The sequence below is a fragment of the Stenella coeruleoalba genome, assembly GCF_951394435.1.
Source record: "Stenella coeruleoalba genome assembly, contig: scaffold_171, whole genome shotgun sequence".
Taxonomy (NCBI): domain Eukaryota; kingdom Metazoa; phylum Chordata; class Mammalia; order Artiodactyla; family Delphinidae; genus Stenella; species Stenella coeruleoalba.
The window spans coordinates 251,785-540,142 of NW_027645872.1; the positions used below are offsets into that span (position 1 = coordinate 251,785).

Below are 288,358 nucleotides of genomic sequence, written 5' to 3' on the forward strand. Positions count from 1 at the left end.
TTCCAGTCTACCTCCTGAAATCGGTTTCCTGCAATTCTGCCCCGCTTTCAAGTCCTCTTGGCAGCCTTACTTCAGTCTATTTTTGGATGATAGCTGTCATTTATAACTCTGCAGGTTTGTGAATTACAGTGCCCCTGAGCTCCTTTCTTCAACTCGGTTTCTTTTGAGGTGGCCGCAACACCGCAGGATGGCTTCAGGCCCTAATCTGGTTCCGGCACGGCACGCTGAGCCTTTGGTTATTTCCTCTTCCTGTTGGGAAATGAGAGTTAAATTTGCCCGTCCAGACACCTCCAGCTAGCCTCTCATTGGTTCTCGCTATTCCTGTTCATCTTCCGCAGAAATTGCAAACTGGGCCAAACAGGAGGTTAAAGGGACTGACTCTCCAAGTGGGGAGAGTGTTAGTAAAGTGTCTGGAATGTTGCACCCGAGTACCAGGGTACGAAAACTGAGACATATTTGAACACGTCTCCCGATCACATGGTTGATCATACTCTGGGTTCCACATGCATATTTTAGCTGAAGGAAGAATACCTTAAACCTGGGTAGTTGAAACCCGTGGAATGGGTACCATGCAATATGACTTCAAAGGGTCTTCATTTGCTCACCGAACCTCTCCAATCCTATCACTGCTGCGTTTATGCCCCTGTACACATGCTTGATTCTCTTTCGGAGACATAGCAATCCATAGGTTTTAAGATACTTACTAGTCAGGTACATTCTTAGACGTTTAATATGGGGTGTTGAGTCCATTACATTGAGCAAGGAGTAGCTCTTGTCTATTCCATATTTGGCTTAAGGAACTTTATCTGTGCTCATTTCAATCTCTGGTTTTATGCAGCACCCCAACTCACCTTTCCCCTTAAGCAAGCATAAGTTGGTTTTCTAAATTTGAGACCCTGTTCTGTTCTGTAATTCAGTTCCTGTGTAGCCAAGTTTACATTCCGTGTATTACTGATATCTTATGATGTTTCTTTTTCTGTGTGACTTATTTCAGTTAGAATCATCATACCTGAATCCACTCATTGTGCTGCTAAGGGCCTGATGACACAGATTTCATTGCTGAGTGATATTGCTTTGTAAGTAAATACCACAACTTCTTTATCCATTTTTCACTTTCTGCGATGTTGAACTTGTACTGTAAACGAGGTTCTTGTAAACAGAGCCGTTCCAAACTTTGGGGTGGCTGTGTCTTTTTGATTTTAATTTCCCTAAGCTATATGACCATAAGTGGAAGTGCCCTAGGTTCTGTTGCTTTGTTTTTTAGATGTTTCAGGAAACACCATACACTTCTCCCGAGTGGTTGTTGGCAATTTACATCCCGCCCATCAGCATAACAAGGCTCCCAGTTCTCCATGGCCTGTCCTGCCTTTCTGGATTTTACACTTTTTTCAGATGGCCCTTTTGACCGGGGGGAAGTGAGACTTCATTGTAGTGCAGATTTCCTTTGCAAGTTTGCTTGGTTGGCCAAAAAGCGCGTATGCGTTTTTTCCTGAATATATTCAGGAAAAAACGCATACGCCCTTTTTGGCCAAGTGCATCATTGTGGACGTTCTGCCTCTTTTCCTATGCTTTCAATGCAATTCCAGTCTACCTCCTGAAATCGGTTTCCTGCAATTCTGCCCTGCTTTCAAGTCCTCTTGGCAGCCTTACTTCAGTCTATTTTTGGACGATAGCTGTCATTTATAACTCTGCAGGTTTGTGAATTACAGTGCCCCTGAGCTCCTTTCTTCAACTCGCTTTCTTGTGACCTGGCCGCAACACCGCAGGATGGCTTCAGGCCCTAATCTGGTTCCGGCACGGCACGCTGAGCCTTTGGTTAATTCCTCTTCCTGGTGGGAAATGAGAATTAAATTTGCCCGTTCAGACACCTCCAGCTAGCCTCTCATTGGTTCTCGCTATTCCTGTTCATCTTCCGCAGAAATTGCAAACTGGGCCAAACAGGAGGTTAAAGGGACTGACTCTCCACGTCGGGAGAGTGTTAGTAAAGTGTCTGGAATGTTGCACCCGAGTACCAGGGTACGAAAACTGAGACATATTTGAACACGTCTCCCGATCACATGGTTGATCATACTCTAGGTTCCACATGCATGTTTTAGCTGAAGGAAGAATAACTTAAACCTGGGTAGTTGAAACCCGTGGAATGGGTACCATGCAATATGACTTCAAAGGGTCTTCATTTGCTCACCGAACCTCTCCAATCCTATCACTGCTGTGTTTATGCCCCTGTACACATGCTTGATTCTCTTTCGGAGACATAGCAATCCATAGGTTTTAAGATACTTACTAGTCAGGTACATTCTTAGGCGTTTAATATGGGGTGTTTTGTCCATTTCGTTGAGCAAGGAGTAGCTCTTGTCTATTCCATATTTGGCTTAAGGAACTTTATCTGTGCTCATTTCAATCTCTGGTTTTATGCAGCACCCCAACTCACCTTTCCCGTTAAGCAAGCATAAGTTGGTTTTCGAAATTTGAGACCCTGTTCTGTTCTGTAATTCAGTTCCTGTGTAGCCAAGTTTACATTCCGTGTATTACTGATATCTTATGATGTTTCTTTTTCTGTGTGACTTATTTCAGTTAGAATCATCATACCTGAATCCACTCATTGTGCTGCTAAGGGCCTGATGACACAGATTTCATTGCTGAGTGATATTGCTTTGTAAGTAAATACCACAACTTCTTTATCCATTTTTCACTTTCTGTGATGTTGAACTTGTACTGTAAACGAGGTTCTTGTAAACAGAGCTTTTCCAAACTTTGGGGTGGCTGTGTCTTTTTGATTTTAAATTCCCTAAGCTATAGGACCATAAGTGGAAGTGCCCTAGGCTCTGTTGCTTTGTTTTTTAGATGTTTCAGGAAACACCATACACTTCTCCCGAGTGGTTGTTGGCAATTTACATCCCGCCCATCAGCATAACAAGGCTCCCAGTTCTCCATGGCCTGTCCTGCCTTTCTGGATTTTACACTTTTTTCAGATGGCCCTTTTGACCGGGGGGAAGTGAGACTTCATTGTAGTGCAGATTTCCTTTGCAAGCTTGCTGGGTTGGCCAAAAAGGGCGTATGCGTTTTTTCCTGAATATATTCAGGAAAAAACGCATACGCCCTTTTTGGCCAAGTGCATCATTGTGGACGTTCTGCCTCTTTTCCTATGCTTTCAATGCAATTCCAGTCTACCTCCTGAAATCGGTTTCCTGCAATGCTGCCCCGCTTTCAAGTCCTCTTGGCAGCCTTACTTCAGTCTATTTTTGGATGATAGCTGTCATTTATAACTCTGCAGGTTTGTGAATTACAGTGCCCCTGAGCTCCTTTCTTCAACTTGCTTTCTTGTGCCCTGGCCGCAACACCGCAGGATGGCTTCAGGCGCTAATCTGGTTCCGGCACGGCACGCTGAGCCTTTGGTTAATTCCTCTTCCTGGTGGGAAATGAGAGTTAAATTTGCCCGTCCAGACACCTCCAGCTAGTCTCTCATTGGTTCTCGCTATTCCTGTTCATCTTCCGCAGAAATTGCAAATTGGGCCAAACAGGATGTTAAAGGCGCTGACTCTCCAAGTGGGGAGAGTGTTAGTAAAGCATCTGGAATGATGCACCCGAGTACCAGGGGAGGAAAACTGAGACATATTTGAACACGTCTCCCGTTCACATGGTTGATCATACTTGGGTTCCACATGCATGTTTTAGCTGAAGGAAGAATACCTTAAACCTGGAGAGTTAAGACCCGTGTAATGGGTACCATGCAATATGACTTCAAAGGGTCTTCATTTGCTCACCGAACCTCTCCAATCCTATCACTGCTGCGTTTATGCCCCTGTACACATGCTTGATTCTCTTTCGGAGACATAGCAATCCATAGGTTTTAAGATACTTACTAGTCAGGTACATTCTTAGGCGTTTAATATGCGGTGTTGAGTCCATTTCGTTGAGCAAGGAGTAGCTCTTGTCTATTCCATATTTGACTTAAGGAACTTTATCTGTGCTCATTTCAATCTCTGGTTTTATGCAGCACCCCAACTCACCTTTACCCTTAAGCAAGCATAAGTTGGTTTTCTAAATTTGAGACCCTGTTCTGTTCTGTAATTCAGTTCCTGTGTAGCCAAGTTTACATTCCGTGTATTACTGATATCTTATGATGTTTCTTTTTCTGTGTGACTTACTTCAGTTAGAATCATCATACCTGAATCCACTCATTGTGCTGCTAAGAGCCTGATGACACAGATTTCATTGCTGAGTGATATTGCTTTGTAAGTAAATACCACAACTTCTTTATCCATTTTTCACTTTCTGCGATGTTGAACTTGTACTGTAAACGAGGTTCTTGTAAACAGAGCCGTCCCAAACTTTGGGGTGGCTGTGTCTTTTTGATTTTAATTTCCCTAAGCTATAGGACCATAAGTGGCAGTGCCCTAGGCTCTGTTGCTTTGTTTTTTAGATGTTTCAGGAAACACCATACACTTCTCCCGAGTGTCTGTTGGCAATTTACATCCCGCCCATCAGCGTAACAAGGCTCCCAGTTCTCCATGGCCTGTCCTGCCTTTCTGGATTTTACACTTTTTTCAGATGGCCCTTTTGACCGGGGGGAAGTGAGACTTCATTGTAGTGCAGATTTCCTTTGCAAGCTTGCTTGGTTGGCCAAAAAGGGCGTATGCGTTTTTTCCTGAATATATTCAGGAAAAAACGCATACGCCCTTTTTGGCCAAGTGCATCATTGTGGACGTTCTGCCTCTTTTCCTATGCTTTCAATGCAATTCCAGTCTACCTCCTGAAATTGGTTTCCTGCAATTCTGCCCCGCTTTCAAGTCCTCTTGGCAGCCTTACTTCAGTATATTTTTGGACGATAGCTGTCATTTATAACTCTGCAGGTTTGTGAATTATAGTGCCCCTGAGCTCCTTTCTTCAACTCGGTTTCTTTTGAGGTGGCCGCAACACCGCAGGATGGCTTCAGGCCCTAATCTGGTTCCGGTACGGCATGCTGAGCCTTTGGTTATTTCCTCTTCCTGTTGGGTAATGAGAGTTAAATTTGCCCGTCCAGACACCTCCAGCTAGCCTCTCATTGGTTCTCGCTATTCCTGTTCATCTTCCGCAGAAATTGCAAACTGGGCCAAACAGGAGGTTAAAGGGACTGACTCTCCAAGTGGGGAGAGTGTTAGTAAAGCGTCTGGAATGTTGCACCCGAGTACCAGGGGAGGAAAACTGAGACATATTTGAACACATCCCCCGATCACATGGTTGATCATACTCTGGGTTCCACATGCATGTTTTAGCTGAAGGAAGAATACCTTAAACCTGGGTAGTTGAAACCCGTGGAATGGGTACCATGCAATATGACTTCAAAGGGTCTACATTTGCTCACCGAACCTCTCCAATCCTATCACTGCTGCGTTTATGCCCCTGTACACATGCTTGATTCTCTTTCGGAGACATAGCAATCCATAGGTTTTAAGATACTTCCTAGTCAGGTACATTCTTAGGCGTTTAATATGGGGTGTTGAGTCCATTTCATTGAGCAAGGAGTAGCTCTTGTCTATTCCATATTTGGCTTAAGGAACTTTATCTGTGCTCATTTCAATCTCTGGTTTTATGCAGCACCCCAACTCACCTTTCCCCTTAAGCAAGCATAAGTTGGTTTTCTAAATTTGAGACCCTGTTCTGTTCTGTAATTCAGTTCCTGTGTAGCCAAGTTTACATTCCGTGTATTACTGATATCTTATGATGTTTCTTTTTCTGTGTGACTTATTTCAGTTAGAATCATCATACCTGAATCCACTCATTGTGCTGCTAAGGGCCTGATGACACAGATTTCATTGCTGAGTGATATTGCTTTGTAAGTAAATACCACAACTTCTTTATCCATTTTTCACTTTCTGTGATGTTGAACTTGTACTGTAAACGAGGTTCTTGTAAACAGAGCTTTTCCAAACTTTGGGGTGGCTGTGTCTTTTTGATTTTAAATTCCCTAAGCTATAGGACCATAAGTGGAAGTGCCCTAGGCTCTGTTGCTTTGTTTTTTAGATGTTTCAGGAAACACCATACACTTCTCCCGAGTGGTTGTTGGCAATTTACATCCCGCCCATCAGCATAACAAGGCTCCCAGTTCTCCATGGCCTGTCCTGCCTTTCTGGATTTTACACTTTTTTCAGATGGCCCTTTTGACCGGGGGGAAGTGAGACTTCATTGTAGTGCAGATTTCCTTTGCAAGTTTGCTTGGTTGGCCAAAAAGCGCGTATGCGTTTTTTCCTGAATATATTCAGGAAAAAACGCATACGCCCTTTTTGGCCAAGTGCATCATTGTGGACGTTCTGCCTCTTTTCCTATGCTTTCAATGCAATTCCAGTCTACCTCCTGAAATCGGTTTCCTGCAATTCTGCCCCGCTTTCAAGTCCTCTTGGCAGCCTTACTTCAGTCTATTTTTGGACGATAGCTGTCATTTATAACTCTGCAGGTTTGTGAATTACAGTGCCCCTGAGCTCCTTTCTTCAACTCGCTTTCTTGTGACCTGGCCGCAACACCGCAGGATGGCTTCAGGCCCTAATCTGGTTCCGGCACGGCACGCTGGGCCTTTGGTTAATTCCTCTTCCTGGTGGGAAATGAGAATTAAATTTGCCCGTTCAGACACCTCCAGCTAGCCTCTCATTGGTTCTCGCTATTCCTGTTCATCTTCCGCAGAAATTGCAAACTGAGCCAAACAGGAGGTTAAAGGGACTGACTCTCCAAGTCGGGAGAGTGTTAGTAAAGTGTCTGGAATGTTGCACCCGAGTACCAGGGTACGAAAACTGAGACATATTTGAACACGTCTCCCGATCACATGGTTGATCATACTCTAGGTTCCACATGCATGTTTTAGCTGAAGGAAGAATAACTTAAACCTGGGTAGTTGAAACCCGTGGAATGGGTACCATGCAATATGACTTCAAAGGGTCTTCATTTGCTCACCGAACCTCTCCAATCCTATCACTGCTGCGTTTATGCCCCTGTACACATGCTTGATTCTCTTTCGGAGACATAGCAATCCCTAGGTTTTAAGATACTTACTAGTCAGGTACATTCTTAGGCGTTTAATATGCGGTGTTGAGTCCATTTCGTTGAGCAAGGAGTAGCTCTTGTCTATTCCATATTTGGCTTAAGGAACTTTATCTGTGCTCATTTCAATCTCTGGTTTTATGCAGCAACCCAACTCACCTTTCCCCTTAAGCAAGCATAAGTTGGTTTTCTAAATTTGAGACCCTGTTCTGTTCTGTAATTCAGTACCTGTGTAGCCAAGTTTACATTCCGTGTATTAGTGATATCTTATGATGTTTCTTTTTCTGTGTGACTTATTTCAGTTAGAAAAATCGTACCTGAATCCACTCATTATGCTGCTATGGGCCTGATGCCATAGATTTCATTGCTGAGTGATACTGCATTGTACGTAAGTACCACAAGTTCTTTATCCATTTTTCACTTTCTGTGATATTTAACTTGTACGGTAAACGCGGTTCTCGTAAACAGAGGCGTCCCAAACTTTGGGGTGGCTGTGTCTTTTTGATTTTAATTTCCCTAAGCTATAGGACCATAAGTGGAAGTGCCCTAGGCTCTGTTGCTTTGTTTTTTAGATGTTTCAGGAAACACCATACACTTCTCCCGAGTGTCTGTTGGCAATTTACATCCCGCCCATCAGCATAACAGGGCTCCCAGTTCTCCATGGCCTGTCCTGCCTTTCTGGATTTTACACTGTTTTCAGATGGCCCGTTTGACCGGGGGGAAGTCAGACTTCATTGTAGTGCAGATTTCCTTTGCAAGCTTGCTTGGTTGGCCAAAAAGGGCGTATGCGTTTTTTCCTGAATATATTCAGGAAAAAACGCATACGCCCTTTTTGGCCAAGTGCATCATTGTGGACATTCTGCCTCTTTTCCTATGCTTTCAATGCAATTCCAGTCTACCTCCTGAAATCGGTTTCCTGCAATTCTGCCCCGCTTTCAAGTCCTCTTGGCAGCCTTACTTCAGTATATTTTTGGACGATAGCTGTCATTTATAACTCTGCAGGTTTGTGAATTACAGTGCCCCCGAGCTCCTTTCTTCAACTGGCTTTCTTGTGAGCTGGCCGCAACACCGCAGGATGGCTTCAGGCCCTAATCTGGTTCCGGCACGGCACACTGAGCCTTTGGTTAATTCCTCTTCCTGGTGGGAAATGAGAGTTAAATTTGCCCGTCCAGACACCTCCAGCTAGTCTCTCATTGCTTCTCGCTATTCCTGTTCATCTTCCGCAGAATTTGCAAACTGGGCCAAACAGGAGGTTAAAGGGACTAACTCTCCAAGTCGGGAGAGTGTTAGTAAAGCGTCTGGAATGTTGCACCCGAGTACCAGGGTACGAAAACTGAGACATATTTGAACACGTCTCCCGATCACATGGTTGATCATACTCTACGTTCCACATGCATGTTTTAGGTGAAGGAAGAATACCTTAAACCTGGGTAGTTGAAACCCGTGGAATGGGTACCATGCAATATGACTTCAAAGGGTCTTCATTTCCTCACCGAACCTCTCCAATCCTATCACTGCTGTGTTTATGCCCCTGTACACATGCTTGATTCTCTTTCGGAGACATAGCAATCCATAGGTTTTAAGATACTTACTAGTCAGGTACATTCTTAGGCGTTTAATATGGGGTGTTGAGTCCATTTCGTTGAGCAAGGAGTAGCTCTTGTCTATTCCATATTTGGCTTAAGGAACTTTATCTGTGCTCATTTCGATCTCTGGTTTTATGCAGCAACCCAACTCACCTTTACCCTTAAGCAAGCATAAGTTGGTTTTCTAAATTTGAGACCCTGTTCTGTTCTGTAATTCACTTCCTGTGTAGCCAAGTTTACATTCCGTGTATTAGTGATATCTTATGATGTTTCTTTTTCTGTGTGACTTATTTCAGTTAGAATCATCGTACCTGAATCCACTCATTGTGCTGCTAAGGGCCTGATGACATAGATTTCTTTGCTGAGTGATATTGCTTTATACGTAAATACCACAACTTCTTTATCCATTTTTCACTTTCTGCGATGTTGAACTTGTACTGTAAACGAGGTTCTTGTAAACAGAGCCATTCCAAACTTTGGGGTGGCTGTGTCTTTTTGATTTTAATTTCCCTAAGCTATAGGACCATAAGTGGAAGTGCCCTAGGCTCTGTTGCTTTGTTTTTTAGATGTTTCAGGAAACACCATACACTTCTCCCGAGTGTCTGTTAGCAATTTACATCCCGCCCATCAGCATAACAAGGCTCCCAGTTCTCCATGGCCTGTCCTGCCTTTCTGGATTTTACACTTTTTTCAGATGGCCCTTTTGACCGGGGGGAAGTGAGACTTCATTGTAGTGCAGATTCCCTTTGCAAGCTTGCTTGGTTGGCCAAAAAGGGCGTATGCGTTTTTTCCTGAATATATTCAGGAAAAAACGCATACGCCCTTTTTGGCCAAGTGCATCATTGTGGACGTTCTGCCTCTTTTCCTATGCTTTCAATGCAATTCCAGTCTACCTCCTGAAATCGGTTTCCTGCAATTCTGCCCCGCTTTCAAGTCCTCTTGGCAGCCTTACTTCAGTCTATTTTTGGACGATAGCTGTCATTTATAACTCTGCAGGTTTGTGAATTACAGTGCCCCTGAGCCCCTTTCTTCAACTCGCTTTCTTGTGAGCTGGCCGCAACACCGCAGGATGGCTTCAGGCCCTAATCTGGTTCCGGCACGGCACGCTGAGCCTTTGGTTAATTCCTCTTCCTGGTGGGAAATGAGAGTTAAATTTGCCCGTCCAGACACCTCCAGCTAGTCTGTCATTGGTTTTCGCTATTCCTGTTCATCTTCCGCAGAATTGCAAACTGGGCGAAACAGGAGGTTAAAGGGACTGACTCTCCAAGTCGGGAGAGTGTTAGTAAAGCGTCTGGAATGTTGCACCCGAGTACCAGGGTACGAAAACTGAGACATATTTGAACATGTCTCCCGTTCACATGGTTGATCATACTCTAGGTTCCACATGCATGTTTTAGCTGAAGGAAGAATACCTTAAACCTGGGTAGTTGAAACCCGTGGAATGGGTACCATGCAATATGACTTCAAAGGGTCTTCATTTGCTCACCGAACCTCTCCAATCCTATCACTGCTGCGCTTATGCCCCTGTACACATGCTTGATTCCCTTTCGGAGACATAGCAATCCATAGGTTTTAAGATACTTACTAGTCAGGTACATTCTTAGGCGTTTATTATGCGGTGTTGAGTCCATTTCATTGAGCAAGGAGTAGCTCTTGTCTATTCCATATTTGGCTTAAGGAACTTTATCTGTGCTCATTTCAATCTCTGGTTTTATGCAGCACCCCAACTCACCTTTACCCTTAAGCAAGCATAAGTTGGTTTTCTAAATTTGAGACCCTGTTCTGTTCTGTAATTCATTTCCTGTGTAGCCAAGTTTATTCCGTATATTACTGATATCTTATGATGTTTCTTTTTCTGTGTGACTTATTTCAGTTAGAATCATCATACCTGAATCCACTCATTGTGCTGCTAAAGGCCTGATGACATAGATTTCATTGCTGAGTGATACTGCATTGTTCGTAAGTACCGCAAGTTCTTTATGCATTTTTCACTTTCTGTGATATTGAACTTGTACGGTAAACGAGGTTCTTGTTAACAGAGGCGTCCCAAACTTTCGGGTGGCTGCGTCTTTTTGAATTTAATTTCCCTAAGCTATAGGACCATAAGTGGAAGTGCCCTAGGCTCGGTTGCTTTGTTTTTTAGATGTTTCAGGAAACACCATACACTTCTCCCAAGTGTCTGTTGGCAATTTACATCCCGCCCATCAGCATAACAAGGCTCCCAGTTCTCCATGGCCTGTCCTGCCTTTCTGGATTTTACACTTTTTTCAGATGACCCTTTTGACCGGGGGGAAGTGAGACTTCATTGTAGTGCAGATTTCCTTTGCAAGCTTGCTTGGTTGGCCAAAAAGGGCGTATGCGTTTTTTCCTGAATATATTCAGGAAAAAACGCATACGCCCTTTTTGGCCAAGTGCATCATTGTGGACGTTCTGCCTCTTTTCCTATGCTTTCAATGCAATTCCAGTCTACCTCCTGAAATCGGTTTCCTGCAATTCTGCCCCGCTTTCAAGTCCTCTTGGCAGCCTTACTTCAGTATATTTTTGGACGATAGCTGTCATTTATAACTCTGCAGGTTTGTGAATTACAGTGACCTTGAGCTCCTTTCTTCAACTCGCTTTCTTGTGAGCTGGCCGCAACACCACAGGATGGCTTCAGGCCCTAATCTGGTTCCGGCGTGGCACGGTGAGCCTTTAGTTACTTCCTCTTCCTGGTGGGAAATGAGAGTTAAATTTGCCCGTCCAGACACCTCCAGCTAGTCTCTCATTGGTTCTCGCTATTCCTGTTCATCTTCCGCAGAAATTGCAAACTGGGCCAAAGAGGAGGTTAAAGGGACTGACTCTCCAAGTGGTGAGAGTGTTAGTAAAGCGTCTGGAATGTTGCACCCGAGTACCAGGGGAGGAAAACTGAGACATATTTGAACACGTCTCCCGATCACATGGTTGATCATACTCTAGGTTCCACATGCATGTTTTAGCTGAAGGAAGAATACCTTAAACCTGGGTAGTTGAAACCCGTGGAATGGGTACCATGCAATATGACTTCAAAGGGTCTTCATTTGCTCACTGAACCTCTCCAATCCTATCACTGCTGCGTTTATGCCCCTGTACACATGCTTGATTCTCTTTCGGAGACATAGCAATCCATAGGTTTTAAGATACTTACTAGTCAGGTACATTCTTAGGCGTTTAATATGCGGTGTTGAGTCCATTTCGTCGAGCAAGGAGTAGCTCTTGTCTATTCCATATTTGGCTTAAGGAACTTTATCTGTGCTCATTTCAATCTCTGGTTTTATGCAGCACCCCAACTCACCTTTCCCCTTAAGCAAGCATAAGTTGGTTTTCTAAATTTGAGACCCTGTTATGTTTTTTAATTCAGTTCCTGTGTAGCCAAGTTTACATTCCGTGTATTAGTGATATCTTATGATGTTTCTTTTTCTGTGTTACTTATTTCAGTTAGAATCATCGTACCTGAATCCACTCATTGTGCTCCTAAGGGCCTGATGACATAGATTTCATTGCTGAGTGATATTGCTTTGTAAGTAAATACCACAACTTCTTTATCCATTTTTCACTTTCTGCGATGTTGAACTTGTACTGTAAACGAGGTTCTTGTAAACAGAGCCGTCCCAAACTTTGGGATGGCTGTGTCTTTTTGAATTTAATTTCCCTAAGCTATAGGACACTAAGTGGAAGTGCCCTAGGCTCTGTTGCTTTGTTTTTGAGATGTTTCAGGAAACACCATACACTTCTCCCGAGTGTCTGTTAGCAATTTACATCCCGCCCATCAGCATAACAAGGCTCCCAGTTCTCCATGGCCTGTCCTGCCTTTCTGGATTTTACACTTTTTTCAGATGGCCCTTTTGACCGGGGGGAAGTGAGACTTCATTGTAGTGCAGATTCCCTTTGCAAGCTTGCTTGGTTGGCCAAAAAGGGCGTATGCGTTTTTTCCTGAATATATTCAGGAAAAAACGCATACGCCCTTTTTGGCCAAGTGCATCATTGTGGACGTTCTGCCTCTTTTCCTATGCTTTCAATGCAATTCCAGTCTACCTCCTGAAATCGGTTTCCTGCAATTCTGCCCCACTTTCAAGTCCTCTTGGCAGCCTTACTTCAGTATATTTTTGGACGATAGCTGTCATTTATAACTCTGCAGGTTTGTGAATTACAGTGCCCCTGAGCTCCTTTCTTCAACTCGCTTTCTTGTGAGCTGGCCGCAACACCGCAGGATGGCTTCAGGCCCTAATCTGGTTCCGGCACGGCACGCTGAGCTTTTGGTTATTTCCTCTTTCTGGTGGGAAGTGAGAGTTAAATTTGCCCGTCCAGACACCTCCAGCTAGTCTCTCATTGGTTCTCCCTATTCCTGTTCATCTTCCGCAGAAATTGCAAACTGGGCCAAACAGGAGGTTAAAGGGACTGACTCTCCAAGTCGGGAGAGTGTTAGTAAAGCGTCTGGGATGTTGCACCCGAGTACCAGGGTACGAAAACTGAGACATATTTGAACATGTCTCCCGATCACATGGTTGATCATACTCTAGGTTCCACATGCATGTTTTAGCTGAAGGAAGAATACCTTAAACCTGGGTAGTTGAAACCCGTGGAATGGGTACCATGCAATATGACTTCAAAGGGTCTTCATTTGCTCACCGAACCTCTCCAATCCTATCTCTGCTGCGTTTATGTCCCTGTACACATGCTTGATTCCCTTTCGGAGACATAGCAATCCATAGGTTTTAAGATACTTACTAGTCAGGTACATTCTTAGGCGTTTAATATGCGGTGTTGAGTCCATTTCGTTGAGCAAGGAGTAGCTCTTGTCTATTCCATATTTGGCTTAAGGAACTTTATCTGTGCTCATTTCAATCTCTGGTTTTATGCAGCACCCCAACTCACCTTTTCCCTTAAGCAAGCATAAGTTGGTTTTCTAAATTTGAAACCCTGTTTTGTTTTGTAATTCAGTTCCTGTGTAGCCAAGTTTACATTCCGTGTATTAGTGATATCTTATGATGTTTCTTTTTCTGTGTGACTTATTTCAGTTAGAATCATCGTACCTGAATCCACTCATTGTGCTCCTAAGGGCCTGATGACATAGATTTCATTGCTGAGTGATATTGCTTTGTAAGTAAATACCACAACTTCTTTATCCATTTTTCACTTTCTGCGATGTTGAACTTGTACTGTAAACGAGGTTCTTGTAAACAGAGCCGTCCCAAACTTTGGGATGGCTGTGTCTTTTTGAATTTAATTTCCCTAAGCTATAGGAGCCTAAGTGGAAGTGCCCTAGGCTCTGTTGCTTTGTTTTTTAGATGTTTCAGGAAACACCATACACTTCTCCCGAGTGTCTGTTGGCAATTTACATCCCGCCCATCAGCATAACAAGGTTCCCAGTTCTCCATGGCCTGTCCAGCCTTTCTGGATTTTACACTTTTTTCAGATGGCCCTTTTGACCGGGGGGAAGTGAGACTTCATTGTAGTGCAGATTTCCTTTGCAAGCTTGCTTGGTTGGCCAAAAAGGGCGTATGCGTTTTTTCCTGAATATATTTAGGAAAAAACGCATACGCCCTTTTTGGCCAAGTGCATCATTGTGGACGTTCTGCCTCTTTTCCTATGCTTTCAATGCAATTCCAGTCTACCTCCTGAAATCGGTTTCCTGCAATTCTGCCCCGCTTTCAAGTCCTCTTGGCAGCCTTACTTCAGTATATTTTTGGACGATAGCTGTCATTTATAACTCTGCAGGTTTGTGAATTACAGTGCCCCTGAGCTCCTTTCTTCAACTCGCTTTCTTTTGAGCTGGCCGCAACACCGCAGGATGGCTTCAGGCCCTAATCTGGTTCCGGCACGGCACGCTGAGCCTTTGGTTAATTCCTCTTCCTGGTGGGAAATGAGAGTTAAATTTGCCCGTCCAGACACCTCCAGCTAGTCTCTCATTGGTTCTCGCTATTCCTGTTCATCTTCCGCAGAAATTGCAAACTGGGCCAAACAGGAGGTTAAAGGGACTGACTCTCCAAGTCGGGAGAGTGTTAGTAAAGCGTCTGGAATGTTGCACCCGAGTACCAGGGTACGAAATCTGAGACATATTTGAACACGTCTCCCGATCACATGGTTGATCATACTCTAGGTTCCACATGCATGTTTTAGCTGAAGGAAGAATACCTTAAACCTGGGTAGGTGAAACCCGTGGAATGGGTACCATGCAATATGACTTCAAAGGGTCTTCATTTGCTCACCGAACCTCTCCAATCCTATCACTGCTTCGTTTATGCCCCTGTACACACGCTTGATTCTCTTTTGGAGACATAGCAATCCATAGGTTTTAAGATACTTACTAGTCAGGTACATTCTTAGGCGTTTAATATGCGGTGTTGAGTCCATTTCGTTGAGCAAGGAGTAGCTCTTGTCTATTCCATATTTGGCTTAAGGAACTTTATCTGTGCTCATTTCAATCTCTGGTTTTATGCAGCTCCCCAACTCACCTTTCCCCTTAAGCAAGCATAAGTTGGTTTTCTAAATTTGAGACCCTGTTCTGTTCTGTAATTTAGTTCCTGTGTAGCCAAGTTTACATTCCGTGTATTACTGATATCTTATGATGTTTCTTTTTCTGTGTGACTTATTTCAGTTAGAATCATCGTACCTGAATCCACTCATTGTGCTGCTAAGGGCCTGATGACATAGATTTCATTGCTGAGTGATACTGCATTGTACCTAAGTACCACAAGTTCTTTATCAATTTTTCACTTTCTGCGATGTTGAACTTGTACTGTAAACGAGGTTCTTGTAAACAGAGGCGTCCCAAATTTTGGGGTGGCTGTGTCTTTTTGATTTAAATTTCCCTAAGCTATGGGACCATAAGTGGAAGTGCCCTAGGCTCTGTTGCTTTGTTTTTTAGATGTTTCAGGAAACACCATACACTTCTCCCGAGTGTCTGTTGGCAATTTCCATCCCGCCCATCAGCATAACAAGGCTCCCAGTTCTCCATGGCCTGTCCTGCCTTTCTGGATTTTACACTTTTTTCAGATGGCCCTTTTGACCGGGTGGAAGTGAGACTTCATTGTAGTGCAGGTTTCCTTTGCAAGCTTGCTTGGTTGGCCAAAAAGGGCGTATGCGTTTTTTCCTGAATATATTCAGGAAAAAACGCATACGCCCTTTTTGGCCAAGTGCATCATTGTGGACGTTCTGCCTCTTTTCCTATGCTTTCAATGCAATTCCAGTCTACCTCCTGAAATCGGTTTCCTGCAATTCTGCCCCGCTTTCAAGTCCTCTTGACAGCCTTACTTCAGTCTATTTTTGGACGATAGCTGTCATTTATAACTCTGCAGGTTTGTGAATTACAGTGCCCCTGAGCTCCTTTCTTCAACTCGCTTTCTTGTGAGCTGGCCGCAACACCGCAGGATGGCTTCAGGCCCTAATCTGGTTCCGGCACGGCATGCTGAGTCTTTGGTTATTTCCTCTTCCTGGTGGGAAATGAGAGTTAAATTTGCCAGTCCAGACACCTCCAGCTAGTCTCTCATTGGTTCTCCCTATTCCTGTTCATCTTCCACAGAAATTGCAAACTGGGCCAAACAGGAGGTTAAAGGCGCTGACTCTCCAAGGGGGAGAGTGTTAGTAAAGCGTCTGGAATGTTGCACCCGAGTACCAGGGGAGGAAAACTGAGACATATTTGAACACGTCTCCCGTTCACATGGTTGATCATACTCTGGGTTCCACATGCATGTTTTAGCTGAAGGAAGAGTACCTTAAACCTGGAGAGTTGAGACCCGTGGAATGGGTACCATGCAATATGACTTCAAAGGTCTTCATTTGCTCACTGAACCTCTCCAATCCTATCACTGCTGCGTTTATGTCCCTGTACACACGCTTGATTCTCTTTTGGAGACATAGCAATCCATAGGTTTTAAGATACTTACTAGTCAGGTACATTCTTAGGCGTTTAATATGCGGTGTTGAGTCCATTTCGTTGAGCAAGGAATAGCTCTTGTCTATTCCATATTTGGCTTAAGGAACTTTATCTGTGCTCATTTCAATCTCTGGTTTTATGCAGCACCCCAACTCACCTTTCCCCTTAAGCAAGCATAAGTTGGTTTTCTAAATTTGAGACCCTGTTCTGTTTTGGAATTCAGTTCCTGGGTAGCCAAGTTTACATTCCGTGTATTAGTGATATCTTATGATGTTTCTTTTTCTGTGTGACTTATTTTAGTTAGAATCATCGTACCTGAATCCACTCATTATGCTGCTACGGGCCTGATGACATAGAATTCATTGCTGAGTGATACTGCATTGTACGTAAGTACCACAAGTTCTTTAACCATTTTTCACTTTCTGCGATATTGAACTTTACGGTAAACGAGATTCTTGTAAACAGAGGCGTCCCAAACTTTGGGGTGGCTGTGTCTTTTTGATTTTAATTTTCCTAAGCTATAGGACCTTAAGTGGAAGTGCCCTAGGCTCTGTTGCTTTGTTTTTTAGATGTTTCAGGAAACACCATACACTTCTCCAGAATGTCTGTTGGCTATTTACATCCCGCCCATCAGCATAACAAGGCTCCCAGTTCTCCATGGCCTGTACTGCCTTTCTGGATTTTACACTTTTTTCAGATGGCCCTTTTGACCGGGGGGAAGTGAGACTTCATTGTACTGCAGATTTCCTTTGCAAGCTTGCTTGGTTGGCCAAAAAGGGCGTATGCGTTTTTTCCTGAATATATTCAGGAAAAAACGCATACGCCCTTTTTGGCCAAGTGCATCATTGTGGACGTTCTGCCTCTTTTCCTATGCTTTCAATGCAATTCCAGTCTACCTCCTGAAATCGGTTTCCTGCAATTCTGCCCCGCTTTCAAGTCCTCTTGGCAGCCTTACTTCAGTATATTTTGGACGATAGCTGTCATTTATAACTCTGCAGGTTTGTGAATTACAGTGCCCCTGAGCTCCTTTCTTCAACTCGCTTTCTTTTGAGCTGGCCGCAACACCGCAGGATGGCTTCAGGCCCTAATCTGGTTCCGGCATGGCATGCTGAGCCTTTGGTTAATTCCTCTACCTGGTGGGAAATGAGAGTTAAATTTACCCGTCCAGACACCTCCAGCTAGTCTCTCATTGGTTCTCGCTATTCCTGTTCATCTTCCGCAGAAATTGAAAACTGGGCCAAACAGGAGGTTAAAGGGACTGAGTCTCCAAGTCGGGAGAGTGTTAGTAAAGTGTCTGGAATGTTGCACCCGAGTACCAGGGTACGAAAACTGAGACATATTTGAACACATCTCCCGATCAAATGGTTTATCATACTCTAGGTTCCACATGCATGTTTTAGCTGAAGGAAGAATACCTTAAACCTGAGTAGTTGAAACCCTTGGAATGGGTACCATGCAATATGACTTCAAAGGGTCTTCATTTGCTCACCGAACCTCTCCAATCGTATCACTGCTGCATTTATGCCCCTGTACACACGCTTGATTCTCTTTCGGAGACATAGCAATCCATAGGTTTTAAGATACTTACTAGTCAGGTACATTCTTAGGCGTTTAATATGCGGTGTTGAGTCCATTTCGTTGAGCAAGGAGTAGCTCTTGTCTATTCCATATTTGGCTTAAGGAACTTTATCTGTGCTCATTTCAATCTCTGGTTTTATGCAGCACCCCAACTCACCTTTACCCTTAAGCAAGCATAAGTTGGTTTTCTAAATTTGAGACCCTGTTCTGTTTTGGAATTCAGTTCCTGTGTAAGCAAGTTTACATTCCGTGTATTAGTGATATCTTATGATGTTTCTTTTTCTGTGTGACTTATTTCAGTTAGAATCATCATACCTGAATCCACTCATTTCCTGCTAAGGGCCTGATGACATAGATTTCATTGCTGAGTGATATTGCTTTGTAAGTAAATACCACAACTTCTTTATCCATTTTTCACTTTCTGGGATGTTGAACTTCTACTGTAAAGGAGGTTCTTGTAAACAGAGCCGTTCCAAACTTTGGGGTGGCTGTGTCTTTTTGATTTTAATTTCCCTAAGCTATAGGACCCTAAGTGGAAGTGCCCTAGGCTCTGTTGCTTTGTTTTTTAGATGTTTCAGGAAACACCCTACACTTCTCCCGAGTGTCTGTTGGCAATTTACATCCCGCCCATCAGCATAACAAGGCTCCCAGTTCTCCATGGCCTGTCCTGCCTTTCTGGATTTTACACTTTTTTCAGATGGCCCTTTTGACCTGGGGGAAGTGAGACTTCATTGTATTGCAGATTTCCTTTGGAAGCTTGCTTGGTTGGCCAAAAAGTGCGTATGCGTTTTTTCCTGAATATATTCAGGAAAAAACGCATATGCCCTTTTTGGCCAAGTGCATCATTGTGGACGTTCTGCCTCTTTTCCTATGCTTTCAATGCAATTCCAGTCTACCTCCTGAAATCGGTTTCCTGCAATTCTGCCCTGCTTTCAAGTCATCTTGGCAGCCTTACTTCAGTATATTTTTGGACGATAGCTGTCATTTATAACTCTGCAGGTTTGTGCATTACAGTGTCCCTGAGCTCCTTTCTTCAACTCGCTTTCTTGTGAGCTGGCCGCAACACCGCAGGATGGTTTCAGGCCCTAATCTGGTTCAGGCACGGCACACTGAGCCTTTGGTTAATTCCTCTTCCTGGTGGGAAATGAGAGTTAAATTTGCCCGTCCAGACACCTCCAGCTAGTCTCTCATTGGTTCTCGCTATTCCTGTTCATCTTCCCCAGAAATTGCAAACTGGGCCAAACAGGAGGTTAAAGGCGTTGACTCTCCAAGTTGGGAGAGTGTTAGTAAAGCGTCTGGAATGTTGCACCCGAGTACCAGGGGAGAAAAACTGAGACATATTTGAACACGTCTCCCGTTCACACGGTTGATCATACTCTGGGTTCCACATGCATGTTTTAACTGAAGGAAGAATACCTTAAACCTGGGTAGTTGAAACCCGTGGAATGGGTACCATGCAATATGACTTCAAAGGGTCTTCATTTGCTCACCGATCTTCTCCAATCCTATCACTGCTGCGTTTATGCCCCTGTACACACGCTTGATTCTCTTTTGGAGACATAGCAATCCATAGGTTTTAAGATACTTACTAGTCAGGTACATTCTTAGGCGTTTAATATGGGGTGTTGAGTCCATTTCGTTGAGCAAGGAGTAGCTCTTGTCTATTCCATATTTGGCTTAAGGAACTTTATCTGTGCTCATTTCAATCTCTGGTTTTATGCAGCACCCCAACTCACCTTTCCCCTTAAGCAAGCATAAGTTGGTTTTCTAAATTTGAGACCCTGTTCTGTTTTGGAATTCAGTTCCTGTGTAGCCAAGTTTACATTCCGTGTATTAGTGATATCTTATGATATTTCTTTTTCTGTGTGACTTATTTCAGTTAGAATCATCGTACCTGAATCCACTCATTATGGTGCTACGAGCCTGATGACATAGATTTCATGCTGAGTGATACTGCATTGTACGTAAGTACCACAAGTTCTTTATCCGTTTTTCACTTTCTGTGATATTGAACTTGTACGGTAAACGATGTTCTTGTAAACAAAGCTGTCCCAAACTTTGGGGTGGCTGTGTCTTTTTGATTTTAATTTCCCTAAGCTATAGGACCCTAAGTGGAAGTGCCCTAGGCTCTGTTGCTTTGTTTTTTAGATGTTTCAGGAAACACCATACACTTCTCCCGAGTGTCTGTTGGCAATTTACATCCCGCCCATCAGCATAACAAGGCTCCCAGTTCTCCATGGCCTGTCCTGCCTTTCTGGATTTTACACCTTTTTCAGATGGCCCTTTTGACCGGGTGGAAGTGAGACTTCATTGTAGTGCAGCTTTCCTTTGCAAGCTTGCTTGGTTGGCCAAAAAGGGCGTATGCGTTTTTTACTGAATATATTCAGGAAAAAACGCATACGCCCTTTTTGGCCAAGTGCATCATTGTGGACGTTCTGCCTCTTTTCCTATGCTTTCAATGCAATTCCAGTCTACCTCCTGAAATCGGTTTCCTGCAATTCTGCCCCGCTTTCAAGTCCTCTTGACAGCCTTACTTCAGTATATTTTTGGATGATAGCTGTCATTTATAACTCTGCAGGTTTGTGAATTACAGTGCCCCTGAGCTCCTTTCTTCAACTCGCTTTCTTTTGAGCTGGCCGCAACACCGCAGGATGGCTTCAGGCCCTAATCTGGTTCCGGCATGGCATGCTGAGTCTTTGGTTATTTCCTCTTCCTGGTGGGAAATGAGAGTTAAATTTGCCCGTCCAGACACCTCCAGCTAGTCTCTCATTGGTTCTCCCTATTCCTGTTCATCTTCCACAGAAATTGCAAACTGGGCCATCAGGAGGTTAAAGGCGCTGACTCTCCAAGGGGGAGAGTGTTAGTAAAGCGTCTGGAATGTTGCACCCGAGTACCAGGGGAGGAAAACTGAAACATATTTGAACACGTCTCCCGTCCCCATGGTTCATCGTACTCTGGGTTCCACATGCATGTTTTAGCTGAAGGAAGAATACCTTAAACCTGGAGAGTTGAGACCCGTGGAATGGGTACCATGCAATATGAATTCAAAGGTCTTCATTTGCTCACCGAACCTCTCCAATCCTATCACTGCTGCGTTTATGTCCCTGTACACACGCTTGATTCTCTTTTGGAGACATAGCAATCCATAGGTTTTAAGATACTTACTAGTCAGGTACATTCTTAGGCGTTTAATATGGGGTGTTGAGTCCATTTCGTTGAGCAAGGAATAGCTCTTGTCTATTCCATATTTGGCTTAAGGAACTTTATCTGTGCTCATTTCAATGTCTGGTTTTATGCAGCACCCCAACTCACCTTTCCCCTTAAGCAAGCATAAGTTGGTTTTCTAAATTTGAGACCCTGTTCTGTTTTGGAATTCAGTTCCTGTGTAGCCAAGTTTACATTCCGTATATTAGTGATATCTTATGATGTTTCTTTTTCTGTGTGACTTATTTCAGTTAGAATCATCATACCTGAATCCACTCATTGTGCTGCTAAGGGCCTGATGACATAGATTTCATTGCTGAGTGATATTGCTTTGTAAGTAAATACCACAACTTCTTTATCCATTTTTCACTTTCTGGGATGTTGAACTTCTACTGTAAACGAGGTTCTTGTAAACAGAGCCGTTCCAAACTTTGGGGTGGCTGTGTCTTTTGGATTTTAATTTCCCTAATCTATAGGACCATAAGTGGAAGTGCCCTAGGCTCTGTTGCTTTGTTTTTTAGATGTTTCAGGAAACACCATACACTTCTCCCGAGTGTCTGTTGGCAATTTACATCCCGCCCATCAGCATAACAAGGCTCCCAGTTCTCCATGGCCTGTCCTGCTTTTCTGGATTTTACACTTTTTTCAGATGGCCCTTTTGACCGGGGGGAAGTGAGACTTCATTGTAGTGCAGATTTCCTTTGCAAGCTTGCTTGGTTGGCCAAAAAGGGCGTATGCGTTTTTTCCTGAATATATTCAGGAAAAAACGCATACGCCCTTTTTGGCCAAGTGCATCATTGTGGACGTTCTGCCTCTTTTCCTATGCTTTCAATGCAATTCCAGTCTACCTCCTGAAATCGGTTTCCTGCAATTCTGCCCCGCTTTCAAGTCCTCTTGGCAGCCTTACTTCAGTATATTTTTGGACGATAGCTGTCATTTATAACTCTGCAGGTTTCTGCATTACAGTGTCCCCGAGCTCCTTTCTTCAACTGGCTTTCTTGTGAGCTGGCCGCAACACCGCAGGATGGCTTCAGGCCCTAATCTGGTTCATGCACGGCACACTGAGCCTTTGGTTGATTCCTCTTCCTGGTGGGAAATGAGAGTTAAATTTGCCCGTCCAGACACCTCCAGCTAGTCTCTCATTGGTTCTCCCTATTCCTGTTCATCCTCCACAGAAATTGCAAACTGGGCCAAACAGGAGTTTAAAGGCGCTGACTCTCCAAGTGGGGAGAGTGTTAGTAAAGTGTCTGGAATGTTGCACCCGAGTACCAGGGGAGGAAAACTGAGACATATTTGAACACATCTCCCGTTCCCATGGTTCATCGTACTCTGGGTTCCACATGCATGTTTTAGCTGAAGGAAGAATACCTTAAACCTGGAGAGTTGAGACCCGTGGAATGGGTACCATGCAATATGACTTCAAAGGTCTTCATTTGCTCACCGATCCTCTCCAATCCTATCACTGCTGCGTTTATGCCCCTGTACACACGCTTGATTCTCTTTTGGAGACATAGCAATCCATAGGTTTTAAGATACTTACTAGTCAGGTACATTCTTAGGCGTTTAATATGGGATGTTGAGTCCATTTCGTTGAGCAAGGAGTAGCTCTTGTCTATTCCATATTTGGCTTAAGGAACTTTATCTGTGCTCATTTCAATCTCTGGTTTTATGCAGCACCCCAACTCACCTTTCCCCTTAAGCAAGCATAAGTTGGTTTTCTAAATTTGAGACCCTGTTCTGTTTTGGAATTCAGTTCCTGTGTAGCCAAGTTTACATTCCGTGTATTAGTGATATCTTATGATGTTTCTTTTTCTGTGTGACTTATTTCAGTTAGAATCATCGTACCTGAATCCACTCATTATGCTGCTACGGGCCTGATGACATAGATTTCATTGCTGAGTGATATTGCTTTGTAAGTAAATACCACATCTTCTTTATCCATTTTTCACTTTCTGGGATGTTGAACTTCTACTGTAAACGAGGTTCTTGTAAACAGAGCCGTTCCAAACTTTGGGGTGGCTGTGTCTTTTTGATTTTAATTTCCCTAAGCTATAGGACCATAAGTGGAAGTGCCCTAGGCTCTGTTGCTTTGTTTTTTAGATGTTTCAGGAAACACCATACACTTCTCCCAAGTGTCTGTTGGCAATTTACATCCCGCCCATCAGCATAACAAGGCTCCCAGTTCTCCATGGACTGTCCTGCCTTTCTGGATTTTACACTTTTTTCAGATGGCCCTTTTGACCGGGGGGAAGTGAGACTTCATTGTAGTGCAGATTTCCTTTGCAAGCTTGCTTGGTTGGCCAAAAAGGGCGTATGCGTTTTTTCCTGAATATATTCAGGAAAAAACGCATACGCCCTTTTTGGCCAAGTGCATCATTGTGGACGTTCTGCCTCTTTTCCTATGCTTTCAATGCAATTCCAGTCTACCTCCTGAAATCGGTTTCCTGCAATTCTGCCCGGCTTTCAAGTCCTCTTGGCAGCCTTACTTCAGTATATTTTTGGACGATAGCTGTCATTTATAACTCTGCAGGTTTGTGAATTACAGTGCCCCTGAGCTCCTTTTTTCAACTCGCTTTTTTGTGACCTGGCCTCAACACAGCAGGATGGCTTCAAGCCCTAATCTGGTTCCCGCACGGCACGCTGAGCCTTTGGTTAATTCCTCTTCCTGGTGGGAAATGAGAGTTAAATTTGCCCGTCCAGACACCTCCAGCTAGTCTCTCATTGGTTCTCGCTATCCCTGTACATCTTCCGCAGCAATTGCAAACTGGGCCAAACAGGAGGTTAAAGGGACTGACTCTCCAAGTAGGGAGAGTGTTAGTAAAGCGTCTGGAATGTTGCACCCGAGTACCAGGGTACGAAAACTGAGACATATTTGAACACGTCTCCCGATCACATGGTTGATCATACTCTAGGTTCCACATGCATGTTTTAGCTGAAGGAAGAATACCTTAAACCTGGAGAGTTGAAACCCGTGGAATGGGTACCATGCAATATGACTTCAAAGGGTGTTCATTTGCTCACCGAACCTCTCCAATCCTATCACTGCTGCGTTTATGCCCCTGTACACATGCTTGATTCTCTTTCGGAGACATAGCAATCCATAGGTTTTAAGATACTTACTAGTCAGGTACATTCTTAGGCGTTTAATATGCGGTGTTGAGTCCATTTCGTTGAGCAAGGAGTAGCTCTTGTCTATTCCATATTTGGCTTAAGGAACTTTATCTGTGCTCATTTCAATCTCTGGTTTTATGCAGCACCCCAACTCACCTTTCCCCTTAAGCAAGCATAAGTTGGTTTTCTAAATTTGAGACCCTGTTCTGTTTTGGAATTCAGTTCCTGTGTAGCCAAGTTTACATTCCGTGTATTAGTGATATCTTATGATGTTTCTTTTTCTGTGTGACTTATTTCAGTTAGAATCATCATACCTGAATCCACTCATTGTGCTGCTAAGGGCCTGATGACATAGATTTCATTGCTGAGTGATATTGCTTTGTAAGTAAATACCACAACTTCTTTATCCATTTTTCACTTTCTGGGATGTTGAACTTCTACTGTAAACGAGGTTCTTGTAAACAGAGCTGTTCCAAACTTTGGGGTGGCTGTGTCTTTTGGATTTTAATTTCCCTAAACTATAGGACCATACGTGGAAGTGCCCTAGGCTCTGTTGCTTTGTTTTTTAGATGTTTCAGGAAACACCATACACTTCTCCGGAGTGTCTGTTGGCAATTTACATCCCGCCCATCAGCATAACAAGGCTCCCAGTTCTCCATGGCCTGTCCTGCCTTTCTGGATTTTACACTTTTTACAGATGGCCCTTTTGACCGGAGGCGGAAGTGAGACTTCATTGTAGTGCAGATTTCCTTTGCAAGCTTGCTTGGTTGGCCAAAAAGGGCGTATGCGTTTTTTCCTGAATATATTCAGGAAAAAACGCATACGCCCTTTTTGGCCAAGTGCATCATTGTGGACGTTCTGCCTCTTTTCCTATGCTTTCAATGCAATTCCAGTCTACCTCCTGAAATCGGTTACCTGCAATTTTGCCCGGCTTTCAAGTCCTCTTGGCAGCCTTACTTCAGTATATTTTTGGACGATAGCTGTCATTTATAACTCTGCAGGTTTGTGAATTACAGTGCCCCTGAGCTCCTTTCTTCAACTCGCTTTTTTGTGACCTGGCCGCAACACAGCAGGATGGCTTCAAGCCCTAATCTGGTTCCCTCACGGCACGCTGAGCCTTTGGTTAATTCCTCTTCCTGGTGGGAAATGAGAGTTAAATTTGCCCGTCCAGACACCTCCAGCTAGTCTCTCATTGGTTCTCGCTATCCCTGTTCATCTTCCGCAGCAATTGCAAACTGGGCCAAACAGGAGGTTAAAGGGACTGACTCTCCAAGTAGGGAGAGTGTTAGTAAAGCGCCTGGAATGTTGCACCCGAGTACCAGGGTACGAAAACTGAGACATATTTGAACACGTCTCCCGATCACATGGTTGATCATACTCTAGGTTCCACATGCATGTTTTAGCTGAAGGAAGAATACCTTAAACCTGGGTAGTTGAAACCCGTGGAATGGGTACCATGCAATATGACTTCAAAGGGTCTTCATTTGCTCACCGAACCTCTCCAGTCCTATCACTGCTGCGTTTATGTCCCTGTACACATGTTTGATTCTCTTTCGGAGACATAGCAATCCATAGGTTTTAAGATACTTACTAGTCAGGTACATTCTTAGGCGTTTAATATGCGGTGTTGAGTCCATTTCGTTGAGCAAGGAGTAGCTCTTGTCTATTCCATATTTGGCTTAAGGAACTTTATCTGTGCTCATTTCAATCTCTGGTTTTATGCAGCACCCCAACTCACCTTTCCCCTTAAGCAAGCATAAGTTGGTTTTCGAAATTTGAGACCCTGTTCTGTTCTGTAATTCAGTTCCTGTGTAGCCAAGTTTACATTCCGTGTATTACTGATATCTTATGATGATTCTTTTTCTGTGTGACTTATTTCAGTTAGAATCATCATACCTGAATCAACTCATTGTGCTGCTAAGGGCCTGATGACATAGAGTTCATGGCTGAGTGATATTGCTTTGTAAGTAAATACCACAACTTCTTTATCCATTTTTCACTTTCTGTGATATTGAACTTGTATGGTAAACGAGGTTCTTGTAAACAGAGGCGTCCCAAACTTTGGGGTGGCTGTGTCTTTTTGATTTTAATTTGCCTAAGCTATAGGACCATAAGTGGAAGTGACCTTGGCTCTGTTGCTTTGTTTTTTAGATGTTTCAGGAAACACCATACACTTCTCCCGAGTGTCTGTTGGCAATTTACATCCCGCCCATCAGCATAACAAGGCTCCCAGTTCTCCATGGCCTGTCCTGCCTTTCTGGATTTTACACTTTTTTCAGATGGCCCTTTTGACCGCGGGGAAGTGAGACTTCACTGTAGTGCAGATTTCCTTTGCAAGTTTGCTTGGTTGGCCAAAAAGGGCGTATGCGTTTTTTCCTGAATATATTCAGGAAAAAACGCATACGCCCTTTTTGGCCAAGTGCATCATTGTGGACGTTCTGCCTCTTTTCCTATGCTTTCAATGCAATTCCAGTCTACCTCCTGAAATCGGTTTCCTGCAATTCTGCGCCGCTTTCAAGTCCTCTTGGCAGCCTTACTTCAGTATATTTTTGGACGATAGCTGTCATTTATAACTCTGCAGGTTTGTGAATTACAGTGCCCCTGAGCTCCTTTCTTCAACTCGCTTTCTTTTGAGCTGGCCGCAACACCGCAGGATGGCTTCCGGCCCTAATCTGGTTCCAGCATGGCACGTTGAGCCTTTGGTTATTTCCTCTTCCTGGTGGGAAATGAGAGTTAAATTTGCCCGTCCAGACACCTCCAGCTAGTCTCTCATTGGTTCTCCCTATTCCTGTTCATCTTCCGCAGAAATTGCAAACTGGTTCAAACAAGAGTTTAAAGGCGCTGACTCTCAAAGTGGGGAGAGTGTTAGTAAAGAGTCTGGAATGTTGCACCCGAGTACCAGGGGAGGAAAACTGAGACATATTTGAACACGTCTCCCGTTCACACGGTTGATCATACTCTGGGTTCCACATGCATGTTTTAGCTGAAGGAAGAATACCTTAAACCTGGAGAGTTGAGACCCGTGTAATGGGTACCATGCAATATGACTTCAAAGGGTCTTCATTTGAGCACCGAACCTCTCCAATCCTATCACTGCTGCGTTTATGCCCCTGTACACATGCTTGATTCTCTTTTGGATACATAGCAATCCATAGGTTTTAAGATAGTTACTAGTCAGGTACATTCTTAGGCGTTTAATATGGGGTGTTGAGTCCATTTCGTTGAGCAAGGATTAGCTCTTGTCTATTCCATATTTGGCTTAAGGAACTTTATCTGTGCTCATTTCAATCTCTGGTTTTATGCAGCACCCCAAATCACCTTTCCCCTTAAGCAAGCATAAGTTGGTTTTCTAAATTTGAGACCCTGTTCTGTTTTGGAATTCAGTTCCTGTGTAGCCAAGTTTACATTCCGTGTATTAGTGATATCTTATGATGTTTCTTTTTCTGTGTGACTTATTTCAGTTAGAATCATCGTACCTGAATCCACTCATTATGCTGCTACGGGCCTGATGACATAGATTTCATTGCTGAGTGATACTGCATTGTACGTAAGTACCACAAGTTCTTCATCCATTTTTCACTTTCTGTGATATTGAACTTGTACGGTAAACGAGGTTCTTGTAAACAGAGGCGTCCCAAACTTTGGGGTGGCTGTGTCTTTTTGATTTTAATTTCCCTGAGCTATAGGACCATAAGTGGAAGTGCCCTAGGCTCTGTTGCTTTGTTTTTTAGATATTTCAGGAAACACCATACACTTCTCCCGAGTGTCTGTTTGCAATTTACATCCCGCCCATCAGCATAACAAGGCTCCCAGTTCTCCATGGCCTGTCCTGCCTTTCTGGATTTTACACTTTTTTCAGATGGCCCTTTTGACCGGGGGGAAGTGAGACTTCATTGTAGTGCAGATTTCCTTTGCAAGCTTGCTTGGTTGGCCAAAAAGGGCGTATGCGTTTTTTCCTGAATATATTCAGGAAAAAACGCATACGCCCTTTTTGGCCAAGTGCATCATTGTGGACATTCTGCCTCTTTTCCTATGCTTTCAATGCAATTCCAGTCTACCTCCTGAAATCAGTTTCCTGCAATTCTGCCCCGCTTTCAAGTCCTCTTGGCAGCCTTACTTCAGTATATTTTTGGACGATAGCTGTCATTTATAACTCTGCAGGTTTGTGAATTACAGTGCCCCTGAGCTCCTTTCTTCAACTCGCTTTCTTGTGAGCTGGCCGCAACACCGCAGGATGGCTTCAGGCCCTAATCTGGTTCCGGAACGGCACGCTGAGCCTTTGGTTAATTCCTCTTTTTGGTGGGAAATGAGAGTTAAATTTGCCCGTCCAGACACCTCCAGCTAGTCTGTCATTGGTTCTCGCTATTCCTGTTCATCTTCCGCAGAAATTGCAAACTGGGCCAAACAGGAGGTTAAAGGGACTGACTCTCCAAGTGGGGAGAGTGTTAGTAAAGCGTCTGGAATGTTGCACCCGAGTACCAGGGGAGGAAAACTGAGACATATTTGAACACGTCTCCCGATCACATGGTTGATCATACTCTGGGTTCCACATGCATGTTTTAGCTGAAGGAAGAATACCTTAAACCTGGGTAGTTGAAACCCGTGGAATCGGTACCATGCAATATGACTTCAAAGGGTCTTCATTTGATCACCGAACCTCTCCAATCCTATCACTGCTGCGTTTATGTCCCTGTACACATGCTTGATTCTCTTTTGGAGACATAGCAATCCATAGGTTTTAAGATACTTACTAGTCAGGTACATTCTTAGGCGTTTAATATGCGGTGTTGAGTCCATTTTGTTGAGCAAGGAGTAGCTCTTTTCTATTCCATATTTGGCTTAAAGAACTTTATCTGTGCTCATTTCAATCTCTGGTTTTATGTAGCACCCCAACTCACCTTTCCCCTTAAGCAAGCATAAGTTGGTTTTCTAAATTTGAGACCCTGTTCTGTTCTGTAATTCAGTTCCTGTGTAGCCAAGTTTACATTCCGTGTATTACTGATATCTTATGATGTTTCTTTTTCTCTGTGACTTATTTCAATTAGAATCATCATACCTGAATCCACTCATTGTGCTGCTAAGGGCCTGATGACATAGATTTCATTGCTGAGTGATATTGCTTTGTAAGTAAATACCACAACTTCTTTATCCATTTTTCACTTTCTGCGATGTTGAACTTGTTCTGTAAACGAGGTTCTTGTAAACAGGGCCGTTCCAAACTTTGGGGTGGCTGTGTCTTTTTGATTTTAATTTCCCTAAGCTATAGGACCATAAGTGGAAGTGCCCTAGGCTCTGTTGCTTTGTTTTTTAGATGTTTCAGGAAACACCATACACTTCTCCTGTGTGTGTGTTGGCAATTTACATCCTGCCCATCAGCATAACAAGGCTCCCAGTTCTCCATGGCCTGTCCTGCCTTTCTGGGTTTTACACTTTTTTCAGATGGCTCTTTTGACCGGGGGGAAGTGAGACTTCATTGTAGTGCAGATTTCCTTTGCAAACTTGCTTGGTTGGCCAAAAAGGGCGTATGCGTTTTTTTCTGGAATATATTCAGGAAAAAACGCATACGCCCTTTTTGGCCAAGTGCATAATTGTGGACTTTCTGCCTCTTTTCCAATGCTTTCAATGCAATTCCAGTCTACCTCCTGAAATCGGTTTCCTGCAATTCTGCCCCGCTTTCAAGTCCTCTTGGCAGCCTTACTTCAGTATATTTTTGGACGATAGCTGTCATTTATAACTCTGCAGGTTTGTGAATTACAGTGCCCCTGAGCTCCTTTCTTCAACTCGCTTTCTTTTGAGCTGACCTCAACACCGCAGGATGGCTTCAGGCCCTAATCTGTTTCCGGCACGGCACGCTGAGCCTTTGGTTATTTGCTCTTCCTGGTGGGAAATGTGAGTTAAATTTGCCCGTCCAGACACCTCCAGCTAGTCTCTCATTGGTTCTCCATATTCCTGTTCATCTTCCGCAGAAATTGCAAACTGGGCCAAACAGGAGGTTAAAGGCGCTGACTCTCCAAGTGGGGAGAGTGTTAGTAAAGCGTCTGGAATGTTGCACCGAAGTACCAGGGGAGGAAAACTGAGACATATTTGAACACGTCTCCCGATCACATGGTTGATCATACTCTAGGTTCCACATGCATGTTTTAGCTGAAGGAAGAATACCTTAAACCTGGGTAGTTGAAACCCGTGGAATGGGTACCATGCAATATGACTTCAAAGGGTCTTCATTTGCTCACCGAACCTCTCCAATCCTAACACTGCTGCGTTTATGCCCCTGTACACACGTTTGATTCTCTTTCGGAGACATAGCAATCCATAGGTTTTAAGATAGTTACTAGTCAGGTACATTCTTAGGCGTTTAATATGGGGTGTTGAGTGCATTTCGTTGAGCAAGAAGTAGCTCTTGTCTATTCCATATTTGGCTTAAGGAACTTTATCTGTGCTCATTTCAATCTCTGGTTTTATGCAGCACCCCAACTCACCTTTCCCCTTAAGCAAGCATAAGTTGGTTTTCTAAATTTGAGACCCTGTTCTGTTCTGTAATTCAGTTCCTGTGTAGCCAAGTTTACATTCCGTGTATTACTGATATCTTATGATGTTTCTTTTTCTGTGTGACTTATTTCAGTTAGAATCATCATACCTGAGTCCATTCATTGTGCTGCTAAGGGCCTGATGACATAGATTTCATTGCTGAGTGATACTGCATTGTACGTAAGTACCACAAGTTCTTTATCCATTTTTCACTTTCTGTGATATTGAACTTGTACGGTAAACGAGGTTCTTGTAAACAGAGGCGTCCCAAACTTTGGGGTGGCTGTGTCTTTTTGATTTTAATTTCCCTAAGCTATAGGACCATAAGTGGAAGTGCCCTAGGCTCTGTTGCTTTGTTTTTTAGATGTTTCAGGAAACACCATACACTTCTCCTGAGTGTCTGTTGGCAATTTACATCCCGCCCATCAGCATAACAAGGCTCCCAGTTCTCCATGGCCTGTCCTGCCTTTCATTATTTTACACTTTTTTCAGATGGCCCTTTTGACCGGGGGGAAGTGAGACTTCATTTTAGTGCCGATTTCCTTTGCAAGCTTGCTTGGTTGGCCAAAAAGGGCGTATGCGTTTTTTCCTGAGGAAAAAAGGCATACGCCCTTTTTGGCCAAGTGCATCATTGTGGACGTTCTGCCTCTTTTCCTATGCTTTCAATGCAATTCCAGTCTACCTCCTGAAATCGGTTTCCTGCAATTCTGCCCCGCTTTCAAGTCCTCTTGGCAGCCTTACTTCAGTATATTTTTGGACGATAGCTGTCATTTATAACTCTGCAGGTTTGTGAATTACAGTGCCCCTGAGCTCCTTTCTTCAACTCGCTTTCTTGTGAGCTGGCCGCAACACCGCAGGATGGCTTCAGGCCCTAATCTGGTTCCGGCACGGCACGCTGAGCCTTTGGTTATTTCCTCTTCCTGGTGGGAAATGAGAGTTAAATTTGCCCGTCCAGACACCTCCAGCTAGTCTCTCATTGGTTCTCCCTATTCCTGTTCATCTTCCGCAGAAATTGCAAACTGGGCCAAACAGGAGGTTAAAGGTGCTGACTTTCCAAGTGGGAAGAGTGTTAGTAAAGCGTCTGGAATGTTGCACCCGAGTACAAGGGGAGGAAAAGTGAGACATATTTGAACACGTCTCCCGTTCACACGGTTGATCATACTCTGGGTTCCACATGCATGTTTTAGCTGAAGGAAGAATACCTTAAACCTGGAGAGTTGAGACCCGTGTAATGGGTACCATGCAATATGACTTCAAAGGGTCTTCATTTGCTCACTGAACCTCTCCAATCCTATCACTGCTGCGTTTATGCCCGTGTACACACGCTTGATTCTCTTTTGGAGACATAGCAATCCATAGGTTTTAAGATACTTACTAGTCAGGTACATTCTTAGGCGTTTAATATGGGGTGTTGAGTCCATTTCGTTGAGCAAGGAGTAGCTCTTGTCTATTCCATATTTGGCATAAGGAACTTTATCTGTGCTCATTTCAATCTCTGGTTTTATGCAGCACCACAACTCACCTTTCCCCTTAAGCAAGCATAAGTTGGTTTTCTAAATTTGAGACCCTGTTCTGTTCTCTAATTCAGTTCCTGTGTAGCCAAGTTTACATTCCGTGTATTATTGATGTCTTATGATGTTTCTTTTTCTGTGTGACTTATTTCAGTTAGAATCATCGTACCTGAATCCACTCATTATGCTGCTACGGGCCTGATGACATAGATTTCATTGCTGAGTGATACTGCATTGTACGTATGTACCACAAGTTCTTTATCCATTTTTCACTTTCTGTGATATTGAACTTGTACAGTAAACGAGGTTCTTGTAAACAGAGGCGTCCCAAACTTTGGGGTGGCTGTGTCTTTTTGATTTTAATTTCCCTAAGCTATAGGACCATAAGTGGAAGTGCCCTAGGCTCTGTTGCTTTGTTTTTTAGATGTTTCAAAAACACCATACACTTCTCCCGAATGTCTGTTGGCAATTTACAGCCCACCCATCAGCATAACAAGGATCCCAGTTCTCCATGGCCTGTCCTGCCTTTCTGGATTTTACACTTTTTTCAGATGGTCCTTTTGACCGGGGGGATGTGAGACTTCATTGTAGTGCAGATTTCCTTTGCAAGCTTGCTTGGTTGGCCAAAAAGGGCGTATGCGTTTTTTCCTGAATATATTCAGGAAAAAACGCATACGCCCTTTTTGGCCAAGTGCATCATTGTGGACGTTCTGCCTCTTTTCCTATGCTTTCAATGCAATTCCAGTCTACCTCCTGAAATCGGTTTCCTGCAATTCTGCCCCGCTTTCAAGTCCTCTTGGCAGCCTTACTTCAGTATATTTTTGGACGATAGCTGTCATTTATAACTCTGCAGTTTTGTGAATTACACTTCCCCTGAGCTCCTTTCTTCAACTCGCTTTCTTTTGAGCTGTCCGCAACACCGCAGGATGGCTTCAGGCCCTAATCTGGTTCCGGCACGGCACGCTGAGCCTTTGGTTAATTGTTCTTCCTGGTGGGAAATGAGAGTTAAATTTGCCCGTCCAGACACCTCCAGCTAGTCTCTCATTGGTTCTCGCTATTCCTGTTCATCTTCCGCAAAAATTGCAAACTGGGCCAAACAGGAGGTTAAAGGCACTGACTCTCCAAGTGGGGAGAGTGTTAGTAAAGCGTCTGGAATGTTGCACCCGAGTACCAGGGTACGAAAACTGAGATATATTTGAACACGTCTCCCGATCACATGGTTGATCATACTCTAGGTTCCACATGCATGTTTTAGCTGAAGGAAGAATACCTTAAACCTGGAGTGTTGAGACCCGTGGAATGGGTACCATGCAATATGACTTCAAAGGGTCTTCATTTGCTCACCGAACCTCTCCAATCCTATCACTGCTGCGTTTATGCCCCTGTACACACGCTTGATTCTCTTTTGGAGACATAGCAATCCATAGGTTTTAAGATACTTACTAGTCAGGTACATTCTTAGGCGTTTAATATGCGGTGTTGAGTCCATTTCGTTGAGCAAGGAGTAGCTCTTTTCTATTCCATATTTGGCTTAAAGAACTTTATCTGTGCTTATTTCAATCTCTGGTTTTATGCAGCACCCCAACTCACCTTTACCCTTAAGCAAGCATAAGTTGCTTTTCTAAATTTGAGACCCTGTTCTGTTCTGTAATTCAGTTCCTGTGTAGCCAAGTTTACATTCCGTGTATTACTGATATCTTATGATGTTTCTTTTTCTCTGTGACTTATTTCAATTAGAATCATCATACCTGAATCCACTCATTGTGCTGCTAAGGGCCTGATGACATAGATTTCATTGCTGAGTGATATTGCTTTGTAAGTAAATACCACAACTTCTTTATCCATTTTTCACTTTCTGCGATGTTGAACTTGTTCTGTAAATGAGGTTCTTGTAAACAGAGCCATTCCAAACTTTGGGGTGGCTGTGTCTTTTTGATTTTAATTTCCCTAAGCTATAGGACCATAAGTGGAAGTGCCCTAGGCTCTGTTGCTTTGTTTCTTAGATGTTTCAGGAAACACCATACACTTCTCCCGAGTGTCTGTTGGCAATTTACATCCCGCCCATCAGCATAACAAGGCTCCCAGTTCTCCATGGCCTGTCCTGCCTTTCATTATTTTACACTTTTTTCAGATGGCCCTTTTGACCGGGGGGAAGTGAGACTTCATTTTAGTGCCGATTTCCTTTGCAAGCTTGCTTGGTTGGCCAAAAAGGGCGTATGCGTTTTTTCCTGAGGAAAAAAGGCATACGCCTTTTTTGGCCAAGTGCATCATTGTGGACGTTCTGCCTCTTTTCCTATGCTTTCAATGCAATTCCAGTCTACCTCCTGAAATCGGTTTCCTGCAATTCTGCCCCGCTTTCAAGTCCTCTTGGCAGCCTTACTTCAGTATATTTTTGGACGATAGCTGTCATTTATAACTCTGCAGGTTTGTGAATTACAGTGCCCCTGAGCTCCTTTCTTCAACTCGCTTTCTTTTGAGCTGGCCGCAACACCGCAGGATGGCTTCAGGCCCTAATCTGGTTCCGGCACGGCACGCTGAGCCTTTGGTTAATTGCTCTTCCTGGTGGGAAATGAGAGTTAAATTTGCCCGTCCAGACACCTCCAGCTAGTCTCTCATTGGTTCTCGCTATTCCTGTTCATCTTCCGCAGAAATTGCAAACTGGGCCAAACAGGAGGTTAAAGGCGCTGACTCTCCAAGTGGGGAGAGTGTTAGTAAAGCGTTTGGAATGTTGCACCCGAGTACCAGGGGAGGAAAACTGAGACATATTTGGACACGTCTCCCGATCACATGGTTGATCATACTCTAGGTTCCACATGCATGTTTTAGCTGAAGGAAGAATACCTTAAACCTGGAGTGTTGAGACCCGTGGAATGGGTACCATGCAATATGACTTCAAAGGGTCTTCATTTGCTCACCGAACCTCTCCAATCCTATCACTGCTGCGTTTATGCCCCTGTACACACGCTTGATTCTCTTTTGGAGACATAGCAATCCATAGGTTTTAAGATACTTACTAGTCAGGTACATTCTTAGGCGTTTAATATGGGGTGTTGAGTCCATTTCGTTGAGCAAGGAGTAGCTCTTGTCTATTCCATATTTGGCTTAAGGAACTTTATCTGTGCTCATTTCAATCTCTGGTTTTATGCAGCACCCCAACTCACCTTTCCCCTTAAGCAAGCATAAGTTGGTTTTCTAAATTTGAGACCCTGTTCTGTTTTGGAATTCAGTTCCTTTGTAGCCAAGTTTACATTCCGTGTATTACTGATATCTTATGATGTTTCTTTTTCTGTGTGACTTATTTCAGTTAGAATCATCGTACCTGAATCCACTCATTATGCTGCTACGGGCCTGATGACATAGATTTCATTGCTGAGTGATATTGTTTTGTAAGCAAATACCACAAGTTCTTTATCCATTTTTCACTTTCTGCGATGTTGAACTTGTACTGTAAACGACGTTCTTGTAAACAGAGGCGTCCCAAGCTTTGGGGACGCTGTGTCTTTTTGATTTTAATTTCCCTAAGCTATAGGACCATAAGTGGAAGTGCCCTAGGCTCTGTTGCTTTGTTTTTTAGATGTTTCAGGAAACACCATACACTTCTCCCGAGTGTCTGTTGGCAATTTCCATCCCGCCCATCAGCATAACAAAGCTCCCAGTTCTCCATGGCCTGTCCTGCCTTTCTGGATTTTACACTTTTTTCACATGGCCCTTTTGACCGGGGGGAAGTGAGACTTCATTGTAGTGCAGATTTCCTTTGCAAGCTTGCTTGGTTGGCCAAAAAGGGCGTATGCGTTTTTTCCTGAATATATTCAGGAAAAAACGCATACGCCCTTTTTGGCCAAGTGCATCATTGTGGACGCTCTGCCTCTTTTCCTATGCTTTCAATGCAATTCCAGTCTACCTCCTGAAATCGGTTTCCTGCAATTCTGCCCCGCTTTCAAGTCCTCTTGGCAGCCTTACTTCAGTATATTTTTGGACGATAGCTGTCATTTATAACTCTGCAGGTTTGTGAATTACAGTGCCCCTGAGCTCCTTTCTTTAACTCGCTTTCTTGTGAGCTGGCCGCAACACCGCAGGATGGCTTCAGGCCCTAATCTGGTTCCGGCACGGCACGCTGAGCCTTTGGTTATTTCCTCTTCCTGGTGGGAAATGAGAGTTAAATTTGCCCGTCCAGACACCTCCAGCTAGTCTCTCATTGGTTCTCCCTATTCCTGTTCATCTTCCGCAGAAATTGCAATCTGGGCCAAACAGGAGGTTAAAGAAGCTGACTTTCCAAGAGGGAAGAGTGTTAGTAAAGCGTCTGGAATGTTGCACCCGAGTACAAGGGGAGGAAACGTGAGACATATTTGAACACGTCTCCCGTTCACACGGTTGATCATACTCTGGGTTCCACATGCATGTTTTAGCTGAAGGAAGAATACCTTAAACCTGGAGAGTTGAGACCCGTGTAATGGGTACCATGCAATATGACTTCAAAGGGTCTTCATTTGCTCACCGAACCTCTCCAATCCTATCACTGCTGCGTTTATGCCCGTGTACACACGCTTGATTCTCTTTTGGAGACATAGCAATCCATAGGTTTTAAGATACTTACTAGTCAGGTACATTCTTAGGCGTTTAATATGGGGTGTTGAGTCCATTTCGTTGAGCAAGGAGTAGCTCTTGTCTATTCCATATTTGGCATAAGGAACTTTATCTGTGCTCATTTCAATCTCTGGTTTTATGCAGCACCACAACTCACCTTTCCCCTTAAGCAAGCATAAGTTGGTTTTCTAAATTTGAGACCCTGTTCTGTTCTCTAAATCAGTTCCTGTGTAGCCAAGTTTACATTCCGTGTATTAGTGATGTCTTATGATGTTTCTTTTTCTGTGTGACTTATTTCAGTTAGAATCATCGTACCTGAATCCACTCATTATGCTGCTACGGGCCTGATGACATAGATTTCATTGCTGAGTGATACTGCATTGTACGTATGTACCACAAGTTCTTTATCCATTTTTCACTTTCTGTGATATTGAACTTGTACAGTAAACGAGGTTCTTGTAAACAGAGGCGTCCCAAACTTTGGGGTGGCTGTGTCTTTTTGATTTTAATTTCCCTAAGCTATAGGACCATAAGTGGAAGTGCCCTAGGCTCTGTTGCTTTGTTTTTTAGATGTTTCAAAAACACCATACACTTCTCCCGAATGTCTGTTGGCAATTTACAGCCCACCCATCAGCATAACAAGGCTCCCAGTTCTCCATGGCCTGTCCTGCCTGTCATGATTTTACACTTTTTTCAGATGGCCCTTTTGACCTGGGGGAAGTGAGACTTCATTGTAGTGCAGATTTCCTTTGCAAGCTTGCTTGGTTGGCCAAAAAGGGCGTATGCGTTTTTTCCTGAATATATTCAGGAAAAAACGCATACGCACTTTTTGGCCAAGTGCATCATTGTGGACGCTCTGCCTCTTTTCCTATGCTTTCAATGCAATTCCAGTCTACCTCCTGAAATCGGTTTCCTGCAATTCTGCCCCGCTTTCAAGTCCTCTTGGCAGCCTTACTTCAGTATATTTTTGGACGATAGCTGTCATTTATAACTCTGCAGGTTTGTGAATTACACTTCCCCTGAGCTCCTTTCTTCAACTCGCTTTCTTTTGAGCTGGCCGCAACACCGCAGGATGGCTTCAGGCACTAATCTGGTTCCGGCACGGCACGCTGAGCCTTTGGTTAATTGTTCTTCCTGGTGGGAAATGAGAGTTAAATTTCCCCGTCCAGACACCTCCAGCTAGTCTCTCATTGGTTCTCGCTATTCCTGTTCATCTTCCACAAAAATTGCAAACTGGGCCAAACAGGAGGTTAAAGGCGCTGACTCTCCAAGTGGGCAGAGTGTTAGTAAAGCGTCTGGAATGTTGCACCCGAGTACCAGGGTACGAAAACTGAGACATATTTGAACACGTCTCCCGATCACATGGTTGATCATACTCTAGGTTCCACATGCATGTTTTAGCTGAAGGAAGAATACCTTAAAACTGGAGTGTTGAGACCCGTGGAATGGGTACCATGCAATATGACTTCAAAGGGTCTTCATTTGCTCACCGAACCTCTCCAATCCTATCACTGCTGCGTTTATGCCCCTGTACACACGCTTGATTCTCTTTTGGAGACATAGCAATCCATAGGTTTTAAGATACTTACTAGTCAGGTACATTCTTAGGCGTTTAATATGGGGTGTTGAGTCCATTTCGTTGAGCAAGGAGTAGCTCTTGTCTATTCCATATTTGGCTTAAGGAACTTTATCTGTGCTCATTTCAATCTCTGGTTTTATGCAGCACCCCAACTCACCTTTCCCCTTAAGCAAGCATAAGTTGGTTTTCTAAATTTAAGACCCTGTTCTGTTTTGGAATTCAGTTCCTGTGTAGCCAAGTTTACATTCCGTGTATTACTGATATCTTATGATGTTTCTTTTTCTGTGTGACTTATTTCAGTTAGAATCATCGTACCTGAATCCAGTCATTGTGCTGCTAAGGGCCTGATGACATAGATTTCATTGCTGAGTGATATTGCTTTGTAAGTAAATACCACAAGTTCTTTATCCATTTTTCACTTTCTGCGATGTTGAACTTGTACTGTAAACGAGGTTCTTGTAAACAGAGGCGTCCCAAACTTTGGGGACGCTGCGTCTTTTTGATTTTAATTTCCCTAAGCTATAGGACGATAAGTGGAAGTGCCCTAGGCTCTGTTGCTTTGTTTTTTAGATGTTTCAGGAAACACCATACACTTCTTCCCAGTGTCTGTTGGCAATTTCCATCCCGCCCATCAGCATAACAAGGCTCCCTGTTCTCCATGGCCTCTCCTGCTTTTCTGGATTTTACACTTTTTTCAGATGGCCCTTTTGACCGGGGGGAAGTGAGACTTCACTGTAGTGCAGATTTCCTTTGCAAGCTTGCTTGGTTGGCCAAAAAGTGCGTATGCGTTTTTTCCTGAATATATTCAGGAAAAAACGCCTCCCCCCTTTTTGGCCAAGTGCATCATTGTGGACGCTCTGCCTCTTTTCCTATGCTTTCAATGCAATTCCAGTCTACCTCCTGAAATTGGTTTCCTGCACTTCTGCCCCGCTTTCAAGTCCTCTTGGCAGCCTTACTTCAGTCTATTTTTGGACGATAGCTGTCATTTATAACTCTGCAGGTTTGTGAATTACAGTGCCCCTGAGCTCCTTTCTTCAACTTGCTTTCTTGTGAGCTGGCCGCAACACCGCAGGATGGCTTCAGGCCCTAATCTGGTTCCGGCACGGCACGCTGAGCCTTTGGTTATTTCCTCTTCCTGGTGGGAAATGAGAGTTAAATTCGCCCGTCCAGACACCTCCAGCTAGTCTCTCATTTGTTCTCCCTATTCCTTTTCATCTTCCACAGAAATTGCAAACTGGGCCAAACAGGAGGTTAAAGGTGCTAACTCTCCAAGTGGGGAGAGTGTTAGTAAAGCGTCTGGAATGTTGCACCCGAGTACCAGGGGAGGAAAACTGAGACATATTTGAACACGTCTCCGATTCACACGGTTGATCATACTCTGGTCTCCACATGCATGTTTTAGCTGAAGGAAGAATACCTTAAACCTGGAGAGTTGAGACCCGTGTAATGGGTACCATGCAATATGTCTTCAAAGGGTCTTCATTTGCTCACCGAACCTCTCCAATCCTATCACTGCTGCGTTTATGCCCCTGTACACACGCTTGATTCTCTTTTGGAGACATAGCAATCCATAGGTTTTAAGATACTTACTAGTCAGTTACATTCTTAGGCGTTTAATATGGGGTGTTGAGTCCATTTCGTTGAGCAAGGAGTAGCTCTTGTCTATTCCATATTTGGCTTAAGGAACTTTATCTGTGCTCATTTCAATCTCTGGTTTTATGCAGCACCACAACTCACCTTTCCCCTTAAGCAAGCATAAGTTGGTTTTCTAAATTTGAGACCCTGTTCTGTTTTGGAATTCAGTTCCTGTGTAGCCAAGTTTACATTCCGTGTATTACTGATATCTTATGATGTTTCTTTTTCTGTGTGACTTATTTCAGTTAGAATCATCGTACCTGAATCCACTCATTATGCTGCTACGGGCCTGATGACATAGATTTCATTGCTGAGTGATACTGCATTGTACGTAAGTACCACAAGTTCTTTATCCATTTTTCACTTTCTGTGATATTGAACTTGTACGGTAAATGAGGTTCTTGTAAACAGAGGCGTCCCAAACTTTGGGGTGGCTGTGTCTTTTTGATTTTAATTTCCCTAAGCTATAAGACCATAAGTGGAAGTGCCCTAGGCTCTGTTGCTTTGTTTCTTAGATGTTTCAGGAAACACCATACACTTCTCCCGAGTGTCTGTTGGCAATTTACATCCCGCCCATCAGCATAACAAGGCTCCCAGTTCTCCATGGCCTGTTGTGCCTTTCTGGATTTTACGCATTTTTCAGATGGCCTGTTTCACCAGGGGGAAGTGAGACTTCATTGTAGTGCAGATTTCCTTTGCAAGCTTGCTTGGTTGGCCAAAAAGGGCGTATGCGTTTTTTCGTGAATATATTCAGGAAAAAAGGCATATGCCCTTTTTGGCCAAGTGCATCATTGTGGACGTTCTGCCTCTTTTCCTGTGCTTTCAATGCAATTCCAGTCTACCTCCTGAAATCGGTTTCCTGCAATTCTGCCCCACTTTCAACTCCTCTTGGCAGCCTTACTTCAGTATATTTTTGGACGATAGCTGTCATTTATAACTCTGCAGGTTTGTGAATTACAGTGACCCTGAGCTCCTTTCTTCAACTCGCTTTCTTGTGAGCTGGCCGCAACACCGCAGGATGGCTTCAGGCACTAATCTGGTTCCGGCGCGGCACGCTGAGCCTTTGGTTATTTCCTCTTCCTGGTGGGAAATGAGAGTTAAATTTGCGTGTCCAGACATCTCCAACTAGTCTCTCATTGGTTCTCCCTATTCCTGTTCATCTTCCGCAGAAATTGCAAACTGGGCCAAACAGGAGGTTAAAGGGGCTGACTCTCCAAGTGGGGACAGTGTTAGTAAAACGTCTGGAATGTTGCACCCGAGTACCAGGGGAGGAAAACTGAGACATATTTGAACACGTCTCCCGATCACATGGTTGATCATACTCTAGGTTCCACATGCATGTTTTAGCTGAAGGAAGAATACCTCAAACCTGGAGAGTTGAGACCCGTGGAATGGGTACCATGCAATATGACTTCAAAGGGTCTTCATTTGCTCACCGAACCTCTCCAATCCTATCACTGCTGCGTTTATGCCCCTGTACACACGCTTGATTCTCTTTTGGAGACATAGCAATCCATAGGTTTTAAGATACTTACTAGTCAGGTACATTCTTAGGCGTTTAATATGGGGTGTTGAGTCCATTTCATTGAGCAAAGAGTAGTTCTTGTCTATTCCATATTTGGCTTAAGGAACTTTATCTGTGCTCATTTCAATCTCTGGTTTTATGCAGCACCCCAACTCACCTTTCCCCTTAAGGAAGCATAAGTTGGTTTTCTAAATTTGAGACCCTGTTCTGTTTTGGAATTCAGTTCCTGTGTAGCCAAGTTTACATTCAGTGTATTAGTGATACCTTATGATGTTTCTTTTTCTGTGTGACTTATTTCAGTTAGAATCATCGTACCTGAATCCAGTCATTATGCTGCTATGGGCCTGATGACATAGATTTCATTGCTGAGTGATACTGCATTGTACGTAAGTACCACAAGTTCTTTATCCATTTTTCACTTTCTGTGATATTGAACTTGTACGGTAAACGAGGTTCTTGTAAACAGAGGCGTCCCAAACTTTGGGGTGGCTGTGTCTTTTTGATTTTAATTTCCCTAAGCTATAGGACCATAAGTGGAAGTGCCCTAGGCTCTGTTGCTTTGTTTTTTAGATGTTTCAGGAAACACCATACACTTCTCCTGAGTGTCTGTTGGCAATTTACATCCCGCCCATCAGCATAACAAGGCTCCCAGTTCTCCATGGCCTCTCCTGCCTTTCTGGATTTTACGCTTTTTTCAGATGGCCTGTTTCACCAGGGGGAAGTGAGACTTCATTGTAGTGCAGATTTCCTTTGCAAGCTTGCTTGGTTGGCCAAAAAGGGCGTATGCGTTTTTTCCTGAATATATTCAGGAAAAAACGCATACGCCCTTTTTGGCCAAGTGCATCATTGTGGACATTCTGCCTCTTTTCCTATGCTTTCAATGCAATTCCAGTCTACCTCCTGAAATCGGTTTCCTGCAATTCTGCCCCGCTTTCAAGTCCTCTTGGCAGCCTTACTTCAGTATATTTTTGGACGATAGCTGTCATTTATAACTCTGCATGTTTGTGAATTACAGTGCCCCTGAGCTCCTTTCTTCAACTCGCTTTCTTGTGAGCTGGCCGCAACACCGCAGGATGGCTTCAGGCACTAATCTGGTTCCGGCACGGCACGCTGAGCCTTTGGTTATTTCCTCTTCCTGGTGGGAAATGAGAGTTAAATTTGCGTGTCCAGACACCTCCAACTAGTCTCTCATTGGTTCTCCCTATTCCTGTTCATCTTCCGCAGAAATTGCAAACTGGGCCAAACAGGAGGTTAAAGGGGCTGACTCTCCAAGTGGGGAGAGTGTTAGTAAAACGTCTGGAATGTTGCACCCGAGTACCAGGGTACGAAAACTGAGACATATTTGAACACGTCTCCCGATCACATGGTTGATCATACTCTAGGTTCCACATGCATGTTTTAGCTGAAGGAAGAATACCTCAAACCTGGAGAGTTGAGACCCGTGGAATGGGTACCATGCAATATGACTTCAAAGGGTCTTCATTTGCTCACCGAACCTCTCCAATCCTATCACTGCTGCGTTTATGCCCCTGTACACACGCTTGATTCTCTTTTGGAGACATAGCAATCCATAGGTTTTAAGATACTTACTAGTCAGGTACATTCTTAGGCGTTTAATATGGGGTGTTGAGTCCATTTCATTGAGCAAAGAGTAGTTCTTGTCTATTCCATATTTGGCTTAAGGAACTTTATCTGTGCTCATTTCAATCTCTGGTTTTATGCAGCACCCCAACTCACCTTTCCCCTTAAGGAAGCATAAGTTGGTTTTCTAAATTTGAGACCCTGTTCTGTTTTGGAATTCAGTTCCTGTGTAGCCAAGTTTACATTCAGTGTATTAGTGATACCTTATGATGTTTCTTTTTCTGTGTGACTTATTTCAGTTAGAATCATCGTACCTGAATCCAGTCATTATGCTGCTATGTGCCTGATGACATAGATTTCATTGCTGAGTGATACTGCATTGTACGTAAGTACCACAAGTTCTTTATCCATTTTTCACTTTCTGTGATATTGAACTTGTACGGTAAACGAGGTTCTTGTAAACAGAGGCGTCCCAAACTTTGGGGTGGCTGTGTCTTTTTGATTTTAATTTCCCTAAGCTATAGGACCATAAGTGGAAGTGCCCTAGGCTCTGTTGCTTTGTTTTTTAGATGTTTCAGGAAACACCATACACTTCTCCCGAGTGTCTGTTGGCAATTTACATCCCGCCCATCAGCATAACAAGGCTCCCAGTTCTCCATGGCCTCTCCTGCCTTTCTGGATTTTACGCTTTTTTCAGATGGCCTGTTTCACCAGGGGGAAGTGAGACTTCATTGTAGTGCAGATTTCCTTTGCAAGCTTGCTTGGTTGGCCAAAAAGGGCGTATGCGTTTTTTCCTGAATATATTCAGGAAAAAACGCATACGCCCTTTTTGGCCAAGTGCATCATTGTGGACATTCTGCCTCTTTTCCTATGCTTTCAATGCAATTCCAGTCTACCTCCTGAAATCGGTTTCCTGCAATTCTGCCCCGCTTTCAAGTCCTCTTGGCAGCCTTACTTCAGTATATTTTTGGACGATAGCTGTCATTTATAACTCTGCATGTTTGTGAATTACAGTGCCCCTGAGCTCCTTTCTTCAACTCGCTTTCTTGTGAGCTGGCCGCAACACCGCAGGATGGCTTCAGGCCCTAAACTAGTAAAGGCATGGCATGCTGAGCCTTTGGTTATTTCCTCTTCCTGGTGGGAAATGAGAGTTAAATTTGCCTGTCCAGACACCTCCAGCTAGTCTCTCATTGGTTCTCCCTATTCCTGTTCATGTTCCGCAGAAATTGCAAACTGGGCCAAACAGGAGGTTAAAGGCGCTGACTCTCCAAGTGGGGAGAATGTTAGTAAAGCGTCTTGAATGTTGCACCCGAGTACCAGGGGAGGAAAACTGAGACATATTTGAACACATCTCCCGTTCACATGGTTGATCATACTCTGGGTTCCACATGCATGTTTTAGCAGAAGGAAGAATACCTTAAACCTGGAGAGTTGAGACCCGTGTAATGGGTACCATGCAATATGACTTCAAAGGGTCTTCATTTGCTCACCGAACCTCTCCAATCCTATCACTGCTGCGATTATGCCCCTGTACACACACTTGATTCTCTTTTGGAGACATAGCAATCCATAGAATTAAGATACTTACTAGTCAGGTACATTCTTAGGCGTTTAATATGGGGTGTTGAGTCCATTTCGTTGAGCAAGGAGTAGCTCTTGTCTATTACATATTTGGCTTAAGGAACTTTATCTGTGCTCATTTCAATCTCTGGTTTTATGCAGCACCCCAACTCACCTTTCCCCTTAAGCAAGCATAAGTTTGTTTTCTAAATTTGAGACCCTGTTCTGTTTTGGAATTCAGTTCCTGTGTAGCCAAGTTTACATTCCGTGTATTAGTGATATCTTATGATGTTTCTTTTTCTGTGTGACTTATTTCAGTTAGAATCATCGTACCTGAATCCACTCATTATGCTGCTACGGGCCTGATGACATAGATTTCATTGCTGAGTGATACAGCATTGTACGTAAGTACCACAAGTTCTTTATCCATTTTTCACTTTCTGTGATATTGAACTTGTACGGTAAACGAGGTTCTTGTAAACAGAGGCGTCCCAAACTTTGGGGTGGCTGTGTCTTTTTGATTTTAATTTCCCTAAGCTATAGGACCATAAGTGGAAGTGCCCTAGGCTCTGTTGCTTTGTTTTTTAGATGTTTCAGGAAACACCATACACTTCTCCCGAGTGTCTGTTGGCAATTTCCATCTCGCCCATCAGCATAACAAGGCTCCCAGTTCTCCATGGCCAGTCCTGCCTTTCTGGATTTTACGCTTTTTTCACGTGGACCGTTTGACCGGGGAGAAGTGAGACTTCATTGTAGTGCAGATTTCCTTTGCAAGCTGGCTTGGTTGGCCAAAAAGGGGCGTATGCGTTTTTTCCTGAATATATTCAGGAAAAAACGCATACGCACTTTTTGGCCAAGTGCATTATTGTGGACGTTCTGCCTCTTTTCCTATGCTTTCAATGCAATTCCAGTCTATCTCCTGAAATCGGTTTCTTGCAATTCTGCCCCGCTTTCAAGTCCTCTTGGCAGCCTTACTTCAGTCTATTTTTGGATGATAGCTGTCATTTATAACTCTGCAGGTTTGTGAATTACAGTGCCCCTGAGCTCCTTTCTTCAACTTGCTTTCTTGTGCCCTGGCCGCAACACCGCAGGATGGCTTCAGGCGCTAATCTGGTTCCGGCACGGCACGCTGAGCCTTTGGTTAATTCCTCTTCCTGGTGGGAAATGAGAGTTAAATTTGCCCGTCCAGACACCTCCAGCTAGTCTCTCATTGGTTCTCGCTATTCCTGTTCATCTTCCGCAGAAATTGCAAACTGGGCCAAACAGGAGGTTAAACGGACTGACTCTCCAAGTCGGGAGAGTGTAAGTAAAGCGTCTGGAATGTTGCACCCGAGTACCAGGGTATGAAAACTGAGACATATTTGAACACGTCTCCCGATCACATGGTTGATCATACTCTAGGTTCCACATGCATGTTTTAGCTGAAGGAAGAATATCTTAAACCTGGGTAGTTGAAACCCGTGTAATGGGTACCATGCAATATGACTTCAAAGGGTCTTCATTTCCTCACCGACCCTCTCCAATCCTATCACTGCTGCGTTTATGCCCCTGTACACATGCTTGATTCTCTTTCGGAGACATAGCAATCCATAGGTTTTAAGATACTTACTAGTCAGGTACATTCTTAGGCGTTTAGTATGCGGTGTTGAGTCCATTTCGTTGAGCAAGGAGTAGCTCTTGTCTATTCCATATTTGGCTTAAGGAACTTTATCTGTGCTCATTTCAATCTCTGGTTTTATGTAGCAACCCAACTCACCTTTACCCTTAAGCAAGCATAAGTTGGTTTTCTAAATTTGAGACCCTGTTCTGTTTTGGAATTCAGTTCCTGTGTAGCCAAGTTTACATTCCGTGTATTACTGATATCTTATGATGTTTATTTTTCTGTGTGACTTATTTCAGTTAGAATCATCGTACCTGAATCCTCTCATTGTGCTGCTAAGGGCCTGATGACATAGATTTCTTTGCTGAGTGATATTGCTTTATACGTAAATACCACAACTTCTTTATCCATTTTGCACTTTCTGCGATGTTGAACTTGTACGGTAAACGTGGTTCTCGTAAACAGAGGCGTCCCAAACTTTGGGGTGGCTGTGTCTTTTTGATTTTAATTTCCCTAAGCTATAGGACCATAAGTGGAAGTGCCCTAGGCTCTGTTGCTTTGTTTTTTAGATGTTTCAGGAAACACCATACACTTCTCCCGAGTGTCTGTTGGCAATTTACATCCCGCCCATCAGCATAACAAGGCTCCCAGTTCTCCATGGCCTGTCCTGCCTTTCTGGATTTTACACTTTTTTCAGATGGCCCTTTTGACCGGGGGGAAGTGAGACTTCATTGTAGTGCAGATTTCCTTTGCAAGCTTGCTTGGTTGGCCAAAAAGGGCGTATGCGTTTTTTCCTGAATATATTCAGGAAAATACGCATACGCCCTTTTTGGCCAAGTGCATCATTGTGGACGTTCTGCCTCTTTTCCTATGCTTTCAATGCAATTCCAGTCTACCTGCTGAAATCGGTTTCCTGCAATTCTGCCCCGCTTTCAAGTCCTCTTCGCAGCCCTACTTCAGTATATTTTTGGACGATAGCTGTCATTTATAACTCTGCAGGTTTGTGAATTACAGTGCCCCTGAGCTCCTTTCTTCAACTCGCTTTCTTGTGACCTGGCCGCAACACGGCAGGATGGTTTCAGGCCCTAATCTGGTTCCGGCATAGCACACTGAGCCTTTGGTTAATTCCTCTTCCTGGTGGGAAATGAGAGTTAAATTTGCCCGTCCAGACACCTCCAGCTAGTCTCTCATTGCTTCTCGCTATTCCTGTTCATCTTCCACAGAAATTGCAAACTGGGCCAAACAGGAGGTTAAAGGGACTAACTCTCCAAGTCGGGAGAGTGTTAGTAAAGCGTCTGGAATGTTGCACCCGAGTACCAGGGTACGAAAACTGAGACATATTTGAACACGTCTCCCGATCACATGGTTGATCATACTCTACGTTCCACATGCATGTTGTAGGTGAAGGAAGAATACCTTAAACCTGGGTAGTTGAAACCCGTGGAATGGGTACCATGCAATATGACTTCAAAGGGTCTTCATTTCCTCACCGAACCTCTCCAATCCTATCACTGCTGCGTTTATGCCCCTGTACACATGCTTGATTCTCTTTCGGAGACATAGCAATCCATAGGTTTTAAGATACTTACTAGTCAGGTACATTCTTAGGCGTTTAATATGCGGTGTGGAGTCCATTTCGTTGAGCAAGGAGTAGCTCTTGTCTATTCCATATTTGGCTTAAGGAACTTTATCTGTGCTCATTTCGATCTCTGGTTTTATGCAGCAAGCCAACTCACCTTTAACCTTAAGCAAGCATAAGTTGGTTTTCTAAATTTGAGACCCTGTTCTGTTCTGTAATTCAGTTCCTGTGTAGCCAAGTTTACATTCCGTGTATTAGTGATATCTTATGATGTTTCTTTTTCTGTGTGACTTATTTCAGTTAGAATCATCGTACCTGAATCCACTCATTGTGCTGCTAAGGGCCTGATGACATAGATTTCTTTGCTGAGTGATATTGCTTTATACGTAAATACCACAACTTCTTTATCCATTTTTCACTTTCTGCGATGTTGAACTTGTACTGTAAACGAGGTTCTTGTAAACAGAGCCATTCCAAACTTTGGGGTGGCTGTGTCTTTTTGATTTTAATTTCCCTAAGCTATAGGACCATAAGTGGAAGTGCCCTAGGCTCTGTTGCTTTGTTTTTTAGATGTTTCAGGAAACACCATACACTTCTCCCCAGTGTTTGTTGGCAATTTACATCCCGCCCATCAGCATAACAAGGCTCTCAGTTCTCCATGGCCTGTCCTGCCTTTCTGGATTTTACACTTTTTTCAGATGGCCCTTTTGACCGGGGGGATGTGAGACTTCATTGTAGTGCAGATTTCCTTCGCAAGCTTACTTGGTTGGCCAAAAAGTTCGTATGCGTTTTTTCCTGAATATATTCAGGAAAAAACGCATACGCCCTTTTTGGCCAAGTGCATCATTGTGGACGTTCTGCCTCTTTTCCTATGCTTTCAATGAAATTCCAGTCTACCTCCTGAAATCGGTTTCCTGCAATTCTGCCCCGCTTTCAAGTCCTCTTGGCAGCCTTACTTCAGTATATTTTTGGACGATAGCAGTCATTTATAACTCTGCAGGTTTGTGAATTACAGTGCCCCTGAGCTCCTTTCTTCAACTCGCTTTCTTTTGAGCTGGCCGCAACACCGAAAGGATGTCTTCAGGCCCTAATCTGGTTCTGGCACGGCACGCTGAGCCTTTGGTTAATTCCTCTTCCTGGTGGGAAAAGAGAGTTAAATTTGCCCGTCCAGACACCTCCAGCTAGTCTCTCATTGGTTCTCGCTATTCCTGTTCATCTTCCGCAGATATTGCAAACTGGGCCAAACAGGAGGTTAAAGGCGCTGACTCTCCAAGTGGGGAGAGTGTTAGTTAAGCATCTGGAATGTTGCACCCGAGTACCAGGGGAGGAAAACTGAGACATATTTGAACACGTCTCCCATTCACACGGTTGATCGTACTCTGGGTTCCACATGCATGTTTTAGCTGAAGGAAGAATACCTTAAACCTGGAGAGTTGAGACCCGTGTAATGGATACCATGCAATATGACTTCAAAGGGTTTTCATTTGCTCACCGAACCTCTCCAATCCTATCACTGCTGCGTTTATGTCCCTGCACACATGATTGATTCTCTTTCGGAGACATAGCAATCCATAGGTTTTAAGATACTTATTGTCAGGTACATTCTTAGGCGTTTAATATGCGGTGTTGAGTCCATTTCGTTGAGCAAGGAGTAGCTCTTGTCTATTCCATATTTGGCTTAAGGAACTTTATCTGTGCTCATTTCAATCTCTGGTTTTATGCAGCACCCCAACTCACCTTTACCCTTAAGCAAGCATAAGTTGGTTTTCTAAATTTGAGACCCTGTTCTGTTTTGGAATTCAGTTCCTGTGTAGCCAAGTTTACATTCCATGTATTACTGATATCTTATGATGTTTCTTTTTCTGTGTGACTTATTTCAGTTAGAATCATCATACCTGAATCCACTCATTGTGCTGCTAAGGGCCTGATGACATAGATTTCATTGCTGAGTGATATTGCTTTGTAAGTAAATACCACAACTTCTTTATCCATTTTTCAATTTCTGCGATGTTGAACTTGTACTGTAAAGGAGGTTCTTGTAAACAGAGGCGTCCCAAGCTTTGGGGACGCTGTGTCTTTTTGATTTTAATTTCCCTAAGCTATAGGACCATAAGTGGAAGTGCCCTAGGTTCTGTTGCTTTGTTTTTTAGATGTTTCAGGAAACACCATACACTTCTCCCGAGTGTCTGTTGGCAATTTACATCCCGCCCATCAGCATAACAAGGCTCCCAGTTCTCCATGGCCTCTCCTGCTTTTCTGGATCTTACACTTTTTTCAGATGGCCCTTTTGACCGGGGGGAAGTGAGACTTCATTGTAGTGCAGATTTCCTTTGCAAGTTTGCTTGGTTGACCAAAAAGGGCGTATGCGTTTTTTCCTGAATATATTCAGGAAAAAACGCATACGCCCTTTTTGGCCAAGTGCATCATTGTGGACGTTCTGCCTCTTTTCCTATGCTTTCAATGCAATTCCAGTCTACCTCCTGAAATCGGTTTCCTGCAATTCTGCCCCGCTTTCAAGTCCTCTTGGCAGCCTTATTTCAGTGTATTTTTGGATGATAGCTGTCATGTATAACTCTGCAGGTTTGTGAATTACAGTGCCCCTGAGCTCCTTTCTTCAACTCGCTTTCTTGTGAGCTGGCCGCAACACCGCAGGATGGCTTCAGGCCCTAATCTGGTCACGGCACGGCACGCTGAGCCTTTGGTTAATTCCTCTTCCTGGTGGGAAATGAGAGTTAAATTTACACGTCCAGACACCTCCAGCTAGTCTCTCATTGGTTCTCGCTATTCCTGTTCATCTTCCGCAGAAATTGCAAACTGGGCCAAACAGGAGGTTAAAGGGACTGACTCTCCAAGTGGGGAGAGTATTAGTAAAGCGTCTGGAATGTTGCACCCGAGTACCAGGGGAGGAAAACTGAGACATATTTGAACACGTCTCCCGATCACATGGTTGATTATACTCTGGGTTCCACATGAATGTTTTAGCTGAAGGAAGAATACCTTAAACCTGGAGAGTTGAGACCCGTGGAATGGGTACCATGCAATATGACTTCAAAGGGTCTTCATTTGCTCACCGAACCTCTCCAATCCTATCACTGCTGCGTTTATGCCCCTGTACACACGCTTGATTCTCTTTTGGAGACATAGCAATCCATAGGTTTTAAGATACTTACTAGTCAGGTACATTCTTAGGCGTTTAATATGCGGTGTTGAGTCCATTTCGTTGAGCAAGGAGTAGCTCTTTTCTATTCCATATTTGGCTTAAAGAACTTTATCTGTGCTCATTTCAATCTCTGGTTTTATGCAGCACCCCAACTCACCTTTCCCCTTAAGCAAGCATAAGTTGGTTTTCTAAATTTGAGACCCTGTTCTGTTCTGTAATTCAGTTCCTGTGTAGCCAAGTTTCCATTCCGTGTATTACTGATATCTTATGATATTTCTTTTTCTCTGTGACTTATTTCAATTAGAATCATCATACCTGAATCCACTCATTGTGCTGCTAAGGGCCTGATGACATAGATTTCATTGCTGAGTGATATTGCTTTGTAAGTAAATACCACAACTTCTTTATCCATTTTGCACTTTCTGCGATGTTGAACTTGTTCTGTAAACGAGGTTCTTGTAAACAGAGCCATTCCAAACTTTGGGGTGGCTGTGTCTTTTTGATTTTAATTTCCCTAAGCTATAGGACCATAAGTGGAAGTGCCCTAGGCTCTGTTGGTTTGTTTTTTAGATGTTTCAGGAAACACCATACACTTCTCCTGTGTGTGTGTTGGCAATTTACATCCCGGCCATCAGCATAACAAGGCTCCCAGTTCTCCATGGCCTGTCCTGCCTTTCTGGATTTTACACTTTTTTCAGATGGCTCTTTTGACCGGGGGGAAGTGAGACTTCATTGTAGTGCAGATTTCCTTTGCAAACTTGCTTGGTTGGCCAAAAAGGGCGTATGCGTTTTTTTCTGGAATATATTCAGGAAAAAACGCATACGCCCTTTTTGGCCAAGTGCATCATTGTGGACTTTCTGCCTCTTTTCCTATGCTTTCAATGCAATTCCAGTCTACCTCCTGAAATCGGTTTCCTGCAATTCTGCCCCGCTTTCAAGTCCTCTTGGCAGACTTACTTCAGTATATTTTTGGACGATAGCTGTCATTTATAACTCTGCAGGTTTGTGAATTACAGTGCCCCTGAGCTCCTTTCTTCAACTCGCTTTCTTTTGAGCTGACCTCAACACCGCAGGATGGCTTCAGGCCCTAATCTGGTTCCGGCACGGCACGCTGAGCCTTTGGTTATTTGCTCTTCCTGGTGGGAAATGAGAGTTAAATTTGCCCGTCCAGACACCTCCAGCTAGTCTCTCATTGGTTCTCCCTATTCCTGTTCATCTTCCGCAGAAATTGCAAACTGGGCCAAACAGGAGGTTAAAGGCGCTGACTCTCCAAGTGGGGAGAGTGTTAATAAAGCGTCTGGAATGTTGCACCGAAGTACCAGGGGAGGAAAACTGAGACATATTTGAACACGTCTCCCGATCACATGGTTGATCATACTCTAGGTTCCACATGCATGTTTTAGCTGAAGGAAGAATACATTAAAACTGGGTAGTTGAAACCCGTGGAATGGGTACCATGCAATATGACTTCAATGGGTCTTCATTTGCTCAGCGAACCTCTCCAATCCTATCACTGCTGCGTTTATGCCCCTGTACACATGCTTGATTCTCTTTCGGAGACATAGCAATCCATAGGTTTTAAGATACTTACTAGTCAGGTACATTCTTAGGCGTTTAATATGCGGTGTTGAGTCCATTTCGTTGAGCAAGGAGTAGCTCTTGTCTATTCCATATTTGGCTTAAGGAACTTTATCTGTGCTCATTTCAATCTCTGGTTTTATGCAGCACCCCAACTCACCTTTCCCCTTAAGCAAGCATAAGTTGGTTTTCTAAATTTGAGACCCTGTTCTGTTTTGGAATTCAGTTCCTGTGTAGCCAAGTTTACATTCCGTGTATTAGTGATATCTTATGATGTTTCTTTTTCTGTGTGACTTATTTCAGTTAGAATCATCGTACCTGAATCCACTCATTATGCTGCTACGGGCCTGATGACATAGATTTCATTGCTGAGTGATACTGCATTGTACGTAAGTACCACAAGTTCTTTATCCATTTTTCACTTTCTGCGATGTTGAACTTGTACGGTAAACGAGGTTCTTGTAAACAGAGGCGTCCCAAACTTTGGGGTGGCTGTGTCTTTTTGATTTTAATTTCCCTAAGCTATAGGACCATAAGTGGAAGTGCCCTATGCTCTGTTGCTTTGTTTTTTAGATGTTTCAGGAAACACCATACACTTCTCCTGAGTGTGTGTTGGCAATTTACATCCCGCCCATCAGCATAACAAGGCGCCCAGTTCTCCATGGCCTGTCCTGCCTTTCATGATTTTACACTTTTTTCAGATGGCCCTTTTGACTGGGGGAAAGTGAGACTTCATTGTAGTGCAGATTTCCTTTGCAAGCTTGCTTGGTTGACCAAAAAGTGCGTATGCGTTTTTTCCTGAATATATTCAGGAAAAAACGCATACGCCCTTTTTGGCCAAGTACAGCATTGTGGACGTTCTGCCTCTTTTCCTATGCTTTCAATGCAATTCCAGTCTACCTCCTGAAATCGTTTTCCTGCAATTCTGCCCCACTTTCAAGTCCTCTTGGCAGCCTTACTTCAGTATATTTTTGGACGATAGCTGTCATTTATAACTCTGCAGGTTTGTGAATTACAGTGCCCCTGAGCTCCTTTCTTCAACTGGCTTTCTTGTGATCTAGCCGTAACACCGCAGGATGACTTCAGGCCCTAATCTGGTTCCGGCACGGCACGTTGAGCCTTTGGTTAATTCCTCTTCCTGTTGGGAAATGAGAGTTAAATTTGCCCGTCCAGACACCTCCAGCCAATCTCTCATTGGTTCTCGCTATTCCTGTTCATCTTCCGCAGAAATTGCAAACTGGGCCAAACAGGAGGTTAAAGGCGCTGACTCTCCAAGTGGGGAGAGTATTAGTAAAGCGTCTGGAATGTTGCACCCGAGTACCAGGGGAGGAAAACTGAGACATATTTGAACACGTCTCCCGATCACATGGTTAATCATACTCTGGGTTCCACATGCATGTTTTAGCTGAAGGAAGAATACCTTAAACCTGGAGAGTTGAGACCCGTGGAATGGGTACCATGCAATATGACTTCAAAGGGTCTTCATTTGCTCACCGAACCTGTCCAATCCTATCACTGCTGCGTTTATGCCCGTGTACACACGCTTGATTCTCTTTTGGAGACATAGCAATCCATAGGTTTTAAGATACTTACTAGTCAGGTACATTCTTAGGCGTTTAATATGGCGTGTTGAGTCCATTTCGTTGAGCAAGGAGTAGCTCTTGTCTATTCCATATTTGGCTTAAGGAACTTTATCTGTGCTCATTTCAATCTCTGGTTTTATGCAGCACCCCAACTCACCTTTCCCCTTAAGCAAGCATAAGTTGGTTTTCTAAATTTGAGACCCTGTTCTGTTTTGGAATTCAGTTCCTGTGTAGCCAAGTTTACATTCCGTGTATTACTGATATCTTATGATGTTTCTTTTTCTGTGTGACTTATTTCAGTTAGAATCATCGTACCTGAATCCACTCATTATGCTGCTACGGGCCTGATGACATAGATTTCATTGCTGAGTGATATTGTTTTGTAAGCAAATACCAGAAGTTCTTTATCCATTTTTCACTTTCTGCGATGTTGAACTTGTACTGTAAACGACGTTCTTGTAAACAGAGGCGTCCCAAGCTTTGGGGACGCTGTGTCATTTTGATTTTAATTTCCCTAAGCTATAGGACCATAAGTGGAAGTGCCCTAGGCTCTGTTGCTTTGTTTTTTAGATGTTTCAGGAAACACCATACACTTCTCCCGAGTGTCTGTTGGCAATTTCCATCCCGCCCATCAGCATAACAAGGCTCCCAGTTCTCCATGGCCTCTCCTGCTTTTCTGGATTTTACACTTTTTTCAGATGGCCCTTTTGAATGGGGGGATGTGAGACTTCATTGTAGTGCAGATTTCCTTTGCAAGCTTGCTTGGTTGGCCAAAAAGGGCGTATGCGTTTTTTCCTGAATATATTCAGGAAAAAACGCATACGCCCTTTTTGGCCAAGTGCATCATTGTGGACGCTCTGCCTCTTTTCCTATGCTTTCAATGCAATTCCAGTCTACCTCCTGAAATCGGTTTCCTGCAATTCTGCCCCGCTTTCAAGTCCTCTTGGAAGCCTTACTTCAGTATATTTTTGGACGATAGCTGTCATTTATAACTCTGCAGGTTTGTGAATTACAGTGCCCCTGAGCTCCTTTCTTCAACTCGCTTTCTTGTGAGCTGGCCGCAACACCGCAGGATGGCTTCAGGCCCTAATCTGGTTCCGGCACGGCACGCTGAGCCTTTGGTTAATTGTTCTTCCTGGTGGGAAATGAGAGTTAAATTTGCCCGTCCAGACACCTCCAGCTAGTCTCTCATTGGTTCTCCCTATTCCTGTTCATCTTCCGCAGAAATTGCAAACTGGGCCAAACAGGAGGTTAAAGACGCTGACTTTCCAAGAGGGAAGAGTGTTAGTAAAGCGTCTGGAATGTTGCACCCGAGTACAAGGGGAGGAAAAGTGAGACATATTTGAACACGTCTCCCGTTCACACGGTTGATCATACTCTGGGTTCCACATGCATGTTTTAGCTGAAGGAAGAATACCTTAAACCTGGAGAGTTGAGACCCGTGTAATGGGTACCATGCAATATGACTTCAAAGGGTCTTCATTTGCTCACCGAACCTCTCCAATCCTATCACTGCTGCGTTTATGCCTGTGTACACACGCTTGATTCTCTTTTGGAGACATAGCAATCCATAGGTTTTAAGATACTTACTAGTCAGGTACATTCTTAGGCGTTTAATATGGGGTGTTGAGTCCATTTCGTTGAGCAAGGAGTAGCTCTTGTCTATTCCATATTAGGCATAAGGAACTTTATCTGTGCTCATTTCAATCTCTGGTTTTATGCAGCACCCCAACTCACCTTTCCCCTTAAGCAAGCATAAGTTGGTTTTCTAAATTTGAGACCCTGTTCTGTTCTCTAATTCAGTTCCTGTGTAGCCAAGTTTACATTCCGTGTAGTAGTGATGTCTTATGATGTTTCTTTTTCTGTGTGACTTATTTCAGTTAAAATCATCGTACCTGAATCCACTCATTATGCTGCTACGGGCATGATGACATAGATTTCATTGTTGAGTGATACTGCATTGTACGTATGTACCACAAGTTCTTTATCCATTTTTCACTTTCTGTGATATTGAACTTGTACAGTAAACGAGGTTCTTGTAAACAGAGGCGTCCCAAACATTGGGGTGGCTGTGTCTTTTTGATTTTAATTTCCCTAAGCTATAGGACCATAATTGGAAGTGCCCTAGGCTCTGTTGCTTTGTTTTTTAGATGTTTCAAAAACACCATACAGTTCTCCCGAGTGTCTGTTGGCAATTTACAGCCCACCCATCAGCATAACAAGGCTCCCAGTTCTCCATGGCCTGTCCTGCCTTTCATGATTTTACACTTTTTTCAGATGGCCCGTTTCACCGGGGGGAAGTGAGACTTCATTGTAGTGCAGATTTCCTTTGCAAGCTTGCTTGCTTGGCCAAAAAGGGCGTATGCGTTTTTTCCTGAATATATTCAGGAAAAAACGCATACGCCCTTTTTGGCCAAGTGCATCATTGTGGACGCTCTGCCTCTTTTCCTATGCTTTCAATGCAATTCCAGTCTACCTCCTGAAATCGGTTTCCTGCAATTCTGCCCCGCTTTCAAGTCCTCTTGGGAGCCTTACTTCAGTATATTTTTGGACGATAGCTGTCATTTATAACTCTGCAGGTTTGTGAATTAGAGTGCCCCTGAGCTCCTTTCTTCAACTCGCTTTCTTTTGAGCTGGCCGCAACACCGCAGGATGGCTTCAGGCCCTAATCTGGTTCCGGCACGGCACGCTGAGCCTTTGGTTAATTGTTCTTCCTGGTGGGAAATGAGAGTTAAATTTGCCCGTCCAGACACCTCCAGCTAGTCTCTCATTGGTTCTCCCTATTCCTGTTCATCTTCCGCAGAAATTGCAAACTGGGCCAAACAGGAGGTTAAAGGCGCTGACTCTCCAAGTGGGGAGAGTGTTAGTAAAGCGTCTGGAATGTTGCACCCGAGTACCAGGGGAGGAAAACTGAGACATATTTGAACACGTCTCCCGATCACATGGTTGATCATACTCTAGGTTCCACATGTATGTTTTAGCTGAAGGAAGAATACCTTAATCCTGGAGTGTTGAGACCCGTGGAATGGGTACCATGCAATATGACTTCAAAGGGTCTTCATTTGCTCACCGAACCTCTCCAATCCTATCACTGCTGCGTTTATGCCCCTGTACACACGCTTGATTCTCTTTTGGAGACATAGCAATCCATAGGTTTTAAGATACTTACTAGTCAGGTACATTCTTAGGCGTTTAATATGGGGTGTTGAGTCCATTTCGTTGAGCAAGGAGTAGCTCTTGTCTATTCCATATTTGGCTTAAGGAACTTTATCTGTGCTCATTTCAATCTCTGGTTTTATGCAGCACCCCAACTCACCTTTACCCTTAAGCAAGCATAAGTTGGTTTTCTAAATTTAAGACCCTGTTCTGTTTTGGAATTCAGTTCCTGTGTAGCCAAGTTTACATTCCGTGTATTACTGATATCTTATGATGTTTCTTTTTCTGTGTGACTTATTTCAGTTAGAATCATCGTACCTGAATCCACTCATTATGCTGCTACGGGCCTGATGACATAGATTTCATTGCTGAGTGATATTGCTTTGTAAGCTAATACCACAAGTTCTTTATCCATTTTTCACTTTCTGCGATGTTGAACTTGTACTGTAAACGAGGTTCTTGTAAACAGCAGCGTCCCAAGCTTTGGGGACGCTGTGTCTTTTTGATTTTAATTTCCCTAAGCTATAGGACCATAAGTGGAAGTGCCCTAGGCTCTGTTGCTTTGTTTTTTAGATGTTTCAGGAAACACCATACACTTCTCCCGAGTGTCTGTTAGCAATTTACATCCCGCCCATCAGCATAACAAGGCTCCCAGTTCTCCATGGCCTGTCCTCCCTTTCTGGATTTTACACTTTTTTCAGATGGCCCTTTTGACCGGGGGGAAGTGAGACTTCATTGTAGTGCAGATTTCCTTTGCAAGTTTGCTTGGTTGGCCAAAACGGGCGTATGCGTTTTTTCCTGAATATATTCAGGAAAAAACGCATACGCCCTTTTTGGCCAAGTGCATCATTGTGGACGCTCTGCCTCTTTTCCTATGCTTTCAATGCAATTCCAGTCTACCTCCTGAAATCGGTTTCCTGCAATTCTGCCCCGCTTTCAAGTCCTCTTGGGAGCCTTACTTCAGTATATTTTTGGACGATAGCTGTCATTTATAACTCTGCAGGTTTGTGAATTACAGTGCCCCTGAGCTCCTTTCTTCAACTCGCTTTCTTGTGAGCTGGCCGCAACACCGCAGGATGGCTTCAGGCCCTAATCTGGTTCCGGCACGGCACGCTGAGCCTTTGGTTATTTCCTCTTCCTGGTGGGAAATGAGAGTTAAATTTGCCCGTCCAGACACCTCCAGCTAGTCTCTCATTGGTTCTCCCTATTCCTGTTCATCTTCCGCAGAAATTGCAAACTGGGCCAAACAGGAGGTTAAAGGCGCTGACTTTCCAAGTGGGGAGAGTGTTAGTAAAGCGTCTGGAATGTTGCACCCGAGTACAAGGGGAGGAAAACTGAGACATATTTGAACACGTCTCCCGTTCACACAGTTGATCATACTCTGGGTTCCACATGCATGTTTTAGCTGAAGGAAGAATACCTTAAACCTGGAGAGTTGAGACCCGTGTAATGGGTACCATGCAATATGACTTCAAAGGGTCTTCATTTGCTCACCGAACCTCTCCAATCCTATCACTGCTGCGTTTATGCCCGTGTACACACGCTTGATTCTCTTTTGGAGACATAGCAATCCGTAGGTTTTAAGATACTTACTAGTCAGGTACATTCTTAGGCGTTTAATATGGGGTGTTGAGTCCATTTCGTTGAGCAAGGAGTAGCTCTTGTCTATTCCATATTTGGCTTAAGGAACCTTATCTGTGCTCATTTCAATCTCTGGTTTTATGCAGCACCCCAACTCACCTTTCCCCTTAAGCAAGCATAAGTTGGTTTTCTAAATTTGAGACCCTGTTCTGTTCTCTAATTCAGTTCCTGTGTAGCCAAGTTTACATTCCGTGTATTAGTTATGTCTTATGATGTTTCTTTTTCTGTGTGACTTATTTCAGTTAGAATCATCATACCTGAATCCACTCATTATGCTGCTACGGGCCTGATGACATAGATTTCATTGCTGAGTGATACTGCATTGTACGTATGTACCACAAGTTCTTTATCCATTTTTCACTTTCTGTGATATTGAACTTGTACAGTAAACGAGGTTCTTGTAAACAGAGGCGTCCCAAACTTTGGGGTGGCTGTGTCTTTTTGATTTTAATTTCCCTAAGCTATAGGACCATAAGTGGAAGTGCCCTAGGCTCTGTTGCTTTGTTTTTTAGATGTTCCAAAAACACCATACACTTCTCCCGAGTGTCTGTTGGCAATTTACATCCCGCCCATCAGCATAACAAGGCTCCCAGTTCTCCATGGCCTGTCCTGCCTTTCTGGATTTTACACTTTTTTTAGATGGCCCTTTTGACCGGGGGGAAGTGAGACTTCATTTTAGTGCCGAATTCCTTTGCAAGCTTGCTTGGTTGGCCAAAAAGGGCGTATGCGTTTTTTCCTGAGGAAAAAAGGCATACGCCCTTTTTGGCCAAGTGCATCATTGTGGACGTTCTGCCTCTTTTCCTATGCTTTCAATGCAATTCCAGTCTACCTCCTGAAATCGTTTTCCTGCAATTCTGCCCCACTTTCAAGTCCTCTTGGCAGCCTTACTGCAGTATATTTTTGGACGATAGCTGTCATTTATAACTCTGCAGGTTTGTGAATTACAGTGCCCCTGAGCTCCTTTCTTCAACTCGCTTTCTTGTGAGCTGGCCGCAACACCGCAGGATGGCTTCAAGCCCTAATCTGGTTCCGGCACGGCACGCTGAGCCTTTGGTTAATTGCTCTTCCTGGTGGGAAATGAGAGTTAAATTTGCCCGTCCAGACACCTCCAGCTAGTCTCTCATTGGTTCTCGCTATTCCTGTTCATCTTCCGCAGAAATTGCAAACTGGGCCAAACAGGAGGTTAAAGGCGCTGACTCTCCAAGTGGGGAGAGTGTTAGTAAAGCGTCTGGAATGTTGCACCCGAGTACCAGGGTACGAAAACTGAGACATATTTGAACACGTCTCCCGATCACATGGTTGATCATACTCTAGGTTCCACATGTATGTTTTAGCTGAAGGAAGAATACCTTAAACCTGGAGTGTTGAGACCCGTGTAATGGGTACCATGCAATATGACTTCAAAGGGTCTTCATTTGCTCACCGAACCTCTCCAATCCTATCACTGCTGCGTTTATGCCCCTGTACACACGCTTGATTCTCTTTTGGAGACATAGCAATCCATATGTTTTAAGATACTTACTAGTCAGGTACATTCTTAGGCGTTTAATATGGGGTGTTGAGTCCATTTCGTTGAGCAAGGAGTAGCTCTTGTCTATTCCATATTTGGCTTAAGGAACTTTATCTGTGCTCATTTCAATCTCTGGTTTTATGCAGCACCCCAACTCACCTTTCCCCTTAAGCAAGCATAAGTTGGTTTTCTAAATTTGAGAACCTGTTCTGTTTTGGAATTCAGTTCCTGTGTAGCCAAGTTTACATTCCGTGTATTACTGATATCTTATGATGTTTCTTTTTCTGTGTGACTTATTTCAGTTAGAATCATCGTACCTGAATCCACTCATTATGCTGCTACGGGCCTGATGACATAGATTTCATTGCTGAGTGATATTGTTTTGTAAGCAAATACCACAAGTTCTTTATCCATTTTTCACTTTCTGCGATGTTGAACTTGTACTGTAAACGACGTTCTTGTAAACAGAGGCGTCCCAAGCTTTGGGGACGCTGTGTCTTTTTGATTTTAATTTCCCTAAGCTATAGGACCATAAGTGGAAGTGCCCTAGGCTCTGTTGCTTTGTTTTTTAGATGTTTCAGGAAACACCATACACTTCTCCCGAGTGTCTGTTGGCAATTTCCATCCCGCCCATCAGCATAACAAGGCTCCCAGTTCTCCATGGCCTCTCCTGCTTTTCTGGATTTTACACTTTTTTCAGATGGCCCTTTTGACCGGGGGGAAGTGAGACTTCATTGTAGTGCAGATTTCCTTTGCAAGCTTGCTTGGTTGGCCAAAAAGTGCGTATGCGTTTTTTCCTGAATATATTCAGGAAAAAACGCATACGCTCTTTTTGGCCAATTGCATCATTGTGGACGCTCTGCCTCTTTTCCTATGCTTTCAATGCAATTCCAGTCTATCTCCTGAAATCGGTTTCCTGCAATTCTGCCCCGCTTTCAAGTCCTCTTGGCAGCCTTACTTCAGTATATTTTTGGACGATAGCTGTCATTTATAACTCTGCAGGTTTGTGAATTACAGTGCCCCTGAGCTCCTTTCTTCAACTCGCTTTCTTGTGAGCTGGCCGCAACACCGCAGGATGGCTTCAGGCCCTAATCTGGTTCCGGCACGGCACGCTGAGCCTTTGGTTATTTCCTCTTCCTGGTGGGAAATGAGAGTTAAATTTGCCCGTCCAGACACCTCCAGCTAGTCTCTCATTGGTTCTCCCTATTCCTGTTCATCTTCCGCAGAAATTGCAAACTGGGCCAAACAGGAGGTTAAAGGCGCTGACTTTCCAAGTGGGGAGAGTGTTAGTAAAGCGTCTGGAATGTTGCACCCGAGTACAAGGGGAGGAAAACTGAGACATATTTGAACACGTCTCCCGTTCACACGGTTGATCATACTCTGGGTTCCACATGCATGTTTTAGCTGAAGGAAGAATACCTTAAACCTGGAGAGTTGAGACCCGTGGAATGGGTACCATACAATATGACTTCAAAGGGTCTTCTTTTGCTCACCGAACCTCTCCAATCCTATCACTGCTGCGTTTATGGCCCTGTACACACGCTTGATTCTCTTTTGGAGACATAGCAATCCATAGGTTTTAAGATACTTACTAGTCAGGTACATTCTTAGGCGTTTAATATGGCGTGTTGAGTCCATTTCGTTGAGCAAGGAGTAGCTCTTGTCTATTCCATATTTGGCTTAAGGAACTTTATCTGTGCTCATTTCAATCTCTGGTTTTATGCAGCACCCCAACTCACCTTTCCCCTTAAGCAAGCATAAGTTGGTTTTCTAAATTTGAGACCCTGTTCTGTTTTGGAATTCAGTTCCTGTGTAGCCAAGTTTCCATTCCGTGTATTACTGATATCTTATGATGTTTCTTTTTCTGTGTGACTTATTTCAGTTAGAATCATCGTACCTGAATCCACTCATTATGCTGCTACGGGCCTGATGACATAGATTTCATTGCTGAGTGATATTGTTTTGTAAGCAAATACCACAAGTTCTTTATCCATTTTTCACTTTCTGCGATGTTGAACTTGTACTGTAAACGACGTTCTTGTAAACAGAGGCGTCCCAAGCTTTGGGGACGCTGTGTCTTTTTGATTTTAATTTCCCTAAGCTATAGGACCATAAGTGGAAGTGCCCTAGGCTCTGTTGCTTTGTTTTTTAGATGTTTCAGGAAACACCATACACTTCTCCCAAGTGTCTGTTGGCAATTTCCATCCCGCCCATCAGCATAACAAGGCTCCCAGTTCTCCATGGCCTCTCCTGCTTTTCTGGATTTTACACTTTTTTCAGATGGCCCTTTTGACCGGGGGGAAGTGAGACTTCATTGTAGTGCAGATTTCCTTTGCAAGCTTGCTTGGTTGGCCAAAAAGTGCGTATGCGTTTTTTCCTGAATATATTCAGGAAAAAACGCATACGCTCTTTTTGGCCAAGTGCATCATTGTGGACGCTCTGCCTCTTTTCCTATGCTTTCAATGCAATTCCAGTCTATCTCCTGAAATCGGTTTCCTGCAATTCTGCCCCGCTTTCAAGTCCTTTGGCAGCCTTACTTCAGTATATTTTTGGACGATAGCTGTCATTTATAACTCTGCAGGTTTGTGAATTACAGTGCCCATGAGCTCCTTTCTTCAACTCGCTTTCTTGTGAGCTGGCCGCAACACCGCAGGATGGCTTCAGGCCCTAATCTGGTTCCGGCACGGCACGCTGAGCCTTTGGTTATTTCCTCTTCCTGGTGGGAAATGAGAGTTAAATTTGCCCGTCCAGACACCTCCAGCTAGTCTCTCATTGGTTCTCCCTATTCCTGTTCATCTTCCGCAGAAATTGCAAACTGGGCCAAACAGGAGGTTAAAGGCGCTGACTTTCCAAGTGGGGAGAGTGTTAGTAAAGCGTCTGGAATGTTGCACCCGAGTACAAGGGGAGGAAAACTGAGACATATTTGAACACGTCTCCCGTTCACACGGTTGATCATACTCTGGGTTCCACATGCATGTTTTAGCTGAAGGAAGAATACCTTAAACCTGGAGAGTTGAGACCCGTGGAATGGGTACCATACAATATGACTTCAAAGGGTCTTCATTTGCTCACCGAACCTCTCCAATCCTATCACTGCTGCGTTTATGCCCCTGTACACACGCTTGATTCTCTTTTGGAGACATAGCAATCCATAGGTTTTAAGATACTTACTAGTCAGGTACATTCTTAGGCGTTTAATATGGCGTGTTGAGTCCATTTCGTTGAGCAAGGAGTAGCTCTTGTCTATTCCATATTTGGCTTAAGGAACTTTATCTGTGCTCATTTCAATCTCTGGTTTTATGCAGCACCCCAACTCACCTTTCCCCTTAAGCAAGCATAAGTTGGTTTTCTAAATTTGAGACCCTGTTCTGTTTTGGAATTCAGTTCCTGTGTAGCCAAGTTTCCATTCCGTGTATTACTGATATCTTATGATGTTTCTTTTTCTGTGTGACTTATTTCAGTTAGAATCATCGTACCTGAATCCACTCATTATGCTGCTACGGGCCTGATGACATAGATTTCATTGCTGAGTGATATTGTTTTGTAAGCAAATACCACAAGTTCTTTATCCATTTTTCACTTTCTGCGATGTTGAACTTGTACTGTAAACGACGTTCTTGTAAACAGAGGCGTCCCAAGCTTTGGGGATGCTGTGTCTTTTTGATTTTAATTTCCCTAAGCTATAGGACCATAAGTGGAAGTGCCCTAGGCTCTGTTGCTTTGTTTTTTAGATGTTTCAGGAAACACCATACACTTCTCCCGAGTGTCTGTTGGCAATTTCCATCCCGCCCATCAGCATAACAAGGCTCCCAGTTCTCCATGGCCTCTCCTGCTTTTCTGGATTTTACACTTTTTTCAGATGGCCCTTTTGACCGGGGGGAAGTGAGACTTCATTGTAGTGCAGATTTCCTTTGCAAGCTTGCTTGGTTGGCCAAAAAGTGCGTATGCGTTTTTTCCTGAATATATTCAGGAAAAAACGCATACGCTCTTTTTGGCCAAGTGCATCATTGTGGACGCTCTGCCTCTTTTCCTATGCTTTCAATGCAATTCCAGTCTACCTCCTGAAATCGGTTTCCTGCAATTCTGCCCCGCTTTCAAGTCCTCTTGGCAGCCTTACTTCAGTATATTTTTGGACGATAGCTGTCATTTATAACTCTGCAGGTTTGTGAATTACAGTGCCCCTGAGCTCCTTTCTTCAACTCGCTTTCTTGTGAGCTGGCCGCAACACCGCAGGATGGCTTCAGGCCCTAATCTGGTTCCGGCACGGCACGCTGAGCCTTTGGTTATTTCCTCTTCCTGGTGGGAAATGAGAGTTAAATTTGCCCGTCCAGACACCTCCAGCTAGTCTCTCATTGGTTCTCCCTATTCCTGTTCATCTTCCGCAGAAATTGCAAACTGGGCCAAACAGGAGGTTAAAGGCGCTGACTTTCCAAGTGGGGAGAGTGTTAGTAAAGCGTCTGGAATGTTGCACCCGAGTACAAGGGGAGGAAAACTGAGACATATTTGAACACGTCTCCCGTTCACACGGTTGATCATACTCTGGGTTCCACATGCATGTTTTAGCTGAAGGAAGAATACCTTAAACCTGGAGAGTTGAGACCCATGGAATGGGTACCATGCAATATGACTTCAAAGGGTCTTCATTTGCTCACCGAACCTCTCCAATCCTATCACTGCTGCGTTTATGCCCCTGTACACACGCTTGATTCTCTTTTGGAGACATAGCAATCCATAGGTTTTAAGATACTTACTAGTCAGGTACATTCTTAGGTGTTTAATATGGCGTGTTGAGTCCATTTCGTTGAGCAAGGAGTAGCTCTTGTCTATTCCATATTTGGCTTAAGGAACTTTATCTGTGCTCATTTCAATCTCTGGTTTTATGCAGCACCCCAACTCACCTTTCCCCTTAAGCAAGCATAAGTTGGTTTTCTAAATTTGAGACCCTGTTCTGTTCTCTAATTCAGTTCCTGTGTAGCCAAGTTTACATTCCGTGTATTAGTGATGTCTTATGATGTTTCTTTTTCTGTGTGACTTATTTCAGTTAGAATCATCGTACCTGAATCCACTCATTATGCTGCTACGGGCCTGATGACATAGATTTCATTGTTGAGTGATACTGCATTGTACGTATGTACCACAAGTTCTTTATCCATTTTTCACTTTCTGTGATATTGAACTTGTACAGTAAACGAGGTTCTTGTAAACAGAGGCGTCCCAAACTTTGGGGTGGCTGTGTCTTTTTGATTTTAATTTCCCTAAGCTCTAGGACCATAATTGGAAGTGCCCTAGGCTCTGTTGCTTTGTTTTTTAGATATTTCAAAAACACCATACACTTCTCCGGAGTGTCTGTTGGCAATTTACAGCCCACCCATCAGCATAACAAGGCTCCCAGTTCTCCATGGCCTGTCCTGTCTTTCATGATTTTACACTTTTTTCAGATGGCCCGTTTCACCGGGGGGAAGTGAGACTTCATTGTAGTGCAGATTTCCTTTGCAAGCTTGCTTGGTTGGCCAAAAAGGGCGTATGCGTTTTTTCCTGAATATATTCAGGAAAAAACGCATACGCCCTTTTTGGCCAAGTGCATCATTGTGGACGCTCTGCCTCTTTTCCTATGCTTTCAATGCAATTCCAGTCTACCTCCTGAAATCGGTTTCCTGCAATTCTGCCCCGCTTTCAAGTCCTCTTGGCAGCCTTACTTCAGTATATTTTTGGACGATAGCTGTCATTTATAACTCTGCAGGTTTGTGAATTACAGTTCCCCTGAGCTCCTTTCTTCAACTCGCTTTCTTTTGAGCTGGCCGCAACACCGCAGGATGGCTTCAGGCCCTAATCTGGTTCCGGCACGGCACGCTGAGCCTTTGGTTAATTGTTCTTCCTGGTGGGAAATGAGAGTTAAATTTGCCCGTCCAGACACCTCCAGCTAGTCTCTCATTGGTTCTCGCTATTCCTGTTCATCTTCCGCAGAAATTGCAAACTGGGCCAAACAGGAGGTTAAAGGCGCTGACTCTCCAAGTGGGGAGAGTGTTAGTAAAGCGTCTGGAATGTTGCACCCGAGTACCAGGGTACGAAAACTGAGACATATTTGAACACGTCTCCCGATCACATGGTTGATCATACTCTAGGTTCCACATGCATGTTTTAGCAGAAGGAAGAATACCTTAAACCTGGAGTGTTGAGACCCGTGGAATGGACCATGCAATATGACTTCAAAGGGTCTTCATTTGCTCACCGAACCTCTCCAATCCTATCACTGCTGCGTTTACGCCCCTGTACACACGCTTGATTCTCTTTTGGAGACATAGCAATCCATAGGTTTTAAGATACTTACTAGTCAGGTACATTCTTAGGCGTTTAATATGGGGTGTTGAGTCCATTTCGTTGAGCAAGGAGTAGCTCTTGTCTATTCCATATTTGGCTTAAGGAACTTTATCTGTGCTCATTTCAATCTCTGGTTTTATGCAGCACCCCAACTCACCTTTACCCTTAAGCAAGCATAAGTTGGTTTTCTAAATTTAAGACCCTGTTCTGTTTTGGAATTCAGTTCCTGTGTAGCCAAGTTTACATTCCGTGTATTACTGATATCTTATGATGTTTCTTTTTCTGTGTGACTTATTTCAGTTAGAATCATCGTACCTGAATCCACTCATTATGCTGCTACGGGCCTGATGACATAGATTTCATTGCTGAGTGATATTGCTTTGTAAGCAAATACCACAAGTTCTTTATCCATTTTTCACTTTCTGCGATGTTGAACTTGTACTGTAAACGAGGTTCTTGTAAACAGCGGCGTCCCAAGCTTTGGGGATGCTGTGTTTTTGATTTTAATTTCCCTAAGCTATAGGACCATAAGTGGAAGTGCCCTAGGCTCTGTTGCTTTGTTTTTTAGATGTTTCAGGAAACACCATACACTTCTCCCGAGTGTCTGTTGGCAATTTCCATACCGCCCATCAGCATAACAAGGCTCCCAGTTCTCCATGGCCTCTCCTGCTTTTCTGGATTTTACACTTTTTTCAGATGGCCCTTTTGACCGGGGGGAAGTGAGACTTCATTGTAGTGCAGATTTCCTTTGCAAGCTTGCTTGGTTGGCCAAAAAGGGCGTATGCGTTTTTCCCTGAATATATTCAGGGAAAAACGCATACGCCCTTTTTGGCCAAGTGCATCATTGTGGACGCTCTGCCTCTTTTCCTATGCTTTCAATGCAATTCCAGTCTACCTCCTGAAATCGGTTTCCTGCAATTCTGCCCCGCTTTCAAGTCCTCTTGGCAGCCTTACTTCAGTATATTTTTGGACGATAGCTGTCATTTATAACTCTGCAGGTTTGTGAATTACAGTGCCCCTGAGCTCCTTTCTTCAACTCGCTTTCTTGTGAGCTGGCCGCAACACCGCAGGATGGCTTCAGGCCCTAATCTGGTTCTGGCACGGCACGCTGAGCCTTTGGTTAATTGTTCTTCCTGGTGGGAAATGAGAGTTAAATTTGCCCGTCCAGACACCTCCAGCTAGTCTCTCATTGGTTCTCGCTATTCCTGTTCATCTTCCGCAGAAATTGCAAACTGGGCCAAACAGGAGGTTAAAGGCGGTGACTCTCCACGTGGGGAGAGTGTTAGAAAAGCGTCTGGAATGTTGCACCCGAGTACCAGGGTACGAAAACTGAGACATATTTGAACACGTCTCCCGATCACATGGTTGATCATACTCTGGGTTCCACATGCATGTTTTAGCTGAAGGAAGAATACCTTAAACCTGGAGAGTTGAGACCCGTGTAATGGGTACCATGCAATATGACTTCAAAGGGTCTTCATTTGCTCACCGAACCTCTCCAATCCTATCACTGCTACGTTTATGCCCGTGTACACACGCTTGATTCTCTTTTGGAGACATAGCAATCCATAGGTTTTAAGATACTTACTAGTCAGGTACATTCTTAGGCGTTAAATATGGGGTGTTGAGTCCATTTCGTTGAGCAAGGAGTAGCTCTTGTCTATTCCATATTTGGCTTAAGGAACTTTATCTGTGCTCATTTCAATCTCTGGTTTTATGCAGCACCCCAACTCACCTTTCCCCTTAAGCAAGCATAAGTTGGTTTTCTAAATTTGAGACCCTGTTCTGTTCTCTAATTCAGTTCCTGTGTAGCCAAGTTTACATTCCGTGTATTAGTGATGTCTTATGATGTTTCTTTTTCTGTGTGACTTATTGCAGTTAGAATCATCGTACCTGAATCCACTCTTTATGCTGCTATGGGCCTGATGACATAGATTTCATTGCTGAGTGATACTGCATTGTACGTAAGTACCACAAGTTCTTTATCCATTTTTCACTTTCTGTGATATTGAACTTGTACGGTAAACGAGGTTCTTGTAAACAGAGGTGTCCCAAACTTTGGGGTGGCTGTGTCTTTTTGATTTTAATTTCCCTAAGCTATAGGACCATAAGTGGAAGTGCCCTAGGCTCTGTTGCTTTGTTTTTTAGATGTTTCAGGAAACACCATACACTTCTCCCGAGTGTCTGTTGGCAATTTCCATCCCGCCCATCAGCATAAAAAGGCTCCCAGTTCTCCATGGCCTGTCCTGCCTTTCTGGATTTTACACCTTTTTCAGATGGCCCTTTTGACCGGGGGGAAGTGAGACTTCATTGTAGTGCAGATTTCCTTTGCAAGCTTGGTTGGTTGGCCAAAAAGGGCGTATGCGTTTTTTCCTGAATATATTCAGGAAAAAACGCATACGCCCTTTTTGGCCAAGTGCATCATTGTGGACGTTCTGCCTCTTTTCCTATGCTTTCAATGCAATTCCAGTCTACCTCCTGAAATCGGTTTCCTGCAATTCTGCCCCGCTTTCAAGTCCTCTTGGCAGCCTTCCTTCAGTATATTTTTGGACGATAGCTGTCATTTATAACTCTGCAGGTTTGTGAATTACAGTGCTCCTGAGCTCCTTTCTTCAACTCGCTTTCTTTTGAGCTGGCCGCAACACCGCAGGATGGCTTCAGGCCCTAATCTTGTTCCGGCACGGCACGCTGAGCCTTTGGTTATTTCCTCTTCCTGGTGGGAAATGAGAGTTAAATTTGCCCGTCCAGACACCTCCAGCTAGTCTCTCATTGGTTCTCCCTATTCCTGTTCATCTTCCGCAGAAATTGCAAACTGGGCCAAACAGGAGGTTAAAGGCGCTGACTCTCCAAGTGGGGAGAATGTTAGTAAAGCGTCTTGAATGTTGCACTCAAGTACCAGGGGAGGAAAACTGAGACATATTTGAACACGTCTCCCGTTCACACGGTTGATCATACTCTGGGTTCCACATGCATGTTTTAGCAGAAGGAAGAATACCTTAAACCTGGAGAGTTGAGACCCGTGGAATGGGTACCATGCAATATGACTTCAAAGGGTCTTCATTTGCTCACGGAACGTCTCCAATCCTATCACTGCTGCGATTATGCCCCTGTACACACACTTGATTCTCTTTCGGAGACATAGCAATCCATAGGTTTTAAGATACTTACTAGTCAGGTACATTCTTAGGCGTTTAATATGGGGTGTTGAGTCCATTTCGTTGAGCAAGGAGTAGCTCTTTTCTATTCCATATTTGGCTTAAGGAAATTTATCTGTGCTCATTTCAATCTCTGGTTTTATGCAGCACCCCAACTCACCTTTCCCCTTAAGCAAGCATAAGTTGGTTTTCTAAATTTGAGACCCTGTTCTGTTTTGGAATTCAGTTCCTGTGTAGCCAAGTTTACATTCCGTGTATTAGTGATATCTTATGATGTTTCTTTTTCTGTGTGACTTATTTCAGTTAGAATCATCGTACCTGAATCCACTCTTTATGCTGCTACTGGGCCTGATGACATAGATTTCATTGCTGAGTGATACTGCATTGTACGTAAGTACCACAAGTTCTTTATCCATTTTTCACTTTCAGTGATATTGAACTTGTACGGCAACCGAAGTTCTTGTAAACAGAGGTGTCCCAAACTTTGGGGTGGCTGTGTCTTTTTGATTTTAATTTCCCTAAGCTATAGGACCATAAGTGGAAGTGCCCTAGGCTCTGTTGCTTTGTTTTTTAGATGTTTCAGGAAACACCATACACTTCTCCCGAGTGTCTGTTGGCAATTTCCATCCCGCCCATCAGCATAACAAGGCTCCCAGTTCTCCATGGCCTGTCCTGCCTTTCTGGATTTTACACCTTTTTCAGATGGCCCTTTTGACCGGGGGGAAGTGAGACTTCATTGTTGTGCAGATTTCCTTTGCAAGCTTGGTTGGTTGGCCAAAAAGTGCGTATGCGTTTTTTCCTGAATATATTCAGGAAAAAACGCATACGCCCTTTTAGGCCAAGTGCATCATTGTGGACGTTCTGCCTCTTTTCCTATGCTTTCAATTCAATTCCAGTCTACCTCCTGAAATCGGTTTCCTGCAATTCTGCCCTGCTTTCAAGTCCTCTTGGCAGCCTTCCTTCAGTATATTTTTGGACGATAGCTGTCATTTATAACTCTGCAGGTTTGTGAATTACACTGCCCCTGAGCTCCTTTCTTCAACTCGCTTTCTTTTGAGCTGGCCGCAACACCGCAGGATGGCTTCAGGCCCTAATCTGGTTCCGGCATGGCACGCTGAGCCTTTGGTTATTTCCTCTTCCTGGTGGGAAATGAGAGTTAAATTTGCCCGTCCAGACACCTCCAGCTAGTCTCTCATTGGTTCTCCCTATTCCTGTTCATCTTCCGCAGAAATTGCAAACTGGGCCAAACAGGAGGTTAAAGGCGCTGACTCTCCAAGTGGGGAGAATGTTAGTAAAGCGTCTTGAATGTTGCACTCAAGTACCAGGGGAGGAAAACTGAGACATATTTGAACACGTCTCCCGTTCACACGGTTGATCATACTCTGGGTTCCACATGCATGTTTTAGCAGAAGGAAGAATACCTTAAACCTGGAGAGTTGAGACCCATGGAATGGGTACCATGCAATATGACTTCAAAGGGTCTTCATTTGCTCACGGAACGTCTCCAATCCTATCACTGCTGCGATTATGCCCCTGTACACACACTTGATTCTCTTTTGGAGACATAGCAATCCATAGGTTTTAAGATACTTACTAGTCAGGTACATTCTTAGGCGTTTAATATGGGGTGTTGAGTCCATTTCGTTGAGCAAGGAGTAGCTCTTTTCTATTCCATATTTGGCTTAAGGAAATTTATCTGTGCTCATTTCAATCTCTGGTTTTATGCAGCACCCCAACTCACCTTTCCCCTTAAGCAAGCATAAGTTGGTTTTCTAAATTTGAGACCCTGTTCTGTTTTGGAATCCAGTTCCTGTGTAGCCAAGTTTACATTGCGTGTATTAGTGATATCTTATGATGTTTCTTTTTCTGTGTGACTTATTTCAGTTAGAATCATCGTACCTGAATCCACTCATTATGCTGCTACGGGCCTGATGACATAGATTTCATTGCTGAGTGATACTGCATTGTACGTAAGTACCACAAGTTCTTTATCCATTTTTCACTTTCTGTGATATTGAACTTGTACGGTAAACGAGGTTCTTGTAAACAGAGGCGTCCCAAACTTTGGGGTGGCTGTGTCTTTTTGATTTTAATTTCCCTAAGCTATAGGACCATAAGTGGAAGTGCCCTAGGCTCTGTTGCTTTGTTTTTTAGATGTTTCAGGAAACACCATACACTTCTCCCGAGTGTCTGTTGGCAATTTCCATCCCGCCCATCAGCATAACAAGGCTCCCAGTTCTCCATGGCCTGTCCTGCCTTTCTGGATTTTACACCTTTTTCAGATGGCCCTTTTGACCGGGGGGAAGTCAGACTTCATTGTAGTGCAGATTTCCTTTGCAAGCTTGCTTGGTTGGCCAAAAAGGGCGTATGCGTTTTTTCCTGAATATATTCAGGAACAAACGCATACGTCCTTTTTGGCCAAGTGCATCATTGTGGACGCTCTGCCTCTTTTCCTATGCTTTCAATGCAATTCCAGTCTACCTCCTGAAATCGGTTTCCTGCAATTCTGCCCCGCTTTCAAGTCCTCTTGGCAGCCTTACTTCAGTATATTTTTGGCCGATAGCTGTCATTTATAACTCTGCAGGTTTGTGAATTACAGTGTCCCTGAGCTCCTTTCTTCAACTCGCTTTCTTGTGACCTGGCCGCAACACCGCAGGATGGCTTCAGGCCCTAATCTTGTTCCGGCACGGCACGCTGAGCCTTTGGTTATTTCCTCTTCCTGGTGGGAAATGAGAGTTAAATTTGCGTGTCCAGACACCTCCAGCTAGTGTCTCATTGGTTCTCCCTATTCCTGTTCATCTTCCGCAGAAATTGCAAACTGGGCCAAACAGGTGGTTAAAGGCGCTGACACTCCAAGTGGGGAGAGTGTTAGTAAAGCATCTGGAATGTTGCACAAGAGTACCAGGAGAGGAAAACTGAGACATATTTGAACACGTCTCCGATTCACACGGTTGATCATACTCTGGGTTCCACATGCATATTTTAGCTGAAGGAAGAATACCTTAAACCTGGAGAGTTGAGACCCGTGTAATGGGTACTATGCAATATGACTTCAAAGGGTCTTCATTTGCTCAACGAACCTCTCCAATCCTATCACTGCTGCGTTTATGCCCCTGTACACAGGCTTGATTCTCTTTCGGAGACATAGCAATCCATAGGTTTTAAGATACTTACTAGTCAGGTACATTCTTAGGCGTTTAATATGCGGTGTTGAGTCCATTTCGTTGAGCAAGGAGTAGCTCTTGTCTATTCCATATTTGGCTTAAGGAACTTTATCTGTGCTCATTTCGATCTCTGGTTTTATGCAGCACCCCAAGTCACCTTTCCCCTTAAGCAAGCATAAGTTGGTTTTCTAAATTTGAGACCCTGTTCTGTTCTGTAATTCAGTTCCTGTGTAGCCAAGTTTACATTCCGTGTATTAGTGATATCTTATGATGTTTCTTTTTCTGTGTGACTTATTTCAGTTAGAATCATCGTACCTGAATCCACTCATTATGCTGCTACGGGCCTGATGACATAGATTTCATTGCTGAGTGATACTGCATTGTACGTAAGTACCACAAGTTCTTTATCCATTTTTCACTTTCAGTTATATTGAACTTGTACGGTAACCGAAGTTCTTGTAAACAGAGGCGTCCCAAACTTTGGGGTGGCTGTGTCTTTTTTATTTTAATTTCCCTAAGCTAAAGGACCATAAGTGGAAGTGCCCTAGGCTCTGTTGCTTTGTTTTTTAGATGTTTCAGGAAACACCATACACTTCTCCCGAGTGTCTGTTGGCAATTTACATCCCGCCCATCAGCATAACAAGGCTCCCAGTTCTCCATGGCCTGTCCTGTCTTTCTGGATTTTACGCTTTTTTCAGATGGCCCGTTTGACCGGGGGGAAGTGAGACTTCATTGTAGTGCAGATTTCCTTTGCAAGCTTGCTTGGTTAGCCAAAAAGGGCGTATGCGTTTTTTCCTGAATATATTCAGGAAAAAACGCATACGCACTTTTTGGCCAAGTGCATCATTGTGGACGCTCTGCCTCTTTTCCTATGCTTTCAATGCAATTCCAGTATACCTCCTGAAATCGGTTTCCTGCAATTCTACCCCGTTTTCAAGTCCTCTTGGCAGCCTTACTTCAGTATATTTTTGGACGATAGCTGTCATTTATAACTCTGCAGGTTTGTGAATTACAGTGCCCTGAGCTCCTTTCTTCAACTCGCTTTCTTGTGAGCTGGCCGCAACACCGCAGGATGGCTTCAGGCCCTAATCTGGTTCCGGCATGGCACGCTGAGCCTTTGGTTATTTCCTCTTCCTGGTGGGAAATGAGAGTTAAATTTGCCTGTCCAGACACCTCCAGCTAGTCTCTCATTGGTTCTCCCTATTCCTGTTCATCTTCCGCAGAAATTGCAAACTGGGCCAAACAGGAGGTTAAAGGCGCTGACTCTCCAAGTGGGGAGAATGTTAGTAAAGCGTCTTGAATGTTGCACCCGAGTACCAGGGTACGAAAACTGAGACATATTTGAACATGTCTCCCGATCACATGGTTGATCATACTCTACGTTCCACATGCATGTTTTAGGTGAAGGAAGAATACCTTAAACCTGGGTAGTTGAAACCCGTGGAATGGGTACCATGCAATATGACTTCAAAGGGTCTTCATTTCCTCACCGAACCTCTCCAATCCTATCACTGCTGTGTTTATGCCCCTGTACACATGCTTGGTTCTCTTTCGGAGACATAGCAATCCATAGGTTTTAAGATACTTACTAGTCAGGTACATTCTTAGGCGTTTAATATGCGGTGTTGAGTCCATTTCGTTGAGCAAGGAGTAGCTCTTGTCTATTCCATATTTGGCTTAAGGAACTTTATCTGTGCTCATTTCGATCTCTGGTTTTATGCAGCAACCCAACTCACCTTTACCCTTAAGCAAGCATAAGTTGGTTTTCTAAATTTGAGACCCTGTTCTGTTCTGTAATTCAGTTCCTGTGTAGCCAAGTTTACATTCCGTGTATTAGTGATATCTTATGATGTTTCTTTTTCTGTGTGACTTATTTCAGTTAGAATCATCGTACCTGAATCCACTCATTGTGCTGCTAAGGGCCTGATGACATAGATTTCTTTGCTGAGTGATATTGCTTTATACGTAAATACCACAAATTCTTTATCCATTTTTCACTTTCTGCGATGTTGAACTTGTACTGTAAACGAGGTTCTTGTAAACAGAGCCATTCCAAACTTTGGTGTGGCTGTGTCTTTTTGATTTTAATTTCCCTAAGCTATAGGACCATAAGTGGAAGTGCCCTAGGCTCTGTTGCTTTGTTTTTTAGATGTTTCAGGAAACACCATACACTTCTCCCGAGTGTCTGTTGGCAATTTACATCCCGCCCATCAGCATAACAAGGCTCCCAGTTCTCCATGGCCTGTCCTGCCTTTCTGGATTTTACACTTTTTTCAGATGGCCCTTTTGACCGGGGGGAAGTGAGACTTCATTGTAGTGCAGATTCCCTTTGCAAGCTTGCTTGGTTGGCCAAAAAGGGCGTATGCGTTTTTTCCTGAATATATTCAGGAAAAAACGCATACGCCCTTTTTGGCCAAGTGCATCATTGTGGACGTTCTGCCTCTTTTCCTATGCTTTCAATGCAATTCCAGTCTACCTCCTGAAATCGGTTTCCTGCAATTCTGCCCCGCTTTCAAGTCCTCTTGGCAGCCTTACTTCAGTCTATTTTTGGACGATAGCTGTCATTTATAACTCTGCAGGTTTGTGAATTACAGTGCCCCTGAGCTCCTTTCTTCAACTCGCTTTCTTGTGACCTGGCCGCAACACCGCAGGATGGCTTCAGGCCCTAATCTGGTTCCGGCACGGCACGCTGAGCCTTTGGTTAATTCCTCTTCCTGGTGGGAAATGAGAGTTAAATTTGCCCGTCCAGACACCTCCAGCTAGTCTGTCATTGGTTTTCGCTATTCCTGTTCATCTTCCGCAGAAATTGCAAACTGGGCGAAACAGGAGGTTAAAGGGACTGACTCTCCAAGTCGGGAGAGTGTTAGTAAAGCGTCTGGAATGTTGCACCCGAGTACCAGGGTACGAAAACTGAGACATATTTGAACATGTCTCCCGTTCACATGGTTGATCATACTCTAGGTTCCACATGCATGTTTTAGCTGAAGGAAGAATACCTTAAACCTGGGTAGTTGAAACCCGTGGAATGGGTACCATGCAATATGACTTCAAAGGGTCTTCATTTGCTCACCGAACCTCTCCAATACTATCACTGCTGCGCTTATGCCCCTGTACACATGCTTGATTCCCTTTCGGAGACATAGCAATCCATAGCTTTTAAGATACTTACTAGTCAGGTACATTCTTAGGCGTTTAATATGCGGTGTTGAGTCCATTTCATTGAGCAAGGAGTAGCTCTTGTCTATTCCATATTTGGCTTAAGGAACTTTATCTGTGCTCATTTCAATCTCTGGTTTTATGCAGCACCCCAACTCACCTTTACCCTTAAGCAAGCATAAGTTGGTTTTCTAAATTTGAGACCCTGTTCTGTTCTGTAATTCAGTTCCTGTGTAGCCAAGTTTATTCCGTATATTACTGATATCTTATGATGTTTCTTTTTCTGTGTGACTTATTTCAGTTAGAATCATCATACCTGAATCCACTCATTGTGCTGCTAAGGGCCTGATGACATAGATTTCATTGCTGAGTGATACTGCATTGTACGTAAGTACCGCAAGTTCTTTATCCATTTTTCACTTTCTGTGATATTGAACTTGTACGGTAAACGAGGTTCTTGTTAATAGAGGCATCCCAAACTTTGGGGTGGCTGTGTCTTTTTGATTTTAATTTCCCTAAGCTATAGGACCATAAGTGGAAGTGCCCTAGGCTCGGTTGCTTTGTTTTTTAGATGTTTCAGGAAACACCATACACTTCTCCCAAGTGTCTGTTGGCAATTTACATCCCGCCCATCAGCATAACAAGGCTCCCAGTTCTCCATGGCCTGTCCTGCCTTTCTGGATTTTACACTTTTTTCAGATGACCCTTTTGACCGGGGGGAAGTGAGACTTCATTGTAGTGCAGATTTCCTTTGCAAGCTTGCTTGGTTGGCCAAAAAGGGCGTATGCGTTTTTTCCTGAATATATTCAGGAAAAAACGCATACGCCCTTTTTGGCCAAGTGCATCATTGTGGACGTTCTGCCTCTTTTCCTATGCTTTCAATGCAATTCCAGTCTACCTCCTGAAATCGGTTTCCTGCAATTCTGCCCCGCTTTCAAGTCCTCTTGGCAGCCTTACTTCAGTATATTTTTGGACGATAGCTGTCATTTATAACTCTGCAGGTTTGTGAATTACAGTGACCTTGAGCTCCTTTCTTCAACTCGCTTTCTTGTGAGCTGGCCGCAACACCACTGGATGGCTTCAGGCCCTAATCTGGTTCCGGCGTGGCATGGTGAGCCTTTAGTTACTTCCTCTTCCTGGTGGGAAATGAGAGTTAAATTTGCCCGTCCAGACACCTCCAGCTAGTCTCTCATTGGTTCTCGCTATTCCTGTTCATCTTCCGCAGAAATTGCAAACTGGGCCAAAGAGGAGGTTAAAGGGACTGACTCTCCAAGTGGTGAGAGTGTTAGTAAAGCGTCTGGAATGTTGCACCCGAGTACCAGGGGAGGAAAACTGAGACATATTTGAACACGTCTCCCGATCACATGGTTGATCATACTCTAGGTTCCACATGCATGTTTTAGCTGAAGGAAGAATACCTTAAACCTGGGTAGTTGAAACCCGTGGAATGGGTACCATGCAATATGACTTCAAAGGGTCTTCATTTGCTCACCGAACCTCTCCAATCCTATCACTGCTGCGTTTATGCCCCTGTACACATGCTTGATTCTCTTTCGGAGACATAGCAATCCATAGGTTTTAAGATACTTACTAGTCAGGTACATTCTTAGGCGTTTAATATGCGGTGTTGAGTCCATTTCGTCGAGCAAGGAGTAGCTCTTGTCTATTCCATATTTGGCTTAAGGAACTTTATCTGTGCTCATTTCAATCTCTGGTTTTATGCAGCACCCCAACTCACCTTTCCCCTTAAGCAAGCATAAGTTGGTTTTCTAAATTTGAGACCCTGTTATGTTTTGTAATTCAGTTCCTGTGTAGCCAAGTTTACATTCCGTGTATTAGTGATATCTTATGATGTTTCTTTTTCTGTGTTACTTATTTCAGTTAGAATCATCGTACCTGAATCCACTCATTGTGCTCCTAAGGGCCTGATGACATAGATTTCATTGCTGAGTGATATTGCTTTGTAAGTAAATACCACAACTTCTTTATCCATTTTTCACTTTCTGCGATGTTGAACTTGTACTGTAAACGAGGTTCTTGTAAACAGAGCCGTCCCAAACTTTGGGATGGCTGTGTCTTTTTGAATTTAATTTCCCTAAGCTATAGGACACTATGTGGAAGTGCCCTAGGCTCTGTTGCTTTGTTTTTTAGATGTTTCAGGAAACACCATACACTTCTCCCGAGTGTCTGTTGGCAATTTACATCCCGCCCATCAGCATAACAAGGCTCCCAGTTCTCCATGGCCTGTCCTGCCTTTCTGGATTTTACACTTTTTTCAGATGGCCCTTTTGATCGGGGGGATGTGAGACTTCATTGTAGTGCAGATTTCCTTTGCAAGCTTGCTTGGTTGGCCAAAAAGGGCGTATGCGTTTTTTCCTGAATATATTCAGGAAAAAACGCATACGCCCTTTTTGGCCAAGTGCATCATTGTGGACGTTCTGCCTCTTTTCCTATGCTTTCAATGCAATTCCAGTCTACCTCCTGAAATCGGTTTCCTGCAATTCTGCGCCGCTTTCAAGTCCTCTTGGCAGCCTTACTTCAGTATATTTTTGGACGATAGCTGTCATTTATAACTCTGCAGGTTTGTGAATTACAGTGCCCCTGAGCTCCTTTCTTCAACTCGCTTTCTTGTGAGCTGGCCGCAACACCGCAGGATGGCTTCAGGCCCTAATATGGTTCCGGCACGGCACGCTGAGCCTTTGGTTAATTGTTCTTCCTGGTGGGAAATGAGAGTTAAATTTGCCCGTCCAGACACCTCCAGCTAGTCTCTCATTGGTTCTCGCTATTCCTGTTCATCTTCCGCAGAAATTGCAAACTGGGCCAAACAGGAGGTTAAAGGGACTGACTCTCCAAGTTGTGAGAGTGTTAGTAAAGTGTCTGGAATGATGCACCCGAGTACCAGGGTACGAAAACTGAGACATATTTGAACACGTCTCCCGATCACATGGTTGATCATACTCTAGGTTCCACATGCATGTTTTAGCTGAAGGAAGAATACCTTAAACCTGGGTAGTTGAAACCCGTGGAATGGATACCATGCAATATGACTTCAAAGGGTCTTCATTTGCTCACCGAACCTCTCCAATCCTATCACTGCTGCGCTTATGCCCCTGTACACATGCTTGATTCCCTTTCGGAGACATAGCAATCCATAGCTTTTAAGATACTTACTAGTCAGGTACATTCTTAGGCGTTTAATATGCGGTGTTGAGTCCATTTCATTGAGCAAGGAGTAGCTCTTGTCTATTCCATATTTGGCTTAAGGAACTTTATCTGTGCTCATTTCAATCTCTGGTTTTATGCAGCACCCCAACTCACCTTTACCCTTAAGCAAGCATAAGTTGGTTTTCTAAATTTGAGACCCTGTTCTGTTCTGTAATTCAGTTCCTGTGTAGCCAAGTTTATTCCGTATATTACTGATATCTTATGATGTTTCTTTTTCTGTGTGACTTATTTCAGTTAGAATCATCATACCTGAATCCACTCATTGTGCTGCTAAGGGCCTGATGACATAGATTTCATTGCTGAGTGATACTGCATTGTACGTAAGTACCGCAAGTTCTTTATCCATTTTTCACTTTCTGTGATATTGAACTTGTACGGTAAACGAGGTTCTTGTTAACAGAGGCATCCCAAACTTTCGGGTGGCTGTGTCTTTTTGATTTTAATTTCCCTAAGCTATAGGACCATAAGTGGAAGTGCCCTAGGCTCGGTTGCTTTGTTTTTTAGATGTTTCAGGAAACACCATACACTTCTCCCAAGTGTCTGTTGGCAATTTACATCCCGCCCATCAGCATAACAAGGCTCCCAGTTCTCCATGGCCTGTCCTGCCTTTCTGGATTTTACACTTTTTTCAGATGACCCTTTTGACCGGGGGGAAGTGAGACTTCATTGTAGTGCAGATTTCCTTTGCAAGCTTGCTTGGTTGGCCAAAAAGGGCGTATGCGTTTTTTCCTGAATATATTCAGGAAAAAACGCATACGCCCTTTTTGGCCAAGTGCATCATTGTGGACGTTCTGCCTCTTTTCCTATGCTTTCAATGCAATTCCAGTCTACCTCCTGAAATCGGTTTCCTGCAATTCTGCCCCGCTTTCAAGTCCTCTTGGCAGCCTTACTTCAGTATATTTTTGGACGATAGCTGTCATTTATAACTCTGCAGGTTTGTGAATTACAGTGACCTTGAGCTCCTTTCTTCAACTCGCTTTCTTGTGAGCTGGCCGCAACACCGCAGGATGGCTTCAGGCCCTAATCTGGTTCCGGCGTGGCACGGTGAGCCTTTAGTTACTTCCTCTTCCTGGTGGGAAATGAGAGTTAAATTTGCCCGTCCAGACACCTCCAGCTAGTCTCTCATTGGTTCTCGCTATTCCTGTTCATCTTCCGCAGAAATTGCAAACTGGGCCAAACAGGAGGTTAAAGGGACTGACTCTCCAAGTGGTGAGAGTGTTAGTAAAGCGTCTGGAATGTTGCACCCGAGTACCAGGGGAGGAAAACTGAGACATATTTGAACACGTCTCCCGATCACATGGTTGATCATACTCTAGGTTCCACATGCATGTTTTAGCTGAAGGAAGAATACCTTAAACCTGGGTAGTTGAAACCCGTGGAATGGGTACCATGCAATATGACTTCAAAGGGTCTTCATTTGCTCACCGAACCTCTCCAATCCTATCACTGCTGCGTTTATGCCCCTGTACACATGCTTGATTCTCTTTCGGAGACATAGCAATCCATAGGTTTTAAGATACTTACTAGTCAGGTACATTCTTAGGCGTTTAATATGCGGTGTTGAGTCCATTTCTTCGAGCAAGGAGTAGCTCTTGTCTATTCCATATTTGGCTTAAGGAACTTTATCTGTGCTCATTTCAATCTCTGGTTTTATGCAGCACCCCAACTCACCTTTCCCCTTAAGCAAGCATAAGTTGGTTTTCTAAATTTGAGACCCTGTTATGTTTTGTAATTCAGTTCCTGTGTAGCCAAGTTTACATTCCGTGTATTAGTGATATCTTATGATGTTTCTTTTTCTGTGTTACTTATTTCAGTTAGAATCATCGTACCTGAATCCACTCATTGTGCTCCTAAGGGCCTGATGACATAGATTTCATTGCTGAGTGATATTGCTTTGTAAGTAAATACCACAACTTCTTTATCCATTTTTCACTTTCTGCGATGTTGAACTTGTACTGTAAACGAGGTTGTTGTAAACAGAGCCGTCCCAAACTTTGGGATGGCTGTGTCTTTTTGAATTTAATTTCCCTAAGCTATAGGACACTAAGTGGAAGTGCCCTAGGCTCTGTTGCTTTGTTTTTTAGATGTTTCAGGAAACACCATACACTTCTCCCGAGTGTCTGTTGGCAATTTACATCCTGCCCATCAGCATAACAAGGCTCCCAGTTCTCCATGGCCTGTCCTGCCTTTCTGGATTTTACACTTTTTTCAGATGGCCCTTTTGATCGGGGGGATGTGAGACTTCTTTGTAGTGCAGATTTCCTTTGCAAGCTTGCTTGGTTGGCCAAAAAGGGCGTATGCGTTTTTTCCTGAATATATTCAGGAAAAAACGCATACGCCCTTTTTGGCCAAGTGCATCATTGTGGACGTTCTGCCTCTTTTCCTATGCTTTCAATGCAATTCCAGTCTACCTCCTGAAATCGGTTTCCTGCAATTCTGCGCCGCTTTCAAGTCCTCTTGGCAGCCTTACTTCAGTATATTTTTGGACGATAGCTGTCATTTATAACTCTGCAGGTTTGTGAATTACAGTGCCCCTGAGCTCCTTTCTTCAACTCGCTTTCTTGTGAGCTGGCCGCAACACCGCAGGATGGCTTCAGGCCCTAATATGGTTCCGGCACGGCACGCTGAGCCTTTGGTTAATTCCTCTTCCTGGTGGGAAATGAGAGTTAAATTTGCCCGTCCAGACACCTCCAGCTAGTCTCTCATTGGTTCTCGCTATTCCTGTTCATCTTCCGCAGAAATTGCAAACTGGGCCAAACAGGAGGTTAAAGGGACTGACTCTCCAAGTTGTGAGAGTGTTAGTAAAGTGTCTGGAATGATGCACCCGAGTACCAGGGTACGAAAACTGAGACATATTTGAACACGTCTCCCGATCACATGGTTGATCATACTCTAGGTTCCACATGCATGTTTTAGCTGAAGGAAGAATACCTTAAACCTGGGTAGTTGAAACCCGTGGAATGGGTACCATGCAATATGACTTCAAAGGGTCTTCATTTGCTCACCGAACCTCTCCAATCCTATCACTGCTGCGTTTATGCCCCTGTACACATGCTTGATTCTCTTTCGGAGACATAGCAATCCATAGGTTTTAAGATACTTACTAGTCAGGTACATTCTTAGGCGTTTAATATGCGGTGTTGAGTCCATTTCGTCGAGCAAGGAGTAGCTCTTGTCTATTCCATATTTGGCTTAAGGAACTTTATCTGTGCTCATTTCAATCTCTGGTTTTATGCAGCACCCCAACTCAACTTTCCCCTTAAGCAAGCATAAGTTGGTTTTCTAAATTTGAGACCCTGTTTTGTTTTGTAATTCAGTTCCTGTGTAGCCAAGTTTACATTCCGTGTATTACTGATATCTTATGATGTTTCTTTTTCTGTGTTACTTATTTCAGTTAGAATCATCGTACCTGAATCCACTCATTGTGCTCCTAAGGGCCTGATGACATAGATTTCATTGCTGAGTGATATTGCTTTGTAAGTAAATACCACAACTTCTTTATCCATTTTTCACTTTCTGCGATGTTGAACTTGTACTGTAAACGAGGTTCTTGTAAACAGAGCCGTGCCAAACTTTCAGGTGGCTGTGTCTTTTTGATTTTAATTTCCCTAAGCTATAGGACCATAAGTGGAAGTGCCCTAGGCTCTGTTGCTTTGTTTTTTAGATGTTTCAGGAAACACCATACACTTCTCCCGAGTGTCTGTTGGCAATTTACATCCCTCCCATCAGCATAACAAGGCTCCCAGTTCTCCATGGCCTGTCCTGCCTTTCTGGATTTTACACTTTTTTCAGATGACCCTTTTGACCGGGGGGATGTGAGACTTCATTGTAGTGCAGATTTCCTTTGCAAGCTTGCTTGGTTGGCCAAAAAGGGCGTATGCGTTTTTTCCTGAATATATTCAGGAAAAAACGCATACGCCCTTTTTGGCCAAGTGCATCATTGTGGACGTTCTGCCTCTTTTCCTATGCTTTCAATGCAATTCCAGTCTACCTCCTGAAATCGGTTTCCTGCAATTCTGCCCCGCTTTCAAGTCCTCTTGGCAGCCTTACTTCAGTCTATTTTTGGACGATAGCTGTCATTTATAACTCTGCAGGTTTGTGAATTACAGTGACCCTGAGCTCCTTTCTTCAACTCGCTTTCTTGTGAGCTGGCCGCAACACCACAGGATGGCTTCAGGCCCTAATCTGGTTCCGGCGTGGCACGGTGAGCCTTTAGTTACTTCCTCTTCCTGGTGGGAAATGAGAGTTAAATTTGCCCGTCCAGACACCTCCAGCTAGTCTCTCATTGGTTCTCGCTATTCCTGTTCATCTTCCGCAGAAATTGCAAACTGGGCCAAACAGGAGGTTAAAGGGACTGACTCTCCAAGTGGGGAGAGTGTTAGTAAAGCGTCTGGGATGTTGCACCCGAGTACCAGGGTATGAAAACTGAGACATATTTGAACATGTCTCCCGATCACATGGTTGATCATACTCTAGGTTCCACATGCATGTTTTAGCTGAAGGAAGAATACCTTAAACCTGGGTAGTTGAAACCCGTGGAATGGGTACCATGCAATATGACTTCAAAGGGTCTTCATTTGCTCACCCAACCTCTCCAATCCTATCACTGCTGCGTTTATGTCCCTGTACACATGCTTGATTCCCTTTCGGAGACATAGCAATCCATAGGTTTTAAGATAATTACTAGTCAGGTACATTCTTAGGCGTTTAATATGCGGTGTTGAGTCCATTTCGTTGAGCAAGGAGTAGCTCTTGTCTATTCCATATTTGGCTTAAGGAACTTTATCTGTGCTCATTTCAATCTCTGGTTTTATGCAGCACCCCAACTCACCTTTTCCCTTAAGCAAGCATAAGTTGGTTTTCTAAATTTGAGACCCTGTTATGTTTTGTAATTCAGTTCCTGTGTAGCCGAGTTTACATTCCGTGTATTAGTGATATCTTATGATGTTTCTTTTTCTGTGTGACTTTTTTCAGTTAGAATCATCATACCTGAATCCACTCATTGTGCTGCTAAGGGCCTGATGACATAGATTTCATTGCTGAGTGATATTGCTTTGTAAGTAAATACCACAACTTCTTTATCCATTTTTCACTTTCTGCGATGTTGAACTTGTACTGTAAACGAGGTTCTTGTAAACAGAGGCGTCCCAAACTTTGGGGTGGCTGTGTCATTTTGATTTTAATTTCCCTAAGCTATAGGACCATAAGTGGAAGTGCCCTAGGCTCTGTTGCTTTGTTTTTTAGATGTTTCAGGAAACACCATACACTTCTCCCGAGTGTCTGTTGGCAATTTACATCCCGCCCATCAGCATAACAAGGCTCCCAGTTCTCCATGGCCTGTCCTGCCTTTCTGGATTTTACACTTTTTTCAGATGGCCCTTTTGACCGGGGGGAAGTGAGACTTCATTGTAGTGCAGATTTCCTTTGCAAGCTTGCTTGGTTGGCCAAAAAGGGCGTATGCGTTTTTTCCTGAATATATTTAGGAAAAAACGCATACGCCCTTTTTGGCCAAGTGCATCATTGTGGACGTTCTGCCTCTTTTCCTATGCTTTCAATGCAATTCCAGTCTACCTCCTGAAATCGGTTTCCTGCAATTCTGCCCCGTTTTCAAGTCCTCTTGGCAGCCTTACTTCAGTATATTTTTGGATGATAGCTGTCATATATAACTCTGCAGGTTTGTGAATAACAGTGCCCCTGAGCCCCTTTCTTCAACTCGCTTTCTTTTGAGCTGGCCGCAACACCGCAGGATGGCTTCAGGCCCTAATCTGGTTCCGGCACGGCACGCTGAGCCTTTGGTTAATTCCTCTTCCTGGTGGGAAATGAGAGTTAAATTTGCCCGTCCAGACACCTCCAGCTACTCTCTCATTGGTTCTCGCTATTCCTGTTCATCTTCCGCAGAAATTGCAAACTGGGCCAAACAGGAGGTTAAAGGGACTGACTCTCCAAGTCGGGAGAGTGTTAGTAAAGCGTCTGGAATGTTGCACCCGAGTACCAGGGGAGGAAAACTGAGACATATTTGAACACGTCTGCCGATCACATGGTTGATCATACTCTAGGTTCCACATGCATGTTTTAGCTGAAGGAAGAATACCTTAAACCTGGGTAGGTGAAACCCGTGGAATGGGTACCATGCAATATGACTTCAAAGGGTCTACATTTGCTCACCGAACCTCTCCAATCCTATCACTGCTGCGTTTATGCCCCTGTACACACGCTTGATTCTCTTTTGGAGACATAGCAATCCATAGGTTTTAAGATACTTACTAGTCAGGTACATTCTTAGGCGTATAATATGCGGTGTTGAGTCCATTTCGTTGAGCAAGGAGTAGCTCTTGTCTATTCCATATTTGGCTTAAGGAACTTTATCTGTGCTCATTTCAATCTCTGGTTTTATGCAGCTCCCCAACTCACCTTTCCCCTTAAGCAAGCATAAGTTGGTTTTCTAAATTTGAGACCCTGTTCTGTTCTGTAATTCAGTTCCTGTGTAGCCAAGTTTACATTCCGTGTATTACTGATATCTTATGATGTTTCTTTTTCTGTGTGACTTATTTCAGTTAGAATCATCGTACCTGAATCCACTCATTGTGCTGCTAAGGGCCTGATGACATAGATTTCATTGCTGAGTGATACTGCATTGTACGTAAGTACCACAAGTTCTTTATCCATTTTTCACTTTCTGCGATGTTGAACTTGTACTGTAAACGAGGTTCTTGTAAACAGAGGCGTCCCAAATTTTGGGGTGGCTGTGTCTTTTTGATTTAAATTTCCCTAAGCTATGGGACCATAAGTGGAAGTGCCCTAGGCTCTGTTGCTTTGTTTTTTAGATGTTTCAGGAAACACCATACACTTCTCCCGAGTGTCTGTTGGCAATTTACATCCCGCCCATCAGCATAACAAGGCTCCCAGTTCTCCATGGCCTGTCCTGCCTTTCTGGATTTTACACTTTTTTCAGATGGCCCTTTTGACCGGGTGGAAGTGAGACTTCATTGTAATGCAGGTTTCCTTTGCAAGCTTGCTTGGTTGGCCAAAAAGTGCGTATGCGTTTTTTCCTGAATATATTCAGGAAAAAACGCATACGCCCTTTTTGGCCAAGTGCATCATTGTGGACGTTCTGCCTCTTTTCCTATGCTTTCAATGCAATTCCAGTCTACCTCCTGAAATCGGTTTCCTGCAATTCTGCCCCGCTTTCAAGTCCTCTTGACAGCCTTACTTCAGTCTATTTTTGGACGATAGCTGTCATTTATAACTCTGCAGGTTTGTGAATTACAGTGCCCCTGAGCTCCTTTCTTCAACTCGCTTTCTTGTGAGCTGGCCGCAACACCGCAGGATGGCTGCAGGCCCTAATCTGGTTCCGGCACGGCATGCTGAGTCTTTCGTTATTTCCTCTTCCTGGTGGGAAATGAGAGTTAAATTTGCCCGTCCAGACACCTCCAGCTAGTCTCTCATTGGTTCTCCCTATTCCTGTTCATCTTCCACAGAAATTGCAAACTGGTCCAAACAGGAGGTTAAAGGCGCTGACTCTCCAAGGGTGAGAGTGTTAGTAAAGCGTCTGGAATGTTGCACCTGAGTACCAGGGGAGGAAAACTGAGACATATTTGAACACGTCTCCCGATCACATGGTTGATCATACTCTGGGTTCCACATGCATGTTTTAGCTGAAGGAAGAATACCTTAAACCTGGAGAGTTGAGACCCGTGGAATGGGTACCATGCAATATGACTTCAAAGGTCTTCATTTGCTCACTGAACCTCTCCAATCCTATCACTGCTGCGTTTATGTCCCTGTACACACGCTTGATTCTCTTTTGGAGACATAGCAATCCATAGGTTTTAACATACTTACTAGTCAGGTACATTCTTAGGCGTTTAATATGGGGTGTTGAGTCCATTTCGTTGAGCAAGGAATAGCTCTTGTCTATTCCATATTTGGCTTAAGGAACTTTATCTGTGCTCATTTCAATCTCTGGTTTTATGCAGCACCCCATCTCACCTTTCCCCTTAAGCAAGCATAAGTTGGTTTTCTAAATTTGAGACCCTGTTCTGTTTTGGAATTCAGTTCCTGGGTAGCCAAGTTTACATTCCGTGTATTAGTGATATCTTATGATGTTTCTTTTTCTGTGTGACTTATTTTAGTTAGAATCATCGTACCTGAATCCACTCATTATGCTGCTACGGGCCTGATGACATAGAATTCATTGCTGAGTGATACTGCATTGTACGTAAGTACCACAAGTTCTTTAACCATTTTTCACTTTCTGCGATATTGAACTTTACGGTAAACGAGGTTCTTGTAAACAGAGGCGTCCCAAACTTTGGGGTGGCTGTGTCTTTTTGATTTTAATTTTCCTAAGCTATAGGACCTTAAGTGGAAGTGCCCTAGGCTCTGTTGCTTTGTTTTTTAGATGTTTCAGGAAACACCATACACTTCTCCAGAATGTCTGTTGGCTATTTACATCCCGCCCATCAGCATAACAAGGCTCCCAGTTCTCCATGGCCTGTACTGCCTTTCTGGATTTTACACTTTTTTCAGATGGCCCTTTTGACCGGGGGGAAGTGAGACTTCATTGTACTGCAGATTTCCTTTGCAAGCTTGCTTGGTTGGCCAAAAAGGGCGTATGCGTTTTTTCCTGAATATATTCAGGAAAAAATGCATACGCCCTTTTTGGCCAAGTGCATCATTGTGGACGTTCTGCCTCTTTTCCTATGCTTTCAATGCAATTCCAGTCTACCTCCTGAAATCGGTTTCCTGCAATTCTGCCCCGCTTTCAAGTCCTCTTGGCAGCCTTACTTCAGTATATTTTGGATGATAGCTGTCATTTATAACTCTGCAGGTTTGTGAATTACAGTGCCCCTGAGCTCCTTTCTTCAACTCGCTTTCTTTTGAGCTGGCCGCAACACCGCAGGATGGCTTCAGGCCCTAATCTGGTTCCGGCACGGCATGCTGAGCCTTTGGTTAATTCCTCTACCTGGTGGGAAATGAGAGTTAAATTTACCCGTCCAGACACCTCCAGCTAGTCTCTCATTGGTTCTCGCTATTCCTGTTCATCTTCCGCAGAAATTGAAAACTGGGCCAAACAGGAGGTTAAAGGGACTGAGTCTACAAGTCGGGAGAGTGTTAGTAAAGTGTCTGGAATGTTGCACCCGAGTACCAGGGTACGAAAACTGAGACATATTTGAACACATCTCCCGATCACATGGTTGATCATACTCTAGGTTCCACATGCATGTTTTAGCTGAAGGAAGAATACCTTAAACCTGAGTAGTTGAAACCCTTGGAATGGGTACCATGCAATATGACTTCAAAGGGTCTTCATTTGCTCACCCAACCTCTCCAATCGTATCACTGCTGCATTTATGCCCCTGTACACACGCTTGATTCTCTTTCGGAGACATAGCAATCCATAGGTTTTAAGATACTTACTAGTCAGGTACATACTTAGGCGTTTAATATGCGGTTTTGAGTCCATTTCGTTGAGCAAGGAGTAGCTCTTGTCTATTCCATATTTGGCTTAAGGAACTTTATCTGTGCTCATTTCAATCTCTGGTTTTATGCAGCACCCCAACTCACCTTTCCCCTTAAGCAAGCATAAGTTGGTTTTCTAAATTTGAGACCCTGTTCTGTTTTGGAATTCAGTTCCTGTGTAACCAAGTTTACATTCCGTGTATTAGTGATATCTTATGATGTTTCTTTTTCTGTGTGACTTATTTCAGTTAGAATCATCATACCTGAATCCACTCATTGTGCTGCTAAGGGCCTGATGACATAGATTTCATTGCTGAGTGATATTGCTTTGTAAGTAAATACCACAACTTCTTTATCCATTTTTCACTTTCTGCGATGTTGAACTTCTACTGTAAAGGACGTTCTTGTAAACAGAGCCGTTCCAAACTTTGGGGTGGCTGTGTCTTTTTGATTTTAATTTCCCTAAGCTATAGGACCCTAAGTGGAAGTGCCCTAGGCTCTGTTGCTTTGTTTTTTAGATGTTTCAGGAAACACCATACACTTCTCCCGAGTGTCTGTTGGCAATTTACATCCCGCCCATCAGCATAACAAGGCTCCCAGTTCTCCATGGCCTGTCCTGCCTTTCTGGATTTTACACTTTTTTCAGATGGCCCTTTTGACCTGGGGGAAGTGAGACTTCATTGTAGTGCAGATTTCCTTTGGAAGCTTGCTTGGTTGGCCAAAAAGTGCGTATGCGTTTTTTCCTGAATATATTCAGGAGAAAACGCATATGCCCTTTTTGGCCAAGTGCATCATTGTGGACGTTCTGCCTCTTTTCCTATGCTTTCAATGCAATTCCAGTCTACCTCCTGAAATCGGTTACCTGCAATTCTGCCCTGCTTTCAAGTCATCTTGGCAGCCTTACTTCAGTATATTTTTGGACGATAGCTGTCATTTATAACTCTGCAGGTTTGTGCATTACAGTGTCCCTGAGCTCCTTTCTTCAACTCGCTTTCTTGTGAGCTGGCCGCAACACCGCAGGATGGTTTCAGGCCCTAATCTGGTTCAGGCACGGCACACTGAGCCTTTGGTTAATTCCTCTTCCTGGTGGGAAATGAGAGTTAAATTTGCCCGTCCAGACACCTCCAGCTAGTCTCTCATTGGTTCTCGCTATTCCTGTTCATCTTCCCCAGAAATTGCAAACTGGGCCAAATAGGAGGTTAAAGGCGTTGACTCTCCAAGTTGGGAGAGTGTTAGTAAAGCGTCTGGAATGTTGCACCCGAGTACCAGGGGAGAAAAACTGAGACATATTTGAACACGTCTCCCGTTCACACGGTTGATCATACTCTGGGTTCCACATGCATGTTTTAGCTGAAGGAAGAATACCTTAAACCTGGGTAGTTGAAACCCGTGGAATGGGTACCATGCAATATGACTTCAAAGGGTCTTCATTTGCTCACCGAACCTCTCCAATCCTATCACTGCTGCGCTTATGTCCCTGTACACATGCTTGATTCTCTTTTGGAGACATAGCAATCCATAGGTTTTAAGATACTTACTAGTCAGGTACATTCTTAGGCGTTTAATATGGGGTGTTGAGTCCATTTCGTTGAGCAAGGAGTAGCTCTTGTCTATTCCATATTTGGCTTAAGGAACTTTATCTGTGCTCATTTCAATCTCTGGTTTTATGCAGCACCCCAACTCACCTTTCCCCTTAAGCAAGCATAAGTTGGTTTTCTAAATTTGAGACCCTGTTCTGTTTTGGAATTCAGTTCCTGTGTAGCCAAGTTTACATTCCGTGTATTAGTGATATCTTATGATGTTTCTTTTTCTGTGTGACTTATTTCAGTTAGAATCATCGTACCTGAATCCACTCATTATGCTGCTACGAGCCTGATGACATAGATTTCATGCTGAGTGATACTGCATTGTACGTAAGTACCACAAGTTCTTTATCCGTTTTTCACTTTCTGTGATAGTGAACTTGTACGGTAAACGATGTTCTTGTAAACAGAGCTGTCCCAAACTTTGGGGTGGCTGTGTCTTTTTGATTTTAATTTCCCTAAGCTATAGGACCCTAAGTGGAAGTGCCCTAGGCTCTGTTGCTTTGTTTTTTAGATGTTTCAGGAAACACCATACACTTCTCCCGAGTGTCTGTTGGCAATTTACATCCCGCCCATCAGCATAACAAGGCTCCCAGTTCTCCATGGCCTGTCCTGCCTTTCTGGATTTTACACTTTTTTCAGATGGCCCTTTTGACCGGGGGGATGTGAGACTTCATTGTAGTGCAGATTTCCTTTGCAAGCTTGCTTGGTTGGCCAAAAAGGGCGTATGCGTTTTTTCCTGAATATATTCAGGAAAAAACGCGTACGCCCTTTTTGGCCAAGTGCATCATTGTGGACGTTCTGCCTCTTTTCCTATGCTTTCAATGCAATTCCAGTCTACCTCCTGAAATCGGTTTCCTGCAATTCTGCCCCGCTTTCAAGTCCTCTTGACAGCCTTACTTCAGTCTATTTTTGGACGATAGCTGTCATTTATAACTCTGCAGGTTTGTGAATTACAGTGCCCCTGAGCTCCTTTCTTCAACTCGCTTTCTTGTGAGCTGGCCGCAACACCGCAGGATGGCTTCAGGCCCTAATCTGGTTCCGGCATGGCACGCTGAGCCTTTGGTTATTTCCTCTTCCTGGTGGGAAATGAGAGTTAAATTTGCCCGTCCAGACACCTCCAGCTAGTCTCTCATTGGTTCTCCCTATTCCTGTTCATCTTCCGCAGAAATTGCAAACTGGCCCAAACAGGAAGTTAAAGGCGCTGACTCTCCAAGTGGGGAGAGTGTTAGTAAAGCGTCTGGAATGTTGCACCCGAGTACCAGGGGAGGAAAACTGAGACATATTTGAACACGTCTCCCATTCACACGGTTGATCATACTCTGGGTTCCACATGCATGTTTTAGCAGAAGGAAGAATACCTTAAACCTGGAGAGTTGAGACCCATGGAATGGGTACCATGCAATATGACTTCAAAGGGTCTTCATTTGCTCACCGAACCTCTCCAATCCTATCACTGCTGCGTTTATGCCCCTGTACACACGCTTGATTCTCTTTTGGAGACATAGCATTCCATAGGTTTTAAGATACTTACTAGTCAGGTACATTCTTAGGCGTTTAATATGGGGTGTTGAGTCCATTTCGTTGAGCAAGGAGTAGCTCTTGTCTATTCCATATTTGGCTTAAGGTACTTTATCTGTGCTCATTTCAATCTCTGGTTTTATGCAGCACCCCAACTCACCTTTCCCCTTAAGCAAGCATAAGTTGGTTTTCTAAATTTGAGACCCTGTTCTGTTTTGGAATTCAGTTCCTGTGTAGCCAAGTTTACATTCCGTGTATTAGTGATATCTTATGATGTTTCTTTTTCTGTGTGACTTATTTCAGTTAGAATCATCGTACCTGAATCCACTCATTATGCTGCTATGGGCCTGATGACATAGATTTCATTGCTGAGTGATACTGCATTGTACGTAAGTACCACAAGTTCTTTATCCATTTTTCACTTTCTGTGATATTGAACTTGTACGGTAAACGAGGTTCTTGTAAACAGAGGTGTCCCAAACTTTGGGGTGGCTGTGTCTTTTTGATTTTAATTTCCCTAAGCTATAGGACCATAAGTGGAAGTGCCCTAGGCTCTGTTGCTTTGTTTTTTAGATGTTTCAGGAAACACCATACACTTCTCCCGAGTGTCTGTTGGCAATTTCCATCCCGCCCATCAGCATAACAAGGCTCCCAGTTCTCCATGGCCTGTCCTGCCTTTCTGGATTTTACACCTTTTTCAGATGGCCCTTTTTACCGGGGGGAAGTGAGACTTCATTGTAGTGCAGATTTCCTTTGCAAGCTTGCTTGGTTGGCCAAAAAGGGCGTATGCGTTTTTTCCTGAATATATTCAGGAAAAAACGCATACGCCCTTTTTGGCCAAGTGCATCATTGTGGACGTTCTGCCTCTTTTCCTATGCTTTCAATGCAATTCCAGTCTACCTCCTGAAATCGGTTTCCTGCAATTCTGCCCTGCTTTCAAGTCCTCTTGGCAGCCTTCCTTCAGTATATTTTTGGACGATAGCTGTCATTTATAACTCTGCAGGTTTGTGAATTACACTGCCCCTGAGCTCCTTTCTTCAACTCGCTTTCTTTTGAGCTGGCCGCAACACCGCAGGATGGCTTCAGGCCCTAATCTGGTTCCGGCATGGCACGGTGAGCCTTTGGTTATTTCCTCTTCCTGGTGGGAAATGAGAGTTAAATTTGCCCGTCCAGACACCTCCAGCTAGTCTCTCATTGGTTCTCCCTATTCCTGTTCATCTTCCGCAGAAATTGCAAACTGGGCCAAACAGGAGGTTAAAGGCGCTGACTCTCCAAGTGGGGAGAATGTTAGTAAAGCGTCTTGAATGTTGCACTCAAGTACCAGGGGAGGAAAACTGAGACATATTTGAACACGTCTCCCGTTCACACGGTTGATCATACTCTGGGTTCCACATGCATGTTTTAGCAGAAGGAAGAATACCTTAAACCTGGAGAGTTGAGACCCGTGGAATGGGTACCATGCAATATGATTTCAAAGGGTCTTCATTTGCTCACCGAACCTCTCCAATCCTATCACTGCTGCGATTATGCCCCTGTACACACACTTGATTCTCTTTTGGAGACATAGCAATCCATAGGTTTTAAGATACTTACTAGTCAGGTACATTCTTAGGCGTTTAATATGGGGTGTTGAGTCCATTTCGTTGAGCAAGGAGTAGCTCTTGTCTATTCCATATTTGGCTTAAGGAACTTTATCTGTGCTCATTTCAATCTCTGGTTTTATGCAGCACCCCAACTCACCTTTCCCCTTAAGGAAGCATAAGTTGGTTTTCTAAATTTGAGACCCTGTTCTGTTTTGGAATTCAGTTCCTGTGTAGCCAAGTTTACATTCCGTGTATTAGTGATATCTTATGATGTTTCTTTTTCTGTGTGACTTATTTCAGTTAGAATCATCGTACCTGAATCCACTCATTATGCTGCTACGGGCCTGATGACATAGATTTCATTGATGAGTGATACCGCATTGTACGTAAGTACCACAAGTTCTTTATCCATTTTTCACTTTCTGTGATATTGAACTTGTACGGTAAATGAGGTTCTTGTAAACAGAGGCGTCCCAAACTTTGGGGTGGCTGTGTCTTTTTGATTTTAATTTCCCTAAGCTATAGGACCATAAGTGGAAGTGCCCTAGGCTCTGTAGCTTTGTTTTTTAGATATTTCAGGAAACACCATACACTTCTCCCAAGTGTCTGTTGGCAATTTCCATCCCGCCCATCAGCATAACAAGGCTCCCAGTTCTCCATGGCCTGTCCTGCCTTTCTGGATTTTACGCTTTTTTCAGGTGGACCGTTTGACCGGGGGGAAGTGAGACTTCATTGTAGTGCAGATTTCTTTGCAAGCTTGCTTGGTTGGCCAAAAAGGGTGTATGCGTTTTTAACTGAATATATTCAGGAAAAAACGCATATGCACTTTTTGGCCAAGTGCATCATTGTGGACGCTCTGCCTCTTTTCCTATGCTTTCAATGCAATTCCAGTCTACCTCCAGAAATCGGTTTCCTGCAATTCTGCCCCACTTTCAAGTCCTCTTGGCAGCCTTACTTCAGTATATTTTTGGACGATAGCTGCCATTTATAACTCTGCAGGTTTGTGAATTACAGTGCCCCTGAGCTCCTTTCTTCAACTCGCTTTCTTTTGAGCTGGCCAAAACACCGCAGAATGGCTTCAGGCCCTAATCTTGTCCGGCACGGCACGCTGAGCCTTTGGTTATTTCCTCTTCCTGGTGGGAAATGAGAGTTAAATTTGCCCGTCCAGACACCTCCAGCTAGTCTCTCATTGGTTCTCGCTATTCCTGTTCATCTTCCGCAGAAATTGCAAACTGGGCCAAACAGGAGGTTAAAGGGACTGACTCTCCAAGTCGGGAGAGTGTTAGTAAAGCGTCTGGAAAGTTGCACCCAAGTACCAGGGGAGGAAAACTGAGACATATTTGAACATGTCTCCCGTTCACACGGTTGATCATACTCTGGGTTCCACATGCATGTTTTAGCTGAAGGAAGAATACCTTAAACCTGGAGAGTTGAGACCCGTGGAATGGGTACCATGCAATATGACTTCAAAGGGTCTTCATTTGCTCACCGAACCTCTCCAATCCTATCACTGCTGCGTTTACGCCCCTGTACACACGCTTGATTCTCTTTTGGAGACATAGCAATCCATAGGTTTTAAGATACATACTAGTCAGGTACATTCTTAGGCATTTAATATGGGGTGTTGAGTCCATTTCGTTGAGCAAGGAGTAGCTCTTGTCTATTCCATATTTGGCTTAAGGAACTTTATCTGTGCTCATTTCGATCTCTGGTTTTATGCAGCAAGCCAACTCACCTTTAACCTTAAGCAAGCATAAGTTGGTTTTCTAAATTTGAGACCCTGTTCTGTTCTGTAATTCACTTCCTGTGTAGCCAAGTTTACATTCCGTGTATTAGTGATATCTTATGATGTTTCTTTTTCTGTGTGACTTATTTCAGTTAGAATCATCGTACCTGAATCCACTCATTGTGCTGCTAAGGGCCTGATGACATAGATTTCTTTGCTGAGTGATATTGCTTTATACGTAAATACAACAACTTCTTTATCCATTTTTCACTTTCTGCGATGTTGAACTTGTACTGTAAACGAGGTTCTTGTAAACAGAGCCATTCCAAACTTTGGGGTGGCTGTGTCTTTTTGATTTTAATTTCCCTAAGCTATAGGACCATAAGTGGAAGTGCCCTAGGCTCTGTTGCTTTGTTTTTTAGATGTTTCAGGAAACACCATACACTTCTCCCGAGTGTCTGTTGGCAATTTACATCCCGCCCATCAGCATAACAAGGCTCCCAGTTCTCCATGGCCTGTCCTGCCTTTCTGGATTTTACACTTTTTTCAGATGGCCCTTTTGACCGGGGGGAAGTGAGACTTCATTGTAGTGCAGATTCCCTTTGCAAGCTTGCTTGGTTGGCCAAAAAGGGCGTATGCGTTTTTTCCTGAATATATTCAGGAAAAAACGCATACGCCCTTTTTGGCCAAGTGCATCATTGTGGACGTTCTGCCTCTTTTCCTATGCTTTCAATGCAATTCCAGTCTACCTCCTGAAATCGGTTTCCTGCAATTCTGCCCCGCTTTCAAGTCCTCTTGGCAGCCTTACTTCAGTCTATTTTTGGACGATAGCTGTCATTTATAACTCTGCAGGTTTGTGAATTACAGTGCCCCTGAGCCCCTTTCTTCAACTCGCTTTCTTGTGAGCTGGCCGCAACACCACAGGATGGCTTCAGGCCCTAATCTGGTTCCGGCACGGCACGCTGAGCCTTTGGTTAATTCCTCTTCCTGGTGGGAAATGAGAGTTAAATTTGCCCGTCCAGACACCTCCAGCTAGTCTGTCATTGGTTTTCGCTATTCCTGTTCATCTTCCGCAGAAATTGCAAACTGGGCGAAACAGGAGGTTAAAGGGACTGACTCTCCAAGTCGGGAGAGTGTTAGTAAAGCGTCTGGAATGTTGCACCCGAGTACCAGGGTACGAAAACTGAGACATATTTGAACACGTCTCCCGATCACATGGTTGATCATACTCTACGTTCCACATGCATGTTTTAGGTGAAGGAAGAATACCTTAAACCTGGGTAGTTGAAACCCGTGGAATGGGTACCATGCAATATGACTTCAAAGGGTCTTCATTTCCTCACCGAACCTCTCCAATCTTATCACTGCTGTGTTTATGCCCCTGTACAGATGCTTGATTCTCTTTCGGAGACATAGCAATCCATAGGTTTTAAGATACTTACTAGTCAGGTACATTCTTAGGCGTTTAATATGGGGTGTTGAGTCCATTTCGTTGAGCAAGGAGTAGCTCTTGTCTATTCCATATTTGGCTTAAGGAACTTTATCTGTGCTCATTTCGATCTCTGGTTTTATGCAGCAACCCAACTCACCTTTACCCTTAAGCAAGCATAAGTTGGTTTTCTAAATTTGAGACCCTGTTCTGTTCTGTAATTCACTTCCTGTGTAGCCAAGTTTACATTCCGTGTATTAGTGATATCTTATGATGTTTCTTTTTCTGTGTGACTTATTTCAGTTAGAATCATCGTACCTGAATCCACTCATTGTGCTGCTAAGGGCCTGATGACATAGATTTCTTTGCTGAGTGATATTGCTTTATACGTAAATACCACAACTTCTTTATCCATTTTTCACTTTCTGCGATGTTGAACTTGTACTGTAAACGAGGTTCTTGTAAACAGAGCCATTCCAAACTTTGGGGTGGCTGTGTCTTTTTGATTTTAATTTCCCTAAGCTATAGGACCATAAGTGGAAGTGCCCTAGGCTCTGTTGCTTTGTTTTTTAGATGTTTCAGGAAACACCATACACTTCTCCCGAGTGTCTGTTGGCAATTTACATCCCGCCCATCAGCATAACAAGGCTCCCAGTTCTCCATGGCCTGTCCTGCCTTTCTGGATTTTACACTTTTTTCAGATGGCCCTTTTGACCGGGGGGAAGTGAGACTTCATTGTAGTGCAGATTCCCTTTGCAAGCTTGCTTGGTTGGCCAAAAAGGGCGTATGCGTTTTTTCCTGAATATATTCAGGAAAAAACGCATACGCCCTTTTTGGCCAAGTGCATCATTGTGGACGTTCTGCCTCTTTTCCTATGCTTTCAATGCAATTCCAGTCTACCTCCTGAAATCGGTTTCCTGCAATTCTGCCCCACTTTCAAGTCCTCTTGGCAGCCTTACTTCAGTCTATTTTTGGACGATAGCTGTCATTTATAACTCTGCAGGTTTGTGAATTACAGTGCCCCTGAGCCCCTTTCTTCAACTCGCTTTCTTGTGAGCTGGCCGCAACACCGCAGGATGTCTTCAGGCCCTAATCTGGTTCCGGCACGGCACGCTGAGCCTTTGGTTAATTCCTCTTCCTGGTGGGAAATGAGAGTTAAATTTGCCCGTCCAGACACCTCCAGCTAGTCTGTCATTGGTTTTCGCTATTCCTGTTCATCTTCCGCAGAAATTGCAAACTGGGCGAAACAGGAGGTTAAAGGGACTGACTCTCCAAGTCGGGAGAGTGTTAGTAAAGCGTCTGGAATGTTGCACCCGAGTACCAGGGTACGAAAACTGAGACATATTTGAACATGTCTCCCGTTCACATGGTTGATCATACTCTAGGTTCCACATGCATGTTTTAGCTGAAGGAAGAATACCTTAAACCTGGGTAGTTGAAACCCGTGGAATGGGTACCATGCAATATGACTTCAAAGGGTCTTCATTTGCTCACCGAACCTCTCCAATCCTATCACTGCTGCGCTTATGCCCCTGTACACATGCTTGATTCCCTTTCAGAGACATAGCAATCCATAGCTTTTAAGATACTTACTAGTCAGGTACATTCTTAGGCGTTTATTATGCGGTGTTGAGTCCATTTCATTGAGCAAGGAGTAGCTCTTGTCTATTCCATATTTGGCTTAAGGAACTTTATCTGTGCTCATTTCGATCTCTGGTTTTATGCAGCAACCCAACTCACCTTTACCCTTAAGCAAGCATAAGTTGGTTTTCTAAATTTGAGACCCTGTTCTGTTCTGTAATTCAGTTCCTGTGTAGCCAAGTTTATTCCGTATATTACTGATATCTTATGATGTTTCTTTTTCTGTGTGACTTATTTCAGTTAGAATCATCATACCTGAATCCACTCATTGTGCTGCTAAGGGCCTGATGACATAGATTTCATTGCTGAGTGATACTGCATTGTTCGTAAGTACCGCAAGTTCTTTATGCATTTTTCACTTTCTGTGATATTGAACTTGTACGGTAAACGAGGTTCTTGTTAACAGAGGCGTCCCAAACTTTCGGGTGGCTGTGTCTTTTTGATTTTAATTTCCCTAAGCTATAGGACCATAAGTGGAAGTGCCCTAGGCTCGGTTGCTTTGTTTTTTAGATGTTTCAGGAAACACCATACACTTCTCCCAAGTGTCTGTTGGCAATTTACATCCCGCCCATCAGCATAACAAGGCTCCCAGTTCTCCATGGCCTGTCCTGCCTTTCTGGATTTTACACTTTTTTCAGATAACACTTTTGACCGGGGGGAAGTGAGACTTCATTGTAGTGCAGATTTCCTTTGCAAGCTTGCTTGGTTGGCCAAAAAGGGCGTATGCGTTTTTTCCTGAATATATTCAGGAAAAAACGCATACGCCCTTTTTGGCCAAGTGCATCATTGTGGACGTTCTGCCTCTTTTCCTATGTTTTCAATGCAATTCCAGTCTACCTCCTGAAATTGGTTTCCTGCAATTCTGCCCCGCTTTCAAGTCCTCTTGGCAGCCTTACTTCAGTATATTTTTGGACGATAGCTGTCATTTATAACTCTCCAGGTTTGTGAATTACAGTGACCTTGAGCTCCTTTCTTCAACTCGCTTTCTTGTGAGCTGGCTGCAACACCACAGGATGGCTTCAGGCCCTACTCTGGTTCCGGCGTGGCACGGTGAGCCTTTAGTTACTTCCTCTTCCTGGTGGGAAATGAGAGTTAAATTTGCCCGTCCAGACACCTCCAGCTAGTCTCTCATTGGTTTTCGCTATTCCTGTTCATCTTCCGCAGAAATTGCAAACTGGGCCAAACAGGAGGTTAAAGGCACTGACTCTCCAAGTCGGGAGAGTGTTAGTAAAGCGTCTGGAATGTTGCACCCGAGTACCAGGGTACGAAAACTGAGACATATTTGAACACGTCTCCCGATCACATGGTTGATCATACTCTAGGTTCCACATGCATGTTTTAGCTGAAGGAAGAATACCTTAAACCTGGGTAGTTGAAACCCGTGGAATGGGTACCATGCAATATGACTTCAAAGGGTCTTCATTTGCTCACCGAACCTCTCCAATCCTATCACTGCTGCGTTTATGCCCCTGTACACACGCTTGATTCTCTTTTGGAGACATAGCAATCCATAGGTTTTAAGATACATACTAGTCAGGTACATTCTTAGGCGTTTAATATGGGGTGTTGAGTCCATTACGTTGAGCAAGGAGTAGCTCTTGTCTATTCCATATTTGCCTTAAGGAACTTTATCTGTGCTCATTTCAATCTCTGGTTTTATGCAGCACCCCAACTCACCTTTCCCCTTAAACAAGCATAAGTTGGTTTTCTAAATTTGAGATCCTGTTCTGTTTTGGAATTCAGTTCCTGTGTAGCCAAGTTTACATTCCGTGTATTAGTGATATCTTATGATGTTTCTTTTTCTGTGTGACTTATTTCAGTTAGAATCATCGTATCTGAATCCACTCATTATGCTGCTACGGGCCTGATGACATAGATTTCATTGCTGAGTGATACTGCATTGTACGTAAGTACCACAAGTTCTTTATCCATTTTTCACTTTCTGTGATATTAAACTTGTACTGTAAACGAGGTTCTTGTAAACAGAGCCGTCCCAAACTTTGGGGTGGCTGTGTCTTTTTGAATTTAATTTCCCTAATCTATAGGACCATAAGTGGAAGTGCCCTAGGCTCTGTTGCTTTGTTTTTTAGATGTTTCAGGAAACACCATACACTTCTCCGGAGTGTCTGTTGGCAATTTACATCCCGCCCATCAGCATAACAAGGCTCCCAGTTCTCCATGGCCTGTCCTGCTTTTCTGGATTTTACACTTTTTTCAGATGGTCCTTTTGACCGGGGGGATGTGAGACTTCATTGTAGTGCAGATTTCCTTTGCAAGCTTGCTTGGTTGGCCAAAAAGGGCGTATGCGTTTTTTCCTGAATATATTCAGGAAAAAACGCATACGCCCTTTTTGGTCAAGTGCATCATTGTGGACGTTCTGCCTCTTTTCCTATGCTTTCAATGCAATTCCAGTCTACCTCCTGAAATCGGTTTCCTGCAATTCTGCCCCGCTTTCAAGTCCTCTTGGCAGCCTTACTTCAGTGTATTTTTGGACGATAGCTGTCATTTATAACTCTGCAGGTTTGTGAATTACAGTGCCCCTGAGCTCCTTTCTTCAACTCGCTTTCTTGTGACCTGGCCGCAACACCGCAGGATGGCTTCAGGCCCTAATCTGGTTCCGGCACGGCACGCTGAGTCTTTGGTTAATTCCTCTTCCTGGTGGGAAATGAGAGTTAAATTTGCCCGTCCAGACACCTCCAGCTAGTCTCTCATTGGTTCTCGCTATTCCTGTTCATCTTCTGCAGAAATTGCAAACTGGGCCAAACAGGAGGTTAAAGGGACTGACTCTCCAAGTCGGGAGAGTGTTAGTAAAGCGTCTGGAATGTTGCACCCGAGTACCAGGGTACGAAAACTGAGACATGTTTGAACATGTCTCCCGATCACATGGTTGATCATACTCTAGGTTCCACATGCATGTTTTAGCTGAAGGAAGAATACCTTAAACCTGGGTAGTAGAAACCCGTGGAATGGGTACCATGCAATATGACTTCAAAGGGTCTTCATTTGCTCACCGAACCTCTCCAATCCTATCACTGCTGCGTTTATGCCCCTGTACACACGCTTGATTCTCTTTTGGAGACATAGCAATCCATAGGTTTTAAGATACATACTAGTCAGGTACATTCTTAGGCGTTTAATATGGGGTGTTGAGTCCATTACGTTGAGCAAGGAGTAGCTCTTGTCTATTCCATATTTGCCTTAAGGAACTTTATCTGTGCTCATTTCAATCTCTGGTTTTATGCAGCACCCCAACTCACCTTTCCCCTTAAACAAGCATAAGTTGGTTTTCTAAATTTGAGATCCTGTTCTGTTTTGGAATTCAGTTCCTGTGTAGCCAAGTTTACATTCCGTGTATTAGTGATATCTTATGATGTTTCTTTTTCTGTGTGACTTATTTCAGTTAGAATCATCGTATCTGAATCCACTCATTATGCTGCTACGGGCCTGATGACATAGATTTCATTGCTGAGTGATACTGCATTGTACGTAAGTACCACAAGTTCTTTATCCATTTTTCACTTTCTGTGATATTAAACTTGTACTGTAAACGAGGTTCTTGTAAACAGAGCCGTCCCAAACTTTGGGGTGGCTGTGTCTTTTTGAATTTAATTTCCCTAATCTATAGGACCATAAGTGGAAGTGCCCTAGGCTCTGTTGCTTTGTTTTTTAGATGTTTCAGGAAACACCATACACTTCTCCGGAGTGTCTGTTGGCAATTTACATCCCGCCCATCAGCATAACAAGGCTCCCAGTTCTCCATGGCCTGTCCTGCCTTTCTGGATTTTACACTTTTTTCAGATGGTCCTTTTGACCGGGGGGATGTGAGACTTCATTGTAGTGCAGATTTCCTTTGCAAGCTTGCTTGGTTGGCCAAAAAGGGCGTATGCGTTTTTTCCTGAATATATTCAGGAAAAAACGCATACGCCCTTTTTGGTCAAGTGCATCATTGTGGACGTTCTGCCTCTTTTCCTATGCTTTCAATGCAATTCCAGTCTACCTCCTGAAATCGGTTTCCTGCAATTCTGCCCCGCTTTCAAGTCCTCTTGGCAGCCTTACTTCAGTGTATTTTTGGACGATAGCTGTCATTTATAACTCTGCAGGTTTGTGAATTACAGTGCCCCTGAGCTCCTTTCTTCAACTCGCTTTCTTGTGACCTGGCCGCAACACCGCAGGATGGCTTCAGGCCCTAATCTGGTTCCGGCACGGCACGCTGAGTCTTTGGTTAATTCCTCTTCCTGGTGGGAAATGAGAGTTAAATTTGCCCGTCCAGACACCTCCAGCTAGTCTCTCATTGGTTCTCGCTATTCCTGTTCATCTTCTGCAGAAATTGCAAACTGGGCCAAACAGGAGGTTAAAGGGACTGACTCTCCAAGTCGGGAGAGTGTTAGTAAAGCGTCTGGAATGTTGCACCCGAGTACCAGGGTACGAAAACTGAGACATGTTTGAACATGTCTCCCGATCACATGGTTGATCATACTCTAGGTTCCACATGCATGTTTTAGCTGAAGGAAGAATACCTTAAACCTGGGTAGTAGAAACCCGTGGAATGGGTACCATGCAATATGACTTCAAAGGGTCTTCATTTGCTCACCGAACCTCTCCAATCCTATCACTGCTGCGTTTATGCCCCTGTACACATGCGTGATTCTCTTTCGGAGACATAGCAATCCATAGGTTTTAAGATACTTACTAGTCAGGTACATTCTTAGGCGTTTAATATGCGGTGTTGAGTCCATTTCATTGAGCAAGGAGTAGCTCTTGTCTATTCCATATTTGGCTTAAGGAACTTTATCTGTGCTCATTTCGATCTCTGGTTTTATGGAGCACCCCAACTCACCTTTACCCTTAATTAAGCATAAGTTGGTTTTCTAAATTTGAGACCCTGTTCTGTTCTGTAATTCATTTCCTGTGTAGCCAAGTTTATTGCGTGTATTACTGATATCTTATGATGTTTCTTTTTCTGTGTGACTTTTTTCAGTTAGAATCATCATACCTGAATCCACTCATTGTGCTGCTAAGGGCCTGATGACATAGATTTCATTGCTGAGTGATATTGCTTTGTAAGTAAATACCACAACTTCTTTATCCATTTTTCACTTTCTGCGATGTTGAACTTGTACTGTAAACGAGGTTCTTGTAAACAGAGGCGTCCCAAAGTTTGGGGTGGCTGTGTCATTTTGATTTTAATTTCCCTAAGCTATAGGACCATAAGTGGAAGTGCCCTAGGCTCTGTTGCTTTGTTTTTTAGATGTTTCAGGAAACACCATACACTTCTCCCGAGTGTCTGTTGGCAATTTACATCCCGCCCATCAGCATAACAAGGCTCCCAGTTCTCCATGGCCTGTCCTGCCTTTCTGGATTTTACACTTTTTTCAGATGGCCCTTTTGACCGGGGGGGAAGTGAGACTTCATTGTAGTGCAGATTTCCTTTGCAAGCTTGCTTGGTTGGCGAAAAAGGGCGTATGCGTTTTTTCCTGAATATATTTAGGAAAAAACGCATACGCCCTTTTTGGCCAAGTGCATCATTGTGGACGTTCTGCCTCTTTTCCTATGCTTTCAATGCAATTCCAGTCTACCTCCTGAAATCGGTTTCCTGCAATTCTGCCCCGCTTTCAAGTCCTCTTGGCAGCCTTACTTCAGTATATTTTTGGATGATAGCTGTCATATATAACTCTGCAGGTTTGTGAATAACAGTGCCCCTGAGCTCCTTTTTCAACTCGCTTTCTTTTGAGCTGGCCGCAACACCGCAGGATGGCTTCAGGCCCTAATCTGGTTCCGGCACGGCATGCTGAGCCTTTGGTTAATTCCTCTTCCTGGTGGGAAATGAGAGTTAAATTTGCCCGTCCAGACACCTCCAGCTAGTCTCTCATTGGTTCTCGCTATTCCTGTTCATCTTCCGCAGAAATTGCAAACTGGGCCAAACAGGAGGTTAAAGGGACTGACTCTCCAAGTCGGGAGAGTGTTAGTAAAGCGTCTGGAATGTTGCACCCGAGTACCAGGGTACGAAATCTGAGACATATTTGAACACGTCTCCCGATCACATGGTTGATCATACTCTAGGTTCCACATGCATGTTTTAGCTGAAGGAAGAATACCTTAAACCTGGGTAGGTGAAACCCGTGGAATGGGTACCATGCAATATGACTTCAAAGGGTCTTTATTTGCTCACCGAACCTCTCCAATCCTATCACTGCTGCGTTTATGCCCCTGTACACACGCTTGATTCTCTTTTGGAGACATAGCAATCCATAGGTTTTAAGATACTTACTAGTCAGGTACATTCTTAGGCGTTTAATATGCGGTGTTGAGTCCATTTCGTTGAGCAAGGAGTAGCTCTTGTCTATTCCATATTTGGCTTAAGGAACTTTATCTGTGCTCATTTCAATCTCTGGTTTTATGCAGCTCCCCAACTCACCTTTCCCCTTAAGCAAGCATAAGTTGGTTTTCTAAATTTGAGACCCTGTTCTGTTCTGTAATTCAGTTCCTGTGTAGCCAAGTTTACATTCCGTGTATTACTGATATCTTATGATGTTTCTTTTTCTGTGTGACTTATTTCAGTTAGAATCATCATACCTGAATCCACTCATTGTGCTGCTAAGGGCCTGATGACATAGATTTCATTGCTGAGTGATACTGCATTGTACGTAAGTACCACAAGTTCTTTATCCATTTTTCACTTTCTGCGATGTTGAACTTGTACTGTAAACGAGGTTCTTGTAAACAGAGGCGTCCCAAATTTTGGGGTGGCTGTGTCTTTTTGATTTAAATTTCCCTAAGCTATGGGACCATAAGTGGAAGTGCCCTAGGCTCTGTTGCTTTGTTTTTTAGATGTTTCAGGAAACACCATACACTTCTCCCGAGTGTCTGTTGGCAATTTCCATCCCGCCCATCAGCATAACAAGGCTCCCAGTTCTCCATGGCCTGTCCTGCCTTTCTGGATTTTACACTTTTTTCAGATGGCCCTTTTGACCGGGTGGAAGTGAGACTTCATTGTAGTGCAGGTTTCCTTTGCAAGCTTGCTTGGTTGGCCAAAAAGGGCGTATGCGTTTTTTCCTGAATATATTCAGGAAAAAACGCATACGCCCTTTTTGGCCAAGTGCATCATTGTGGACTTTCTGCCTCTTTTCCTATGCTTTCAATGCAATTCCAGTCTACCTCCTGAAATCGGTTTCCTGCAATTCTGCCCCGCTTTCAAGTCCTCTTGACAGCCTTACTTCAGTCTATTTTTGGACGATAGCTGTCATTTATAACTCTGCAGGTTTGTGAATTACAGTGCCCCTGAGCTCCTTTCTTCAACTCGCTTTCTTGTGAGCTGGCCGCAACACCGCAGGATGGCTTCAGGCCCTAATCTGGTTCCGGCACGGCATGCTGAGTCTTTGGTTATTTCCTCTTCCTGGTGGGAAATGAGAGTTAAATTTGCCCGTCCAGACACCTCCAGCTAGTCTCTCATTGGTTCTCCCTATTCCTGTTCATCTTCCACAGAAATTGCAAACTGGGCCAAACAGGAGGTTAAAGGCGCTGACTCTCCAAGGGGGAGAGTGTTAGTAAAGCGTCTGGAATGTTGCACCCGAGTACCAGGGGAGGAAAACTGAGACATATTTGAACACGTCTCCCGTTCACATGGTTGATCATACTCTGGGATCCACATGCATGTTTTAGCTGAAGGAAGAATACCTTAAACCTGGAGAGTTGAGACCCGTGGAATGGGTACCATGCAATATGACTTCAAAGGTCTTCATTTGCTCACTGAAACTCTCCAATCCTATCACTGCTGCGTTTATGTCCCTGTACACACGCTTGATTCTCTTTTGGAGACATAGCAATCCATAGGTTTTAAGATACTTACTAGTCAGGTACATTCTTAGGCGTTTAATATGGGGTGTTGAGTCCATTTCGTTGAGCAAGGAATAGCTCTTGTCTATTCCATATTTGGCTTAAGGAACTTTATCTGTGCTCATTTCAATCTCTGGTTTTATGCAGCACCCCAACTCACCTTTACCCTTAAGCAAGCATAAGTTGGTTTTCTAAATTTGAGACCCTGTTCTGTTTTGGAATTCAGTTCCTGGGTAGCCAAGTTTACATTCCGTGTATTAGTGATATCTTATGATGTTTCTTTTTCTGTGTGAAGTATTTTAGTTAGAATCATCGTACCTGAATCCACTCATTATGCTGCTACGGGCCTTATGACATAGAATTCATTGCTGAGTGATACTGCATTGTACGTAAGTACCACAAGTTCTTTAACCATTTTTCACTTTCTGCGATATTGAACTTTACGGTAAACGAGGTTCTTGTAAACAGAGGCGTCCCAAACTTTGGAGTGGCTGTGTCTTTTTGATTTTAATTTTCCTAAGCTATAGGACCTTAAGTGGAAGTGCCCTAGGCTCTGTTGCCTTGTTTTTTAGATGTTTCAGGAAACACCATACACTTCTCCAGAATGTCTGTTGGCTATTTACATCCCGCCCATCAGCATAACAAGGCTCCCAGTTCTCCATGGCCTGTACTGCCTTTCTGGATTTTACACTTTTTTCAGATGGCCCTTTTGACCGGGGGGAAGTGAGACTTCATTGTACTGCAGATTTCCTTTGCAAGCTTGCTTGGTTGGCCAAAAAGGGCGTATGCGTTTTTTCCTGAATATATTCAGGAAAAAATGCATACGCCCTTTTTGGCCAAGTGCATCATTGTGGACGTTCTGCCTCTTTTCCTATGCTTTCAATGCAATTCCAGTCTACCTCCTGAAATCGGTTTCCTGCAATTCTGCCCCGCTTTCAAGTCCTCTTGGCAGCCTTACTTCAGTATATTTTGGATGATAGCTGTCATTTATAACTCTGCAGGTTTGTGAATTACAGTGCCCCTGAGCTCCTTTCTTCAACTCGCTTTCTTTTGAGCTGGCCGCAACACCGCAGGATGGCTTCAGGCCCTAATCTGGTTCCGGCACGGCATGCTGAGTCTTTGGTTAATTCCTCTACCTGGTGGGAAATGAGAGTTAAATTTACCCGTCCAGACACCTCCAGCTAGTCTCTCATTGGTTCTCGCTATTCCTGTTCATCTTCCGCAGAAATTGAAAACTGGGCCAAACAGGAGGTTAAAGGGACTGAGTCTCCAAGTCGGGAGAGTCTTAGTAAAGTGTCTGGAATGTTGCACCCGAGTACCAGGGTACGAAAACTGAGACATATTTGAACACATCTCCCGATCACATGGTTGATCATACTCTAGGTTCCACATGCATGTTTTAGCTGAAGGAAGAATACCTTAAACCTGAGTAGTTGAAACCCTTGGAATGGGTACCATGCAATATGACTTCAAAGGGTCTTCATTTGCTCACCGAACCTCTCCAATCGTATCACTGCTGCATTTATGCCCCTGTACACACGCTTGATTCTCTTTCGGAGACATAGCAATCCATAGGTTTTAAGATACTTACTAGTCAGGTACATACTTAGGCGTTTAATATGCGGTGTTGAGTCCATTTCGTTGAGCAAGGAGTAGCTCTTGTCTATTCCATATTTGGCTTAAGGAACTTTATCTGTGCTCATTTCAATCTCTGGTTTTATGCAGCACCCCAACTCACCTTTACCCTTAAGCAAGCATAAGTTGGTTTTCTAAATTTGAGACCCTGTTCTGTTTTTGAATTCAGTTCCTGTGTAACCAAGTTTACATTCCGTGTATTAGTGATATCTTATGATGTTTCTTTTTCTGTGTGACTTATTTCAGTTAGAATCATCATACCTGAATCCACTCATTGTGCTGCTAAGGGCCTGATGACATAGATTTCATTGCTGAGTGATATTGCTTTGTAAGTAAATACCACAACTTCTTTATCCATTTTTCACTTTCTGGGATGTTGAACTTCTACTGTAAAGGAGGTTCTTGTAAACAGAGCCGTTCCAAACTTTGGGGTGGCTGTGTCTTTTTTTATTTTAATTTCCCTAAGCTATAGGACCCTAAGTGGAAGTGCCCTAGGCTCTGTTGCTTTGTTTTTTAGATGTTTCAGGAAACACCATACACTTCTCCCAAGTGTCTGTTGGCAATTTACATCCCGCCCATCAGCATAACAAGGCTCCCAGTTCTCCATGGCCTGTCCTGCCTTTCTGGATTTTACACCTTTTTCAGATGGCCCTTTTGACCGGGTGGAAGTGAGACTTCATTGTAGTGCAGCTTTCCTTTGCAAGCTTGCTTGGTTGGCCAAAAAGGGCGTATGCGTTTTTTACTGAATATATTCAGGAAAAAACGCATACGCCCTTTTTGGCCAAGTGCATCATTGTGGACGTTCTGCCTCTTTTCCTATGCTTTCAATGCAATTCCAGTCTACCTCCTGAAATCGGTTTCCTGCAATTCTGCCCCGCTTTCAAGTCCTCTTGACAGCCTTACTTCAGTATATTTTTGGACGATAGCTGTCATTTATAACTCTGCAGGTTTCTGCATTACAGTGTCCCCGAGCTCCTTTCTTCAACTGGCTTTCTTGTGCGCTGGCCGCAACACCGCAGGATGGCTTCAGGCCCTAATCTGGTTCAGGCACGGCACACTGAGCTTTTGGTTAATTCCTCTTCCTGGTGGGAAATGAGAGTTAAATTTGCCCGTCCAGACACCTCCAGCTAGTCTCTCATTGGTTCTCCCTATTCCTGTTCATCTTCCACAGAAATTGCAAACTGGGCCAAACAGGAGGTTAAAGGCGCTGACTCTCCAAGTGGGGAGAGTGTTAGTAAAGTGTCTGGAATGTTGCACCCGAGTACCAGGGGAGGAAAACTGAGACATATTTGAACACATCTCCCGTTCCCATGGTTCATCGTACTCTGGGTTCCACATGCATGTTTTAGCTGAAGGAAGAATACCTTAAACCTGGAGAGTTGAGACCCGTGGAATGGGTACCATGCAATATGAATTCAAAGGTCTTCATTTGCTCACCGAACCTCTCCAATCCTATCACTGCTGCGTTTATGTCCCTGTACACACGCTTGATTCTCTTTTGGAGACATAGCAATCCATAGGTTTTAAGATACTTACAAGTCAGGTACATTCTTAGGCGTTTAATATGGGGTGTTGAGTCCATTTCGTTGAGCTAGTAGTACCTCTTGTCTATTCCATAATGGCTTAAGGAACTTTATCTGTGCTCATTTCAATCTCTGGTTTTATGCAGCACCCCAACTCACCTTTCCCCTTAAGCAAGCATAAGTTGGTTTTCTAAATTTGAGACCCTGTTCTGTTTTGGAATTCAGTTCCTGTGTAGCCAAGTTTACATTCCGTGTATTAGTGATATCTTATGATGTTTCTTTTTCTGTGTGATTTATTTCAGTTAGAATCATCGTACCTGAATCCACTCATTATGCTGCTATGGGCCTGATGACATAGATTTCATTGCTGAGTGATACTGCATTGTACGTAAGTACCACAAGTTCTTTATCCATTTTTCACTTTCTGCGATGTTGAACTTGTACTGTAAACGAGGTTCTTGTAAACAGAGGCGTCCCAAACTTTGGGGTGGCTGTGTCTTTTTGATTTCAATTTCCCTAAGCTATAGGACCATAAGTGGAAGTGCCCTAGGCTCTGTTGCTTTGTTTTTTAGATGTTTCAGGAAACACCATACACTTCTCCCGAGTGTCTGTTGGCAATTTACATCCCGCCCATCAGCATAACAAGGCTCCCAGTTCTCCATGGCCTGTCCTGCCTTTCTGGATTTTACACTTTTTTCAGATGGCCCTTTTGACCGGGGGGGAAGTGAGACTTCATTGTAGTTCAGATTTCCTTTGCAAGCTTGCTTGGTTGGCCAAAAAGGGCGTATGCGTTTTTTTCCTGAATATATTCAGGAAAAAACGCATACGCCCTTTTTGGCCAAGTGCATCATTGTGGACGTTCTGCCTCTTTTCCTATGCTTTCAATGAAATTCCAGTCTACCTCCTGAAATCGGTTTCCTGCAATTCTGCCCCGCTTTCAAGTCCTCTTGGCAGCCTTACTTCAGTATATTTTTGGACGATAGCTGTCATTTATAACTCTGCAGGTTTGTGAGTTACAGTGCCCCTGAGCTCTTTTCTTCACCTCGCTTTCTTTTGAGCTGGCCGCAACACCGCAGGATGGCTTCAGGCCCTAATCTGGTTCCGGCACGGCACGCTGAGCCTTTGGTTATTTCCTCTTCCTGGTGGGAAATGAGAGTTAAATTTGCCCGTCCAGACACCTCCAGCTAGTCTCTCATTGGTTCTCGCTATTCCTGTTCATCTTCCACAGAAATTGCAAACTGGGCCAAACAGGAGGTTAAAGGCGCTGACTCTCCAAGTGGGGAGAGTGTTAGTAAAGCGTCTGGAATGTTGCACCCGAGTACCAGGGTACGAAAACTGAGACATATTTGAACACGTCTCCCGTTCACACGGTTGATCATACTCTGGGTTCCACATGCATGTTTTAGCTGAAGGAAGAATACCTTAAACCTGGAGAGTTGAGACCCGTGGAATGGGTACCATGCAATATGACTTCAAAGGTCTTCATTTGCTCACCGATCCTCTCCAATCCTATCACTGCTGCGTTTATGCCCCTGTACACACGCTTGATTCTCTTTTGGAGACATAGCAATCCATAGGTTTTAAGATACTTACTAGTCAGGTACATTCTTAGGCGTTTAATATGGGATGTTGAGTCCATTTCGTTGAGCAAGGAGTACCTCTTGTCTATTCCATATTTGGCTTAAGGAACTTTATCTGTGCTCATTTCAATCTCTGGTTTTATGCAGCACCCCAACTCACCTTTCCCCTTAAGCAAGCATAAGTTGGTTTTCTAAATTTGAGACCCTGTTCTGTTTTGGAATTCAGTTCCTGTGTAGCCAAGTTTACATTCCGTGTATTAGTGATATCTTATGATGTTTCTTTTTCTGTGTGACTTATTTCAGTTAGAATCATCGTACCTGAATCCACTCATTATGCTGCTACGGGCCTGATGACATAGATTTCATTGCTGAGTGATATTGCTTTGTAAGTAAATACCACATCTTCTTTATCCATTTTTCACTTTCTGGGATGTTGAACTTCTACTGTAAACGAGGTTCTTGTAAACAGAGCCGTTCCGAACTTTGGGATGGCTGTGTCTTTTTGATTTTAATTTCCCTAAGCTATAGGACCATAAGTGGAAGTGCCCTAGGCTCTGTTGCTTTGTTTTTTAGATGTTTCAGGAAACACCATACACTTCTCCCAAGTGTCTGTTGGCAATTTACATCTCGCCCATCAGCATAACAAGGCTCCCAGTTCTCCATGGACTGTCCTGCCTTTCTGGATTTTACACTTTTTTCAGATGGCCCTTTTGACCGGGGGGAAGTGAGACTTCATTGTAGTGCAGATTTCCTTTGCAAGCTTGCTTGGTTGGCCAAAAAGGGCGTATGCGTTTTTTCCTGAATATATTCAGGAAAAAACGCATACGCCCTTTTTGGCCAAGTGCATCATTGTGGACGTTCTGCCTCTTTTCCTATGCTTTCAATGCAATTCCAGTCTACCTCCTGAAATCGGTTTCCTGCAATTCTGCCCGGCTTTCAAGTCCTCTTGGCTGCCTTACTTCAGTATATTTTTGGACGATAGCTGTCATTTATAACTCTGCAGGTTTGTGAATTACAGTGCCCCTGAGCTCCTTTTTTCAACTCGCTTTTTTGTGACCTGGCCGCAACACAGCAGGATGGCTTCAAGCCCTAATCTGGTTCCCGCATGGCACGCTGAGCCTTTGGTTAATTCCTCTTCCTGGTAGGAAATTAGAGTTAAATTTGCCCGTCCAGACACCTCCAGCTAGTCTCTCATTGGTTCTCGCTATTCCTGTTCATCCTCCGCAGCAATTGCAAACTGGGCCAAACAGGAGGTTAAAGGGACAGACTCTCCAAGTAGGGAGAGTGTTAGTAAAGCGTCTGGAATGTTGCACCCGAGTACCAGGGTACGAAAACTGAGACATATTTGAACACGTCTCCCGATCACATGGTTGATCATACTCTAGGTTCCACATGCATGTTTTAGCTGAAGGAAGAATACCTTAAACCTGGAGAGTTGAAACCCGTGGAATGGGTACCATGCAATATGACTTCAAAGGGTCTTCATTTGCTCACCGAACCTCTCCAATCCTATCACTGCTGCGTTTATGCCCCTGTACACATGCTTGATTCTCTTTTGCAGACATAGCAATCCATAGGTTTTAAGATACTTACTAGTCAGGTACATTCTTAGGCGTTTAATATGCGGTGTTGAGTCCATTTCGTTGAGCAAGGAGTAGCTCTTGTCTATTCCATATTTGGCTTAAGGAACTTTATCTGTGCTCATTTCAATCTCTGGTTTTATGCAGCACCCCAACTCACCTTTCCCCTTAAGCAAGCATAAGTTGGTTTTCTAAATTTGAGACCCTGTTCTGTTTTGGAATCCAGTTCCTGTGTAGCCAAGTTTACATTCCGTGTATTACTGATATCTTATGATGTTTCTTTTTCTGTGTGACTTATTTCAGTTAGAATCATCGTACCTGAATCCACTCATTATGCTGCTACGGGCCTGATGACATAGATTTCACTGCTGAGTGATACTGCATTGTACGTAAGTACCACAATTTCTTTATCCATTTTTCACTTTCTGTGATATTGAACTTGTACGGTAAACGAGGTTCTTGTAAACAGAGGCCTCCCAAACTTTGGGGTGGCTGTGTCTTTTTGATTTTAATTTCCCTAAGCTATAGGACCATAAGTGGAAGTGCCCTAGGCTCTGTTGCTTTGTTTTTTAGATGTTTCAGGAAACACCATACACTTCTCCCGAGTGTCTGTGTGCAATTTAAATCCCGCCCATCAGCATAACAACGCTCCCAGTTCTCCATGGACTGTCCTGCCTTTCTGGATTTTACACTTTTTTCAGATGCTCCTTTTGACCGGGGGGAAGTGCGACTTCATTGTAGTGCAGATTTCCTTTGCAAGTTTGCTTGGTTGGCCAAAAAGGGCGTATGCGTTTTTTCCTGAATATATTCAGGAAAAAACGCATACGCCCTTTTTGGCCAAGTGCATCATTGTGGACGCTCTGCCTCTTTTCCTATGCTTTCAATGCAATTCCAGTCTACCTCCTGAAATCGGTTTCCTGCAATTCTGCCCTGCTTTCAAGTCCTCTTGGCAGCCTTACTTCAGTATATTTTTGGACGATAGCTGTCATTTATAACTCTGCAGGTTTGTGAATTACAGTGCCCCTGAGCTCCTTTCTTCAACTCGCTTTCTTGTGAGCTGGCCGCAACACCGCAGGATGGCTTCAGGCCCTAATCTGGTTCCGGCACGGCACGCTGAGCCTTTGGTTAATTCCTCTTCCTGGTGGGAAATGAGAGTTAAATTTGCCCGTCCAGACACCTCCAGCTAGTCTCTCATTGGTTCTCGCTATTCCTGTTCATCTTCCGCAGAAATTGCAAACTGGGCCAAACAGGAGGTTAAAGGCGCTGACTCTCCAAGTGGGGAGAGTGTTAGTAAAGCGTCTGGAATGTTGCACACGAGTACCAGGGTATGAAAACTGAGACATATTTGAACACGTCTCCCGATCACATGGTTGATCATGCTTTAGGTTCCACATGCATGTTTTAGCTGAAGGAAGAATACCTTAAACCTGCAGAGTTGAAACCCGGGAATGGGTACCATGCAATGTGACTTCAAAGGGTTTTCATTTGCTCACCGAACCTCTCCAATCCTATCACTGCTGCGTTTATGCCCCTGTACACATGCTTGATTCTCTTTCGGAGACATAGCAATCCATAGGTTTTAAGATACTTACTAGTCAGGTACATTCTTAGGCGTTTAATATGCGGTGTTGAGTCCATTTCGTTGAGCAAGGAGTAGCTCTTGTCTATTCCATATTTGGCTTAAGGAACTTTATCTGTGCTCATTTCAATCTCTGGTTTTATGCAGCACCCCAACTCACCTTTCCCCTTAAGCAAGCATAAGTTGGTTTTCTAAATTTGAGACCCTGTTCTGTTTTGGAATCCAGTTCCTGTGTAGCCAAGTTTACATTCCGTGTATTAGTGATATCTTATGATGTTTCTTTTTCTGTGTGACTTATTTCAGTTAGAATCATCGTACCTGAATCCACTCGTTATGCTGCTACGGGCCTGATGACATAGATTTCATTGCTGAGTGATACTGCATTGTACGTAAGTACCACAATTTCTTTATCCATTTTTCACTTTCTGTGATATTGAACTTGTACGGTAAACGAGGTTCTTGTAAACAGAGGCCTCCCAAACTTTGAGGTGGCTGTGTCTTTTTGATTTTAATTTCCCTAAGCTATAGGACCATAAGTGGAAGTGCCCTAGGCTCTGTTGCTTTGTATTTTAGATGTTTCAGGAAACACCATACACTTCTCCTGAGTGTCTGTGTGCAATTTACATCCCGCCCATCAGCATAACAAGGCTCCCAGTTCTCCATGGACTGTCCTGCCTTTCTGGATTTTACACTTTTTTCAGATGGTCCTTTTGACCGGAGGGAAGTGCGACTTCATTGTAGTGCAGATTTCCTTTGCAAGTTTGCTTGGTTGGCCAAAAAGGGCGTATGCGTTTTTTCCTGAATATATTCAGGAAAAAACGCATACGCCCTTTTTGGCCAAGTGCATCATTGTGGACGCTCTGCCTCTTTTCCTATGCTTTCAATGCAATTCCAGTCTACCTCCTGAAATCGGTTTCCTGCAATTCTGCCCCGCTTTCAAGTCCTCTTGGCAGCCTTACTTCAGTATATTTTTGGACGATAGCTGTCATTTATAACTCTGCAGGTTTGTGCATTACAGTGCCCCTGAGCTCCTTTCTTCAACTCGCTTTCTTGTGAGCTGGCCGCAACACCGCAGGATGGCTTCAGGCCCTAATCTGGTTCCGGCACGGCATGCTGAGCCTTTGGTTAATTCCTCTTCCTGGTGGGAAATGAGAGTTAAATTTGCCCGTCCAGACACCTCCAGCTAGTCTCTCATTGGTTCTCGCTATTCCTGTTCATCTTCCGCAGAAATTGCAAACTGGGCCAAACAGGAGGTTAAAGGCGCTGACTCTCCAAGTGGGGAGAGTGTTAGTAAAGCGTCTGGAATGTTGCACACGAGTACCAGGGTATGAAAACTGAGACATATTTCAACACGTCTCCCGATCACATGGTTGATTATGCTTTAGGTTCCACATGCATGTTTTAGCTGAAGGAAGAATACCTTAAACCTGCAGAGTTGAAACCCGGGAATGGGTACCATGCAATGTGACTTCAAAGGGTTTTCATTTGCTCACCGAACCTCTCCAATCCTATCACTGCTGCGTTGATGCCCCTGTACACATGCTTGATTCTCTTTCGGAGACATAGCAATCCATAGGTTTTAAGATACTTACTAGTCAGGTACATTCTTAGGCGTTTAATATGCGGTGTTGAGTCCATTTCGTTGAGCAAGGAGTAGCTCTTGTCTATTCCATATTTGGCTTAAGGAACTTTATCTGTGCTCATTTCAATCTCTGGTTTTATGCAGCACCCCAACTCACCTTTCCCCTTAAGCAAGCATAAGTTGGTTTTCTAAATTTGAGACCCTGTTCTGTTTTGGAATTCAGTTCCTGTGTAGCCAAGTTTACATTCCGTGTATTAGTGATATCTTATGATGTTTCTTTTTCTGTGTGACTTATTTCAGTTAGAATCATCATACCTGAATCCACTCATTGTGCTGCTAAGGGCCTGATGACATAGATTTCATTGCTGAGTGATATTGCTTTGTAAGTAAATACCACAACTTCTTTATCCATTTTTCACTTTCTGGGATGTTGAACTTCTTCTGTAAACGAGGTTCTTGTAAACAGAGCCGTTCCAATCTTTGGGGTGGCTGTGTCTTTTTGATTTTAATTTCCCTAAGCTATAGGACCATAAGTGGAAGTGCCCTAGGCTCTGTTGCTTTGTTTTTTAGATGTTTCAGGAAACACCATACACTTCTCCCGAGTGTCTGTTGGCAATTTACATCCCGCCCATCAGCATAACAAGGCTCCCATTTCTCCATGGACTGTCCTGCCTTTCTGGATTTTACACTTTTTTCAGATGGCCCTTTTGACCGGGGGGAAGTGAGACTTCATTGTAGTGCAGATTTCCTTTGCAAGCTTGCTTGGTTGGCCAAAAAGGGCGTATGCGTTTTTTCCTGAATATATTCAGGAAAAAACGCATACGCCCTTTTTGGCCAAGTACAGCATTGTGGACGCTCTGCCTCTTTTCCTATGCTTTCAATGCAATTCCAGTCTACCTCCTGAAATCGGTTTCCTGCAATTTTGCCCCGCATTCAAGTCCTCTTGGCAGCCTTACTTCAGTATATTTTTGGACGATAGCTGTCATTTATAACTCTGCAAGTTTGTGCATTACAGTGTCCCTGAGCTCCTTTCTTCAACTCGCTTTCTTGTGAGCTGGCCGCAACACCGCAGGATGGCTTCAGGCCCTAATCTGGTTCCGGCACGGCATCCTGAGCCTTTGGTTAATTCCTCTTCCCGGACGGAAATGAGAGTTAAATTTGCCCGTCCAGACACCTCCAGCTAGTCTCTCATTGGTTCTCGCTATTCCTGTTCATCTTCCGCAGAAATTGCAAACTGGGCCAAACAGGAGGTTAAAGGCGCTGACTCTCCAAGTGGGGAGAGTGTTAGTAAAGCGTCTGGAATGTTGCACCCGAGTACCAGGCGAGAAAAACTGAGACATATTTGAACACGTCTCCCGTTCACACGGTTGATCATACTCTGGGTTCCACATGCATGTTTTAGCTGAAGGAAGAATACCTTAAACCTGGAGAGTTGAAACCCGTGGAATGGGTACCATGCAATATGACTTCAAAGGGTCTTCATTTGCTCACCGAACGTCTCCAATCCTATCACTGCTGCGTTTATGCCCCTGTACACATGCTTGATTCTCTTTCGGAGACATAGCAATCCATAGGTTTTAAGATACTTACTAGTCAGGTACATTCTTAGGCTTTAATATGCGGTGTTGAGTCCATTTCGTTGAGCAAGGAGTAACTCTTGTCTACTCCATATTTGGCTTAAGGAACTTTATCTGTGCTCATTTCAATCTCTGGTTTTATGCAGCACCCCAACTCACCTTTCCCCTTAAGCAAGCATAAGTTGGTTTTCTAAATTTGAGACCCTGTTCTGTTTTGGAATTCAGTTCCTGTGTAGCCAAGTTTACATTCCGTGTATTACTGATATCTTATGATGCTTCTTTTTCTGTATGACTTATTTCAGTTAGAATCATCGTACCTGAATCCACTCATTATGCTGCTACGGGCCTGATGACATAGATTTCATTGCTGAGTGATACTGCATTGTACGTAAGTACCACAAGTTCTTTATCCATTTTTCACTTTCTGTGATATTGAACTTGTACGGTAAACGAGGTTCTTGTAAACAGAGGCGTCCCAAACTTTGGGGTGGCTGTGTCTTTTTTATTTTAATTTCCCTAAGCTATAGGACCATAAGTGGAAGTGCCCTAGGCTCTGTTGCTTTGTTTTTTAGATGTTTCAGGAAACACCATACACTCCTCCGGAGTGTCTGTCGGCAATTTACATCCCGCCCATCAGCATAACAAGGCTCCCAGTTCTCCATGGCCTGTCCTGCCTTTCTGGATTTTACACTTTTTTCAGATGGCCCTTTTGACCGGGGGGGGGGGAAGTGAGACTTCTTTGTAGTGCAGATTTCCTTTGCAAGCTTGCTTGGTTGGCCAAAAAGGGCGTATGCGGTTTTTCCTGAATATATTCAGGAAAAAACGCATACGCCCTTTTTGGCCAAGTGCATCATTGTGGATGTTCTGCCTCTTTTCCTATGCTTTCAATGCAATTCCAGTCTACCTCCTGAAATCGGTTTCCTGCAATTCTGCCCCGCTTTCAAGTCCTCTTGGCAGCCTTACTTCAGTATATTTTTGGACGATAGCTGTCATTTATAACTCTGCAGGTTTGTGAATTACAGTGCCCCTGAGCTCCTTTCTTCAACTCGCTTTCTTGTGAGCTGGCCGCAACACCGCAGGATGGCTTCAGGCCGTAATCTGGTTCCTGCACGGCATGCTGAGCCTTTGGTTATTTCCTCTTCCTGGTGGGAAATGAGAGTTAAATTTGCCCGTCCAGACACCTCCAGCTAGTCTCTCATTGGTTCTCCCTATTCCTGTTCATCTTCCGCTGAAATTTCAAACTGGGCCAAACAGGAGGTTAAAGGCGCTGACTCTCCAAGTGGGGAGAGTGTTAGTAAAGCGTCTGGAATGTTGCACCCGAGTACCAGGGGAGGAAAACTGAGACATATTTGAACACGTCTCCCGATCACATGGTTGATCATACTCTAGGTTACACATGCATGTTTTAGCTGAAGGAAGAATACCTTAAACCTGGAGAGTTGAAACCTGTGGAATGGATACCATGCAATATGACTTCAAAGGGTCTTCATTTGCTCACCGAACCTCTCCAATCCTATCAGTGCTGCGTTTATGCCCCTGTACACATGCTTGATTCTCTTTCGGAGACATAGCAATCCATAGGTTTTAAGATACTTACTAGTCAGGTACATTCTTAGGCGTTTAATATGCGGTGTTGAGTCCATTTCGTTGAGCAAGGAGTAGCTCTTGTCTATTCCATATTTGGCTTAAGGAACTTTATCTGTGCTCATTTCAATCTCTGGTTTTATGTAGCACCCCAACTCACCTTTACCCTTAAGCAAGCATAAGTTGGTTTTCTAAATTTGAGACCCTGTTCTGTTCTGTAATTCAGTTCCTGTGTAGCCAAGTTTACATTCTGTGTATTACTGATATCTTATGATGTTTCTTTTTCTGTGTGACTTATTTCAGTTAGAATCATCATACCTGAATCCACTCATTGTGCTGCTAAGGGCCTGATGTCATAGAATGCATTGCTGAGTGATATTGCTTTGTAAGTAAATACCACAACTTCTTTATCCATTTTTCACTTTCTGCGATGTTGAACTTGTACTGTAAATGACGTTCTTGTAAACAGAGGCGTCCCAAACTTTGGGGTGGCTGTGTCTTTTTGATTTTAATATCCCTAAGCTATAGGACCATAAGTGGAAGTGCCCTAGGCTCTGTTGCTTTGTTTTTTAGATGTTTCAGGAAGCACCATACACTTCTCGCAAGTGTCTGTTGGCAATTTACATCCCGCCCATCAGCATAACAAGGCTCCCAGTTTTCCATGGCCTGTCCAGCCTTTCTGGATTTTACACTTTTTTCAGATGGCCCTTTTGACCGGGGGGAAGTGAGACTTCATTGTAGTGCAGATTTCCTTTGCAAGCTTGCTTGGTTGGCCAAAAAGGGCGTATGCGTTTTTTCCTGAATATATTCAGGAAAAAACGCATACGCCCTTTTTGGCCAAGTGCATCATTGTGGACGTTCTGCCTCTTTTCCTATGCTTTCAATGCAATTCCAGTCTACCTCCTGAAATCGGTTTCCTGCAATTCTGCCCCGCTTTCAAGTCCTCTTGGCAGCCTTACTTCAGTTTATTTTTGGACGATAGCTGTCATTTATAACTCTGCAGGATTGTGAATTACAGTGCTCCTGAGCTCCTTTCTTCAACTCGCTTACTTTTGAGCTGGCCGCAACACCGCAGGAAAGTTTCAGGCCCTAATCTGGTTCCGGCATGGCACGCTGAGCCTTTGGTTAATTCCTCTTCCTGGTGGGAAATGAGAGTTAAATTTGCCCGTCCAGACACCTCCAGCTAGTCTCTCATTGTTTCTCGCTATTCCTGTTCATCTTCCGCAAAAATTGCAAACTGGGCCAAACAGGAGGTTAAAGACGCTGACTTTCCAAGAGGGAAGAGTGTTAGTAAAGCATCTGGAATGTTGCACCCGAGTACAAGGGGAGGAAAAGTGAGACATATTTGAACACGTCTCCCGTTCACACGGTTGATCATACTCTGGGTTCCACATGCATGTTTTAGCTGAAGGAAGAATACCTTAAACCTGGAGAGTTGAGACCCGTGTAATGGGTACCATGCAATATGACTTCAAAGGGTCTTCATTTGCTCACCGAACCTCTCCAATCCTATCACTGCTGCGTTTATGCCCGTGTACACACGCTTGATTCTCTTTTGGAGACATAGCAATCCATAGGTTTTAAGATACTTACTAGTCAGGTACATTCTTAGGCGTTTAATATGGGGTGTTGAGTCCATTTCGTTGAGCAAGGAGTAGCTCTTGTCTATTCCATATTTGGCTTAAGGAACTTTATCTGTGCTCATTTCAATCTCTGGTTTTATGCAGCACCCCAACTCACCTTTCCCCTTAAGCAAGCATAAGTTGGTTTTCTAAATTTGAGACCCTGTTCTGTTTTGGAATTCAGTTCCTGTGTAGCCAAGTTTACATTCCGTGTATTACTGATATCTTATGATGTTTCTTTTTCTGTGTGACTTATTTCAGTTAGAATCATCGTACCTGAATCCACTCATTATGCTGCTACGGGCCTGATGACATAGATTTCATTGCTGAGTGATATTGTTTTGTAAGCAAATACCACAAGTTCTTTATCCATTTTTCACTTTCTGCGATGTTGAACTTGTACTGTAAACGAGGTTCTTGTAAACAGAGGCGTCCCAAGCTTTGGGGACGCTGTGTCATTTTGATTTTAATTTCCCTAAGCTATAGGACCATAAGTGGAAGTGCCCTAGGCTCTGTTGCTTTGTTTTTTAGATGTTTCAGGAAACACCATACACTTCTCCCGAGTGTCTGTTGGCAATTTCCATCCCGCCCATCAGCATAACAAGGCTCCCAGTTCTCCATGGCCTCTCCTGCTTTTCTGGATTTTACACTTTTTTCAGATGGCCCTTTTGACCGGGGGGAAGTGAGACTTCATTGTAGTGCAGATTTCCTTTGCAAGCTTGCTTGGTTGGCCAAAAAGGGCGTATGCGTTTTTTCCTGAATATATTCAGGAAAAAACGCATATGCCCTTTTTGGCCAAGTGCATCATTGTGGACGCTCTGCCTCTTTTCCTATGCTTTCAATGCAATTCCAGTCTACCTCCTGAAATCGGTTTCCTGCAATTCTGCCCCGCTTTCAAGTCCTCTTGGCAGCCTTACTTCAGTCTATTTTTGGACGATAGCTGTCATTTATAACTCTGCAGGTTTGTGAATTACAGTGCCCCTGAGCTCCTTTCTTCAACTCGCTTTCTTGTGAGCTGGCCGCAACACCGCAGGATGGCTTCAGGCCCTAATCTGGTTCCGGCACGGCACGCTGAGCCTTTGGTTATTTCCTCTTCCTGGTGGGAAATGAGAGTTAAATTTGCCCGTCCAGACACCTCCAGCTAGTCTCTCATTGGTTCTCCCTATTCCTGTTCATCTTCCGCAGAAATTGCAAACTGGGCAAAACAGGAGGTTAAAGACGCTGACTTTCCAAGAGGGAAGAGTGTTAGTAAATCATCTGGAATGTTGCACCCGAGTACAAGGGGAGGAAAAGTGAGACATATTTGAACACGTCTCCCGTTCACACGGTTGATCATACTCTGGGTTCCACATGCATGTTTTAGCTGAAGGAAGAATACCTTAAACCTGGAGAGTTGAGACCCGTGTAATGGGTACCATGCAATATGACTTCAAAGGGTCTTCATTTGCTCACCGAACCTCTTCAATCCTATCACTGCTGCGTTTATGCCCGTGTACACACGCTTGATTCTCTTTTGGAGACATAGCAATCCATAGGTTTTAAGATACTTACTAGTCAGGTATATTCTTAGGCGTTTAATATGGGGTGTTGAGTCCATTTCGTTGAGCAAGGAGTAGCTCTTGTCTATTCCATATTATGCATAAGGAACTTTATCTGTGCTCATTTCAATCTCTGGTTTTATGCAGCACCCCAACTCACCTTTCCCCTTAAGCAAGCATAAGTTGGTTTTCTAAATTTGAGACCCTGTTCTGTTCTCTAATTCAGTTCCTGTGTAGCCAAGTTTACATTCCGTGTATTAGTGATGTCTTATGATGTTTCTTTTTCTGTGTGACTTATTTCAGTTAGAATCATCGTACCTGAATCCACTCATTATGCTGCTACGGGCCTGATGACATAGATTTCATTGTTGAGTGATACTGCATTGTACGTATGTACCACAAGTTCTTTAACCATTTTTCACTTTCTGTGATATTGAACTTGTACAGTAAACGAGGTTCTTGTAAACAGAGGCGTCCCAAACTTTGGGGTGGCTGTGTCTTTTTGATTTTAATTTCCCTAAGCTCTAGGACCATGATTGGAAGTGCCCTAGGCTCTGTTGCTTTGTTTTTTAGATGTTTCAGGAAACACCATACACTTCTCCGGAGTGTCTGTTGGCAATTTACAGCCCACCCATCAGCATAACAAGGCTCCCAGTTCTCCATGGCCTGTCCTGTCTTTCATGATTTTACACTTTTTTCAGATGGCCCGTTTCACCGGGGGGAAGTGAGACTTCATTGTAGTGCAGATTTCCTTTGCAAGCTTGCTTGGTTGGCCAAAAAGGGCGTATGCGTTTTTTCCTGAATATATTCAGGAAAAAACGCATACGCCCTTTTTGGCCAAGTGCATCATTGTGGACGCTCTGCCTCTTTTCCTATGCTTTCAATGCAATTCCAGTCTACCTCCTGAAATCGGTTTCCTGCAATTCTGCCCCGCTTTCAAGTCCTCTTGGCAGCCTTACTTCAGTATATTTTTGGACGATAGCTGTCATTTATAACTCTGCAGGTTTGTGAATTACAGTTCCCCTGAGCTCCTTTCTTCAACTCGCTTTCTTTTGAGCTGGCCGCAACACCGCAGGATGGCTTCAGGCCCTAATCTGGTTCCAGCACGGCACGCTGAGCCTTTGGTTAATTGTTCTTCCTGGTGGGAAATGAGAGTTAAATTTGCCCGTCCAGACACCTCCAGCTAGTCTCTCATTGGTTCTCGCTATTCCTGTTCATCTTCCGCAGAAATTGCAAACTGGGCCAAACAGGAGGTTAAAGGCGCTGACTCTCCAAGTGGGGAGAGTGTTAGTAAAGCGTCTGGAATGTTGCACCCGAGTACCAGGGTACGAAAACTGAGACATATTTGAACACGTCTCCCGATCACATGGTTGATCATACTCTAGGTTCCACATGCATGTTTTAGCTGAAGGAAGAATACCTTAAACCTGGAGTGTTGAGACCCGTGGAATGGGTACCATGCAATATGACTTCAAAGGGTCTTCATTTGCTCACCGAACCTCTCCAATCCTATCACTGCTGCGTTTACGCCCCTGTACACACGCTTGTTTCTCTTTTGGAGACATAGCAATCCATAGGTTTTAAGATACTTACTAGTCAGGTACATTCTTAGGCGTTTAATATGGGGTGTTGAGTCCATTTCATTGAGCAAGGAGTAGCTCTTGTCTATTCCATATTTGGCTTAAGGAACTTTATCTGTGCTCATTTCAATCTCTGGTTTTATGCAGCACCCCAACTCACCTTTACCCTTAAGAAAGCATAAGTTGGTTTTCTAAATTTAAGACCCTGTTCTGTTTTGGAATTCAGTTCCTGTGTAGCCAAGTTTACATTCCGTGTATTACTGATATCTTATGATGTTTCTTTTTCTGTGTGACTTATTTCAGTTAGAATCATCGTACCTGAATCCACTCATTATGCTGCTACGGGCCTGATGACATAGATTTCATTGCTGAGTGATATTGTTTTGTAAGCAAATACCACAAGTTCTTTATCCATTTTTCACTTTCTGCGATGTTGAACTTGTACTGTAAACGAGGTTCTTGTAAACAGCGGCGTCCCAAGCTTTGGGGATGCTGTGTCTTTTTGATTTTAATTTCCCTAAGCTATAGGACCATAAGTGGAAGTGCCCTAGGCTCTGTTGCTTTGTTTTTTAGATGTTTCAGGAAACACCATACACTTCTCCCGAGTGTCTGTTGGCAATTTCCATCCCGCCCATCAGCATAACAAGGCTCCCAGTTCTCCATGGCCTCTCCTGCTTTTCTGGATTTTACACTTTTTTCAGATGGCCCTTTTGACCGGGGGGAAGTGAGACTTCATTGTAGTGCAGATTTCCTTTGCAAGCTTGCTTGGTTGGCCAAAAAGGGCGTATGCGTTTTTCCCTGAATATATTCAGGAAAAAACGCATACGCCCTTTTTGGCCAAGTGCATCATTGTGGACGCTCTGCCTCTTTTCCTATGCTTTCAATGCAATTCCAGTCTACCTCCTGAAATCGGTTTCCTGCAATTCTGCCCCGCTTTCAAGTCCTCTTGGCAGCCTTACTTCAGTCTATTTTTGGACGATAGCTGTCATTTATAACTCTGCAGGTTTGTGAATTACAGTGCCCCTGAGCTCCTTTCTTCAACTCGCTTTCTTGTGAGCTGGCCGCAACACCGCAGGATGGCTTCAGGCCCTAATCTGGTTCCGGCACGGCACGCTGAGCCTTTGGTTAATTGTTCTTCCTGGTGGGAAATGAGAGTTAAATTTGCCCGTCCAGACACCTCCAGCTAGTCTCTCATTGGTTCTCCCTATTCCTGTTCATCTTCCGCAGAAATTGCAAACTGGGCCAAACAGGAGGTTAAAGGCGCTGACTCTCCAAGTGGAGAGAGTGTTAGTAAAGCGTCTGGAATGTTGCACCCGAGTACCAGGGTACGAAAACTGAGACATATTTGAACACGTCTCCCGATCACATGGTTGATCATACTCTGGGTTCCACATGCATGTTTTAGCTGAAGGAAGAATACCTTAAACCTGGAGAGTTGAGACCCGTGTAATGGGTACCATGCAATATGACTTCAAAGGGTCTTCATTTGCTCACCGAACCTCTCCAATCCTATCACTGCTGCGTTTATGCCCCTGTACACACGCTTGTTTCTCTTTTGGAGACATAGCAATCCATAGGTTTTAAGATACTTACTAGTCAGGTACATTCTTAGGCGTTTAATATGGGGTGTTGAGTCCATTTCATTGAGCAAGGAGTAGCTCTTGTCTATTCCATATTTGGCTTAAGGAACTTTATCTGTGCTCATTTCAATCTCTGGTTTTATGCAGCACCCCAACTCACCTTTACCCTTAAGAAAGCATAAGTTGGTTTTCTAAATTTAAGACCCTGTTCTGTTTTGGAATTCAGTTCCTGTGTAGCCAAGTTTACATTCCGTGTATTACTGATATCTTATGATGTTTCTTTTTCTGTGTGACTTATTTCAGTTAGAATCATCGTACCTGAATCCACTCATTATGCTGCTACGGGCCTGATGACATAGATTTCATTGCTGAGTGATATTGTTTTGTAAGCAAATACCACAAGTTCTTTATCCATTTTTCACTTTCTGCGATGTTGAACTTGTACTGTAAACGAGGTTCTTGTAAACAGCGGCGTCCCAAGCTTTGGGGATGCTGTGTCTTTTTGATTTTAATTTCCCTAAGCTATAGGACCATAAGTGGAAGTGCCCTAGGCTCTGTTGCTTTGTTTTTTAGATGTTTCAGGAAACACCATACACTTCTCCCGAGTGTCTGTTGGCAATTTCCATCCCGCCCATCAGCATAACAAGGCTCCCAGTTCTCCATGGCCTCTCCTGCTTTTCTGGATTTTACACTTTTTTCAGATGGCCCTTTTGACCGGGGGGAAGTGAGACTTCATTGTAGTGCAGATTTCCTTTGCAAGCTTGCTTGGTTGGCCAAAAAGGGCGTATGCGTTTTTCCCTGAATATATTCAGGAAAAAACGCATACGACCTTTTTGGCCAAGTGCATCATTGTGGACGCTCTGCCTCTTTTCCTATGCTTTCAATGCAATTCCAGTCTACCTCCTGAAATCGGTTTCCTGCAATTCTGCCCCGCTTTCAAGTCCTCTTGGCAGCCTTACTTCAGTATATTTTTGGACGATAGCTGTCATTTATAACTCTGCAGGTTTGTGAATTACAGTGCCCCTGAGCTCCTTTCTTCAACTCGCTTTCTTGTGAGCTGGCCGCAACACCGCAGGATGGCTTCAGGCCCTAATCTGGTTCCGGCACGGCACGCTGAGCCTTTGGTTAATTGTTCTTCCTGGTGGGAAATGAGAGTTAAATTTGCCCGTCCAGACACCTCCAGCTAGTCTCTCATTGGTTCTCGCTATTCCTGTTCATCTTCCGCAGAAATTGCAAACTGGGCCAAACAGGAGGTTAAAGGCGCTGACTCTCCAAGTGGAGAGAGTGTTAGTAAAGCGTCTGGAATGTTGCACCCGAGTACCAGGGTACGAAAACTGAGACATATTTGAACACGTCTCCCGATCACATGGTTGATCATACTCTGGGTTCCACATGCATGTTTTAGCTGAAGGAAGAATACCTTAAACCTGGAGAGTTGAGACCCGTGTAATGGGTACCATGCAATATGACTTCAAAGGGTCTTCATTTGCTCACCGAACCTCTCCAATCCTATCACTGCTGCGTTTATGCCCCTGTACACACGCTTGATTCTCTTTTGGAGACATAGCAATCCATAGGTTTTAAGATACTTACTAGTCAGGTACATTCTTAGGCGTTTAATATGGGGTGTTGAGTCCATTTCGTTGAGCAAGGAGTAGCTCTTGTCTATTCCATATTTGGCTTAAGGAACTTTATCTGTGCTCATTTCAATCTCTGGTTTTATGCAGCACCCCAACTCACCTTTCCCCTTAAGCAAGCATAAGTTGGTTTTCTAAATTTGAGACCCTGTTCTGTTTTGGAATTCAGTTCCTGTGTAGCCAAGTTTACATTCCGTGTATTAGTGATGTCTTATGATGTTTCTTTTTCTGTGTGACTTATTGCAGTTAGAATCATCGTACCTGAATCCACTCATTATGCTGCTACGGGCCTGATGACATAGATTTCATTGCTGAGTGATACTGCATTGTACGTAAGTACCACAAGTTCTTTATCCATTTTTCACTTTCTGTGATATTGAACTTGTACGGTAAACGAGGTTCTTGTAAACAGAGGTGTCCCAAACTTTGGGGTGGCTGTGTCTTTTTGATTTTAATTTCCCTAAGCTATAGGACCATAAGTGGAAGTGCCCTAGGCTCTGTTGCTTTGTTTTTTAGATGTTTCAGGAAACACCATACACTTCTCCCGAGTGTCTGTTGGCAATTTCCATCCCGCCCATCAGCATAACAAGGCTCCCAGTTCTCCATGGCCTGTCCTGCCTTTCTGGATTTTACACCTTTTTCAGATGGCCCTTTTGACCGGGGGGAAGTGAGACTTCATTGTAGTGCAGATTTCGTTTGCAAGCTTGGTTGGTTGGCCAAAAAGGGCGTATGCGTTTTTTCCTGAATATATTCAGGAAAAAACGCATACGCCCTTTTTGGCCAAGTGCATCATTGTGGACGTTCTGCCTCTTTTCCTATGCTTTCAATGCAATTCCAGTCTACCTCCTGAAATCGGTTTCCTGCAATTCTGCCCTGCTTTCAAGTCCTCTTGGCAGCCTTCCTTCAGTATATTTTTGGACGATAGCTGTCATTTATAACTCTGCAGGTTTGTGAACTACAGTGCTCCTGAGCTCCTTTCTTCAACTCGCTTTCTTTTGAGCTGGCCGCAACACCGCAGGATGGCTTCAGGCCCTAATCTGGTTCCGGCATGGCACGCTGAGCCTTTGGTTATTTCCTCTTCCTGGTGGGAAATGAGAGTTAAATTTGCCCGTCCAGACACCTCCAGCTAGTCTCTCATTGGTTCTCCCTATTCCTGTTCATCTTCCGCAGAAATTGCAAACTGGGCCAAACAGGAGGTTAAAGGCGCTGACTCTCCAAGTGGGGAGAATGTTAGTAAAGCGTCTTGAATGTTGCACTCAAGTACCAGGGGAGGAAAACTGAGACATATTTGAACACGTCTCCCGTTCACACGGTTGATCATACTCTGGGTTCCACATGCATGATTTAGCAGAAGGAAGAATACCTAAAACCTGGAGAGTTCAGACCCGTGGAATGGGTACCATGCAATATGACTTCAAAGGGTCTTCATTTGCTCACGGAACGTCTCCAATCCTATCACTGCTGCGATTATGCCCCTGTACACACACTTGATTCTCTTTTGGAGACATAGCAATCCATAGGTTTTAAGATACTTACTAGTCAGGTACATTCTTGGGCGTTTAATATGGGGTGTTGAGTCCATTTCGTTGAGCAAGGAGTAGCTCTTTTCTATTCCATATTTGGCTTAAGGAAATTTATCTGTGCTCATTTCAATCTCTGGTTTTATGCAGCACCCCAACTCACCTTTCCCCTTAAGCAAGCATAAGTTGGTTTTCTAAATTTGAGACCCTGTTCTGTTTTGGAATTCAGTTCCTGTGTAGCCAAGTTTACATTCCGTGTATTAGTGATATCTTATGATGTTTCTTTTTCTGTGTGACTTATTTCAGTTAGAATCATCGTACCTGAATCCACTCATTATGCTGCTACGGGCCTGATGACATAGATTTCATTGCTGAGTGATACTGCATTGTACGTAAGTACCACAAGTTCTTTATCCATTTTTCACTTTCTGTGATTTTGAACTTGTACGGTAAACGAGGTTCTTGTAAACAGAGGCGTCCCAAACTTTGGGGTGGCTGTGTCTTTTTGATTTTAATTTCCCTAAGCTATAGGACCATAAGTGGAAGTGCCCTAGGCTCTGTTGCTTTGTTTCTTAGATGTTTCAGGAAACACCATACACTTCTCCCGAGTGTCTGTTGGCAATTTACATCCCGCCCATCAGCATAACAAGGCTCTCAGTTCTCCATGGCCTGTCCTGCCTTTCTGGATTTTACGCTTTTTTCAGATGGCCCGTTTAACCGGGGGGAAGTGAGACTTCATTGTAGTGCAGATTTCCTTTGCAAGCTTGCTTGGTTGGCCAAAAAGGGCGTATGCGTTTTTTCCTGAATATATTCAGGAAAAAACGCATACGCCCTTTTTGGCCAAGTGCATCATTTGTGGACGTTCTGCCTCTTTTCCTATGCTTTCAATGCAATTCCAGTCTACCTCCTGAAATCGGGTTCCTGCAATTCTGCCCCACTTTCAAGTCCTCTTGGCAGCCTTACTTCAGTATATTTTTGGACGATAGCTGTCATTTATAACTCTGCAGGTTTGTGAATTACAGTGCCCCTAGCTCCTTTCTTCAACTCGCTTTCTTGTGAGCTGGCCGCAACACCGCAGGATGGCTTCAGGCCGTAATCTGGTTCCTGCACGGCATGCTGAGCCTTTGGTTATTTCCTCTTCCTGGTGGGAAATGAGAGTTAAATTTGCCCGTCCAGACACCTCCAGCTAGTCTCTCATTGGTTCTCCCTATTCCTGTTCATCTTCCGCTGAAATTTCAAACTGGGCCAAACAGGAGGTTAAAGGCGCTGACTCTCCAAGTGGGGAGAGTGTTAGTAAAGCGTCTGGAATGTTGCACCCGAGTACCAGGGGAGGAAAACTGAGACATATTTGAACACGTCTCCCGATCACATGGTTGATCATACTCTAGGTTCCACATGCATGTTTTAGCTGAAGGAAGAATACCTTAAACCTGGAGAGTTGAAACCTGTGGAATGGGTACCATGCAATATGACTTCAAAGGGTCTTCATTTGCTCACCGAACCTCTCCAATCCTATCAGTGCTGCGTTTATGCCCCTGTACACATGCTTGATTCTCTTTCGGAGACATAGCAATCCATAGGTTTTAAGATACTTACTAGTCAGGTACATTCTTAGGCGTTTAATATGCGGTGTTGAGTCCATTTCGTTGAGCAAGGAGTAGCTCTTGTCTATTCCATATTTGGCTTAAGGAACTTTATCTGTGCTCATTTCAATCTCTGGTTTTATGCAGCACCCCAACTCACCTTTACCCTTAAGCAAGCATAAGTTGGTTTTCTAAATTTGAGACCCTGTTCTGTTCTGTAATTCAGTTCCTGTGTAGCCAAGTTTACATTCTGTGTATTACTGATATCTTATGATGTTTCTTTTTCTGTGTGACTTATTTCAGTTAGAATCATCATACCTGAATCCACTCATTGTGCTGCTAAGGGCCTGATGTCATAGAATGCATTGCTGAGTGATATTGTTTGTAAGTAAATACCACAACTTCTTTATCCATTTTTCACTTTCTGCGATGTTGAACTTGTACTGTAAACGACGTTCTTGTAAACAGAGGCGTCCCAAACTTTGGGGTGGCTGTGTCTTTTTGATTTTAATATCCCTAAGCTATAGGACCATAAGTGGAAGTGCCCTAGGCTCTGTTGCTTTGTTTTTTAGATGTTTCAGGAAGCACCATACACTTCTCGCAAGTGTCTGTTGGCAATTTACATCCCGCCCATCAGCATAACAAGGCTCCCAGTTTTCCATGGCCTGTCCAGCCTTTCTGGATTTTACACTTTTTTCAGATGGCCCTTTTGACCGGGGGGAAGTGAGACTTCATTGTAGTGCAGATTTCCTTTGCAAGCTTGCTTGGTTGGCCAAAAAGGGCGTATGCGTTTTTTCCTGAATATATTCAGGAAAAAACGCATACGCCCTTTTTGGCCAAGTGCATCATTGTGGACGTTCTGCCTCTTTTCCTATGCTTTCAATGCAATTCCAGTCTACCTCCTGAAATCGGTTTCCTGCAATTCTGCCCCGCTTTCAAGTCCTCCTGGCAGGCTTACTTCAGTATATTTTTGGACGATAGCTGTCATTTATAACTCTGCAGGATTGTGAATTACAGTGCTCCTGAGCTCCTTTCTTCAACTCGCTTACTTTTGAGCTGGCCGCAACACCGCAGGAAAGTTTCAGGCCCTAATCTGGTTCCGGCATGGCACGCTGAGCCTTTGGTTAATTCCTCTTCCTGGTGGGAAATGAGAGTTAAATTTGCCCGTCCAGACACCTCCAGCTAGTCTCTCATTGTTTCTCGCTATTCCTGTTCATCTTCCGCAAAAATTGCAAACTGGGCCAAACAGGAGGTTAAAGACGCTGACTTTCCAAGAGGGAAGAGTGTTAGTAAAGCATCTGGAATGTTGCACCCGAGTACAAGGGGAGGAAAAGTGAGACATATTTGAACACGTCTCCCGTTCACACGGTTGATCATACTCTGGGTTCCACATGCATGTTTTAGCTGAAGGAAGAATACCTTAAACCTGGAGAGTTGAGACCCGTGTAATGGGTACCATGCAATATGACTTCAAAGGGTCTTCATTTGCTCACCGAACCTCTCCAATCCTATCACTGCTGCGTTTATGCCCGTGTACACACGCTTGATTCTCTTTTGGAGACATAGCAATCCATAGGTTTTAAGATACTTACTAGTCAGGTACATTCTTAGGCATTTAATATGGGGTGTTGAGTCCATTTCGTTGAGCAAGGAGTAGCTCTTGTCTATTCCATATTTGGCTTAAGGAACTTTATCTGTGCTCATTTCAATCTCTGGTTTTATGCAGCACCCCAACTCACCTTTCCCCTTAAGCAAGCATAAGTTGGTTTTCTAAATTTGAGACCCTGTTCTGTTTTGGAATTCAGTTCCTGTGTAGCCAAGTTTACATTCCGTGTATTACTGATATCTTATGATGTTTCTTTTTCTGTGTGACTTATTTCAGTTAGAATCATCGTACCTGAATCCACTCATTATGCTGCTACGGGCCTGATGACATAGATTTCATTGCTGAGTGATATTGTTTTGTAAGCAAATACCACAAGTTCTTTATCCATTTTTCACTTTCTGCGATGTTGAACTTGTACTGTAAACGAGGTTCTTGTAAACAGAGGCGTCCCAAGCTTTGGGGACGCTGTGTCATTTTGATTTTAATTTCCCTAAGCTATAGGACCATAAGTGGAAGTGCCCTAGGCTCTGTTGCTTTGTTTTTTAGATGTTTCAGGAAACACCATACACTTCTCCCGAATGTCTGTTGGCAATTTCCATCCCGCCCATCAGCATAACAAGGCTCCCAGTTCTCCATGGCCTCTCCTGCTTTTCTGGATTTTACACTTTTTTCAGATGGCCCTTTTGACCGGGGGGAAGTGAGACTTCATTGTAGTGCAGATTTCCTTTGCAAGCTTGCTTGGTTGGCCAAAAAGGGCGTATGCGTTTTTTCCTGAATATATTCAGGAAAAAACGCATACGCCCTTTTTGGCCAAGTGCATCATTGTGGACGTTCTGCCTCTTTTCCTATGCTTTCAATGCAATTCCAGTCTACCTCCTGAAATCGGTTTCCTGCAATTCTGCCCCGCTTTCAAGTCCTCTTGGCAGCCTTACTTCAGTATATTTTTGGACGATAGCTGTCATTTATAACTCTGCAGGTTTGTGAATTACAGTGCCCCTGAGCTCCTTTCTTCAACTCGCTTTCTTGTGAGCTGGCCGCAACACCGCAGGATGGCTTCAGGCCCTAATATGGTTCCGGCACGGCACGCTGAGCCTTTGGTTAATTCCTCTTCCTGGTGGGAAATGAGAGTTAAATTTGCCCGTCCAGACACCTCCAGCTAGTCTCTCATTGGTTCTCGCTATTCCTGTTCATCTTCCGCAGAAATTGCAAACTGGGCCAAACAGGAGGTTTAAGGCGCTGACTCTCCAAGTGGGGAGAGTGTTAGTAAAGCATCTGGAATGTTGCAGCCAAGTACAAGGGGAGGAAAAGTGAGACATATTTGAACACGTCTCCCGTTCACACGGTTGATCATACTCTGGGTTCCACATGCATGATTTAGCAGAAGGAAGAATACCTTAAACCTGGAGAGTTGAGACCCGTGGAATGGGTACCATGCAATATGACTTCAAAGGGTCTTCATTTGCTCACGGAACGTCTCCAATCCTATCACTGCTGCGATTATGCCCCTGTACACACACTTGATTCTCTTTTGGAGACATAGCAATCCATAGGTTTTAAGATACTTACTAGTCAGGTACATTCTTGGGCGTTTAATATGGGGTGTTGAGTCCATTTCGTTGAGCAAGGAGTAGCTCTTTTCTATTCCATATTTGGCTTAAGGAAATTTATCTGTGCTCATTTCAATCTCTGGTTTTATGCAGCACCCCAACTCACCTTTCCCCTTAAGCAAGCATAAGTTGGTTTTCTAAATTTGAGACCCTGTTCTGTTTTGGAATTCAGTTCCTGTGTAGCCAAGTTTACATTCCGTGTATTAGTGATATCTTATGATGTTTCTTTTTCTGTGTGACTTATTTCAGTTAGAATCATCGTACCTGAATCCACTCATTATGCTGCTACGGGCCTGATGACATAGATTTCATTGCTGAGTGATACTGCATTGTACGTAAGTACCACAAGTTCTTTATCCATTTTTCACTTTCTGTGATATTGAACTTGTACGGAAAACGAGGTTCTTGTAAACAGAGGCGTCCCAAACTTTGGGGTGGCTGTGTCTTTTTGATTTTAATTTCCCTAAGCTATAGGACCATAAGTGGAAGTGCCCTAGGCTCTGTTGCTTTGTTTCTTAGATGTTTCAGGAAACACCATACACTTCTCCCGAGTGTCTGTTGGCAATTAACATCCCGCCCATCAGCATAACAAGGCTCTCAGTTCTCCATGGCCTGTCCTGCCTTTCTGGATTTTACGCTTTTTTCAGATGGCCCGTTTAACCGGGGGGAAGTGAGACTTCATTGTAGTGCAGATTTCCTTTGCAAGCTTGCTTGGTTGGCCAAAAAGGGCGTATGCGTTTTTTCCTGAATATATTCAGGAAAAAACGCATACGCCCTTTTTGGCCAAGTGCATCATTGTGGACGTTCTGCCTCTTTTCCTATGCTTTCAATGCAATTCCAGTCTACCTCCTGAAATCGGTTTCCTGCAATTCTGCCCCGCTTTCAAGTCCTCTTGGCAGCCTTACTTCAGTCTATTTTTGGACGATAGCTGTCATTTATAACTCTGCAGGTTTGTGAATTACAGTGCCCCTGAGCTCCTTTCTTCAACTCGCTTTCTTGTGAGCTGGCCGCAACACCGCAGGATGGCTTCAGGCCCTAATCTGGTTCCGGCACGGCACGCTGAGCATTTGGTTAATTCCTCTTCCTGGTGGGAAATGAGAGTTAAATTTGCCCGTCCAGACACCTCCAGCTAGTCTGTCATTGGTTTTCGCTATTCCTGTTCATCTTCCGCAGAAATTGCAAACTGGGCGAAACAGGAGGTTAAAGGGACTGACTCTCCAAGTCGGGAGAGTGTTAGTAAAGCGTCTGGAATGTTGCACCCGAGTACCAGGGTACGAAAACTGAGACATATTTGAACATGTCTCCCGTTCACATGGTTGATCATACTCTAGGTTCCACATGCATGTTTTAGCTGAAGGAAGAATACCTTAAACCTGGGTAGTTGAAACCCGTGGAATGGGTACCATGCAATATGACTTCAAAGGGTCTTCATTTGCTCACCGAACCTCTCCAATCCTATCACTGCTGCGCTTATGCCCCTGTACACATGCTTGATTCCCTTTCGGAGACATAGCAATCCATAGCTTTTAAGATACTTACTAGTCAGGTACATTCTTAGGCGTTTAATATGCGGTGTTGAGTCCATTTCATTGAGCAAGGAGTAGCTCTTGTCTATTCCATATTTGGCTTAAGGAACTTTATCTGTGCTCATTTCACTCTCTGGTTTTATGCAGCACCCCAACTCACCTTTACCCTTAAGCAAGCATAAGTTGGTTTTCTAAATTTGAGACCCTGTTCTGTTCTGTAATTCATTTCCTGTGTAGCCAAGTTTATTGCGTGTATTAGTGATATCTTATGATGTTTCTTTTTCTGTGTGACTTTTTTCAGTTAGAATCATCATACCTGAATCCTACCATTGTGCTGCTAAGGGCCTGATGACATAGATTTCATTGCTGAGTGATATTACTTTGTAAGTAAATACCACAACTTCTTTATCCATTTTTCACTTTCTGCGATGTTGAACTTGTACTGTAAACGAGGTTCTTGTAAACAGAGGCATCCCAAATTCGGGGTGGCTGTGTCATTTTGATTTTAATTTCCCTAAGCTATAGGACCATAAGTGGAAGTGCCCTAGGCTCTGTTGCTTTGTTTTTTAGATGTTTCAGGAAACACCATACACTTCTCCCGAGTGTCTGTTGGCAATTTACATCCCGCCCATCAGCATAACAAGGCTCCCAGTTCTCCATGGCCTGTCCTGCCTTTCTGGATTTTACACTTTTTTCAGATGGCCCTTTTGACCGGGGGGAAGTGAGACTTCATTGTAGTGCAGGTTTCCTTTGCAAGCTTGCTTGGTTGGCCAAAAAGGGCGTATGCGTTTTTTCCTGAATATATTCAGGAAAAAACGCATACGTCCTTTTTGGCCAAGTGCATCATTGTGGACGTTCTGCCTCTTTTCCTATGCTTTCAATGCAATTCCAGTCTACCTCCTGAGATCGGTTTCCTGCAATTCTGCCCCGCTTTCAAGTCCTCTTGACAGCCTTACTTCAGTCTATTTTTGGACGATAGCTGTCATTTATAACTCTGCAGGTTTGTGAATTACAGTGCCCCTGAGCTCCTTTCTTCAACTCGCTTTCTTGTGAGCTGGCCGCAACACCGCAGGATGGCTTCAGGCCCTAATCTGGTTCCGGCACGGCATGCTGAGTCTTTGGTTATTTCCTCTTCCTGGTGGGAAATGAGAGTTAAATTTGCCCATCCAGACACCTCCAGCTAGTCTCTCATTGGTTCTCCCTATTCCTGTTCATCTTCCACAGAAATTGCAAACTGGGCCAAACAGGAGGTTAAAGGCGCTGACTCTCCAAGGGGGAGAGTGTTAGTAAAGCGTCTGGAATGTTGCACCCGAGTACCAGGGGAGGAAAACTGAGACATATTTGAACACGTCTCCCGTTCACATGGTTGATCATACTCTGGGTTCCACATGCATGTTTTAGCTGAAGGAAGAATACCTTAAACCTGGAGAGTTGAGACCCGTGGAATGGGTACCATGCAATATGACTTCAAAGGTCTTCAATTGCTCACTGAACCTCTCCAATCCTATCACTGCTGCGTTTATGCCCCTGTACACACGCTTGATTCTCTTTTGGAGACATAGCAATCCATAGGTTTTAAGATACTTACTAGTCAGGTACATTCTTAGGCGTTTAATATGGGATGTTGAGTCCATTTCGTTGAGCAAGGAGTAGCTCTTGTCTATTCCATATTTGGCTTAAGGAACTTTATCTGTGCTCATTTCAATCTCTGGTTTTATGCAGCACCCCAACTCACCTTTCCCCTTAAGCAAGCATAAGTTGGTTTTCTAAATTTGAGACCCTGTTCTGTTTTGGAATTCAGTTCCTGTGTAGCCAAGTTTACATTGCGTGTATTAGTGATATCTTATGATGTTTCTTTTTCTGTGTGACTTATTTCAGTTAGAATCATCGTACCTGAATCCACTCATTATGCTGCTACGGGCCTGATGACATAGATTTCATTGCTGAGTGATACTGCATTGTACGTAAGTACCACAAGTTCTTTATCCATTTTTCACTTTCTGTGATATTGAACTTGTACGGTAAACGAGGTTCTTGTAAACAGAGGCGTCCCAAACTTTGGGGTGGCTGTGTCTTTTTGATTTTAATTTCCCTAAGCTATAGGACCATAAGTGGAAGTGCCCTAGGCTCTGTTGCTTTGTTTCTTAGATGTTTCAGGAAACACCATACACTTCTCCCGAGTGTCTGTTGGCAATTTACATCCCGCCCATCAGCATAACAAGGCTCCCAGTTCTCCATGGCCTGTCGTGCCTTTCTGGATTTTACGCTTTTTTCTAATGGCCCGTTTAACCGGGGGGAAGTGAGACTTCATTGTAGTGCAGATTTCCTTTGCAAGCTTGCTTGGTTGGCCAAAAAGGGCGTATGCGTTTTTTCCTGAATATATTCAGGAAAAAACGCATACGTCCTTTTTGGCCAAGTGCATCATTGTGGACGCTCTGCCTCTTTTCCTATGCTTTCAATGCAATTCCAGTCTACCTCCTGAAATCGGTTTCCTGCAATTCTGCCCCACTTTCAAGTCCTCTTGGCAGCCTTACTTCAGTATATTTTTGGACGATAGCTGTCATTTATAACTCTGCAGGTTTGTGAATTACTGTGTCCCTGAGCTCCTTTCTTCAACTCGCTTTCTTGTGAGCTGGCCGCAACACCGCAGGATGGCTTCAGGCCCTAATCTTGTTCCGGCATGGCACGCTGAGCCTTTGGTTATTTCCTCTTCCTGGTGGGAAATGAGAGTTAAATTTGCCTGTCCAGACACCTCCAGCTAGTCTCTCATTTGTTCTCCCTATTCCTGTTCATCTTCCGCAGCAATTGCAAACTGGGCCAAACAGGAAGTTAAAGGCGCTGACTCTCCAAGTGGGGAGAGTGTTAGTAAAGCGTCTGGAATGTTGCACCCGAGTACCAGGGGAGGAAAACTGAGACATATTTGAACACATCTCCCGTTCACATGGTTGATCATACTCTGGGTTCCACATGCATGTTTTAGCAGAAGGAAGAATACCTTAAACCTGGAGAGTTGAGACCCGTGTAATGGGTACCATGCAATATGATTTCAAAGGGTCTTCATTTGCTCACCGAACCTCTCCAATCCTATCACTGCTGCGATTATGCCCTGTACACACACTTGATTCTCTTTTGGAGACATAGCAATCCATAGGTTTTAAGATACTTACTAGTCAGGTACATTCTTAGGCGTTTAATATGGGGTGTTGAGTCCATTTCATTGAGCAAGGAGTAGCTCTTGTCTATTCCATATTTGGCTTAAGGAACTTTATCTGTGCTCATTTCAATCTCTGGTTTTATGCAGCACCCCAACTCACCTTTCCCCTTAAGGAAGCATAAGTTGGTTTTCTAAATTTGAGACCCTGTTCTGTTTTGGAATTCAGTTCCTGTGTAGCCAAGTTTACATTCCGTGTATTAGTGATATCTTATGATGTTTCTTTTTCTGTGTGACTTATTTCAGTTAGAATCATCGTACCTGAATCCACTCGTTATGCTGCTACGGGCCTGATGACATAGATTTCATTGCTGAGTGATACTGCATTGTACGTAAGTACCACAAGTTCTTTATCCATTTTTCACTTTCTGTGATATTGAACTTGTACGGTAAATGAGGTTCTTGTAAACAGAGGCGTCCCAAACTTTGGGGTGGCTGTGTCTTTTTGATTTTAATTTCCCTAAGCTATAGGACCATAAGTGGAAGTGCCCTAGGCTCTGTAGCTTTGTTTTTTAGATGTTTCAGGAAACAGCATACACTTCTCCCAAGTGTCTGTTGGCAATTTCCATCTCGCCCATCAGCATAACAAGGCTCCCAGTTCTCCATGGCCTGTCCTGCCTTTCTGGATTTTACGCTTTTTTCAGGTGGACCGTTTGACCGGGGGGAAGTGAGACTTCATTGTAGTGCAGATTTCTTTGCAAGCTTGCTTGGTTGGCCAAAAAGCGTGTATGCGTTTTTAATTGAATATATTCAGGAAAAAACGCATATGCACTTTTTGGCCAAGTGCATCATTGTGGACGCTCTGTCTCTTTTCCTATGCTTTCAATGCAATTCCAGTCTACCTCCAGAAATCGGTTTCCTGCAATTCTGCCCCACTTTCAAGTCCTCTTGGCAGCCTTACTTCAGTATATTTTTGGACGATAGCTGCCATTTATAACTCTGCAGGTTTGTGAATTACAGTGCCCCTGAGCTCCTTTCTTCAACTCGCTTTCTTTTGAGCTGGCCGCAACACCGCAGAATGGCTTCAGGCCCTAATCTTGTCCGGCACGGCATGTTGAGCCTTTGGTTATTTCCTCTTCCTGGTGGGAAATGAGACTTAAATTTGCCCGTCCAGACACCTCCAGCTAGTCTCTCATTGGTTCTCGCTATTCCTGTTCATCTTCCGCAGAAATTGCAAACTGGGCCAAACAGGAGGTTAAAGGGACTGACTCTCCAAGTCGGGAGAGTGTTAGTAAAGCGTCTGGAAAGTTGCACCCAAGTACCAGGGGAGGAAAACTGAGACATATTTGAACATGTCTCCCGTTCACACGGTTGATCATACTCTGGGTTCCACATGCATGTTTTAGCTGAAGGAAGAATACCTTAAACCTGGAGAGTTGAGACCCGTGGAATGGGTACCATGCAATATGACTTCAAAGGGTCTTCATTTGCTCACCGAACCTCTCCAATCCTATCACTGCTGCGTTTATGCCCCTGTACACACGCTTGATTCTCTTTTGGAGAAATAGCAATCCATAGGTTTTAAGATACATACTAGTCAGGTACATTCTTAGGCATTTAATATGGGGTGTTGAGTCCATTTCGTTGAGCAAGGAGTAGCTCTTGTCTATTCCATATTTGGCTTAAGGAACTTTATCTGTGCTCATTTCAATCTCTGGTTTTATGCAGCAACCCAACTCACCTTTACCCTTAAGCAAGCATAAGTTGGTTTTCTAAATTTGAGACCCTGTTCTGTTCTGTAATTCAGTACCTGTGTAGCCAAGTTTACATTCCGTGTATTAGTGATATCTTATGATGTTTCTTTTTCTGTGTGACTTATTTCAGTTAGAATAATCGTACCTGAATCCACTCATTATGCTGCTATGGGCCTGATGACATAGATTTCATTGCTGAGTGATACTGCATTGTACGTAAGTACCACAAGTTCTTTATCCATTTTTCACTTTCTGTGATATTTAACTTGTACGGTAAACGCGGTTCTCGTAAACAGAGGCGTCCCAAACTTTGGGGTGGCTGTGTCTTTTTGATTTTAATTTCCCTAAGCTATAGGACCATAAGTGGAAGTGCCCTAGGCTCTGTTGCTTTGTTTTTTAGATGTTTCAGGAAACACCATACACTTCTCCCGAGTGTCTGTTGGCAATTTACATCCCGCCCATCAGCATAACAGGGCTCCCAGTTCTCCATGGCCTGTCCTGCCTTTCTGGATTTTACACTGTTTTCAGATGGCCCGTTTGACCGGGGGGAAGTGAGACTTCATTGTAGTGCAGATTTCCTTTGCAAGCTTGCTTGGTTGGCCAAAAAGGGCGTATGCGTTTTTTCCTGAATATATTCAGGAAAAAACGCATACGCCCTTTTTGGCCAAGTGCATCATTGTGGACATTCTGCCTCTTTTCCTATGCTTTCAATGCAATTCCAGTCTACCTCCTGAAATCGGTTTCCTGCAATTCTGCCCCGCTTTCAAGTCCTCTTGGCAGCCTTACTTCAGTATATTTTTGGACGATAGCTGTCATTTATAACTCTGCAGGTTTGTGAATTACAGTGCCCCCGAGCTCCTTTCTTCAACTGGCTTTCTTGTGAGCTGGCCGCAACACCACAGGATGGCTTCAGGCCCTAATCTGGTTCCGGCACGGCACACTGAGCCTTTGGTTAATTCCTCTTCCTGGTGGGAAATGAGAGTTAAATTTGCCCGTCCAGACACCTCCAGCTAGTCTCTCATTGGTTCTCGCTATTCCTGTTCATCTTCCGCAGAAATTGCAAACTGGGCCAAAGAGGAGGTTAAAGGGACTGACTCTCCAAGTGGTGAGAGTGTTAGTAAAGCGTCTGGAATGTTGCACCCGAGTACCAGGGGAGGAAAACTGAGACATATTAGAACACGTCTCCCGATCACATGGTTGATCATACTCTAGGTTCCACATGCATGTTTTAGCTGAAGGAAGAATACCTTAAACCTGGGTAGTTGAAACCCGTGGAATGGGTACCATGCAATATGACTTCAAAGGGTCTTCATTTGCTCACCGAACCTCTCCAATCCTATCACTGCTGCGTTTATGCCCCTGTACACATGCTTGATTCTCTTTCGGAGACATAGCAATCCATAGGTTTTAAGATACTTACTAGTCAGGTACATTCTTAGGCGTTTAATATGCGGTTTGAGTCCATTTCGTTGAGCAAGGAGTAGCTCTTGTCTATTCCATATTTGGCTTAAGGAACTTTATCTGTGCTCATTTCAATCTCTGGTTTTATGCAGCACCCCAACTCACCTTTCCCCTTAAGCAAGCATAAGTTGGTTTTCTAAATTTGAGACCCTGTTATGTTTTGTAATTCAGTTCCTGTGTAGCCAAGTTTACATTCCGTGTATTAGTGATATCTTATGATGTTTCTTTTTCTGTGTTACTTATTTCAGTTAGAATCATCGTACCTGAATCCACTCATTGTGCTCCTAAGGGCCTGATGACATAGATTTCATTGCTGAGTGATATTGCTTTGTAAGTAAATACCACAACTTCTTTATCCATTTTTCACTTTCTGCGATGTTGAACTTGTACTGTAAACGAGGTTCTTGTAAACAGAGCCGGCCCAAACTTTGGGATGGCTGTGTCTTTTTGAATTTAATTTCCCTAAGCTATAGGACACTAAGTGGAAGTGCCCTAGGCTCTGTTGCTTTGTTTTTTAGATGTTTCAGGAAACACCATACACTTCTCCCGAGTGTCTGTTAGCAATTTACATCCCGCCCATCAGCATAACAAGGCTCCCAGTTCTCCATGGCCTGTCCTGCCTTTCTGGATTTTACACTTTTTTCAGATGGCCCTTTTGACCGGGGGGAAGTGAGACTTCATTGTAGTGCAGATTCCCTTTGCAAGCTTGCTTGGTTGGCCAAAAAGGGCGTATGCGTTTTTTCCTGAATATATTCAGGAAAAAACGCATACGCCCTTTTTGGCCAAGTGCATCATTGTGGACGTTCTGCCTCTTTTCCTATGCTTTCAATGCAATTCCAGTCTACCTCCTGAAATCGGTTTCCTGCAATTCTGCCCCGCTTTCAAGTCCTCTTGGCAGCCTTACTTCAGTCTATTTTTGGACGATAGCTGTCATTTATAACTCTGCAGGTTTGTGAATTACAGTGCCCCTGAGCCCCTTTCTTCAACTCGCTTTCTTGTGAGCTGGCCGCAACACCGCAGGATGGCTTCAGGCCCTAATCTGGTTCCGGCAAGGCACGCTGAGCCTTTGGTTAATTCCTCTTCCTGGTGGGAAATGAGAGTTAAATTTGCCCGTCCAGACACCTCCAGCTAGTCTCTCATTGGTTTTCGCTATTCCTGTTCATCTTCCGCAGAAATTGCAAACTGGGCGAAACAGGAGGTTAAAGGGACTGACTCTCCAAGTGGGGAGAGTGTTAGTAAAGCGTCTGGAATGTTGAACCCGAGTACCAGGGTACGAAAACTGAGACATATTTGAACATGTCTCCCGTTCACATGGTTGATCATACTCTAGGTTCCACATGCATGTTTTAGCTGAAGGAAGAATACCTTAAACCTGGGTAGTTGAAACCCGTGGAATGGGTACCATGCAATATGACTTCAAAGGGTCTTCATTTGCTCACCGAACCTCTCCAATCCTATCACTGCTGCGCTTATGCCCCTGTACACATGCTTGATTCCCTTTCAGAGACATAGCAATCCATAGCTTTTAAGATACTTACTAGTCAGGTACATTCTTAGGCGTTTATTATGCGGTGTTGAGTCCATTTCATTGAGCAAGGAGTAGCTCTTGTCTATTCCATATTTGGCTTAAGGAACTTTATCTGTGCTCATTTCAATCTCTGGTTTTATGCAGCACCCCAACTCACCTTTACCCTTAAGCAAGCATAAGTTGGTTTTCTAAATTTGAGACCCTGTTCTGTTCTGTAATTCATTTCCTGTGTAGCCAAGTTTATTCCGTATATTACTGATATCTTATGATGTTTCTTTTTCTGTGTGACTTATTTCAGTTAGAATCATCATACCTGAATCCACTCATTGTGCTGCTAAGGGCCTGATGACATAGATTTCATTGCTGCGTGATACTGCATTGTTCGTAAGTACCGCAAGTTCTTTATGCATTTTTCACTTTCTGTGATATTGAACTTGTACGGTAAACGAGGTTCTTGTTAACAGAGGCGTCCCAAACATTCGGGTGGCTGTGTCTTTTTGATTTTAATTTCCCTAAGCTATAGGACCATAAGTGGAAGTGCCCTAGGCTCGGTTGCTTTGTTTTTTAGATGTTTCAGGAAACACCATACACTTCTCCCAAGTGTCTGTTGGCAATTTACATCCCGCCCATCAGCATAACAAGGCTCCCAGTTCTCCATGGCCTGTCCTGCCTTTCTGGATTTTACACTTTTTTCAGATGACCCTTTTGACCGGGGGGAAGTGAGACTTCATTGTACTGCAGATTTCCTTTGCAAGCTTGCTTGGTTGGCCAAAAAGGGCGTATGCGTTTTCTCCTGAATATATTCAGGAAAAAACGCATACGCCCTTTTTGGCCAAGTGCATCATTGTGGACGTTCTGCCTCTTTTCCTATGCTTTCAATGCAATTCCAGTCTACCTCCTGAAATCGGTTTCCTGCAATTCTGCCCCGTTTTCAAGTCCTCTTGGCAGCCTTACTTCAGTATATTTGTGGACGATAGCTGTCATTTATAACTCTGCAGGTTTGTGAATTACAGTGACCTTGAGCTCCTTTCTTCAACTCGCTTTCTTGTGAGCTGGCAGCAACACCACAGGATGGCTTCAGGCCCTAATCTGGTTCCGGCGTGGCACGGTGAGCTTTTAGTTACTTCCTCTTCCTGGTGGGAAATGAGAGTTAAATTTGCCCGTCCAGACACCTCCAGCTAGTCTCTCATTGGTTCTCGCTATTCCTGTTCATCTTCCGCAGAAATTGCAAACTGGGCCAAAGAGGAGGTTAAAGGGACTGACTCTCCAAGTGGTGAGAGTGTTAGTAAAGCGTCTGGAATGTTGCACCCGAGTACCAAGGGAGGAAAACTGAGACATATTTGAACACGTCTCCCGATCACATGGTTGATCATACTCTAGGTTCCACATGCATGTTTTAGCTGAAGGAAGAATACCTTAAACCTGGGTAGTTGAAACCCGTGGAATGGGTACCATGCAATATGACTTCAAAGGGTCTTCATTTGCTCACCGAACCTCTCCAATCCTATCACTGCTGCGTTTATGCCCCTGTACACATGCTTGATTCTCTTTCGGAGACATAGCAATCCATAGGTTTTAAGATACTTACTAGTCAGGTACATTCTTAGGCGTTTAATATGCGGTGTTGAGTCCATTTCGTCGAGCAAGGAGTAGCTCTTGTCTATTCCATATTTGGCTTAAGGAACTTTATCTGTGCTCATTTCAATCTCTGGTTTTATGCAGCACCCCAACTCACCTTTCCCCTTAAGCAAGCATAAGTTGGTTTTCTAAATTTGAGACCCTGTTATGTTTTGCAATTCAGTTCCTGTGTAGCCAAGTTTACATTCCGTGTATTAGTGATATCTTATGATGTTTCTTTTTCTGTGTTACTTATTTCAGTTAGAATCATCGTACCTGAATCCACTCATTGTGCTCCTAAGGGCCTGATGACATAGATTTCATTGCTGAGTGATATTGCTTTGTAAGTAAATACCACAACTTCTTTATCCATTTTTCACTTTCTGCGATGTTGAACTTGTACTGTAAACGAGGTTCTTGTAAACAGAGCCGTCCCAAACTTTGGGATGGCTGTGTCTTTTTGAATTTAATTTCCCTAAGCTATAGGACACTAAGTGGAAGTGCCCTAGGCTCTGTTGCTTTGTTTTTTAGATGTTTCAGGAAACACCATACACTTCTCCCGAGTGTCTGTTAGCAATTTACATCCCGCCCATCAGCATAACAAGGCTCCCAGTTCTCCATGGCCTGTCCTGCCTTTCTGGATTTTACACTTTTTTCAGATGGCCCTTTTGACCGGGGGGAAGTGAGACTTCATTGTAGTGCAGATTCCCTTTGCAAGCTTGCTTGGTTGGCCAAAAAGGGCGTATGCGTTTTTTCCTGAATATATTCAGGAAAAAACGCATACGCCCTTTTTGGCCAAGTGCATCATTGTGGACGTTCTGCCTCTTTTCCTATGCTTTCAATGCAATTCCAGTCTACCTCCTGAAATCGGTTTCCTGCAATTCTGCCCCGCTTTCAAGTCCTCTTGGCAGCCTTACTTCAGTCTATTTTTGGACGATAGCTGTCATTTATAACTCTGCAGGTTTGTGAATTACAGTGCCCCTGAGCCCCTTTCTTCAACTCGCTTTCTTGTGAGCTGGCCGCAACACCGCAGGATGGCTTCAGGCCCTAATCTGGTTCCGGCACGGCACGCTGAGCCTTTGGTTAATTCCTCTTCCTGGTGGGAAATGAGAGTTAAATTTGCCCGTCCAGACACCTCCAGCTAGTCTGTCATTGGTTTTCGCTATTCCTGTTCATCTTCCGCAGAAATTGCAAACTGGGCGAAACAGGAGGTTAAAGGGACTGACTCTCCAAGTCGGGAGAGTGTTAGTAAAGCGTCTGGAATGTTGCACCCGAGTACCAGGGGAGGAAAACTGAAACATATTTAAACACGGCTCCCGTTCACACGGTTGATCATACTCTGGGTTCCTCATGCATGTTTTAGCTGAAGGAAGAATACCTTAAACCTGGAGAGTTGAGACCCGTGGAATGGGTACCATGCAATATGACTTCAGAGGTCTTCATTTGCTCATTGAACCTCTCCAATCCTATCACTGCTGCGTTTATGTCCCTGTACACACGCTTGATTCTCTTTTGGAGACATAGCAATCCATAGGTTTTAAGATACTTACTAGTCAGGTACATTCTTAGGCGTTTAATATGCGGTGTTGAGTCCATTTCGTTGAGCAAGGAGTAGCTCTTGTCTATTCCATATTTGGCTTAAGGAACTTTATCTGTGCTCATTTCAATCTCTGGTTTTATGCAGCACCCCAACTCACCTTTCCCCTTAAGCAAGCATAAGTTGGTTTTCTAAATTTGAGACCCTGTTCTGTTTTGGAATTCAGTTCCTGTGTAGCCAAGTTTACATTCCGTGTATTAGTGATATCTTATGATGTTTCTTTTTCTGTGTGACTTATTTCAGTTAGAATCATCATACCTGAATCCACTCATTGTGCTGCTAAGGGCCTGATGACATAGATTTCATTGCTGAGTGATATTGCTTTGTAAGTAAATACCACAACTTCTTTATCCATTTTTCACTTTCTGGGATGTTGAACTTCTACTGTAAACGAGGTTCTTGTAAACAGAGCCGTTCCAAACTTTGGGGTGGCTGTGTCTTTTGGATTTTAATTTCCCTAATCTATAGGACCATAAGTGGAAGTGCCCTAGGCTCTGTTGCTTTGTTTTTTAGATGTTTCAGGAAACACCATACACTTCTCCCGAGTGTCTTTTGGCAATTTACATCCCGCCCATCAGAATAACAAGGCTCCCAGTTCTCCATGGCCTGTCCTGCCTTTCTGGATTTTACACTTTTTTCAGATGGCCCTTTTGACCGGGGGGAAGTGAGACTTCATTGTAGTGCAGATTTCCTTTGCAAGCTTGCTTGGTTGGCCAAAAAGGGCGTATGCGTTTTTTCCTGAATATATTCAGGAAAAAACGCATACGCCCTTTTTGGCCAAGTGCATCATTGTGGACGTTCTGCCTCTTTTCCTATGCTTTCAATGCAATTCCAGTCTACCTCCTGAAATCGGTTTCCTGCAATTCTGCCCTGCTTTCAAGTCCTCTTGGCAGCCTTACTTCAGTATATTTTTGGACGATAGCTGTCATTTATAACTCTGCAGGTTTCTGCATTACAGTGTCCCCGAGCTCCTTTCTTCAACTGGCTTTCTTGTGAGCTGGCCGCAACACCGCAGGATGGCTTCAGGCCCTAATCTGGTTCAGGCACGGCACACTGAGCCTTTGGTTAATTCCTCTTCCTGGTGGGAAATGAGAGTTAAATTTGCCCGTCCAGACACCTCCAGCTAGTCTCTCATTGGTTCTCCCTATTCCTGTTCATCCTCCACAGAAATTGCAAACTGGGCCAAACAGGAGGTTAAAGGCGCTGACTCTCCAAGTGGGGAGAGTGTTAGTAAAGTGTCTGGAATGTTGCACCCGAGTACCAGGGGAGGAAAACTGAGACATATTTGAACACGTCTCCCATTCACACGGTTGATCGTACTCTGGGTTCCACATGCATGTTTTAGCTGAAGGAAGAATACCTTAAACCTGGAGAGTTGAGACCCGTGTAATGGATACCATGCAATATGACTTCAAAGGGTCTTCATTTGCTCACCGAACCTCTCCAATCCTATCACTGCTGCGTTTATGCCCCTGCACACATGCTTGATTCTCTTTCGGAGACATAGCAATCCATAGGTTTTAAGATACTTACTAGTCAGGTACATTCTTAGGCGTTTAATATGCGGTGTTGAGTCCATTTCGTTGAGCAAGGAGTAGCTCTTGTCTATTCCATATTTGGCTTAAGGAACTTTATCTGTGCTCATTTCAATCTCTGGTTTTATGCAGCACCCCAACTCACCTTTCCCCTTAAGCAAGCATAAGTTGGTTTTCTAAATTTGAGACCCTGTTCTGTTCTGTAATTCAGTTCCTGTGTAGCCAAGTTTACATTCCGTGTATTACTGATATCTTATGATGATTCTTTTTCTGTGTGACTTATTTCAGTTAGAATCATCATACCTGAATCAACTCATTGTGCTGCTAAGGGCCTGATGACATATAGTTCATGGCTGAGTGATATTGCTTTGTAAGTAAATACCACAACTTCTTTATCCATTTTTCACTTTCTGTGATATTGAACTTGTACGGTAAACGAGGTTCTTGTAAACAGAGGCGTCCCAAACTTTGGGGTGGCTGTGTCTTTTTGATTTTAATTTCCCTAAGCTATAGGACCATAAGTGGAAGTGACCTTGGCTCTGTTGCTTTGTTTTTTAGATGTTTCAGGAAACACCATACACTTCTCCCGAGTGTCTGTTGGCAATTTACATCCCGCCCATCAGCATAACAAGGCTCCCAGTTCTCCATGGCCTGTCCTGCCTTTCTGGATTTTACACTTTTTTCAGATGGCCGTTTTGACCGCGGGGAAGTGAGACTTCACTGTAGTGCAGATTTCCTTTGCAAGTTTGCTTGGTTGGCCAAAAAGGGCGTATGCGTTTTTTCCTGAATATATTCAGGAAAAAACGCATACGCCCTTTTTGGCCAAGTGCATCATTGTGGACGTTCTGCCTCTTTTCCTATGCTTTCAATGCAATTCCAGTCTACCTCCTGAAATCGGTTTCCTGCAATTCTGCGCCGCTTTCAAGTCCTCTTGGCAGCCTTACTTCAGTATATTTTTGGACGATAGCCTGTCATTTATAACTCTGCAGGTTTGTGAATTACAGTGCCTCTGAGCTCCTTTCTTCAACTCGCTTTCTTGTGAGCTGGCCGCAACACCGCAGGATGGCTTCCGGCCCTAATCTGGTTCCAGCATGGCACGTTGAGCCTTTGGTTATTTCCTCTTCCTGGTGGGAAATGAGAGTTAAATTTGCCCGTCCAGACACCTCCAGCTAGTCTCTCATTGGTTCTCCCTATTCCTGTTCATCTTCCGCAGAAATTGCAAACTGGTTCAAACAAGAGTTTAAAGGCGCTGACTCTCAAAGTGGGGAGAGTGTTAGTAAAGAGTCTGGAATGTTGCACCCGAGTACCAGGGGAGGAAAACTGAGACATATTTGAACACGTCTCCCGTTCACACGGTTGATCATACTCTGGGTTCCACATGCATGTTTTAGCTGAAGGAAGAATACCTTAAACCTGGAGAGTTGAGACCCGTGTAATGGGTACCATGCAATATGACTTCAAAGGGTCTTCATTTGAGCACTGAACCTCTCCAATCCTATCACTGCTGCGTTTATGCCCCTGTACACATGCTTGATTCTCTTTTGGATACATAGCAATCCATAGGTTTTAAGATAGTTACTAGTCAGGTACATTCTTAGGCGTTTAATATGGGGTGTTGAGTCCATTTCGTTGAGCAAGGATTAGCTCTTGTCTATTCCATATTTGGCTTAAGGAACTTTATCTGTGCTCATTTCAATCTCTGGTTTTATGCAGCACCCCAAATCACCTTTCCCCTTAAGCAAGCATAAGTTGGTTTTCTAAATTTGAGACCCTGTTCTGTTTTGGAATTCAGTTCCTGTGTAGCCAAGTTTACATTCCGTGTATTAGTGATATCTTATGATGTTTCTTTTTCTGTGTGACTTATTTCAGTTAGAATCATCGTACCTGAATCCACTCATTATGCTGCTACGGGCCTGATGACATAGATTTCATTGCTGAGTGATACTGCATTGTAGGTAAGTACCACAAGTTCTTTATCCATTTTTCACTTTCTGTGATATTGAACTTGTACGGTAAACGAGGTTCTTGTAAACAGAGGCGTCTCAAACTTTGGGGTGGCTGTGTCTTTTTGATTTTAATTTCCCTAAGCTATAGGACCATAAGTGGAAGTGCCCTAGGCTCTGTTGCTTTGTTTTTTAGATGTTTCAGGAAACACCATACACTTCTCCGGAGTGTCTGTTGGCAATTTACATCCCGCCCATCAGCATAACAAGGCTCCCAGTTCTCCATGGCCTGTCCTGCCTTTCTGGATTTTACACTTTTTTCAGATGGCCCTTTTGACCGGGGGGGAAGTGAGACTTCAATGTAGTGCAGATTTCCTTTGCAAGCTTGCTTGGTTGGCCAAAAAGGGCGTATGCGTTTTTTCCTGAATATATTCAGGAAAAAACGCATACGCCCTTTTTGACCAAGTGCATCATTGTGGACGTTCTGCCTCTTTTCCTATGCTTTCAATGCAATTCCAGCCTACCTCCTGAAATCGGTTTCCTGCAATTCTGCCCGGCTTTCAAGTCCTCTTGGCAGCCTTACTTCAGTATATTTTTGGACGATAGCTGTCATTTATAACTCTGCAGGTTTGTGAATTACTGTGCCCCTGAGCTCCTTTCTTCAACTCGCTTTTTTGTGACCTGACCGCAACACAGCAGGATGGCTTCAAGCCCTAATCTGGTTCCCGCACGGCACGCTGAGCCTTTGGTTAATTCCTCTTCCTGGTGGGAAATGAGAGTTAAATTTGCCCGTCCAGACACCTCCAGCTAGTCTCTCATTGGTTCTCGCTATCCCTGTTCATCTTCCGCAGCAATTGCAAACTGGGCCAAACAGGAGGTTAAAGGGACTGACTCTCCAAGTAGGGAGAGTGTTAGTAAAGCGTCTGGAATGTTGCACCCGAGTACCAGGGTACGAAAACTGAGACATATTTGAACACGTCTCCCGATCACATGGTTGATCATACTCTAGGTTCCACATGCATGTTTTAGCTGAAGGAAGAATACCTTAAACCTGGAGAGTTGAAACCCGTGGAATGGGTACCATGCAATATGACTTCAAAGGGTCTTCATTTGCTCACCGAACCTCTCCAATCCTATCACTGCTGCGTTTATGCCCCTGTACACATGCTTGATTCTCTTTTGCAGACATAGCAATCCATAGGTTTTAAGATACTTACTAGTCAGGTACATTCTTAGGCGTTTAATATGCGGTGTTGAGTCCATTTCGTTGAGCAAGGAGTAGCTCTTGTCTATTCCATATTTGGCTTAAGGAACTTTATCTGTGCTCATTTCAATCTCTGGTTTTATGCAGCACCCCAACTCACCTTTCCCCTTAAGCAAGCATAAGTTGGTTTTCTAAATTTGAGACCCTGTTCTGTTTTGGAATCCAGTTCCTGTGTAGCCAAGTTTACATTCCGTGTATTACTGATATCTTATGATGTTTCTTTTTCTGTGTGACTTATTTCAGTTAGAATCATCGTACCTGAATCCACTCATTATGCTGCTACGGGCCTGATGACATAGATTTCATTGCTGAGTGATACTGCATTGTACGTAAGTACCACAATTTCTTTATCCATTTTTCACTTTCTGTGATATTGAACTTGTACGGTAAATGAGGTTCTTGTAAACAGAGGCCTCCCAAACTTTGGGGTGGCTGTGTCTTTTTGATTTTAATTTCCCTAAGCTATAGGACCATAAGTGGAAGTGCCCTAGGCTCTGTTGCTTTGTTTTTTAGATGTTTCAGGAAACACCATAAACTCCTCCCGAGTGTCTGTGTGCAATTTACATCCCGCCCATCAGCATAACAAGGCTCCCAGTTCTCCATGGACTGTCCTGCCTTTCTGGATTTTACACTTTTTTCAGATGCTCCTTTTGACCGGGGGGAAGTGCGACTTCATTGTAGTGCAGATTTCCTTTGCAAGTTTGCTTGGTTGGCCAAAAAGGGCGTATGCGTTTTTTCCTGAATATATTCAGGAAAAAACGCATACGCCCTTTTTGGCCAAGTGCATCATTGTGGACGCTCTGCCTCTTTTCCTATGCTTTCAATGCAATTCCAGTCTACCTCCTGAAATCGGTTTCCTGCAATTTTGTCCCGCTTTCAAGTCCTCTTGGCAGCCTTACTTCAGTATATTTTTGGACGATAGCTGTCATTTATAACTCTGCAAGTTTGTGCATTACAGTGTCCCTGAGCTCCTTTCTTCAACTCGCTTTCTTGTGAGCTGGCCGCAACACCGCAGGATGGCTTCAGGCCCTAATCTGGTTCCGGCACGGCATCCTGAGCCTTTGGTTAATTCCTCTTCCCGGTCGGAAATAAGAGTTAAATTTGCCCGTCCAGACACCTCCAGCTAGTCTCTCATTGGTTCTCGCTATTCCTGTTCATCTTCCGCAGAAATTGCAAACTGGGCCAAACAGGAGGTTAAAGGCGCTGACTCTCCAAGTGGGGAGAGTGTTAGTAAAGCGTCTGGAATGTTGCACCCGAGTACCAGGGTACGAAAACTGAGACATATTTGAACACGTCTCCCGATCACATGGTTGATCATACTCTAGGTTCCACATGCATGTTTTAGCTGAAGGAAGAATACCTTAAACCTGGAGAGTTGAGACCCGTGGAATAGGTACCATGCAATATGACTTCAAAGGGTCTTCATTTGCTCACCGAACCTCTCCAATCTTATCACTGCTGCGTTTATGCCCCTGTACACATGCTTGATTCTCTTTCGGAGACATAGCAATCCATAGGTTTTAAGGTACTTACTAGTCAGGTACATTCTTAGGCGTTTAATATGCGGTGTTGAGTCCATTTCGTTGAGCAAGGAGTAGCTCTTGTCTTTTCCATATTTGGCTTAAGGAACTTTATCTGTGCTCATTTCAATCTCTGGTTTTATGCAGCACGCCAAATCACCTTTCCCCTTAAGCAAGCATAAGTTGGTTTTCTAAATTTGAGACCCTGTTCTGTTCTGTAATTCTGTTCCTGTGTAGCCAAGTTTACATTCCGTGTATTACTGATATCTTATGATGTTTCTTTTTCTGTGTGACTTATTTCAGTTAGAATCATCATACCTGAATCCACTCATTGTGCTGCTAAGGGCCTGATGTCATAGAATGCATTGCTGAGTGATATTGCTTTGTAAGTAAATACCACAACTTCTTTATCCATTTTTCACTTTCTGCGATGTTGAACTTGTACTGTAAACGACGTTCTTGTAAACAGAGGCGTCCCAAACTTTGGGGTGGCTGTGTCTTTTTGATTTTAATATCCCTAAGCTATAGGACCATAAGTGGAAGTGCCCTAGGCTCTGTTGCTTTGTTTTTTAGATGTTTCAGGAAGCACCATACACTTCTCCCAAGTGTCTGTTGGCAATTTACATCCCGCCCATCAGCATAACAAGGCTCCCAGTTTTCCATGGCCTGTCCAGCCTTTCTGGATTTTACACTTTTTTCAGATGGCCCTTTTGACCGGGGGGAAGTGAGACTTCATTGTAGTGCAGATTTCCTTTGCAAGCTTGCTTGGTTGGCCAAAAAGGGCGTATGCGTTTTTTCCTGAATATATTCAGGAAAAAACGCATACGCCCTTTTTGGCCAAGTGCATCATTGTGGACGTTCTGCCTCTTTTCCTATGCTTTCAATGCAATTCCAGTCTACCTCCTGAAATCGGTTTCCTGCAATTCTGCCCCGCTTTCAAGTCCTCTTGGCAGCCTTACTTCAGTATATTTTTGGACGATAGCTGTCATTTATAACTCTGCAGGTTTGTGAATTACAGTGCCCCTGAGCCCCTTTCTTCAACTCGCTTTCTTGTGAGCTGGCCGCAACACCGCAGGATGGCTTCAGGCCCTAATCTGGTTCCGGCGTGGCACGGTGAGCCTTTAGTTACTTCCTCTTCCTGGTGGGAAATGAGAGTTAAATTTGCCCGTCCAGACACCTCCAGCTAGTCTCTCATTGGTTCTCGCTATTCCTGTTCATCTTCCGCAGAAATTGCAAACTGGGCCAAAGAGGAGGTTAAAGGGACTGACTCTCCAAGTGGTGAGAGTGTTAGTAAAGCGTCTGGAATGTTGCACCCGAGTACCAGGGGAGGAAAACTGAGACATATTAGAACACGTCTCCCGATCACATGGTTGATCATACTCTAGGTTCCACATGCATGTTTTAGCTGAAGGAAGAATACCTTAAACCTGGGTAGTTGAAACCCGTGGAATGGGTACCATGCAATATGACTTCAAAGGGTCTTCATTTGCTCACCGAACCTCTCCAATCCTATCACTGCTGCGTTTATGCCCCTGTACACATGCTTGATTCTCTTTCGGAGACATAGCAATCCATAGGTTTTAAGATACTTACTAGTCAGGTACATTCTTAGGCGTTTAATATGCGGTTTGAGTCCATTTCGTTGAGCAAGGAGTAGCTCTTGTCTATTCCATATTTGGCTTAAGGAACTTTATCTGTGCTCATTTCAATCTCTGGTTTTATGCAGCACCCCAACTCACCTTTCCCCTTAAGCAAGCATAAGTTGGTTTTCTAAATTTGAGACCCTGTTATGTTTTGTAATTCAGTTCCTGTGTAGCCAAGTTTACATTCCGTGTATTAGTGATATCTTATGATGTTTCTTTTTCTGTGTTACTTATTTCAGTTAGAATCATCGTACCTGAATCCACTCATTGTGCTCCTAAGGGCCTGATGACATAGATTTCATTGCTGAGTGATATTGCTTTGTAAGTAAATACCACAACTTCTTTATCCATTTTTCACTTTCTGCGATGTTGAACTTCTACTGTAAACGAGGTTCTTGTAAACAGAGCCGGCCCAAACTTTGGGATGGCTGTGTCTTTTTGAATTTAATTTCCCTAAGCTATAGGACACTAAGTGGAAGTGCCCTAGGCTCTGTTGCTTTGTTTTTTAGATGTTTCAGGAAACACCATACACTTCTCCCGAGTGTCTGTTAGCAATTTACATCCCGCCCATCAGCATAACAAGGCTCCCAGTTCTCCATGGCCTGTCCTGCCTTTCTGGATTTTACACTTTTTTCAGATGGCCCTTTTGACCGGGGGGAAGTGAGACTTCATTGTAGTGCAGATTCCCTTTGCAAGCTTGCTTGGTTGGCCAAAAAGGGCGTATGCGTTTTTTCCTGAATATATTCAGGAAAAAACGCATACGCCCTTTTTGGCCAAGTGCATCATTGTGGACGTTCTGCCTCTTTTCCTATGCTTTCAATGCAATTCCAGTCTACCTCCTGAAATCGGTTTCCTGCAATTCTGCCCCGCTTTCAAGTCCTCTTGGCAGCCTTACTTCAGTCTATTTTTGGACGATAGCTGTCATTTATAACTCTGCAGGTTTGTGAATTACAGTGCCCCTGAGCCCCTTTCTTCAACTCGCTTTCTTGTGAGCTGGCCGCAACACCGCAGGATGGCTTCAGGCCCTAATCTGGTTCTGGCACGGCACGCTGAGCCTTTGGTTAATTCCTCTTCCTGGTGGGAAATGAGAGTTAAATTTGCCCGTCCAGACACCTCCAGCTAGTCTCTCATTGGTTTTCGCTATTCCTGTTCATCTTCCGCAGAAATTGCAAACTGGGCGAAACAGGAGGTTAAAGGGACTGACTCTCCAAGTGGGGAGAGTGTTAGTAAAGCGTCTGGAATGTTGAACCCGAGTACCAGGGTACGAAAACTGAGACATATTTGAACATGTCTCCCGTTCACATGGTTGATCATACTCTAGGTTCCACATGCATGTTTTAGCTGAAGGAAGAATACCTTAAACCTGGGTAGTTGAAACCCGTGCAATGGGTACCATGCAATATGACTTCAAAGGGTCTTCATTTGCTCACCGAACCTCTCCAATCCTATCACTGCTGCGCTTATGCCCCTGTACACATGCTTGATTCCCTTTCAGAGACATAGCAATCCATAGCTTTTAAGATACTTACTAGTCAGGTACATTCTTAGGCGTTTATTATGCGGTGTTGAGTCCATTTCATTGAGCAAGGAGTAGCTATTGTCTATTCCATATTTGGCTTAAGGAACTTTATCTGTGCTCATTTCAATCTCTGGTTTTATGCAGCACCCCAACTCACCTTTACCCTTAAGCAAGCATAAGTTGGTTTTCTAAATTTGAGACCCTGTTCTGTTCTGTAATTCATTTCCTGTGTAGCCAAGTTTATTCCGTATATTACTGATATCTTATGATGTTTCTTTTTCTGTGTGACTTATTTCAGTTAGAATCATCATACCTGAATCCACTCATTGTGCTGCTAAGGGCCTGATGACATAGATTTCATTGCTGCGTGATACTGCATTGTTCGTAAGTACCGCAAGTTCTTTATGCATTTTTCACTTTCTGTGATATTGAACTTGTACGGTAAACGAGGTTCTTGTTAACAGAGGCGTCCCAAACATTCGGGTGGCTGTGTCTTTTTGATTTTAATTTCCCTAAGCTATAGGACCATAAGTGGAAGTGCCCTAGGCTCGGTTGCTTTGTTTTTTAGATGTTTCAGGAAACACCATACACTTCTCCCAAGTGTCTGTTGGCAATTTACATCCCGCCCATCAGCATAACAAGGCTCCCAGTTCTCCATGGCCTGTCCTGCCTTTCTGGATTTTACACTTTTTTCAGATGACCCTTTTGACCGGGGGGAAGTGAGACTTCATTGTACTGCAGATTTCCTTTGCAAGCTTGCTTGGTTGGCCAAAAAGGGCGTATGCGTTTTTTCCTGAATATATTCAGGAAAAAACGCATACGCCCTTTTTGGCCAAGTGCATCATTGTGGACGTTCTGCCTCTTTTCCTATGCTTTCAATGCAATTCCAGTCTACCTCCTGAAATCGGTTTCCTGCAATTCTGCCCCGTTTTCAAGTCCTCTTGGCAGCCTTACTTCAGTATATTTGTGGACGATAGCTGTCATTTATAACTCTGCAGGTTTGTGAATTACAGTGACCTTGAGCTCCTTTCTTCAACTCGCTTTCTTGTGAGCTGGCCGCAACACCACAGGATGGCTTCAGGCCCTAATCTGGTTCCGGCGTGGCACGGTGAGCTTTTAGTTACTTCCTCTTCCTGGTGGGAAATGAGAGTTAAATTTGCCCGTCCAGACACCTCCAGCTAGTCTCTCATTGGTTCTCGCTATTCCTGTTCATCTTCCGCAGAAATTGCAAACTGGGCCAAAGAGGAGGTTAAAGGGACTGACTCTCCAAGTGGTGAGAGTGTTAGTAAAGCGTCTGGAATGTTGCACCCGAGTACCAGGGGAGGAAAACTGAGACATATTTGAACACGTCTCCCGATCACATGGTTGATCATACTCTAGGTTCCACATGCATGTTTTAGCTGAAGGAAGAATACCTTAAACCTGGGTAGTTGAAACCCGTGGAATGGGTACCATGCAATATGACTTCAAAGGGTCTTCATTTGCTCACCGAACCTCTCCAATCCTATCACTGCTGCGTTTATGCCCCTGTACACATGCTTGATTCTCTTTTGGAGACATAGCAATCCATAGGTTTTAAGATACTTACTAGTCAGGTACATTCTTAGGCGTTTAATATGCGGTGTTGAGTCCATTTCGTCGAGCAAGGAGTAGCTCTTGTCTATTCCATATTTGGCTTAAGGAACTTTATCTGTGCTCATTTCAATCTCTGGTTTTATGCAGCACCCCAACTCACCTTTCCCCTTAAGCAAGCATAAGTTGGTTTTCTAAATTTGAGACCCTGTTCTGTTTTGGAATCCAGTTCCTGTGTAGCCAAGTTTACATTCCGTGTATTAGTGATATCTTATGATGTTTCTTTTTCTGTGTTACTTATTTCAGTTAGAATCATCGTACCTGAATCCACTCATTGTGCTCCTAAGGGCCTGATGACATAGATTTCATTGCTGAGTGATATTGCTTTGTAAGTAAATACCACAACTTCTTTATCCATTTTTCACTTTCTGCGATGTTGAACTTGTACTGTAAACGAGGTTCTTGTAAACAGAGCCGTCCCAAACTTTGGGATGGCTGTGTCTTTTTGAATTTAATTTCCCTAAGCTATAGGACACTAAGTGGAAGTGCCCTAGGCTCTGTTGCTTTGTTTTTTAGATGTTTCAGGAAACACCATACACTTCTCCCGAGTGTCTGTTAGCAATTTACATCCCGCCCATCAGCATAACAAGGCTCCCAGTTCTCCATGGCCTGTCCTGCCTTTCTGGATTTTACACTTTTTTCAGATGGCCCTTTTGACCGGGGGGAAGTGAGACTTCATTGTAGTGCAGATTCCCTTTGCAAGCTTGCTTGGTTGGCCAAAAAGGGCGTATGCGTTTTTTCCTGAATATATTCAGGAAAAAACGCATACGCCCTTTTTGGCCAAGTGCATCATTGTGGACGTTCTGCCTCTTTTCCTATGCTTTCAATGCAATTCCAGTCTACCTCCTGAAATCGGTTTCCTGCAATTCTGCCCCGCTTTCAAGTCCTCTTGGCAGCCTTACTTCAGTCTATTTTTGGACGATAGCTGTCATTTATAACTCTGCAGGTTTGTGAATTACAGTGCCCCTGAGCCCCTTTCTTCAACTCGCTTTCTTGTGAGCTGGCCGCAACACCGCAGGATGGCTTCAGGCCCTAATCTGGTTCCGGCACGGCACGCTGAGCCTTTGGTTAATTCCTCTTCCTGGTGGGAAATGAGAGTTAAATTTGCCCGTCCAGACACCTCCAGCTAGTCTGTCATTGGTTTTCGCTATTCCTGTTCATCTTCCGCAGAAATTGCAAACTGGGCGAAACAGGAGGTTAAAGGGACTGACTCTCCAAGTCGGGAGAGTGTTAGTAAAGCGTCTGGAATGTTGCACCCGAGTACCAGGGGAGGAAAACTGAAACATATTTAAACACGGCTCCCGTTCACACGGTTGATCATACTCTGGGTTCCTCATGCATGTTTTAGCTGAAGGAAGAATACCTTAAACCTGGAGAGTTGAGACCCGTGGAATGGGTACCATGCAATATGACTTCAGAGGTCTTCATTTGCTCATTGAACCTCTCCAATCCTATCACTGCTGCGTTTATGTCCCTGTACACACGCTTGATTCTCTTTTGGAGACATAGCAATCCATAGGTTTTAAGATACTTACTAGTCAGGTACATTCTTAGGCGTTTAATATGCGGTGTTGAGTCCATTTCGTCGAGCAAGGAGTAGCTCTTGTCTATTCCATATTTGGCTTAAGGAACTTTATCTGTGCTCATTTCAATCTCTGGTTTTATGCAGCACCCCAACTCACCTTTCCCCTTAAGCAAGCATAAGTTGGTTTTCTAAATTTGAGACCCTGTTCTGTTTTGGAATTCAGTTCCTGTGTAGCCAAGTTTACATTCCGTGTATTAGTGATATCTTATGATGTTTCTTTTTCTGTGTGACTTATTTCAGTTAGAATCATCATACCTGAATCCACTCATTGTGCTGCTAAGGGCCTGATGACATAGATTTCATTGCTGAGTGATATTGCTTTGTAAGTAAATACCACAACTTCTTTATCCATTTTTCACTTTCTGGGATGTTGAACTTCTACTGTAAACGAGGTTCTTGTAAACAGAGCCGTTCCAAACTTTGGGGTGGCTGTGTCTTTTGGATTTTAATTTCCCTAATCTATAGGACCATAAGTGGAAGTGCCCTAGGCTCTGTTGCTTTGTTTTTTAGATGTTTCAGGAAACACCATACACTTCTCCCGAGTGTCTGTTGGCAATTTACATCCCGCCCATCAGCATAACAAGGCTCCCAGTTCTCCATGGCCTGTCCTGCCTTTCTGGATTTTACACTTTTTTCAGATGGCCCTTTTGACCGGGGGGAAGTGAGACTTCATTGTAGTGCAGATTTCCTTTGCAAGCTTGCTTGGTTGGCCAAAAAGGGCGTATGCGTTTTTTCCTGAATATATTCAGGAAAAAACGCATACGCCCTTTTTGGCCAAGTGCATCATTGTGGACGTTCTGCCTCTTTTCCTATGCTTTCAATGCAATTCCAGTCTACCTCCTGAAATCGGTTTCCTGCAATTCTGCCCTGCTTTCAAGTCCTCTTGGCAGCCTTACTTCAGTATATTTTTGGACGATAGCTGTCATTTATAACTCTGCAGGTTTCTGCATTACAGTGTCCCCGAGCTCCTTTCTTCAACTGGCTTTCTTGTGAGCTGGCCGCAACACCGCAGGATGGCTTCAGGCCCTAATCTGGTTCAGGCACGGCACACTGAGCCTTTGGTTAATTCCTCTTCCTGGTGGGAAATGAGAGTTAAATTTGCCCGTCCAGACACCTCCAGCTAGTCTCTCATTGGTTCTCCCTATTCCTGTTCATCCTCCACAGAAATTGCAAACTGGGCCAAACAGGAGGTTAAAGGCGCTGACTCTCCAAGTGGGGAGAGTGTTAGTAAAGTGTCTGGAATGTTGCACCCGAGTACCAGGGGAGGAAAACTGAGACATATTTGAACACGTCTCCCATTCACACGGTTGATCGTACTCTGGGTTCCACATGCATGTTTTAGCTGAAGGAAGAATACCTTAAACCTGGAGAGTTGAGACCCGTGTAATGGATACCATGCAATATGACTTCAAAGGGTCTTCATTTGCTCACCGAACCTCTCCAATCCTATCACTGCTGCGTTTATGCCCCTGCACACATGCTTGATTCTCTTTCGGAGACATAGCAATCCATAGGTTTTAAGATACTTACTAGTCAGGTACATTCTTAGGCGTTTAATATGCGGTGTTGAGTCCATTTCGTTGAGCAAGGAGTAGCTCTTGTCTATTCCATATTTGGCTTAAGGAACTTTATCTGTGCTCATTTCAATCTCTGGTTTTATGCAGCACCCCAACTCACCTTTCCCCTTAAGCAAGCATAAGTTGGTTTTCTAAATTTGAGACCCTGTTCTGTTCTGTAATTCAGTTCCTGTGTAGCCAAGTTTACATTCCGTGTATTACTGATATCTTATGATGATTCTTTTTCTGTGTGACTTATTTCAGTTAGAATCATCATACCTGAATCAACTCATTGTGCTGCTAAGGGCCTGATGACATATAGTTCATGGCTGAGTGATATTGCTTTGTAAGTAAATACCACAACTTCTTTATCCATTTTTCACTTTCTGTGATATTGAACTTGTACGGTAAACGAGGTTCTTGTAAACAGAGGCGTCCCAAACTTTGGGGTGGCTGTGTCTTTTTGATTTTAATTTCCCTAAGCTATAGGACCATAAGTGGAAGTGACCTTGGCTCTGTTGCTTTGTTTTTTAGATGTTTCAGGAAACACCATACACTTCTCCCGAGTGTCTGTTGGCAATTTACATCCCGCCCATCAGCATAACAAGGCTCCCAGTTCTCCATGGCCTGTCCTGCCTTTCTGGATTTTACACTTTTTTCAGATGGCCGTTTTGACCGCGGGGAAGTGAGACTTCACTGTAGTGCAGATTTCCTTTGCAAGTTTGCTTGGTTGGCCAAAAAGGGCGTATGCGTTTTTTCCTGAATATATTCAGGAAAAAACGCATACGCCCTTTTTGGCCAAGTGCATCATTGTGGACGTTCTGCCTCTTTTCCTATGCTTTCAATGCAATTCCAGTCTACCTCCTGAAATCGGTTTCCTGCAATTCTGCGCCGCTTTCAAGTCCTCTTGGCAGCCTTACTTCAGTATATTTTTGGACGATAGCCTGTCATTTATAACTCTGCAGGTTTGTGAATTACAGTGCCTCTGAGCTCCTTTCTTCAACTCGCTTTCTTGTGAGCTGGCCGCAACACCGCAGGATGGCTTCCGGCCCTAATCTGGTTCCAGCATGGCACGTTGAGCCTTTGGTTATTTCCTCTTCCTGGTGGGAAATGAGAGTTAAATTTGCCCGTCCAGACACCTCCAGCTAGTCTCTCATTGGTTCTCCCTATTCCTGTTCATCTTCCGCAGAAATTGCAAACTGGTTCAAACAAGAGTTTAAAGGCGCTGACTCTCAAAGTGGGGAGAGTGTTAGTAAAGAGTCTGGAATGTTGCACCCGAGTACCAGGGGAGGAAAACTGAGACATATTTGAACACATCTCCCGTTCACACGGTTGATCATACTCTGGGTTCCACATGCATGTTTTAGCTGAAGGAAGAATACCTTAAACCTGGAGAGTTGAGACCCGTGTAATGGGTACCATGCAATATGACTTCAAAGGGTCTTCATTTGAGCACTGAACCTCTCCAATCCTATCACTGCTGCGTTTATGCCCCTGTACACATGCTTGATTCTCTTTTGGATACATAGCAATCCATAGGTTTTAAGATAGTTACTAGTCAGGTACATTCTTAGGCGTTTAATATGGGGTGTTGAGTCCATTTCGTTGAGCAAGGATTAGCTCTTGTCTATTCCATATTTGGCTTAAGGAACTTTATCTGTGCTCATTTCAATCTCTGGTTTTATGCAGCACCCCAAATCACCTTTCCCCTTAAGCAAGCATAAGTTGGTTTTCTAAATTTGAGACCCTGTTCTGTTTTGGAATTCAGTTCCTGTGTAGCCAAGTTTACATTCCGTGTATTAGTGATATCTTATGATGTTTCTTTTTCTGTGTGACTTATTTCAGTTAGAATCATCGTACCTGAATCCACTCATTATGCTGCTACGGGCCTGATGACATAGATTTCATTGCTGAGTGATACTGCATTGTAGGTAAGTACCACAAGTTCTTTATCCATTTTTCACTTTCTGTGATATTGAACTTGTACGGTAAACGAGGTTCTTGTAAACAGAGGCGTCTCAAACTTTGGGGTGGCTGTGTCTTTTTGATTTTAATTTCCCTAAGCTATAGGACCATAAGTGGAAGTGCCCTAGGCTCTGTTGCTTTGTTTTTTAGATGTTTCAGGAAACACCATACACTTCTCCGGAGTGTCTGTTGGCAATTTACATCCCGCCCATCAGCATAACAAGGCTCCCAGTTCTCCATGGCCTGTCCTGCCTTTCTGGATTTTACACTTTTTTCAGATGGCCCTTTTGACCGGGGGGGAAGTGAGACTTCAATGTAGTGCAGATTTCCTTTGCAAGCTTGCTTGGTTGGCCAAAAAGGGCGTATGCGTTTTTTCCTGAATATATTCAGGAAAAAACGCATACGCCCTTTTTGACCAAGTGCATCATTGTGGACGTTCTGCCTCTTTTCCTATGCTTTCAATGCAATTCCAGCCTACCTCCTGAAATCGGTTTCCTGCAATTCTGCCCGGCTTTCAAGTCCTCTTGGCAGCCTTACTTCAGTATATTTTTGGACGATAGCTGTCATTTATAACTCTGCAGGTTTGTGAATTACTGTGCCCCTGAGCTCCTTTCTTCAACTCGCTTTTTTGTGACCTGACCGCAACACAGCAGGATGGCTTCAAGCCCTAATCTGGTTCCCGCACGGCACGCTGAGCCTTTGGTTAATTCCTCTTCCTGGTGGGAAATGAGAGTTAAATTTGCCCGTCCAGACACCTCCAGCTAGTCTCTCATTGGTTCTCGCTATCCCTGTTCATCTTCCGCAGCAATTGTAAACTGGGCCAAACAGGAGGTTAAAGGGACTGACTCTCCAAGTAGGGAGAGTGTTAGTAAAGCGTCTGGAATGTTGCACCCGAGTACCAGGGTACGAAAACTGAGACATATTTGAACACGTCTCCCGATCACATGGTTGATCATACTCTAGGTTCCACATGCATGTTTTAGCTGAAGGAAGAATACCTTAAACCTGGAGAGTTGAAACCCGTGGAATGGGTACCATGCAATATGACTTCAAAGGGTCTTCATTTGCTCACCGAACCTCTCCAATCCTATCACTGCTGCGTTTATGCCCCTGTACACATGCTTGATTCTCTTTTGCAGACATAGCAATCCATAGGTTTTAAGATACTTACTAGTCAGGTACATTCTTAGGCGTTTAATATGCGGTGTTGAGTCCATTTCGTTGAGCAAGGAGTAGCTCTTGTCTATTCCATATTTGGCTTAAGGAACTTTATCTGTGCTCATTTCAATCTCTGGTTTTATGCAGCACCCCAACTCACCTTTCCCCTTAAGCAAGCATAAGTTGGTTTTCTAAATTTGAGACCCTGTTCTGTTTTGGAATCCAGTTCCTGTGTAGCCAAGTTTACATTCCGTGTATTACTGATATCTTATGATGTTTCTTTTTCTGTGTGACTTATTTCAGTTAGAATCATCGTACCTGAATCCACTCATTATGCTGCTACGGGCCTGATGACATAGATTTCATTGCTGAGTGATACTGCATTGTACGTAAGTACCACAATTTCTTTATCCATTTTTCACTTTCTGTGATATTGAACTTTTACGGTAAATGAGGTTCTTGTAAACAGAGGCCTCCCAAACTTTGGGGTGGCTGTGTCTTTTTGATTTTAATTTCCCTAAGCTATAGGACCATAAGTGGAAGTGCCCTAGGCTCTGTTGCTTTGTTTTTTAGATGTTTCAGGAAACACCATAAACTCCTCCCGAGTGTCTGTGTGCAATTTACATCCCGCCCATCAGCATAAAAAGGCTCCCAGTTCTCCATGGACTGTCCTGCCTTTCTGGATTTTACACATTTTTCAGATGCTCCTTTTGACCGGGGGGAAGTGCGACTTCATTGTAGTGCAGATTTCCTTTGCAAGTTTGCTTGGTTGGCCAAAAAGGGCGTATGCGTTTTTTCCTGAATATATTCAGGAAAAAACGCATACGCCCTTTTTGGCCAAGTGCATCATTGTGGACGCTCTGCCTCTTTTCCTATGCTTTCAATGCAATTCCAGTCTACCTCCTGAAATCGGTTTCCTGCAATTTTGTCCCGCTTTCAAGTCCTCTTGGCAGCCTTACTTCAGTATATTTTTGGACGATAGCTGTCATTTATAACTCTGCAAGTTTGTGCATTACAGTGTCCCTGAGCTCCTTTCTTCAACTCGCTTTCTTGTGAGCTGGCCGCAACACCGCAGGATGGCTTCAGGCCCTAATCTGGTTCCGGCACGGCATCCTGAGCCTTTGGTTAATTCCTCTTCCCGGTCGGAAATGAGAGTTAAATTTGCCCGTCCAGACACCTCCAGCTAGTCTCTCATTGGTTCTCGCTATTCCTGTTCATCTTCCGCAGAAATTGCAAACTGGGCCAAACAGGAGGTTAAAGGCGCTGACTCTCCAAGTGGGGAGAGTGTTAGTAAAGCGTCTGGAATGTTGCACCCGAGTACCAGGGTACGAAAACTGAGACATATTTGAACACGTCTCCCGATCACATGGTTGATCATACTCTAGGTTCCACATGCATGTTTTAGCTGAAGGAAGAATACCTTAAACCTGGAGAGTTGAGACCCGTGGAATAGGTACCATGCAATATGACTTCAAAGGGTCTTCATTTGCTCACCGAACCTCTCCAATCTTATCACTGCTGCGTTTATGCCCCTGTACACATGCTTGATTCTCTTTCGGAGACATAGCAATCCATAGGTTTTAAGGTACTTACTAGTCAGGTACATTCTTAGGCGTTTAATATGCGGTGTTGAGTCCATTTCGTTGAGCAAGGAGTAGCTCTTGTCTTTTCCATATTTGGCTTAAGGAACTTTATCTGTGCTCATTTCAATCTCTGGTTTTATGCAGCACGCCAAATCACCTTTCCCCTTAAGCAAGCATAAGTTGGTTTTCTAAATTTGAGACCCTGTTCTGTTCTGTAATTCTGTTCCTGTGTAGCCAAGTTTACATTCCGTGTATTACTGATATCTTATGATGTTTCTTTTTCTGTGTGACTTATTTCAGTTAGAATCATCATACCTGAATCCACTCATTGTGCTGCTAAGGGCCTGATGTCATAGAATGCATTGCTGAGTGATATTGCTTTGTAAGTAAATACCACAACTTCTTTATCCATTTTTCACTTTCTGCGATGTTGAACTTGTACTGTAAACGACGTTCTTGTAAACAGAGGCGTCCCAAACTTTGGGGTGGCTGTGTCTTTTTGATTTTAATATCCCTAAGCTATAGGACCATAAGTGGAAGTGCCCTAGGCTCTGTTGCTTTGTTTTTTAGATGTTTCAGGAAGCACCATACACTTCTCCCAAGTGTCTGTTGGCAATTTACATCCCGCCCATCAGCATAACAAGGCTCCCAGTTTTCCATGGCCTGTCCAGCCTTTCTGGATTTTACACTTTTTTCAGATGGCCCTTTTGACCGGGGGGAAGTGAGACTTCATTGTAGTGCAGATTTCCTTTGCAAGCTTGCTTGGTTGGCCAAAAAGGGCGTATGCGTTTTTTCCTGAATATATTCAGGAAAAAACGCATACGCCCTTTTTGGCCAAGTGCATCATTGTGGACGTTCTGCCTCTTTTCCTATGCTTTCAATGCAATTCCAGTCTACCTCCTGAAATCGGTTTCCTGCAATTCTGCCCCGCTTTCAAGTCCTCTTGGCAGCCTTACTTCAGTATATTTTTGGACGATAGCTGTCATTTATAACTCTGCAGGATTGTGAATTACAGTGCTCCTGAGCTCCTTTCTTCAACTCGCTTACTTTTGAGCTGGACGCAACACCGCAGGAAAGTTTCAGGCCCTAATCTGGTTCCGGCACGGCAGGCTGAGCCTTTGGTTAATTCCTCTTCCTGGTGGGAAATGAGAGTTAAATTTGCCCGTCCAGACACCTCCAGCTAGTCTCTCATTGGTTCTCGCTATTCCTGTTCATCTACCGCAGAAATTGCAAACTGGGCCAAACAGGAGGTTAAAGGGACTGACTCTCCAAGTGGGGAGAGTGTTAGTAAAGCGTCTGGAATGTTGCACCCGAGTACCAGGGGAGGAACACTGAGACATATTTGAACACGTCTCCCATTCACACGGTTGATCGTACTCTGGGTTCCACATGCATGTTTTAGCTGAAGGAAGAATACCTTAAACCTGGAGAGTTGAGACCCGTGTAATGGATACCATGCAATATGACTTCAAAGGGTCTTCATTTGCTCACCGAACCTCTCCAATCCTATCACTGCTGCGTTTATGCCCCTGCACACATGCTTGATTCTCTTTCGGAGACATAGCAATCCATAGGTTTTAAGATACTTACTAGTCAGGTACATTCTTAGGCGTTTAATATGCGGTGTTGAGTCCATTTCGTTGAGCAAGGAGTAGCTCTTGTCTATTCCATATTTGGCTTAAGGAACTTTATCTGTGCTCATTTCAATCTCTGGTTTTATGCAGCACCCCAACTCACCTTTCCCCTTAAGCAAGCATAAGTTGGTTTTCTAAATTTGAGACCCTGTTCTGTTCTGTAATTCAGTTCCTGTGTAGCCAAGTTTACATTCCGTGTATTACTGATATCTTATGATGATTCTTTTTCTGTGTGACTTATTTCAGTTAGAATCATCATACCTGAATCAACTCATTGTGCTGCTAAGGGCCTGATGACATATAGTTCATGGCTGAGTGATATTGATTTGTAAGTAAATACCACAACTTCTTTATCCATTTTTCACTTTCTGTGATATTGAACTTGTACGGTAAACGAGGTTCTTGTAAACAGAGGCGTCCCAAACTTTGGGGTGGCTGTGTCTTTTTGATTTTAATTTCCCTAAGCTATAGGACCATAAGTGGAAGTGACCTTGGCTCTGTTGCTTTGTTTTTTAGATGTTTCAGGAAACACCATACACTTCTCTCGAGTGTCTGTTGGCAATTTACATCCCGCCCATCAGCATAACAAGGCTCCCAGTTCTCCATGGCCTGTCCTGCCTTTCTGGATTTTACACTTTTTTCAGATGGCCGTTTTGACCGCGGGGAAGTGAGACTTCACTGTAGTGCAGATTTCCTTTGCAAGTTTGCTTGGTTGGCCAAAAAGGGCGTATGCGTTTTTTCCTGAATATATTCAGGAAAAAACGCATACGCCCTTTTTGGCCAAGTGCATCATTGTGGACGTTCTGCCTCTTTTCCTATGCTTTCAATGCAATTCCAGTCTACCTCCTGAAATCGGTTTCCTGCAATTCTGCGCCGCTTTCAAGTCCTCTTGGCAGCCTTACTTCAGTATATTTTTGGACGATAGCTGTCATTTATAACTCTGCAGGTTTGTGAATTACAGTGCCCCTGAGCTCCTTTCTTCAACTCGCTTTCTTGTGAGCTGGCCGCAACACCGCAGGATGGCTTCCGGCCCTAATCTGGTTCCAGCATGGCACGTTGAGCCTTTGGTTATTTCCTCTTCCTGGTGGGAAATGAGAGTTAAATTTGCCCGTCCAGACACCTCCAGCTAGTCTCTCATTGGTTCTCCCTATTCCTGTTCATCTTCCGCAGAAATTGCAAACTGGTTCAAACAAGAGTTTAAAGGCGCTGACTCTCAAAGTGGGGAGAGTGTTAGTAAAGAGTCTGGAATGTTGCACCCGAGTACCAGGGGAGGAAAACTGAGACATATTTGAACACGTCTCCCGTTCACACGGATGATCATACTCTGGGTTCCACATGCATGTTTTAGCTGAAGGAAGAATACCTTAAACCTGGAGAGTTGAGACCCGTGTAATGGGTACCATGCAATATGACTTCAAAGGGTCTTCATTTGAGCACTGAACCTCTCCAATCCTATCACTGCTGCGTTTATGCCCCTGTACACATGCTTGATTCTCTTTTGGATACATAGCAATCCATAGGTTTTAAGATAGTTACTAGTCAGGTACATTCTTAGGCGTTTAATATGGGGTGTTGAGTCCATTTCGTTGAGCAAGGATTAGCTCTTGTCTATTCCATATTTGGCTTAAGGAACTTTATCTGTGCTCATTTCAATCTCTGGTTTTATGCAGCACCCCAAATCACCTTTCCCCTTAAGCAAGCATAAGTTGGTTTTCTAAATTTGAGACCCTGTTCTGTTTTGGAATTCAGTTCCTGTGTAGCCAAGTTTACATTCCGTGTATTAGTGATATCTTATGATGTTTCTTTTTCTGTGTGACTTATTTCAGTTAGAATCATCGTACCTGAATCCACTCATTATGCTGCTACGGGCCTGATGACATAGATTTCATTGCTGAGTGATACTGCATTGTACGTAAGTACCACAAGTTCTTCATCCATTTTTCACTTTCTGTGATATTGAACTTGTGCGGTAAACGAGGTTCTTGTAAACAGAGCCATTCCAAACTTTGGGGTGGCTGTGTCTTTTTGATTTTAATTTCCCTAAGCTATAGGACCATAAGTGGAAGTGCCCTAGGCTCTGTTGCTTTGTTTTTTAGATGTTTCAGGAAACACCATACACTTCTCCCGAGTGTCTGTTGGCAATTTACATCCCGCCCATCAACATAACAAGGCTCCCAGTTCTCCATGGCCTGTCCTGCCTTTCTGGATTTTACACTTTTTTCAGATGGCCCTTTTGACCGGGGGGAAGTGAGACTTCATTGTAGTGCAGATTTCCTTTGCAAGCTTGCTTGGTTGGCCAAAAAGGGCGTATGCGTTTTTTCCTGAATATATTCAGGAAAAAACGCATACGCCCTTTTTGGCCAAGTGCATCATTGTGGACGTTCTGCCTCTTTTCCTATGCTTTCAATGCAATTCCAGTCTACCTCCTGAAATCGGTTTCCTGCAATTCTGCCCCGCTTTCAAGTCCTCTTGGCAGCCTTACTTCAGTATATTTTTGGACGAGAGCTGTCATTTATAACTCTGCAGGTTTGTGAATTACAGTGCCCCTGAGCTCCTTTCTTCAACTCGCTTTCTTGTGAGCTGGCCGCAACACCGCAGGATGGCTTCAGGCCCTAATCTGGTTCCGGAACGGCACGCTGAGCCTTTGGTTAATTCCTCTTTTTGGTGGGAAATGAGAGTTAAATTTGCCCGTCCAGACACCTCCAGCTAGTCTGTCATTGGTTCTCGCTATTCCTGTTCATCTTCCGCAGAAATTGCAAACTGGGCCAAACAGGAGGTTAAAGGGACTGACTCTCCAAGTGGGGAGAGTGTTAGTAAAGCGTCTGGAATGTTGCACCGAAGTACCAGGGGAGGAAAACTGAGACATATTTGAACACGTCTCCCGATCACATGGTTGATCATACTCTAGCTTCCACATGCATGTTTTAGCTGAAGGAAGAATACCTTAAAAATGGGTAGTTGAAACCCGTGGAATGGGTACCATGCAATATGACTTCAAAGGGTCTTCATTGGCTCACCGAACCTCTCCAATCCTAACACTGCTGCGTTTATGCCCCTGTACACACGTTTGATTCTCTTTTGGAGACATAGCAATCCATAGGTTTTAAGATAGTTACTAGTCAGGTACATTCTTAGGCGTTTAATATGGGGTGTTGAGTGCATTTCGTTGAGCAAGAAGTAGCTCTTGTCTATTCCATATTTGGCTTAAGGAACTTTATCTGTGCTCATTTCAATCTCTGGTTTTATGCAGCACCCCAACTCACCTTTCCCCTTAAGCAAGCATAAGTTGGTTTTCTAAATTTGAGACCCTGTTCTGTTCTGTAATTCAGTTCCTGTGTAGCCAAGTTTACATTCCGTGTATTACTGATATCTTATGATGTTTCTTTTTCTGTGTGACTTATTTCAGTTAGAATCATCATACCTGAGTCCATTCATTGTGCTGCTAAGGGCCTGATGACATAGATTTCATTGCTGAGTGATACTGCATTGTACGTAAGTACCACAAGTTCTTTATCCATTTTTCACTTTCTGTGATATTGAACTTGTACGGTAAACGAGGTTCTTGTAAACAGAGGCGTCCCAAACTTTGGGGTGGCTGTGTCTTTTTGATTTTAATTTCCCTAAGCTATAGGACCATAAGTGGAAGTGCCCTAGGCTCTGTTGCTTTGTTTTTTAGATGTTTCAGGAAACACCATACACTTCTCCTGAGTGTCTGTTGGCAATTTACATCCCGCCCATCAGCATAACAAGGCTCCCAGTTCTCCATGGCCTGTCCTGCCTTTCATTATTTTACACTTTTTTCAGATGGCCCTTTTGACCGGGGGGAAGTGAGACTTCATTTTAGTGCCGATTTCCTTTGCAAGCTTGCTTGGTTGGCCAAAAAGGGCGTATGCGTTTTTTCCTGAGGAAAAAAGGCATACGCCCTTTTTGGCCAAGTGCATCATTGTGGACGTTCTGCCTCTTTTCCTATGCTTTCAATGCAATTCCAGTCTACCTCCTGAAATCGGTTTCCTGCAATTCTGCCCCGCTTTCAAGTCCTCTTGGCAGCCTTACTTCAGTATATTTTTGGACGATAGCTGTCATTTATAACTCTGCAGGTTTGTGAATTACAGTGCCCCTGAGCTCCTTTCTTCAACTCGCTTTCTTGTGAGCTGGCCGCAACACCGCAGGATGGCTTCAGGCCCTAATCTGGTTCCGGCACGGCACGATGAGCCTTTGGTTATTTCCTCTTCCTGGTGGGAAATGAGAGTTAAATTTGCCCGTCCAGACACCTCCAGCTAGTCTCTCATTGGTTCTCCCTATTCCTGTTCATCTTCCGCAGAAATTGCAAACTGGGCCAAACAGGAGGTTAAAGGTGCTGACTTTCCAAGTGGGAAGAGTGTTAGTAAAGCGTCTGGAATGTTGCACCCGAGTACAAGGGGAGGAAAAGTGAGACATATTTGAACACGTCTCCCGTTCACACGGTTGATCATACTCTGGGTTCCACATGCATGTTTTAGCTGAAGGAAGAATACCTTAAACCTGGAGAGTTGAGACCCGTGTAATGGGTACCATGCAATATGACTTCAAAGGGTCTTCATTTGCTCACTGAACCTCTCCAATCCTATCACTGCTGCGTTTATGCCCGTGTACACACGCTTGATTCTCTTTTGGAGACATAGCAATCCATAGGTTTTAAGATACTTACTAGTCAGGTACATTCTTAGGCGTTTAATATGGGGTGTTGAGTCCATTTCGTTGAGCAAGGAGTAGCTCTTGTCTATTCCATATTTGGCATAAGGAACTTTATCTGTGCTCATTTCAATCTCTGGTTTTATGCAGCACCCCAACTCACCTTTCCCCTTAAGCAAGCATAAGTTGGTTTTCTAAATTTGAGACCCTGTTCTGTTCTCTAATTCAGTTCCTGTGTAGCCAAGTTTACATTCCGTGTATTAGTGATGTCTTATGATGTTTCTTTTTCTGTGTGACTTATTTCAGTTAGAATCATCGTACCTGAATCCACTCATTATGCTGCTACGGGCCTGATGACATAGATTTCATTGCTGAGTGATACTGCATTGTACGTATGTACCACAAGTTCTTTATCCATTTTTCACTTTCTGTGATATTGAACTTGTACAGTAAACGAGGTTCTTGTAAACAGAGGCGTCCCAAACTTTGGGGTGGCTGTGTCTTTTTGATTTTAATTTCCCTAAGCTATAGGACCATAAGTGGAAGTGCCCTAGGCTCTGTTGCTTTGTTTTTTAGATGTTTCAAAAACACCATACACTTCTCCCGAATGTCTGTTGGCAATTTACAGCCCACCCATCAGCATAACAAGGATCCCAGTTCTCCATGGCCTGTCCTGCCTTTCATGATTTTACACTTTTTTCAGATGGCCCTTTTGACCGGGGGGAAGTGAGACTTCATTGTAGTGCAGATTTCCTTTGCAAGCTTGCTTGGTTGGCCAAAAAGGGCGTATGCGTTTTTTCCTGAGGAAAAAAGGCATACGCCCTTTTTGGCCAAGTGCATCATTGTGGACGTTCTGCCTCTTTTCCTATGCTTTCAATGCAATTCCAGTCTACCTCCTGAAATCGGTTTCCTGCAATTCTGCCCCGCTTTCAAGTCCTCTTGGCAGCCTTACTTCAGTATATTTTTGGACGATAGCTGTCATTTATAACTCTGCAGGTTTGTGAATTACAGTGCCCCTGAGCTCCTTTCTTCAACTCGCTTTCTTTTGAGCTGGCCGCAACACCGCAGGATGGCTTCAGGCCCTAATCTGGTTCCGGCACGGCACGCTGAGCCTTTGGTTAATTGCTCTTCCTGGTGGGAAATGAGAGTTAAATTTGCCCGTCCAGACACCTCCAGCTAGTCTCTCATTGGTTCTCGCTATTCCTGTTCATCTTCCGCAGAAATTGCAAACTGGGCCAAACAGGAGGTTAAAGGCGCTGACTCTCCAAGTGGGGAGAGTGTTAGTAAAGCGTTTGGAATGTTGCACCCGAGTACCAGGGTACGAAAACTGAGACATATTTGAACACGTCTCCCGATCACATGGTTGATCATACTCTAGGTTCCACATGCATGTTTTAGCTGAAGGAAGAATACCTTAAACCTGGAGTGTTGAGACCCGTGGAATGGGTACCATGCAATATGACTTCAAAGGGTCTTCATTTGCTCACCGAACCTCTCCAATCCTATCACTGCTGCGTTTATGCCCCTGTACACACGCTTGATTCTCTTTTGGAGACATAGCAATCCATAGGTTTTAAGATACTTACTAGTCAGGTACATTTTAGGCGTTTAATATGGGGTGTTGAGTCCGTTTCGTTGAGCAAGGAGTAGCTCTTGTCTATTCCATATTTGGCTTAAGGAACTTTATCTGTGCTCATTTCAATCTCTGGTTTTATGCAGCACCCCAACTCTCCTTTCCCCTTAAGCAAGCATAAGTTGGTTTTCTAAATTTGAGACCCTGTTCTGTTTTGGAATTCAGTTCCTGTGTAGCCAAGTTTACATTCCGTGTATTACTGATATCTTATGATGTTTCTTTTTCTGTGTGACTTATTTCAGTTAGAATCATCGTAACTGAATCCACTCATTATGCTGCTACGGGCCTGATGACATAGATTTCATTGCTGAGTGATATTGTTTTGTAAGCAAATACCACAAGTTCTTTATCCATTTTTCACTTTCTGCGATGTTGAACTTGTACTGTAAACGACGTTCTTGTAAACAGAGGCGTCCCAAGCTCTGGGGACGCTGTGTCTTTTTGATTTTAATTTCCCTAAGCTATAGGACCATAAGTGGAAGTGCCCTAGGCTCTGTTGCTTTGTTTTTTAGATGTTTCAGGAAACACCATACACTTCTCCCGAGTGTCTGTTGGCAATTTCCATCCCGCCCATCAGCATAACAGGGCTCCCAGTTCTCCATGGCCTCTCCTGCTTTTCTGGATTTTACACTTTTTTCAGATGGCCCTTTTGACCGGGGGGAAGTGAGACTTCATTGTAGTGCAGATTTCCTTTGCAAGCTTGCTTGGTTGGCCAAAAAGGGCGTATGCGTTTTTTCCTGAATATATTCAGGAAAAAACGCATACGCCCTTTTTGGCCAAGTGCATCATTGTGGACGCTCTGCCTCTTTTCCTATGCTTTCAATGCAATTCCAGTCTACCTCCTGAAATCGGTTTCCTGCAATTCTGCCCCGCTTTCAAGTCCTCTTGGCAGCCTTACTTCAGTATATTTTTGGACGATAGCTGTCATTTATAACTCTGCAGGTTTGTGAATTACAGTGCCCCTGAGCTCCTTTCTTCAACTCGCTTTCTTGTGACCTGGCCGCAACACCGCAGGATGACTTCAGGCCCTAATCTGGTTCCGGCACGGCACGCTGAGCCTTTGGTTATTTCCTCTTCCTGGTGGGAAATGAGAGTTAAATTTCCCCGTCCAGACACCTCCAGCTAGTCTCTCATTGGTTCTCCCTATTCCTGTTCATCTTCCGCAGAAATTGCAATCTGGGCCAAACAGGAGGTTAAAGACGCTGACTTTCCAAGAGGGAAGAGTGTTAGTAAAGCGTCTGGAATGTTGCACCCGAGTACAAGGGGAGGAAAAGTGAGACATATTTGAACACGTCTCCCGTTCACACGGTTGATCATACTCTGGGTTCCACATGCATGTTTTAGCTGAAGGAAGAATACCTTAAACCTGGAGAGTTGAGACCCGTGTAATGGGTACCATGCAATATGACTTCAAAGGGTCTTCATTTGCTCACCGAACCTCTCCAATCCTATCACTGCTGCGTTTATGCCCGTGTACACACGCTTGATTCTCTTTTGGAGACATAGCAATCCATAGGTTTTAAGATACTTACTAGTCAGGTACATTCTTAGGCGTTTAATATGGGGTGTTGAGTCCATTTCGTTGAGCAAGGAGTAGCTCTTGTCTATTCCATATTTGGCATAAGGAACTTTATCTGTGCTCATTTCAATCTCTGGTTTTATGCAGCACCACAACTCACCTTTCCCCTTAAGCAAGCATAAGTTGGTTTTCTAAATCTGAGACCCTGCTCTGTTCTCTAAATCAGTTCCTGTGTAGCCAAGTTTACATTCCGTGTATTAGTGATGTCTTATGGTGTTTCTTTTTCTGTGTGACTTATTTCAGTTAGGATCATCGTACCTGAATCCACTCATTATGCTGCTACGGGCCTGATGACATAGATTTCATTGCTGAGTGATACTGCATTGTACGTATGTACCACAAGTTCTTTATCCATTTTTCACTTTCTGTGATATTGAACTTGTACAGTAAACGAGGTTCTTGTAAACAGTGGCGTCCCAAACTTTGGGGTGGCTGTGTCTTTTTGATTTTAATTTCCCTAAGCTATAGGACCATAAGTGGAAGTGCCCTAGGCTCTGTTGCTTTGTTTTTTAGATGTTTCAAAAACACCATACACTTCTCCCGAATGTCTGTTGGCAATTTACAGCCCACCCATCAGCATAACAAGGCTCCCAGTTCTCCATGGCCTGTCCTGCCTTTCATGATTTTACACTTTTTTCAGATGGCCCTTTTGACCTGGGGGAAGTGAGACTTCATTGTAGTGCAGATTTCCTTTGCAAGCTTGCTTGGTTGGCCAAAAAGGGCGTATGCGTTTTTTCCTGAATATATTCAGGAAAAAACGCATACGCACTTTTTGGCCAAGTGCATCATTGTGGACGCTCTGCCTCTTTTCCTATGCTTTCAATGCAATTCCAGTCTACCTCCTGAAATCGGTTTCCTGCAATTCTGCCCCGCTTTCAAGTCCTCTTAGCAGCCTTACTTCAGTATATTTTTGGACGATAGCTGTCATTTATAACTCTGCAGGTTTGTGAAATACACTTCCCCTGAGCTCCTTTCTTCAACTCGCTTTCTTTTGAGCTGGCCGCAACACCGCAGGATGGCTTCAGGCACTAATCTGGTTCCGGCACGGCACGCTGAGCCTTTGGTAAATTGTTCTTCCTGGTGGGAAATGAGAGTTAAATTTCCCCGTCCAGACACCTCCAGCTAGTCTCTCATTGGTTCTCGCTATTCCTGTTCATCTTCCACAAAAATTGCAAACTGGGCCAAACAGGAGGTTAAAGGCGCTGACTCTCCAAGTGGGCAGAGTGTTAGTAAAGCGTCTGGAATGTTGCACCCGAGTACCAGGGTACGAAAACTGAGACATATTTGAACACGTCTCCCAATCACATGGTTGATCATACTCTAGGTTCCACATGCATGTTTTAGCTGAAGGAAGAATACCTTAAACCTGGAGTGTTGAGACCCGTGGAATGGGTACCATGCAATATGACTTCAAAGGGTCTTCATTTGCTCACCGAACCTCTCCAATCCTATCACTGCTGCGTTTATGCCCCTGTACACACGCTTGATTCTCTTTTGGAGACATAGCAATCCATAGGTTTTAAGATACTTACTAGTCAGGTACATTCTTAGGCGTTTAATATGGGGTGTTGAGTCCATTTCGTTGAGCAAGGAGTAGCTCTTGTCTATTCCATATTTGGCTTAAGGAACTTTATCTGTGCTCATTTCAATCTCTGGTTTTATGCAGCACCCCAACTCACCTTTCCCCTTAAGCAAGCATAAGTTGGTTTTCTAAATTTAAGACCCTGTTCTGTTTTGGAATTCAGTTCCTGTGTAGCCAAGTTTACATTCCGTGTATTACTGATATCTTATGATGTTTCTTTTTCTGTGTGACTTATTTCAGTTAGAATCATCGTACCTGAATCCACTCATTGTGCTGCTAAGGGCCTGATGACATAGATTTCATTGCTGAGTGATATTGCTTTGTAAGTAAATACCACAAGTTCTTTATCCATTTTTCACTTTCTGCGATGTTGAACTTGTACTGTAAACGAGGTTCTTGTAAACAGAGGCGTCCCAAACTTTGGGGACGCTGTGTCTTTTTGATTTTAATTTCCCTAAGCTATAGGATCATAAGTGGAAGTGCCCTAGGCTCTGTTGCTTTGTTTTTTAGATGTTTCAGGAAACACCATACACTTCTTCCCAGTGTCTGTTGGCAATTTCCATCCCGCCCATCAGCATAACAAGGCTCCCAGTTCTCCATGGCCTCTCCTGCTTTTCTGGATTTTACACTTTTTTCAGATGGCCCTTTTGACCGGGGGGAAGTGAGACTTCACTGTAGTGCAGATTTCCTTTGCAAGCTTGCTTGGTTGGCCAAAAAGTGCGTATGCGTTTTTTCCTGAATATATTCAGGAAAAAACGCATACGCCCTTTTTGGCCAAGTGCATCATTGTGGACGCTCTGCCTCTTTTCCTATGCTTTCAATGCAATTCCAGTCTACCTCCTGAAATTGGTTTCCTGCACTTCTGCCCCGCTTTCAAGTCCTCTTGGCAGCCTTACTTCAGTCTATTTTTGGACGATAGCTGTCATTTATAACTCTGCAGGTTTGTGAATTACAGTGCCCCTGAGCTCCTTTCTTCAACTTGCTTTCTTGTGAGCTGGCCGCAACACCGCAGGATGGCTTCAGGCCCTAATCTGGTTCCGGCACGGCACGCTGAGCCTTTGGTTATTTCCTCTTCCTGGTGGGAAATGAGAGTTAAATTTGCCCGTCCAGACACCTCCAGCTAGTCTCTCATTTGTTCTCCCTATTCCTGTTCATCTTCCACAGAAATTGCAAACTGGGCCAAACAGGAGGTTAAAGGTGCTAACTCTTCAAGTGGGGAGAGTGTTAGTAAAGCGTCTGGAATGTTGCACCCGAGTACCAGGGGAGGAAAACTGAGACATATTTGAACACGTCTCCCGTTCACATGGTTGATCATACTCTGGGCTCCACATGCATGTTTTAGCTGAAGGAAGAATACCTTAAACCTGGAGAGTTGAGACCCGTGTAATGGGTACCATGCAATATGTCTTCAAAGGGTCTTCATTTGCTCACCGAACCTCTCCAATCCTATCACTGCTGCGTTTATGCCCCTGTACACACGCTTGATTCTCTTTTGGAGACATAGCAATCCATAGGTTTTAAGATACTTACTAGTCAGTTACATTCTTAGACGTTTAATATGGGGTGTTGAGTCCATTTCGTTGAGCAAGGAGTAGCTCTTGTCTATTCCATATTTGGCTTAAGGAACTTTATCTGTGCTCATTTCAATCTCTGGTTTTATGCAGCACCACAACTCACCTTTCCCCTTAAGCAAGCATAAGTTGGTTTTCTAAATTTGAGACCCTGTTCTGTTCTGTAATTCAGTTCCTGTGTAGCCAAGTTTTCATTCCGTGTATTACTGATATCTTATGATGTTTCTTTTTCTGTGTGACTGATTTCAGTCAGAATCATTGTACCTGCATCCAATCATTATGCTGCTACGGGCCTGATGACATAGATTTCATTGCTGAGTGATATTGCATTGTACGTAAGTACCACAACTTCTTCATCCATTTTTCACTTTCTGTGATATTGAACTTGTACGGTAAAGGAGGTTCTTGTAAACAGAGGCGTCCCAAACTTTGGGGTGGCTGTGTCTTTTTGATTTTAATTTCCCTAAGCTATAGGACCATAAGTGGAAGTGCCCTAGGCTCTGTTGCTTTGTTTTCTAGATGTTTCAGGAAACACCATACACTTCTCCCAAGTGGCTGTTGGCAATTTACATCCCGCCCATCAGCATAACAAGGCTCCCAGTTCTCCATGGCCTGTCCTGACTTTCTGGACTTTACACTTTTTTCAGATGGCCCTTTTGACCGGGGGGAAGTGAGACTTCATTGTAGTGCAGATTTCCTTTGCAAGCTTGCTTGGTTGGCCAAAAAGGGCGTATGCGTTTTTTCCTGAATATATTCAGGAAAAAACGCATACGCCCTTTTTGGCCAAGTGCATCATTGTGGACGTTCTGCCTCTTTTCCTATGCTTTCAATGCAATTCCAGTCTACCTCCTGAAATCGGTTTCCTGCAATTCTGCCCCGCTTTCAAGTCCTCTTGGCAGCCTTATTTCAGTATATTTTTGGATGATAGCTGTCAATTATAACTCTGCAGGTTTGTGAATTACAGTGCCCCTGAGCTCCTTTCTTCAACTCGCTTTCTTGTGAGCTGGCTGCAACACCGCAGGATGGCTTCAGGCCCTAATCTGGTTCCGGCACGGCACGCTGAGCCTTTGGTTAATTCCTCTTCCTGCTGGGAAATGAGAGTTAAATTTGCCCGTCCAGACACCTCCAGCTAGTCTCTCATTGGTTCTCCCTATTCCTGTTCATCTTCCGCAGAAATTGCAAACTGGGCCAAACAGGAGGTTAATGGCACTGACTCTCCAAGTCGGGTGAGTGTTAGTAAAGCGTCTGGAATGTTGCACCCGAGTACCAGACGACGAGAATGGAGACATATTTGAACACGTCTCCCGATCACACGGTTGATCATACTCTGGGTTTCACATGTATGTTTTAGCTGAAGGAAGAATCCCTTAAACCTGGAGAGTTGAGACCCGTGGAATGGGTACCATGCAATATGACTTCAAAGGGTCTTCATTTGCTCACCGAACCTCTCCAATCCTATCACTGCTGCGTTTATGCCCCTGTACACACGCCTGATTCTCTTTCGGAGACATAGCAATCCATAGGTTTTAAGATACTTATTAGTCGGGTACATTCTTAGGCGTTTAATATGGGGTGTTGAGTCCATTTCGTTGAGCAAGGAGTAGCTCTTGTCTATTCCATATTTGGCTTAAGGAACTTTATCTGTGCTCATTTCAATCTCTGGTTTTATGCAGCACCCCAACTCACCTTTCCCCTTAAGCAAGCATAAGTTGGTTTTCTAAATTTGAGACCCTGTTCTGTTTTGTAATCCAGTTCCTGTTTAGCCAAGTTTACATTCCATGTATTAGTGATATCTTATGATGTTTCTTTTTCTGTGTGACTTATTTCAGTTAGAATCATCATACCTGAATCCACTCACTATGCTGCTACGGGCCTGATGACATAGATGTCATTGCTGAGTGATATTGCATTGTACGTAAGTACCACAACCTCTTCATCCATTTTTCACTTTCTGCGATATTGAACTTGTACCGTAAACGAGGTTCTTGTAAACAGAGCCGTCCCAAACTTTGGGGTGGTGGTGTCTTTTTGATTTTCATTTCCCTAAGCTATAGGACCATAAGTGGAAGTGCCCTAGGCTCTGTTGCTTTGTTTTTTAGATGTTTCAGGAAACACCATACACTTCTCCCGAGTGTCTGTTGGCAATTTACATCCCGCCCATCAGCATAACAAGGCTCCCAGTTCTCCATGGCCTGTCCTGCCTTTCTGGATTTTACACTTTTTTCAGATGGCCCTTTTGACCGGGGGAAGTGAGACTTCATTGTAGTGCAGATTTCCTTTGCAAGCTTGCTTGGTTGGCCAAAAAGGGCGTATGCGTTTTTTCCTGAATATATTCCGGAAAAAACGCATACGCCCTTTTTGGCCAAGTGCATCATTGTGGACGTTCTGCCTCTTTTCCTATGCTTTCAATGCAATTCCAGTCTACCTCCTGAAATCGGTTTCCTGCAATTCTGCCCCACTTTCAAGTCCTCTTGGCAGCCTTACTTCAGTATATTTTTGGACGATAGCTGTCATTCATAACTCTGCAGGTTTGTGAATTACAGTGCCCCTGAGCTCCTTTCTTCAACTCGCTTTCTTGTGAGATGGCCGCAACACCGCAGGATTGCTTCAGGCCCTAATCTGGTTCCGGCACGGCACGCTGAGCCTTTGGTTAATTCCTCTGCCTGGTGGGAAAAGAGAGTTAAATTTGCCCGTCCAGACACCTCCAACTAGTCTCTCATTGGTTCTCCCTCTTCCTGTTCATCTTCCGCAGAAATTGCAAACTGGGCCAAACAGGAGGTTAAAGGCACTGACTCTCCATCTCGGGAGACTGTTAGTAAAGCGTCTGGAATGTTGCACCCTAGTACCAGGGTATGAAAACTGAGACATATTTGAACACGTCTCCCGATCACACGGTTGATCATACTCTAGGTTCCACATGCATGTTTTAGCTGAAGGAAGAATCCCTTAAACCTGGAGAGTTTAGACCCGTGGAATGGGTACCATGCAATATGACTTCAAAGGGTCTTCATTTGCTCACCGAACCTCTCCAATCCTATCACTGCTGCGTTTATGCCCCTGTACACACGCTTGATTCTCTTTCGGAGACATAGCAATCCATAGGTTTTAAGATACTTACTAGTCAGGTACATTCTTAGGCGTTTAATATGGGGTGTTGAGTCCATTTCGTTGAGCAAGGAGTAGCTCTTGTCTATTCCATATTTGGCTTAAGGAACTTTATCTGTGCTCATTTCAATCTCTGGTTTTATGCAGCACCCCAACTCACCTTTCCCCTTAAGCAAGCATAGGTTAGTTTTCTAAATTGGAGACCCTGTTCTGTTTTGTAATTCAGTTCCTGTGTAGCCAAGTTTACATTCCGTGTATTAGTGATATCTTATGATGTTTCTTTTTCTGTGTGACTTATTTCAGTTAGAATCATCATACCTGAATCCACTCATTATGCTGCTATGGGCCTGATGACATAGATGTCATTGCTGAGTGATATTGCATTGTACGTAAGTACCACAACTTCTTCATCCATTTTTCACTTTCTGCGATATTGAACTTGTCCCGCAACGAGGTTCTTGTAAACAGAGCCGTCCCAAACTTTGGGGTGGCTGTGTCTTTTTGATTTTCATTTCCCTAAGCTATAGGACCATAAGTGGAAGTGCCCTAGGCTCTGTTGCTTTGTTTTTTAGATATTTCAGGAAACACCATACACTTCTCCCTAGTGGTGTTGGCAACTTACATCCCGCCCATCAGCATAACAGGGCTCCCAGTTCTCCATGGCCTGTCCTGCCTTTCTGGATTTTACACTTTTTTCAGATGGCCCTTTTGACCGGGGGGAAGTGAGACTTCATTGTAGTGCAGATTTCCTTTGCAAGCTTGCTTGGTTGGCCAAAAAGGGCATATGCGTTTTTTCCTGAATATATTCAGGAAAAAACGCATACGCCTTTTTTGGCCAAGTGCATCATTGTCGAGGTTCTGACTTTCTTCATATGTTTTCAATGCAATTCCAGTCTACCTCCTCAAATCGGTTTCCTGCATTTCTGCCTTGCTTTCATTGACTCTTCATAGCCTTACCTCAGTATATTTTTTGAAAGTAGTTGGCCTTTATAACTCTGCAGGTTTTTGAATTGCAGTGTCCCTTAGCTCCATTTTTCAGCTCTTATTTTTGTGATTTTGCCTCATAACCACACGATTCCTTCAGGCCCTATTCTTCTGGGGCACCTTGCTGTGCCTTTGGTTAATTCTTCTTACTGATGTGAAATTAGAGTGACATGTGCCCATTGAAACCGCTACAGCTAGTTTCTCGCTGGTTCCCCCTATTCCCATTCATCCTCCGCACTAACTGCAGACTGTGCGATACCAGATCTTAAAGGCATTGACTCTCCTTGTGGGGATGTTGTTAGTAAAGCGGCTGGAATGTCGATCCGGAGCCCCAGGAGAGGAAAAATGAGGTGCGTTTTAGAAACCTTTCCCGATCATATGGTATACCAGTCGCTGGGTTTCCCAAGCATGGTTTAGCTGTAGGAAGATTCCCTTCAACCTGGAGTGTTGGGACCCTTGGAATGAGCAGCATGAAGTATTGCATTAAACTTTCGGCAGTTGCTCACCAAAGCTCACCAATCCTCTCAGCCCCAAGTGTCCAGCCTTATGTCTTATCCAGCTGTGGGTTTATATGTGGTCAATCCAGGTTGCATCACAGCCCCTGAGCGAATTTTGTAAGAATTTTTCTCTCTTTCATTGTTTCTGCATTTTGTTTTTAAAATTTATTTCTATAATGGGGTTTAGCTCATTTTCACTGCTGTGTTTGTGCTGCTCTGCACACACTTGATTCCCTTATGGAGATATATCAATACATGGGTTTTAAGACTCTTATTACTCAGATATATTTCTCTGTGGTGTATAGGGTGTGTTGAGGCCAGTTCATTGAGCAAGGTGTAGATCTTGTCTAATACCTATTTGGTTTATTGAACAGTATCTGTGCTAATTTCAAACTCTGGTTTTATGCATCACCCCACCTCTCCTTTCCCCTTAAGCTGACATAAGTGTGTTTTCTAAATGTGAGACACTGTTCTGTTCTGTAATTCATTTCTTGTGCAGCCATATTTACCCTCCCTCTATAGGTGATATCTTATGATATGTTTCTTTTTCTGTTTGACTTATTTCAAGTAGTATTATCGGACCTAAATCCACTCTTTATCCTTCTACTAGCCTTATTACATTGATTTCATGGTGAAGAGATATTCCGTTGTACATAAGTACCACATCTTCTTTATCCATTGTTCTCTTTCCTGGGATATTTAAGGTGTACTGAAGTTGAGGTTCTTGTAAACAGAGTAGCCCTAAACTGTGGTGTGCTTGTTTCTTGTTGATTTTTAGACTTCCCTAGATATACTCCCATGATTGGAAGTGTCCTATGCTCTGTAGCTCTGTTTTTTAGATGATTTAGGAACCACCATACACTTCTCCAGAGTGGCTCTCGGCAGTTCACACACTGCCCATCAGCGTATAAAGGCTCCCTGTTCTCCATGGCCTGTCCTGCATTTCTGGTTTTTACAATTTTTTAGGATGGCTCTTTTGACCGGTGGGAAATGAGACTTCTTTGTTGTGCACATTTGCATTGCTTGCTTGCCCATATGGGCTTCCTTCCCATAAAGTGCGTATGCGTTTTTTCCTGGATATAATCAGGAAAAACGCATATGCCCTTTTGGGCCAACTGCATCATTGTCGAAATTCTGCCGCTTTTCATGTGCTTTAAAGATGAGTCCAATCTATCTCTTGAAATCTGTTTCTTGCAATTCTGTCTTGCATTCAGATCCTCTTCTTTGCCTTACCTCAACATATTTTTGGACGTTAGTTTTCATTTATAACTCTGCAGGTTTGTGAATTGCAGTGACCCTGAGCTCCATTTTTTAAGTTGCTCTTTTGTGAGCTGGCCTCAAACCCGCAGGATTGCTTCAGGCCCTATTTTGGCTCCGGCGAGGCAGGCTGAGCCTTTTTTCAATTCTTATTCTTAATGGGAAATTAGATTGATATGTGCCCGTCCAACCCCCTACAACTATTCTCTCATTGGTTCCCCCTCTTCCCGTTCATCCTCCTCACAATTTGCAAAATGTGTGAAACAGAAGTTGAAATGTGCTGATTCTCCAAGTGGGGAGATTCTAAGTAACGTGGCTGGAATGGTGAACAGGAGCACCAGGAGAGGATAAATGAGCTGCATTTTAGACACATCTCCCGATCACATGGTGTACAGTCCTCTGGGTTTTCCATGCATGTTTTAGCTGTAGGAAGATCCCTTGAACCTGCAGATTTGGGACCCATTGAATGGGCACCAGGTAGTATTACTTTAAAGGGTGTGCATTTCCTCACCCAACCTCACATTTCTCTTAGCGCAGTTTCCAGCCTTATGTCTCATCCTGCTGTGGGTCTAGATGTGTTCAATCCATGTTGCATCACCATCCCTGAGGAAAAGTTGTAAGAGGTTTTCTCTGTCTCTCTGTCATTTATTTTTTTCAATTTATTACTATATTGGTTACAGCTGATTTTCAGAGCTCTGTTTCTTGCTGCTGTACATCCACTTGATTCACGTACAGAGAGACATCAATAAATTCTTTTTCAGATTCTTACCAGTCGTATATATTCTTTTCCGGTGACTTGAGTGTGCTGAGTGCAGTTCTTTTAGCTACCGTGTAGGCCTTGTTGATTATCAGTTTGGTATTTGGAATGGTATCTTTGCTAATTTCAACCTCCTGGATGATGCCTCACCCCTCCCCACCTTTCCCGTTTAGCAGCCTTATGCGTGTTTTCTACATATTTGACTATGTTTTTGTTTTGTAATTTATTTCATGTGTAGCCATTTTGGATTCCACCTTTAAGTGATATCTTATGATATGTGTCTTTTTCTTTTTGAATTCTGTCACTTAGAATGATCATACGTAACTCCTCCGGAGTTGTTACAACTGGCCATATTTCATTGATTTCCAGGCTGAATAATATTCCACTCTACCTAAGTACCACATCTCTATCCATTTTTTCCCTCCAGAGACATTTAAGTTATATCCTAGTCGAGGATCTTTTAAACAGAGAGGGGGTAAACATTGGGGTGCCTGTGTCCTCTCGATTTTTGTTTTTCCCAAGATATACGCCCATGAGTGCAAGTGCCCTATGCTCTGTAGCTCATTTTTTAGATGCTTTAGTAAACACAATACACTTCTCCAGAATGGCCATTGGCAATATACATTTCCACTATAAGTCTCACAGGGCTCCCTCTTCTCGTTGCCCTGTCCTGCATTTCTGTTGTTTACGCTTTATGAGGATGGCTCTTCTGACTGATGCGAAGTGATATCTTTTGTAGTATTGACTTCCAGTGCCCACCTGTTTGGTTGGCTAAAAAAGTGTATGCCCTTTTCTTGAATATATACAGAAAAAAACGCATACACCCTTTTTGGCCAACTGCAATGTTGGCAATGTTCAGCTCCTTTTCTTGTGCTTAATGGCGAGTCCTTTCTACCTCCTCAAATCCCTTTCCTGCCATTCTCCCTTGCTTACAAGTCCTTTTCTCTGACTTTCCTCAAGACATTTTTCAGTGATGGATATTTTCAACTCTGCAGTTTCGTGAATTTTACTGCCCCTGAGTTCCATTGTTCAACTTGTGTTTATGGGAACTGGCCACAAAGCAGCAGGATTTCCTCAAGCCCTATACTGTTTCCATGGGCAACCCTAGCCTTTGGTCAATTCGTCTTCCTGATTGGAAATTAGAGTGACATGTGCCTGTCTGAACACCTAGGACTTGTCTCTCATTGTTCCTCATCCTTCCGCTTCATCCTCTGGACAAATTCCAAACTGTACGCAACAGGATGTTGACAGTGCTGACATCTCCAAGTGGGGAGACTGTTAGTAAAGACGCTGGAGGGGTGAACCTGAGCACCAGGAGATGAGGAGATGAGATGCCTTTTCCAAACTCTTCCCGATCAGACGGTATACCATCCTCTGGGTGTGACAGACATGTTTTAGCAGTAGGAAGAGTCCCATTCATGTAAGGAGAACACCAGGGCTTTTTCAAAATCAGTGTCTCCCCGAAACCCAAACTGGGGAATTTTTTAAGCTACGGCTACACATATGTTCATTAAGGGCCTTGGGAAGTAGGCAGAGTCCAAACTTTAGATGATTGAAGTCTTCAGGGTCAGAAGCACTCACCACCAGCTTCCCTTAGGTTACACTTTAACTGTCATTGATAGATGATGTCAATAAAAATATCTATTCTTTTTCAGATTATTTCCCCTTATAGGTTATTGCAAAATGTTGAGTGTAGTTCCCTGTGCTATACAGTAGCTCCTTGTTGATGATCTATTTTATACATAGCAGTGTGTATGTGTTAATCCCAAACTGTTAATTTATCCCTCCTCCCACCTTTCCCCTTTGGTAATAATAAATTATAAGATTTTATACTTCTCAGAAATGGGGGAGCTGAAAGAGAGGTATCATTTTCAATGGAAAAGCATTTAAAACAAGATTGAAGGTTTAACCAAGATTATTAGCTGTACATCCTTGGAAAGAAATCACTTCGTTTCTCTAATATTGACCTGACAAATAAGACAAACCTTTTCACTGAACTTGCTTATAATAAAGTGATGGAAATATCAAATGGAAGTGTTAGAAACATCTTATTTTACCGGAGCCTTATACACTGTTCTATGTTAACTACAGTTTGGCTCACACATCTGTTCATTGAGGTTACAATAGTCTCAATTTCTGTTACTGATCCTCCAGAGTGGACCCCAACAAGTGTCCCCCTGCCCAGTGTCATTGGGGCCAACAGATCGAGACTGAGTTTGGTTCACAAGCAAAGGAAACTTTATATTTTGATCAGAGAATGGAGAGGTGAGAGCATGCACTACCCCGTGGGCTGTGGGCTGGGCTGCTGTGTAGAGATCCTGTCAGAGTCAGTGGGAGGGAGGGGGCGGAGCTCTCGAGGGCGGGGTTGGCTGCAGCTCAGGCTCTATATCGCGGAGTCTGCACTGGGCCCCAGGAGCTGAGGTGTCGACCCAGCCATTCTGCACTAGGAAATCTGGTCTGAAGTGCCGGGTGTGGAACCTCTGCATGCGGGACCCTAGGAGCACATGAAATTAGACAAAGCACAAAGGATAAAAAAGGTTAGACTTGACTTTATTGCCCAGATTCTATTTTTATCTCCCAGGGATTTTTAATGGGCTTTGCTGGGGACAAAACCCTCCTCTGCCTTTTGTCCCGTTCCTCATTCTTGGAGTGCTGAGGGTGCAGACCCTTCTTCTGTAACTGCTGAGTGCTGAGTTGGGAGCCCTCATACCCGGGGGCGAGGGTCAGAGCTTCTCCCCAGCAGCCTCCAGGTGACGTTGATTGTCCCCAGGACCCCTGCCTCCCTGCTCGTCCACCTGAGCACCAGCATTGGAAGTGTTATAGATTCTAATGACCTTTAAGGGTCCAGGAAAGAGATGTGCAGAGACGCTGTGGGGGCCGGTTTCACCCCGCCCCACATTTGTTTGGCCACCTTAGGCTGACCGTTTCTGCCAGCCTAGATGCTCTGACCAGTAGTCTGCGCTTTCTTCAATTAGGCCCCTGAATTAATGTACAAACAGCACCAGGTGTCAGAGCCCTGCCCGCTCCACTCCCAGACAGTCCAGGGTCAGTGGTGATCAAGGACCATGATGGCCACTGAGTCAACAGCCTTTTGAAGTAAACAGGAGTCCAGCCGGTCTTATTGGCCACCATCAGCACAGTGTCTGTAGGCTTTTCTATGGTGACAGTGTGATATACGGTTCCCCCGCCAAGATTATTAGCTCCCCTCTGGGTGCAGTAAGTCCTGCAAGCAGTAGTCTACTCTTTTGGGACACACTCTTGTTGTTTTATGAGAGAAACTCCAGGTCAAGTGATGTTCACACGAGTCGTCATGGTGCCCTGTTGCCCCTGGTTATCTCTCTGGATGTTGGAGTTGGAGGGCCTCCTCACTCGAGGTCGGTGTGCCCACGGAGCGAACCCTGCAACTTCAGGGCATGGTTGGTGGTTAGGATCACCACGTGGGGTCCTTTTCCCTTAGGAGGGAGGTGGCCTTTTGGGCTGCTGATTTCCAGGTTTTTAGATACCGCCAGTATCTTGGCCAGATGTGGCAGTGGGCCAAGCCCCTTGGTGACCGTAGTTTATCCTACCTGGATGGCATTCTTGCATTGTTCCATTTCAAGTGGTCCCAGTTTTTGCACTAATTCTCCAATGGCGATTCACCTTTCACCGGGAATGTAAAGGTCAAAGGGTTTAGCTAAATTAGGGAGTTCCATGGCAAGGGTCTGAATTGACTGCTCTTTCCATTCTTGAAAGGTCACTTCTGGATTCTATTCAAAAGGATCATCATCTTTTCCTTTCAGTGTTTCATATAGAGGCCCAGCTAGTAGACTGTAGTTAGGGATCCAGAAGCAGCAAACCCTGGCCTCCCCAGGAACCCCTAAGCTGTCTTCTAGTTTTAGAAAGGGGTAAGGCTGAAAATGGTTTCTTCCCTTTCCTGGGATGGGCTTCTCCGACCTTCTGTGAGAATGAAGCCCAGGCAGGTCACCGCAGTCTGTGATATTTGAGCTTTTTCTTGAACAACTTCTATCCTTTATTGGCTTGGTAGTTCAGAGGCCTCCTTAGTAGGGCTGGCGATCAGAATGTCGTCTGCGTACTGAAGGAGGATTTCCTTTTCCAGAGGTAGAACTTTTAGGTCTTTAGCTAAGCTGTCCCCAAAGATGGTGTGGGAATTTTTGCACCCTTGGGGCAAGACGGCCCGGAAGTATTGTTTTAGTTGTATGTTGAGTCCTGCCACTCACAAGCCAAAATTTCTTGTGACTCTGGGACTAATGGAATGCAAAAGAAGGCATCATTGAAGACTAATACAGAATACCATGTCCTGGTGGTTGGTAGAATGACCAGCAGGGTGTAGGAATTAGGAGCAACTGGAGGTATATCCTCGGTGGCTTCACTGACTGTCCTGACATCCTTTACCAGGTCCCCAGCAGCCCATGGGGCTCTCGTGGTCAGACCAATCCCAGAATATGGAGCTCACCTGGGCAGGTACCCCACCCCCACCCCAGCCCATGGGGCTCTCGTGGTCAGGCCCCTCCCAGGATACAGAGCTACCCTTGCAGGTACCGTGGCAGGGCTGGGCACACAGGAACTGTGCACATAGCCCTCATTGCAGAGCACCCCCAGCTCACCTGTCGCTCAGAGCTGACACAGAGCACCTCAGAGCAGGACTTGAACTAACAAACAGCAGCTGCGACAGGTCTGTGACCCTGGGCATCACTCTGTGTGGCCTCCTTCCACCTGGTCTTCCAGAGACTTCCACTGCACCCGGGGCACCAGGCCTCTGTCTCCAACCACCACCCACCCCTCCTCTCCCTGACTCCTGGTTTCCTCTCATTAGGAGAGGGTTTTCTTGAAGTTGTCTCCCACTCATGGGCCAGATAAAATGATTAGAAAACAAGCCAAAGCTGCAGCCCCTTGTCTATCCTGACTCTCAGGAGCCCACACCTGTTCCTTGGACCTGGCCGGTTTAGCAAGTTCCATTTTCTGCAACTGTGAGCCCCTGAGGGGTGATGATTGGCTGAGCTGGGCAGCCTTACCGTGCCGGCCAGCCCTCCCCAGGTGTGCCTGGGTTGAGATCAATATAAATACCACTCCAGGCAACAAGAGCCCCTGCAGTGCCTGACGCCATTTTCTCTGCCCTGTCAGCAGTCTCGGGGCTGGGCTGGTGGGAGGGAGTGAGAGGCCACAGCTTTGTGGGTGGTCCAGTGTGAGTGGGGCTCTGCTGGACTTTCTGCAGCAGTTGCCATGCTGCCACCTGCTAAAGAAGAGGATGTGTCACCCATACCTGCTGCTGGAATTTCTCCCTGGGCAGAGGTGAGGAAGGAAAAAAGCAGTGGGGGCAGGGACAGGACGGGTATCTCAGGCAGGGAAATGGAAATCTTCCAGAAGAGCACCCAGGGCCAGGACCATCCTGGCTGGCCTGCAGGCACCAAGTCGGCCGGCATGCTGTCACTCGTGTGGCTCTATGGCCCTTCCTCTAGGCTTTCAAGTCCTTGTATATATTCAGGTGTTTTACCTGGGACGGGTGGGAATAGTTCAGCAGCAACTGGCCTGGGGCTCAGCTCACGTTTACTCACAGATGCCTCGGCACGGTGCCCCAGCTTTGCAATGAGGACGCTTGTTGCGTGGGGGCTGCTGGCTGAATGGGAGACGATTCCCCACCACTGACCAACTTCAGAATTGTTTACAACTGGAGCAAGTGCCCTGATACGGTTTTCCTCTGTGGAACTGGTGGGTTCTGTGTTTTTTTTCTCTTTTTCGTTTTTGATTCAAGGTAGGTTTTATTCCTCTTTTTTGTATTTACAGATATAAGCATGGAAATAATTTATTCATATAAATACATGTATGTGAAGAGAATAATTGTTTTTTCTGTTTTATTTTTTAAATTTTATTTCTTTTTAATTTTGAATTTTATTTTATATTTTTATACAGCAGGTTCTTATTGGTTATCTATTTTATACATATAAATGTATACATGCCAATCCCAGTCTCTCAACTCCTCCCACCACCACCCCCCCAACAGCTTTCCCCCCTTGTTGTCCATACGTTTGTTGTCTACATCTGTTGCTCTATTTATGCCTTGCAAAATGGTTAATCTGTACAGTTTTTCTAGGTTCCACATATATGCATGAATATACAAGATTTGTTTTTCTCTTTCTGACTTACTTCACTCTGTATGACAGTCTCTAGATCCATCGACGTCTCTACAAATGACCCAATTTCATTCCTTTTCGTGGCTTAGTAATATTCCATTTTATATATGTACCACAGCTTTATGCATTCGTCTGTCTGTGGGCATTTAGATTGCTTCCATTACCTCGATATTGTAAATAGTGATGCAATGAACATTGTGGTGAATGTCTCTTTTTGATTTATGGTTTTGTCTGGGTATATGTCCAGTACAGGGATTGCTGTATCATATGGTAATTCTATTGTTAGTTTCTTAAGAAACTCCATATTGTTCTCCATAGTGACTGTATCAATTTATATTCCCAACAATAGTGGAAGAGTGTTCCTTTTCTCCACACCCTTTCCAGCATTTTTGTTTGTAGATTTTCTGATGATGCCCATTCTATCAGGTGTGAGGTGATACCTCATTGTTGAGTCCATTTTGTTGAGCAAGGGGTAGGTCTTGTCTATTACATATTTGGCTTATGGAACGGTATCTGTGCTAATTTCAAACTCTGGTTTTATGCAGCACCCCAACTCACCTTACCCCTTAAGCAAACATAAGTTGGTTTTCTAAACTTGAGACCCTGTTCTGTTTTGTAACTCAGTTACTGTGTAGCCAAGTTCACATTCCGTTTATTAGTGATATCTTATGATTTTTTTTTCTGTGTGACTTATTTCAGTTAGAATCATCATTCCTGAATCCACTCATTATGCTGCTACGGGCCTGATGACATAGATGTCATTGCTGAGTGATATTGCATTGTACGTAAGTACCACAACTTCTTTATCCATTTTTCACTTTCTGTGATGTTGAACTTGTACTGTAAACGAGGTTCTTGTAAACAGAGCCGTTCCATACTTTGGGGTGGCTGTGTCTTTTTGATTTTAATTTCCCTAAGCTATACGACCATAAGTGGAAGTGCCCTAGGCTCTGTTGCTTTGTTTTTTAGATGTTTCAGGAAACACCATACACTTCTCCCGAGTGTCTGTTGGCAATTTACATCCCGCCCATCAGCGTAACAAGGCTCCCAGTTCTCCATGGCCTGTCCTGCCTTTCTGGATTTTACACTTTTTTCAGATGGCCCTTTTGACCGGGGGGAAGTGAGACTTCATTGTAGTGCAGATTTCCTTTGGAAGCTTGCTTATTTGGCCAAAAAGGGCGTATGCGTTTTTTCCTGAATATATTCAGGAAAAAACGCATACGCCCTTTTTGGCCAAGTGCATCATTGTGGACGTTCTGCCTCTTTTCCTATTCTATCAATGCAATTCCAGTCTACCTCCTGAAATCGGTTTCCTGCAATTCTGCCCCACTTTCAAGTCCTCTTGGCAGCCTTACTTCAGTATATTTTTGGACGATAGCTGTCATTTATAACTCTGCAGGTTTGTGAATTACAGTGCCCCTGAGCTCCTTTCTTCAACTCGCTTTCTTGTGAGCTGGCCGCAACACCGCAGGATGGCTTCAGGCCCTAATCTGGTTCCGGCACGGCACGCTGAGCCTTTGGTTATTTCCTCTTCCTGGTGGGAAATGAGAGTTAAATTTGCCCATCCAGACACCTCCAGCTAGTCTCTCATTGGTTCTCCCTATTCCTGTTCATCTTCCGCAGAAATTGCAAACTGGGCCAAACAGGAGGTTAAAGGCGCTGACTCTCCAAGTGGGGAGAGTGTTAGTAAAGCGTCTGGAATGTTGCACCCGAGTACCAGGGGAGGAAAACTGAGACATATTTAAATACGGCTCCCGTTCACACGGTTGATCATACTCTGGGTTCCTCATGCATGTTTTAGCTGAAGGAAGAATACCATAAACCTGGAGAGTTGAGACCCGTGGAATGGGTACCATGCAATATGACTTCAGAGGTCTTCATTTGCTCACCGAACCTCTCCAATCCTATCACTGCTGCGTTTATGTCCCTGTACACACGCTTGATTCTCCTTTGGAGACATAGCAATCCATAGGTTTTAAGATACTTACTAGTCAGGTACATTCTTAGGCGTTTAATATGAGGTGATGACTCCATTTCGTTGAGCAAGGAGTAGCTCTTGTCTATTCCATATTTGGCTTAAGGAACTTTATCTGTGCTCATTTCAATCTCTGGTTTTATGCAGCACCCCAACTCACCTTTCCCCTTAAGCAAGCATAAGTTGGTTTTCTAAATTTGAGACCCTGTTCTGTTTTGGAATTCAGTTCCTGTGTAGCCAAGATTACATTCCGTGTATTAGTGATATCTTATGATGTTTCTTTTTCTGTGTGACTTATTTCAGTTAGAATCATCATACCTGAATCCACTCATTGTGCTGCTAAGGGCCTGATGACATAGATTTCATTGCTGAGTGATATTGCTTTGTAAGTAAATACCACAACTTCTTTATCCATTTTTCACTTTCTGGGATGTTGAACTTCTACTGTAAACGAGGTTCTTGTAAACAGAGCCGTTCCAAACTTTGGGGTGGCTGTGTCTTTTGGATTTTAATTTCCCTAATCTATAGGACCATAAGTGGAAGTGCCCTAGGCTCTGTTGCTTTGTTTTTTAGATGTTTCAGGAAACACCATACACTTCTCCCGAGTGTCTGTTGGCAATTTACATCCCGCCCATCAGCATAACAAGGCTCCCAGTTCTCCATGGCCTGTCCTGCCTTTCTGGATTTTACACTTTTTTCAGATGGCCCTTTTGACCGGGGGGAAGTGAGACTTCATTGTAGTGCAGATTTCCTTTGCAAGCTTGCTTGGTTGGCCAAAAAGGGCGTATGCGTTTTTTCCTGAATATATTCAGGAAAAAACGCATACGCCCTTTTTGGCCAAGTGCATCATTCTGGACGTTCTGCCTCTTTTCCTATGCTTTCAATGCAATTCCAGTCTACCTCCTGAAATCGGTTTCCTGCAATTCTGCCCTGCTTTCAAGTCCTCTTGGCAGCCTTACTTCAGTATATTTTTGGACGATAGCTGTCATTTATAACTCTGCAGGTTTCTGCATTACAGTGTCCCCGAGCTCCTTTCTTCAACTGGCTTTCTTGTGAGCTGGCCGCAACACCGCAGGATGGCTTCAGGCCCTAATCTGGTTCAGGCACGGCACACTGAGCTTTTGGTTAATTCCTCTTCCTGGTGGGAAATGAGAGTTAAATTTGCCCGTCCAGACACCTCCAGCTAGTCTCTCATTGGTTCTCCCTATTCCTGTTCATCTTCCACAGAAATTGCAAACTGGGCCAAACAGGAGGTTAAAGGCGCTGACTCTCCAAGTGGGGAGAGTGTTAGTAAAGTGTCTGGAATGTTGCACCCGAGTACCAGGGGAGGAAAACTGAGACATATTTGAACACATCTCCCGTTCCCATGGTTCATCGTACTCTGGGTTCCACATGCATGTTTTAGCTGAAGGAAGAATACCTTAAACCTGGAGAGTTGAGACCCGTGGAATGGGTACCATGCAATATGAATTCAAAGGTCTTCATTTGCTCACCGAACCTCTCCAATCCTATCACTGCTGCGTTTATGTCCCTGTACACACGCTTGATTCTCTTTTGGAGACATAGCAATCCATAGGTTTTAAGATACTTACAAGTCAGGTACATTCTTAGGCGTTTAATATGGGGTGTTGAGTCCATTTCGTTGAGCTAGGAGTACCTCTTGTCTATTCCATAATGGCTTAATGAACTTTATCTGTGCTCATTTCAATCTCTGGTTTTATGCAGCACCCCAACTCACCTTTCCCCTTAAGCAAGCATAAGTTGGTTTTCTAAATTTGAGACCCTGTTCTGTTTTGGAATTCAGTTCCTGTGTAGCCAAGTTTACATTCCGTGTATTAGTGATATCTTATGATGTTTCTTTTTCTGTGTGATTTATTTCAGTTAGAATCATCGTACCTGAATCCACTCATTATGCTGCTATGGGCCTGATGACATAGATTTCATTGCTGAGTGATACTGCATTGTACGTAAGTACCACAAGTTCTTTATCCATTTTTCACTTTCTGCGATGTTGAACTTGTACTGTAAACGAGGTTCTTGTAAACAGAGGCGTCCCAAACTTTGGGGTGGCTGTGTCTTTTTGATTTTAATTTCCCTAAGCTATAGGACCATAAGTGGAAGTGCCCTAGGCTCTGTTGCTTTGTTTTTTAGATGTTTCAGGAAACACCATACACTTCTCCCGAGTGTCTGTTGGCAATTTACATCCCGCCCATCAGCATAACAAGGCTCCCAGTTCTCCATGGCCTGTCCTGCCTTTCTGGATTTTACACTTTTTTCAGATGGCCCTTTTGACCGGGGGGGAAGTGAGACTTCATTGTAGTTCAGATTTCCTTTGCAAGCTTGCTTGGTTGGCCAAAAAGGGCGTATGCGTTTTTTTCCTGAATATATTCAGGAAAAAACGCATACGCCCTTTTTGGCCAAGTGCATCATTGTGGACGTTCTGCCTCTTTTCCTATGCTTTCAATGAAATTCCAGTCTACCTCCTGAAATCGGTTTCCTGCAATTCTGCCCCGCTTTCAAGTCCTCTTGGCAGCCTTACTTCAGTATATTTTTGGACGATAGCTGTCATTTATAACTCTGCAGGTTTGTGAGTTACAGTGCCCCTGAGCTCTTTTCTTCAGCTCGCTTTCTCTTGAGCTGGCCGCAACACCGCAGGATGGCTTCAGGCCCTAATCTGGTTCCGGCACGGCACGCTGAGCCTTTGGTTATTTCCTCTTCCTGGTGGGAAATGAGAGTTAAATTTGCCCGTCCAGACACCTCCAGCTAGTCTCTCATTGGTTCTCGCTATTCCTGTTCATCTTCCACAGAAATTGCAAACTGGGCCAAACAGGAGGTTAAAGGCGCTGACTCTCCAAGTGGGGAGAGTGTTAGTAAAGCGTCTGGAATGTTGCACCCGAGTACCAGGGTACGAAAACTGAGACATATTTGAACACGTCTCCCGTTCACATGGTTGATCATACTCTGGGTTCCACATGCATGTTTTAGCTGAAGGAAGAATACCTTAAACCTGGAGAGTTGAGACCCGTGGAATGGGTACCATGCAATATGACTTCAAAGGTCTTCATTTGCTCACCGATCCTCTCCAATCCTATCACTGCTGCGTTTATGCCCCTGTACACACGCTTGATTCTCTTTTGGAGACATAGCAATCCATAGGTTTTAAGATACTTACTAGTCAGGTACATTCTTAGGCGTTTAATATGGGATGTTGAGTCCATTTCGTTGAGCAAGGAGTACCTCTTGTCTATTCCATATTTGGCTTAAGGAACTTTATCTGTGCTCATTTCAATCTCTGGTTTTATGCAGCACCCCAACTCACCTTTCCCCTTAAGCAAGCATAAGTTGGTTTTCTAAATTTGAGACCCTGTTCTGTTTTGGAATTCAGTTCCTGTGTAACCAAGTTTACATTCCGTGTATTAGTGATATCTTATGATGTTTCTTTTTCTGTGTGACTTATTTCAGTTAGAATCATCGTACCTGAATCCACTCATTATGCTGCTACGGGCCTGATGACATAGATTTCATTGCTGAGTGATATTGCTTTGTAAGTAAATACCACATCTTCTTTATCCATTTTTCACTTTCTGGGATGTTGAACTTCTACTGTAAACGAGGTTCTTGTAAACAGAGCCGTTCCAAACTTTGGGATGGCTGTGTCTTTTTGATTTTAATTTCCCTAAGCTATAGGACCATAAGTGGAAGTGCCCTAGGCTCTGTTGCTTTGTTTTTTTAGATGTTTCAGGAAACACCATACACTTCTCCCAAGTGTCTGTTGGCAATTTACATCTCGCCCATCAGCATAACAAGGCTCCCAGTTCTCCATGGACTGTCCTGCCTTTCTGGATTTTACACTTTTTTCAGATGGCCCTTTTGACCGGGGGGAAGTGAGACTTCATTGTAGTGCAGATTTCCTTTGCAAGCTTGCTTGGTTGGCCAAAAAGGGCGTATACGTTTTTTCCTGAATATATTCAGGAAAAAACGCATACGCCCTTTTTGGCCAAGTGCATCATTGTGGACGTTCTGCCTCTTTTCCTATGCTTTCAATGCAATTCCAGTCTACCTCCTGAAATCGGTTTCCTGCAATTCTGCCCGGCTTTCAAGTCCTCTTGGCTGCCTTACTTCAGTATATTTTTGGACGATAGCTGTCATTTATAACTCTGCAGGTTTGTGAATTACAGTGCCCCTGAGCTCCTTTTTTCAACTCGCTTTTTTGTGACCTGGCCGCAACACAGCAGGATGGCTTCAAGCCCTAATCTGGTTCCCGCACGGCACGCTGAGCCTTTGGTTAATTCCTCTTCCTGGTGGGAAATGAGAGTTAAATTTGCCCGTCCAGACACCTCCAGCTAGTCTCTCATTGGTTCTCGCTATCCCTGTTCATCTTCCGCAGCAATTGCAAACTGGGCCAAACAGGAGGTTAAAGGGACAGACTCTCCAAGTAGGGAGAGTGTTAGTAAAGCGTCTGGAATGTTGCACCCGAGTACCAGGGTACGAAAACTGAGACATATTTGAACACGTCTCCCGATCACATGGTTGATCATACTCTAGGTTCCACATGCATGTTTTAGCTGAAGGAAGAATACCTTAAACCTGGAGAGTTGAAACCCGTGGAATGGGTACCATGCAATATGACTTCAAAGGGTCTTCATTTGCTCACCGAACCTCTCCAATCCTATCACTGCTGCGTTTATGCCCCTGTACACATGCTTGATTCTCTTTTGCAGACATAGCAATCCATAGGTTTTAAGATACTTACTAGTCAGGTACATTCTTAGGCGTTTAATATGCGGTGTTGAGTCCATTTCGTTGAGCAAGGAGTAGCTCTTGTCTATTCCATATTTGGCTTAAGGAACTTTATCTGTGCTCATTTCAATCTCTGGTTTTATGCAGCACCCCAACTCACCTTTCCCCTTAAGCAAGCATAAGTTGGTTTTCTAAATTTGAGACCCTGTTCTGTTTTGGAATCCAGTTCCTGTGTAGCCAAGTTTACATTCCGTGTATTACTGATATCTTATGATGTTTCTTTTTCTGTGTGACTTATTTCAGTTAGAATCATCGTACCTGAATCCACTCATTATGCTGCTACGGGCCTGATGACATAGATTTCACTGCTGAGTGATACTGCATTGTACGTAAGTACCACAATTTCTTTATCCATTTTTCACTTTCTGTGATATTGAACTTGTACGGTAAACGAGGTTCTTGTAAACAGAGGCCTCCCAAACATTGGGGTGGCTGTGTCTTTTTGATTTTAATTTCCCTAAGCTATAGGACCATAAGTGGAAGTGCCCTAGGCTCTGTTGCTTTGTTTTTTAGATGTTTCAGGAAACACCATACACTTCTCCCGAGTGTCTGTGTGCAATTTAAATCCCGCCCATCAGCATAACAACGCTCCCAGTTCTCCATGGACTGTCCTGCCTTTCTGGATTTTACACTTTTTTCAGATGCTCCTTTTGACCGGGGGGAAGTGCGACTTCATTGTAGTGCAGATTTCCTTTGCAAGTTTGCTTGGTTGGCCAAAAAGGGCGTATGCGTTTTTTCCTGAATATATTCAGGAAAAAACGCATACGCCCTTTTTGGCCAAGTGCATCATTGTGGACGCTCTGCCTCTTTTCCTATGCTTTCAATGCAATTCCAGTCTACCTCCTGAAATCGGTTTCCTGCAATTCTGCCCTGCTTTCAAGTCCTCTTGGCAGCCTTACTTCAGTATATTTTTGGACGATAGCTGTCATTTATAACTCTGCAGGTTTGTGAATTACAGTGCCCCTGAGCTCCTTTCTTCAACTCGCTTTCTTGTGAGCTGGCCGCAACACCGCAGGATGGCTTCAGGCCCTAATCTGGTTCCGGCACGGCACGCTGAGCCTTTGGTTAATTCCTCTTCCTGGTGGGAAATGAGAGTTAAATTTGCCCGTCCAGACACCTCCAGCTAGTCTCTCATTGGTTCTCGCTATTCCTGTTCATCTTCCGCAGAAATTGCAAACTGGGCCAAACAGGAGGTTAAAGGCGCTGACTCTCCAAGTGGGGAGAGTGTTAGTAAAGCGTCTGGAATGTTGCACACGAGTACCAGGGTATGAAAACTGAGACATATTTGAACACGTCTCCCGATCACATGGTTGATCATGCTTTAGGTTCCACATGCATGTTTTAGCTGAAGGAAGAATACCTTAAACCTGCAGAGTTGAAACCCGGGAATGGGTACCATGCAATGTGACTTCAAAGGGTTTTCATTTGCTCACCGAACCTCTCCAATCCTATCACTGCTGCGTTTATGCCCCTGTACACATGCTTGATTCTCTTTCGGAGACATAGCAATCCATAGGTTTTAAGATACTTACTAGTCAGGTACATTCTTAGGCGTTTAATATGCGGTGTTGAGTCCATTTCGTTGAGCAAGGAGTAGCTCTTGTCTATTCCATATTTGGCTTAAGGAACTTTATCTTTGCTCATTTCAATCTCTGGTTTTATGCAGCACCCCAACTCACCTTTCCCCTTAAGCAAGCATAAGTTGGTTTTCTAAATTTGAGACCCTGTTCTGTTTTGGAATCCAGTTCCTGTGTAGCCAAGTTTACATTCCGTGTATTAGTGATATCTTATGATGTTTCTTTTTCTGTGTGACTTATTTCAGTTAGAATCATCGTACCTGAATCCACTCGTTATGCTGCTACGGGCCTGATGACATAGATTTCATTGCTGAGTGATACTGCATTGTACGTAAGTACCACAATTTCTTTATCCATTTTTCACTTTCTGTGATATTGAACTTGTACGGTAAACGAGGTTCTTGTAAACAGAGGCCTCCCAAACTTTGAGGTGGCTGTGTCTTTTTGATTTTAATTTCCCTAAGCTATAGGACCATAAGTGGAAGTGCCCTAGGCTCTGTTGCTTTGTATTTTAGATGTTTCAGGAAACACCATACACTTCTCCTGAGTGTCTGTGTGCAATTTACATCCCGCCCATCAGCATAACAAGGCTCCCAGTTCTCCATGGACTGTCCTGCCTTTCTGGATTTTACACTTTTTTGAGATGGTCCTTTTGACCGGAGGGAAGTGCGACTTCATTGTAGTGCAGATTTCCTTTGCAAGTTTGCTTGGTTGGCCAAAAAGGGCGTATGCGTTTTTTCCTGAATATATTCAGGAAAAAACGCATACGCCCTTTTTGGCCAAGTGCATCATTGTCGACGCTCTGCCTCTTTTCCTATGCTTTCAATGCAATTCCAGTCTACCTCCTGAAATCGGTTTCCTGCAATTCTGCCCCGCTTTCAAGTCCTCTTGGCAGCCTTACTTCAGTATATTTTTGGACGATAGCTGTCATTTATAACTCTGCAGGTTTGTGCATTACAGTGCCCCTGAGCTCCTTTCTTCAACTCGCTTTCTTGTGAGCTGGCCGCAACACCGCAGGATGGCTTCAGGCCCTAATCTGGTTCCGGCACGGCATGCTGAGCCTTTGGTTAATTCCTCTTCCTGGTGGGAAATGAGAGTTAAATTTGCCCGTCCAGACACCTCCAGCTAGTCTCTCATTGGTTCTCGCTATTCCTGTTCATCTTCCGCAGAAATTGCAAACTGGGCCAAACAGGAGGTTAAAGGGACTGACTCTCCAAGTGGGGAGAGTGTTAGTAAAGCATCTGGAATGTTGCACCCGAGTACCAGCGTACGAAAACTGAGACATATTTGAACACGTCTCCCGATCACATGGTTGATCATACTCTAGGTTCCACATGCATGTTTTAGCTGAAGGAAGAATACCTTAAACCCGGGTAGTTGAAACCCGTGTAATGGGTACCATGCAATATGACTTCAAAGGGTCTTCATTTGCTCACCGAACCTCTCCAATCCTATCACTGCTGCGTTTATGCCCCTGTACACACGCTTGATTCTCTTTCGGAGACATAGCAATCCATAGGTTTTAAGATACTTACTAGTCAGGTACATTCTTAGGCGTTTAATATGGGGTGTTGAGTCCATTTCGTTGAGCAAGGAGTAGCTCTTGTCTATTCCATATTTGGCTTAAGGAACTTTATCTGTGCTTATTTCAATCTCTGGTTTTATGCAGCACCCCAACTCACCTTTCCCCTTAAGCAAGCATAAGTTGGGTTTCTAAATTTGAGACCCTGTTCTGTTTTGGAATTCAGTTCCTGTGTAGCCATGTTTACATTCCGTGTATTAGTGATATCTTATGATGTTTCTTTTTCTGTGTGAGTTATTTCAGTTAGAATAATCATACCTGAATCCACTCATTATGCTGCTATGGGCCTGATGACATAGATTTCATTGCTGAGTGATACTGCATTGTACGTAAGTACCACAAGTTCTTTATCCATTTTTCACTTTTTGTGATATTGAACTTGTACTGTAAACGAGGTTCTTGTAAACAGAGGCGTCCCAAACTTTGGGGTGGCTGTGTCTTTTTGATTTTAATTTCCCTAAGCTATAGGACCATAAGTGGAAGTGCCCTAGGCTCTGTTGCTTTGTTTTTTAGATGTTTCAGGAAACACCATACACTTCTCCCGAGTGTCTGTTGGCAATTTACATCCCGCCCATCAGCATAACAAGGCTCCCAGTTGTCCATGGCCTGTCCTGCCTTTCTGGATTTTACACTTTTTTCCGATGGCCCTTTTGACCGGGGGGAAGTGAGACTTCATTGTAGTGCAGATTTCCTTTGCAAGCTTGCTTGGTTGGCCAAAAAGGGCGTATGCGTTTTTTCCTGAATATATTCAGGAAAAAACGCATATGCCCTTTTTGGCCAAGTGCATCATTGTGGACGTTCTGCCTCTTTTCCTATGCTTTCAATGCAATTCCAGTCTACCTCCTGAAATCGGTTTCCTGCAATTCTGCCCCGCTTTCAAGTCCTCTTGGCAGCCTTCCTTCAGTATATTTTTGGACGATAGCTGTCATTTATAACTCTGCAGGTTTGTGAATTACAGTGCCCCTGAGCTCCTTTCTTCAACTCGCTTTCTTGTGAGCTGGCTGCAACACCGCAGGATGGCTTCAGGCCCTAATCTTGTTCAGGCATGGCACGATGAGTCTTTGGTTATTTCCTCTTCCTGGTGGGAAATGAGAGTTAGAGTTGCCCGTCCAGACACCTCCAGCTAGTCTCTCATTGGTTCTCGCTATTCCTGTTCATCTTCTGCATTAATTGCAAACTGGGCCAAACAGGAGGTTAAAGGCGCTGACTCTCCAAGTGGGGAGATTGTTAGTAAAGCGTCTGGAATGTTGCACCCGAGTACCAGGGGAGGAAAACTGAGACATATTTGAACACGTCTCCTGTTCACACGGTTGATCATACTCTGGGTTCCACATGCATGTTTTAGCTGAAGAATTCCTTAAACCTGGAGAGTTGGGACCCGTGTAATGGGTACCATGCAATATGACTTCAAAGGGTCTTCGTTTGTTCACCGAACCTCTCCAATCCTATCACTGCTGCGTTCATGCCCCTGTACACATGCTTCATTCTCTTTCAGCGACATAGCAATCCATAGGTTTTAAGATACTTACTAGTCAAGTATATTCTTAGGCGTTTAATATGCAGTGTTGAGTCCATTTCATTGAGCAAGGAGTAGCTCTTGTCTATTCCATATTTGGCTTAAGGAACTTTATCTGTGCTCATTTCAATCTCTGGTTTTATGCAGCACCTCAACTCACCTTTACCCTTAAGCAAACATAAGTTGGTTTTCTAAATTTGAGACCCTGTTCTGTTCTTTAATTCAGTTCCTGTGTAGCCAAGTTTACATTCCGTGTATTACTGATATCTTATGATGTTTCTTTTTCTGTGTGACTTATTTCAGTTAGAATCATCATACCTGAATCCAGTCATTGTGCTGCTAAGGGCCTGATGACATAGATTTCATTGCTGAGTGATATTGCTTTGTAAGTAAGTACCACAACTTCTTTATCCATTTTTCACTTTCTGCGATGTTGAACTTGTACTGTAAACGAGGTTCTTGTAAACAGAGGTGTCCCAAACTTTGGGGTGGCTGTGTCTTTTTGATTTTAATTTCCCTAAGCTATAGGACCATAAGTGGAAGTGCCCTAGGCTCTGTTGCTTTGTTTTTTAGATGTTTCAGGAAACACCATACACTTCTCCCGAGTGTCTGTTGGCAATTTACATCCCGCCCATCAGCATAACAAGGCTCCCAGTTCTCCATGGCCTGTCCTGCCTTTCTGGATTTTACACTTTTTTCAGATGGCCCTTTTGACCGGGGGAAGTGAGACTTCATTGTAGTGCAGATTTCCTTTGCAAGTTTGCTTGGTTGGCCAAAAAGGGCGTATGCGTTTTTTCCTGAATATATTCAGGAAAAAACGCATACGCCCTTTTTGGCCAAGTGCATCATTGTGGACGTTCTGCCTCTTTTCCTATGCTTTCAATGCAATTCCAGTCTACCTCCTGAAATCGGTTTCCTGCAATTCTGCCCCGCTTTCAAGTCCTCTTGGCAGCCTTACTTCAGTATATTTTTGGACGATAGCTGTCATTTATAACTCTGCAGGTTTGTGAATTACAGTGCCCCTGAGCTCCTTTCTTCAACTCGCTTTCTTTTGAGCTGGCCGCAACACCACAGGATGGCTTCAGGCCCTAATCTGGTTCCGGCACGGCACGCTGAGCCTTTGGTTATTTCCTCTTCCTGGTGGGAAATAAGAGTTAAATTTGCCCGTCCAGACACCTCCAGCTAGTCTCTCATTGGTTCTCCCTATTCCTGTTCATCTTCCGCAGAAGTTGCAAACTGGATCAAACAGGAGTTTAAAGGCGCTGACTCTCTTAGTGGGGAGAGTGTTAGTAAAGCATCTGGAATGTTGCGCCCGAGTACCAGGGGAGGAAAACTGAGACATATTTGAACAATTCTCCCGTTCACACGGTTGATCATACTCTGGGTTCCACATGCATGTTTTAGCTGAAGGAAGAATACCTTAAACCTGGAGAGTTGAGACCCGTGGAATGGGTACCATGCAATATGACTTCAAAGGGTCTTCATTTGCTCACCGAACCTCTCCAATCCTATCAGTGCTGCGTTTATACCCCTGTACACACGCTTGATTCTCTTTTGGAGACATAGCAATCCATAGGTTTTAAGATACTTACTAGTCAGGTACATTCTTAGGCGTTTAATATGGGTTGTTGAGTCCATTTCGTTGAGCAAGGAGTAGCTCTTGTCTATTCCATATTTGGCTTAAGGAACTTTATCTGTGCTCATTTCAATCTCTGGTTTTATGCAGCACCCCAACTCACCTTTCCCCTTAAGCAAGCATAAGTTGGTTTTCTAAATTTGAGACCCTGTTCTGTTCTGTAATTCAGTTCCTATGTAGCCAAGTTTACATTCCGTGTATTACTGATATCTTATGATGTTTATTTTTCTGTGTGACTAATTTCAGTTAGAATCATCATACCTGAATCCACTCATTGTGCTGCTAAGGACCTGATGACATACATTTCATTGCTGAGCGAATTTGCTTTGTAAGTAAATACCACAACTTCTTTATCCATTTTTCACTTTCTGCGATGTTGAACTTGTACTGTAAACGAGGTTCTTGTAAACAGAGGCGTCCCAAACTTTGGGGTGGCTGTGTCTTTTTAATTTTAATTTCCCTAAGCTATAGGACCATAAGTGGAAGTGCCCTAGGCTCTGTTGCTTTGTTTTTTAGATGTTTCAGGAAACACCATACACTTCTCCCGAGTGTCTGTTGGCAATTTACATCCCGCCCATCAGCATAACAAGGCTCCCAGTTCTCCATGGCCTGTCCTGCCTTTCTGGATTTTACACTTTTTTCAGATGGACCTTTTGACCGGGGGGAAGTGAGACTTCATTGTAGTGCAGATTTCCTTTGCAAGCTTGCTTGGTTGGCCAAAAAGGGCGTATGCGTTTTTTCCTGAATATATTCAGGAAAAAACGCATACGCTCTTTTTGGCCAAGCGCATCATTGTGGACGCTCTGCCTCTTTTCCTATGCTTTCAATGCAATTCCAGTCTAACTCCTTAAATCGGATTCCTGCAATTCTGTCCCGGTTTCAAGTCCTCTTGGCAGCCTTACTTCAGTATATTTTTGGACGATAGCTGTCATTTATAACTCTGCAGGTTTGTGAATTACAGTGCCCCTGAGCTCCTTTCTTCAACTCGCTTTCTTGTGAGCTGGCCGCAACACCGCAGGATTGCTTCAGGCCCTAATCTGGTTCTGGCACGGCACGCTGAGCCTTTGGTTAATTCCTCTTCCTGGTGGGAAATGAGAGTTAAATTTGCCCGTCCAGACACCTCCACCTAGTCTCTCATTGGTTCTCCCCATTCCTGTTCATCTTCCGCAGAAATTGCAAACTGGGCCAAACAGGAGTTTAAAGGCGCTGATTCTCCAAGTGGGGAGAGTCTTACTAAAGCGTCTGGAATGTTGCACCCGAGTACCAGGGGAGGAAAACTGAGACATATTTGAACACGTCTCCCGTTCACATGGTTGATCATACTCTGGGTTCCACATGCATGTTTTAGCTGAAGGAAGAATACCTTAAACCGGGAGAGTTGAGACCCGTGTAAAGGGTACCATGCAATATGATTTCAAAGGGTCTTCATTTGCTCACCGAACCTCTCCAATCCTATCAGTGCTGCGTTTATTCCCCTGTACACACGCTTGATTCTCTTTTGGAGACATAGCAATCCATAGGTTATAAGATACTTACTAGTCAGGTACATTCTTAGGCGTTTAATATGAGGTGTTGACTCCATTTCGTTGAGCAAGGAGTAGCTCTTGTCTATTCCATATTTGGCTTAAGGAACTTTATCTGTGCTCATTTCAATCTCTGGTTTTATGCAGCACCCCAACTCACCTTTCCCGTTAAGCAAGCATAAGTTGGTGTTCTAAATTTGAGACCCTGTTCTGTTTTGGAATTCAGTTCCTGTGTAGCCAAGTTTACATTATGTGTATTAGTGATATATTATGATGTTTCTTTTTCTGTGTGACTTATTTCAGTTAGAATCATCGTACCTGAATCCACTCATTATGCTGCTACGGGCCTGATGACACAGATTTCATTGCTGAGTGATACTGCATTGTACGTAAGTACCACAATTTCTTTATCCATTTTTCACTTTTTGTGATATTGAACTTGTACTGTAAACGAGGTTCTTGTAAACAGAGGCGTCCCAAAGTTTCGGGTGGCTGTGTCTTTTTGATTTTAATTTACCTAAGCTATAGGACCATAAGTGGAAGTGCCCTAGGCTCTGTTGCTTTGTTTTTTAGATGTTTCAGGAAACACCATACACTTCTCCCGAGTGTCTGTTGGCAATTTACATCCCGCCCATCAGCATAACAAGGCTCCCAGTTCTCCATGGCCTGTCCTGCCTTTCTGGATTTTACACTTTTTTCAGATGGCCCTTTTGTCCAGGGGGAAGTGAGACTTCATTGTAGTGCAGATTACCTTTGCAAGTTTGCTTGGTTGGCCAAAAAGGGCGTATGCGTTTTTCCCTGAATATATTCAGGAAAAAACGCTTACGCCCTTTTTGACCAAGTGCATCATTGTGGACGTTCTGCCTCTTTTCCTATGCTTTCAATGCAATTCCAGTCTACCTCCTGAAATCGGTTTCCTGCAATTCTGCCCCGCTTTCAAGTCCTCTTGGCAGCCTTACTTCAGTCTATTTTTGGACGATAGCTGTCATTTATAACTCTGCATGTTTGTGAATTACAGTGCCCCTGAGCTCCTTTCTTCAATTTGCATTCTTGTGACCTGGCCGCAACACCACAGGATGGCTTCAGGCCCTAATCTGGTTCCGGCACGGCACGCTGAGCATTTGGTTATTTCCTCTTCCTGGTGTTAAATGAGAGTTAAATTTGCCCGTCCAGACACCGCCAGCTAGTCTCTCATTGGTTCTCCCTATTCCTGTTCATCTTCCGCAGATTGCAAACTGGGCCAAACAGGAGGTTAAAGGCGCTGACTCTCCAGGTGGGGAGAGTGTTAGTAAAGCGTCTGGAATGTTGCACCCGAGTACCAGGGGAGGAAAACTGAGACATATTTGAACACGTCTCCTGTTCACACGGTTGATCATACTCTGAGTTCCACATGCATGTTTTAGCTGAAGGAAGAATTCCTTAAACCTTGAGAGTTGAGACCCGTGGAATGGGTACCATGCAATATGACTTCAAAGGGTCTTCATTTGCTCACCGAACCTCTCCAATCCTATCACTGCTGCGTTTATGCCCCTGTACACACGCTTGATTCTCTTTTGGAGACATAGCAATCCATAGGTTTTAAGATACTTACTAGTCAGGTACATTCTTAGGCGTTTAATATGGGGTGTTGAGTCCATTTCGTTGAGCAAGGAGTAGCTCTTGTCTATTCCATATTTGGCTTAAGGAACTTTATCTGTGCTCATTTCAATCTCTGGTTTTATGCAGCACCCCAACTCACCTTTCCCCTTAAGCAAGCATAAGTTGGGTTTCTAAATTTGAGACCCTGTTCTGTTTTGGAATTCAGTTCCTGTGTAGCCAAGTTTACATTCCGTGTATTAGTGATATCTTATGATGTTTCTTTTTCTGTGTGAGTTATTTCAGTTAGAATAATCATACCTGAATCCACTCATTATGCTGCTATGGGCCTGATGACATAGATTTCATTGCTGAGTGATACTGCATTGTACGTAAGTACCACAAGTTCTTTATCCATTTTTCACTTTCTGTGATATTGAACTTGTACTGTAAACGAGGTTCTTGTAAACAGAGGCGTCCCAAACTTTGGGGTGGCTGTGTCTTTTTGATTTTAATTTCCCTAAGCTATAGGACCATAAGTGGAAGTGCCCTAGGCTCTGTTGCTTTGTTTTTTAGATGTTTCAGGAAACACCATACACTTCTCCCGAGTGTCTGTTGGCAATTTACATCCCGCCCATCAGCATAACAAGGCTCCCAGTTCTCCATGGCCTGTCCTGCCTTTCTGGATTTTACACTTTTTTCCGATGGCCCTTTTGACCGGGGGGAAGTGAGACTTCATTGTAGTGCAGATTTCCTTTGCAAGCTTGCTTGGTTGGCCAAAAATGGCGTATGCGTTTTTTCCTCAGGAAAAAACGCATACGCAATTTTTGGCCAAGTGCATCATTGTGGACGTTCTACCACTTTTCCTACGCTCTCAGTGCAATTCCAGTCTACCTCCTGAAATCGGTTTCCTGCAATCCTGCACCACTTTCAAGTCCTCTTGGCTGTCTTACTTCAGTATATTTTTGGACGATAGCTGTCATTTATAACTCTGCAGGTTTGTGTATTACAGTGCCCCTGAACTCCTTTCTTCAACTCGCTTTCTTGAGACCTGGCCGCAAGAGCGCAGGTTGGCTTCAGGCCCTAATCTGGTTCCGGCACGGCACGCTGAGCCTTTGGTTAATTCGTCTTCCTGGTGGGAAATGAGAGTTAAATTTGCCCGTCCAGACACCTCCAGCTAGTCTCTCATTGGTTCTCGCTATTCCTGTTCATCTTCCGCAGAAATTGCAAACTGGGCCAAACAGCAGGTTAAAGGGACTGAGTCTCCAAGTCGGGAGAGTGTTAGTAAAGCGTCTGGAATGTTGCACCCGAGTACCAGGGGAGGAAAACTGAGACATATTTGAACACGTCTCCCGTTCACATGGTTGATCATACTCTGGGTTCCACATGCATGTTTTAGCTGAAGGAAGAATACCTTAAACCGGGAGAGTTGAGACCCGTGTAAAGGGTACCATGCAATATGATTTCAAAGGGTCTTCATTTGCTCACCGAACCTCTCCAATCCTATCAGTGCTGCGTTTATTCCCCTGTACACACGCTTGATTCTCTTTTGGAGACATAGCAATCCATAGGTTTTAAGATACTTACTAGTCAGGTACATTCTTAGGCGTTTAATATGCGGTGTTGAGTCAATTTCGTTGAGCAAGGAGTAGCTCTAGTCTATTCCATATTTGGCTTAAGGAACTTTATAAGTGCTCATTTCAATCTCTGGTTTTATGCAGCACCCCAACTCACCTTTCCCCTTAAGCAAGCATAAGTTGGTCTTCTAAATTTGAGACCCTGTTCTGTTTTGGAATTCAGTTCCTGTGTAGCCAAGTTTACATTCCGTGTATTAGTGATACCTTATGATGTTTCTTTTTCTGTGTGACTTATTTCAGTTAGAATCATCGTACCTTAATCCACTCATTATGCTGCTACGGGCCTGATGACATAGATTTCATTGCTGAGTGATACTGCATTGTACGTAAGTACCACAAGTTCTTTATCCATTTTTCACTTTCTGTGATATTGGACTTGTACGGTATACGAGGTTCTTGTAAACAGAGGCGTCCCAAACTTTGGCATGGCTGTGTCTCTTTGATTTTAATTTCCCTAAGCTATAGGACTATAAGTGGAAGTGCCCTAGGCTCTGTTGCTTTGTTTTTTAGATGTTTCAGGAAACACCATACACTTCTCCCGAGTGTCTGTTGGCAATTTACATCCCGCCCATCAGCATAACAAGGCTCCCAGTTCTCCATGGCCTGTCCTGCCTTTCTGGATTTTACACTTTTTTCAGATGGCCCTTTTGACCGGGGGAAGTGAGACTTCATTGTAGTGCAGATTTCCTTTGCAAGCTTGCTTGTTTGGCCAAAAAGGGCGTATGCGTTTTTTCCTGAATATATTCAGGAAAAAACGCATACGCCCTTTTTGGCCAAGTGCATCATTGTGGACGTTCTGCCTCTTTTCCTATCCTTTCAATGCAATTCCAGTCTACCTCCTGAAATCAGTTTCCTGCAATTCTGCCCTGCTTTCAAGTCCTCTTGGCAGCCTTACTTCAGTATATTTTTGGACGATAGCTGTCATTTATAACTCTGCAGGTTTGTGAATTACAGTGCCCCTGAGCTCCTTTCTTCAACTCGTTTCTTGTGAGCTGGCCGCAACACCGCAGGATGGCTTCAGGCCCTAATCTGGTTCTGGCACGGCACGCTGAGCCTTTGGTTATTTCCTCTTCCTGGTGGGAAATGAGAGTTAAATTTGCCCGTCCAGACACCTCCAGCTAGTCTCTCATTGGTTCTCACTATTCCTGTTCATCTTCCGCAGAAATTGCAAACTGGGCCAAACAGGAGGTTAAAGGCGCTGACTCTCCAGGTGGGGAGAGTGTTAGTAAAGCTTCTGGAATGTTGCACCCGAGTACCAGGGTACGAAAACTGAGACATAATTGAACACGTCTCCCGATCACACGGTTGATCATACTCTAGGTTCCACATGCATGTTTTAGCTGAAGGAAGAATACCTTAAACCTGGGTAGTTGAAACCCGTGGAATGGGTACCATGCAATATGACTTCAAAGGGTCTTCATTTGCTCACCGAACCTCTCCAATCCTATCACTGCTGCGTTTATGCCCCTGTACACATGCTTGATTCTCTTTCGGAGACATAGCAATCCATAGGTTTTAAGATACTTACTAGTCAGGTACATTCTTAGGCGTTTAATATGCGGTGTTGAGTTCATTTCGTTGAGCAAGGAGTTGCTCTTGTCTATTCCATATTTGGCTTAAGGAACTTTATCTGTGCTCATTTCAATCTCTGGTTTTATGCAGCACCCCAACTCACCTTTCCCCTTAAGCAAGCATAAGTTGGTTTTCTAAATTTCAGACCCTCTTCTGTTCTGTATTTCAGTTCCTGTGTAGCCAAGTTTACATTCCATGTATTACTGATATCTTATGATGTTTCTTTTTCTGTGTGACTTATTTCAGTTAGAATCATCATACCTGAATCCACTCATTGTGCTGCTAAGGGCCTGATGACATAGATTTCATTGCTGAGTGATATTGCTTTGTAAGTAAATACCACAACTTCTTTATCCATTTTTCACTTTCTGTGATGTTGAACTTGTACTGTAAACGAGGTTCTTGTCAACAGAGGCGTCCCAAACTTTGGGGTGGCTGTGTCTTTTTGATTTTAATTTCCCTAAGCTATAGGACCATAAGTGGAAGTGCCCTAAGCTCTGTTGCTTTGTTTTTTAGATGTTTCAGGAAACACCATACACTTCTCCCGAGTGTCTGTTGGCAATTTACATCCCGCCCATCAGCATAACAAGGCTCCCAGTTGTCCATGGCCTGTCCTACCTTTCTGGATTTTACACTTTTTTCAGATGACCCTTTTGACCAGGGGGAAGTGAGACTTCATTGTAGTGCAGATTTCCTTTGCAAGCTTGCTTGGTTGGCCAAAAAGGGCGTATGCGTTTTTTCCTGAATATATTCAGGAGAAAACGCATACGCCCTTTTTGGCCAAGTGCATCATTGTGGACGTTCTGCCTCTTTTCCTATGCTTTCAATGCAATACCAGTCTACCTCCTGAAATCGGTTTCCTGCAATTCTGACCCGCATTCAAGTCTTCTTGGCAGCCTTACTTCAGTATATTTTTGGACGATAGCTGTCATTTATAACTCTGCAGGTTTGTGAATTACAGTGCCCCTGAGCTCCTTTCTTCAACTCGCTTTCTTGTGAGCTGGCCGCAACACCGCAGGATGGCTTCAGGCCCTAATCTGGTTCCGGCACGGCACGCTGAGCCTTTGGTTAATTCCTCTTCCTGGTGGGAAATGAGAGTTAAATTTGCCCGTCCAGACACCTCCAGCTAGTCTCTCATTGGTTCTCGCTATTCCTGTTCATCTTCATCAGAAATTGCAAACTGGGCCAAACAGGAGGTTAAAGGCGCTGACTCTCCACGTGGGGAGATTGTTAGTAAAGCGTCTGGAATGTTGCATCCGAGTACCAGCGTACGAAAACTGAGACATATTTGAACACGTCTCCCGATCACATGGTTGATCATACTCTAGGTTCCACATGCATGTTTTAGCTGAAGGAAGAATACCTTAAACCTTGGTAGTTGAAACTCGTGGAATGGGTACCATGCAATATGACTTCAAAGGGTCTTCATTTGCTCACCGAACCTCTCCAATCCTATCACTGCTGCGTTTATGCCCCTGTACACACGCTTGATTCTCTTTTGGAGACACAGCAATCCATAGGTTTTAAGATACTTACTAGTCAGGTACATTCTTAGGCGTTTTATATGGGGTGTTGAGTCCATTTCGTTGAGCAAGGAGTAGCTCTTGTCTATTCCATATTTGGCTTAAGGAACTTCATCTGTGCTTATTTCAATCTTTGGTTTTATGCAGCACCCCAACTCACGTTTCCCCTTAAGCAAGCATAAGTTGGTTTTCTAAATTTGAGACTCTGTTCTGTTTTGGAATTCAGTTCCTGTGTAGCCATGTTTATATTCCGTGTATTAGTGATATCTTATGATGTTTCTTTTTCTGTGTGACTTATTTCAGTTAGAATCATCATACCTGAATCCACTCATTATGCTGTTACGGGCCTGATGATATAGATTTCATTGTTGAGTTATACTGCATTGTACGTAAGTACCACAAGTTCTTTATCCATTTTTCACTTTCTGTGATATTGAACTTGTACTGTAAGCGAGATTCTTGTAAACAGAGCCGTTCCAAACTTTGGGGTGGCTGTGTCTTTTTGATTTTAATTTCCCTAAGCTATAGGACCATAAGTGGAAGTGCCCTAGGCTCTGTTGCTTTGTTTTTTAGATGTTTCAGGAAACACCATACACTTCTCCCGAGTGTCTGTTGGCAATTTACATCCCGCCCATCAGCATAACAAGGCTCCCAGTTCTCCATGGCCTGTCCTGCCTTTCTGGATTTTACACTTTTTTCACATGGCCCTTTTCACCGGGGGGAAGTGAGACTTCATTGTAGTGCAGATTTCCTTTGCAAGCTTGCTTGGTTGGCCAAAAAGGGCGTATGCGTTTTTTCCTGAATATATTCAGGAAAAAACGCATACGCCCTTTTTGGCCAAGTGCATCATTGTGGACGTTCTGCCTCTTTTCCTATGCTTTCAATGCAATTCCAGTCTACCTCCTGAAATCGGTTTCCTGCATTTCTGCCCCGCTTTCAAGTCCTCTTGGCAGCCTTACTTCAGTATATTTTTGGACGATAGCTGTCATTTATAACTCTGCAGGTTTGTGAATTACAGTGCCCCTGAGCTCCTTTCTTCAACTCGCTTTCTTTTGAGCTGGGCAGAACACCGCAGGATGGCTTCAGGCCCTAATATGGTTCCGGCACGGCACGCTGAGCCTTTGTTTAATTCCTCTTCCTGGTGGGAAATGAGAGTTAAATTTGCCCGTCCAGACACCTCCAGCTAGTCTCTCATTGGTTCTCGCTATTCCTTTTCATCTTCCGCAGAAATTGCAAACCGGGCCAAACAGGAGGTTAAAGGGACTGACTCTCCAAGTCGGGAGAGTGTTAGTAAAGCGTCTGGAATGTTGCACCCGTGTACCAGCGTACGAAAACTGAGACATATTTGAACACGTCTCCCGATCACATGGTTGATCATACTCTAGGTTCCACACGCATGTTTTAGCTGAAGGAAGAATACCTTAAACCTGGGTAGTTGAAACCCGTGGAACGGGTACCATGCAATATGACTTCAAAGGGTCTTCATTTGCTCACCGAACCTCTCCAATCCTATCACTGCTGCGTTTATGCCCCTGTACACATGCTTGATTCTCTTTCGGAGACATAGCATTCCATAGGTTTTAAGATACTTACTAGTCAGGTACATTCTTAGGCGTTTAATATGGGGTTTTGAGTCCATTTCGTTGAGCAAGGACTAGCTCTTGTTTATTCCATATTTGGCTTAAGGAACTTTATCTGTGCTCATTTCAATCTCTGGTTTTATGCAGCACCCCAACTCACCTTTACCCTTAAGCAAGCATAAGTTGGTTTTCTAAATTTGAGACCCTGTTCTGTTTTGGAATGCAGTTCCTGTGTAGCCAAGTTTACATTCCGTGTATTAGTGATATCTTATGATGTTTCTTTTTCTGTGTGACTTATTTCACTTAGAATCATCATACCTGAATCCACTCATTATGCTGCTACGGGCCTGATGACATAGATTTCATTGCTGAGTGATACTGCATTGTACGTAAGTACCACAAGTTCTTTATCCATTTTTCATTTTCTCTGATATTGAACTTGTACGGTAAACGAGGTTCTTGTAAACGGAGGCGTCCCAAACTTTGGGGTGGCTGTGTCTTTCTGATTTTAATTTCCCTAAGCTATAGGACCATAAGTGGAAGTCCCCTAGGCTCTGTTGCTTTGTTTTTTAGATGTTTCAGGAAACACCATACACTTCTCCTGAGTGTCTGTTGGCAATTTACATCCCGCCCATCAGCATAACAAGGCTCCCAGTTCTCCATGGCCTGTCCTGCATTTCTGGATTTTACACTTTTTTCAGATGGCCCTTTTGACCGGGGAGAAGGTGAGACTTCATTGTAGTGAAGATTTCCTTTGCAAGTTTGCTTCTTTGGCCAAAAAGGGCGTATGCGTTTTTTCCTGAATATATTCAGGAAAAAACGCATACGCCCTTTTTGGCCAAGTGCATCATTGTGGACGTTCTGCCTCTTTTCCTATGCTTTCAATGCAATTCCAGTCTACCTCCTGAAATCGGTTTCCTGCAATTCTGCCCCGCTTTCAAGTCCTCTTGGCAGCCTTACTTCAGTCTATTTTTGGACGATAGCTGTCATTTATAACTCTGCAGGTTTGTGAATTACAGCGCCCCTGAGCTCCTTTCTTCAACTCGCTTTCTTGTGACCTGGCCGCAACACCGCAGGATGTCTTCAGGCCCTAATCTGGTTCTGGCACGGCATGCTGAGCCTTTGGTTAATTCCTCTTCCTGGTGGGAAATGAGAGTTAAATTTGCCCATCCAGAAACCTCCAGCTAGCCTCTCATTTGTTCTTGCCATTCCTGATCATCTTCCACAGAAATTGCAAACTGGGCCAAACAGGAGGTTAAAGGGACTGACTCTCCAAGTGGGGAGAGTGTTAGTAAAGCGTCTGGAATGTTGCACCCGAGTACCAGGGTACGAAAACTGAGACATATTTGAACACGTCTCCCGATCACATGGTAGATCATACTCTAGGTTCCACATGCATGTTTTAGCTGAAGGAAGAATACCTTAAACCTGGGTAGTTGAAACCCGTGGAATGGGTACCATGCAATGTGACTTCAAAGGGTCTTCATTTGCTCACGAACCTCTCCAATCCTATCACTGCTGCGTTTATGCCCCTGTACACATGCTTGTTTCTCTTTCGGAGACATAGCAATCCATAGGTTTTAAGATACTTAATAGTCAGGTACATTCTTAGGCGTTTAATATGCGGTGTTGAGTCCATTTCGTTGAGCAAGGAGTAGCTCTTGTCTATTCCATATTTGGCTTAAGGAACTTTATCTGTGCTCATTTCAATCTCTGGTTTTATGCAGCACCCCAACTCACCTTTCCCCTTAAGCAGGCATAAGTTAGTTTTCTAAATTTGAGACCCTGTTCTGTTCTGTAATTCAGTTCCTGTGTAGCCAAGTTTACATTCCGTGTATTACTGATATCTTATGATGTTTCTTTTTCTGTGTGACTTATTTCAGTTAGAATCATCATACCTGAATCCACTCATTGTGCTGCTAAGGGCCTGATGACACAGATTTCATTGCTGAGTGATATTGCTTTGTAAGTAAATACCACAACTTCTTTATCCATTTTTCACTTTCTGCGATGTTGAACTTGTACTGTAAACGAGGTTCTTGTAAACAGAGCCGTTCCAAACTTTGGGGTGGCTGTGTCTTTTTGATTTTAATTTCCCTAAGCTATAGGACCATAAGTGGAAGTGCCCTAGGTTCTGTTGCTTTGTTTTTTAGTTGTTTCAAGAAACACCTTACACTTCTCCCAAGTGGTTCTTGGCAATTTACATCCCGCCCATCAGCATAACAAGGCTCCCAGTTCTCCATGGCCTGTCCTGCCTTTCTGGATTTTACACTTTTTTCAGATGGCCCTTTTGACCGGGTGGAAGTGAGACTTCATTGTAGTGCAGATTTCCTTTGCAAGCTTGCTTGGTTGGCCAAAAAGGGCGTATGCGTTTTTTCCTGAATATATTCAGGAAAAAACGCATACGCCCTTTTTGGCCAAGTGCATCATTGTGGACGTTCTGCCTCTTTTCCTATGCTTTCAATGCAACTCCAGTCTACCTCCTGAAATCGGTTTCCTGCAATTCTGCCCCGCTTTCAAGTCCTCTTGGCAGCCTTACTTCAGTCTATTTTTGGACGATAGCTGTCATTTATAACTCTGCAGGTTTGTGAATTACAGTGCCCCTGAGCTCCTTTCTTCAACTCGCTTTCTTTTGAGCTGGCCGCAACACCGCAGGATGGCTTCAGGCCCTAATCTGGTTCCGGTACGGCACGCTGAGCCTTTGGTTATTTCCTCTTCCTGGTGGGAAATGAGAGTTAAATTTGCCTGTCCAGACACCTCCAGCTAGCCTCTCATTGGTTCTCGCTATTCCTGTTCATCTTCCGCAGAAATTGCAAACTGGGCCAAACAGGAGGTTAAAGGCGCTGACTCTCCAAGTGGGGAGAGTGTTAGTAAAGCATCTGGAATGTTGCACCCGGGTACCAGGGTACGAAAACTGAGACATATTTGAACACGTCTCCCGATCACATGGTTGATCATACTCTGGGTTCCACATGCATGTTTTAGCTGAAGGAAGAATACCTAAAACCTGGGTAGTTGAAACCCGTGGAATGGGTACCATGCAATATGACTTCAAAGGGTCTTCATTTGCTCACCGAACATCTCCAATCCTATCACTGCTGCGTTTATGCCCCTGTACACATGCTTGATTCTCTTTCGGAGACATAGCAATCCATAGGTTTTAAGATACTTACTAGTCAGGTACATTCTTAGGCGTTTAATATGCGGTGTTGAGTCCATTTCATTGAGCTAGGAGTAGCTCTTGTCTATTCCATATTTGGCTTAAGGAACTTTATCTGTGCTCATTTCAATCTCTGGTTTTATGCAGCACCCCAACTCACCTTTACCCTTAAGCAAGCATAAGTTGGTTTTCTAAATTTGAGAACCTGTTCTGTTCTGTAATTCAGTTCCTGTGTAGCCAAGTTTACGTTCCGTGTATTACTAATATCTTATGATGTTTCTTTTTCTGTGTGACTTATTTCAGTTAGAATCATCGTACCTGAATCCACTCATTATGCTGCTACGGGCCTGATGACATAGATTTCATTGCTGAGTGATACTGCATTGTACGTAAGTACCACAAGTTCTTTATCCATTTTTCACTTTCTGTGATATTGAACTTGTACGGTAAACGAGGTTCTTGTAAACAGAGGCGTCCCAAACTTTGGGGTGGCTGTGTCTTTTTGATTTTAATTTCCCTAATCTATAGGACCATAAGTGGAAGTGCCCTAGGCTCTGTTGCTTTGTTTTTTAGATGTTTCAGGAAACACCATACACTTCTCCCGAGTGTCTGTTGGCAATTTACATCCCGCCCATCAGCATAACAAGGCTCCCAGTTCTCCATGGCCTGTCCTGCCTTTCTGGATTTTACCCTTTTTTCAGATGGCCCTTTTGACCGGGGGGAAGTGAGACTTCATTGTAGTGCAGATTTCCTTTGCAAGTTTGCTTGGTTGGCCAAAAAGGGCGTATGCGTTTTTTCCTGAATATATTCAGGAAAAAACGCATACGCCCTTTTTGGCCAAGTGCATCATTGTGGACGTTCTGCCTCTTTTCCTATGCTTTCAATGCAATTCCAGTCTACCTCCTGAAATCGGTTTCCTGCAATTCTGCCCCACTTTCAAGTCCTCTTGGCAGCCTTACTTCAGTCTATTTTTGGACGATAGCTGTCATTTATAACTCTGCAGGTTTGTGAATTACAGTGCCCCTGAGCTCCTTTCTTCAACTCGCTTTCTTGTGACCTGGCCGCAACACCGCAGGATGTCTTCAGGCCCTAATCTGGTTCCGGCACAGCACGCTGAGCCTTTGGTTAATTCCTCTTCATGGTGGGAAATGAGAGTTAAATTTGCCCATCCAGACACCTCCAGGTAGTCTCTCATTGGTTCTCGCTATTCCTGTTCATCTTCCGCAGAAATTGCAAACTGCGGCAAACAGGAGGTTAAAGGCACTGACTCTCCAAGTAGGGAGAGTGTTAGTAAAGCATCTGGAATGTTGCACCCGAGTACCAGGGGAGGAAACCTGAGACATATTTGAACACGTCTCCCATTCACACGGTTGATCATACTCTGGGTTCCACATGCATGTTTTAGCTGAAGGAAGAATACCTTAAACCTGGAGAGTTGAGACCCGTGTAATGGGTACCATGCAATATGACTTCAAAGGGTCTTCATTTGCTCACCGAACCTCTCCAATCCTATCACTGCTGCGTTTGTGCCCCTGTACACACGGTTGATTCTCTTTTGGAGACATAGCAATCCATAGGTTTTAAGATACTTACTAGTCAGGTACATTCTTAGGCGTTTAATATGGGGTGTTGAGTCCATTTCGTTGAGCAAGGAGTAGCTCTTGTCTATTCCATATTTGGCTTAAGGAACTTTATCTGTGCTCATTTCAATCTCTGGTTTTATGCAGCACCCCAACTCACCTTTCCCCTTAAGCAAGCATAAGTTGGTTTTCTAAATTTGAGATCCTGTTCTGTTCTGTAATTCAGTTCCTGTGTAGCCAAGTTTCCATTCCGTGTATTACTGATATCTTATGATGTTTCTTTTTCTGTGTGACTTATTTCAGTTAGAATCATCATACCTGAATCCACTCATTGTGCTGCTAAGTGCCTGATGACACAGATTTCATTGCTGAGTGATATTGCTTTGTAAGTAAATACCACAACTTCTTTATCCATTTTTCACTTTCTGCGATGTTGAACTTGTACTGTAAACAAGGTTCTTGTAAACAGAGCCGTTCCAAACTTTGGGGTGGGTGTGTCTTTTTCATTTTAATTTCCCTAAGCTATAGGACCATAAGTGGAAGTGCCCTAGGTTCTGTTGCTTTGTTTTTTAGTTGTTTCAGGAAACACCATACACTTCTCCCAAGTGGTTCTTGGCAATTTACATTCCGCCCATCAGCATAACAAGGCTCCCAGTTCTCCATGGCCTGTCCTGCCTTTCTGGATTTTACACTTTTTTCAGATGGCCCTTTTGACCGGGGGGAAGTGAGACTTCATTGTAGTGCAGATTTCCTTTGCAAGCTTGCTTGGTTGGCCAAAAAGGGCGTATGCGTTTTTCCTGAATATATTCAGGAAAAAACGCATACGCCCTTTTTGGCCAAGTGCATCATTGTGGACGTTCTGCCTCTTTTCCTATGCTTTCAATGCAACTCCATTCTACCTCCTGAAATCGGTTTCCTGCAATTCTGCCCCGCTTTCAAGTCCTCTTGGCAGCCTTACTTCAGTCTATTTTTGGACGATAGCTGTCATTTATAACTCTGCAGGTTTGTGAATTACAGTGCCCCTGAGCTCCTTTCTTCAACTCGCTTTCTTGTGAGCTGGCCGCAACACCGCAGGATGGCTTCAGGCCCTAATCTGGTTCCGGCCCGGCATGCTGAGCCTTTGGTTAATTCCTCTTCCTGGTGGGAAATGAGAGTTAAATTTGCCCGTCCAGACACCTCCAGCTAGCCTCTCATTGGTTCTCGCTATTCCTGTTCATCTTCCGCAGAAATTGCAAACTGGGCCAAACAGGAGGTTAAAGGGACTGACTCTCCAAGTGGGGAGAGTGTTAGTAAAGCGTCTGGAATGTTGCACCCGATTACCAGGGGAGGAAAACTGAGACATATTTGAACACGTCTCCCGTTCACACGGTTGATCATACTCTGGGTTCCACATGCATGTTTTAGCTGAAGGAAGAATACCTTAAACCTGGAGAGTTGAGAACCGTGTAATGGGTACCATGCAATATGACTTCAAAGGGTCTTCATTTGCTCACCGAACCTCTCCAATCCTATTACTGCTGCGTTTATGCCCCTGTACACACGCTTGATTCTCTTTTGGAGACATAGCAATCCATAGGTTTTAAGATACTTACTAGTCAGGTACATTCTTAGGCGTTTAATATGCGGTGTTGAGTCCATTTCGTTGAGCAAGGAGTAGCTCTTGTCTATTCCATATTTGGCTTAAGGAACTTTATCTGTGCTCATTTCAATCTCTGGTTTTATGCAGCACCCCAACTCACCTTTCCCCTTAAGCAAGCATAAGTTGGTTTTCTAAATTTGAGACCCTGTTCTGTTTTGGAATGCAGTTCCTGTGTAGCCAAGTTTACATTCCGTGTATTAGTGATATCTTATGATGTTTCTTTTTCTGTGTGACTTATTTCAGTTAGAATCATCATACCTGAATCCACTCATTGTGCTGCTAAGGGCCTGATGACACAGATTTCATTGCTGAGTGATATTGCTTTGTAAGTAAATACCACAACTTCTTTATCCATTTTTCACTTTCTGCGATGTTGAACTTGTACTGTAAACGCGGTTGTTGTAAACAGAGCCGTTCCAAACTTTGGGGTGGCTGTGTCTTTTTGATTTTAATTTCCCTAAGCTATAGGACCATAAGTGGAAGTGCCCTAGGTTCTGTTGCTTTGTTTTTTAGTTATTTCAGGAAACACCATACACTTCTCCGGAGTGTCTGTTGGCAATTTACATCCCGCCCATCAGCATAACAAGGCTCCCAGTTCTCCATGGCCTGTCCTGCCTTTCTGGATTTTACACTTTTTTCAGATGGCCCTTTTGACCGGGGGGAAGTGAGACTTCATTGTAGTGCAGATTTCCTTTGCAAGCTTGCTTGGTTGGCCAAAAAGGGCGTATGCGTTTTTTCCTGAATATATTCAGGGAAAAACGCATACGCCCTTTTTGGCCAAGTGCATCATTGTGGACGTTCTGCCTCTTTTCCTATCCTTTCAATGCAATTCCAGTCTACCTCCTGAAATCGGTTTCCTGCAATTCTGCCCCGCTTTCAAGTCCTCTTGGCAGCCTTACTTCAGTCTATTTTTGGACGATAGCTGTCATTTATAACTCTGCAGGTTTGTGAATTACAGTGCCCCTGAGCTCCTTTCTTCAACTCGCTTTCTTGTGACCTGGCCGCAACACCGCAGGATGCCTTCAGGCCCTAATCTGGTTCTGGCACGGCATGATGAGCCTTTGGTTAATTCCTCTTCCTGGTGGGAAATGAGTTAAATTTGCCCGTCCAGACACCTCCAGCTAGCCTCTCATTGGTTCTCGCTATTCCTGTTCATCTTCCACAGAAATTGCAAACTGGGCCAAACAGGAGGTTAAAGGGACTGACTCTCCAAGTGGGGAGAGTGTTAGTAAAGCGTCTGGAATGTTGCACCCGAGTACTAGGGTACGAAAACTGAGACATATTTGAACACGTCTCCCGATTACATGGTTGATCATACTCTAGGTTCCACATGCATGTTTTAGCTGAAGGAAGAATACCTTAAACCTGGGTAGTTGAAACCCGTGGAATGGGTACCATGCAATGTGACTTCAAAGGGTCTTCATTTGCTCACCGAACCTCTCCAATCCTATTACTGCTGCGTTTATGCCCCTGTACACACGCTTGATTCTCTTTTGGAGACATAGCAATCCATAGGTTTTAAGATACTTACTAGTCATGTACATTCTTAGGCGTTTAATATGGGGTTTTGAGTCCATTTCGTTGAGCAAGGAGTAGCTCTTGTCTATTCCATATTTGGCTTAAGGAACTTTATCTGTGCTCATTTCAATCTCTGGTTTTATGCAGCACCCCAACTCACCTTTCCCCTTAAGCAAGCATAAGTTGGTTTTCTAAATTTGAGACCCTGTTCTGTTTCGGAATGCAGTTCCTGTGTAGCCAAGTTTACATTCCGTGTATTAGTGATATCTTATGATGTTTCTTTTTCTGTGTGACTTATTTCAGTTAGAATCATCATACCTGAATCCACTCATTGTGCTGCTAAGGGCCTGATGACACAGATTTCATTGCTGAGTGATATTGCTTTGTAAGTAAATACCACAACTTCTTTATCCATTTTTCACTTTCTGCGATGTTGAACTTGTACTGTAAACGAGGTTCTTGTAAACAGAGCCGTTCCAAACTTTGGGGTGGCTGTGTCTTTTTGATTTTAATTTCCCTAAGCTATAGGACCATAAGTGGAAGTGCCCTAGGTTCTGTTGCTTTGTTTTTTAGTTGTTTCAGGAAACACCATACACTTCTCCGGAGTGTCTGTTGGCAATTTACATCCCGCCCATCAGCATAACAAGGCTCCCAGTTCTCCATGGCCTGTCCTGCCTTTCTGGATTTTACACTTTTTTCAGATGGCCCTTTTGACCGGGGGGAAGTGAGACTTCATTGTAGTGCAGATTTCCTTTGCAAGCTTGCTTGGTTGGCCAAAAAGGGCGTATGCGTTTTTTCCTGAATATATTCAGGAAAAAACGCATACGCCCTTTTTGGCCAAGTGCATCATTGTGGACGTTCTGCCTCTTTTCCTATGCTTTCAATGCAATTCCAGTCTACCTCCTGAAATCGGTTTCCTGCAATTCTGCCCCGCTTTCAAGTCCTCTTGGCAGCCTTACTTCAGTCTATTTTTTGACGATAGCTGTCATTTATAACTCTGCAGGTTTGTGAATTACAGTGCCCCTGAGCTCCTTTCTTCAACTCGCTTTCTTGTGACCTGGCCGCAACACCGCAGGATGGCTTCAGGCCCTAATCTGGTTCCGGCACGGCACGCTGAGCCTTTGGTTAATTCCTCTTCCTGGTGGGAAATGAGAGTTAAATTTGCCCGTCCAGACACCTCCAGCTAGCCTCTCATTGGTTCTCGCTATTCCTGTTCATCTTCCGCAGAAATTGCAAACTGGGCCAAACAGGAGGTTAAAGGGACTGACTCTCCAAGTGGGGAGAGTGTTAGTAAAGCGTCTGGAATGTTGCACCCGAGTACCAGGGGAGGAAAACTGAGACATATTTGAACACGTCTCCCGTTCACATGGTTGATCATACTCTGGGTTCCACATGCATGTTTTAGCTGAACGAAGAATACCTTAAACCTGGCGAATTGAAACCCGTGGAATGGGTACCATGCAATATGACTTCAAAGGGTCTTCATTTGCTCACGAACCTCTCCAATCCTATCACTGCTGCGTTTATGCCCCTGTACACATGCTTGATTCTCTTTCGGAGACATAGCAAACCATAGGTTTTGAGATACGTACTAGTCAGGTGCATTCTTAGGCTTTTAATATGGGGTTTTGTGTCCATTTCGTTGAGCAAGGAGTAGCTTTTGTCTATTCCATATTTGGCTTAAGGAACTTTATCTGTGCTCATTTCAATCTCTGGTTTTATGCAGCACCCCAACTCACCTTTCCCCTTAAGCAAGCATAAGTTGGTTTTCTAAATTTGAGACCCTGTTCTGTTTTGGAATGCAGTTCCTGTGTAGCCAAGTTTACATTCCGTGTATTAGAGATATCTTATGATGTTCCTTTTTCTGTGTGACTTATTTCAGTTAGAATCATCGTACCTGAATCCACTCATGATGCTGCTACGGGCCTGATGACATAGATTTCATTGCTGAGTGATACTGCATTGTACGTAAGTACCACAAGTTCTTTATGCATTTTTCACTTTCTGTGATATTGAACTTGTACGGTAAACGAGGTTCTTGTAAACGGAGGCGTCCCAAACTTTGGGGTGGCTGTGTCTTTTTGATTTTAATTTCCCAAAGCTATAGGACAATAAGCGGAAAAGTCCTAGGCTCTGTTGCTTTGTTTTTAGATGTTTCAGGAAACACCATACACTTCTCCCGAGTGGTTGTTGGCAATTTACATCCCGCCCATCAGCATAACAAGGCTCCCAGTTCTCCATGGCCTGTCCTGCCTTTCTGGATTTTACACTTTTTTCAGATGGCCCTTTTGACCGGGGGGAAGTGAGACTTCATTGTAGTGCAGATTTCCTTTGCAAGCTTGCTTGGTTGGCCAAAAAGGGCGTATGCGTTTTTTCCTGAATATATTCAGGAAAAAACGCATACGCCCTTTTTGGCCAAGTGCATCATTGTGGACGTTCTGCCTCTTTTCCTATGCTTTCAATGCAATTCCAGTCTACCTCCTGAAATCGGTTTCCTGCAATTCTGCCCCGCTTTCAAGTCCTCTTGGCAGCCTTACTTCAGTCTATTTTTGGACGATAGCTGTCATTTATAACTCTGCAGGTTTGTGAATTACAGTGCCCCTGAGCTCCTTTCTTCAACTCGCTTTCTTTTGAGCTGGCCGCAACACCGCAGGATGGCTTCAGGCCCTAATCTGGTTCCGGTACGGCACGCTGAGCTTTTGGTTATTTCCTCTTCCTGGTGGGAAATGAGAGTTAAATTTGCCCGTCCAGACACCTCCAGCTAGCCTCTCATTGGTTCTCGCTATTCCTGTTCATCTTCCGCAGAAATTGCAAACTGTGCCAAACAGGAGGTTAAAGGCGCTGACTCTCCAAGTGGGGAGAGTGTTAGTAAAGCGTCTGGAATGTTGCACCCGAGTACCACGGTACGAAACTGAGACATATTTGAACACGTCTCCCGATCACATGGTTGATCATACTCTGGGTTCCACATGCATGTTTTAGCTGAAGGAAGAATACCTAAAACCTGGGTAGTTGAAACCCGTGGAATGGGTACCATGCAATATGACTTCAAAGGGTCTTAATTTGCTCACCGAACCTCTCCAATCCTATCACTGCTGCGTTTATGCCCCTGTACACATGCTTGATTCTCTTTCGGAGACATAGCAATCCATAGGTTTTAAGATACTTACTAGTCAGGTACATTCTTAGGCGTTTAATATGCGGTGTTGAGTCCATTTCGTTGAGCAAGGAGTAGCTCTTGTCTATTCCATATTTGGCTTAAGGAACTTTATCTGTGCTCATTTCAATCTCTGGTTTTATGCAGCACCCCAACTCACCTTTACCCTTAAGCAAGCATAAGTTGGTTTTCTAAATTTGAGACCCTGTTCTGTTCTGTAATTCAGTTCCTGTGTAGCCAAGTTTCCATTCCGTGTATTACTGATATCTTATGATGTTTCTTTTTCTGTGTGACTTATTTCAGTTAGAATCATCATACCTGAATCCACTCATTGTGCTGCTAAGGGCCTGGTGACATAGATTTCATTGCTGAGTGATATTGCTTTGTAAGTGAATACCACAACTTCTTTATCCATTTTTCACTTTCTGCGATGTTGAACTTGTAGTGTAAACGAGGTTCTTGTAAACAGAGCCGTCCCAAACTTTGGGGTGGCTGTGTCTTTTTGATTTTAATTTCCCTAAGCTATAGAACCATAAGTGGAAGTGCCCTAGGCTCTGTTGCTTTGTTTTTTAGATGTTTCAGGAAACACCATACACTTCTCCTGAGTGGTTGTTCGCAATTTACATCCCGCCCATCAGCATAACAAGGCTCCCAGTTCTCCATGGCCTGTCCTGCCTTTCTGGATTTTACACTTTTTTCAGATGGCCCTTTTGACCGGGGGGAAGTGAGACTTCATTGTAGTGCAGATTTCCTTTGCAAGCTTGCTTGGTTGGCCAAAAAGGGCGTATGCGTTTTTTCCTGAATATATTCAGGAAAAAACGCATACGCCCTTTTTGGCCAAGTGCATCATTGTGGACGTTCTGCCTCTTTTCCTATGCTTTCAATGCAATTCCAGTCTACCTCCTGAAATCGGTTTCCTGCAATTCTGCCCCGCTTTCAAGTCCTCTTGGCAGCCTTACTTCAGTATATTTTTGGACGATAGCTGTCATTTATAACTCTGCAGGTTTGTGAATTACAGTGCCCCTGAGCTCCTTTCTTCAACTTGCTTTCTTGTGAGCTGGCCGCAACACCGCAGGATGGCTTCAGGCCCTAATCTGGTTCCGGCACGGCACGCTGAGCCTTTGGTTATTTCCTCTTCCTGGTGGGAAATGAGAGTTAAATTTGCCCGTCCAGACACCTCCAGCTAGTCTCTCATTGGTTCTCGCTATTCCTGTTCATCTTCCGCAGAAATTGCAAACTGTGCCAAACAGGAGGTTAAAGGCGCTGACTCTCCAAGTGGGGAGAGTGTTAGTAAAGCGTCTGGAATGTTGCACCCGAGTACCAGGGGAGGAAAACTGAGACATATTTGAACACGTCTCCCGTTCACATGGTTGATCATACTTGGGTTCCACATGCATGTTTTAGCTGAAGGAAGAATACCTTAAACCTGGAGAGTTAAGACCCGTGTAATGGGTACCATGCAATATGACTTCAAAGGGTCTTAATTTGCTCACCGAACCTCTCCAATCCTATCACTGCTGCGTTTATGCCCCTGTACACATGCTTGATTCTCTTTCGGAGACATAGCAATCCATAGGTTTTAAGATACTTACTAGTCAGGTACATTCTTAGGCGTTTAATATGCGGTGTTGAGTCCATTTCGTTGAGCAAGGAGTAGCTCTTGTCTATTCCATATTTGGCTTAAGGAACTTTATCTGTGCTCATTTCAATCTCTGGTTTTATGCAGCACCCCAACTCACCTTTACCCTTAAGCAAGCATAAGTTGGTTTTCTAAATTTGAGACCCTGTTCTGTTCTGTAATTCAGTTCCTGTGTAGCCAAGTTTCCATTCCGTGTATTACTGATATCTTATGATGTTTCTTTTTCTGTGTGACTTATTTCAGTTAGAATCATCATACCTGAATCCACTCATTGTGCTGCTAAGGGCCTGATGACATAGATTTCATTGCTGAGTGATATTGCTTTGTAAGTGAATACCACAACTTCTTTATCCATTTTTCACTTTCTGTGATGTTGAACTTGTAGTGTAAACGAGGTTCTTGTAAACAGAGCCGTCCCAAACTTTGGGGTGGCTGTGTCTTTTTGATTTTAATTTCCCTAAGCTATAGAACCATAAGTGGAAGTGCCCTAGGCTCTGTTGCTTTGTTTTTTAGATGTTTCAGGAAACACCATACACTTCTCCCGAGTGTCTGTTGGCAATTTACATCCCGCCCATCAGCATAACAAGGCTCCCAGTTCTCCATGGCCTGTCCTGCCTTTCTGGATTTTACACTTTTTTCAGATGGCCCTTTTGACCGGGGGGAAGTGAGACTTCATTGTAGTGCAGATTTCCTTTGCAAGCTTGCTTGGTTGGCCAAAAAGGGCGTATGCGTTTTTTCCTGAATATATTCAGGAAAAAACGCATACGCCCTTTTTGGCCAAGTGCATCATTGTGGACGTTCTGCCTCTTTTCCTATGCTTTCAATGCAACTCCAGTCTACCTCCTGAAATCGGTTTCCTGCAATTCTGCCCCGCTTTCAAGTCCTCTTGGCAGCCTTACTTCAGTGTATTTTTGGACGATAGCTGTCATTTATAACTCTGCAGGTTTGTGAATTACAGTGCCCCTGAGCTCCTTTCTTCAACTCGCTTTCTTGTGACCTGGCCGCAACACCACAGGATGGCTTCAGGCCCTAATCTGGTTCCGGCCCGGCATGCTGAGCCTTTGGTTAATTCCTCTTCCTGGTGGGAAATGAGAGTTAAATTTGCCCGTCCAGACACCTCCAGCTAGCCTCTCATTGGTTCTCGCTATTCCTGTTCATCTTCCGCAGAAATTGCAAACTGGGCCAAACAGGAGGTTAAAGGGACTGACTCTCCAAGTCGGGAGAGTGTTAGTAAAGCGTCTGGAATGTTGCACCCGAGTACCAGGGGAGGAAAACTGAGACATATTTGAACACGTCTCCCGTTCACATGGTTGATGATACTCTGGGTTCCACATGCATGTTTTAGCTGAAGGAAGAATACCTTAAAACTAGAGAGTTGAAACCCGTGGAATGGGTACCATGCAATATGACTTCAAAGGGTCTTCATTTGCTCACGAACCTCTCCAATCCTATCACTGCTGCGTTTATGCCCCTGTACACATGCTTGATTCTCTTTCGGAGACATAGCAATCCATAGGTTTTAAGATACTTACTAGTCAGGTGCATTCTTAGGCGTTTAATATGGGGTTTTGTGTCCATTTCGCTGAGCAAGGAGTAGCTCTTGTCTATTCCATATTTGGCTTAAGGAACTTTATCTGTGCTCATTTCAATCTCTGGTTTTATGCAGCACCCCAACTCACCTTTCCCCTTAAGCAAGCATAAGTTGGTTTTCTAAATTTGAGACCCTGTTCTGTTCTGTAATTCAGTTCCTGTGTAGCCAAGTTTCCATTCCGTGTATTACTGATATCTTATGATGTTTCTTTTTCTGTGTGACTTATTTCAGTTAGAATCATCGTACCTGAATCCACTCATTATGCTGCTACGGGCCTGATGACATAGATTTCATTGCTGAGTGATACTGCATTGTACGTAAGTACCACAAGTTCTTTATCCTTTTTTCACTTTCTTTGATATTGAACTTGTACGGTAAACGAGGTACTTGTAAACGGAGGCGTCCCAAACTTTGGGGTGGCTGTGTCTTTTTGATTTTAATTTCCCTAAGCTATAGGACCATAAGCGGAAGTGCCCTAGGCTCTGTTGCTTTGTTTTTAGATGTTTCAGGAAACACCATACACTTCTCCCAAGTGGTTGTTGGCAATTTACATCCCGCCCATCAGCATAACAAGGCTCCCAGTTCTCCATGGCCTGTCCTGCCTTTCTGGATTTTACACTTTTTTCAGATGGCCCTTTTTACCGGGGGGAAGTGAGACTTCATTGTAGTGCAGATTTCCTTTGCAAGCTTGCTTGGTTGGCCAAAAAGGGCGTATGCGTTTTTTCCTGAATATATTCAGGAAAAAACGCATACGCCCTTTTTGGCCAAGTGCATCATTGTGGACGTTCTGCCTCTTTTCCTATGCTTTCAATGCAATTGCAGTCTACCTCCTGAAATCGGTTTCCTGCAATTCTGCCCCGCTTTCAAGTCCTCTTGGCAGCCTTACTTCAGTGTATTTTTGGACGATAGCTGTCATTCATAACTCTGCAGGTTTGTGAATTACAGTGCCCCTGAGCTCCTTTCTTCAACTCGCTTTCTTGTGACCTGGCCGCAACACCGCAGGATGGCTTCAGGCCCTAATCTGGTTCCGGCACGGCACGCTTTGCCTTTGGTTAATTCCTCTTCCTGGTGGGAAATGAGAGTTAAATTTGCCCGTCCAGACACCTCCAGCTAGCCTCTCATTGGTTCTCGCTATTCCTGTTCATCTTCCGCAGAAATTGCAAACTGGGCCAAACAGGAGGTTAAAGGGACTGACTCTCCAAGTGGGGAGAGTGTTAGTAAAGCGTCTGGAATGTTGCACCCGAGTACCAGGGTATGAAAACTGAGACATATTTGAACACGTCTCCCAATCACATGGTTGATCATACTCTAGGTTCCACATGCATGTTTTAGCTGAAGGAACAATACCTTAAACCTGGGTAGTTGAAACCCGTGGAATGGGTACCATGCAATATGACTTCAAAGGGTCTTCATTTGCTCACGAACCTCTCCAATCCTATCACTGCTGCATTTATGCCCCTGTACACATGCTTGATTCTCTTTCGGAGACATAGCAATCCATAGGTTTTAAGATACTTACTAGTCAGGTACATTCTTAGGCGTTTAATATGCGGTGTTGAGTCCATTTCGTTGAGCAAGGAGTAGCTCTTGTCTATTCCATATTTGGCTTAAGGAACTTTATCTGTGCTCATTTCAATCTCTGGTTTTATGCAGCACCCCAACTCACCTTTCCCCTTAAGCAAGCATAAGTTGGTTTTCTAAATTTGAGACCCTGTTCTGTTTTGGAATGCAGTTCCTGTGTAGCCAAGTTTACATTCCGTGTATTAGTGATATCTTATGATGTTTCTTTTTCTGTGTGACTTATTTCAGTTAGAATCATCATACCTGAATCCACTCATTGTGCTGCTAAGGGCCTGATGACACAGATTTCATTGCTGAGTGATATTGCTTTGTAAGTAAATACCACAACTTCTTTATCCATTTTTCACTTTCTGCGATGTTGAACTTGTACTGTAAACGAGTTTCTTGTAAACAGAGCCGTTCCAAACTTTGGGGTGGCTGTGTCTTTTTGATTTTAATTTCCCTAAGCTATAGGACCATAAGTGGAAGTGCCCTAGGCTCTGTTGCTTTGTTTTTTAGATGTTTCAGGAAACACCATACACTTCTCCCGAGTGTCTGTTGGCAATTTACATCCCGCCCATCAACATAACAAGGCTCCCAGTTCTCCATGGCCTGTCCTGCCTTTCTGGATTTTACACATTTTTCAGATGGCCCTTTTGACCGGGGGGAAGTGAGACTTCATTGTAGTGCAGATTTCCTTTGCAAGTTTGCTTGGTTGGCCAAAAAGGGCGTATGCGTTTTTTCCTGAATATATTCAGGAAAAAACGCATACGCCCTTTTTGGCCAAGTGCATCATTGTGGACGTTCTGCCTCTTTTCCTATGCTTTCAATGCAATTCCAGTCTACCTCCTGAAATCGGTTTCCTGCAATTCTGCCCCGCTTTCAAGTCCTCTTGGCAACCTTACTTCAGTGTATTTTTGGACGATAGCTGTCATTTATAACTCTGCAGGTTTGTGAATTACAGTGCCCCTGAGCTCCTTTCTTCAACTCGCTTTCTTGTGACCTGGCCGCAACACTGCAGGATGTCTTCAGGCCCTAATCTGGTTCCGGCACGGCACACTGAGCCTTTGGTTAATTCCTCTTCCTGGTGGGAAATGAGAGTTAAATTTGCCCATCCAGACACCTCCAGCTAGTCTCTCATTGGTTCTCGCTATTCCTGTTCATCTTCCACAGAAATTGCAAACTGGGCCAAACAGGAGGTTAAAGGGACTGACTCTCCAAGTGGGGAGAGTGTTAGTAAAGTGTCTGGAATGTTGCACCCGAGTACCAGGGTACGAAAACTGAGACATATTTGAACACGTCCCCCGATCACATGGTTGATCATACTCTAGGTTCCACATGCATGTTTTACCTGAAGGAAGAATACCTTAAACTTGGGTAGTTGAAACCCGTGGAATGGGTACCATGCAATACGACTTCAAAGGGTCTTCATTTGCTCACGAACCTCTCCAATCCTATCACTGCTGCGTTTATGCCCCTGTACACATGCTTGATTCTCTTTCGGAGACATAGCAATCCATAGGTTTTAAGATACTTACTAGTCAGGTACATTCTTAGGCGTTTAATATGCGGTGTTGAGTCCATTTCGTTGAGCAAGGAGTAGCTCTTGTCTATTCCATATTTGGCTTAAGGAACTTTATCTGTGCTCATTTCAATCTCTGGTTTTATGCAGCACCCCAACTCACCTTTCCCCTTAAGCAAGCATAAGTTGGTTTTCTAAATTTGAGACCCTGTTCTGTTCTGTAATTCAGTTCCTGTGTAGCCAAGTTTACATTCCGTGTATTACTGATATCTTATGATGTTTCTTTTTCTGTGTGACTTATTTCAGTTAGAATCACCGTACCCGAATCCACTCATTATGCTGCTACGGGCCTGGTGACATAGATTTCATTGCTGAGTGATATTGCTTTGTACATGAGTACCACAACTTCTTTATCCATTTTTCACTTTCTGTGATATTGAACTTGTACGGTAAACGAGGTTCTTGTAAACAGAGGCGTCCCAAACTTTGGGGTGGCTGTGTCTTTTTGATTTTAATTTCCCTAAGCTATAGGACCATAAGTGGAAGTGCCCTAGGTTCTGTTGCTTTGTTTTTTAGATGTTTCAGGAAACACCATACACTTCTCCTGAGTGGTTGTTCGCAATTTACATCCCGCCCATCAGCATAACAAGGCTCCCAGTTCTCCATGGCCTGTCCTGCCTTTCTGGATTTTACACTTTTTTCAGATGGCCCTTTTGACCGGGGGGAAGTGAGACTTCATTGTAGTGCAGATTTCCTTTGCAAGCTTGCTTGGTTGGCCAAAAAGGGCGTATGCGTTTTTTCCTGAATATATTCAGGAAAAAACGCATACGCCCTTTTTGGCCAAGTGCATCATTGTGGACGTTCTGCCTCTTTTCCTATGCTTTCAATGCAATTCCAGTCTACCTCCTGAAATCGGTTTCCTGCAATTCTGCTCCGCTTTCAAGTCCTCTTGGCAGCCTTACTTCAGTCTATTTTTGGACGATAGCTGTCATTTATAACTCTGCAGGTTTGTGAATTACAGTGGCCCTGAGCTCCTTTCTTCAACTCGCTTTCTTTTGAGCTGGCCGCAACACCGCAGGATGGAATCATTGTGCCAATCGGTTTCCTGCAATTCTGCCCTGCTTTCAAGTCCTCTTGGCAGCCTTACTTCAGTCTATTTTTGGACGATAGCTGTCATTTATAACTCTGCTGGTTTGTGAATTGCAGTGCCCCTGAGCTCCTTTCTTCAACTCGCTTTCTTGTGACCTGGCCGCAACACCGCAGGATGGCTTCAGGCCCTAATATGGTTCCGGCCCGGCATGCTGAGCCTTTGGTTATTTCCTCTTCCTGGTGGGAAATGAGAGTTAAATTTGCCCGTCCAGACACCTCCAGCTAGTCTCTCATTGGTTCTCGCTAATCCTGTTCATCTTCCAAGAAATAGCAAACTGGGCCAAACAAGAGGTTAAAGGCGCTGACTCTCCAAGTGGGGAGAGTGTTAGTAAAGCGTCTGGAATGTTGCACCCGAGTACCAGGGGAGGAAAACTGAGACATATTTGAACACGTCTCCCGTTCACATGGTTGATCATACTTGGGTTCCACATGCATCTTTTAGCTGAAGGAAGAATACCTTAAACCTGGGTATTTGAAACCCGTGGAATGGGTACCATGCAATATGACTTCAAAGGGTCTTCATTTGCTCACCGAACCTCTCCAATCCTATCACTGCTGCGTTTATGCCCCTGTACACATGCTTGATTCTCTTTCTGAGACATAGCAATCCATAGGTTATAAGATACTTACTAGTCAGGTACATTCTTAGGCGTTTAATATGCGGTGTTGATTCCATTTCGTTGAGCAAGGAGTAGCTCTTGTCTATTCCATATTTGGCTTAAGGAACTTTATCTGTGCTCATTTCAATCTCTGGCTTTATGCAGCACCCCAACTCACCTTTCCCCTTAAGCAAGCATAAGTTGGTTTTCTAAATTTGAGACCCTGTTCTGTTCTGTAATTCAGTTCCTGTGTAGCCAAGTTTACATTCCGTGTATTAGTGATATCTTATGATGTTTCTTTTTCTGTGTGACTTATTTCAGTTAGAATCATCATACCTGAATCCACTCATTGTGCTGCTAAGGGCCTGATGACACAGATTTCATTGCTGAGTGATATTGCTTTGTAAGTAAATACCACAACTTCTTTATCCATTTTTCACTTTCTGCGATGTTGAACTTGTACTGTAAATGAGGTTCTTGTAAACAGAGCCGTTCCAAACTTTGGGGTGGCTGTGTCTTTTTGATTTTAATTTCCCTAAGCTATAGGACCATAAGTGGAAGTGCCCTAGGTTCTGTTGCTTTGTTTTTTAGATGTTTCAGGAAAAACCATACACTTCTCCAGAGTGGTTGTTGGCAATTTACATCCCGCCCATCAGCATAACAAGGCTCCCAGTTCTCCATGGCCTGTCCTGCCTTTCTGGATTTTACACATTTTTCAGATGGCCCTTTTGACCGGGGGGAAGTGAGACTTCATTGTAGTGCAGATTTCCTTTGCAAGCTTGCTTGTTTGGCCAAAAAGGGCGTATGCGTTTTTTCCTGAATATATTCAGGAAAAAACGCATACGCCCTTTTTGGCCAAGTGCATCATTGTGGACGTTCTGCCTCTTTTCCTATGCTTTCAATGCAATTCCAGTCTACCTCCTGAAATCGGTTTCCTGCAATTCTGCCCCGCTTTCAAGTCCTCTTGGCAGCCTTACTTCAGTCTATTTTTGGACGATAGCTGTCATTTATAACTCTGCAGGTTTGTGAATTACAGTGCCCCTGAGCTCCTTTCTTCAACTCGCTTTCTTGTGACCTGGCCGCAACACCGCAGGATGCCTTCAGGCCCTAATCTGGTTCTGGCACGGCATGCTGAGCCTTTGGTTAATTCCTCTTCCTGGTGGGAAATGAGAGTTAAATTTGCCCGTCCAGACACCTCCAGCTAGCCTCTCATTGGTTCTCGCTATTCCTGTTCATCTTCCACAGAAATTGCAAACTGGGCCAAACAGGAGGTTAAAGGGACTGACTCTCCAAGTGGGGAGAGTGTTAGTAAAGCGTCTGGAATGTTGCACCCGAGTACCAGGGTACGAAAACTGAGACATATTTGAACACGTCTCCCGATTACATGGTTGATCATACTCTAGGTTCCACATGCATGTTTTAGCTGAAGGAAGAATACCTTAAACCTGGGTAGTTGAAACCCGTGGAATGGGTACCATGCAATGTGACTTCAAAGGGTCTTCATTTGCTCACCGAACCTCTCCAATCCTATTACTGCTGCGTTTATGCCCCTGTACACACGCTTGATTCTCTTTTGGAGACATAGCAATCCATAGGTTTTAAGATACTTACTAGTCAGGTACATTCTTAGGCGTTTAATATGGGGTTTTGAGTCCATTTCGTTGAGCAAGGAGTAGCTCTTGTCTATTCCATATTTGGCTTAAGGAACTTTATCTGTGCTCATTTCAATCTCTGGTTTTATGCAGCACCCCAACTCACCTTTCCCCTTAAGCAAGCATAAGTTGGTTTTCTAAATTTGAGACCCTGTTCTGTTTTGGAATGCAGTTCCTGTGTAGCCAAGTTTACATTCCATGTATTACTGATATCTTATGATGTTTCTTTTTCTGTGTGACTTATTTCAGTTAGAATCATCATACCTGAATCCACTCATTGTGCTGCTAAGGGCCTGATGACACAGATTTCATTGCTGAGTGATATTGCTTTGTAAGTAAATACCACAACTTCTTTATCCATTTTTCACTTTCTGCGATGTTGAACTTGTACTTTAACGAGGTTGTTGTAAACAGAGCCGTTCCAAACTTTGGGGTGGCTGTGTCTTTTTGATTTTAATTTCCCTAAGCTATAGGACCATAAGTGGAAGTGCCCTAGGTTCTGTTGCTTTGTTTTTTAGTTGTTTCAGGAAACACCATACACTTCTCCGGAGTGTCTGTTGGCAATTTACATCCCGCCCATCAGCATAACAAGGCTCCCAGTTCTCCATGGCCTGTCCTGCCTTTCTGGATTTTACACTTTTTTCAGATGGCCCTTTTGACCGGGGGGAAGTGAGACTTCATTGTAGTGCAGATTTCCTTTGCAAGCTTGCTTGGTTGGCCAAAAAGGGCGTATGCGTTTTTTCCTGAATATATTCAGGAAAAAACGCATACGCCCTTTTTGGCCAAGTGCATCATTGTGGACGTTCTGCCTCTTTTCCTATCCTTTCAATGCAATTCCAGTCTACCTCCTGAAATCGGTTTCCTGCAATTCTGCCCCGCTTTCAAGTCCTCTTGGCAGCCTTACTTCAGTCTATTTTTGGACGATAGCTGTCATTTATAACTCTGCAGGTTTGTGAATTACAGTGCCCCTGAGCTCCTTTCTTCAACTCGCTTTCTTGTGACCTGGCCGCAACACCGCAGGATGCCTTCAGGCCCTAATCTGGTTCTGGCACGGCATGATGAGCCTTTGGTTAATTCCTCTTCCTGGTGGGAAATGAGAGTTAAATTTGCCCGTCCAGACACCTCCAGCTAGCCTCTCATTGGTTCTCACTATTCCTGTTCATCTTCCACAGAAATTGCAAACTGGGCCAAACAGGAGGTTAAAGGGACTGACTCTCCAAGTCGGGAGAGTGTTAGTAAAGCGTCTGGAATGTTGCACCCGAGTACCAGGGTACGAAAACTGAGACATATTTGAACACGTCTCCCGATTACATGGTTGATCATACTCTAGGTTCCACATGCATGTTTTAGCTGAAGGAAGAATACCTTAAACCTGGGTAGTTGAAACCCGTGGAATGGGTACCATGCAATGTGACTTCAAAGGGTCTTCATTTGCTCACCGAACCTCTCCAATCCTATTACTGCTGCGTTTATGCCCCTGTACACACGCTTGATTCTCTTTTGGAGACATAGCAATCCATAGGTTTTAAGATACTTACTAGTCATGTACATTCTTAGGCGTTTAATATGGGGTTTTGAGTCCATTTCGTTGAGCAAGGAGTAGCTCTTGTCTATTCCATATTTGGCTTAAGGAACTTTATCTGTGCTCATTTCAATCTCTGGTTTTATGCAGCACCCCAACTCACCTTTCCCCTTAAGCAAGCATAAGTTGGTTTTCTAAATTTGAGACCCTGTTCTGTTTTGGAATGCAGTTCCTGTGTAGCCAAGTTTACATTCCGTGTATTAGTGATATCTTATGATGTTTCTTTTTCTGTGTGACTTATTTCAGTTAGAATCATCATACCTGAATCCACTCATTGTGCTGCTAAGGGCCTGATGACACAGATTTCATTGCTGAGTGATATTGCTTTGTAAGTAAATACCACAACTTCTTTATCCATTTTTCACTTTCTGCGATGTTGAACTTGTACTGTAAACGAGGTTCTTGTAAACAGAGCCGTTCCAAACTTTGGGGTGGCTGTGTCTTTTTGATTTTAATTTCCCTAAGCTATAGGACCATAAGTGGAAGTGCCCTAGGTTCTGTTGCTTTGTTTTTTAGTTGTTTCAGGAAACACCATACACTTCTCCGGAGTGTCTGTTGGCAATTTACATCCCGCCCATCAGCATAACAAGGCTCCCAGTTCTCCATGGCCTGTCCTGCCTTTCTGGATTTTACACTTTTTTCAGATGGCCCTTTTGACCGGGGGGAAGTGAGACTTCATTGTAGTGCAGATTTCCTTTGCAAGCTTGCTTGGTTGGCCAAAAAGGGCGTATGCGTTTTTTCCTGAATATATTCAGGAAAAAACGCATACGCCCTTTTTGGCCAAGTGCATCATTGTGGACGTTCTGCCTCTTTTCCTATGCTTTCAATGCAACTCCAGTCTACCTCCTGAAATCGGTTTCCTGCAATTCTGCCCCGCTTTCAAGTCCTCTTGGCAGCCTTACTTCAGTGTATTTTTGGACGATAGCTGTCATTTATAACTCTGCAGGTTTGTGAATTACAGTGCCCCTGAGCTCCTTTCTTCAACTCGCTTTCTTGTGACCTGGCCGCAACACCACAGGATGGCTTCAGGCCCTAATCTGGTTCCGGCCCGGCATGCTGAGCCTTTGGTTAATTCCTCTTCCTGGTGGGAAATGAGAGTTAAATTTGCCCGTCCAGACACCTCCAGCTAGCCTCTCATTGGTTCTCGCTATTCCTGTTCATCTTCCGCAGAAATTGCAAACTGGGCCAAACAGGAGGTTAAAGGGACTGACTCTCCAAGTCGGGAGAGTGTTAGTAAAGCATCTGGAATGTTGCACCCGAGTACCAGGGGAGGAAAACTGAGACATATTTGAACACGTCTCCCGTTCACATGGTTGATGATACTCTGGGTTCCACATGCATGTTTTAGCTGAAGGAAGAATACCTTAAAACTGGAGAGTTGAAACCCGTGGAATGGGTACCATGCAATATGACTTCAAAGGGTCTTCATTTGCTCACGAACCTCTCCAATCCTATCACTGCTGCGTTTATGCCCCTGTACACATGCTTGATTCTCTTTCGGAGACATAGCAATCCATAGGTTTTAAGATACTTACTAGTCAGGTGCATTCTTAGGCGTTTAATATGGGGTTTTGTGTCCATTTCGCTGAGCAAGGAGTAGCTCTTGTCTATTCCATATTTGGCTTAAGGAACTTTATCTGTGCTCATTTCAATCTCTGGTTTTATGCAGCACCCCAACTCACCTTTCCCCTTAAGCAAGCATAAGTTGGTTTTCTAAATTTGAGACCCTGTTCTGTTTTGGAATGCAGTTCCTGTGTAGCCAAGTTTACATTCCGTGTATTACTGATATCTTATGATGTTTCTTTTTCTGTGTGACTTATTTCAGTTAGAATCATCGTACCTGAATCCACTCATTATGCTGCTACGGGCCTGATGACATAGATTTCATTGCTGAGTGATACTGCATTGTACGTAAGTACCACAAGTTCTTTATCCATTTTTCACTTTCTGTGATATTGAACTTGTACGGTAAACGAGGTTCTTGTAAACAGAGGAGTCCCAAACTTTGGGGTGGCTGTGTCTTTTTGATTTTAATTTCCCTAAGCTATAGGACCATAAGTGGAAGTGCCCTAGGCTCTCTTGCTTTGTTTTTTAGATGTTTCAGGAAACACCATACACTTCTCCCGAGTGTCTGTTGGCAATTTACATCCCGCCCATCAGCATAACAAGGCTCCCAGTTCTCCATGGCCTGTCCTGCCTTTCTGGATTTTACACTTTTTTCAGATGGCCCTTTTGACCGGGGGGAAGTGAGACTTCATTGTAGTGCAGATTTCCTTTGCAAGTTTGCTTGGTTGGCCAAAAAGGGCGTATGCGTTTTTTCCTGAATATATTCAGGAAAAAACGCATATGCCCTTTTTGGCCAAGTGCATCATTGTGGACGTTCTGCCTCTTTTCCTATGCTTTCAATGCAATTCCAGTCTACCTCCTGAAATCGGTTTCCTGCAATTCTGCCCCGCTTTCAAGTCCTCTTGGCAGCCTTACTTCAGTATATTTTTGGACGATAGCTGTCATTTATAACTCTGCAGGTTTGTGAATTACAGTGCCCCTGAGCTCCTTTCTTCAACTCGCTTTCTTGTGACCTGGCCGCAACACCGCAGGATGTCTTCAGGCCCTAATCTGGTTCCGGCACGGCACGCTGAGCCTTTGGTTAATTCCTCTTCCTGGTGGGAAATGAGAGTTAAATTTGCCCATCCAGACACCTCCAGCTAGTCTCTCATTGGTTCTCGCTATTCCTGTTCATCTTCCACAGAAATTGCAAACTGGGCCAAACAGGAGGTTAAAGGGACTGACTCTCCAAGTGGAGAGAGTGTTAGTAAAGCGTCTGGAATGTTGCACCCGAGTACCAGGGTACGAAAACTGAGACATATTTGAACACGTCTCCCGATCACATGGTTGATCATACTCTAGGTTCCACATGCATGTTTTACCTGAAGGAAGAATAACTTAAACTTGGGTAGTTGAAACCCGTGGAATGGGTACCATGCAATATGACTTCAAAGGGTCTTCATTTGCTCACGAACCTCTCCAATCCTATCACTGCTGCATTTATGCCCCTGTACACATTCTTGATTCTCTTTCGGAGAGATAGCAATCCATAGGTTTTAAGATACTTACTAGTCAGGTACATTCTTAGGCGTTTAATATGCGGTGTTGAGTCCATTTCGTTGAGCAAGGAGTAGCTCTTGTCTATTCGATATTTGGCTTAAGGAACTTTATCTGTGCTCATTTCAATCTCTGGTTTTATGCAGCACCCCAACTCACCTTTCCCCTTAAGCAAGCATAAGTTGGTTTTCTAAATTTGAGATCCTGTTCTGTTCTGTAATTCAGTTCCTGTGTAGCCAAGTTTACATTCCGTGTATTAGTGATATCTTATGATGTTTCTTTTTCTGTGTGACTTATTTCAGTTAGAATCATCATACCTGAATCCACTCATTGTGCTGCTAAGGGCCTGATGACACAGATTTCATTGCTGAGTGATATTGCTTTGTAAGTAAATACCACAACTTCTTTATCCATTTTTCACTTTCTGCGATGTTGAACTTGTACTGTAAACGAGGTTCTTGTAAACAGAGCCGTTCCAAACTTTGGGGTGGCTGTGTCTTTTTGATTTTAATTTCCCTAAGCTATAGGACCATAAGTGTAAGTGCCCTAGGCTCTGTTGCTTTGTTTTTTAGATGTTTCAGGAAACACCATACACTTCTCCGGAGTGTCTGTTGGCAATTTACATCCCGCCCATCAGCATAACAAGGCTCCCAGTTCTCCATGGCCTGTCCTGCCTTTCTGGATTTTACACTTTTTTCAGATGGCCCTTTTGACCGGGGGGAAGTGAGACTTCATTGTAGTGCAGATTTCCATTGCAAGCTTGCTTGGTTGGCCAAAAAGGGCGTATGCGTTTTTTCCTGAATATATTCAGGAAAAAACGCATACGCCCTTTTTGGCCAAGTGCATCATTGTGGACGTTCTGCCTCTTTTCCTATGCTTTCAATGCAATTCCAGTCTACCTCCTGAAATCGGTTTCCTGCAATTCTGCCCCGCTTTCAAGTCCTCTTGGCAGCCTTACTTCAGTCTATTTTTGGACGATAGCTGTCATTTATAACTCTGCAGGTTTGTGAATTACAGTGCCCCTGAGCTCCTTTCTTCAACTCGCTTTCTTTTGAGCTGGCCGCAACACCGCAGGATGGGTTCAGGCCCTAATCTGGTTCCGGTACGGCACGCTGAGCCTTTGGTTATTTCCTCTTCCTGGTGGGAAATGAGAGTTAAATTTCCCTGTCCAGACACCTCCAGCTAGCCTCTCATTGGTTCTCGCTATTCCTGTTCATCTTCCGCAGAAATTGCAAACTGTGCCAAACAGGAGGTTAAAGGCGCTGACTCTCCAAGTGGGGAGAGTGTTAGTAAAGCGTCTGGAATGTTGCACCCGAGTACCAGGGTACGAAAACTGAGACATATTTGAACACATCTCCCGATCACATGGTTGATCATACTCTGGGTTCCACATGCATGTTTTAGCTGAAGGAAGAATACCTAAAACCTGGGTAGTTGATACCCGTGGAATGGGTACCATGCAATATGACTTCAAAGGGTCTTCATTTGCTCACCGAACATCTCCAATCCTATCACTGCTGCGTTTATGCCCCTGTACACATGCTTGATTCTCTTTCGGAGACATAGTAATCCATAGGTTTTAAGATACTTACTACTCAGGTACATTCTTAGGCGTTTAATATGCGGTGTTGAGTCCATTTCGTTGAGCTAGGAGTAGCTCTTGTCTATTCCATATTTGGCTTAAGGAACTTTATCTGTGCTCATTTCAATCTCTGGTTTTATGCAGCACCCCAACTCACCTTTACCCTTAAGCAAGCATAAGTTGGTTTTCTAAATTTGAGAACCTGTTCTGTTCTGTAATTCAGTTCCTGTGTAGCCAAGTTTACATTCCGTGTATTACTGATATCTTATGATGTTTCTTTTTCTGTGTGACTTATTTCAGTTAGAATCATCGTACCTGAATCCACTCATTATGCTGCTATGGGCCTGATGACATAGATTTCATTGCTGAGTGATACTGCATTGTACGTAAGTACCACAAGTTCTTTATCCATTTTTCACTTTCTGTGATATTGAACTTGTACGGTAAACGAGGTTCTTGTAAACAGAGGAGTCCCAAACTTTGGGGTGGCTGTGTCTTTTTGATTTTAATTTCCCTAAGCTATAGGACCATAAGTGGAAGTGCCCTAGGCTCTCTTGCTTTGTTTTTTAGATGTTTCAGGAAACACCATACACTTCTCCCGAGTGTCTGTTGGCAATTTACATACCGCCCATCAGCATAACAAGGCTCCCAGTTCTCCATGGCCTGTCCTGCCTTTCTGGATTTTACACTTTTTTCAGATGGCCCTTTTGACCGGGGGGAAGTGAGACTTCATTGTAGTGCAGATTTCCTTTGCAAGTTTGCTTGGTTGGCCAAAAAGGGCGTATGCGTTTTTTCCTGAATATATTCAGGAAAAAACGCATACGCCCTTTTTGGCCAAGTGCATCATTGTGGACGTTCTGCCTCTTTTCCTATGCTTTCAATGCAATTCCAGTCTACCTCCTGAAATCGGTTTCCTGCAATTCTGCCCCGCTTTCAAGTCCTCTTGGCAACCTTACTTCAGTCTATTTTTGGACGATAGCTGTCATTTATAACTCTGCAGGTTTGTGAATTACAGTGCCCCTGAGCTCCTTTCTTCAACTCGCTTTCTTGTGACCTGGCCGCAACACTGCAGGATGTCTTCAGGCCCTAATCTGGTTCCGGCACGGCACGCTGAGCCTTTGGTTAATTCCTCTTCCTGGTGGGAAATGAGAGTTAAATTTGCCCATCCAGACACCTCCAGCTAGTCTCTCATTGGTTCTCGCTATTCCTGTTCATCTTCCACAGAAATTGCAAACTGGGCCAAACAGGAGGTTAAAGGGACTGACTCTCCAAGTGGGGAGAGTGTTAGTAAAGTGTCTGGAATGTTGCACCCGAGTACCAGGGTACGAAAACTGAGACATATTTGAACACGTCCCCCGATCACATGGTTGATCATACTCTAGGTTCCACATGCATGTTTTACCTGAAGGAAGAATACCTTAAACTTGGGTAGTTGAAACCCGTGGAATGGGTACCATGCAATATGACTTCAAAGGGTCTTCATTTGCTCACGAACCTCTCCAATCCTATCACTGCTGCGTTTATGCCCCTGTACACATGCTTGATTCTCTTTCGGAGACATAGCAATCCATAGGTTTTAAGATACTTACTAGTCAGGTACATTCTTAGGCGTTTAATATGCGGTGTTGAGTCCATTTCGTTGAGCAAGGAGTAGCTCTTGTCTATTCCATATTTGGCTTAAGGAACTTTATCTGTGCTCATTTCAATCTCTGGTTTTATGCAGCACCCCAACTCACCTTTCCCCTTAAGCAAGCATAAGTTGGTTTTCTAAATTTGAGACCCTGTTCTGTTCTGTAATTCAGTTCCTGTGTAGCCAAGTTTACATTCCGTGTATTACTGATATCTTATGATGTTTCTTTTTCTGTGTGACTTATTTCAGTTAGAATCACCGTACCCGAATCCACTCATTATGCTGCTACGGGCCTGGTGACATAGATTTCATTGCTGAGTGATATTGCTTTGTACATGAGTACCAAAACTTCTTTATCCATTTTTCACTTTCTGTGATATTGAACTTGTACGGTAAACGAGGTTCTTGTAAACAGAGGCGTCCCAAACTTTGGGGTGGCTGTGTCTTTTTGATTTTAATTTCCCTAAGCTATAGGACCATAAGTGGAAGTGCCCTAGGTTCTGTTGCTTTGTTTTTTAGATGTTTCAGGAAACACCATACACTTCTCCTGAGTGGTTGTTCGCAATTTACATCCCGCCCATCAGCATAACAAGGCTCCCAGTTCTCCATGGCCTGTCCTGCCTTTCTGGATTTTACACTTTTTTCAGATGGCCCTTTTGACCGGGGGGAAGTGAGACTTCATTGTAGTGCAGATTTCCTTTGCAAGCTTGCTTGGTTGGCCAAAAAGGGCGTATGCGTTTTTTCCTGAATATATTCAGGAAAAAACGCATACGCCCTTTTTGGCCAAGTGCATCATTGTGGACGTTCTGCCTCTTTTCCTATGCTTTCAATGCAATTCCAGTCTACCTCCTGAAATCGGTTTCCTGCAATTCTGCCCCGCTTTCAAGTCCTCTTGGCAGCCTTACTTCAGTCTATTTTTGGACGATAGCTGTCATTTATAACTCTGCAGGTTTGTGAATTACAGTGGCCCTGAGCTCCTTTCTTCAACTCGCTTTCTTTTGAGCTGGCCACAACACCGCAGGATGGCATCATTGTGCCAATCGGTTTCCTGCAATTCTGCCCTGCTTTCAAGTCCTCTTGGAAGCCTTACTTCAGTCTATTTTTGGACGATAGCTGTCATTTATAACTCTGCTGGTTTGTGAATTGCAGTGCCCCTGAGCTCCTTTCTTCAACTCGCTTTCTTGTGACCTGGCCGCAACACCGCAGGATGGCTTCAGGCCCTAATATGGTTCCGGCCCGGCATGCTGAGCCTTTGGTTATTTCCTCTTACTGGTGGGAAATGAGAGTTAAATTTGCCCGTCCAGACACCTCCAGCTAGTCTCTCATTGGTTCTCGCTATTCCTGTTCATCTTCCAAGAAATAGCAAACTGGGCCAAACAAGAGGTTAAAGGCGCTGACTCTCCAAGTGGGGAGAGTGTTAGTAAAGCGTCTGGAATGTTGCACCCGAGTACCAGGGGAGGAAAACTGAGACATATTGGAACACGTCTCCCGTTCACATGGTTGATCATACTTGGGTTCCACATGCATCTTTTAGCTGAAGGAAGAATACCTTAAACCTGGGTATTTGAAACCCGTGGAATGGGTACCATGCAATATGACTTCAAAGGGTCTTCATTTGCTCACCGAACCTCTCCAATCCTATCACTGCTGCGTTTATGCCCCTGTACACATGCTTGATTCTCTTTCTGAGACATAGCAATCCATAGGTTTTAAGATACTTACTAGTCAGGTACATTCTTAGGCGTTTAATATGCGGTGTTGATTCCATTTCGTTGAGCAAGGAGTAGCTCTTGTCTATTCCATATTTGGCTTAAGGAACTTTATCTGTGCTCATTTCAATCTCTGGCTTTATGCAGCACCCCAACTCACCTTTCCCCTTAAGCAAGCATAAGTTGGTTTTCTAAATTTGAGACCCTGTTCTGTTCTGTAATTCAGTTCCTGTGTAGCCAAGTTTACATTCCGTGTATTAGTGATATCTTATGATGTTTCTTTTTCTGTGTGACTTATTTCAGTTAGAATCATCATACCTGAATCCACTCATTGTGCTGCTAAGGGCCTGATGACACAGATTTCATTGCTGAGTGATATTGCTTTGTAAGTAAATACCACAACTTCTTTATCCATTTTTCACTTTCTGCGATGTTGAACTTGTACTGTAAATGAGGTTCTTGTAAACAGAGCCGTTCCAAACTTTGGGGTGGCTGTGTCTTTTTGATTTTAATTTCCCTAAGCTATAGGACCATAAGTGGAAGTGCCCTAGGTTCTGTTGCTTTGTTTTTTAGATGTTTCAGGAAAAACCATACACTTCTCCAGAGTGGTTGTTGGCAATTTACATCCCGCCCATCAGCATAACAAGGCTCCCAGTTCTCCATGGCCTGTCCTGCCTTTCTGGATTTTACACATTTTTCAGATGGCCCTTTTGACCGGGGGGAAGTGAGACTTCATTGTAGTGCAGATTTCCTTTGCAAGCTTGCTTGTTTGGCCAAAAAGGGCGTATGCGTTTTTTCCTGAATATATTCAGGAAAAAACGCATACGCCCTTTTTGGCCAAGTGCATCATTGTGGACGTTCTGCCTCTTTTCCTATGCTTTCAATGCAATTCCAGTCTACCTCCTGAAATCGGTTTCCTGCAATTCTGTCCCGCTTTCAAGTCCTCTTGGCAGCCTTACTTCAGTCTATTTTTGGACGATAGCTGTCATTTATAACTCTGCAGGTTTGTGAATTACAGTGCCCCTGAGCTCTTTCTTCAACTCGCTTTCTTGTGAGCTGGCCGCAACACCACAGGATGGCTTCAGGCCCTAATCGGGTTCCGGCACGGCACGCTGAGCCTTTGGTTATTTCCTCTTCCTGGTGGGAAATGAGAGTTAAATTTGCCCGTCCAGACACCTCCAGCTAGTCTCTCATTGGTTCTCGCTATTCCTGTTCATCTTCCACAGAAATTGCAAACTGGGCCAAACAGGAGGTTAAAGGCGATGACTCTCCAAGTCGGGAGAGTGTTAGTAAAGCGTCTGGAATGTTGCACCCGAGTACCAGGGGAGGAAAACTGAGACATATTTGAACACGTCTCCCGTTCACACGGATGATCATACTCTGGGTTCCACATGCATGTTTTAGCTGAAGGAAGAATACCTAAAACCTGGGTAGTTGAAACCCGTGGAATGGGTACCATGCAATATGACTTCAAAGGGTCTTCATTTGCTCACCGAACCTCTCCAATCCTATCACTGCTGCGTTTATGCCCCTGTACACATGCTTGATTCTCTTTCGGAGACATAGCAATCCATAGGTTTTAAGATACTTACTAGTCAGATACATTCTTAGGCGTTTAATATGCGGTGTTGAGTCCATTTCGTTGAGCAAGGAGTAGCTCTTGGCTATTCCATATTTGGCTTAAGGAACTTTATCTGTGCTCATTTCAATCTCTGGTTTTATGCAGCACCCCAACTCACCTTTCCCCTTAAGCAAGCATAAGTTGGTTTTCTAAATTTGAGACCCTGTTCTGTTCTGTAATTCAGTTCCTGTGTAGCCAAGTTTACATTCCATGTATTACTGATATCTTATGATGTTTCTTTTTCTGTGTGACTTATTTCAGTTAGAATCATCATACCTGAATCCACTCATTGTGCTGCTAAGGGTCTGATGACACAGATTTCATTGCTGAGTGATATTGCTTTGTAAGTAAATACCACAACTTTTTTACCCATTTTTCACTTTCTGGGATGTTGAACTTGTACTGTAAACGAGGTTCTTGTAAACAGATCCGTTCCAAACTTTGGGGTGGCTGTGTCTTTTTGATTTTAAATTCCCTAAGCTATAGGACCATAAGTAGAAGTGCCCTAGGCTCTGTGGCTTTGTTTTTTAGATGTTTCAGGAAACACCATACACTTCTCCTGAGTGTTTGTTGGCAATTTACATCCCGCCCTTCAGCATAACAAGGCTCCCAGTTCTCCATGGCCTGTCCTGCCTTTCTGGATTTTACACTTTTTTCAGATGGCCCTTTTGACCGGGGGGAAGTGAGACTTCATTGTAGTGCAGATTTCCTTTGCAAGCTTGCTTGGTTGGCCAAAAAGGGCGTATGCGTTTTTTCCTGAATATATTCAGGAAAAGACGAATAAGCCCTTTTTGGCCAAGTGCATCATTGTGGACGTTCTGCCTCTTTTCCTATGCTTTCAATGCAATTCCAGTCTACCTCCTGAAATCGGTTTCCTGCAATTCTGCCCCGCTTTCAAGTCCTCTTGGCAGCCTTACTTCAGTCTATTTTTGGACGATAGCTGTCATTTATAACTCTGCAGGCTTGTGAATTACAGTGCCCCTGAGCTCTTTCTTCAACTCGCTTTCTTGTGACCTGGCCGCAACACTGCAGGATGTCTTCAGGCCCTAATCTGGTTCTGGCACGTCACGCTGAGCCTTTGGTTAATTCCTCTTCCTGGTGGGAAATGAGAGTTAAATTTGGCCATCCAGACACCTCCAGCTAGTCTCTCATTGGTTCTCGCTATTCCTGTTCATCTTCCACAGAATTTGCAAACTGGGCCAAACAGGAGGTTAAAGGGACTGACTCTCCAAGTGGGGAGAGTGTTAGTAAAGCGTCTGGAATGTTGCACCCGAGTACCAGGGTACGAAAACTGAGATATATTTGAACACGTCTCCCGATCACATGGTTGATCATACTCTAGGTTCCACATGCATGTTTTAGCTGAAGGAAGAATACCTTAAACCTTGGTAGTTGAAACCCGTGGAATGTGTACCATGCAATATGACTTCAAAGGGTCTTCATTTGCTCACCGAACCTCTCCAATCCTATCACTGCTGCGTTTATGCCCCTGTACACATGCCTGATTCTCTTTCGGAGACATAGCAATCCATAGGTTTTAAGATACTTACTAGTCAGGTACATTCTTAGGCATTTAATATGCGGTGTTGAGTCCATTTCATTGAGCAAGGAGTAGCTCTTGTCTATTCCATATTTGGCTTAAGGAACTTTATCTGTGCTCATTTCAATCTCTGGTTTTATGCAGCACCGCAACTCACCTTTACCCTTAAGCAAGCATAAGTTGGTTTTCTAAATTTGAGACCCTGTTCTGTTCTGTAATTCAGTTCCTGTGTAGCCAAGTTTACATTCCGTGTATTACTGATATCTTATGATGTTTCTTTTTCTGTGTGACTTATTTCAGTTAGAATCATCATACCTGAATCCACTCATTGTGCTGCTAAGGGCCTGATGACACAGATTTCATTGCTGAGTGATATTGCTTTGTAAGTAAATACCACAACTTCTTTATCCATTTTTCACTTTCTGCGATGTTGAACTTGTACTGTAAACGAGGTTCTTGTAAACAGAGCCGATCCAAACTTTGGGGTGGCTGTGTCTTTTTGATTTTAATTTCCCTAAGCTATAGGACCATAAGTGGAAGTGCCCTAGGTTCTGTTGCTTTGTTTTTTAGATGTTTCAGGAAACACCATACACTTCTCCCGAGTGGTTGTTGGCAATTTACATCCCGCCCATCAGCATAACAAGGCTCCCAGTTCTCCATGGCCTGTCCTGCCTTTCTGGATTTTACACTTTTTTCAGATGGCCCTTTTGACCGGGGGGAAGTGAGACTTCATTGTAGTGCAGATTTCCTTTGCAAGCTTGCTTGGTTGGCCAAAAAGGGCGTATGCGTTTTTTCCTGAATATATTCAGGAAAAAACGCATACGCCCTTTTTGGCCAAGTGCATCATTGTGGACGTTCTGCCTCTTTTCCTATGCTTTCAATGCAATTCCAGTCTACCTCCTGAAATCGGTTTCCTGCAATTCTGCCCCGCTTTCAAGTCCTCTTGGCAGCCTTACTTCAGTATATTTTTGGACGATAGCTGTCATTTATAACTCTGCAGGTTTGTGAATTACAGTGCCCCTGAGCTCCTTTCTTCAACTCGCTTTCTTTTGAGCTGGCCGCAACACCGCAGGATGGCTTCAGGCCCTAATCTGGTTCCGGTACGGCACGCTGAGCCTTTGGTTATTTCCTCTTCCTGGTGGGAAATGAGAGTTAAATTTGCCCGTCCAGACACCTCCAGCTAGCCTCTCATTGGTTCTCTCTATTCCTGTTCATCTTCCGCAGAAATTGCAAACTGGGCCAAACAGGAGGTTAAAGGCGCTGACTCTCCAAGTGGGGAGAGTGTTAGTAAAGCATCTGGAATGTTGCACCCGAGTACCAGGGGAGGAAAACTGAGACATATTTGAACACGTCTCCCGTTCACATGGTTGATCATACTCTGGGTTCCACATGCATGTTTTAGCTGAAGGAAGAATACCTTAAACCTGGAGCGTTGAGACCCATGTAATGGGTACCATGCAATATGACTTCAAAGGGTCTTCATTTGCTCACCGAACCTCTCCAATCCTATCACTGCTGCGTTTATGCCCCCGTACACACGCTTGATTCTCTTTTGGAGACATAGCAATCCATAGGTTTTAAGATACTTACTAGTCAGGTACATTCTTAGGCGTTTAATATGCGGTGTTGAGTCCATTTCGTTGAGCAAGGAGTAGCTCTTGGCTATTCCATATTTGGCTTAAGGAACTTTATCTGTGCTCATTTCAATCTCTGGTTTTATGCAGCACCCCAACTCACCTTTCCCCTTAAGCAAGCATAAGTTGGTTTTCTAAATTTGAGACCCTGTTCTGTTCTGTAATTCAGTTCCTGTGTAGCCAAGTTTACATTCCGTGTATTACTGATATCTTATGATGTTTCTTTTTCTGTGTGACTTATTTCAGTTAGAATCATCATACCTGATTCCACTCATTGTGCTGCTAAGGGTCTGATGACACAGATTTCATTGCTGAGTGATATTGCTTTGTAAGTAAATACCACAACTTTTTTATCCATTTTTCACTTTCTGCGATGTTGAACTTGTACTGTAAACGAGGTTCTTGTAAACAGAGCCGTTCGAAACTTTGGGGTGGCTGTGTCTTTTTGATTTTAAATTCCCTATGCTATAGGACCATAAGTAGAAGTGCCCTAGGCTCTGTTGCTTTGTTTTTTAGATGTTTCAGGAAACACCATACACTTCTCCTGAGTGTTTGTTGGCAATTTACATCCCGCCCTTCAGCATAACAAGCCTCCCAGTTCTCCATGGCCTGTCCTGCCTTTCTGGATTTTACACTTTTTTCAGATGGCCCTTTTGACCGGGGGGAAGTGAGACTTCATTGTAGTGCAGATTTCCTTTGCAAGCTTGCTTGGTTGGCCAAAAAGTACGTATGCGTTTTTTCCTGAATATATTCAGGAAAAGACGAATACGCCCTTTTTGGCCAAGTGCATCATTGTGGACGTTCTGCCTCTTTTCCTATGCTTTCAATGCAATTCCAGTCTACCTCCTGAAATCGGTTTCCTGCAATTCTGCCCCGCTTTCAAGTCCTCTTGGCAGCCTTACTTCGGTGTATTTTTGGACGATAGCTGTCATTTATAACTCTGCAGGCTTGTGAATTACAGTGCCCCTGAGCTCTTTCTTCAACTCGCTTTCTTGTGACCTGCCCGCAACACTGCAGGATGTCTTCAGGCCCTAATCTGGTTCTGGCACGTCACGCTGAGCCTTTGGTTAATTCCTCTTCCTGGTGGGAAATGAGAGTTAAATTTGCCCATCCAGACACCTCCAGCTAGTCTCTCATTGGTTCTCGCTATTCCTGTTCATCTTCCACAGAAATTGCAAACTGGGCCAAACAGGAGGTTAAAGGGACTGACTCTCCAAGTGGGGAGAGTGTTAGTAAAGCGTCTGGAATGTTGCACCCGAGTACCAGGGTACGAAAACTGAGACATATTTGAACACGTCTCCCGATCACATGGTTGATCATACTCTAGGTTCCACATGCATGTTTTAGCTGAAGGAAGAATACCTTAAACCTTGGTAGTTGAAACCCGTGGAATGTGTACCATGCAATATGACTTCAAAGGGTCTTCATTTGCTCACCGAACCTCTCCAATCCTATCACTGCTGCGTTTATGCCCCTGTACACATGCTTGATTCTCTTTCGGAGACATAGCAATCCATAGGTTTTAAGATACTTACTAGTCAGGTACATTCTTAGGCATTTAATATGCGGTGTTGAGTCGATTTCGTTGAGCAAGGAGTAGCTCTTGTCTATTCCATATTTGGCTTAAGGAACTTTATCTGTGCTCATTTCATCTCTGGTTTTATGCAGCACCGCAACTCACCTTTACCCTTAAGCAAGCATAAGTTGGTTTTCTAAATTTGAGACCCTGTTCTGTTCTGTAATTCAGTTCCTGTGTAGCCAAGTTTACATTCCGTGTATTACTGATATCTTATGATGTTTCTTTTTCTGTGTGACTTATTTCAGTTAGAATCATCATACGTGAATCCACTCATTGTGCTGCTAAGGGCCTGATGACACAGATTTCATTGCTGAGTGATATTGCTTTGTAAGTAAATACCACAACTTCTTTATCCATTTTTCACTTTCTGCGATGTTGAACTTGTACTGTAAACGAGGTTCTTGTAAACAGAGCCGATCCAAACTTTGGGGTGGCTGTGTCTTTTTGATTTTAATTTCCCTAAGCTATAGGACCATAAGTGGAAGTGCCCTAGTTTCTGTTGCTTTGTTTTTTAGATGTTTCAGGAAACACCATACACTTCTCCCGAGTGGTTGTTGGCAATTTACATCCCGCCCATCAGCATAACAAAGCTCCCAGTTCTCCATGGCCTGTCCTGCCTTTCTGGATTTTACACTTTTTTCAGATGGCCCTTTTGACCGGGGGGAAGTGAGACTTCATTGTAGTGCAGATTTCCTTTGCAAGCTTGCTTGGTTGGCCAAAAAGGGCGTATGCGTTTTTTCCTGAATATATTCAGGAAAAAACGCATACGCCCTTTTTGGCCAAGTGCATCATTGTGGACGTTCTGCCTCTTTTCCTATGCTTTCAATGCAATTCCAGTCTACCTCCTGAAATCGGTTTCCTGCAATTCTGCCCCGCTTTCAAGTCCTCTTGGCAGCCTTACTTCAGTCTATTTTTGGACGATAGCTGTCATTTATAACTCTGCAGGTTTGTGAATTACAGTGCCCCTGAGCTCCTTTCTTCAACTCGCTTTCTTTTGAGCTGGCCGCAACACCGCAGGATGGCTTCAGGCCCTAATCTGGTTCCTGTATGGCATGCTGAGCCTTTGGTTATTTCCTCTTCCTGGTGGGAAATGAGAGTTAAATTTGCCCGTCCAGACACCTCCAGCTAGTCTCTCATTGGTTCTCGCTATTCCTGTTCATCTTCCGCAGAAATTGCAAACTGGGCCAAACAGGAGGTTAAAGGGACTGACTCTCCAAGTCGGGAGAGTGTTAGTAAAGCGTCTGGAATGTTGCACCCGAGGACCAGGGTACAAAAACTGAGACATATTTGAACACGTCTCCCGATCACATGGTTGATCATACTCTAGGTTCCACATGCATGTTTTAGCTGAAGGAAGAATACCTTAAACCTGGGTATTTGAAACCCGTGTAATGGGTAACATGCGATATGACTTCAAAGGGTCTTCATTTGCTCACGAACCTCTCAAATCCTATCACTGCTGCGTTTATGCCTCTGTACACACGCTTGATTCTCTTTCAGAGACATAGCAATCTATAGGTTTTAAGATACTTACTAGTCAGGTACATTCTTAGGCGTTTAATATGCGGTGTTGAGTCCATTTCGTTGAGCAAGGAGTAGCTCTTGTCTATTCCATATTTGGCTTAAGGAACTTTATCTGTGCTCATTTCAATCTCTGGTTTTATGCAGCACCCCAACTCACCTTTCCCCTTAAGCAAGCATAAGTTGGTTTTCTATATTTGAGACCCTGTTCTGTTTTGGAATGCAGTTCCTGTGTAGCCAAGTTTACATTCCGTGTATTAGTGATATCTTATGATGTTTCTTTTTCTGTGTGACTTATTTCAGTTAGAATCATCGTACCTGAATCCACTCATTATGCTGCTACGGGCCTGATGACATAGATTTCATTGCTGAGTGATACTGCATTGTACGTAAGTACCACAGGTTCTTTATCCATTTTTCATTTCTGTGATATTGAACTTGTACGGTAAACGAGGTTCTTGTAAACAGAGGCGTCCCAAACTTTGGGGTGGCTGTGTCTTTTTGATTTTAATTTCCCTAAGCTATAGGACCATAAGCGGAAGTGCCCTAGGCTCTGTTGCTTTGTTTTTTAGATGTTTCTGGAAACACCATACACTTCTCCTGAGTGTCTGTTGGCAATTTACATCCCGCCCATCAGCATAACAAGGCTCCCAGTTTTCAATGGCCTGTTGCCTTTCTGGATTTTACACTTTTTTCAGATGGCCCTTTTGACCGGGGGGAAGTGAGACTTCATTGTAGTGCAGATTTCCTTTGCAAGCTTGCTTGGTTGGCCAAAAAGGGCGTATGCGTTTTTTTCTGGAATATATTCAGGAAAAAACGCATACGCCCTTTTTGGCCAAGTGCATCATTGTGGACGTTCTGCCTCTTTTCCTATGCTTTCAATGCAATTCCAGTCTACCTCCTGAAATCGGTTTCCTGCAATTCTGCCCCGCTTTCAAGTCCTCTTGGCAGCCTTACTTCAGTCTATTTTTGGACGATAGCTGTCATTTATAACTCTGCAGGTTTGTGAATTACAGTGCCCCTGAGCTCCTTTCTTCAACTCGCTTTCTTGTGACCTGGCCGCAACACCGCAGGATGGCTTCAGGCCCTAATCTGGTTCCGGCCCGGCATGCTGAGCCTTTGGTTAATACCTCTTCCTGGTGGGAAATGAGAGTTAAATTTGCCCGTCCAGACACCTCCAGCTAGCCTCTCATTGGTTCTCGCTATTCCTGTTCATCTTCCGCAGAAATTGCAAACTGGGCCAAACAGGAGGTTAAAGGGACTGACTCTCCAAGTCGGGAGAGTGTTAGTAAAGCGTCTGGAATGTTGCACCCGAGTACCAGGGTACGAAAACTGAGACATATTTGAACACGTCTCCCGTTCACATGGTTGATCATACTCTAGGTTCCACATGCATGTTTTACCTGAAGGAATAATACCTTAAACTTGGGTAGTTGAAACCCGTGGAATGGGTACCATGCAATATGACTTCAAAGGGTCTTCATTTGCTCACGAACCTCTCCAATCCTATCACTGCTGCGTTTATGCCCCTGTACACATGCTTGATTCTCTTTCGGAGACATAGCAATCCATAGGTTTTAAGATACTTACTAGTCAGGTACATTCTTAGGCGTTTAATATGCGGTGTTGAGTCCATTTCGTTGAGCAAGGAGTAGCTCTTGTCTATTCCATATTTGGCTTAAGGAACTTTATCTGTGCTCATTTCAATCTCTGGTTTTATGCAGCACCCCAACTCACCTTTCCCCTTAAGCAAGCATAAGTTGGTTTTCTAAATTTGAGACCCTGTTCTGTTCTGTAATTCAGTTCCTGTGTAGCCAAGTTTACATTCCGTGTATTACTGATATCTTATGATGTTTCTTTTTCTGTGTGACTTATTTCAGTTAGAATCACCGTACCCGAATCCACTCATTATGCTGCTACGGGCCTGGTGACATAGATTTCATTGCTGAGTGATATTGCTTTGTACATGAGTACCACAACTTCTTTATCCATTTTTCACTTTCTGTGATATTGAACTTGTACGGTAAACGAGGTTCTTGTAAACAGAGGCGTCCCAAACTTTGGGGTGGCTGTGTCTTTTTGATTTTAATTTCCCTAAGCTATAGGACCATAAGTGGAAGTGCCCTAGGTTCTGTTGCTTTGTTTTTTAGATGTTTCAGGAAACACCATACACTTCTCCTGAGTGGTTGTTCGCAATTTACATCCCGCCCATCAGCATAACAAGGCTCCCAGTTCTCCATGGCCTGTCCTGCCTTTCTGGATTTTACACTTTTTTCAGATGGCCCTTTTGACCGGGGGGAAGTGAGACTTCATTGTAGTGCAGATTTCCTTTGCAAGCTTGCTTGGTTGGCCAAAACGCGCGTATGCGTTTTTTCCTGAATATATTCAGGAAAAAACGCATACGCCCTTTTTGGCCAAGTGCATCATTGTGGACGTTCTGCCTCTTTTCCTATGCTTTCAATGCAATTCCAGTCTACCTCCTGAAATCGGTTTCCTGCAATTCTGCCCTGCTTTCAAGTCCTCTTGGCAGCCTTACTTCAGTCTATTTTTGGACGATAGCTGTCATTTATAACTCTGCTGGTTTGTGAATTGCAGTGCCCCTGAGCTCCTTTCTTCAACTCGCTTTCTTGTGACCTGGCCGCAACACCGCAGGATGGCTTCAGGCCCTAATATGGTTCCGGCCCGGCATGCTGAGCCTTTGGTTATTTCCTCTTCCTGGTGGGAAATGAGAGTTAAATTTGCCCGTCCAGACACCTCCAGCTAGTCTCTCATTGGTTCTCGCTATTCCTGTTCATCTTCCGCAGAAATTGCAAACTGGGCCAAACAGGAGGTTAAAGGGACTGACTCTCCAAATGGGGAGAGTGTTAGTAAAGCGTCTGGAATGTTGCACCCGAGTTCCAGGGTACGAAAACTGAGACATATTTGAACACGTCTCCCGATCACATGGTTGATCATACTCTAGGTTCCACATGCATGTTTTAGCTGAAGGAAGAATACCTTAAACCTTGGTAGTTGAAACCCGTGGAATGTGTACCATGCAATATGACTTCAAAGGGTCTTCATTTGCTCACCGAACCTCTCCAATCCTATCACTGCTGCGTTTATGCCCCTGTACACATGCCTGATTCTCTTTCGGAGACATAGCAATCCATAGGTTTTAAGATACTTACTAGTCAGGTACATTCTTAGGCATTTAATATGCGGTGTTGAGTCCATTTCGTTGAGCAAGGAGTAGCTCTTGTCTATTCCATATTTGGCTTAAGGAACTTTATCTGTGCTCATTTCAATCTGTGGTTTTATGCAGCACTGCAACTCACCTTTCCCCTTAAGCAAGCATAAGTTGGTTTTCTAAATTTGAGACCCTGTTCTGTTCTGTAATTCAGTTCCTGTGTAGCCAAGTTTACATTCCGTGTATTACTGATATCTTATGATGATTCTTTTTCTGTGTGACTTATTTCAGTTAGAATCATCATACCTGATTCCACTCATTGTGCTGCTAAGTGTCTGATGACACAGATTTCATTGCTGAGTGATATTGCTTTGTAAGTAAATACCACAACTTTTTTATCCATTTTTCACTTTCTGCGATGTTGAACTTGTACTGTAAACGAGGTTCTTGTAAACAGAGCCGTTCGAAACTTTGGGGTGGCTGTGTCTTTTTGATTTTAAATTCCCTATGCTATAGGACCATAAGTAGAAGTGCCCTAGGCTCTGTTGCTTTGTTTTTTAGATGTTTCAGGAAACACCATACACTTCTCCCGAGTGTTTGTTGGCAATTTACATCCCGCCCTTCAGCATAACAAGGCTCCCAGTTCTCCATGGCCTGTCCTGCCTTTCTGGATTTTACACTTTTTTCAGATGGCCCTTTTGACCGGGGGGAAGTGAGACTTCATTGTAGTGCAGATTTCCTTTGCAAGCTTGCTTGGTTGGCCAAAAAGTACGTATGCGTTTTTTCCTGAATATATTCAGGAAAAGACGAATACGCCCTTTTTGGCCAAGTGCATCATTGTGGACGTTCTGCCTCTTTTCCTATGCTTTCAATGCAATTCCAGTCTACCTCCTGAAATCGGTTTCCTGCAATTCTGCCCCGCTTTCAAGTCCTCTTGGCAGCCTTACTTCGGTATATTTTTGGACGATAGCTGTCATTTATAACTCTGCAGGCTTGTGAATTACAGTGCCCCTGAGCTCTTTCTTCAACTCGCTTTCTTGTGACCTGCCCGCAACACTGCAGGATGTCTTCAGGCTCTAATCTGGTTCTGGCACGTCACGCTGAGCCTTTGGTTAATTCCTCTTCCTGGTGGGAAATGAGAGTTAAATTTGTCCATCCAGACACCTCCAGCTAGTCTCTCATTGGTTCTCGCTATTCCTGTTCATCTTCCACAGAAATTGCAAACTGGGCCAAACAGGAGGTTAAAGGGACTGACTCTCCAAGTGGGGAGAGTGTTAGTAAAGCGTCTGGAATGTTGCACCCGAGTACCAGGGTACGAAAACTGAGACATATTTGAACACGTCTCCCGATCACATGGTTGATCATACTCTAGGTTCCACATGCATGTTTTAGCTGAAGGAAGAATACCTTAAACCTTGGTAGTTGAAACCCGTGGAATGTGTACCATGCAATATGACTTCAAAGGGTCTTCATTTGCTCACCGAACCTCTCCAATCCTATCACTGCTGCGTTTATGCCCCTGTACACACGCTTGATTCTCTTTTGGAGACATAGCAATCCATAGATTTTAAGATACTTACTAGTCAGGTACATTCTTAGGGGTTTAATATGGGTTGTTGAGTCCATTTCGTTGAGCAAGGAGTAGCTCTTGTCTATTCCATATTTGGCTTAAGGAACTTTATCTGTGCTCATTTCAATCTCTGGTTTTATGCAGCACCCCAACTCACCTTTCCCCTTAAGCAAGCATAAGTTTGTTTTCTAAATTTGAGACCCTGTTCTGTTTTGGAATGCAGTTCCTGTGTAGCCAAGTTTACATTCCGTGTATTAGTGATATCTTATGATGTTTCTTTTTCTGTGTGACTTATTTCAGTTAGAATCATCGTACCTGAATCCACTCATTATGCTGCTACGGGCCTGATGACATAGATTTCATTGCTGAGTGATACTGCATTGTACGTAAGTACCACAGGTTCTTTATCCATTTTTCATTTCTGTGATATTGAACTTGTACGGTAAACGAGGTTCTTGTAAACAGAGGTGTCCCAAACTTTGGGGTGGCTGTGTCTTTTTGATTTTAATTTCCCTAAGCTATAGGACCATAGGTGGAAGTGCCCTAGGCTCTGTTGCTTTGTTTTTTAGATGTTTCTGGAAACACCATACACTTCTCCTGAGTGTCTGTTGGCAATTTACATCCCGCCCATCAGCATAACAAGGCTCCCAGTTCTCAATGGCCTGTTGCCTTTCTGGATTTTACACTTTTTTCAGATGGCCCTTTTGACCGGGGGGAAGTGAGACTTCATTGTAGTGCAGATTTCCTTTGCAAGCTTGCTTGGTTGGCCAAAAAGGGCGTATGCGTTTTTTCCTGAATATATTCAGGAAAAAACGCATACGCCCTTTTTGGCCAAGTGCATCATTGTGGACGTTCTGCCTCTTTTCCTATGCTTTCAATGCAATTCCAGTCTACCTCCTGAAATCGGTTTCCTGCAATTCTGCCCCGCTTTCAAGTCCTCTTGGCAGCCTTACTTCAGTCTATTTTTGGACGATAGCTGTCATTTATAACTCTGCAGGTTTGTGAATTACAGTGCCCCTGAGCTCCTTTCTTCAACTCGCTTTCTTGTGACCTGGCCGCAACACTGCAGGATGGCTTCAGGCCCTAATCTGGTTCCGGCCCGGCATGCTGAGCCTTTGGTTAATACCTCTTCCTGGTGGGAAATGAGAGTTAAATTTGCCCGTCCAGACACCTCCAGCTAGCCTCTCATTGGTTCTCGCTATTCCTGTTCATCTTCCGCAGAAATTGCAAACTGGGCCAAACAGGAGGTTAAAGGGACTGACTCTCCAAGTCGGGAGAGTGTTAGTAAAGCGTCTGGAATGTTGCACCCAAGTACCAGGGTACGAAAACTGAGACATATTTGAACACGTCTCCCGTTCACATGGTTGATCATACTCTGGGTTCCACATGCATGTTTTAGCTGAAGGAAGAATACCTTAAACCTGGAGAGCTGAGACCCGTGTAATGGGTACCATGCAATATGACTTCAAAGGGTCTTCATTTGCTCACTGAACCTCTCCAATCCTATCACTGCTGCGTTTATGCCCCTGTACACATGCTTGATTCTCTTTTGGAGACATAGCAATCCATAGGTTTTAAGATACTTACTAGTCAGGTACATTCTTAGGCGTTTAATATGGGGTTTTGAGTCCATTTCGTTGAGCAAGGAGTAGCTCTTGTCTATTCCATATTTGGCTTAAGGAACTTTATCTGTGCTCATTTCAATCTCTGGTTTTATGCAGCACCCCAACTCACCTTTCCCCTTAAGCAAGCATAAGTTGGTTTTCTAAATTTGAGACCCTGTTCTGTTTTGGAATGCAATTCCTGTGTAGCCAAGTTTACATTCCGTGTATTAGTGATATCTTATGATGTTTCATTTTCTGTGTGACTTATTTCAGTTAGAATCATCGTACCTGAATCCACTCATTATGCTGCTACGGGCCTGATGACATAGATTTCATTGCTGAGTGATACTGCATTGTACGTAAGTACCACAAGTTCTTTATCCATTTTTCACGTTCTGTGATATTGAACTTGTACGGTAAACGAGGTTCTTGTAAATGGAGGCGTCCCAAACTTTGGGGTGGCTGTGTCTTTTTGATTTTAATTTCCCTAAGCTATAGGACCATAAGTGGAAGTGCCCTAGGCTCTGTTGCTTTGTTTTTTAGATGTTTCAGGAAACACCATACACTTCTCCTGAGTGTCAGTTGGCAATTTACATCCCGCCCATCAGCATAACAAGGCTCCCAGTTCTCCATGGCCTGTCCTGCATTTCTGGATTTTACACTTTTTTCAGATGGCCCTTTTGACCGGGGGGAAGTGAGACTTCATTGTAGTGCAGATTTCCTTTGCAAGTTTGCTTGGTTGGCCAAAAAGGGCATATGCGTTTTTTCCTGAATATATTCAGGAAAAAACGCATACGCCCTTTTTGGCCAAGTGCATCATTGTGGACGTTCTGCCTCTTTTCCTATGCTTTCAATGCAATTCCAGTCTACCTCCTGAAATCGGTTTCCTGCAATTCTGCCCCGCTTTCAAGTCCTCTTGGCAGCCTTACTTCAGTCTATTTTTGGACGATAGCTGTCATTTATAACTCTGCAGGTTTGTGAATTACAGTGCCCCTGAGCTCCTTTCTTCAACTCGCTTTCTTGTGACCTGGCCGCAACACCGCAGGATGTCTTCAGGCCCTATCTGGTTCTGGCACGGCACGCTGAGCCTTTGGTTAATTCCTCTTCCTGGTGGGAATTGAGAGTTAAATTTGCCCATCCAGACACCTCCAGCTAGTCTCTCATTGGTTCTCGCTATTCCTGTTCATCTTCCGCAGAAATTGCAAACTGGGCCAAACAGGAGGTTAAAGGGACTGACTCTCCAAGTGGGGAGAGTGTTAGTAAAGCGTCTGGAATGTTGCACCCGAGGACCAGGGTACGAAAACTGAGACATATTTGAACACGTCTCCCGATCACATGGTTGATCATACTCTAGGTTCCACATGCATGTTTTAGCTGAAGGAAGAATACCTTAAACCTGGGTAGTTGAAACCCGTGGAATGGGTACCATGCAATATGACTTCAAAGGGTCTTCATTTGCTCACGAACCTCTCCAATCCTATCACTGCTGCGTTTATGCCCCTGTACACATGCTTGATTCTCTTTCGGAGACATAGCAATCCATAGATTTTAAGATACTTACTAGTCAGGTACATTCTTAGGCGTTTAATATGCGGTGTTGAGTCCGTTTCGTTGAGCAAGGAGTAGCTCTTGTCTATTCCATATTTGGCTTAAGGAACTTTATCTGTGCTCATTTCAATCTCTGGTTTTATGCAGCACCCCAACTCACCTTTCCCCTTAAGCAAGCATAAGTTAGTTTTCTAAATTTGAGACCCTGTTCTGTTCTGTAATTCAGTTCCTGTGTAGCCAAGTTTACATTCCGTGTATTATTGATATCTTATGATGTTTCTTTTTCTGTGTGACTTATTTCAGTTAGAATCATCATACCTGAATCCACTCATTGTGCTGCTAAGGGCCTGATGACACAGATTTCATTGCTGAGTGATATTGCTTTGTAAGTAAATACCACAACTTCTTTATCCATTTTTCACTTTCTGCAATGTTGAACTTGTACTGTAAACGAGGTTCTTGTAAACAGAGCCGTTCCAAACTCTGGGATGGCTGTGTCTTTTTGATTTTAATTTCCCTAAGCTATAGGACCATAAGAGGAAGTGCCCTAGGCTCTGTTGCTTTGTTTTTTAGCTGTTTCAGGAAACACCATACACTTCTCCCAAGTGTCTGTTGGCAATTTACATCCCGCCCATCAGCATAACAAGGCTCCCAGTTCTCCATGGCCTGTCCTGCCTTTCTGGATTTTACACTTTTTTCAGATGGCCCTTTTGACCGGGGGGAAGTGAGACTTCATTGTAGTGCAGATTTCCTTTGCAAGCTTTCTTGGTTGGCCAAAAAGGGCGTATGCGTTTTTTCCTGAATATATTCAGGAAAAAACGCATACGCCCTTTTTGGCCAAGTGCATCATTGTGGACGTTCTGCCTCTTTTCCTATGCTTTCAATGCAATTCCAGTCTACCTCCTGAAATCGGTTTCCTGCAATTCTGCCCCGCTTTCAAGTCCTCTTGGCAGCCTTACTTCAGTCTATTTTTTGACGATAGCTGTCATTTATAACTCTGCAGGTTTGTGAATTACAGTGCCCCTGAGCTCCTTTCTTCAACTCGCTTTCTTGTGACCTGGCCGCAACACCGCAGGATGGCTTCAGGCCCTAATCTGGTTCCGGCACGGCACGCTGAGCCTTTGGTTAATTCCTCTTCCTGGTGGGAAATGAGAGTTAAATTTGCCCGTCCAGACACCTCCAGCTAGCCTCTCATTGGTTCTCGCTATTCCTGTTCATCTTCCGCAGAAATTGCAAACTGGGCCAAACAGGAGGTTAAAGGGACTGACTCTCCAAGTGGGGAGAGTGTTAGTAAAGCGTCTGGAATGTTGCACCCGAGTACCAGGGGAGGAAAACTGAGACATATTTGAACACGTCTCCCGTTCACATGGTTGATCATACTCTGGGTTCCACATGCATGTTTTAGCTGAACGAAGAATACCTTAAACCTGGCGAATTGAAACCCGTGGAATGGGTACCATGCAATATGACTTCAAAGGGTCTTCATTTGCTCACGAACCTCTCCAATCCTATCACTGCTGCGTTTATGCCCCTGTACACATGCTTGATTCTCTTTCGGAGACATAGCAAACCATAGGTTTTGAGATACGTACTAGTCAGGTGCATTCTTAGGCTTTTAATATGGGGTTTTGTGTCCATTTCGTTGAGCAAGGAGTAGCTTTTGTCTATTCCATATTTGGCTTAAGGAACTTTATCTGTGCTCATTTCAATCTCTGGTTTTATGCAGCACCCCAACTCACCTTTCCCCTTAAGCAAGCATAAGTTGGTTTTCTAAATTTGAGACCCTGTTCTGTTTTGGAATGCAGTTCCTGTGTAGCCAAGTTTACATTCCGTGTATTAGAGATATCTTATGATGTTCCTTTTTCTGTGTGACTTATTTCAGTTAGAATCATCGTACCTGAATCCACTCATGATGCTGCTACGGGCCTGATGACATAGATTTCATTGCTGAGTGATACTGCATTGTACGTAAGTACCACAAGTTCTTTATGCATTTTTCACTTTCTGTGATATTGAACTTGTACGGTAAACGAGGTTCTTGTAAACGGAGGCGTCCCAAACTTTGGGGTGGCTGTGTCTTTTTGATTTTAATTTCCCAAAGCTATAGGACAATAAGCGGAAAAGTCCTAGGCTCTGTTGCTTTGTTTTTAGATGTTTCAGGAAACACCATACACTTCTCCCGAGTGGTTGTTGGCAATTTACATCCCGCCCATCAGCATAACAAGGCTCCCAGTTCTCCATGGCCTGTCCTGCCTTTCTGGATTTTACACTTTTTTCAGATGGCCCTTTTGACCGGGGGGAAGTGAGACTTCATTGTAGTGCAGATTTCCTTTGCAAGCTTGCTTGGTTGGCCAAAAAGGGCGTATGCGTTTTTTCCTGAATATATTCAGGAAAAAACGCATACGCCCTTTTTGGCCAAGTGCATCATTGTGGACGTTCTGCCTCTTTTCCTATGCTTTCAATGCAATTCCAGTCTACCTCCTGAAATCGGTTTCCTGCAATTCTGCCCCGCTTTCAAGTCCTCTTGGCAGCCTTACTTCAGTCTATTTTTGGACGATAGCTGTCATTTATAACTCTGCAGGTTTGTGAATTACAGTGCCCCTGAGCTCCTTTCTTCAACTCGCTTTCTTTTGAGCTGGCCGCAACACCGCAGGATGGCTTCAGGCCCTAATCTGGTTCCGGTACGGCACGCTGAGCTTTTGGTTATTTCCTCTTCCTGGTGGGAAATGAGAGTTAAATTTGCCCGTCCAGACACCTCCAGCTAGCCTCTCATTGGTTCTCGCTATTCCTGTTCATCTTCCGCAGAAATTGCAAACTGTGCCAAACAGGAGGTTAAAGGCGCTGACTCTCCAAGTGGGGAGAGTGTTAGTAAAGCGTCTGGAATGTTGCACCCGAGTACCACGGTACGAAACTGAGACATATTTGAACACGTCTCCCGATCACATGGTTGATCATACTCTGGGTTCCACATGCATGTTTTAGCTGAAGGAAGAATACCTAAAACCTGGGTAGTTGAAACCCGTGGAATGGGTACCATGCAATATGACTTCAAAGGGTCTTAATTTGCTCACCGAACCTCTCCAATCCTATCACTGCTGCGTTTATGCCCCTGTACACATGCTTGATTCTCTTTCGGAGACATAGCAATCCATAGGTTTTAAGATACTTACTAGTCAGGTACATTCTTAGGCGTTTAATATGCGGTGTTGAGTCCATTTCGTTGAGCAAGGAGTAGCTCTTGTCTATTCCATATTTGGCTTAAGGAACTTTATCTGTGCTCATTTCAATCTCTGGTTTTATGCAGCACCCCAACTCACCTTTACCCTTAAGCAAGCATAAGTTGGTTTTCTAAATTTGAGACCCTGTTCTGTTCTGTAATTCAGTTCCTGTGTAGCCAAGTTTCCATTCCGTGTATTACTGATATCTTATGATGTTTCTTTTTCTGTGTGACTTATTTCAGTTAGAATCATCATACCTGAATCCACTCATTGTGCTGCTAAGGGCCTGGTGACATAGATTTCATTGCTGAGTGATATTGCTTTGTAAGTGAATACCACAACTTCTTTATCCATTTTTCACTTTCTGCGATGTTGAACTTGTAGTGTAAACGAGGTTCTTGTAAACAGAGCCGTCCCAAACTTTGGGGTGGCTGTGTCTTTTTGATTTTAATTTCCCTAAGCTATAGAACCATAAGTGGAAGTGCCCTAGGCTCTGTTGCTTTGTTTTTTAGATGTTTCAGGAAACACCATACACTTCTCCTGAGTGGTTGTTCGCAATTTACATCCCGCCCATCAGCATAACAAGGCTCCCAGTTCTCCATGGCCTGTCCTGCCTTTCTGGATTTTACACTTTTTTCAGATGGCCCTTTTGACCGGGGGGAAGTGAGACTTCATTGTAGTGCAGATTTCCTTTGCAAGCTTGCTTGGTTGGCCAAAAAGGGCGTATGCGTTTTTTCCTGAATATATTCAGGAAAAAACGCATACGCCCTTTTTGGCCAAGTGCATCATTGTGGACGTTCTGCCTCTTTTCCTATGCTTTCAATGCAATTCCAGTCTACCTCCTGAAATCGGTTTCCTGCAATTCTGCCCCGCTTTCAAGTCCTCTTGGCAGCCTTACTTCAGTATATTTTTGGACGATAGCTGTCATTTATAACTCTGCAGGTTTGTGAATTACAGTGCCCCTGAGCTCCTTTCTTCAACTTGCTTTCTTGTGAGCTGGCCGCAACACCGCAGGATGGCTTCAGGCCCTAATCTGGTTCCGGCACGGCACGCTGAGCCTTTGGTTATTTCCTCTTCCTGGTGGGAAATGAGAGTTAAATTTGCCCGTCCAGACACCTCCAGCTAGTCTCTCATTGGTTCTCGCTATTCCTGTTCATCTTCCGCAGAAATTGCAAACTGTGCCAAACAGGAGGTTAAAGGCGCTGACTCTCCAAGTGGGGAGAGTGTTAGTAAAGCGTCTGGAATGTTGCACCCGAGTACCAGGGGAGGAAAACTGAGACATATTTGAACACGTCTCCCGTTCACATGGTTGATCATACTTGGGTTCCACATGCATGTTTTAGCTGAAGGAAGAATACCTTAAACCTGGAGAGTTAAGACCCGTGTAATGGGTACCATGCAATATGACTTCAAAGGGTCTTAATTTGCTCACCGAACCTCTCCAATCCTATCACTGCTGCGTTTATGCCCCTGTACACATGCTTGATTCTCTTTCGGAGACATAGCAATCCATAGGTTTTAAGATACTTACTAGTCAGGTACATTCTTAGGCGTTTAATATGCGGTGTTGAGTCCATTTCGTTGAGCAAGGAGTAGCTCTTGTCTATTCCATATTTGGCTTAAGGAACTTTATCTGTGCTCATTTCAATCTCTGGTTTTATGCAGCACCCCAACTCACCTTTACCCTTAAGCAAGCATAAGTTGGTTTTCTAAATTTGAGACCCTGTTCTGTTCTGTAATTCAGTTCCTGTGTAGCCAAGTTTCCATTCCGTGTATTACTGATATCTTATGATGTTTCTTTTTCTGTGTGACTTATTTCAGTTAGAATCATCATACCTGAATCCACTCATTGTGCTGCTAAGGGCCTGATGACATAGATTTCATTGCTGAGTGATATTGCTTTGTAAGTGAATACCACAACTTCTTTATCCATTTTTCACTTTCTGTGATGTTGAACTTGTAGTGTAAACGAGGTTCTTGTAAACAGAGCCGTCCCAAACTTTGGGGTGGCTGTGTCTTTTTGATTTTAATTTCCCTAAGCTATAGAACCATAAGTGGAAGTGCCCTAGGCTCTGTTGCTTTGTTTTTTAGATGTTTCAGGAAACACCATACACTTCTCCCGAGTGTCTGTTGGCAATTTACATCCCGCCCATCAGCATAACAAGGCTCCCAGTTCTCCATGGCCTGTCCTGCCTTTCTGGATTTTACACTTTTTTCAGATGGCCCTTTTGACCGGGGGGAAGTGAGACTTCATTGTAGTGCAGATTTCCTTTGCAAGCTTGCTTGGTTGGCCAAAAAGGGCGTATGCGTTTTTTCCTGAATATATTCAGGAAAAAACGCATACGCCCTTTTTGGCCAAGTGCATCATTGTGGACGTTCTGCCTCTTTTCCTATGCTTTCAATGCAATTCCAGTCTACCTCCTGAAATCGGTTTCCTGCAATTCTGCCCCGCTTTCAAGTCCTCTTGGCAGCCTTACTTCAGTATATTTTTGGACGATAGCTGTCATTTATAACTCTGCAGGTTTGTGAATTACAGTGCCCCTGAGCTCCTTTCTTCAACTCGCTTTCTTGTGACCTGGCCGCAACACCGCAGGATGTCTTCAGGCCCTAATCTGGTTCCGGCACGGCACGCTGAGCCTTTGGTTAATTCCTCTTCCTGGTGGAAATGAGAGTTAAATTTGCCCGTTCAGACACCTCCAGCTAGTCTCTCATTGGTTCTCGCTATTCCTGTTCATCTTCCGCAGAAATTGCAAACTGGGCCAAACAGGAGGTTAAAGGGACTGACTCTCCAAGTCGGGAGAGTGTTAGTAAAGCGTCTGGAATGTTGCACCCGAGTACCAGGGTACGAAAACTGAGACATATTTGAACACGTCTCCCGTTCACATGGTTGATCATACTTGGGTTCCACATGCATGTTTTAGCTGAAGGAAGAATACCTTAAACCTGGAGAGTTAAGACCCGTGTAATGGGTACCATGCAATATGACTTCAAAGGGTCTTCATTTGCTCACCGAACCTCTCCAATCCTATCACTGCTGCGTTTATGTCCCTGTACACATGCTTGATTCTCTTTCAGAGACATAGCAATCCATAGGTCGTAAGATACTTACTAGTCAGGTACATTCTTAGGCGTTTAATATGCGGTGTTGAGTCCGTTTCGTTGAGCAAGGAGTAGCTCTTGTCTATTCCATATTTGGCTTAAGGAACTTTATCTGTGCTCATTTCAATCTCTGGTTTTATGCAGCACCCCAACTCACCTTTCCCCTTAAGCAAGCATAAGTTGGTTTTCTAAATTTGAGACCCTGTTCTGTTTTGGAATGCAGTTCCTGTGTAGCCAAGTTTACATTCCGTGTATTAGTGATATCTTATGATGTTTCTTTTTCTGTGTGACTTATTTCAGTTAGAATCATCATACCTGAATCCACTCATTGTGCTGCTAAGGGCCTGATGACACAGATTTCATTGCTGAGTGATATTGCTTTGTAAGTAAATACCACAACTTCTTTATCCATTTTTCACTTTCTGCGATGTTGAACTTGTACTGTAAACGAGGTTCTTGTAAACAGAGCCGTTCCAAACTTTGGGGTGGCTGTGTCTTTTTGATTTTAATTTCCCTAAGCTATAGGACCATAAGTGGAAGTGCCCTAGGTTCTGTTGCTTTGTTTGTTAGTTGTTTCAGGAAACACCATACACTTCTCCCAAGTGGTTCTTGGCAATTTACATCCCGCCCATCAGCATAACAAGGCTCCCAGTTCTCCATGGCCTGTCCTGCCTTTCTGGATTTTACACTTTTTTCAGATGGCCCTTTTGACCGGGGGGAAGTGAGACTTCATTGTAGTGCAGATTTCATTTGCAAGCTTGCTTGGTTGGCCAAAAAGGGCGTATGCGTTTTTTCCTGAATATATTCAGGAAAAAACGCATACGCCCTTTTTGGCCAAGTGCATCATTGTGGACGTTCTGCCTCTTTTCCTATGCTTTCAATGCAATTCCAGTCTACCTCCTGAAATCGGTTTCCTGCAATTCTGCCCCGCTTTCAAGTCCTCTTGGCAGCCTTACTTCAGTCTATTTTTGGACGATAGCTGTCATTTATAACTCTGCAGGTTTGTGAATTACAGTGCCCCTGAGCTCCTTTCTTCAACTCGCTTTCTTTTGAGCTGGCCGCAACACCGCAGGATGGTTTCAGGCCCTAATCTGGTTCCGGCCCGGCATGCTGAGCCTTTGGTTAATTCCTCTTCCTGGTGGGAAATGAGAGTTGAATTTGCCCGTCCAGACACCTCCAGCTAGCCTCTCATTGGTTCTCGCTATTCCTGTTCATCTTCCGCAGAAATTGCAAACTGGGCCAAACAGGAGGTTAAAGGGACTGACTCTCCAAGTCGGGAGAGTGTTAGTAAAGCGTCTGGAATGTTGCACACGAGTACCAGGGGAGGAAAACTGAGACATATTTGAACACGTCTCCCGTTCACATGGTTGATCATACTCTGGGTTCCACATGCATGTTTTAGCTGAAGGAAGAATACCTTAAACCTGGAGAGTTGAGACCCGTGTAATGGGTACCATGCAATATGTCTTCAAAGGGTCTTCATTTGCTCACCGAACCTCTCCAATTCTATCACTGCTGCGTTTATGCCCCTGTACACACGCTTGATTCTCTTTTGGAGACATAGCAATCCATAGGTTTTAAGATACTTACTAGTCAGGTACATTCTTAGGCGTTTAATATGGGGTTTTGAGTCCATTTCGTTGAGCAAGGAGTAGCTCTTGTCTATTCCATATTTGGCTTAAGGAACTTTATCTGTGCTCATTTCAATCTCTGGTTTTATGCAGCACCCCAACTCACCTTTCCCCTTAAGCAAGCATAAGTTGGTTTTCTAAATTTGAGACCCTGTTCTGTTTTGGAATGCAGTTCCTGTGTAGCCAAGTTTACATTCCGTGTATTAGTGATATCTTATGATGTTTCTTTTTCTGTGTGACTTATTTCAGTTAGAATCATCATACCTGAATCCACTCATTGTGCTGCTAAGGGCCTGATGACACAGATTTCATTGCTGAGTGATATTGCTTTGTAAGTAAATACCACAACTTCTTTATCCATTTTTCACTTTCTGCGATGTTGAACTTGTACTGTAAACGAGGTTCTTGTAAACAGAGCCGTTCCAAACTTTGGGGTGGCTGTGTCTTTTTGATTTTAATTTCCCTAAGCTATAGGACCATAAGTGGCAGTGCCCTAGCTTCTGTTGCTTTGTATTTTAGATGTTTCAGGAAACACCATACACTTCTCCCGAGTGGTTGTTGGCAATTTACATCCCGCCCATCAGCATAACAAGGCTCCCAGTTCTCCATGGCCTGTCCTGCCTTTCTGGATTTTACACTTTTTTCAGATGGCCCTTTTGACCGGGGGGAAGTGAGACTTCATTGTAGTGCAGATTTCCTTTGCAAGCTTGCTTGGTTGGCCAAAAAGGGCGTATGCGTTTTTTCCTGAATATATTCAGGAAAAAACGCATACGCCCTTTTTGGCCAAGTGCATCATTGTGGACGTTCTGCCTCTTTTCCTATGCTTTCAATGCAATTCCAGTCTACCTCCTGAAATCGGTTTCCTGCAATTCTGCCCCGCTTTCAAGTCCTCTTGGCAGCCTTACTTCAGTATATTTTTGGACGATAGCTGTCATTTATAACTCTGCAGGTTTGTGAATTACAGTGCCCCTGAGCTCCTTTCTTCAACTTGCTTTCTTGTGAGCTGGCCGCAACACCGCAGGATGGCTTCAGGCCCTAATCTGGTTCCGGCACGGCACGCTGAGCCTTTGGTTATTTCCTCTTCCTGGTGGGAAATGAGAGTTAAATTTGCCCGTCCAGACACCTCCAGCTAGTCTCTCATTGGTTCTCGCTATTCCTGTTCATCTTCCGCAGAAATTGCAAACTGTGCCAAACAGGAGGTTAAAGGCGCTGACTCTCCAAGTGGGGAGAGTGTTAGTAAAGCGTCTGGAATGTTGCACCCGAGTACCAGGGGAGGAAAACTGAGACATATTTGAACACGTCTCCCGTTCACATGGTTGATCATACTTGGGTTCCACATGCATGTTTTAGCTGAAGGAAGAATACCTTAAACCTGGAGAGTTAAGACCCGTGTAATGGGTACCATGCAATATGACTTCAAAGGGTCTTAATTTGCTCACCGAACCTCTCCAATCCTATCACTGCTGCGTTTATGCCCCTGTACACATGCTTGATTCTCTTTCGGAGACATAGCAATCCATAGGTTTTAAGATACTTACTAGTCAGGTACATTCTTAGGCGTTTAATATGCGGTGTTGAGTCCATTTCGTTGAGCAAGGAGTAGCTCTTGTCTATTCCATATTTGGCTTAAGGAACTTTATCTGTGCTCATTTCAATCTCTGGTTTTATGCAGCACCCCAACTCACCTTTACCCTTAAGCAAGCATAAGTTGGTTTCCTAAATTTGAGACCCTGTTCTGTTCTGTAATTCAGTTCCTGTGTAGCCAAGTTTCCATTCCCTGTATTACTGATATCTTATGATGTTTCTATTTCTGTGTGACTTATTTCAGTTAGAATCATCATACCTGAATCCACTCATTGTGCTGCTAAGGGCCTGATGACATAGATTTCATTGCTGAGTGATATTGCTTTGTAAGTGAATACCACAACTTCTTTATCCATTTTTCACTTTCTGCGATGTTGAACTTGTAGTGTAAACGAGGTTCTTGTAAACAGAGCCGTCCCAAACTTTGGGGTGGCTGTGTCTTTTTGATTTTAATTTCCCTAAGCTATAGAACCATAAGTGGAAGTGCCCTAGGCTCTGTTGCTTTGTTTTTTAGATGTTTCAGGAAACACCATACACTTCTCCCAAGTGTCTGTTGGCAATTTACATCCCGCCCATCAGCATAACAAGGCTCCCAGTTCTCCATGGCCTGTCCTGCCTTTCTGGATTTTACCCTTTTTTCAGATGACCCTTTTGACCGGGGGGAAGTGAGACTTCATTGTAGTGCAGATTTCCTTTGCAAGCTTGCTTGGTTGGCCAAAAAGGGCGTATGCGTTTTTTCCTGAATATATTCAGGAAAAAACGCATACGCCCTTTTTGGCCAAGTGCATCATTGTGGACGTTCTGCCTCTTTTCCTATGCTTTCAATGCAATTCCAGTCTACCTCCTGAAATCGGTTTCCTGCAATTCTGCCCCGCTTTCAAGTCCTCTTGGCAGCCTTACTTCAGTCTATTTTTGGACGATAGCTGTCATTTATAACTCTGCAGGTTTGTGAATTACAGTGCCCCTGAGCTCCTTTCTTCAACTCGCTTTCTTTTGAGCTGGCCGCAACACCGCAGGATGTCTTCAGGCCCTAATCTGGTTCTGGCACGGCACGCTGAGCCTCTGGTTATTTCCTCTTCCTGGTGGGAAATGAGAGTTAAATTTGCCCGTCCAGACACCTCCAGCTAGTCTCTCATTGGTTCTCGCTATTCCTGTGCATCTTCCGCAGAAATTGCAAACTGGGCCAAACAGGAGGTTAAAGGCGCTGACTCTCCAAGTGGGGAGAGTGTTAGTAAAGCGTCTGGAATGTTGCACCCGAGTACCAGGGGAGGAAAACTGAGACATATTTGAACACGTCTCCCGATCACATGGTTGATCATACTCTGGGTTCCACATGCATGTTTTAGCTGAAGGAAGAATACCTAAAACCTGGGTAGTTGAAACCCGTGGAATGGGTACCATGCAATATGACTTCAAAGGGTCTTAATTTGCTCACCGAACCTCTCCAATCCTATCACTGCTGCGTTTATGCCCCTGTACACATGCTTGATTCTCTTTCGGAGACATAGCAATCCATAGGTTTTAAGATACTTACTAGTCAGGTACATTCTTAGGCGTTTAATATGCGGTGTTGAGTCCATTTCGTTGAGCAAGGAGTAGCTCTTGTCTATTCCATATTTGGCTTAAGGAACTTTATCTGTGCTCATTTCAATCTCTGGTTTTATGCAGCACCCCAACTCACCTTTACCCTTAAGCAAGCATAAGTTGGTTTTCTAAATTTGAGACCCTGTTCTGTTCTGTAATTCAGTTCCTGTGTAGCCAAGTTTCCATTCCGTGTATTACTGATATCTTATGATGTTTCTTTTTCTGTGTGACTTATTTCAGTTAGAATCATCATACCTGAATCCACTCATTGTGCTGCTAAGGGCCTGGTGACATAGATTTCATTGCTGAGTGATATTGCTTTGTAAGTGAATACCACAACTTCTTTATCCATTTTTCACTTTCTGCGATGTTGAACTTGTAGTGTAAACGAGGTTCTTGTAAACAGAGCCGTCCCAAACTTTGGGGTGGCTGTGTCTTTTTGATTTTAATTTCCCTAAGCTATAGAACCATAAGTGGAAGTGCCCTAGGCTCTGTTGCTTTGTTTTTTAGATGTTTCAGGAAACACCATACACTTCTCCTGAGTGGTTGTTCGCAATTTACATCCCGCCCATCAGCATAACAAGGCTCCCAGTTCTCCATGGCCTGTCCTGCCTTTCTGGATTTTACACTTTTTTCAGATGGCCCTTTTGACCGGGGGGAAGTGAGACTTCATTGTAGTGCAGATTTCCTTTGCAAGCTTGCTTGGTTGGCCAAAAAGGGCGTATGCGTTTTTTCCTGAATATATTCAGGAAAAAACGCATACGCCCTTTTTGGCCAAGTGCATCATTGTGGACGTTCTGCCTCTTTTCCTATGCTTTCAATGCAATTCCAGTCTACCTCCTGAAATCGGTTTCCTGCAATTCTGCCCCGCTTTCAAGTCCTCTTGGCAGCCTTACTTCAGTATATTTTTGGACGATAGCTGTCATTTATAACTCTGCAGGTTTGTGAATTACAGTGCCCCTGAGCTCCTTTCTTCAACTTGCTTTCTTGTGAGCTGGCCGCAACACCGCAGGATGGCTTCAGGCCCTAATCTGGTTCCGGCACGGCACGCTGAGCCTTTGGTTATTTCCTCTTCCTGGTGGGAAATGAGAGTTAAATTTGCCCGTCCAGACACCTCCAGCTAGTCTCTCATTGGTTCTCGCTATTCCTGTTCATCTTCCGCAGAAATTGCAAACTGTGCCAAACAGGAGGTTAAAGGCGCTGACTCTCCAAGTGGGGAGAGTGTTAGTAAAGCGTCTGGAATGTTGCACCCGAGTACCAGGGGAGGAAAACTGAGACATATTTGAACACGTCTCCCGTTCACATGGTTGATCATACTTGGGTTCCACATGCATGTTTTAGCTGAAGGAAGAATACCTTAAACCTGGAGAGTTAAGACCCGTGTAATGGGTACCATGCAATATGACTTCAAAGGGTCTTAATTTGCTCACCGAACCTCTCCAATCCTATCACTGCTGCGTTTATGCCCCTGTACACATGCTTGATTCTCTTTCGGAGACATAGCAATCCATAGGTTTTAAGATACTTACTAGTCAGGTACATTCTTAGGCGTTTAATATGCGGTGTTGAGTCCATTTCGTTGAGCAAGGAGTAGCTCTTGTCTATTCCATATTTGGCTTAAGGAACTTTATCTGTGCTCATTTCAATCTCTGGTTTTATGCAGCACCCCAACTCACCTTTACCCTTAAGCAAGCATAAGTTGGTTTTCTAAATTTGAGACCCTGTTCTGTTCTGTAATTCAGTTCCTGTGTAGCCAAGTTTCCATTCCGTGTATTACTGATATCTTATGATGTTTCTTTTTCTGTGTGACTTATTTCAGTTAGAATCATCATACCTGAATCCACTCATTGTGCTGCTAAGGGCCTGGTGACATAGATTTCATTGCTGAGTGATATTGCTTTGTAAGTGAATACCACAACTTCTTTATCCATTTTTCACTTTCTGCGATGTTGAACTTGTAGTGTAAACGAGGTTCTTGTAAACAGAGCCGTCCCAAACTTTGGGGTGGCTGTGTCTTTTTGATTTTAATTTCCCTAAGCTATAGAACCATAAGTGGAAGTGCCCTAGGCTCTGTTGCTTTGTTTTTTAGATGTTTCAGGAAACACCATACACTTCTCCTGAGTGGTTGTTCGCAATTTACATCCCGCCCATCAGCATAACAAGGCTCCCAGTTCTCCATGGCCTGTCCTGCCTTTCTGGATTTTACACTTTTTTCAGATGGCCCTTTTGACCGGGGGGAAGTGAGACTTCATTGTAGTGCAGATTTCCTTTGCAAGCTTGCTTGGTTGGCCAAAAAGGGCGTATGCGTTTTTTCCTGAATATATTCAGGAAAAAACGCATACGCCCTTTTTGGCCAAGTGCATCATTGTGGACGTTCTGCCTCTTTTCCTATGCTTTCAATGCAATTCCAGTCTACCTCCTGAAATCGGTTTCCTGCAATTCTGCCCCGCTTTCAAGTCCTCTTGGCAGCCTTACTTCAGTATATTTTTGGACGATAGCTGTCATTTATAACTCTGCAGGTTTGTGAATTACAGTGCCCCTGAGCTCCTTTCTTCAACTTGCTTTCTTGTGAGCTGGCCGCAACACCGCAGGATGGCTTCAGGCCCTAATCTGGTTCCGGCACGGCACGCTGAGCCTTTGGTTATTTCCTCTTCCTGGTGGGAAATGAGAGTTAAATTTGCCCGTCCAGACACCTCCAGCTAGTCTCTCATTGGTTCTCGCTATTCCTGTTCATCTTCCGCAGAAATTGCAAACTGTGCCAAACAGGAGGTTAAAGGCGCTGACTCTCCAAGTGGGGAGAGTGTTAGTAAAGCGTCTGGAATGTTGCACCCGAGTACCAGGGGAGGAAAACTGAGACATATTTGAACACGTCTCCCGTTCACATGGTTGATCATACTTGGGTTCCACATGCATGTTTTAGCTGAAGGAAGAATACCTTAAACCTGGAGAGTTAAGACCCGTGTAATGGGTACCATGCAATATGACTTCAAAGGGTCTTAATTTGCTCACCGAACCTCTCCAATCCTATCACTGCTGCGTTTATGCCCCTGTACACATGCTTGATTCTCTTTCGGAGACATAGCAATCCATAGGTTTTAAGATACTTACTAGTCAGGTACATTCTTAGGCGTTTAATATGCGGTGTTGAGTCCATTTCGTTGAGCAAGGAGTAGCTCTTGTCTATTCCATATTTGGCTTAAGGAACTTTATCTGTGCTCATTTCAATCTCTGGTTTTATGCAGCACCCCAACTCACCTTTACCCTTAAGCAAGCATAAGTTGGTTTTCTAAATTTGAGACCCTGTTCTGTTCTGTAATTCAGTTCCTGTGTAGCCAAGTTTCCATTCCGTGTATTACTGATATCTTATGATGTTTCTTTTTCTGTGTGACTTATTTCAGTTAGAATCATCATACCTGAATCCACTCATTGTGCTGCTAAGGGCCTGATGACATAGATTTCATTGCTGAGTGATATTGCTTTGTAAGTGAATACCACAACTTCTTTATCCATTTTTCACTTTCTGCGATGTTGAACTTGTAGTGTAAACGAGGTTCTTGTAAACAGAGCCGTCCCAAACTTTGGGGTGGCTGTGTCTTTTTGATTTTAATTTCCCTAAGCTATAGAACCATAAGTGGAAGTGCCCTAGGCTCTGTTGCTTTGTTTTTTAGATGTTTCAGGAAACACCATACACTTCTCCCAAGTGTCTGTTGGCAATTTACATCCCGCCCATCAGCATAACAAGGCTCCCAGTTCTCCATGGCCTGTCCTGCCTTTCTGGATTTTACACTTTTTTCAGATGGCCCTTTTGACCGGGGGGAAGTGAGACTTCATTGTAGTGCAGATTTCCTTTGCAAGCTTGCTTGGTTGGCCAAAAAGGGCGTATGCGTTTTTTCCTGAATATATTCAGGAAAAAACGCATACGCCCTTTTTGGCCAAGTGCATCATTGTGGACGTTCTGCCTCTTTTCCTATGCTTTCAATGCAATTCCAGTCTACCTCCTGAAATCGGTTTCCTGCAATTCTGCCCCGCTTTCAAGTCCTCTTGGCAGCCTTACTTCAGTATATTTTTGGACGATAGCTGTCATTTATAACTCTGCAGGTTTGTGAATTACAGTGCCCCTGAGCTCCTTTCTTCAACTCGCTTTCTTGTGACCTGGCCGCAACACCGCAGGATGTCTTCAGGCCCTAATCTGGTTCCGGCACGGCACGCTGAGCCTTTGGTTAATTCCTCTTCCTGGTGGAAATGAGAGTTAAATTTGCCCGTTCAGACACCTCCAGCTAGTCTCTCATTGGTTCTCGCTATTCCTGTTCATCTTCCGCAGAAATTGCAAACTGGGCCAAACAGGAGGTTAAAGGGACTGACTCTCCAAGTCGGGAGAGTGTTAGTAAAGCGTCTGGAATGTTGCACCCGAGTACCAGGGTACGAAAACTGAGACATATTTGAACACGTCTCCCGTTCACATGGTTGATCATACTTGGGTTCCACATGCATGTTTTAGCTGAAGGAAGAATACCTTAAACCTGGAGAGTTAAGACCCGTGTAATGGGTACCATGCAATATGACTTCAAAGGGTCTTCATTTGCTCACCGAACCTCTCCAATCCTATCACTGCTGCGTTTATGTCCCTGTACACATGCTTGATTCTCTTTCAGAGACATAGCAATCCATAGGTCGTAAGATACTTACTAGTCAGGTACATTCTTAGGCGTTTAATATGCGGTGTTGAGTCCGTTTCGTTGAGCAAGGAGTAGCTCTTGTCTATTCCATATTTGGCTTAAGGAACTTTATCTGTGCTCATTTCAATCTCTGGTTTTATGCAGCACCCCAACTCACCTTTCCCCTTAAGCAAGCATAAGTTGGTTTTCTAAATTTGAGACCCTGTTCTGTTTTGGAATGCAGTTCCTGTGTAGCCAAGTTTACATTCCGTGTATTAGTGATATCTTATGATGTTTCTTTTTCTGTGTGACTTATTTCAGTTAGAATCATCATACCTGAATCCACTCATTGTGCTGCTAAGGGCCTGATGACACAGATTTCATTGCTGAGTGATATTGCTTTGTAAGTAAATACCACAACTTCTTTATCCATTTTTCACTTTCTGCGATGTTGAACTTGTACTGTAAACGAGGTTCTTGTAAACAGAGCCGTTCCAAACTTTGGGGTGGCTGTGTCTTTTTGATTTTAATTTCCCTAAGCTATAGGACCATAAGTGGAAGTGCCCTAGGTTCTGTTGCTTTGTTTGTTAGTTGTTTCAGGAAACACCATACACTTCTCCCAAGTGGTTCTTGGCAATTTACATCCCGCCCATCAGCATAACAAGGCTCCCAGTTCTCCATGGCCTGTCCTGCCTTTCTGGATTTTACACTTTTTTCAGATGGCCCTTTTGACCGGGGGGAAGTGAGACTTCATTGTAGTGCAGATTTCATTTGCAAGCTTGCTTGGTTGGCCAAAAAGGGCGTATGCGTTTTTTCCTGAATATATTCAGGAAAAAACGCATACGCCCTTTTTGGCCAAGTGCATCATTGTGGACGTTCTGCCTCTTTTCCTATGCTTTCAATGCAATTCCAGTCTACCTCCTGAAATCGGTTTCCTGCAATTCTGCCCCGCTTTCAAGTCCTCTTGGCAGCCTTACTTCAGTCTATTTTTGGACGATAGCTGTCATTTATAACTCTGCAGGTTTGTGAATTACAGTGCCCCTGAGCTCCTTTCTTCAACTCGCTTTCTTTTGAGCTGGCCGCAACACCGCAGGATGGTTTCAGGCCCTAATCTGGTTCCGGCCCGGCATGCTGAGCCTTTGGTTAATTCCTCTTCCTGGTGGGAAATGAGAGTTGAATTTGCCCGTCCAGACACCTCCAGCTAGCCTCTCATTGGTTCTCGCTATTCCTGTTCATCTTCCGCAGAAATTGCAAACTGGGCCAAACAGGAGGTTAAAGGGACTGACTCTCCAAGTCGGGAGAGTGTTAGTAAAGCGTCTGGAATGTTGCACACGAGTACCAGGGGAGGAAAACTGAGACATATTTGAACACGTCTCCCGTTCACATGGTTGATCATACTCTGGGTTCCACATGCATGTTTTAGCTGAAGGAAGAATACCTTAAACCTGGAGAGTTGAGACCCGTGTAATGGGTACCATGCAATATGTCTTCAAAGGGTCTTCATTTGCTCACCGAACCTCTCCAATTCTATCACTGCTGCGTTTATGCCCCTGTACACACGCTTGATTCTCTTTTGGAGACATAGCAATCCATAGGTTTTAAGATACTTACTAGTCAGGTACATTCTTAGGCGTTTAATATGGGGTTTTGAGTCCATTTCGTTGAGCAAGGAGTAGCTCTTGTCTATTCCATATTTGGCTTAAGGAACTTTATCTGTGCTCATTTCAATCTCTGGTTTTATGCAGCACCCCAACTCACCTTTCCCCTTAAGCAAGCATAAGTTGGTTTTCTAAATTTGAGACCCTGTTCTGTTTTGGAATGCAGTTCCTGTGTAGCCAAGTTTACATTCCGTGTATTAGTGATATCTTATGATGTTTCTTTTTCTGTGTGACTTATTTCAGTTAGAATCATCATACCTGAATCCACTCATTGTGCTGCTAAGGGCCTGATGACACAGATTTCATTGCTGAGTGATATTGCTTTGTAAGTAAATACCACAACTTCTTTATCCATTTTTCACTTTCTGCGATGTTGAACTTGTACTGTAAACGAGGTTCTTGTAAACAGAGCCGTTCCAAACTTTGGGGTGGCTGTGTCTTTTTTATTTTAATTTCCCTAAGCTATAGGACCATAAGTGGCAGTGCCCTAGCTTCTGTTGCTTTGTATTTTAGATGTTTCAGGAAACACCATACACTTCTCCCGAGTGGTTGTTGGCAATTTACATCCCGCCCATCAGCATAACAAGGCTCCCAGTTCTCCATGGCCTGTCCTGCCTTTCTGGATTTTACACTTTTTTCAGATGGCCCTTTTGACCGGGGGGAAGTGAGACTTCATTGTAGTGCAGATTTCCTTTGCAAGCTTGCTTGGTTGGCCAAAAAGGGCGTATGCGTTTTTTCCTGAATATATTCAGGAAAAAACGCATACGCCCTTTTTGGCCAAGTGCATCATTGTGGACGTTCTGCCTCTTTTCCTATGCTTTCAATGCAATTCCAGTCTACCTCCTGAAATCGGTTTCCTGCAATTCTGCCCCGCTTTCAAGTCCTCTTGGCAGCCTTACTTCAGTATATTTTTGGACGATAGCTGTCATTTATAACTCTGCAGGTTTGTGAATTACAGTGCCCCTGAGCTCCTTTCTTCAACTTGCTTTCTTGTGAGCTGGCCGCAACACCGCAGGATGGCTTCAGGCCCTAATCTGGTTCCGGCACGGCACGCTGAGCCTTTGGTTATTTCCTCTTCCTGGTGGGAAATGAGAGTTAAATTTGCCCGTCCAGACACCTCCAGCTAGTCTCTCATTGGTTCTCGCTATTCCTGTTCATCTTCCGCAGAAATTGCAAACTGTGCCAAACAGGAGGTTAAAGGCGCTGACTCTCCAAGTGGGGAGAGTGTTAGTAAAGCGTCTGGAATGTTGCACCCGAGTACCAGGGGAGGAAAACTGAGACATATTTGAACACGTCTCCCGTTCACATGGTTGATCATACTTGGGTTCCACATGCATGTTTTAGCTGAAGGAAGAATACCTTAAACCTGGAGAGTTAAGACCCGTGTAATGGGTACCATGCAATATGACTTCAAAGGGTCTTAATTTGCTCACCGAACCTCTCCAATCCTATCACTGCTGCGTTTATGCCCCTGTACACATGCTTGATTCTCTTTCGGAGACATAGCAATCCATAGGTTTTAAGATACTTACTAGTCAGGTACATTCTTAGGCGTTTAATATGCGGTGTTGAGTCCATTTCGTTGAGCAAGGAGTAGCTCTTGTCTATTCCATATTTGGCTTAAGGAACTTTATCTGTGCTCATTTCAATCTCTGGTTTTATGCAGCACCCCAACTCACCTTTACCCTTAAGCAAGCATAAGTTGGTTTCCTAAATTTGAGACCCTGTTCTGTTCTGTAATTCAGTTCCTGTGTAGCCAAGTTTCCATTCCCTGTATTACTGATATCTTATGATGTTTCTATTTCTGTGTGACTTATTTCAGTTAGAATCATCATACCTGAATCCACTCATTGTGCTGCTAAGGGCCTGATGACATAGATTTCATTGCTGAGTGATATTGCTTTGTAAGTGAATACCACAACTTCTTTATCCATTTTTCACTTTCTGCGATGTTGAACTTGTAGTGTAAACGAGGTTCTTGTAAACAGAGCCGTCCCAAACTTTGGGGTGGCTGTGTCTTTTTGATTTTAATTTCCCTAAGCTATAGAACCATAAGTGGAAGTGCCCTAGGCTCTGTTGCTTTGTTTTTTAGATGTTTCAGGAAACACCATACACTTCTCCCAAGTGTCTGTTGGCAATTTACATCCCGCCCATCAGCATAACAAGGCTCCCAGTTCTCCATGGCCTGTCCTGCCTTTCTGGATTTTACACTTTTTTCAGATGGCCCTTTTGACCGGGGGGAAGTGAGACTTCATTGTAGTGCAGATTTCCTTTGCAAGCTTGCTTGGTTGGCCAAAAAGGGCGTATGCGTTTTTTCCTGAATATATTCAGGAAAAAACGCATACGCCCTTTTTGGCCAAGTGCATCATTGTGGACGTTCTGCCTCTTTTCCTATGCTTTCAATGCAATTCCAGTCTACCTCCTGAAATCGGTTTCCTGCAATTCTGCCCCGCTTTCAAGTCCTCTTGGCAGCCTTACTTCAGTCTATTTTTGGACGATAGCTGTCATTTATAACTCTGCAGGTTTGTGAATTACAGTGCCCCTGAGCTCCTTTCTTCAACTCGCTTTCTTGTGACCTGGCCGCAACACCGCAGGATGTCTTCAGGCCCTAATCTGGTTCTGGCACGGCACGCTGAGCCTTTGGTTAATTCCTCTTCCTGGTGGAAATGAGAGTTAAATTTGCCCGTTCAGACACCTCCAGCTAGTCTCTCATTGGTTCTCGCTATTCCTGTTCATCTTCCGTAGAAATTGCAAACTGGGCCAAACAGGAGGTTAAAGGGACTGACTCTCCAAGTCGGGAGAGTGTTAGTAAAGCGTCTGGAATGTTGCACCCGAGTACCAGGGTACGAAAACTGAGACATATTTGAACACGTCTCCCGTTCACATGGTTGATCATACTTGGGTTCCACATGCATGTTTTAGCTGAAGGAAGAATACCTTAAACCTGGAGAGTTAAGACCCGTGTAATGGGTACCATGCAATATGACTTCAAAGGGTCTTCATTTGCTCACCGAACCTCTCCAATCCTATCACTGCTGCGTTTATGTCCCTGTACACATGCTTGATTCTCTTTCAGAGACATAGCAATCCATAGGTCGTAAGATACTTACTAGTCAGGTACATTCTTAGGCGTTTAATATGCGGTGTTGAGTCCGTTTCGTTGAGCAAGGAGTAGCTCTTGTCTATTCCATATTTGGCTTAAGGAACTTTATCTGTGCTCATTTCAATCTCTGGTTTTATGCAGCACCCCAACTCACCTTTCCCCTTAAGCAAGCATAAGTTGGTTTTCTAAATTTGAGACCCTGTTCTGTTTTGGAATGCAATTCCTGTGTAGCCAAGTTTACATTCCGTGTATTAGTGATATCTTATGATGTTTCTTTTTCTGTGTGACTTATTTCAGTTAGAATCATCATACCTGAATCCACTCATTGTGCTGCTAAGGGCCTGATGACACAGATTTCATTGCTGAGTGATATTGCTTTGTAAGTAAATACCACAACTTCTTTATCCATTTTTCACTTTCTGCGATGTTGAACTTGTACTGTAAACGAGGTTCTTGTAAACAGAGCCGTTCCAAACTTTGGGGTGGCTGTGTCTTTTTCATTTTAATTTCCCTAAGCTATAGGACCATAAGTGGAAGTGCCCTAGGTTCTGTTGCTTTGTTTGTTAGTTGTTTCAGGAAACACCATACACTTCTCCCAAGTGGTTCTTGGCAATTTACATCCCGCCCATCAGCATAACAAGGCTCCCAGTTCTCCATGGCCTGTCCTGCCTTTCTGGATTTTACACTTTTTTCAGATGGCCCTTTTGACCGGGGGGAAGTGAGACTTCATTGTAGTGCAGATTTCCTTTGCAAGCTTGCTTGGTTGGCCAAAAAGGGCGTATGCGTTTTTTCCTGAATATATTCAGGAAAAAACGCATACGCCCTTTTTGGCCAAGTGCATCATTGTGGACGTTCTGCCTCTTTTCCTATGCTTTCAATGCAATTCCAGTCTACCTCCTGAAATCGGTTTCCTGCAATTCTGCCCCGCTTTCAAGTCCTCTTGGCAGCCTTACTTCAGTCTATTTTTGGACGATAGCTGTCATTTATTACTCTGCAGGTTTGTGAATTACAGTGCCCCTGAGCTCCTTTCTTCAACTCGCTTTCTTTTGAGCTGGCCGCAACACTGCAGGATGGCTTCAGGCCCTAATCTGGTTCCGGCCCGGCATGCTGAGCCTTTGGTTAATTCCTCTTCCTGGTGGGAAATGAGAGTTGAATTTGCCCGTCCAGACACCTCCAGCTAGCCTCTCATTGGTTCTCGCTATTCCTGTTCATCTTCCGCAGAAATTGCAAACTGGGCCAAACAGGAGGTTAAAGGGACTGACTCTCCAAGTGGGGAGAGTGTTAGTAAAGCATCTGGAATGTTGCACACGAGTACCAGGGGAGGAAAACTGAGACATATTTGAACACGTCTCCCGTTCACATGGTTGATCATACTCTGGGTTCCACATGCATGTTTTAGCTGAAGGAAGAATACCTTAAACCTGGAGAGTTGAGACCCGTGTAATGGGTACCATGCAATATGACTTCAAAGGGTCTTCATTTGCTCACCGAACCTCTCCAATTCTATCACTGCTGCGTTTATGCCCCTGTACACACGCTTGATTCTCTTTTGGAGACATAGCAATCCATAGGTTTTAAGATACTTACTAGTCAGGTACATTCTTAGGCGTTTAATATGGGGTTTTGAGTCCATTTCGTTGAGCAAGGAGTAGCTCTTGTCTATTCCATATTTGGCTTAAGGAACTTTATCTGTGTTCATTTCAATCTCTGGTTTTATGCAGCACCCCAACTCACCTTTCCCCTTAAGCAAGCATAAGTTGGTTTTCTAAATTTGAGACCCTGTTCTGTTTTGGAATGCAGTTCCTGTGTAGCCAAGTTTACATTCCGTGTATTAGTGATATCTTATGATGTTTCTTTTTCTGTGTGACTTATTTCAGTTAGAATCATCATACCTGAATCCACTCATTGTGCTGCTAAGGTCCTGATGACACAGATTTCATTGCTGAGTGATATTGCTTTGTAAGTAAATACCACAACTTCTTTATCCATTTTTCACTTTCTGCGATGTTGAACTTGTACTGTAAACGAGGTTCTTGTAAACAGAGCCGTTCCAAACTTTGGGGTGGCTGTGTCTTTTTGATTTTAATTTCCCTAAGCTATAGGACCATAAGTGGAAGTGCCCTAGGTTCTGTTGCTTTGTTTTTTAGTTGTTTCAGGAAACACCATACACTTCTCCCAAGTGGTTCTTGGCAATTTTCATCCCGCCCATCAGCATAACAAGGCTCCCAGTTCTCCATGGCCTGTCCTGCCTTTCTGGATTTTACACTTTTTTCAGATGGCCCTTTTGACCGGGGGGAAGTGAGACTTCATTGTAGTGCAGATTTCCTTTGCAAGCTTGCTTGGTTGGCCAAAAAGGGCGTATGCGTTTTTTCCTGAATATATTCAGGAAAAAACGCATACGCCCTTTTTGGCCAAGTGCATCATTGTGGACGTTCTGCCTCTTTTCCTATGCTTTCAATGCAATTCCAGTCTACCTCCTGAAATCGGTTTCCTGCAATTCTGCCCCGCTTTCAAGTCCTCTTGGCAGCCTTACTTCAGTCTATTTTTGGACGATAGCTGTCATTTATAACTCTGCAGGTTTGTGAATTACAGTGCCCCTGAGCTCCTTTCTTCAACTCGCTTTCTTGTGACCTGGCCGCAACACCGCAGGATGGCTTCAGGCCCTAATCTGGTTCCGGCCCGGCATGCTGAGCCTTTGGTTAATTCCTCTTCCTGGTGGGAAATGAGAGTTGAATTTGCCCGTCCACACACCTCCAGCTAGCCTCTCATTGGTTCTCGCTATTCCTGTTCATCTTCCGCAGAAATTGCAAACTGGGCCAAACAGGAGGTTAAAGGGACTGACTCTCCAAGTCGGGAGAGTGTTAGTAAAGCGTCTGGAATGTTGCACCCGAGTACCAGGGGAGGAAAACTGAGACATATTTGAACACGTCTCCCGTTCACATGGTTGATCATACTCTGGGTTCCACATGCATGTTTTAGCTGAAGGAAGAATACCTTAAACCTGGAGAGTTGAGACCCGTGTAATGGGTACCATGCAATATGACTTCAAAGGGTCTTCATTTGCTCACCGAACCTCTCCAATCCTATCACTGCTGCGTTTATGCCCCTGTACACACGCTTGATTCTCTTTTGGAGACATAGCAATCCATAGGTTTTAAGATACTTACTAGTCAGGTACATTCTTAGGCGTTTAATATGGGGTTTTGAGTCCATTTCGTTGAGCAAGGAGTAGCTCTTGTCTATTCCATATTTGGCTTAAGGAACTTTATCTGTGCTCATTTCAATCTCTGGTTTTATGCAGCACCCCAACTCACCTTTCCCCTTAAGCAAGCATAAGTTGGTTTTCTAAATTTGAGACCCTGTTCTGTTTTGGAATGCAGTTCCTGTGTAGCCAAGTTTACATTCCGTGTATTAGTGATGTCTTATGATGTTTCTTTTTCTGTGTGACTTATTTCAGTTAGAATCATCATACCTGAATCCACTCATTGTGCTGCTAAGGGCCTGATGACACAGATTTCATTGCTGAGTGATATTGCTTTGTAAGTAAATACCACAACTTCTTTATCCATTTTTCACTTTCTGCGATGTTGAACTTGTACTGTAAACGAGGTTCTTGTAAACAGAGCCGTTCCAAACTTTGGGGTGGCTGTGTCTTTTTCATTTTAATTTCCCTAAGCTATAGGACCATAAGTGGAAGTGCCCTAGGTTCTGTTGCTTTGTTTTTTAGATGTTTCAGGAAACACCATACATTTCTCCCAAGTGGTTCTTGGCAATTTACATCCCGCCCATCAGCATAACAAGGCTCCCAGTTCTCCATGGCCTGTCCTGCTTTTCTGGATTTTACACTTTTTTCAGATGGCCCTTTTGACCGGAGGGAAGTGAGACTTCATTGTAGTGCAGATTTCCTTTGCAAGCTTGCTTGGTTGGCCAAAAAGTGCGTATACGTTTTTTCCTGAATATATTCAGGAAAAAACGCATACGCACTTTTTGGCCAAGTGCATCATTGTGGACGTTCTGCCTCTTCCTATGCTTTCAATGCAATTCCAGTCTACCTCCTGAAATCGGTTTCCTGCAATTCTGCCCCGCTTTCAAGTCCTCTTGGCAGCCTTACTTCAGTCTATTTTTGGACGATAGCTGTCATTTATAACTCTGCAGGTTTGTGAATTACAGTGCCCCTGAGCTCCTTTCTTCAACTCGCTTTCTTGTGACCTGGCCGCAACACCGCAGGATGGCTTCAGGCCCTAATCTGGTTCCGGCCCGGCATGCTGAGCCTTTGGTTAATTCCTCTTCCTGGTGGGAAATGAGAGTTAAATTTGCCCGTCCAGACACCTCCAGCTAGCCTCTCATTGGTTCTCGCTATTCCTGTTCATCTTCCGCAGAAATTGCAAACTGGGCCAAACAGGAGGTTAAAGGGACTGAGTCTCCAAGTCGGGAGAGTGTTAGTAAAGCGTCTGGAATGTTGCACCCGAGTACCAGGGGAGGAAAACTGAGACATATTTGAACACGTCTCCCGATCACATGGTTGATCATACTCTGGGTTCCACATGCATGTTTTAGCTGAAGGAAGAATACCTTAAACCTGGAGAGTTGAGACCCGTGGAATGGGTACCATGCAATATGACTTCAAAGGGTCTTCATTTGCTCACCGAACCTCTCCAATCCTATCACTGCTGCGTTTATGTCCCTGTACACACGCTTGATTCTCTTTTGGAGACATAGCAATCCATAGGTTTTAAGATACTTACTAGTCAGGTACATTCTTAGGCGTTTAATATGGGGTTTTGAGTCCATTTCGTTGAGCAAGGAGTAGCTCTTGTCTATTCCATATTTGGCTTAAGGAACTTTATCTGTGCTCATTTCAATCTCTGGTTTTATGCAGCACCCCAACTCACCTTTCCCCTTAAGCAAGCATAAGTTGGTTTTCTAAATTTGAGACCCTGTTCTGTTTTGGAATGCAGTTCTTGTGTAGCCAAGTTTACATTCCGTGTATTAGTGATATCTTATGATGTTTATTTTTCTGTGTGACTTATTTCAGTTAGAATCATCGTACCTTAATCCACTCATTATGCTGCTACGGGCCTGATGACATAGATTTCATTGCTGAGTGATACTGCATTGTACGTAAGTACCACAAGTTCTTTATCCATTTTTCACTTTCTGCGATGTTGAACTTGTACTGTAAACGAGGTTCTTGTAAACAGAGCCGTTCCAAACTTTGGGGTGGCTGTGTCTTTTTGATTTTAATTTCCCTAAGCTATAGGACCATAATTGGAAGTGCCCTAGGCTCTGTTGCTTTGTTTTTTAGATGTTTCAGGAAACACCATACACTTCTCCGGAGTGTCTGTTGGCAATTTACATCCCGCCCATCAGCATAACAAGGCTCCCAGTTCTCCATGGCCTGTCCTGCCTTTCTGGATTTTACACTTTATTCAGATGGCCCTTTTGACCGGGGGGAAGTGAGACTTCATTGTAGTGCAGATTTCCTTTGCAAGTTTGCTTGGTTGGCCAAAAAGTGCGTATGCGTTTTTTCCTGAATATGTTCAGGAAAAAACGCATACGCCCTTTTTGGCCAAGTGCATCATTGTGGACGTTCTGCCTCTTTTCCTATGCTTTCAATGCAATTCCAGTCTACCTCTTGAAATCGGTTTCCTGCAATTCTGCCCCGCTTTCAAGTCCTCTTGGCAGCCTTACTTCAGTATATTTTTGGACGATAGCTGTCATTTATAACTCTGCAGGTTTGTGAATTACAGTGCCCCTGAGCTCCTTTCTTCAACTCGCTTTCTTGTGACCTGGCCGCAACACCGCAGGATGTCTTCAGGCCCTAATCTGGTTCCGGCACGGCACGCTGAGCCTTTGGTTAATTCCTCTTCCTGGTGGGAAATGAGAGTTAAATTTGCCCGTTCAGACACCTCCAGCTATTCTCTCATTGGTTCTCGTTATTCCTGTTCATCTTCTGCAGAAATTGCAAACTGGGCCAAACAGGAGGTTAAAGGGACTGACTCTCCAAGTCGGTAGAGTGTTAGTAAAGCGTCTGGAATGTTGCACCCGAGTACCAGGGTACGAAAAATGAGACATATTTGAACACGTCTCCCGATCACATGGTTGATCATACTCTAGGTTCCACATGCATGTTTTAGCTGAAGGAAGAATACCTTAAACCTGGGTAGGTGAAACCCGTGGAATGGGTACCATGCAATATGACTTCAAAGGCTCTTCATTTTCTCACCGAACCTCTCCAATCCTATCACAGCTGCGTTTATGCCCCTGTACACATGCTTGATTCTCTTTCGGAGACATAGCAATCCATAGGTTTTAAGATACTTACTAGTCAGGTACATTCTTAGGCGTTTAATATGCGGTGTTGAGTCCATTTCGTTGAGCAAGGAGTAGCTCTTGTCTATTCCATATTTGGCTTAAGGAACTTTATCTGTGCTCATTTCAATCTCTGGTTTTATGCAGCACCCCAACTCACCTTTCCCCTTAAGCAAGCATAAGTTGGTTTTCTAAATTTGAGACCCTGTTCTGTTCTGTAATTCAGTTCCTGTGTAGCCAAGTTTACATTCCGTGTATTACTGATATCTTATGATGTTTCTTTTTCTGTGTGACTTATTTCAGTTAGAATCATCATACCTGAATCCACTCATTGTGCTGCTAAGGGCCTGATGACACAGATTTCATTGCTGAGTGATATTGCTTTGTAAGTAAATACCACAACTTCTTTATCCATTTTTCACTTTCTGCGATGTTGAACTTGTACGGTAAACGAGGTTCTTGTAAACAGAGCCGTTCCAAACTTTGGGGTGGCTGTGTCTTTTTGATTTTAATTTCCCTAAGCTATAGGACCATAAGTGGAAGTGCCCTATGTTCTGTTGCTTTTTTTTTAGATGTTTCAGGAAACACCATACACTTCTCCCGAGTGGTTGTTGGCAATTTACATCCCGCCCATCAGCATAACAAGGCTCCCAGTTCTCCATGGCCTGTCCTGCCTTTCTGGATTTTACACTTTTTTCAGATGGCCCTTTTGACCGGGGGGAAGTGAGACTTCATTGTAGTGCAGATTTCCTTTGCAAGCTTGCTTGGTTGGCCAAAAAGGGCGTATGCGTTTTTTCCTGAATATATTCAGGAAAAAACGCATACGCCCTTTTTGGCCAAGTGCATCATTGTGGACGTTCTGCCTCTTTTCCTATGCTTTCAATGCAATTCCAGTCTACCTCCTGAAATCGGTTTCCTGCAATTCTGCCCCGCTTTCAAGTCCTCTTGGCAGCCTTACTTCAGTCTATTTTTGGACGATAGCTGTCATTTATAACTCTGCAGGTTTGTGAATTACAGTGCCCCTGAGCTGCTTTCTTCAACTCGCTTTCTTGTGACCTGGCCGCAACACCGCAGGATAGCTTCAGGCCCTAATCTGGTTCCGGCACGGCACGCTGAGCCTCTGGTTATTTCCTCTTCCTGGTGGGAAATGAGAGTTAAATTTGCCCGTCCAGACACCTCCAGCTAGTCTCTCATTGGTTCTCGCTATTCCTGTTCATCTTCCGCAGAAATTGCAAACTGGGCCAAACAGGAGGTTAAAGGCGCTGACTCTCCAAGTGGGGAGAGTGTTAGTAAAGCGTCTGGAATGTTGCACCCGAGTACCAGGGTACGAAAACTGAGACATATTTGAACACGTCTCCCGTTCACACGGTTGATCGTACTCTGGGTTCCACATGCATGTTTTAGCTGAAGGAAGAATACCTTAAACCTGGAGAGTTGAGACCCGTGTAATGGATACCATGCAATATGACTTCAAAGGGTCTTCATTTGCTCACCGAACCTCTCCAATCCTATCACTGCTGCGTTTATGCCCCTGCACACATGCTTGATTCTCTTTCAGAGACATAGCAATCCATAGGTTTTAAGATACTTACTAGTCAGGTACATTCTTAGGCGTTTAATATGCGGTGTTGAGTCCATTTCGTTGAGCAAGGAGTAGCTCTTGTCTATTCCATATTTGGCTTAAGGAACTTTATCTGTGCTCATTTCAATCTCTGGTTTTATGCAGCACCCCAACTCACCTTTCCCGTTAAGCAAGCATAAATTGGTTTTCTAAATTTGAGACCCTGTTCTGTTCTGTAATTCAGTTCCTGTGTAGCCAAGTTTACATTCCGTGTATTACTGATATCTTATGATGTTTCTGTTTCTGTGTGACTTATTTCAGTTAGAATCATCATACCTGAATCCACTCATTGTGCTGCTAAGGGCCTGATGACACAGATTTCATTGCTGAGTGATATTGCTTTGTAAGTAAATACCACAACTTCTTTATCCATTTTTCACTTTCTGCGATGTTGAACTTGTACTGTAAATGAGGTTCTTGTAAACAGAGCCGTTCCAAACTTTGGGGTGGCTGTGTCTTTTTGATTTTAATTTCCCTAAGCTATAGGACCATAAGTGGAAGTGCCCTAGGTTCTGTTGCTTTGTTTTTTAGATGTTTCAGGAAACACCATACACTTCTCCCGAGTGGTTGTTGGCAATTTACATCCCGCCCATCAGCATAACAAGGCTCCCAGTTCTCCATGGCCTGTCCTGCCTTTCTGGATTTTACACTTTTTTCAGATGGCCCTTTTGACCGGGGGGAAGTGAGACTTCATTGTAGTGCAGATTTCCTTTGCAAGCTTGCTTGGTTGGCCAAAAAGGGCGTATGCGTTTTTTCCTGAATATATTCAGGAAAAAACGCATACGCCCTTTTTGGCCAAGTGCATCATTGTGGACGTTCTGCCTCTTTTCCTATGCTTTCAATGCAATTCCAGTCTACCTCCTGAAATCGGTTTCCTGCAATTCTGCCCCGCTTTCAAGTCCTCT

The 288,358-nt window shown here is 43.8% G+C and overlaps 1 long non-coding RNA gene across 1 annotated transcript; it reads left to right on the forward strand.

Annotated features, from left to right (window-relative positions):
* Nucleotides 1–97,308: 97,308 nt before the first annotated feature.
* On the forward strand, nt 97,309–213,179 carry LOC307181499. Its single transcript, XR_013826922.1, has 3 exons — nt 97,309–97,402; nt 139,962–140,051; nt 213,139–213,179. It is a non-coding gene; the product is annotated as an uncharacterized lncRNA (long non-coding RNA).
* Nucleotides 213,180–288,358: the final 75,179 nt, after the last annotated feature.